The sequence below is a fragment of the Athene noctua genome, chromosome 1 (assembly GCF_965140245.1).
Source record: "Athene noctua chromosome 1, bAthNoc1.hap1.1, whole genome shotgun sequence".
NCBI classification, from domain to species: domain Eukaryota; kingdom Metazoa; phylum Chordata; class Aves; order Strigiformes; family Strigidae; genus Athene; species Athene noctua.
In genome coordinates, this window is record NC_134037.1 from 109,633,408 (window position 1) to 109,875,961 (window position 242,554).

Sequence of the window (242,554 nt, forward strand, 5' to 3'; positions counted from 1 at the left end):
TTATTTTCCTAAAAAAAACCCCTTTTTTTTTTACCTAGGTCCCAGCACACTTTTTCGTTAACAACTTTCTTCACTTAAGCTCTCCAGCACTTAGATTCTTGCCTCCTGAGTAATGGCGAAGCATGCAGCACACGGGTGCTCAGTACGAGATGGTTTGCATGGCTATCATGCACCACTTCAGGAGCACGGAACAATCACAGCAGACTAATGTTGCCACCAATTCACTTGTTTAGAGAAGCTTGGAAATGTCACAACTTGTTACACGATGGTATCTTTAATATACTCTGAGCCAGTCATAACTTTTGCCTTAGGCGCCTGAGAACTTCCATGAACGCTGGCAGCGCAGAATTAATGATGCAGTTCAGTCTAGAAGTGGCTGCATTTTAATAGCGGTTAGAGTAAGCCTTACATATTGCCAACTAATCTTGAAGTAGTAAATTAATTAACTCACATTTGTCAAATGCTTTGCGATCTTCCAAGGAAATGTTTCATAAAAGCACAACCTGTTATTAAGTATTTCTGACAAAATATTGTTTTAATTAATCTTAGTCTTTGATTTTCTATTTGGGCTATTCTCACAATGGCCTTTTGCTTGCTTTAAGTGTAGGTAACGTGGGCTCACCCACACAAGATTTCCAGAACCTTTATCAGTTTGTCATCTTGTTGAGTCTAGAGAATTATATCACTACAAGTTATTGATAGTGTTCCAGCTGTGGATTCTGCTTAGTACAGGCTCTAGTTAGTCAATATTCATGCCATAAAGATTTCTCATCTGACTGTAATTTAATCAACCAGCAGGGAAAGACAGAATTCATATCAGTTACATCAGATATTTCCAAGAGAAAGGTGCAGCCCTCCAATAGCTTTGTGTCTAGGGGATATAATAGGCTGTCATGAACTATTTTGATGGAAATAGATGTCACCATAAAAAAAAAAAAAAAAAAAAAATAGCCAAGCCAGGTTGGGTAATATGCTCCAGAAACATGTCTAAACTGTTTAATCAAAAATAAATCACAAGATTCTTTAGATGAAAGGCACTCGGAAGATAAGCAAAGAAAACCTGTTGTTAAAAATAAGAGATTTTACATGGATGTCTATGTTTTTACGGTTCAGAACCCAGCTATTAGAAAAATTTTAAAAAATATAATCTAGGAACAGGATTCTGCATCCGTGTCATTTAGTTCACCTAACTTTTTCATTGTACTGATTTGTAATGAAATCGATTAAACTGTTGAACCATGCATTTGCCAGGTGACATTCCAGTGGCACACATAAAGTACTTCAAGATTCTGTGTTGGGGTCTAAACCCCTAGCAGGAATTCCTCAGCAAAATTACAGCTCGCTCTCTCTCTCTCTCTCTCGTGCAAAAATCCTCTACGTGTGTCACACATTTTATATCAGGATTAATGCCTTTAATATTTTTCCTGTTTTCTCTGCTGAACCATATCTGCAATGACCAGCCTCGTCGTCATTTTTAACTACGGACACGATCAAGCTCTGGTACCGTTTCATCCATTAAGCTGTGTACTGAACGATAATTCCCAGCCCTACGAAAGGATATTTCATTTAGCGGTGCTGATGTGAATTAAGATACATTTTCACACCGTCCCAAACTGCGATTAGCTTTTCAGGGGTCTATTTTTCTCTTCAGTTCCCTCTAATTCCCGCGGCTCTCCTCCCTCTTCCTCCTCTTCCCCCTTCCACAGGTTTTTTCAAACAATGAGTGAGTGTGGGTTTAATTCACACCTTTTCTTACACCTTCAGAGCGCAGCTATTTTTAAGACCGCACAGGGCGTTATTTTTCACGCTCTCCCGTCTTGAAACGGCTTCTCCCCTTCCCAAAGATTAAACCCGAGAGCCCCGGGGCCCCTCTCCTCCCCCGGCGGGCGGCTCCGCTCACGCCGCCCCGGGCGCGCGGGGGCATTTCCAACCGACGCCGCCCGGTGACCGGCCGCGGGGTGAGCCGAGGCGGGAGGCCGGGCCCGGGGCGACGGGACGGGGCCGGTGCCGCTGCCGGGGGCCGGTGCCGGCGGGGCGGGAACGGCGGCGGGAGCCCGCGAGGGGAGGGGTCCGCGCGGCGGGAGGCACCCGGGCGCGCGCGCAGGCGGGGCCGCGCGCGGCGGCGGGAGCGCGCGCGGCGGCGGCGGCGGGAGCTGGGAGCCCGCCGGGGCACCGCCACCCTCGGCCGCGCCCGCGCCGCGCCGGCCATGGATCCCTTCCCCAAAGAGGGCGAGAGCGCGGCGGCCGGGGAGCCCAGCCGGGGCGCTGCCCCCTCCAGCGGGGTGGTGGTGCAGGTCCGGGAGAAGAAGGGCCCCCTGCGCGCCGCCATCCCCTACATGCCGTTCCCCGTGGCTGTCATCTGCCTCTTCCTCAACACCTTCGTGCCGGGGCTGGGTAAGGAGCGCCGCAGCCCCGGGCGCGGCGGCAGGCGGGGAGGGCTCCGCGGCGAGCGTCTGCCGGCGGCGGGGCGCGCTCCCCCCACCTGCCGCTGCTTCGCCCGGGCCGGCGCCTCGGCCGGCGAGACGGACCCCGCGGCGGCAACTTTCCCCGACGGCGCGGCGGGAAGGGAGGCAGGCAGGCAGGCGGGCAGCGAGCCCCTCCGCCCCGGCGGAAAGTTTCGCGGCGGGAGCGGTGGCCGGGGCGGCGCCGGGGGTTCCCCGGGGGAGCGGGCGGCGGCGAGCCCCAGGGCCGGCGGCGAGCCTCAGGGCAGCGGCCGCGCACCGCGGAGGGGGGGCGGGCGGTGCGGGCTCCGCCGCGGCCGTCGCGGTTCGTGGGGGGGAGCGGCGGGGGGCGCGTTTTCCGCGGGCAGCGAGCGGTGCCCGGGGCGAGGGGCACCCGCCCGTCCCCGCTGCGCGCCCGCCGGGGCTTCGCTGTGGGATTCGGCGAGGCAGAGGCCGGTCCCCGGCCTCGGGGGCAGAGCATCCCCCCGCTTTCCGACCCGCCGGCCTCTTCAGGCGGGGCACGGCCCGGGGCTGGGCAGCCTGTGTGGTTTAAGGGAAGGGCTTCAGCTGTTCGGGTGCTTGCGAATTGTCATTTCGGTCGGAGGACCAAGGCGCAGAGCGACTACATCGCTGAGCAGCAAAGGCGAGCTTTCAGAGCCCGTCTTCCCCAGTTTCCTAAGGAGACCCCTGAAAAACGTTGGTCTTGTAGCACTGCTCTAAGGAACCAACGTCCGGAGAAACTGGGCATTCTCAATACGAAGTCCCTAGTGAGGGACTCGGGTAACGCATCCCTAAACTGTGGCTGTAATCCCTTCTCTATTTCCCTTTCCTTCTTTTTAATTAGGAAACACTTCCATATCGGAGCCTGGAGTTTGAACACTACAAAGGCACCTGTAACACCAGGCTAAATACAAGTATTCCAGCGGCAAGCAAAACAATCATGTTTAAAAAAACCCAAACAAAGCAAAAACCGTTAGTCCATGCCCAGAGTCTCTCACAGTCCATTTCTGGTCACCATTTCAGCTACTGTGGCCACTGCAGAAATCTTCCTGTGGTATAGGAGTACCTTCCAGCTTGCCCTGCGTTTAAAGAGCTACTGCCCTGCCCTTACCTGCTTCATGTGCTTCAGCTCACTTAATTCTTTAATGAATCCGAAATTCTTAAAGTTCTTCCGCTTAAAGAATTACCTAGGTCTGAGCACTATACCATGTGCAATGTGTACAACCGATTGTTATTCCAGTGTGTTTGCTCTGACCCTACGGATGTATTCCAAAAGAAAACTTCCATCTTTTGAAATACCTCCGGATTTTCCTGTGGAAGGAACAGCATTGGTATATGTGCTTCCAGATGTAATGCTGCGTGCTCAGGTGTGTTGTTTTCACAGCCCTTGTGTGCAGCCACCTGAGGGACCTGGAGTGATAAATCGAACAGAAACTCTCTGGTTGAGTGCTCTCATGGGGTTTTAGGTTATTGTTATTTAGCACTTAATTTCCCACCGTCCTCAGAGAGAGGTGTTCAAAGATAGAGCTTTCAAAGTGAACGTAGTTTTCCGTTAGCATTGAAGACGCTACATCTTCGCTGTAGATGTACAAGAAAAAACCTGACTTACCATGCCCTTTTCCTCATTTGAATGATGTTTTACTTCATCCTCTGCTGTTTTCCACAGCACGCTAGAAAACCCTCAGTGTTCTTCATTCATCCTAGGAGTGTAGATCCCCATAAGACATCCTCATATCAGAACTGGCTTGAGGTGTGGTTATCTGCCCGGAGCTCTTCTCTGGTTTCTGCTGCAGGGCTGCTGGAGGTAGCTGGTGGTGTGCCTTCCCTCACACAGAACATGCCAGTAAAGAATGCCAGCGGATAGCGCTTCCTTTCTGAAGGCTGGTGTGTAGAGCTCCCTGTCCATGCTGGCTTGAAAGCTTGAGAGTTGAATCTGGACTTTGCAGCCATGTTGGTTGTGTTATCACCGACTGGCTGGACTAGCCCAAAATGGTTTTAATTCTATTTTTGTTTTGTTTTTTAACAGGTGGAGATTTTTTTAAAAACTTGTTTTTCATTTGATGTGCTGATTTCAGCGGTACTCTCTGGCTGTCTATACCACTGTTCCTCCTGATCTTCTGTTGCAAAAGTAGCAAAACAAAAACTACAGATTAAAAGAAATCCTTCCATGTGGTGTTCACACAGACTGGCAAAAAGCATCGTTTTGGAAATGCATTCCAAACTCAGTATGCAAAGCATAGCACTTAGTCCATACATAAATGAACCATTTGCTTAATGGAGCTGCTAATACCAAATGCATTTTGATAGAAAATTTACTCCGAGATAATATACCCAGCTAGAATATAGCTATTTACAATCTCAGCCATATCCTGTCGTATACCACATAGCCCACACACACAAGGGGAAACAGGAGGAGCACAAATCTACTGGCAGGAATAGTCAGGGTAAAAAGAGATCTTGTGTCATCGTCACACTTCAGCCATCTCGATCAACTGAGCAACACTTGTAAAATAAATAATATTTGTGGTGGTGTGAAGTATTCACATCTAGGGTGTGATCTGTTCCCAGTGAAGTAAATAGCAAAATTCCCAGCAATTTCTGTAGTCCAGATTTATAACATGTTAAAATGATGTTTCACAGGATTGCTGTATATTTTGCCTGCTTAGGTGGAGAGTGTGACTGTGTTTAGGTGGTAATGGAAGTTCTCTCTTTTCCAGTTCCTGAATTTATTCCTCATCTGTTTTGCACATAGGTGTCATTCACGTGTAGACTCTGCAGTGGAATTGCAATAAAGGGTCAGAAGCCACTAGAATAGACGTGAAAATGGGCAACACCAAATAAACCAAGTGTTCCACTGCACACTTGAAGATGTGTGCATTTGACATATTTATTAGTGCCCAGTATCTCAAACCAGTGATATCCACTTAGAAGTGGTGCTCTGATGCAGGCTACCAACTACTTTGCAAGCCATTACTTTTTTTTAGTTAAATTATCTTTCCTGTGTTATGGAAATTATCTATGAGGGTGAAACCTGAGAATTTTAAACATCCAGTGTCTTTTATGCTATTTACATTTTGCGGTACTACTCTATTTGGACAGGAGAAGTAATGATTTCTCTTTATTTATAATGTTTATTTTTTTCATTTGGCTAATTTTCAGGGTTTTATGTAGTCACCCAGAACTGCAGATTTTAAGATGTATCGTAAACTGGGTTTTAATTTCTCTTTGCATGTATGTTACAAAAGACTCGTAGGAAATTTTTCATACCCAGGGGATGTTAACTTTTGCCTTACCAAAACTTGAAATTCAGACAAAATACAATTTAAAAAATCTTGATTAGCCCATCTACTTGCAATATGTTTTGCAGAACAGCCTTGAAATTACACACTGCTTCCATGCACTTGATAGACACAACCGCTTAGAGACATCCTGGATCAGAATTTTCAGTCGTCCGATGTAGTTTTCCTCATCTGCATCTGACAGGGCTGCAGGGCTGATCTGTAACAACGGTGTTCCTAGCTCAGGTTCATAAAAGGAGCCAGTGGCAAGAAAGGGAGAAGAGGTAGCTGGTGTTCTCAGCGAGCGCTATGGCAAAGGCCATCATGTCCTTGGCTACCAGTGTTCCAGCTCTGCCGCAGGCACCCTGTGCCACAGACACTGTAACCTCTAGTTTGGCTTAGGGCTTCTGGAGCAGGCTTTGAGGCCTCAGGGCCAAATCATGCCATGACAAGCTCTGGAGAATGGAAGATGGTGACACCAGCAGAGATAAATGGTGGCGTATCCTCTCTTTTTTCAGTTCCCCAGGATTGAGCAGTGTGCACCTCCAGCCGGTACGTGCTGCAGATGGCAATTGAGAGAAGGGGCTGGCCATGCCCTTTAGCTGGCAGACTGTGTTCTCTTGGAGCTGCCGTGTGCCAGTCAGCGTGGGAGAAGATCTGGCTCCTTGTCATTCCCTGAGCTGATACAAGGGAATCTTGCCCTCCTTCCCACTCATTTTTCCTTCCCTCGACATCACGTGTGTGGGAGGGGGAAAATGAAGGTGGAGAACTTGAGGGAAATGTGAGAAGTGAGTGGAATTATCTGAAAGTATGAGGTATTCTCCAAGATTAATCCCTCTTGTCAGGAAGGGGGTGGACTTTTGGATCACAGCCTGAATTATACATGTATACTATTTTTATGCAGGGAGTAATTGAAATACGTAGCATAAAATCATGTTAGTGCAGGATAGGAGAGCAGCCACCCATGTGCCATGAAGTAGCCAGAGGAGGAGATCATGAGTGACAGCCTCTCACAGTCAGCTAGAGAAAGAAGGAATGATTCTCAGCCCACTTAACTGTTTTTCTCCTGCAGCGTAGAGCTCTCCCATTCCTGGGTGTGTCAGCTCCGTATCACGAGTCTTCTGCCATCTGTTTATTCTGCTTCAGTCTTGATTGAGTTGAAGGGTTAGACCTCCAGCTATGTAAATATGGCTTTAATGCTCGATTTATAGAAGCCAAGCATCTGCAGAAGGCTCTCATTAGAAGCCATGGCTCTCTTCAGCAGAATAAGCTCTCCAAAGAACTGAATAGAAGTACGGAACACAACACTCAGGAAAGTTGCAGGGATGAGATCTGCATAAAATTACCAATACCCATTTTATTTTTGTTGGAATGGTAAACAAGCAAACAATCTGTGCATTAATCTCAAACGTGCTGTGGCATTCATGATCCTTCTTAATATTTTTTTTCCTATGGTCATGAAAATCAATGAATCTGGGTGATTTACAAGTTCATTTGTGGAAAAAAAGGTTTTGCAAGTGCTTGTATGAATTTGTGTTTGTGAACTTTACTGCTGTAATTATTTCGCTAACTTTGCCTTTCAGTCAGTGATGTGTAGACCACTGGTAGTCTGCAGAAACAAGCTATTTGTTCATGAGAGCATAATTAAACAAAGCAAACCTGTTGTCAGTAGACTTCACTCTGGGTTTGGTATTTTACCCTGAAAAGATCAAAAAGTTCTTTATGGTAATTTCTGCCTTTGTGCGGTGGGAAAGGTGATAAAATGTGTCCATCCAGGTTAGCGCTCCATTACTGGTAGCAGTGATATCAGCTGTGCTGTAGGTATTCCTCATGGTCAGGTAAAGAACAACTGAATCTTTAGATTTCTACTCCTGCAGGTTCTGTTCTTGTCTGTATGGAGAAGGCCATTGTTTTCCTCCTTTTTTTTTTTTTTTTTTTTTTTTTCAGAGATGTAAGTGAGAAATCTAAATGTCTTATATAACTTACTTGGCTGATCATATTGAACAGTCATTCAACAATCTTGCCAGCACAGGGTAGTCTGGAATATTTTTGTGCCATGAAGTGTCTGGACCATCTAGAATGACAAACAAGCTTGGAAAACTCAAAAGTGATTCACAGATAATTTGTGACCAGAATAAATGCCAAATTATTTCAAGTTTGTAGCTTCTTGGTTGAGACAACTCCAACCTATGTATCTGATCATCAAAACAACAGTAGGGTTTTATCTTTGCTGATGGATCTGGTGTGGCCCCTCAGTTTTCATCCAGTGTCCGACTGTATTTTAGGTCTTCCTCCTTGCAACTATTTTATTAGCCCCGACTTGCCTGAATACTTAATATATTCTTCTTCCTCCCTTTCCTGTGTTTTACACTAGATCCCTTTCTTGAGTTTATCTGCTTGGCCCTAATAGTCACATACATACATGCCTTCTTACTCATCATTCTCCCTTGACCCTTGCTTTACAAGTGCAGTTATGGGCGCACACAGCAAAAGCACAGCAATGCCTTGTCCCTAACTACAGTCTCTGTCACAGTCCAAATATTTAGTATTGTTTATGTCCTTTGGTCAGTTATTGCTCTTCACTCCTTGTAGTTGGCAAAAATCAGCTGTTGAACTCTACTCGTGTTTATAATGACTTTTTGGTTCATTTTGCTGTCAAGCTGCACAGACGTAGGGCTGTTGCTTTTGAATTGCTGTCAGTGCCAGACCAACTTAAATGCAAACAAGTTTCTCTCCTGTCCCTCGTGCCTTCTGTTTCCATCAAAATAGAAGAGAAAAGAAATAGCCAGTGACATTTTCGTTCACTGCTTTTTGTTCACTGCTGTCATTGAAGCAGTTCTGCAGTGGTATTCATTACTTCACGAACACGTAAGGAGACAGGGTTTGCTCAGCATTTTGCCGTCTTGTTTGTCATTTAATGCAATTTGGACAGATGTACTTGAAGATTAAGAGTGAAGGTGGGAGCATACAGCAGAGAAGAGCTGTTAAATGGCCAAGTAAACCAATTGAATTTCAAGGAGTCTGGAAAGCTGTTCCAGACGAAGGGTGTGACATGGAGAAAATAGAGAATCAAGCCCAGAAGGAGAAAAGGCCAAAGAGCTGGAACTTCTTGCAACAAGAGAGGCAAGGAGTGAAAAGATTTAAAGACAGAAGCAACTTGGATGAGGAGAATGCTTTTGACAGGTGAATTTTGGCTAGTCTGGATTGCAGGATGGAGGCGAATTGTTCTCCTGCTCTGAATCAGTGGGTGTCGGAGAGATTTACAAACTCCGAGAAAGCGCCATTGCCTGCAGCAGCTCACTGCCGTTTTACCTCTGTTCCACCATAAAAAGAGCACTGAGAGTTTGTGGAGCTGTTCGGGATAGTCAAGGAGGAGTGGAAAGCAGAAACCAGCTTCCTCAGGCTTTTTCTTATCCATCAAATCACATGCAGCACCCTGAACACAAACACACCCGTAGGTGGCAGCAGCTGGCATAAAGCAGAAAGGTGAATTTTAGAATCTGTGTACAGTTTTGAATTTTGTGGAGAAACAAGTGATTGGATGATAAAGGAATTCTAAAATAGTCCCTAAGTTTGTAAAAGCACCTGGAATTTGCAATTAATTTGTGAAAACTTTCGTTCAGAGGTAACCTGGAAGGGAGAAAAGTAAAAGTGCTTGCTTCTTTTATTTTCTATGTGATATAAAGTCAGTCTGACATATAACATTCTTTCTTCTGTCTTTGGACTTGTCTTCATTTTAGAACTTTGCAACTTTAAAGTTACACAGTTGCAGCACTACAGTGGATGGGTATGTACTTAGTCGCACTGTGCAAACATGCTGGTCAATAAAGATAGAGTACAATAAAATAGTTCAGTTGGAAGGAATTTGCAATGATCATCTACTCCAGCCACCTGACTACTTCAGAGCTGACCAAGTTAAAGCATATTATTAAGGGTATTGTCCAAATGCCTCTTAAACCCTGACAGGCTTGGGGCACCTCTCTAGGGAGCCTGTTCTAGTGTTTGACCACCCTCTTGGTAAAGAAATGCTTCCTAATGTCCAGTCTAAACCTCCCCTGGCATGGCTTTCAACCATTCCCGCATGTTCTATCGCTGGATACCAGGGAGAAGAGATTGGTACCTCCCTCTCCGCTTCCCCTCCTCAGGAAGCTGTAAAGAGTGATGAGGTCACCCCTCAGCCTCCTCTTCTGCTCCTCATAGGGTGTGCCTTCCAGCCCATATCTGGAAGAAGGTAAACCAGTTTAGAGTGTGTACCTGTGTCCAGTACTTGGAATTTTACTAGTATCAAGATTCTGGCATCTGGAAAATCTTACTGGTAATTAAAAACATTATCTGTGCCTTACACAACTTATACTGGAACTTATGGCTCCAGCAGCAAGGGAAGCAGGAGGGGATGCCTGCCTCTGCTGCAGCTACTCCAGTTCACAGTTCAACATCTTACTTGAAACTGCAATTAGAGCTCATTTGCCTTTCAGATGCTGATCTGTGAACTGGAGCAGCTGTGGTGTGATGTACACGTAAGGAAGCTGGTGTGGAAGCAATATTCCTCAGCAGAGAGCTGGACCCAGCATCGCACAGCAACCTTAGACATTATTGAATACAGGCGAGACCCAGGACTTGACATCAGTACAGGCCCAGCCTCACATGAGAAAGAAAAGTTGGTGTTGACTGAGCTTGCTTTAGAGATCCCAGGAATGTGAAACCTGGATTTCCCTGGTTCTGCTGAAGATGGGAGATTTTTTTAAGTGAAGGAGTTAATCCCTCTTCCTCTTCCCAGGGTTTTTGAGCATTTATGTTAAGTAGGAGCACCAAAATAAAAATATCGTAAGAGTTTGAGAAAACATCAGGTGCCATTCTACCTAATTATATTCCACTTGTTGATTTCTGATGTTACAAACTTACTAGGTTTCATTGTGTGTAGAGTCGAGTTAAAAATAAGTTGACAGAACTTGAATATTTGATTTAAAATACTCATTTCCACAGATTTTCTTTCTGTCCTACCACTTAGAAGCTGCCTCTCACCCTCCTTCCTCCAGCAATGTAGTCCTTTTTGTAAAGGCAGTTCAAAGCTCAGTTTTTCCATTCCAACGGAGTTACAAGCCAAATAATTTCTAACTACTTGACAGCCCCTCAAAATGCCTAGCAATGCAATCCTGACTCTCACAATATTTGGTGTTTCCTCAGAGCCCTGTCCCCTGAGGCTCTTGATTAGATGAGAATCTCTGCTTTCAGGAAAAGAAAAAATGTAACTCTCATAGCTTTGGAATAGGATTTGAAGATATGATTCCATCTCAAAAAAAAAAAAAAAAAAAGGTGGGGGATGGGGGGAGAACGAATGAATTGCATTTTTTTTTAAATCTCAGTTTTAGAGAACTTGATGCATGATTTTTCAGCACTGGAGGATGGCAATATTATACCGAGCCTTTAAATTAAAAAAGTAGATACATTGCTAACTAATTTACAACTCTGCCAGACGAGATAAAATCATGGACACCCATGTTTAAGCATATGATTATGAAATATCCAGACGAGTATATATAAACAAGATGGTTGATGAAAGCTGATTGGTAATACTCTAAGTTAAATTAAAAGTTCCAGTATAAGCATACCCAAAGGATATGCCCAGAGTAGATCACGGCCAAATCCTGCTAGAGGAAAGAGTGACTGTAATCAATAGAGGAACTTTTGGAAACATAATCACGTTCACTTCAGGGGGTTGGCCTGTGCCGCATTTCTAACTTTTGTAATACTTATAATACAAGGAACTGTGCAGGGGACTAAGGCTGCCATCTTTAATGAATTTAAACATATCACAGATAATTATCGAGCATCTCACCAGCTTGTGATTTGTCTAGGCTGAGCTCTCAGTTTGCCACAAGCGTTAATGAATATCCTCACGAAACTTAAAAATGCTCTGAATTTGTGGATAATCATTTTGTTTCAGTTGTAACACAAGCAAGTTTATAAAGAATGGAAAGGCTCAATGGTCAAATTAATCTCGAGATTTTGTTGGAAAAAATTTCAATTGAACCAAGTAAGAATGTTGTTTTAAAGAAGTGTTTGTACATTTTTAGGTAAGTGCTATAAGCCCTTGAAGAACTGAGATTTTAATGAAGATTAATAAACTAGATTATAATGAGCCATTGTTACAAGTTTACTATGTTAAAAAGTTGAGTCATTTTATGAAGTATGAATCATAATATTTATATGATAATATTTTACCTGAAATAAAATAAGGCCAATGATTACATTAGTGTAACACTGTCCATCTGAACAGTTTTGCTGTTTTAAGTTTAAAAGACATATTTATTTGTGTGCATATATGTATTACATATGCCAGTATGGTGAGGTGAGATCTTGAGTTTAAATGATTTCTTCTTTACGTAGGTAGAAAAACATTTGTTGTATCTGTTTAAGTGCATTCATAAAAGAATGGATTTTAGATTTCATAATGGGTTTTGTTAATTTGCTATTTTTAAAATACTTGCAAGACCTCTTCTGTTGCCATGACAATTTGATTTCCATAAACACGATTTTTGTGTGTGTGAATATCCAACATTGTATTTGCTATGCTGTGTTGTGGAAAGGAGATGGCAACTTGACACCATAGAAATCACTGTCTGGAGAGGCCCACATAGTCAGACCTCTTTCACTGACAGTGGTCAGGACTAGGTTCTTTTTAGTAAGATAAAATAAACTCTTGGATCAAGGTTTACATATTTAGATTCCCTGTAACTGAAAAGAATTTATTTTTTTTTTTTCCATGTCTTCTTGCAAACACTGTTTTGGAGTCAGGAAGCTTGAAGTTTCCTTTCCACCAAAAATTGGTTCCAAGAATCTCAAGACTAAATTCTAGCTCTACATACACAAAGAATTTGTAAGGACATACAACTGTCATTGCCCTGCAACCCACTCTGGAATTGTTGTCCTACTGGGAGGGCTTCACAAAGGATTTGGGATTGTAAGAAAGGAGTGGTCACACAAATTGAGACATTTGTGAGGTGTAGTCAGAAGAAATTTCCTTCGTGGGATTGGGATGGTTCCCCATACTTTCCTTCTTTGTGAAATGATTGCGACAGATCAGACCTGTTTCTGAACTAATTTGCACCAGACTGATTATTGAGTGTTGAAAGAGTAGGTACATTGGTTTTGATGTAGTTAGACAGTATAGTTAGTGCAGATTCTCTGGACTGGGCCATTAAATGATCTCTCTTGATCTATTTCATTACAAAGGCATTGCCAAATCTTCCTGTCTGTATTACAAGAATGATAATGTTTTTTACTGCATGTCTCTGTTTAGCTCTGCACTCAACAAACTAATCAATACCAGAGAAGGCTTAGCAGCGGTTTTAGAAAACAAATACTTTTTTTTTTTATAAATACTATTTTAGACTCAGCATCATGAGATTTTTTTTTTCCTCCTACTGAAATTTCATTGTGGCTACAGAGAGCTGGTGGGATGGTTCCTTGTCTCATGTAAAAGAGAGAAAAGAGCACAGCAACTACAATCATTGGCAATTGTGAGTACAAAAATGCTCGCTCTCTCTTGTTTTTTCTTGTAAAAGACAGAAGGTAATTTTATGTATCGACTTGCATCTAAGTACTTATTTCACTCAGTCCTCTGCTCCTCCCATACAACCCACAAAACCAACATTGATACAGATTCTGGTACTCCTTTGAAGCTGGCTCCCTGAGGTGTTCTAACTTTCATCTTGTTTACATTGGTCAACTGTACATGGTGACCGGATTTTTGTGCCTTGAGAGCTCGCCCCTTATGTTGTACACCACCACAGAGGCTAGCCTTCCTTTACACTCACGCTGCAGAGGTGTAGATAGCTGCACAAGTGCAAAGCAGAGCTTGAACCAAGCCGTGAGTGTGGATAGCAGAATGGGGAGGACTCTGTGTTCAGCCATCAACTATTCTGTGTCACCAACCAGTCTTGATCCAAATAACTCCTTACACACAAGAGTACCGATGTGCCAGTTCTCACTTCCATCAGAGTTAAGTCTCAGTATTCCCACTCTGGATGGTAGGTTCAGGGCAACGTAGTTAACAGTAGGATCTGTCTCCTTGTGCTGCATGCAGCTGATACTTAGAAGAATCCTGTGGTGGAGCCTGGAATGGACTTTAGACCAAGCATTAGGTCCCAAGAGCCACTCTTGCTCAGCAATTACACACTGAATCCTTCTTTCAATGAAGCTGTGATGAATAAATGGTAACAGTCCACCCTTAGTATTATCAACACAATAAAGTTTTTTCTTCTGTGTATTAGCTAAAATATGGTATATATGGTACAAACAAAAATCTGGCCCATGTGTGTATATGTTCTGCTCTCACATCAGTGCTTTCTGTCCGCTAGATGTTTTTTCAGTGCTTGTTTACTCTCTGTGTGCCAAGGCAGAACTAGACAGACAGGATGCCCCTTTTCCAGTTGCTCTGTGGACTCCAGGTCACATTGCTTGGAGCAACAGTCAGTCATTTGAACCAGTTCAAACCAGGTACAAAATGTTCCCATTTCAAGCTAAACCCACTTGTCAGAACTGAGAATCCACCATGTGCAGAGCAACGTGTGTTGAGCCTCTAGAACCATTTTGCCTCACTTCTGCTCACCATTTTTGCCTCTTATAACACTGAGCTGGCCCCTGGGGTTGCTCCTGTGAATAAGTTTTACTTACTGTAAAGAAAAATTACATAACTGGGCTCTTATGTTAAACCCAGAGATGACTCTTCCTAAGTTGCAGTCTATTTCCCGAATTAGCCAGCAACCAAAGCTAAAAATCTGAGGCTGTTGCATTACAAAATTTATTCTGCCTTCTCTCTTACAAATGTGGTTTTGTTCTAAATATTTTTGACGCTTAATCATGCACTAGTAAGTGTTCTTTTGTGTATGTAAAGAATGATACCTAAATTACATGAGGCCTTATTCCAATGACTGTGATTTAAGTCCTTCCTGAGAAGTCCACTATTTACTGGAATGAGAAGTGCCAAGTAGGTAGTTGAACAGGGTTTTCCCACATTATTCAGTAGCGCTGTGAAGTGCAGACTATACTTCAGTCCTGTTACGATACAGAAATATGAAGGAAGGGTTGTGTCACATACTTAAAATCTTTGCAGTCTGAATGGAGAAGTCGGAGAAAATAACCTGCTGAAGATTGTCAAGGAATTTGGTGGCAGAACTGTCAAGAGAATCTACACGGACTTCTTGCAATTCAGTGCCTCAGATTAGACAACCATACTTTAGTTTCCGTTAATCTCTTCCAAGGAAACTGTTTTTAATGACCAGTTCCATTGCCCTTGGACTTTGTGTTTGTCAGGAAGCAAGGCGTCGTCTGTGCCACACGTTAATGAAAAAGCAATAAATATGTAGGATGGACAAGGCAGTTTGTAGTTTGTATATGCTGGTTACTTCCTCACATGATCCTGTAATTCACTTTAAGCCTATGAAAACTTCACACTATCTTGTACAGACAAGGGGGACTTCAGCATGTTTTAGTACGTGACAAAAAACCCAAACCCCAAAGTCAAGCAAGCACAGATGCACCCTAGAGTTGCCATTTGAAAGAATACTGATTTGTACCATGCTTTGTAGTTTAATATTAACAGATATTTGCAGTAAGCTTCACTGTACTCCTTCTTGTTTACACCACAATTGCGTGCAAAATGGGGGCTTACTGTGACCTTAAAATGTAGTATTTTAAAATATATTATTTATACAATTTTGTAGGTGACCGTGGCACTGTACAGGCAATGGAAGAAGAATACATTCTTTCTCAGAAGGCTGTGATAGAAATGTAACCCCAAGAGTCAGATCTGCATTAAAAGAAATCTTAATAAAAACACACAATACAGTGTAATGAAAAGAAAAATATTTCCTTGAGTTGTATGTTTAAAGGCAGAGTTTCAAAAGCACAGTTGGGACTTGTTTCTTAGCAACAGGGCTCATCTGAGCCCTGCAAACACTGTCATGTTGGAAAAAGATACCCTCAAGAAGAAGGCAATATGAAAGGAGCTAGAAACATCACACTTAGATGTCTTCCTGCTGTTGCAGGAGCATTTAATCAGCATTGCAAAGCCTTCAGGCAATGACCAAGGTCATTTCGATAAACTATAATGATCAGAACAAAGAACTCGTTTTTACTTCTCTTTCTCAACAGGGAAGAATTGCAAAAATAACGTTTAAAAATTGGTATTCTAGGGATACCATAAACAATTAGGTCCATCTTCCCTCTGTAATAATATGCTATATTCTACACTGAGGGTGTAGGAGTCCTGCAGAACGAAGTCCTTGCTCTGTTGTACCTCATACTGTATCCTGTACTAGATGTTTCAGAGGAAGATCCACAGTGAACAAAGTTGAACTCAATAACCTGCCTGTAGCAAAAGCTCCACCTAAAGGAGCTAATTAGCTAGCTGATACACCAAAGCAGGAGGTAATTTATATTAGTAGTATTTAGTCAAATAGCTTAATACCAGATGTTCTTTTTATTGGACATACTAGATGGGATTCATCTACCTGTGCATTTGTGTTGGTTGCCATTCTTATCTGTGGGGAGGAATTAGGCACTACCAGCATGTGACTCATCTCTTCTTTAAAATAGGTTAAGTGAATCACACCCTCTGGGGGCCTCCATCTCCTTTTATTTTTTTGACTGCAAAGGGTAACTGGCTCAGATCAAGACGCCTCCTTTACAGATAATCTGAAGTTAGGTCAGATGAAAGCTACCCATTAACCTTTTTGCAAAACAAGGCATTTGCTTTAATAGTTTCAAAAACATCCCGCATTGCCCACACATCTTTTTGGATCTCATGTTGTCCTTACAAGAACTCATAAGTAGACCTGACCTCTATGCTGTTTCCTAATGTATATACATCTACCATGTCTCATTGTAATTTGTATATTTTTGAAGTTTAGACCTCCTAATCTTTCTTATGAGTTCTCACATAAAACCCTTTAATTTCTGTAATAACTATTGTTGCCCTTCCGCATAGCTTTTTGCTAGCTCTTTTCCAAAGTGTATGTGTATTGGGTGTTGGTGGCAAGGTTTTGGCAGCAGAAGGTTGCAGGGGAGTGGGTACACATCTGTGAGGAGAGCTGGAAGAGAACCACATAGATAGCCTGTGCTGGAACAGGTACTCCTGACAGAACTGCAACTTGTGGAGAGCCCGTAGTAGAGCAGATTTGTCCCTAAGGGCTGCAGCCCATGGAATGATCAACACCAGACCAGGAGAAAAGCATTACGAAGAAGAAGTGGCAGGGAGAAACTTCTGGGAACTCACCACCACACCCCTCACCCACCCCCATTCCTCCTCCGTCCTGCACTGCTCAGAGTGGGGCAGTGGTAGAGAAATCAGGAATGAAAGAGTGAAGTTGAACTTGGGGGCAAGGGGAAAACAAAGGGGAGGAGGTAGTGCTTTCATTTGTCTGTTTCTTACTATCCAGCACTGAGAGCTGTTATGTTTACTAATGAGGCTGACAGATGAGAGCAGATGAGTCTTGGGAACTGGCTACTGCCTCTCCTCACTTTACCCGAGCCAACCAGGATGATGCCTGGCAGTTGTCTCCAGTTATGATGACTAATGTAGAAAGGTTTCCCTTCTCACTCTTCTTCTGACTTGTGGGGCACTGACAACTCCATCACAAGCTTGATTGTGGCAGGTTAAGCAGTTACATCTGAAGTACCAGTGTCTGTTCTATGCCCTAGCTGGAGATAGCCACCTCACATCAAGAGATGGCAGATGAAAACATTAGTACCTCAGTGCAAAGCCATGATTAAAGTAAGATAAATTTAAGATTCCAAAAGCTTTGGTAAGACTTTGCACTGAATCTGTTGTGGCACAGATACATGTTCCCTTATGTTGACTGATACGGCTTTATAACCTATACTAGAAAAAGATTAATTGCCTGACAGCTGGTCCTCTTCTGCCTTTAGGTCCTCGTATAGTTACACAGCATGAGCACTTGATAGTATGCTGTTGGACCAGTTCTGGTCTCCTCAAGTCATAAAAAACATACCATTACCACTGCTTAAACAGGAAGCAATATGAACTATGACAGCACAGGAAACAGACTTTTCAGACAAACATTCTTTAATATTCTGTAGTATCCTCATTTTCTGGTACATACTCCTAATCTGTATGTTTCACTTTTATTATCACCAAAAACCTGAGAGGGCAGTGAGGCTCAAATAGGAAAGCCAGAATTTGATCAAGTAACCTGACAGCTCATTCACTTTGGCCTCAGGTATGATTTAGCCTGGAATTCCTTGATTTTGGTGGGAATTAGGTGCCTAAGTGTTTTCAAAAGTCTGTGCTTTAGCTTTACTACCTTCCTTCTTTTGTTCTTCAACAGAAGTAGAGATTGCTAGCATACATAATTACACAAACATGCACCGGGGTATCATGAGTACTTATGAAATGCTAAGATACAGAGAACTAGATGAAGTGCTTCTGTTGGTCACTATGGACATCAGGAAAGTAGTAACAGAATAAGTAGAAAAATATATGCAGTTATTTGCCTATGTTAAAAAATACTGAAGGATTATAAATAGTTTAAGGCCACACATTTGAGACGGATAAGAACTATGTTCATGTTCTGTCCCTGCTGAGCAGTTTGGCTCAGCTGTTAATCTTCACTAACTGGAAGATAAAAATCACTTTTCCAATACACTTGTATTGCCTTAATCCCGGATCTAGAAATGTGATGTTTCACATGGATGCCATGCATGGTGCAGACTCTCCCCGTCTTGTACAATTTGTCATTCAGCTAGCAACGATGAGACTGAGCTTTCCCACAGCACCAGACAGGTTCTGCTTTGTACAGCCAGCCAACGTGTCAGCAAGTGTGCCAGCACCTTCTCCTGATACTCCTTTCTTCCTTAAGGTATCCTGCGATCTAGGGACTTGATAACCCACAAGTTGTAATCGCATCCCGGTATTGTAGTAGCCTTTGACTGACCTTTCTTCTATGTATATTTTGATCAGCATTGGTTCAATTAATAGTGAGGGGAGTTGATCACACTGTTTTACTTGGTCCAGTCCTCTTCCCACTCTCATCCCACCCCAAATCTGGCCTTGCTTTCTGTCAGATGGTCAAAAAGAAGAGCTAGTTCTATGTGACCCATAGCTACTAGCACACGCATTGGTTTGAAGCATCCTGCTGCCAGCCATACCATCTCTCAGGTAAGGCATGGTGGGCTTTGTGCAAAGCAGCATTCCACTTTACAAACATTCAGCCAAAAGACCAAACACAATCCTGATGGCAGCTCATGTTTCCTAGTTCCCTCCAAGAGCAGAGACAGAGTTACTGGGGATCTTAGACAGCACAGTGGTTTTGAGAGTTTCTGGAAAGGGCAGGGTGATCTGAATGTTGAGCCCAAAATACTTGGGCCTTCTGCAACAGTTGAGAAGAGTACAAAGCAAGATGCAAAGGTGAATGCAAAGATTTCTGAGTCCTGGGCTGCCTCTAATTTTTTGCAGGGGAATACAGGAACTGCCAGGACAGCTCTGCAGCCTTGAGCTCACTCTGTGCTTAGTGATCTTCCACAAATCGTGCATTTAGGCTAGCTTGCTCCACCTACACCCCAGGCCCACCCATGATTCTGATTTTGCTCAGCCCAGACACAAGTACCCAGTGCTTTTACTTACATTGCAGAAATTCCTTTTCTACATGACGAGTACTTTCTGGATGAGAACTAAGTCTGCACAACCCTTAGGAACTTCTCATTAAATCATTCTATCCATGGATCTTGAGCCTAAACTTCCCTTCTTCCCTGCTGTCCTGTGTGCCAACTTGCTCTTGCCTTTCCCTGCAAGGAGCTGCCATAGGCAGTGGTTCCATTTGTAGAGCACAATGTAATCATTATGGACTTGGCATCCTACATTCGGCTCTTCTGCTTCAGTTATTGCACTGTCCTAATCGCCCTAGTATCTGAGATAAGAGTTGTGGTTTGTTTGGTTTTGTATTGTGTTTTTTTTTTTTTTTCCTGTGGCTGGCTCTTATGTTGGCGGTCCTGTTCCAATCTGTCTCTGAAGAAAGTTTAGTAAGGTGCAGCTGCTTTGTGATGTGATCCGAGTGCATTGACGTACTTGGATTTTACATGGAACAGACATTCTTCTCTAGAAAATACTAATTGTAAAATTTAAGGTAATTTTTCATGACTGCATCTGGTTAAACAAATGTTCCTTTGAATTACAATAACAGGCTTCTGCTATCAGATTGTTCTGTGTAGCATAGCTAAAAATACATGCTTATTTTTTTCATTGCAGCCACAATAAAAGATGACAGAATAGCTCTAATGCGTCAGATCATTGCTTTTGTACAATACTGTACTAGAAATTTTGCAAGATGTGAGGGAAGAAAAACCGCTACATTTTTAATCACTAAAATAGAAGAAAAATGAATTATTTTAGCTGGAAATGTGGGGTTATTTAATGCTTAAGTGTAGGAAGCTCTAATGACTGTAGAAACCCACTTTAGGCACCTGTAGGGATTAGCATAGAAGAGTAAGGAATTCCTAAGTAGGAAGAGAACATTGTGGTATATAGCTCTATCAGAGAGCATGTGGTAGCATAGCTCATGCTTTAAGGTGGGGAGGGGGGGAAGCATGGCCTCGCCACAGTTTGTTAACTGAACAGCTTGGTTTCCACCACTACTCGTTAACTTTGGGCAGGAGAAAGTATAGCTTTCTGTCACTGTGGTGGTGAGAGCTGCAGACACCTACATGTAAGAAAAGGATCTGACCTATTCATTAGTCTTAGAAAAAAAATATTAAAAAATAAAAATAATCACACTAGTTTAACAAATATCCCCATCCATATTAGTAATTTACAGAGACTAAGTCAGTTAATTACAGAAATGAATTGTTGCCACAAGTTACTCTATGTCACACAGGAAGTACAACAGATCCTTAATTCAAGGGTAGAGGTTTTATGTTGCTGTTATTATTTATATATCCTGCAACAGATGTTCATCAGCTCCAAAAGTAAAGTCTTAGCATGGAAAACATTTGATATGGTGCGTGGAAAACTGTGGCTGGAGAGTAGGCTATAGTGATTGAAGTGAGTGTAAGGAAAGAAAAACATTGAACTTGATGATGTGAGAAAGAAAAAGAAATAGTATTTAGGGTGACCTGAATGTGTGGAAAAAGGAGAGGGCGGAATTGGATACATAATTCTCCTCCTTTTCTCTCCACTTGTGAACCTGATTGATGGAAAGCTGGTGGTTGGTGTCATCAGTGAGAAACATTCACTATGCAGGGAAATAGAGTTTGACTTTGCTGTCTGCAAGTTAAAGACCAGAGGATGTTCAAGCAGAGATACCAGAAAGACTGGGCAGGACGTGGGAGAAGCGCCCTAAAGAGATGCAGGAGTTTGAGTCACTGGCATAGAGATGGCACATGAAGGCTTGTGTGCAGATGAAGTTTAAAGAAGGCATGGTATGGAGGGAACAGAAAACGGGGAAGGGAATTGCAAAGGCTCAGTTAGTGCCTCTGTGAAATAGGAAGAGAAAGATGGTAACGAGTGAGAAATGTCAAGGACATGGTAAGAGAGAGGAAAAAGGCAGATGGCAGGATGTCAGAGAGCCTAAGAGGCTCCAGAGCAGCTTAGGAGACAGAAATACTGCAGATGGAGCAGAGGTCTTGAGGCTTGCCCAGACTTTTTGCAGACCTTAGTGAGAACGGTTTCAACAAAGGGCACATAAGTCTCATTTGTAAAAGAGGACAAAACCGGGGTAATGTTGCAGCATTTACAGGGCAAAGGGAGAGAGGGAGGTGGTTAGGGTCAATGTAGGAGACTTACAAGAGGCCTTTTTCTGTAGCGGGGCAAAATGTCATTCTTAACCTTAGTTTCAGCTGTGCAGTCCCATAAATTGAATTCACATGGTAGTGTGAATGCTGATACAGTGAATCCAGGCCAGAAATGAGTTTAAATTCTAAGCAGCTATTAGAAGCTGTGGGGTTACAGGAGCTGGATAACTAGTCTCCCAGCTGTACAGCTTCTGGGCACAAGGTGAGCCTGGAGAGCTTACAGGATCACTGGGCCATGTGGTCCTCCTCAGGTAGGGAGCAAGGAGAGCAACACTGGGTGATGTACAGAGCAGAGCCTGTTCATTGACAGCACCACAGACTTACTAAAAAATTAGGAAAGTGAGTATGCATATAGGATCAATTTTCTACAAATTCTAATTCTGCTCAGATTGCATGGATGCATATTTATGTTAGCCCTGTTCAGGTTCCCATTTGGATTTAATTCATCAGCCTTACACAGAACAGCAGGCATACAATGTTTGCCATGGCCTGTTACTATTATTTAAAAGAACTCTCTCTGCTGTTTGCACTTCTGAATTACTGCCAAGATCAGGTTAGACCTGATGAGCCAAATTAATCCCCAGTGTAACTCTGTGGCAGTCAATGGATTTGTGTCAGAACTGAATCTGGGCCCAATACAGATGTATTTTTTGGCAGTAGGAAAAGAATGCCGACATAGGAATGAATAAAGGTTAGATGAATGGTCCCGCAGCTGAGCCTGCCCTTTCAAGAAGTGTTTTCCTTCTACACCCACCACTTCTTTCCAAGGAGATGTGTTCTTTTGCTTTCCTTGCTGCTTGCTCCAGAGTCCTGAACCAGGGGAACCATGCATGGTACAAATGGCAGTCCTCAGTGGGTTGGAGGTTATGGAGATTTTTTGAGCTGCTCCAGAGACCCGCAGATTCTTGAGAGAGAACAGTACATAACACCAGTTCCTGAGAAGCTATGGCAGGAGTAGCTTTGGGGATACTCAAGAACTGCTGTATAAGCTCTTTGGGACAGGGAGAATCTTCGGGGGTTCATACATTGCTTACCACATGGAGATCTCCTGGCTCTGGCTGGCACAAAAGTAGCAAATGCGAATTCTCTTTCCTCTGCAGGATTGGTACCCCCAAAAAACCAGCCCTGTTTAGAAAATGCCATGGAAAACTGGGTAAGAACTGACCACAGTGAATTCCAGTTTGTCAAACTGGAGGACATACAGAAACAGAGAAACGATGTCTTTGTTTGGGTTTTAAAGCCCTGTGTTGCAATGTCAGTGTCAGTCCCCTGCCCCCAGTCTGATGGCTTCTCAGTAAGGCAGGAGAGGACATTTAAGTCTGAATCTCATCTCAGCTGCACCCTTTAACATTTAGATAAGTGCTTCCAGCAGTCTTGCATAGGTGAGTTGAACCACGTTCCTGTTGTCCCTAACCTTATTGTAACCTATTCAGCCTGAGAATAAAAAAAGAACAGGCAAGATGAAGCTATGATCACTTCCAGTTTCTCTTTGTGTAACACTTTCCCCGGTGCATCTCATTCCATGTAAATTTTCTCTAACCTCTGAAGAATGCTCTGCTTAAGTCATTGTGTAATATGGGTATTACTTTTCATATTTCACTCATAATTATGTGCTACATTGTGATGTTGGGGACTTGGTATTTTGTGATATCTACAAACAAATGCATATGCATTTTTATCTAATGCTGACCAGTAGCTAGATAGCAGATACTGGAAATTATTTGGTAAAGGGAAAATCTGTCTTGTAATAGAAATAACTGTAAACCAGATCCTGTTTTCTGCAAATTGGGAATGCAACATCTCCTAGAGATGGAGGTGTGCCAGGGGCGTTCAGATGAAAAGATCACATGTAGAATCCTGCAAGCCCACTTACATGGCTGTGCAGAGGCCCAGGCCTTGCTGGACATGTCTTGGTTGCCCAAGTGATAGTAACTGTTTGTGGATAAGACAGCTCCTGAACAGGACCCAGTATTTGTCTGTTTCTGACCTGCTCAACTAAGCTGTGGTGTTTCCCTTAGTTTTGTTTCCGGACAAAAAAGGGCTAGACCTTGCAGGAATGATGATTTTATCCAAGTCAATATTTTTTTTATTTCTAAAGAAAGAAGGCACTTCTATATAAAGTGCTGTTTTCCCTCAGTACAAAGGCAGCTCCCCTCAGAGGCTGGCTGAGCTGTTTGATAGCAGCATGCGTGTGCTTAGGGGGGCAACGTCAAAGGTGGGGGCTGTTGACTTGGAGTTCACCTGTTTCGGCATGATCAACAACACACAAGCATGCTTTCTGCTTGGGTGTACTGATTGCGATGAGAGTAATTGAGCCTAATGTTTAAGAACCAGAACAGCTCTTCAAAAATAAATTGAAAAATCATGAGAGCCCTGTGTTCAAGAGCTGTTAATCATGTAGTGGCAAAAGGACATGGCTCTGGGAAAACAGATCCATTAAGCTATGTATAGAGTAGTTAAAGTTACTGAAATATCATAGAATAGCTGAGGCTGGAAGGCTTCAGGAGGTCATCTAGTCCTTCCTCCAAGTGGGTTAAACTAGAGCATGTTGCTCAGGTCCTTGTCCACAGTATCATGGGATATCTGCTGATGCAGATACAGTGCAGTAGCCTCCATATTCTCCACATCTTCTCCACACTAATAAGGAATCTTTTTTTTTTTTTTAGTAAACTGTTCTAGCTGGGCTGAATTAATTTGTTTTGGCTGGTGCTCATATTCACAGAATCTGTGAAGTCATGGGTCACTCCAGCCTGCTCTATATATGGAGCCTCCATTGGGGTAATGTCAGGCATAAGGTACCACAGCTCATTGCTGCCAACAAATACTTGCTTTCAATGGTCTGCCTGGGGTCTTTCCCTGGGAAGCAAAAATTGCTCTGGAAGACCCCAGATCTTCTCCCCATCTTCCCCATAGGAGCAAGACTATAGAGAGCAGGTCATGTGTGGAGGCTTACTCTGATTCTGTACTTCACCTCTACAGTTAACAGCTCCTGCCCTCCTCACCAGAGAGAGTGTGGGTTGGTTGCAGCCCAGCTCTGTGTGGATCCTTGTTTTACTCATCCCACATTGCTCTTCTACAGACTTGGTCTTGTTTGAATCTGCTGTTCAAGAACATTAGTGTGGGAAATTTCAGTTGAATTGGATTCAAGTGAAGCTGCAGAAAATGATCCCTATGGTTTTGCTGAATAGGGTAAGACAGCTTTATATTCTCCATTAGGTAAACTATCACGAAATGAGAGTTTTATTTGTTGTCTGAGTCACCTGAAGGTATTGAAGCCAAACTTAGAGTATAAAGCATCATCTCCTAAATATTTCATATGTTATGTACATGAGTAAAACACCAGTGGCTTTAGTAGATGAAAGGTAAAGCACTTTACTTAAAAAGAATAGCACTTTTGTGAAAACTGTCCTTTAAAAGCATGATCTGGTCACTATTTGACTTATAGTAGCACTGAAGAGAACGATAAAGATATAGCCCTGTCATACTAGGTACATGAAAGATGGTAAATTTCCTGGGACAAAGACTATCCAGATAGAAAAGACACTTGAAAGTAGTGGTGTTAACACCTTAATAATGTTACTTTGAGTGCTACAAGAATAAAGTTACAGCATCAGAATTATTTAGCAAGCGGCTGTAATGCCAGGACTGTATTCCAGACTCCTGGGTGCAGCACTGCACCTCCTGCTTGAGATGCTTTGGCTCATAAAATGCATGCACTCAGTTTTCTGGATTAAAAAAGGTCTTTTTGTTAGTCTCCTGCATGCTTATCACTTCAGATGTCTGCACATTTATGTCACAGTTTTGGTTTACATTCCTATACTACTAGAAAGATAGCTTGTACTTTGGTGTGATTTTGGAGGCTGGCACACTTTATTACACTTCCATTTCAGCTGTCCTGATCTGTAGCAAAACCTCTAATTGCTCTGCATTCCCATATAACTTCCTAATAAGATTAATTCTGTCTTGTGTCTTGGTAGTCCCTAATTAACATGATTCGTCTTCACATTAAGGACCCCAGGGTATTGCAGCAAGCTCAGATTCACTGCTCAGTGAGTCTTAGAAGTAGTTAATCTTTCCTTCCACCAGCAGAGCAAACGTGGTTAGGCAGCTTCAAAGGGCTGAATTCGTTGCAAGGGAGTTATCAGAAAGACAAGGAGTGCAGCTTGCAGACCTCGCCTTGAACTGTGGCTGCTTGGCTGAATGCAGACAGGCAGGATAGGGGAGAGAGACCCTTACACTGCCCTTAGTCCGCTGCTTTCCTTCTGCTCAATTAGAACATCCTGAGATGGGCACTAATGGAACTTAATTAACCTGTGAGAGGGCAGAGGCAGGAAAACAAGTGAGTATTTGAACTGGTTTCACCCAGTAAAACACTGAGTGTAGTAAGAGCCCTTCCACTACTGTGGAAGTTGAGACTGGAGGGTCACACCTGCCCACCTCCGGCTCCGTGTCCGACAGGAAGGAGCTGTCTGTCCCTGGTACAGATAATTTAGAATAAACTTCAGTTCATCGCTGTATAATTGGCGAGAGCCTTTGTGAAAGCTCTCAGGAATCCCTAGCCTTTTCTTCATTATTTTTCCACAGTTATGCAGCTCTTCTTTCCAGGGTCCTTTAGGAGCTGGAGGTATCAGAAAGCCAAAATGCTTTCCTTACAGGTGGTTTCATGGCCACTCAAATGAGGAGGGGCTCTCTCCAGACATTCTGCTCTTGAGGCTTCCAAGTTTGTTAAGTTTGGATGAAGAGCCACATCCAAATTATTTCAATAGCATAAAATGGAATGGCTCAAAGTTTGTTTCTGGATGTATATCAAGAAAACAAAACTGACTTCTGGTGGTGCTTGAGAATGGTAAATTAGGATCATAGTCTTAAAAATAAGAGATATTGTAGTGGAAGGTTGTTTCTGTCCCCTTGGTTCTCCTGTCACTTGGATCCTGAGCTCCTGCAGCAGGTGGATGCAGAGCAGCCTGGGATTTGAAGAGCCATGGCAAAGCATGCAAGCTGGTGTTTCTGGTTAGCTGGTGGGAGGGGAGTGGAGCGTGAGGTGGAATAAGCACCTGACAGTACAAATACAGAGTTTTGCGTGGCAGGAAACAGTAGAGAAAACAGCATGTAGAGCTGTTTCCATGAAACAGAGCTTTTAAGTTGCTGATAAAATTACAGAGCAGCAGGAATGCATCCACTTAGGGCAGATGAGCTTATAGCAAAGTGCCCTATGCTGTAAATGGTGGTCATGCCTTTTGTTTGTTGTTATAGTTAAAAGACAATTACATTATTTCTCTCAATGCTGGCATGCTTAATAAGGATGCAAATTAAAATTCTCCCCTCATTCCATTAGCAAATAAAAGTAAGCATCAAGCAGAAGCAAGGCTGCAGTGTCTTTTCACAGTGGCACCTCTGGCTAGCAGCAGAACAAGAGACATGTCATTGAGCCTCCCTGGCTCTTTGTTCCCTATCCGTGACATCCAGACCGCCTGTGGTCTGCTTCATAGCAGACATCTACCTTACAAACTGCAGAATACTACTGGAGGACTGTATTAGCTTTAACCAAGCCAGTCTAGCTGTGGGCTAGAAGCAAGCCAGATTAATCTATGAGGAGCTCAAGCTGCTAGACTGCTTGTTGTGCCCAAAGGATGACTTCTTTACATCCAGCAAAGCATCTCTCTATACCACCACAGTCAGCAGGACAGGTGTAGTGCATAGCTACAGTGCTACTTGGACAGCCAGGGGTTCTAGAGTGACCCAAGCAGGAGACAGAAGAGGTTGGGAAGGAAGATGTCTGTTAGTGAGATACTAATAGTACATCAGGAAGAAACTGGGAGTAAATAAAAGATTAGTGGCATGTTCAGAGAGTTGACCTGAGTTTCAGCTGAGATACTGTGATAAGTGGCAAAGAATGTCTCCTTGTGGCATGTTATCTTGGTCGTATGGCAAAGGATTACACCTGGTGTAGATGGGCTTATTTTAAACTATTAATTTTCTGTGACAATAGGTGGTAGGTGTTGTTTGGTGAACCCTTCCCCTTTCCTATGTCTAAGTTTCTGCATAGCAATATTTTTCCCCCCTTCTAGGAAATTATAAGTTCTCTCCAGTGGTTCATGCTGTCATAAAGCATAATGCAAAATGTCAGTAGCAGTTCTGGGACCACATCTTTTGTACAAGAAGGGAAAAAAATTAGTTTAGTTCAGGAGTCAGGCAGGTACAACTTTCAAAAATAATTCAGCAACAGCAAGTCCTGGCAGAAATCTGAGGTCTGCTCCACCACTGTGAATTATGCAGCAGGGCCCTGCATCAATGTTCAGCAGAAATTCTCCGATCTCAGATACTTCAAAGCATACCCTTAATTTTCAGCATCAAGTCAACAGAATTAAACCATAGGACTGGATTGGAAAACTTCACCCAAGGATTGTGGAATGTCTGGCAGTGGAACAAGCTGTACTGCAATCTCACTATTTATGGGTCGCTGCTTTTAAGTGTTCAAAACATTGCAGTGCTACAGAGTAAAAATAATGCCGATGGCTCCGTGTATAATTAAAGCTTTAGTAAGTCACTTCACCTTCATGCAGCCCCCCCATGTAATTTAAGATTTCGCTATGTATTTTTAGCCTTGGAAGTCTGTGAAAGTTTGTTGCAGTCAAGTTTTGAAGTTCGTGTTAAAAAACTGCATTTTCAGAAGAGTTAACTTTTTCTAAAGCATTAGAGAAAAAACCCTCATTTTTGATGCAAAGGCAGCGTTATCTTACTTACATGTGGGCCGTCTTCTGTATATGCTACATAAACATTGTCAAGTCTGTTCTGACCACATGACACAAACCTACTAATAACAAACAGATGCAGAGCTCAGTGCTGGAGCTACAGCAGTGTACTGAAGCAGTTGTGATCAGTCATGGCCATATAATGCTTTAGGACATGCTGGACATTTTTCACGTACGTAGGGAAACCAGAAAGCTAATTGTGTATACATCCTGCCTTTTGCAGACTTGAAAGTTGGAACAAATGATGTGGAGACAAGAATTGCAAGCACCAGCTCTCACTTGTCAAGCAACTGTGTATTTTTGTCCATAGTGAGGCCAAGAGGACCGGACAGAGCCAGAATTCACTTTGAACGTCCTTCCGATATGGAAGGGGAAAAATAAAAACAACATTCTGGCAGAAGCTAAACAAAGCATTTTTAATAGCAGGCCACGGAGGAAAATTCATGAGCTACTCTCCATGGCAACATCTAGTTTCTGTCACGTTTTCTGCCTCCACTCCCTCCTCCTTCCCTTTCTCTTCTCACTCTCCGACCCTTTGGTGCCCGCTGTTCTTGCCCAGGTCCTGCCCACACGGCTCTCCAGGAGACCTGCCATTTGCAGACTATTGCTTCGACACCAGCTGTTTGCACATCATTGATGTTCCCCACTTGCAGCAGTGCTTGTTACGCCTGGCCTGCACACATGGGATTCAGATATTTGATTCCAAGAGGTGCTGCCTGGGACCAAGCAAACCTCCTGTTTTCTAAGCTGTCCACTGCTCCTGCTCTTCTTCCCCCTCAGACTGTTAAAGCCACCTATCCACCCTAGCCCCCTTGCACTGTATTTGGCAGGGGTAGGCTTTAGTCTGTATGGGTACTGGGAAAGGGAAAAAGGTTGCCAATTGCTGTTTCATTAAACTTCAGCCTAAACCCCAAGCTTTTAAGATGTTGATCTAAAACACTATTATTTCTAGAAGAAAACCGGGTAATTGCACTGAGTCCTGCCTTCCATGGTTGAAATGAGTTGCAAGGGGAAGGATGTAAGGATGCCACTGCCACCCAGGTTCCATGTTCTCTCGGGTGGGACAGTTATACCTTGCTGATGCTGCAGCACTGAATTTCAGTCCTGCCATGTCTACATTCTTTATATTTCAAGAGAAACAAGTCCAGCACACCCTAAGTGGTGAAGAATTGCTGTGTAAATGACAGCCCCTATCCTGGACTAAGCACTGGCCCCAACCCATAGCAGCAGCACAAATTTTTCAGCGCTCCCAAGCTGCTTGATGTGAGAAGGCCACAGACACTTCAGCTGCTCCAGGAGTGCAGCTGTAGTTGCATGTACCTATTTTCAGAGGGCCCTGAAGGGCAAGTGGGTTGAGGTCTTCTGTTACTTGCTTTGAGTGCCTCTGAGGAAACTGAGTAGGAACATGCCTCCTGGCAGAGGAGCAACCTCTGGCCATGGAGCCAGGCCCAGGCTCTTGAGAACGTTTACCTTCCTCAGGAGGACACCTTCCCGCCTCTGCCTTCCACTTTTGCTGCAAACCAGAGAGATTAGCTGCATGCCTCCTGCCTGCCATCGTGACTGTCTGAGGAGGCCATAGGAGGAAGAGACATGGTGGAGACCCTGACAATAGCACTGCACTTGCAAACTGCAAGAGCCATGGTAGTTCACACACAGCTACATCAAGTGCTCTTCTGGACCAGCCTTTTCTGTTCAGAGCACTGTAGTAAGCCCTACTGAGTTCCAGCAAGGGAGAAACTGGGGAGATTAGTGAGGACTGGTGCTGGCCAGAATGCTTCGAGGGTGTTATACCTTGCACCCATTTTCTCAAGCAAAGATACAAACAATTCTCTGCTTCAGAAAACTTCAGCAGTCACCCTGAGCGTTAATGCTTTGCAATTTTGTTTTATATTAGCCCAGCTCTACCCACATAAGCAGAGGGAAAAAGTTCTCAGCATCAGGAGATACTGCTATAGCCCTTTCTTGAGCAGGTTTTAGTAGTTCTTTGCCTCATCATAATCCAAAGAACTACAGTTTAGCATATGGATTGATACTAAGGATGAAAGGCCTCACAACTGAAATAACTCCTTACAGCTCAAACTAGAGTATAAAAATAAATTCAGGACACTTAGGACCCAAGAACATCTTAACCAAAAGATACCACATTCACTGCAGTAACAAGGACACAAGTAAATCTTTTTATTACCCTTTTTGCACAATTTTTCTGACTCACGCAAACGAGAACCAGCACATCTCATGAATTTTCAGCACATTCATAACATCTGCCTCATATACCTGCCAACACTGTTTAATGACCGCTAATAATAATTTTCCTTAAAAAATTCAAAGGCACATTAGACATGTCCCCACACAGAGCACTCCCCTGACACAATACAACTATACAGGTACTTCTCATCCCCACAAAATACACACTCGTTAACTACATCTCCCATCATCAATCCAACAGCCTTCCTTGCTCCCATGGACACCTAAATTTCACTCCCCTCTCCTTCCCATCTTTGGCTGTGCTTACCTGCAGCTGTGCTCCAGCATCACAACATGGTCCCACTTTTCCCCTCTGGGAGGGAAAAAGAAGTACCATTCCTCTGCCTTGTTTACACTCAGTGCTAGAGAGGAACATCTTAAATGATCTCTAGACTTGTAGGAAGAGGAAGGGGTATTTCCCAGCCCCTCCCTGGCTCTAGGTTTTTGTAAGGTAGGGACCATGACCAGCAACAACTGCTCTACATTCTGCCCCTGGCTGCAGTAATTGGGGTTTCTGCTGTTCCTCCACCTGTAACAGGGCAGCTCATCAGATGTGATTTCCTTGCAGTAGAGATGCTTTCTGTTGCGATGTTTCACATATCTGGTAGTCAGTGGGAAGCCCACTAACAAGTTATCTCTGTGCTCAAGCTACTTACAGTGTGGCCATTAGTGTCTCATCTCGCTCTGGTTTGCACTCTGGCTCCATCCAGGCTCCCACTTCTGATGTTTCTGGGAAGGTGCCATCAGAAGGTTGCCCCCAGCCAGGTCCTCCAGATGAAACGTGCCAAGATCCATGTCTGACTGAAGCTCCTGCAGAAGTGCCCGCGATAGGCTTTATTGCAAAAGTGGGAGAGAAAAACTTCTTTCATGCAGCTTAAGATACTCTATAACACAGTCACTGCTGCACTCAGATAGCACAGAGAAGACTCTGCTGAGGACAGTCCATGGGCTTGACCTCATGTCTTGCTCTGCCCCAGCCCACCCAAAAGGTGGTAAACCAGGAGAGCTCTCTCCAGGGTGTGAGTTTTCCCACTAAGAGGAAAACAGACAAACTGTTCCTCTCTCACACTATTTCTGTGTACTCTGTGAGGCTAGGAACCGGCAGGTGATGCCCCTGGGAAGGCCATGGCTGCCAGGGTACCAGCACACACAGGAGAGGGGACTTGATCCTTCATGACAATGGACCTGAGAGGAGAGAAAAGGCAAAAACGCCTCCTTTTGTCTCTCCCTTTATAGTGTTGTCCTGCAGATAACGCATCCCCTTTGTGTTCAATGGGTTAAACTGTTGAAAACAAAAAGCCTTTGATATTTACTGGTGTAATCTAAAAATACCCCAATTCTGCTGACAGCAAAAGCAAACACAAGCTCCCAGAGACTTTCTTCCCTTGCCGAAAATGGCATGCAGTGCCCCGGCTGGCTGACGCTGCCCCAAGTGAAATGAGATGAGTTGAAAGAGCAAGCTCAGCTTCCAATCCCCTCTCAGCCTTGCTATACATGGCGCCTTCACCCTCTGCCCTCAGCTACTCCAGTAGAGCAAACCTCAGCTCCCACCCATCCCTCTGCCCAGCCCCAGGTACTTGCTGGCTCCGGGTGCCGGGTGGACTGTATGGCTCAGCCTGGTGATTGCAGCGGGCCCGGATGCCCCATGAGGCTGAATGAACAGACTTGTTAGGCACCATAGGACGTCTTCTCTCCATCACCTCCCCTCTGTCCCCAAAGAGGCTGTGTTAATTCACGATTTAGAATAACCCCAGATTTTACTGCAGTTTGGGTATTTTTCACTGGGAAGATATAAGAAATGCTTGATATAATTTACTTATCTCGTGCTATGCTGACACAATGGTGGGGGTTTTAGTTTACATCTGCCTGTGAAGTTAGCAGTTTGTGTTTGCTGGTTACACTCACAGCCTGAGACCTTTTTGGACAGATGATTTATTTGGCCAACATCATCTCAGCTGCAGTTTGCATACTGAGTTTAGATTTCTAGGCTATAGGTATTCAAGTGTCTGAATGCTTGATCAGGAAGGGAAATGGTTTGGTGCCCCAGCTCTGACAGATGCAGCTTGCTTGCCTTCCTCCTCTGCCACCTCCACATCCTCCTCCACCTCCTCCTCCTCCTCCTCCTCCTCTTCCTCCTCCTCCTCCTCCTCCTCCTCCTCCTCTCTGTTTCCAGATGCAAGTGCTTCCGTATTCGACAATGTCTAACTACGATGGCTTCTTAAGGGGAAAACATCTACCTTGGCTAATGTATTGAAGACTCTGTCTTCTGCTTCACATTTTAAAGCGTATGTGGACTAGAGGAAAAATATTTTCATATTGTATCTGCTGGCATGCCTTAGGTCTTGTATTTAAAAATGCCAACAACCTCCCAAAGATTAGCTAATCATAATTAATAAAGAAAATGTACTGGCATTGAAAAATGAATTGGCTCCCTGAAAGTGACCTGAAGAGGGAATCAGAAGCCAAGGTTCATGAGATTTTAATCTTAGTTTCTGTATCAATTCCCTGTCCAGAGAGGTACATTTAACTGCTTTGTTTGCTTTATTCCTGTCTGAATGGGACTAGACATTAGCTTAGTCACTGTGGAGTTTAGGGGATTAATTAGCTAATTCAGCACCTCACTCTAATGATGTAAAAATTTTAAAAGCTTCACTGGAAGGATTTGAAGCTGTATCTTAAGAATTATTGCTCATTTACGACCTTTTTTGTAATACATCTTGGAAGAGTTAAAGGTAAGGCAAGAGGGGAAGATTTTCATTTTAAAGAGAGACATGCATTTCCATTTGGCAAGATTTTGCATCCTGATGGGAATATGTGAACACCCAGTCTCTGATCTTGCCTCAATCCATATTTAATCTCGGAGAGTGCTGTGGTGTAAATTTGCAGGCAAGTTTCAGGAAGCACAGGGGAATATTCCAGGCTTCCTTGTGCTTTGGAGAAACTATAAAGGTAAAAAAAAGTAGGTGAAGCAGGGCAGGAATCTCAGGTCATCCCACATGGAGGACAAAAAAGACAATGAAGACAAAGGAACAGAGGTAAAGACAGCTTCTCTTTTGACAAGCAACGGGGAGATTTATACAGTGTCCTTTGGGATTAAAATGATTTCCCCTTTTCCTCTGGACAGATCTTTTTGGTTCGGTGGATAAGAAGATGAAACCCTGCCCGTGAAAGTCAGCCAGAGGACAAAGCCTGGGGGTTATTTCTTACAAGGGAGAAGACACTGCCCCTCTCCCTGCCAGAGGTGCTCTGCCGTAGGGCTTCTCCTGCCGCCCCAGCAGTGCTCACCCACTCCTCTTCACCACGGTGCCACTCCACAGCGGCTCTGCACTCGGCTTCGGTGTGCCGCAAAGGGAGCGGGTGGGAGTACGAAATCAGATTGAGCCAGCGGTAGGAAAACAAGCAGGGTTTTAGGAGGTGGTGGAGTGTTAGGAAGATGCTGAGGATGGTGAGATTATAAATAGGCTGTAGCCAGCCTTCCCTGGCATTTTGGCATCTTAACTGCCTGTTATCCTTGTGACCCACTGAAGAAGAGGCAGCAGTGGAAGAGATTATCTCTTTCATCACCCTGGCAGTGCAGGACAAATGGTATTTTGTTCCTAACCAAATCCTTCTGCTCTCTCTGTCTGGTGAGGTCTGCTGGAAGGGTTTAAACTGAGTGTTTTCTCACAGTCTTCAGTCAAACCAAGGGACTCCCTCCTTCCCCAAAGTTCAACAAAGCACTTGTGTGCATTGAAGATGAGGTCGTTCCTTCAGATTTCACAGGGTGTTTGCAGGCTCCCATCATCTGATAGGAAAAAGGGCAATTTTTTTAAGAAACCACTGGATGTATGTTGCAGGATTTTCAACTCAAGACATTCGTTAAAGAAAGCACTTGACAGAACTAGGTTATCCGGTACAATCCACATTACATCTTTGTACCTACCTTTGCAATGCTGTGTTTATATTAAAAAAACACAACAGTCCATATTGATAAGAGGTGTTGAAATGCATACTTAGATCAGGTGACTGAACTTCTTGGCCAGCAGTTTGTACATTCTAGGGGTCAGAAACAGTTTCTTCTGCTCTTTGCCCATGCTATGTATTTCTGCGTGTTGGTTGTGTGACAGACAATGCTCCTCTGAGCTGAGGGTTTCAGCTAGCCAGGGGCCCAACTAGTTCCCCAGGGGCCCAGGACATCAGCTGTGAGTCAATGATCAGGCTTTTCCAGTGTGGTAAATTCAGGAAGAATCTTCATAAAGGCTGCTATGGTGTAGTTTTTTCCCCCCAATTTTAACTTTCATACATCAACAAGATCCTTCATCTGAATTATTTTAGGAAGTCTGAAGGGTGTTTGCAAGTTTTGTAAGTTGGTCTCAAGCAGAGTCAAGGGCTGCAACACCAGGTCACCTGGCTGCAGCACTGGTTTAGTTGCTTCTGCTTTGTTAAAACATTCTCTCAGGTTAACAACTTGTGAATGAGGAAAGCGTTGTGCAAAGATGCAGTGCCACATTAGCACCCCTCTTTTTGTGTGTGCTCCTTTTAGAGAAGTATTTGAATAGGAACAGACTGCCAGACCCGTACAGCTTTCTAGAGCCAGTTCTACTCTAACTCTGGGTGCAGTTTTCCCTTTTAGAGATTCTGTGCAGTAAAGGTTCTCCCCAAAAGAGGATCACCGGGCAGAAAAAAGGTAGACTGGTATTTCCACAGACACACAGCACTCCCTTGTAAACTGCCTACAGTGCATAAGTGGTTGCTATTGGGTGGGGGAAAAGGAACCAAAATGCAAAGAGTGTTTTTTTCTATCCTGGTTTTCAAGTATACATATTGGTGTAATTCAATGGGAGACAGTAGCATGTTCCAGTGAGCCTAAGAAGTGGGATGCTATGAGAAGTGTGTCTAAGAGAAGGAATTTGGCATGAAACTGTGGCTTTCACTGGGTGTTTTGTTGTTGCTCTCTCCCTAGGAACGTTTGTATCCGCTTTCACCGTGCTGTGCGGAGCCCGGACCGACCTCCCCGACAGGCACATGTGTTGTGTCTTCTGGCTGAACATTGCTGCTGCTCTGATTCAGATCCTGACGGCCATCGTGATGGTTGGCTGGATTATGAGTATATTTTGGGGGATGGACATGGTCATTCTCGCAAGTAAGTACAGTGCACTCACCTCCCTGACTTCTCCCCTCTGTGGCCGTGTTGCTGGGTCCCAGCTACTGCCCCTGCAAGCCATCGGACTGCACTGTAGGGAGGAAGAGCCACAAGGACGGGCTCTGCAAGTCTGAGAAAAACACAGTAGGCAGAGGAATTGCCGGGAGGCAGTTGGGATGGGCCCTGTGACACATCTGGAAAAGCCTCCCATCCCACCACATGGTTTAGGATCTTCCTTTCCCCTTTATGAAATGAAAAGTGCGGGAAGGGGTGAGGCATCCCAGCACTGTGAACTCTGCTGTCTGGAGCCCCTTCTGCCCTGGTCGCATCTGCGTGCGTGTTTGAACGAGAAAGCCCTTTGTCGCTCGCAACTCCGGCTGTGTTTTTCCAGTTAGTGAGACCTTGCAGCAAGTCCAGTTCCACTCCCACAGGGCACGCAGGGCCAGCTGTCCCCAGAAAAGCCCTGTGGACTCTCCTGGATCTTCCCCTTTCTCCCCAGAATCCAATTTACCCAAAGGGTGTTTTTTCATGTTTCACACCAAATTCTTAGGCTGAGCGGGACTGTTAAGCTACTCCTAGAAGGATTTCCCCTACATCTTTTTAAGAAGCCTCCAAAACATTAGGCTAGGGAAAGACGAGAGGAACCCTTTTTTAAACTTACATAATTTAGGTCACTCAGTATATATTACCAGTCTAGACTTTTACTGGTGCAAAAGTTATATCATATCTGTATCATATTGCAGAGAATTATGTGACAGTCTCACCTCTTCTCCAGAGCCAAAAGCAGCCCAAAATTCAGGGTGCTGATTGTGCCAGAAAGACCCCACTCCCTTTCCAAAGGCTGTCAGAGGCCAGCGGGCATTGACCCAAACCAAACAGGTCTGAGATCCTTCAGGCTGGCGGGGCAAGCAGTTCCCAAAGCAAGCGCTTCTCCCAGAGAATGTCTTACCCACAGCTTTTGCTTTTTGGTTTGAAGGGGCTCCACTTTGTTATTGCTGCTGCTGACATCTGTGGCTGCATGACAGAGGAGAGAGGATCTCAGGCAAATTGCCTAAAGATGAAAGGGATGAAACTGAAAGAAAGCCAGCAGGAAAACAGTGCACATCTTCAGCTACCAAACCCAGGGGTTAAACCCTCTCACCAAACCACTTGGTTTCTGAGTGATTTCTGAGACAGCTTCAATTTACAGGCTGAGTTAAGGGCAATCCCCATGCAGAGCAAACGATGGATATTAAAAACCTGAACATAAGCGAGGCAAAAGGCTTCCCTCAGGACAAAGGCAGCACTGTCCTTTGTTTTTCCCTGCAAACCGCCTGCCAAGTTTCCTCTCAGATGTACCCACAGAGCAGGGGTAGCCCAAGTTATTTCTGAGGATAAATTGTGAATCGGTGTACATCTGTGATGTGTCTTTAAGAACCTGCCCAATTTGTGTGTAATCTCATAATTACGTGTTCATAATCATATGCTCTTCTGATATTCCTCTGCTGGACAGCCTCTGTGCATGGTTTGCTGTCTCGCAGGACCCAGTTCTGCAGTTGTGGGGAGAGGTAGGAAAGTATTTCTCCAAACAAAGAACTACAGCTGAAACTGTGACTTGCTTTTTCTCCATAGTCCTGTTCATGTATGTCCTCTGAGTAGAGGGGCTGCGGCTCAGGAGGGTCTTACTTGTTTTCCCAGCTTGGTTGCCAGGGAAAACTATACAGCTTGGAAGTATTGTCCCAAAGCTGTTTCCCACACCTGTCTGGACCACGCTAGTTTGGGAGTTAGAGGGTGCGTGAGCAGCATGTGGAGGAGATGCTCAGGCCAAGAGGTTCCCCACCACAGCAACAGTATTTCATCCTGGCCCCACTGGTGGCATTAGAGAAGGGTAAGAGGAGTCAGTGTGTCTTACGTTAACCAGCTATGTGTTATCTGACAAGTTACAGCCCTTGGCAGTTTCTTGCTGTCTCATTAAATAGCTGGGTTTTAAGTTTACTTACCATGAAGAGAAAATAATGGCTAAATAAAGCAGCTCTTGGCTGATGGAGAATAAAAGAAAAAACTAATTTTTCAGTCAAAACAAAGAACAGAAGTGATCAACTGCTCCCAGCTGGATCAAACAGCCCTGTCAGACCCAAAATGGTTTGTTTTTTCATGCTTTGTTTTCATGTTAAAAAACCCTAATAACTTAAAAAGGAAACAATGTTTCAAATGCAAGAAATAAGACATTTCATTTAAAAACATTGCCAGGAAACAGTTTGCTTTGGTTGGGTTTTGTTTTTGTGCACAACAAACTATTTGTAGAAATTGTACACTGATGCAACTTGAATCTGGTGGGAAATAGCTAAAAAAATATGAAACTACTGTCCACTTCTGCCCTTCTTCGCCTTGAAATGGACCATCCCATGCATCCCTGTAAGGGTGCCGTACAATTTTGATGGGCTAGAGGCAGAGCACAGTGGGTGGTGTTTAAGCTGATGGGGGCTAGCAGTGAGGAGAAGGGTGGGAAGCAGCAAGGGCTCGGGACTCCTCTCTGGCATTCCCTGAGGAATGAGTGCCTCACTCCCTGGATCAGGGCCTGCCTACCTATTAGCTGGTAGAGAGCTAGGTGGGAGTTAAGGAGGCTCGTTGCAGTTTTTAATCTAGTGCTAATTCTCAGTCATTAAAAGGGGAAGCCTGCTCTGAGAGGAGAGCTTTGGGGATAATGTCAGACTACCTTTAATGAGGGGAAAAGGCAAAGAATTATAGGCCCATCAGGTATACTTCATTTCCTGGAAGAAGTAATCCAACAACTGACTTGCATGCATTTAGAAAATAAAGAAACAAAGTCATCTTGGGTTTGTCCAGGGCAAAATGTGTCAGACTCACCTGATGCCCTGTGACAGAGGAATTCATTTTGTGAGAGGTGGCAGTGGTCAACCATTCCCCCTGACTTTCAGGCACTGGCACTGTCTCACATAGCATTCCTACCAGAAAGCCAGGGAGACATGACCTGGGTGAAAATGCACTTGAGAACTGTTCTCTAAATACATTTTCCTGAACTGGAAAGATACAAGTCTTGAAAGGTCCCTCCTGAATCCAGCTCTGTTCGGTATTTTCATTCCTGGCTTGATGATGGACCGGAGAAGGGACTTACCAGCCCTACACCACTGGCAGCTGCAAGGATGGCAGGCACAGTGAGGGCAGTGTCCAGATTCAAGCAAATTGAAGACATGGTCTGAAAAAACAAATGCTACTCAATAGAGACAGATCCAAGACACTAGGGATGGATTAATCAGCTGCATAAATACACGCTAGGGAACAACTTGTTTTTCAGAGAAGGCTGTGGTGGCTGCAGTGAGTCACAAGGCTGCGCAGGAGTACAATGCTGTGGAGGGAGCAAACACCCCCCACCCCCGACAGGTAGGAGCGGAGCCTGTAGGCCATTAACGGGTCTCCTCACCTTTCTTGTCACACATAAAGCTGCAGCGAGGCTTATGGCCAGCTTTGGAGACTGTACTTCATGTGGGCAACGTGGAGAGAGTCCAGAGGACTGTGAGACAGCAGGCAATGAAGAGATTCAGCAGCTAGTACATGTGAGAGGGCAGCAGTTTAGCCAAAGACAGACTTACTTAAATAACAGCACGAAAGATCTGTTTGGAAATTAGGAGATGTTTTCCCTCAAGTAAGGTCAAGATGCTGAAGAGGTGTCATGGCAGGATCTGCCCTCTCTGTCACTGGAAGACCCCAAGAGCAGGTAGACCCGTGTCTACCAGGAGCAAGGTGGGACACGGGAGAGACAGACTGACCTCAGGGCGTCCCACCTAGCCCTGATCTCCTGTAAGGTGACATTTAGCAGGATATATCCCAGAAGGAAGATTAACTGAATGCAGTTTTGCTGTCACACTTAATTACTTTTGGCAGCACAATGGCATGGGGCATTTTCTCTGCTAATTTGAATGAATTGCCAGCTGGCTCCATTAAACATCACAGATATCTTCTTTAAGCAGCCATATGGCTTCGGGAACCATCCTTCACTTTACCTGCTGTCTGAAGGCAAAGGTAGATTAAAAGGAAGTAATTAATAAAAAAAAAAAAAAAAAAAAAAAAATCAGGACTTTCCCTTTGCCACCGCAAATATCCAGCTGCCCTTGGTGGTGGCTGGGCAGCATTGCTGCACCATGCTCTCCTCGAACCCCTCCTCACGGCTGCGGGGAAAAGGCATGGAGATGAGGCAAAGCAGCTAATTAGCTGGCCAAGGCCAACTGGAAAATGAGCCTCCTAAGGCTTTCTGGGCAAGTTTCCCTCTGCGAAAGGCACACCTTGTCCCCAGCCCACGCAACACACGTCTTCATTAGCTGCATTGTGCAGAACGAAAGCAGAGGAACAGCCTTTCCAGGAACTCCCTAACTGCTCAGAGCTCATTAGAAAAGGTTCTGTGCCATTTTTTGACAGAAATACCACAGAAATCAATATAGTAATATCACACTGAGGTGGCATAGGGGTCCAAAGTCAGGGACTCTTTGTCCAGACGTTGTTTTGCCTCTAATGAAAGCAGCCAAGAAGTCAAGCCTGGTTTCTGAGGGAAGCCCTTGCTCAGCTTCTGGCCTCTGAATTAACGACTTGCATGACTGTGCCTGTGAATGAATAAGGTGCTATTGCTTGTGGTTTCACAGGACAGGGACTCTTGGTGCAGCCCCTGCTTTTGTAGTGGGCAGCTGACTCTCGGGGACTGATTGCCAGCTAGTCGTAAGAGATTACTTGTAATCATGCTGTCCACTTGTCACTCCTTTGCTAATTACAGTGCTCAGACCTTGCCAGAAGCAGCAGCAGATGATTGCATGGTTACTGTATGCTCGGGCTCCAAGGGACTTTGGAAAGCTCCACCAAGCCTCTTGTACTCTGCGAGGTCCCTGATAGGGCAGGTAACGCAGCTGTCCTGGGAAGGAAAGGGAAGAGAAAGTGCGTGAGAGACTTGCAAGAGAACCACATCCTAAAACAGCTGGTAACCCTTCATGACATGAAGGAAATTCTGAGGACAAATTGCCTGCTTAGACCTATTACATTCGGTTTTTTAAAATCTAACAAGAGGCATTCCCCAAACTACGCCTGAGGAATGTAGTTAAAATACCCTATTTTGCAGTTTCCTACCAAATGCTGCGATAGAGTAAGTTCTTAAAATATTGTAGGAATGTTAAATACCAGTAGGGTTTGCAGCACCCAGCTGGGTTGAGGCACGCTGCGGTTTTGTGTTATCTGTGGGCACAAGCAAACTCGGCAACAAAACTGCCAAAAAACCCATGAGGTGTAGTTTTCACAGCTCTGGGGCTGTGAATGACGTGCCATGCACTGTCCAGTACACCATGATGTCTTGTTTGCTGCTTTCCTTCTGTGGTTTCCCTTCAGTCAACCCTGTGAAGTAGCAGTGTCACAGGAGAAAGTGTCGGAGCATTGCTCCAAGGTGTTGGTCCATCCAGCTTGTCTGGCTCTGGGCCAGTGAGCTGGAAATGAGATGAGGACTCCCCCACCCTCTTTAAACAAGAGCGCCAAGTAAAATGATCCGCTTCAAGTACAAGGATTTTAAATAAAGTTTAGCCCTGGTGTGAATGTCTGATGGTAGAGCAGCTGTTCTCTGTTTACTCTGCAGCTCCAATTTATTTGTTCTTTTCTGGTTCTCCATGTGTTTTGGATATATCGTCTACAGTTACATTTCTCCCTCTCTCTTTCTTTCATGTTCCTTTGCCTCCTTTTGTTCACCATCAAAGTTTCACAAGGTAAGTTTGTTTCTGTTCTTCCTCGTTCTCCTCCTCCTCACACCCCATGGCAGCTCCCCCCGGAAAGCAGCGAGCACTCGGCCAGGGCAAGTCGTTTGGGATTCGCTTTGGCCAGCGCTGCCAGCTCCCAACCCAGGTCCAGCCGTGTGCCTGTATGTGTGTGTGTCCGCCTGTCTCTGTGTCTGTCCTGTGGCCGCACAGCCCTGGGAACCTGTTCTCTGCCCAGCTTTGAAATGCCCCTCGAGCTGCCCCAAGGGCACCCTCGGAACAGGGCAGGGACCCATTTCAGCCTTGAGAGCATCCTGAAGCCACCCTCTGCATGAACCCAGTCCCAGTAGGACAGCCTGTGCACAGACACATTTCTTTTTGCCTGAATCTTACAGTTGTTTACAGAAGTGCAATTTCAAGCAAACTTGATTAAATCAGTGATTTTGTGCACATACACTCAGACCAACTTAATCTTGATCCCAGAGCTCATTGCTTTACAGAGCTGAACCTTAACTGTATTGCAGGCGTACTAATGTAATTCTGCTTCATACAGAATAGCTATTCCTATGCAAAAAATGCAGTAACTATTTTCAGATATCATCTAATAAATCTGAAGTATTTTAATAAGTAAGTTTAGCATAGAACAGGTCATCTTTTGGCTTGCTTTGATCCTGTAAAGAGAGATACAAGCTCAGCCACCGTAACTGGCTTCCAGACAGCTTCAAAACTGATAGCAGGACTGAGAGGGTTTCTAATATATCTTAATAAAAGGCATGGCTATGCAAGCAAGTTACTGTAAGCATAACCTATCTTGCTTATCTAGCTAAGGATTTATGGCAGGCCCTAACTCTGGTCCAGATGGTTGGTTGGTTTTGTTTTTTTTTTTTGTACTGTGCTCCCTAAACAAATTAAACCAATGCTGTATACAAGCCCATATTACAGTTTCCAACCAGCTCATCTTGCCTTCAGAGCTGACTCACTTAGAACATAAATGCATAAGAAATCATCTTTTTTTTCCCCCTAGAAAAAGCTGTTTGAAAGAGGAGAGAGTCTTTCTGTTCAGCTGCACACTATGGGCAGCAATGCAGTGCAGGGTAGTACGTGCTGGTAAGTGTTGTTAATCTTGTGCTCATACAGCAGCAGGAGATCCAGGCTGCCAAGGCTGGGGGCATGCACAGACTTTCCAGAGTACAACAGAGTTAATTTGCTGGGTCCAATTCTTAGTTCATCAAGAAGTCCCTTAAAGGTAGGGCTTGTGGCACTTACTGGTATTTTGTGTTCAGCTTTTTAAAGGGACTTACAAAATCCTAACATACGAGTTGGAAAGAAATACTTAAAAGCATCAATGAAAAGATGTACAAAGAGTTAAACATTTTTCTGAGATATGAAATTTCAGACTCATTTGAAATTCAAAATATAAAAATGGCAGGCTACTTATTTAAAGAAAGAAAAGAAAACTCAAGATTTTTAAAAGGTTTCTAGTTGAAAGATCTTCACTATTGCAGGCAGTACAGCTAAGGTCAGTTTGCTTCTTTAAAAAGATCTTTTGCATTGATACTATCATAATAACAATCCCAGTGTCTCTTAAAAAGAAAGTAGGTAAAAGCTTCTGGTGCAGCCACAGCAAGCACCTAGGAAAGTGTTAAAAAAATCACAGTATTTCTCTCATTATCCTGTGTCAGCACAAGAGCAGTGGATGCTCTCCTATTGCCCTTTCCTGCCCTACCCTGCTGGGGGAAGGAGCCCTCCCCTATGGGATTTGCAGCGTCCCCTCAACCACTACATACAGGATAGCAATAGAGTGGGGTCACGGTCCCCTGAGGAGCTGTGATGAGCAGAGGGATAGGCTGCTTTAGCCCTTGCGGCATCCTCATAGCTGCAACACAGCAGGGCCCCTGTCTGCTGGGGCCAAGCATGAGCCAACACAGAGCCCCCTGAGGGCTTTGCTGCCTTAGTCCAGTGGTACATTCGACCCCATGGCCAGGGGAAGAGGAGAAGGGGTAGAGGAGGAGGGATCTGGACAGTTTCCCAATGCAGTTTGTTTTGCTGCTGGAAAGCTCCATTTTCTCCAGTTCTGCAGGACAGCAAAAGCACCTGTAATTCTGCCGGTTGGAGCAAAGCAAATGCGTAACAAAGCAGTGAGAATATCATTAGGGAAAGGGTCCGCAGAGGCATCCTAAAGTCTGTGTTTGTGCTCTGACACATCAGCCTGTGATTAAAGGTGTTCCCCTTCTCCACCAAGAGATGTTTGTTCACGTCTGCAAACCGCAGTGCAAATTGGTTGCTGCTGGAGAGCTCTGTTAGCAAAAGCCAGCACAGGAACTAAACTGGCAGTCCTCTGGAAGGACAGGTTTCAGACACAGATCGCAAGTAGAGATGAGAGTGTGTCGGATGCACAACCTGCAAGCTACCAGGTCAGCACCTGGGAACAGCGGTGTCTCTGGAGCAGTGTGTAATGGCATACACTTCCCCTGCACTGCACAAAAAAATGCTTCATAAAGGTTTTGGGTTATTTAGCTGTACTGGACTTGGTGGCTACTGGTACCTACTATGCCTTTATAAAGCTCTTCAAGCAGAAGCGCCTCTGCCCAAGTTGGGGCCGGTGGCAGGCAGCCACCGCAAGGGCAAGGCTGGCCCCTGGCAGCCACATTGCTGTGCCCAGGAAGGTGGTTGCACCCCGTGGTTGCACAGGGCAGGTGTTGGCTAAAGCAAGGCAGGGCAGCTCGCTGGGCTGAGCCTGCCCCAGGGCAGCCTGGCAGTGAGGGGGCACATGGCAGCCCCCTTATTTTCCGACATGATTTGCCACTCCTGGTGAACCAGGCTCATGGCTCACTTGAGCCTCGCCAAGGGTCCTCATTAGGTATTAACACTAATCATGTTCCCTTCCCCTCCCTCCTCACAGGCTACAAGGAACAGGGGATCCCACAGCAGCTGTAGTGGCTGGGACAAGTATGCTCAGAGAAACACGGCGAGAGATTTCCTTGGGCAGCTGTGGGCCACGGACCTTTTCATTACCCTTTGTCTTTCTTCTTCCTTTTTTTTTGTTTCCTTCTGTTTGAACCCGGTTCATCTGCCCATCCAGCGGAGCGGAGGTGCAGAGCAGCCGACGGAGACTTGCACTGATGCCATTGAGCAGCGGAGATGGGGCAAGCACGGCGTGGGTTAGGACTGGCCCCAGCCAGCACTCGGTGGGCGGCCGATGAGGAGGAGGACGGTGCTGGGAGGAGACAGACCCCTGGCGAAGGTGGCACCTGGGCAAGCAGCTGAGCCGGGGGAGAAGGAGATGCTGCTTTCTCTCTCTTCCCAGGGGGAAGTAGCTGAAGATGTTTTGCCTCCTTTTTATGCTCACCGTTAAAGAAAACTGGCTGTGAACATTAAATGCCAAGGAGCTATTAATAGATATATGTACAGTATGTAAAAGCAAACCAGTGGTACTTTTTCCTCACCCCGTGAGTCCATCCTTGACTGCTTTGTGGTAGCGGAGGGCTCAGCCCAGCCTCCTCTACTGTCTGTATATATATATGATGCTCAATGAAGCTCCGTCCCTGCAGATGTCTTGACAAACGTGCTTGCTGTAAATCGTATTGTATTGCTGAACTGACTGGGGCCATCCCCTGCTTCCAACCGCTGGCACCATGTGAAGACCAGACCTCCCACCGTGTCCTGGGGAGACTTTATCTAGCAAGGGACCGGTGCCCTGCAGCGCCTTGCCTCTAGGGTGGTGGGTGCAGCCACATCCTGCCACAAGCTCCTAGTGTAAAACAATACTGGGGGAGCCTCCAAAAAAGAGACTTTTCATCTCCTCCCCCTGAAAAGGACTTGCTGGCAGCGTCTCCATGCTTTGAAAATGAATCCCCTTACAGCGCAGCGCGTGCTCCTGGCTGAAATAGTGTCCGCGCTCCACTTCCCTGGGGTAAGTGCCCAAAGCTTGAGGATTGCGACCTGGTGCTAACCAGCTGCTCAGTAGTTGTCATGGTTGGAAGCCCGTGGCCAGATGGGGTAGGGCTGTGTTTTCCTGGTTTGAACACACGATGCACAGAGCTGAACTGGGCATCCAGGCTGAGCGACAGGAGCTCAGCCAGAGGGACCTGGTGGCAGCATGTGGCTGCTTTTCCACTCCAAAAAGGTGGCTGGAGAAGCCCCGCTGAAAGAGGGCAACGTCAGGCTGCTTTCTCTCTGAGAGGAGGGTCCTTCCAGCAAGAGGAGCTTCACACAAACTGGCTGCCAAAAGTGGGAGCCACCAAAGCGTGACAGAGCTGAGACCCACTTCCAGCCCATGGCTCCTTCAGAGAGGCAACTGGTGGGCAAGGGGACAGCAGCAAACCCCGCTGCCCTACAAGCTCCTGGCCTATCCGAGAATGTTGGTTTGCTTTTAAAGCAAGTTTTCATTTTCCATGCAGAGCAGATCCTGTCAGTTGAAATACCTCATGTTGAGAGAGCTCAGGTGTCAAATAGCCGCAAGTGCCCCTGAGCACACATCTCCTTGCCTGATCACCTGCAGGCAGAAAGTGCAGACCACCCAGCTGTTCTCCATACACTGTATGTTTAACCCTCAGAGGCATCGCAGGGGTGCACTGAATAGGACAGCCGCCCGCCAAGGGTGGAGGAGAGCCGTGCACTGGGCAGGTGCCTGTTGGAGATCCCCTCAGGGAGCTGGTGGAGTAGGAAGCTCCTTTAGTGTTTGCACCAGCAGAAAACATGGCTTAGCCTCCCTGTAGCCCCAGATGCTCTCCTGAAGGCTTTAATCCAGGACGTTTCGTCCCAGAAAGTTTCCTACCTGCCCAGTGCTCACACTTCACTGTGAGCTCACAGCCTGTGGAAAGCAGGCACCAAGACCTCTCTGCTCTCCCAGCTCAAGGAAGTCCTTCTCCAGAACTAATAATAAAGCACAATCCACAGTCCCAACTAACTTGTGGTGGGACATGACCCATCTAGCATTTATGCAGTGCAGGAATCGGAGCTGATGACAAATTTCTTTCGTCCCATCCTTTGACGACTGGGCTCTATAAAAAGCTTTGGGCTGCCTGAACAGGAGAAAGGGGCAGAGAGTCAGGAGCCTTGGGAGCACCAGCCTTCACCGTGAGCCAGCAAACTGCTGGCTCAAGCACTTCCCCTGGTCTCAGCAGCCTTAATCGGAAGAGCAAATGGAACCCATATAATAAGGACGCAAATTTGTAACACAAAGAACTCACTGTATATTTTTCCAAGCCAGATTTCAGCTAGGGCAGTGTATTTTGCAGACATTTCCCTTTGTGTATGTGCAAGTACTACCTGGTGTTCGAGCACGGAGTGCCTGAGCCAACATGCTCAGCTAAATGCCTGCAAAACTGCACAAGCCCCACTGAGCACATGGCCTACCGTGCCTATAGTCTATAGGAGACCTATGTTTAAACTGGGTCTTTCGCATATGGTTAGCAAGAGGAGAGGAAACAAATCAACATGAAATGGTTTTGTGAAAGACCCTTCAGATTAAGTTTAAAGCAATATTTCACAGGTCCTGGCCAAATATTAACAGTAACCCCCTGCATCTGTAGATGACAGACAGATGGCTATCCCTGTTGCACAGCTGAGAAACGGCAGTATGCCGTAAGGTTAAACTGCCAGACTCCAAAGCAAACCCATGGCAGAAACACAGGAACAACTCGGGCTGCATTTCTCTTGCCTTGCACCCTGAGCAGTGGCTCATACTGCTGTGCTAGCCAGCCAGAAACGGGTATTTAGCAACTACCCTGTATCCAAATGGGGGTGCTAAGCAAAGCTAAATTTCGGCTTCTCCACAGAAAGCAAAGATCCGTGACACGATGCAGACAAGAAAGCTGCTCATTTGTAATTTTAGAGGAAGATAGATGCAAACCCATCAGCTTATAGAGACGCAAGCCACAGGCAGCAGTGAAGTGGGTTTCTCTGGAAGACAAGCACCAGTCAATGATGCTGTTAACCCAGGGCTGGATACACTCAAGAGGAAAAGCAGCACAGTTATCCTGCCATGATGCTGTGCCGCAGTGAGGCATAGTTACCTTGATTTGCTAAGGAGAGGCTTGCAAGGCAGCAGCGCTTTGAAAAAATCAACTCTTAGTAGGTCAGTGGTGGAAAGACGAAACCCAAGCATCATCTGACATCTGCGTTAAAGCCAAGGGATAAGCTCCTAGAGATTATTGTTGCCACAGCAATCACCAAAAGGATTCCTGCTCATGATGTTCAACATTTTCAACTCTCTTTGACCATTTCTAGGTCTGGTTAAGAAGGTGGCTGCTCAGTGACCTGTGCTATAGCATCTGCAGCTCTGTGGCTTGCAGGACTGTACAGATGTTACAGATCTGAGCTTCAGCATTTACTGCGAGACAGGGAACCTGTGCTCTTTCATTTCCCTGGGAAAATAAGGGGTAAATAGGATCTTAACCAGGAGCAAAGAGGGAATCAGTAGCACAGCTGTAAAACACCTTCACATGCTGCTGTGATTGGAGGGAGCTTTTTTTGCGGTTTGTAACTAGTAATTAAGCCACCCAGACAACTTGCCAGCTCAGCTGCAGCAAGCACGATGACCAAGAGCAATGGTTACCTCTCACATTTCCCAAAACAGAATGGCTGGTTCAAGTGCAAACTCCAAATGCTGCCCGAGTATTGAGTTAGTTGTGCTGTGGTTTCAGGATGGATGTTCGGGAGCCTCTGCAGACATAGCTGACAGGTTTCACTAGGCCGGCTGGTAGAGGTATTGAAAAGAAACCAGGCAAAGCCTTTGAGTGTAGAAGCTCTCAAACACAAGCAGCCAAGTGTGGCTTAAGAACAACTTGTTCTGGTGCCTCTGAAGATGGATTCACTTCTAGAAGATGGATTTAAACATTTAGTGGACAGGCAATACAGGAAGTCTCAGTCTGGGGAGAGTTAACTAATCTGACATTTTCACTGTGCATTAAACTGCCAGAAGTCATATGTCCTGTGGCATCAGATGTCAGACCAGCAGCAGATACCCCATCCCAGAGACCCAGCACCTGTACAAAAAGTCCTCTGGGAACAAAAAGTGGCAGAATGAGCTCCTTGTCCGTATTGCCAGGGTTTTGCTGGCCTTTCAGGCTACCTTTGGTGCTGCCTGTCCCTGTGCTCTAGTGAGGACGGAAGAATTAGATCAGCTGGGGAAGGGCTTTTATGGAAATGCTACCCTCCCCAGGACTGCCGCAGGTCTCCAGAGAGCATCACTTCAGTTACGTCTGTGTGCTGGCTGCATTTGGCACAGCAGCACTATGCAGGAGAGGTGTGGAATTTATAATTTAGTTTCAGGTTTTGCTCTATTAAAATTTTTCTTATTCTATCAAATTGGTGAAGCCAAGAAAATAGCCAACACACCACTCTGGAGGCTCTGAAATCTGTCAAATGGACCCAGGACGAAAGGCCTTATTTCTGCCTGTTGTGGAGATTTGCTTAATTGATTTTAATTAGCACCAGACAGACTCCCATTCTCTGCTTTAGGACAGGAGCAACTTTATACATTGGCCTTGCTACCAGGGAGTAAGCACCAAATTGCATTTTCCCCAGAGCTGCCCTGCTGCAGTAATGATGATAAAAACCCCCACTTTTTCCAATAGTCCTGGTTAAAACCAGCACCCCCAAGTTCCCCCCAGACCAGGTGTGAACAGCAGCACACTCTTGGGCAGTGGGGAGCCCCTGAGCCTTGTTTCATGTCTCCATGTGGCAGGTAGTGGGGAGACATGGGCTGCAGTGAGCTCAGAGGCTGAGCTGCAGGGCAGCGCTGGGGAAGCCAGAGGTGACAGATTGGATTTCAAGCCTTGGTGGTCACAAGGGTCTCAGCCCCATCTTTAATATCACACACACGCACACGCCAGCTTTTTTTTTTTTCTTCCTTTTGTAAGAGTCCAGAGCTTTGTGCCAGGGACAGACCAGACAGAGCCAGTCCCCTTGAGGGGCTCATGAGGAGCCTGTGGTGGGGATGTTGGCAGCAAGCCAGAGGTGTGTGCATGGTGCCCGCAAGTCACACACTGGTGAGAAGAGCCACATGGTGAAGACACAGGTACGAGTGCTAATTTGGTGCTTTCCCCTGTCACCAACGTGTGTCTTTCTCTTTAGGGCCAAATTAATCACCGGGTGCTTTTACACCTTTTTCCGGAGCGCTGCAGAGGGAGGCCACCCACTCCGGGATTCCCACCAACATCGGAGCTGGACAACTCGCTTCCCACCGCTGCAAGCCGACCCCTGCCTCCTCGCCGGCGCAGCTGGAGGCCACAGCCAGCGAACGCTTGATCTGGTTGAAGGAGCATGGCACCAGGCTGTCCCAGTATCATCTGCTTTTTAAATATAGATGTTCTAGATGCAAGTTCTACAGCTGAAGAGCAATAGCAGGTAACGAAGAATAAATGCAAATGCTTCACTCCCATCCGCCAGCAACACAGTATTTTCTGCTGCTCTTTCCTGATTGTGAAAACCAGGTTTCTCAAAAAAAAGGGCTTTAATGAAATAGTTCCTTGGTACTTGAACCCAGCCGGGCTGAACAGCTGGTTTACTACTCAGTGGAAAGCAATTCCAGGTAGGAACCAAACCAAATGTCTTTTTGAAATTTGTGGCCAGTCGTAAACCAGTTTCATTCTGGGTCAGCCCAACCATTTCAATGCAGAGCACGTTAATGTTTTTTCTAAATTCATTGGTGTTGCCAAAACCGTAATTACCATGGAAAAGGTGCTATGGCAGATGACCCCTGCCCTCTCGGCCCTTTGCCCGCCTGACCGTGCTTGCTGCAGGGGCTCAGGCTTGCTCCCAGCCGTGGCACGCGTGCCTGGCAGTCACAGCCGGGAAGGTCAGGGGGGCTTTGTGCCGAGAACAGCTCTGGCACGCAGCCGTGCGGTAGGGAGTGTTAGACGTGCGAGGTGCCTCCATCTGTGCCGCATCCTGTGCTTCCCGAGACACAAAGCCGCATGTTCCTCCCTACGTGCATCGACTGTCACACATTTTATTAAAGATCTTTCAGTTCTGCTGGAAATCGCCCCTTGTCGTAGTCTCGCCGTGATGCAGGGGATATTGTGCCGAGCTCCATGGACAGTCACGGTCTCATTATTCTTCAAGGGGCTGTTTTATTCCACCCTTGCCTTGCCTCCTACTTGTTTTGGGATGACCCTGCAGTTCACACACATGCATACACTCCAGCCAGAGTGTATTTTATTACTATTCAACCCAGGCTGCATCCTCCACAAGACACCACCAAGAGTTCATTGACATTTAAAGCCCAGACACAAGAAGAGCTGTAAGCTTGGCTAGATCTGATATTCTTCCCAGTCAAAAGCAATGGCTTCTCCCACACGCTTGCTAACCATGGCATGATAACACTCCCCTGTGTTTTCTAGATGACTTCTCTTCATGCTCACGCACACTATGCACTTTCAGGCAGCGCTGCAATTTATTTTCCAAACTGGCATTCAGCTTTTCCACACCCCTGTGGCACCAGTATGCTGTAAAACCCCAGGTGACAGTGGCACCAGCTGAACCAGGGTTGGTTGCAGTGAATCCTACAAGAGCCCATACCATCCAGAAGCCATCCTTCCTCCTCGTCATCCGTATGCGTAACTAGAGTCAGGCTAAAATTCAGTCCTGCTTCTCTTGCACCCACCCACTGGCCAGAGGGAGGTGACACCCCCCCCATTCCCTCCATCAAAATGGTGCCGTGGGATATGAAGGCTTCACGTAGACTCTAAGACCCACAAGGTGAGAGTAGCTCAATCCATTCTCCAGCTCTAAGGATGTTTCCAGCAGGCTGGTCAAAGGGAATGGCACATTTGAGCTGGGGATCAAAACAGGGGCTCACCTCCACTGGCACTACCCAGACGTGATGGCAGAGCTCCCGCCAACGCCCAGCAAGAGATCACACCCTGACCTGCACCCTGCTTTCCACCCACTGCAGACATACAGACACAGGCACGGCTGCACAGGCTGGGAGGGGGATAAGTTGTCTGTTGCTGGCTCCAGTCCATGTTTTCCTCGGTTTTGGCCATGCTTGGATGTATCAAGTTTTTCCACCCTAGGAAGGAGGGAATGGGTGCATGCCCACCTTTGCCATTTGCACCCCGATGTTGAGCCCACCTTTCATTTTCATGCCAGAGCCCAAACTGAGGGGTTACAGAGGACCATTTGTATGCGTATTTATATCGCCGAGTATTGGATTGTGACTTGCTGTGTTTTGATACTGTGGAATTTTTTTTTTTAAGTTAAATATATTCTATTGCTGGACATCTGGAACAAAATTCAGAGTCTCTTTACGTAGCCTGGAGAAACCTCATGAGCCCTGATCAAAATGGGGCTTTCTCCTTCTACCTAGCTTCGTGGTGGAGAGCATCCAGCAGACACCAGCGCACACCTGTATCATCTTAGGAGAGGAGGCAGGGGCCAGGGCACGGCCTTCTTAAGGAATTAATGACCCAGAGCCTCACAAAGGAGCAAAGAACTAATGAGAAGCCTTACCTGCCCCTCTGAAGCAGCGACAAGGGAGTGGGGGAAAGCCCTGTGCACACACCTACCAGCAATCCTCATCTGGGTTTTCTTTGCAGTTCTAACACTTTGAAATTACTCCAGGCACATTATCTGAGCAGAGCAGACCTCATCGGGTGGCAGAGCTGTCACAGGGGAGCTTTGCCATGAAAGGTAGCTCTGCTGCAAGGGCCAACAGCCTGTCAAAACACACCTGCACATTTTGACCATCCATACTTCATGCTGCCTGCTCCTCCGGCAACATGCAACACCCCAAAGTCACTGCTCTGCTCCCTCCCCAAAGCCACTGCAGGGGGGGAAACACACGGGAGATCCCAGCTGGACTGTCAAGGCTTCCCGTGGTCATTCTTGAGACAAGCAGGGGGTCTAAAGTCTCTAAGCAATTGCTCATTCATCTGAATGTCCACAACCTAGTAGTTTTTACCCCAAACATTGGCACACAGGTAAATTCTAGGCTGCCAAGCTTCACCTGGCCCTGCTTGGATGGCTCACCTCTGCAGGAGGCTCCTTGCAAACACAGATTTACACAAGCAGCTTGTCCAGCACCAACTGCCCTCTGTGCAAGAGACCTCACACTCCCTGTCCTGGCCACTCAGGGCAGCGAGGGCTACAGCCATCACCCCCTTTCTAGCCCAGGTGGCATCAACAGAGAATGGGTTTCAGCCACCCGCGGGGTGCCTGCAGTCCTGCTGTGAAAGGGCCAGCCTCTTACTCCATCGGAACCCCAAATCCTTGGAGGGATGCAAGACTGCCACAGGCGACAGCAGGCTGCAGGGAGTAAACAAACCTTGAGCACATTCCCCTGTGCTATAGCAGGACTGCGCAGTCCCTCACACACCCTGCAGCCCACCGCCGACAGTCAGCTGCCACTGCCAGGGTGGTTTACCCCTCCTGCTGCAGCGCTTTGACTCTCCCCACTCCCTGCTGAGAAGGGGGAAGGTGGCACCATGGCACAGGGCTAGGTGGCATCTGCTGCCCGTGCAGAGCAGGAGGAGGGCAGGGCAGGGATGGAGAGGGAGCCCAGCAGCGCGGAGGGGAGGGGGACAGCGCGGGAGGTGAAAGGTGTCTGTGAGGAAGTGCAGCTGTACCCGTGATATTCACTCTCCACAGCCCCAAATGCGAGGGCAGATGTTTGGAGACAGAGCTTGAGAGATTAAAGTGTGCTTATCCCCGTCCCCGAATTGCCTGCACAGCACAATGCTCCTCCTGTTTGCACAGGCTCATGCAGGAGCGGCAAGAGACCAAAGCCAAGCATGGCCCTGGAGAAGAGGGAGAGGGCACCCACCCAGTGAGGCTGGGGGAGAAAGCCATTGGGAAGGTGACAGCACGGATCCCACTTCATCCGCCCTCACAAGCGGTGCCCAGCACAGACCATCAGTAACCGCCTGACCCAGCCCCAGGGAGGGACACCCCACAGCTGACACCCCGCTGCTGGGCTGCGGGGACAGCCAGCCTCACGCAGCTTGTCTTTAGGGAGAGGAATGGGGAAGGGGGAAAGATGTAGACTGCTGTTGGCAGCTCGACGAGGCCATCAGCTGCAACAAGAGCATCAGCGGCAAGGAGCCCACTGGGGACCAGTCTCCGTAACGGACCAGCACAGAGCAGCCCTGCCCAGCCACAAACCAGGTGGTGGGTCCAAGCCTGGGGGACTTCAGTGGGACTCAGGGGGCCAAACTCAGGTTTGCTGCAAGACCAGCAAAAAGGCTCCTCTGAGAAGGCTTTGAGGGATCCGGTAGGTGAAGCAAAAAGCTCCGTTTCACTTGCTGCCTCTTTCTATTTAGGCTTCGTCCCTCAGCATGTGAAGAAGCACTTTGGGATGAAAACTGATATATAATATTACGATACTATTAATACACCCATGCAGACACACAATCACGTGGCAAATCCGCTAGAGAGAGCTGGGATAATTATCTTGAAGAGTTTTCTTTAAAGCTCTGCTAATGCAACAGTTTCAGAAAGGGAAGGAAAAAACAAAATAAAAAACACAAATGAAAAGTCAGAAACTGGAGCTTAGCAAAAACCAGATAAACAATGGAAAACAACCCCTGTGCCTTATCCTCAACCAAGTATCATCATGAGGACAGGTTTGTCCCTCAGGCAGAGGGACAAGCATCTCCAGCAGTTTTCCAGCCCTGCAGGCTGTTGACACCCATATCCCTGGGAGTGCTCTGGCATCAGCAGGCAGAAACCCAGGAGGTTTTCAGGGGGGTAAAAAGAGGCAGAGAGGGAAGAGGTGATGAGTGCAGCCTGCAGTTTCTGCTGGCTCCTCAAACAGGCAGCAGCAGCTCTGCTGGAACAGACACCAAACCCCCTGTTCTGAGAGCAGCCTTGTAGCCATACAGCACCATCACCCAGAAACCCAGGGAATGAGGTGACCAGCAGGTTCCTGGGGAACTTGCCCCACAATATGCTGGCCCTTGCCAGGAGACAGCAGGCAGCAAACCTCGAGCTCCTGAAGAGCTAGAAATGCCCAACACAGACCTGCTCTGCCATTCTCCAGCATCCCATGGGTGGGCAGAAGCCAGACCAGAGCCGCTCCTATCCCCAAGCCTGGCACGCAACCAAAGCCTGCGGTCGCCCTGCCCCAAGCCTCCCACCACACCCTGGGCAGACCCCCTGCCCGGTCACCCACCTCCTCCACAGCATGCAGCCCCAGGGAGGCACACAGCCACCACACACATCTCACCTTGTCTTCAGGCACAAACTGGCTCACCCTCTGGCCTCCCGCAGCTCTTGCTGTAGCTCCTCTGTGCACCCACTCAGTGAGCACAGCAGTGCTGGGGCCAAGGAAAATCTCTTTCCAGCAACCACCATGCAACAGGGAAAATTACTCTGCTTTTGCACTTGTAACCCCACCAAGTTGGGCTTTTTCCACCTTCATCCCCCAGCAGAAACACTGACCCCTCCCCAAACCAAGCTCACCTTCTCAGGGCTGCTACACGCTGCTGGGACACATCCAGCCCTGCAGCAGCGCTTACTGGGAGCCACCCAGGGCAGCAGCCCATGGCACTGATGACACTCCCACACTGACAGGGAGTGCCTGAGACTTTATACATGGTCCGAAGTAATCAGTGAAACCAGGTATGCCTTGCATGAGGCCATCTGGGAGATTTCAGGCTGTCAGCTGTTGTTACACCCATGAGGCAAAGCATCTTCAGCAGGAGTGCTCTGGTCAGCCCTGGCTTGCAGTCCACCCTGATGGGGAGCCAGGGTCTGCCTGCAGGCAGCTCTCACTGGTGGCAATGCAGAGGCATGGAAATACATCACCTGGATATTGTATCATTTAGAAACATATACTTAGAAAAACACAATTTCAATTCTATTCTGTTCAAACTAGCCTGAGCAACCATTTAAAAAAGTAATACCCATGCAAAGGAGGGTTATTGCGAGGTATACATGTACTATATCAAAATCTTCAAGTCATGCAGTCCAAATATACATTCAGATTTGACTGCAGCTATACGAAGGTAGCACCTGATCCTAGGAGATAATATTACAATTACAGTCTACTTCAGAGCTTGTTTGCAAAGGAAAATCGCAGCTCTGTGGAAGAGGATGTGAGCTGCAAGCCTAGCAGGAGTGCGTGTCCCCAGAGGAAGTGAAGAAGCAGCAGCCAGAGGAACCACGCACTAAGAAATGGCATCACACACCATGTCACTAAGTAACTTTGGACTGAGACTTGGGTTGAGAAACTTGTTCGGTGTGCTGCCATTTCCCGCTTGGTCCTGCCTGACAAGATGGGCAAGGTAGGGGGACAAAACTGCCCCCAGGCTGAGCCCTCTGGGGAAAGCCAAAATGCTAGACACCACACCACACCCCACCCCCCCCAGCAGGAGCCCATGGAAAAGGTCTGTTTTAGGAAAAAAATTTCCAGGAGGTCTAATTTTAGAAAAAGGCTGTTTCTAATGACCCAAAAGATGGTTTTTGAGGGGAAAGCAAGCATTCCTGTGTGTTTGACTACAGTAGGGCTGTCCCTGGTACTGGGGTGGAGGGATAAACGCAGCTGAGCCACAGATACGGGATCACAGCCAAGAGGATGAGCAGGCACAGGTGGGGATTTTGGGTGCACCAGCCCCACATCTAGCTGTGATGGGGTCACAAGGAAAGACCAAATCTGTAACTTGTGCATGCAAAATGGCCTTTTCCCATGAGGGTCATCCAGCTAAAGCAAGATGAGACTCCTTCCTCAGCAGCAAAAACCACTTTATTTTTCAGATTTTAAATTTCAGTCATTAAAACTTGCTGATACTAAATTCAGACAGGAATAAGAAGAGATAGAGAGGGGTTGTTTAATAAAACCTCCCAACCCACCCCACAGCAGCAAATAGCTTCTGCAGTGCTCCTCATGCTTTGCCACTTCAGCTCTTCACCCCATTTACGCTGTGCCAAGCAGGTCACATAGGGGAATGTCACAGGAGCCACCAACAGCTCTGCAGTGGCACGTGCTGCTGAGGCTGGGGAGGTGGGACATGAGATGGGGGGGCACTCCAGGGCCTCCCCCACCTTCACACAGCCCTGACTCAGCTCTCCCCATTGGGACTCAGCTTATCTCTGCACAGTCTTTCCCTCCAGCTCCCAGCAAACCCCACACCCACCAGACCTGCTGCTGCCACCCAAACTCTGTCCCTTATGCTGGCACCCGGGCCTGGCTGGGGGGCTGCTGGGAGGAGCGAGCCCAGCCTTGGCCGCAGCACACGGGCAGCGGGGTGCCCCTCTCCAACCACCTTGCTCTAACCCTCACGGATGTCACCGAGTAAGAGCAGAAGTCCCTGTGTCCCGGTGCTCCTCTGGGCAGCCAAGGGCAGGTGCGGGAGGGATTTTGCCGGTGCGGGTTTCCAGCAGGGCATCTGGGCAGCTGCTGTACCTGAGGCGATGGCAAACCATGGCGGGGGGCTGCCTGCCATCACATAGAGGTACCACCCTGCAGAGCCCATCCCACAGGGACTGCCTTCTCCCCTCGCTTTTTTAGGGCATAGAAGGAAATGAAATGTGAATTTATAAAAAAGATACTGCGCTGCCAGCAGGAAATGTTTTTTAGCCACAGATCCTTTACAAAGGGGGAACCACATCTGCAGCAACTCTATCTTGCTGCTACAGACTCCTGTTGCTTTTTCCTCTCACATTCTCTTATCTGAGCCAAACCCCACTTCTGCAAGAGCAGTAGCTGTCTGTGTGTGTACGTCCCTGCAGGAGAAGGCCCCGGATTCCTGTCATGGAAAGTAGCATATAAAACATCTCAGAGCAAAAGCACCTTCTGACAGGGAGGTCAGTCACTTTTTCATTATTAAATGAAAATATTTGTCCAGGTGGTTTCAAGTGTAAGATTTTTGCCTTATGAAAAATGTATTTGAATGCACTGGCAGTAGGCAATGGGGAGGGGAGGGAGCTGACCCCAGGTCTTGCAGGACTAACGTTATTAATACACACTGAATGAATGGTAGGAGACACAGAGTCCCAGCAGACAGAAAGTATCAGCCCCGAGCAGGCAGTGGATCATTGCTGGCAGCAGGATGAGCTGACGGGGCCCAAGAGGATCATCTTCTGCAGTTTGCTCCAGTGCTGTCCCAGGTGGGATTTCCTCAGGAGACGCCTCTATAGGCTTTCTCTTCAAAGTGGCACCAGCAGCAGGTCTCCTGTGCTTTCTGGCTGCTCCAGGGTGGAAGCACAGTTTCTCCCTGGAGAGGAACAGGAGCTGTGCGACACAGGTCTCCTAAGGGTGGGGAGGGAGGGAGGTAGCAGTGGAAAGAGAAAACCTGCCAGTATAAAAGCAACACCAGCCCCTGGGTCATCTCTCAGAGATGTAAATCCCCACATCAAGCCTTCCTTGCTGCACTCCAGTGCCTTACTGGAGAGCATCACTGGTGGTGGGGCAGGGGCCGGAGGTGCAGGAGATGGCAGACCCATGCCCCAGCCCCACAACGGGGCTGGGTGAAGAGTGGTCCTGGCATGATGGGGCTCATCCCTGGGGCCGCAGGGTGGGCATCTCATGCCACTTGCATGAGCAGAGTGTGATCACTTTCATGGACTTAAAACCGCGTGGGAAAAACAAAAACCGAACTGACAGATGCTACAGCAGGGCCTTGCCCACCTTCCCTCTTTGCAGGGTGTTTTTAAAATTTATTTTATTTTTTACACTTCACAATAACAATTTTTTTAATTTTTTTTTTTTTTTTTAAGGCCAGGGAAGAAAACTAATTGCAGACCCAAGTGAGGCCAGGGACTGTAAGTCAGAAAGCTGTCCCCAGGGTGGCAGGGGGCTGGGGTGGCGGAGGGCCGCAGCCCTGGACAGGCACAGCAAGGGGGGGCGCGTTTCCCCAGTCTCTCACTCCCCGAAACAGCCGTCTGCTCCCGCCGGGGGGTGCGGGCAGCGCCGGCTCCTCAGCCACCCTCCCTGCCCTGGCGGGGGCCTGGGGGGCCGCCTGCTGGGGAGGGGGTTTATTCATTTTAAGGATCCCCCCCCCCAGCTCCCAATGCTAGAGCATCGCCGGAGACAAGTCCCACAACTGGCCGGGGGGTGGGGGGCAAGTCCCGCACCAGCGACGCGCGGGGACCAGGCGGGGACGGGGAGAGCACCCAGACAAGCCTTGGGGCGCTCGCCCCGCCGGCGCAGGCACCCTGTCCCGAGGGGAAGGACCCCCTGTCCCTTCCCTCCCTCCGTCCGTCCCTCCGTCCGTGCGGCTGCAGCCCGCCGCCGGGGCAGCATCGCCGCCTCCCGGCCTCCGGGAGAAGCGCCGGCCCGGCCCCGGTGGCCCGGTTCCACTCCACGCGGGGCCGCGCCAAGGAGAGTGTCGCGTTATTTCCAAACCAGCAGGACCTTGGAGCTGTCAGGCACATCCCCAGGCCAGAGCGGCTGAGGTGAAAGGCATCGCCCGGCTGCTAACCGCCCCCCCCCCGATGCTATTTGGCCATCCTGGCATCCCCCCGCAAAGCCACCCGTGCCACGGTGCTCTCACGTTCCCCCTGCCACGCACCCCCCCGCAGCACCTTGGGATCAGTTGCAAAGGCAGGCGCTTTCTCACCCTGGCAGCCCCCACCTCGCTTCTGCTTCTCCCCCGGCAGCACCCAGCGCCCACGGCAGAGCTGCAGCGGGCAGGGGACGGGGCCCTGCGCGAAACCCAAAGGGGCTGTTGCCAACTTCCAAGCTGCCAGACTCACTGCACCCCCAGGAACGGCAGCGAGGGTGCTCCAGGAGGGAACAGCCCACTGCCGGCAGCACCCACCCCAAAACTGTAGCATTTCATCACTCCGCACCCTAGTTTAAGAAAACTCTCCCTGGTAGAGCCTGGACCCCCTCCAGCCTCCCCAGACCTTCATTTATGGCCAGCAGGATTTGAGTGGCAGTGACTTCACTAATTTATTTAAGCACTTAAGACCCTCCTTTTGAGGTCTCACTGCTCAGGCAGCACAACTCCCTCCAGCCCTTTCTTGGGGCAGGGAAGGCAGGAGCACTGCCCTGCATCATCCATGATGGAGAAAAACACCTCTTGAGGGGCTTCCCAGAGACCCCCAAAACCACACCAGAGGGTGCCACTGACAGCACTGCATGAGCCTCAGACCCTATTAAACAGCACAGCTCTGCATTCTTAGAGGTTCTAACTTCCAGCTGCCCCCCCCCCCCCCCAGCACCTCATTATTTATAGGAGGGTCATTCTTGCAAGTAGTACTTAATTAGATAATTAAGAAGAAAATTAGCTGCCCCCTCTCCACCTACAGCCTAAGCAGGCTGCTTTATACCCCTCATGGCACTGCTGGAGGTGCTGGGAGTTACTGTGGTAATATAAGTGCTGGCCTCTCTTCTCTGTATCGAGTTTATTAATACTTGAGTGTATTAATCCCTGAAGTGTCAGGGAGCCCAGGGCTTTGCTTTGGGGGTGCAGCAAAGCCAAGTGGAGGGCAAGCAGGGTTCTTGCTGTGGTTTATGCTGTGCTGGCAGCCCCAGCTCAGCACTGGGGCCTGCCCCTTTCCAACCAGGTGCATAAAGCTCAGGGTCAGCAGACACCAGCACTCAGTCATGAGGGTTTTCTTTCCCTGACTTTTTCCCTTCCCCTCTCTGCCACAACATCATCTTAATGGAGCTTTGGAGCCTTTTGTTTTTCCCCACAGGTAGGAAGAGGAGCCATGTACTGATTGGACTCAGTGGCCCCTGAGAACTGGGGCTGTAAGTAAAACATCGGCAGTCAGTAACGATGCTGTGGGAGCCTGCAAGCCAGGCAGGCAGGGAGCACGGACGCCTTTCTCACAGCCCACGAGAGATCGCTAGGCGCACGTACAGCAGCCTCACATCTGTAATATTACCAGCTCTTTCTCGTAACAAGAGGTTTCTAGTCTTTAAGCAAAGTCCATGCAGGGTTTCTCCTGCAGTTTGTTTTAGAGGCGCTATGGCAAGCGGGAGAGATGCTGCAGGATCGAGTTCCCAGGTCGGGACTGCTCCTGGGGGTCTGGGCAGTAAATCTGACCCAACCCCATGCCTCGGCCACGTCTGTCGCAGGACAGGCTCCTGCTCCCCTGCACTTGCACCAACAACCAGGAGGGACTGGAGCTGCCTTCAGGCTCTACAACCTGATTTCTCCTTCAGTGCAAAACCAATCTGGGGTATTTTTGGTGGCCTTTGGTCTCAATCGCTCCCTCTGGCACTGCCTGAGGGGCAGCTTTGAGGAAGAGAAGTGCATGGTAGCACCAGGCAGCTCTGATGCCCCTGGGTGCTTTGATATTTTCGAGTGCAGGAATCGCAGGGTGGCACTCAGAAACTGCTCAGCGGGAGCCACAACTTAGCGTTAGCGAAAAAACACAAAGACCGAAAAAATTCCTGCTGTGGAGCTGCCTTTGGTGAGCTTCCCTGCAGAAGGGGGATGGCGAAACTCAGGCCTCTCCTAGGGGTGCCCCCACTCAGTCTGGACCCCTACAGCCCCAACTGTGCTCCCACTCTGCCCTGCTCCCTGCAAAGCCAGTTCCTGTTTGTCAGGATCTGTCCCTGGCCCAGGGTCCTTCCCTACTCTTGCTTTTACACAGTGTTGCTCCTGGCATGTGCTGGGGTAACCAAGGCTGGAGCTTGATTTCCCTCAAAATCATGCACACCAAAGCCAGCTGCTGCTGTTGTTCCCAAGATGCCACAACCTGCATAGGGCAGACGTGGACTGTACACCAGGCGAATGCTTCCCATATGCCTTTATTTGCAAAGTTACAGGATTTTTTTACAGGCACTGTGCGTTGGTGTTTCAGACCGGTTCGGATTTTTTTTCTGTTTATTACCCAATGACCAAGAGGGGTGGTGGGAGCGGGGAAAATCCCTCACAGCAAACAGTTCCAGCCTCTAGGAAGGCATAAGACATCTGAGAGGAACAATCTGCTTCTTCCAAAGCCACAAAGCAAGGAATCTGGTTTATAAACAGGCTTAAAAAATAATATACATATATAAGAGCAGCTTGAAGCTAAAGTACAGCGATAAGTGGTACATATCTATGCATATCTGTTCACGCCCTTTCTCCAAAGCTGGAAAAGGAATGGTTTAAAAACTAAAAACACATTAAAAAAAAAAAAAAAAAAGGGATTCCATGCATTAAGTTTTAGTGTTTTGTGCAATTAAAATGGGATGAAAATAAATATAACTTAAAAAAACCCCCAACGTTTTCCATGACACTAATGGAACAGAGGCAAGTCTATAAGGCACTTCCACATGGGCTATTCTAGAAAGCCTGGCAAGGAGCTAAACCAGTGCAACCATTTACAATGGCATCAGTTGAGCTAAAGACATCTGTCTGGTGAGATATGAACTGAGAAAAACCTTAGGAGACTTCAGTTCTTGGGGAAGAGGCTGGAGCATGACTGCAGATTGTTTGATGGCCAACTCCTCCTTATTGCTGCCAGGAGAAGACCTCCCCGACCGAGGGTGCTGGACTCACTGAAGGATGGCAGAGGGGCTCTGGAGCACCGCTCCTGGGGATCGAGGTGAGATGGCGTGTTTGAGGACGGAGCAGGTGAGGGATTTATGGCTGCCAAGCTCCTGCACCACCTCCTGCGCTTGCATGTTCCTTCTGTCCTCAACGTGAGGGACTCCCCGGCTCTCCCTGCAGCCTCCCCTCCCAGCTGTCCTCTGGATGGCTGACCTTTAGTGAGCCAGCTCTGCCGCAAGCAGGCCGCTTAGTTCAAATGTTCCAGGAAGTTAAAAAATAGCCTCCACCCTAAATAGGGAACTGGGTGTTTTTGCAGGAGCGGGAGCACAGAGGCTGTACGCACAGCCCGAGCGGGCTGGGGAGCCTGTGCCGAAGAGCAGTGGCAGAGTCAGGCCAGCTCTGTGGCACAGAAGGGAAGACGGGGGGCGATGACTGATCCCAACTCTGCTTTGCCAAAGACGACTAAGCGGGCCACCTTGAGAGCTGCTTTGCTGCTGTAACCCTTCATTGGCTGCTGATAAAAATTACGGAGATGCTCCAGGTGAGAGAGTTGCCCTGGGTTAGGTGCGGGCATTGGCAGCACTACCCCTACATACGTGCTTAGCTGCTGCCAGAAAAGGCTGATCAACCTGGATGGTTACTTTAGGTCTCATAGTAGTCCCTTATTAAGTTTTTTTTTTCTCCTCAGCCCTGCCCAAAGCCTTTAATTCCCTGTGGAGGGCTGGAGAACCCAGCCAAGGAGGGCTGGAAACATCTCTTAGCAGGGGAACTGGGTCTCTAGAGAGGAGCTGGAAGCATTACCCACCATACCAGTGCACCCAGTATGGGGGATGTGGGCAGGAAGCACCTGGCCATGGTAAATACCTGTGCCCGGCCACACAACCCTGCAGCAGGACAGAAACCCTCGTCCTCCAGTGCTACCTGAAAATAACTGAGCAACCACTACAGGATATCTTGACACAAAGAAAAACCTAAATCTGCCCTTCTAGCATCTCTTAAGGACTTTGCACATTCAGTTCCCTAGGCTGAAAGGTGCTGGCATAGACAACTAAAGGGCTCCTACTGTAGTAACCTTCACCATCTCCAGGCCTTGCTCCTGCACCCTGGCTGCCAGAGGGTCCTGGGCACAGCCACTTTCAGGATGAAGCTACTGATCCTACCACAGGGAGAGGCTCCTTCCTCTGCCAGTCCTCTTAAAACCAGGCTACACAAGAAACAAAAGCACGATAGGCAAAGCACGTGCTTGCCTAAGCAACCCCTCCAGACTGCTCCCAGCTGGCACGGCCATGTGCTCCCGCTGACTCTGCGAAGCCAAGATTTGAAGTTCAGCTTTTGTTCTGGTAGGTTAGATCTCTATTTACATGGAGAGGAAAAAAAAACCAAAACAACCCAAGACAACCTAAAAAAACCACAACAAAAACACATTAAATAGGGACAGTATAGCCTTCGAATGGGAAGGGTGAGGGCTGGAAAGTGTCTTGTAGTGCAGTTCAGATGAGTCAGTCGGGGGCAGGTTGGGGGATAGTGGCAGAGTCAGACGCGTGGCTTTAATGTAAGTCTTCGCTCTGGGACAACTCTGTCAGGATCTGAATGAGGTTGTCCAGCCCCCAGAGGTAGCCGTCCTCTCTGTTCCCTTCCACCCAGGGCACGTTGTGCTGGAGAACTTGTCCCTCCGGCAGCGGGGTGGTTTTCCCAAAGTCAATCATCCAGACTTTGGCCTGTTCCTTCTTGTCATGAATGAAGAGCAGGGAGCTCCCGATTACCTGCGGAGAAGAGAGTTCAGTTAGTGGTGCTCCTATTGTTCATTCTCAGCCAGATACATGGCTTCAGACACCTTATCTCAGGCTGCCTTTGCAAGAGATGATGCTGAGATTTTTGCATGAACAAAAGCAAGCTCTGTATTGCTGGCTGTGTTTGCACATGCAAATTGAGTATTCAGACAAGCTGATTTACTCATACAAATCCCAGCTCTCGGCAGAAAGAGAGGATCAGAAAAACATGGGCACAAAGGATAGAGATGTCATTTTGGAAACTGAGTCAAGGTCCCCAGGTAAGGAATGAGATGAAATGTCTCAGCCTTCAGATGGGGATCTTTTCCAAGGCTGGTTCTTTGTGACCGGCTCATGCTATTCACACTCAGCAGCCCTGTAGACATCACCACAGGGACAAGCATGCTCCCAGAACAAGTTACTCGCAGTGTGCTGTCTTCCACCTGAAACATTGTCCAACTGCACCCAGATTCCTCCTAGAATATCCTCCTGGCTTTCACAGTGCTCTGGGGATGCAAGTTACAGAGATGCATGTACATGAATTTCCTTCTGCATGAGTTCACTCGGCTGCATCTGCTTTGAAGGGCTCTTTCCTATCCTTATCAACCTTTGGAAAAATCCTGCAGCAAGAAATGGCCTGAGCAAGCCCCCAAGTGCATTTGGGAAGGTGAAGCACATCACCTCTGACAGCAGAAGTCTCAAGGCCTGTTGCTGTGTGGGTGCAATGTTCACCACCACACAGCCAGGAGATGCTCAGCAGGTGGGTAGGTACCTCCAGCTCAGCCCCTGGCCCATCCCGGCTCGCACTCCCAGCCGGGCTGATGCTCAGCAGCAGCTCCACTGCGGCTTCCCAGTGCTTGGGGAACACGTATCGATGTCAGGCCATTCACTGTTGTGCTCATCTGCTGAATCTGCTCCTCCAGTCAGATTTTAGCAGGCTGTGCTACAGAAAAGCACCAACAGGCATGCTTCAGAGCTGTCCCAAACAACAACTGCTTTCCAAATTATGTGCATGAATTGGTGGATTATGAACTTGCTTGCCCTTGTATCACAAATAGGGACCTTGGTGACCAGAGTGCCATGGCTGTTAACAGACAGGACACAGTGTGCTGAGATCCAGAAGTGTGCCATAAGCTGTGCAGATACACAGAGAAGCGCAGCTCAAGGGGTATCCAACTGATGTCAGCCCTGCAAAACAGCAGCACTAAATGTTGCCATGGACTCCTGTGTCCGTGCTATCAGCAGGGTTTAGTTTAAGGTTTGCCTGAAAGGGTTTTGAATGGGAAGCATGCACTGTTTGCAAAAGCTATTACAAATTTACATTTTTGAGGAGACTTCCTCCTCCAGAGCATTGGGAAAATATACAAGGCCCAGAGATACATATTGTTATAAATGCTTATCTTTAGTTCTTCTCCTAAGTTCTTATAGCCATCTCCTTGCCAGGACAGAACATTTTAAGGAAAAGCCTTTTGCTGACATTCTTTGCTTGCCTGCCCTGGGTCTCCGAATTCTCCTGCAGCTCCTCAGAGGAGCCCTGCCCAGCGAGGGCCCTGTGGAGGGACACACAGAGCTTGGCAGACCTTCTGCTGTGCTTCATCTCAAAGTGGAATGGGAAGTCAAAGCTGCTGCTTTTTAATTTTTAAGGAGTGGAAACTCCTTTCAAAACCTCCTTGAAAGGCTGTTTTGTTTCTATGTTTTCAAATGAAACCCTGGCACTTAGTTTCAGGGAGCATTTTGTTTCTCATGTTGAACTGACCTGAAACCCTCAGTTTTGACATTTCCCTTCCCATTGCACTACAGCGCTGCCATCAGGGGCATAGCCTTATCAGGATCCCCTGTGTGCGGCCGGGGCCGAGGGACCATGGGCTCTTGGAGTTGTGGCTCCTGCTCCCCGTGAGTCGAGGGTTCCTATGAGGCTCTTTGGCCATAGACATCACATGCCAAGGACATGCGCTCTCTTGTTTTGTTAAGTAGATGCAATAGCAAGTACTCTTTGCCAGTGCTAAATCAATAAAATTATTTAATTAAATTATGCAGCTTTCTATTCTAAATTATTCATTCATTCATTAGAACAGCCAAAAAATGTAGCACTTCCTCTTTGTTTTCCCACCAGAACTGAATTTTCACTGTAGAAAATGTTGATTTCGTGGCCACTCATTTCTGGAGGAAAGTCCTTCCAAGGCACTTGTCCTTCAGCAAAGGCATTTTTGGGATGTCTGCAGTTTATGGCTGCACTGAAGCTTTGTTTGTTGGAGCAACTGGCAGCCAAATGATACATGACGTGCCTTCAGACAGGCATTTCTCTCCAGAAAACCCCTATACTTTTACACTAAGGATTTTTCCCAGTCATATAAACCCATAAGCAGCCCAAATTCTTCCTAGATCACTTTTAATCTGTATGAACATTGGTTTTCAGTAGATTTGAGCCCATGTCAGATGCATGAACATTTTATCAGTCACCACCTTTATTTCTACATAAGTACTATTATAGATAAACAGGGGTATGAAAATATGGATCTAAGAATAAATTTAAAATTGCAGAAATTGACAGCCTCTGACTTTGACGTCTCTTCTCTCCTTGGACCAGCTGAGATTAAACCATTTGCATTTCCAGGCAGATCTACCTAATCACAAGTATTACCTCATGGCACTTGAAGAATGGGGATGTCTCCAGGGTAGCACGGATACCCTTCAACCGGTTAAGGTAACTGTTCTGGAATTACAAAGAAAACAAACAACCCAAGCCATCAGCACTGCTGGAAGCCTACAGAAAATCTGCCGCATGGGGCAGACAGGAAAGTCACCCCTCCCGGCATCGTCTCCATGATACCACGTTTGCATGGAGAGATGCCGGGGGTGTCCCTCAGCCACCCTGTCCTCCCACAGACCTGTCCCCTGGAAGGGTGTCCCCTCTTTTTTGGGATCCACTTATCCTTTTGGCTTCTACAGCATCCTGTGAGCTCCCATGGCTTCCAAAACTTAGTGAGAGCATTTGATTTTGCTGAACCAGTGTTTTCTGCAGACTTTTCCCACTGCGTCTGCAATGCTCCCAAGGAGGGAACAGCTAATTCAGAAGCTGCTGTTATGCATACACAGCCAGGCTGCTTTTTCTCTCACCTGCAATCTTTTTAATAGGTCAACTCTTCATCTCACTTGTTGCTTTATCATTCAGTCAAGTATCGTGAGACACTTCTGTAACTCCGTATGAGCACTTCTTCAAAGTTGGTACCGTAGGTGGAAGGGCTTTCACACTAGTCAGCATGCAGGTCGAGACCCACACGCCTATTAAAGCATCCCTGCAAACTGCTGGAAGGCACTAGACGTTCTCAGGGGGCCCCTTTGATGATTTGATTCTGAGGTTTAGATAGAAGGTCTAAGCATAGGAACATGCACAGCAGGTATCTGGGCACTATAATACACCTAAATTTTCACTCTTTGACTGTGTGGGGGGATGTGGGGGTCACCGTGTTGCAATAGTTTGTCCAAGGAGCCCCATCCAGAGCCAGAGCATGGTGGCATGAATGTGCTCCAAGCTCTTTGGGGATAAAATGCAGCTAGGCAACTTCATTTTCAGATCCAGGAATAACCCCTGGGTAACTCTTGTCAAAGTGAACATGCCAGTTTGAAGAAGGCAGTGCCAAGGCCCACTTCAGCTGGAGCCTTGCGTTTGTAGGCTTTATATAGTACAGCTGAAAATGGAAGTGCTTTGTCAAATAAGATATTTGACACAGTCGGTGTAAATTGTTTACAGCTACATCTCGTATTCTCCTGGCAACGTAGAGAAACTTGGGAAATGCCAACCACGGCCTGCCTGTGTGGAGGGCGCCTGGCAAGGCAGGGGGATGCCTTGGCCACCTGTCCTACAAGACCGAGCATGGGGCAGCTCACTCTGCCAGCATGGGAGCCCCCATTGCCCATGCCATCACATAGTGAGGTAAAGAGAGGGCTTGGGGGCTGCTGTAAGCCCCAGGGATGAGGGGGCAGAGCACGGCTGTGCCTCTGCACCGAGTTTTGAGGCCAACCCTTGAGCATCCCCAGCAGCCTCAGACCTGGCCTAAGCAGTGCTGCTGCAGCATATGTGTCCACTACCCTCTCCCCTCACCCCTGCGCCAGGATGGCATTTCTCTTTGCTATTTTTCATGCTTTTTTAAGAGCAATTGCTCAGGCTGCAGCCCCTCAGGGCAGGGAACTGATGAGCCAAGGGCAGCCTCTGCAGGAGAAGCCCTCTCCTGGGAAACCCTCCCCAGCACTCCCCACTCACCAGAATGTTGCGGTTTCCTCTGGTGAACTCCCTGAAGGCCTCCATAACTTGTTCCTTTGTCCTGGTCTTCTTGAAGTCCCGGTTCACAGTGCCATCCTCTTTCTTGAAAAGAAGGGAGAGCGGTGACTGGGATGAGGAGAGAGGGACCCGGGGCAAAGGTGGGTGTTTTGGTGGCCACACATATCCCTGAATAGGACGCAACAAGCTTTTTTTGGCAGCTGAAGGACCTGTCTATGGAGGTGAGGAGAGGTAGCAGCTCTCTGCCTTGCACATCCCAAAGCCTCCTGCAGCTCCACTGCTTGCCCCCTATCGCAAACAGCAAGTCTCCACCATCACGTACTCGCTGAGGTCACCAGCAATGTGGACGAGCTGCATCTCACGGACTGGGCACTCAATGTCCATCAGAGGCTGGAGACCACCTGCTTCTGGCCACACTATGCCCAGGTGGCTTCCCAGCATGGCTGTGGATGAGCACAGGTGCTGACCCCAGCCTTGGGCTGCACCCCTGATTGGGGAGGAAAGCAGAGCACAACCATGGCAGGACACAACTGAGTGAGGACAGAGGCAACATCTCAGAAGCAGGTGCAAAACCCCTCCGCACTAAGTCCTCCACAAACCCACTGAAGCAAGGAGATGAAGGTAGGGAACAAGCTCCACAGCTGTCTTGACACACTAGTCCTTTGATTGCCCATGAAATGCAAACCCTCAAAACCAGCAGCCTAGTGCTCTCCTCTGCCTCTTCCCCAGAGGCACATCTGTGCTTGGCCCACCGCAGGGATGGCGTGGCTTGGTCTGCCATGGGGACAGCACACAGCCCTGACCCAGAGGCTCCTGGCTGAACCCCTGGGCAGCTTTGTAGGTCACTCGCCATTTCCCCCGCTACTGCTGGGGCTCTGATTCTAGATCGGCATGTTTCATTGTCCGGAGCGGCTGTGAGTCGTGCAGGCAGAGCCGGCTTCCTGGATACAGGGGCTATTTTAAACCGCACGTGCTTGTGCTCACAGCTCCGCTTGCAGAGCTCCATCCCACCACTCAGGACAGCTCATCTGCACACAATAGAGCAAAGGGACAGAGGCCAGAAAGACATCCTGTGGGCTGGGGAAGACGAAGTAAGGATGAAGAAGCAGAGCAGAGGCTGGGGAAGGAAAAGAGCACTATGAAAAAACCTGCTCCAGAGACTTATGTGCATTGGCAGGACTTTGAGAGAAGTGCCCCAAGATGGGGACATGTGCATCCCCCTGGACAGAGGGGCTGCCCATGGCCATGATGGCCAGTCCAGCCTGGGGGAGGGCCGAGCACCCAGGCTGTGGAGAGCTGGGCCAAGCGAGCCTAGCACCAAACCCACACCTGATGTGCGGGGATGAGTCACACAGGACACTTCCAGCTCGCATTTTGTGCAAGTGTTAACAAAGACAATAATGAAAGCAATGTGTGAGAAGTCTTGCTCTCCAGGAAGAGCTTTGTTTGCACAGGGTACGACCAATGTGCCCAGCTTCAAACCACCCTGGGCCCACCCTGATCACCGTGCTGCCACAGAGTATAAAAGCAAGGCTAACGGCTGGCAGAGCATGCATTGGCAGGGGCCAGGGACAACCTTCTCACTGGAGACCTCCCTGCCATAGCAGTCATCCTGCTGACAGACCAAGCAGAGCCAAGCTCTCTGCTTTAGCTGTGTCCTGCGGGTGCTCCGGTGCCATGTGTGCAGTGTATAGGGGAAGGGTGCTATGCTGCTATACATGTGTCATGTGAGCCCTGACATGCCAGTTCAGAAATCAACCCACCCTCTCCCTGGGGGACAATAGATATCAATTTGGAGAAGTGCCACAGCACTAATTTCACATGTAAAGAGCACAACTTTCCACAAAGCATCCAAGAAAGGAGATGGACTTCTAAGTGCTCCTAAAAATAAATGAAAACCACAGATGGCCTTTCAGATAAGGCAATCTAGGCTTCAGGAAAGCCAAACAGCATATTCGTAGTGCTGCTCCCATCATTACCCACCTCCCGCAGTTTCCTTGCCCAGTCAGAAGCTGCTGCCATGGAGCTGACAACTGCCACGACATTTACAGGTGTCCGAGCCCCGAGGGGGCTGGCTTCCACACAGCAAAATGTGAGAGGGGCTGATAAGGGCTATCGCAGCCTCCGCCCCACCAGCGATTCCAGTTTGCACTGGAAATCACTGGGGCAGGATTCGGGTCAGCCAGCTCTCCCTCCAACACTGTGTCTGGCCTCAGATGGGTCTTGTGAGCTGTCCCCTCTTGGGAAAGTCAGGTGAGGGCTTTCAGGGCTTGTTCTGGGCCCCTGCAAACCTCCCAGCCCCAGGAAATATTATCTCACCATGACCTTGCTGCAGGCAGTTGTGAGTGACTCTCAGATCAGAGCAGGAGCTCAGGAGTGACACTTCTTGCAATGAGCTCCATTAAGCTTCAACCGGGTCACCAGAGATCACTTGTATTACTTTTAGCATGGTAATTTTATTAATAGCTACTGTTTCTAACAGTTCCAAGCTATTCCAGAAAATGAGTGTCATTATCTCCTTTTGCAGAGGAAAATTTCTATTTTAAAGAGGAAGAACTGGATCCTCAAGGCCACCCTGGAAAGCAAGAGCTCAGGCAGGATGGGGACATCCTCATTCCCAACCCCAAGCTGCCTGTTCACCTCACCTGCCCGTGCTGCCCCAAAAGCTATCACCACTCCTGTCCTTCCCCTGTGCCCGCTTCTCGCCCATGTGCCCAATCCTGTCCCTCCCTTGCACAGCAAGGTGCTCTCCTGTATCAGCCTCCGGCCGTGAGCGAGGGGCAGGGCAGATTCACCCCCACTCTTCCCAGGAAAGCATGTGCAGCAGGAAAGAAAACATGGGGAGACTTGTCATTAAATAATAGTTTCACAAAATTTCCTCAGATGGCTCAGTAGCAGCTCAGGGCACCAAAGGAGCTTTTCCCTAATGCGGTGACTTGACCCCAGCAATAGGGCAAATATAGGGATACAGCACAGCATGACCAGCTCTACAGCCCTGCTGGAAAAAAAGCCAGCCAAGAACCAGCGTGAACTGTTAATGCTTTAGCTTAGGGGAAAATAATTGAGAAGCTGAGGGATTTAAGGAGAATTACAGTAATTAGAGCCTTGATCAAATTAGTCAGTCCCTAGCAGCAGCAGGATTACTCCTGGAGGCCAGCACTTCTCAACATTTTTCAATCAAAGGGCTGTTTCACCCCTCTGAAAAAATCCACTGCTCACATCATGCAGTGGCTCGGTTATGGTCAGCTAAAACACAGGTGCAACTCTCACCACTCCTTTATGGCTTTTATTTCCCTCCACAGTGGTTTTTTTTGGCCTGTGTGGGAACATGATTTGGGCTTGGTTTTTCAATTTTTCATTTCAAGCAATTCACATATGACCTGTTTTGCCGTAAAGCTCCTTAAACATCCCCAGATCGCAGGCTGAGAAGCACTACTGGAGGCCAAAGATTTATCATGATGGACTATAAATAGACAGATATTCCTGATTATAGCAAGAAAGCAGGGAGAAGAAACAGTGCATCAGAGCTTTGGTCCCAGCTGGCCCACTCCTTTTTTATTTAGCCTCAGTTTTATAAGCACCAGCAAAACAATAGCAATGGGAACTAGGCAAAGGGTTGTCCTGAGCAGTTCACAGCATGCTCACAGGCACCTGTGGCAGAAAAGTGATTCTGGGAGAGCTGAGGGGATCAGGGAAGAGTTGCGGAATCAAGCAAGTGCCCTGACCCAGTGTAGGCACCACAGAAAGTTGCTGTGGGGGAACATGACTGTCAGCATCCCAGGCAGGGGCATGGGATGAGCAGGGGTTCCTCACATTGCTGCTGATGGAAAACTAAGGGATTCAGCTGAAGGGCTGGCTGTTCCTCAGGTTTCTGAAAGTGGTTGAGTTAGAGGTAAATGCAACATTCTCTGCCGGCCATGTAACAGTTGAACTATGAAGGTGCGCCCCTCCCTGTGCACAACACGCTCTGCTGGGCTTCCCACAGTCTGGGGACTTTGTCCCACACAGCAGGACAGACAGACGGATCTCTCCCACCAGCAGTTTGGTATGTGGGTGATCAGAAGCAGCAGCTCCGAGTGACCCTCTCCTGTCAACTACCTCTTAAACCTGTGGTCTAACATTTGCTTGCATATGCTTGCTGATAAGGTCAAGGGAAATGCTACTAGGAAAATCTGCAAAATCTAGTTTAAAGGCTTTTTCATGAAAGGGTTTCATTTCTTTTAATTCTGTCATTTTGACAGCACCATGTCTGGTCAGGAGAGGTGCAGGAGTTTAAGGTGACAGAGAGCCAAATGGGTATTCGGGGAAAATCCCAGCCAACTGAGGGAGGAGAAAACCAATCCAAGATCAAGAGAAGAAAACTCCTCCAACCAAGATCCATGTAGAAATCAAGCAAGCAGCTGCCCTGAGCTACTGCCTGGGCCCCCACAATGCCCCAGGCTTGAGTTACTCCAGGTACAACTTGACTGAGCTCCCCTCAGCTGCCAAGCCAATGCCATGCCCAGGCATGCACTGAAATCCTTAGCTCAAGTATGATATTAGCTTTAATTTAAGTTGGCTAGCTATCAAAAGGCATATGCCGTTGTTGATGTTCATGCAAGTCTTCTATCACTAATGCAACTGCTCTGCAGTTACAGACCTAACTCTAATCAAGAGCCATCCCGGACACCTCTCTCACCACAAAGTCTGCTTGAGAGGAGAAAACCTCCTGGGCTGGCTCATCTAATGGGGTCACCAAAGCATCCTAGCAGGTATCTCCAGAAACGTGTTAGCTCTGAGAAAGCGCAGTCAGCAGGTTACACACACATGCAGGTGCCAGCAGAAAGTGCCGATGCTTGTGTTCACCTATTTCACAGGGCTCAGTTGCTGAATTTTTCCAGACAGAGATGTAAATACAGCCTCCTTACCAACTGCGGCTAAACTCACAGCTCCAACCACAGATCGGCACACGTTCAAGATGGGATTTGGATTAACGGCTCAGCCTAGCAGCACAGCAGTATCAGAAGCAAACAACTAATTTGAGTCTTCAGGCCGGAGGACAGCACTTTGCATTTCACACTCAGGGAGGTCAACCAAGCAGCTGATTTAATGAGATTATGGCTAAAACTGTCCTCTTGCATTGATGCCCTGAGCTCAGCTGTGCTCTCAGAAGAGCAGCACTGCCCCAGGCAAGGCACCTGATGAGGCTGGTTTGGCTGCAGGGACTGGGGATGACCTGATGTGACATGGTCTCACCACCAGCCTGCTGTGTGTGCACCTCCGTGAGTGAGTTTGGCTACCAAATGCACCCAGCAGCTGTTCCCCCCACACTGCACACCTGGAGCAGCCTCACCTTTATCCCCTCGATCCTGAAGCCCAGCGTGGCAGTGGAGCTGATTGTTTCCCTCCACTGCATGTAGCGGGGCTTGGTTACTGCCCGTAGCACATTCTCCTCCTCAGTGGGGGCATCAGGGTCCACCTCAATCATCTTCTGGTACATGTCCTTCCTCAGGCTCGGCTTCTTCCGGGCCTTTATCAGCTCCTCCTCCAAGTATGTCCTGCAAGGAGTGAGGAGGGCCATTAGCTGGGCCACCACATGAGATGTCACATGCCACCCTTACCCCAAAAATCAGGCCTATCCAGGATCCTTATGCAGTAGGGCAGCATAGAAAATAATGGAGCAAGCTTCACTGCAGGTGAATTGATCAGGATTTAATTAGCACCACATCATCAACACCCGATATCTTTTCAGTTCATCAAGGAACCACAACCCCTTTGGCAATAACAAGGCAGGTTATTTTTCAGATGCCCATGGTGCTGCTGCTGCCACCCCTTGATCCTAGGGGGCCTGTTCAGCAAACATGAGCAGTGACTTAGTGGCTCTCAAAAACTAAACATGGCTTTCAAGATGTGCCCAGGAAACTGTCCGCATGCTCTGGGACCCGGCTAAGTTGAAGGCAAAAGGGAAGCTGCTGTGTCCCAGCCCTTGGTGTTAGCTGCTGCTCCCTCCAAGGTCTGGGCAGTGCGGGCAGCTGCTGCCAAAAATGCTCCTGTGCCTCTCCTGTGCTCTCCCATCCCCTCATCCTGTGCACCGTGAGAGCTGCACTTCTCAGGGCTTTACACAGGACTGTTCTGATGTTGCCCAGGATAGGACTGACTTAAGCAGACTACCTAGCAAAAGCTTCCTGTACAGGACAGAGCAGAGGAAGGGATGCAGCCTTGGCCAGGTGCTTACCATCACCCCTGGGGCCACGGGGTGCAGCCAGGATGGGGGAATGGGTGAAGGAGGATGGAGGATGCAGGGGACTATGCAAAGATCTTAGTGTTATGCATCCTTCAGAGGAGCACCACTCTGTGCCAGAGCACACTGGTGGAGAACTTCTGCACTCTGGCATGCAGAAAAACATCATCCACCAAATAATACTTCCTGCAGCAGTAATAAACCACGATGTAACTCCTCTTGCAGCTCCCAAATCTGACCCAGCTCAGCCCGGCAAGTGTCCAGGCTCTCTCAAAACAACTTGCCAAGCTGGATGTGCCAGCAGAATGACACAGGAATGACCCTATCTGTTGCCTTCTTCCCCCCAAATCCAAACTGCTCTACACCTTCCACCAGCCATGCCCCGCTCTGCAGAGGGGCTGTGCCCTCTCCCCATGTCCCTTGTGCCAAAATCCTCCAGAGCCAAGCAGAGCACACAGGGAGGATGCTAGGCAGACTACGTGGGATGGTGTTCCTGTGTTTACCACAGGCTTAGCAAGGCAAACTGGTGTCTTTGTTCAGGGCAGGCATATGATTACTAAGCAGACATACCCAGGCCATCAGCCCCTTTGAAAAACACCGCAGATAAAAGTGATGAAAGGCTTCAGCTGAGATCACTAAACCCATGATTTTTGAGCAGATGGAATAAAATAGTAGAATAAAGCAGTGGTGTGCTCAGAAGTCCTGCTCATGCCACTCAGAAAGGTAGATTTCCTTTCGATGAGAACAACAGATCATCTATGTTTGTGGTTTGGTGCCCCCACATCGCTCCAGACTTGAACGACCACCAGGGCTTAAGAAAGACTAATTTTTGTTTAGAGGTGACTGGAGGAGGCTGCCACATCCCAAAGCCAGAGTGGCAGGAAAAAACCAAACCTGTATCTGCCTGGCAGCAAGCTGCTGGCTCAGAGAACAAGTTTAATAGCCCTGAGGTTTAGTTTATCTGCCAGACCCTCTCCTGCCTGGCCACAGGGATGCACCACTCCTCAGCATTAGCCCAATGCACCCTCCTGACCAACTTGGCCCACAACACCGTCTTATCTAACAATGATGATGCCCAGCACATTTGCCCCCTTGCCTGCTCTGCCTGTCTCAGCTCCAAAAACCCAGGTGCACAAATCACCCAACCTGTGATTTGTGTGTGGGAGGCTTTCCTCCTTCCAGAGACAGCTGCAGGAGCACCCAGGCAGCGTGACCAGCAGGTCTTCCTCTGATGGCTGCCATCTCTGGGTCCAGAGTGGGTCCCCTTTCCTTCCCGTGGCAGCATGGAGTGTGCCAGCTGGGGGCCACGTGGCTGCCCTGGGGCATCCTGCCCTTCTCTCCACCCCTCCGGTGGAAAGTATTCCTCACCTCTTCCCTGCCGACAGCCCGACACACCAGTTCGAGTTTCACATCAGGAGTTCAGGAGGGGAAAAAAAATATTCCTCCCGCCCTGAGAAACCATCAGCTTTTCCAGCAGCTCAAGCGTCTCCACAGTGTCTGTGCTGCACCTTAGCCGGTGAGGAGGGTCTCAACCTGCCCTGCCGCCAGCCTGCAGCAGACCCAGGGCTGAGCGGTGGCCTGAGGCCGCTCCAGAACTGGCAGCTGCCTGGCGTCACCAGCCCTGCTCACATTTGCTCTGGGACACCCTCATCAGCTGTGTTTCTAGCTCAAAAACTGCTGCTGGCCAAGTGGCTGCAGCCTGGGATCTTGGCGTATCTGTAGATGGTTCTCAAGGAGGACATGGGTAATGTTGCTCATCTGTTAGGAAATGTTTCAGGAACTTTGTATGAAAGGCACTCAACTACTTAGCACACACATTTTATCCCTCAAGTGTGTATGGAAGCAAAGGGTGAGGAAAGTCTGTTGTTCACCAAAGCTGTGCCATTCAAGTGTCTTTATTTCACCTCTCTGGTACACTGGGCAGGATCTCCCACAGCTTCTGCTCCCTGTCCTTTGGCCATGTCCTCCTGCAGCAGAGAGAGGCAGGTGGCCATCCTCCTAAAAGCTATTCTGCCATTCTGGTGTACCCAAACCCAAACAGTGTGCTGTCCCCTCTGCTGCACCAAACAACTTTCCCAGCACACGGGACAGACAACAAGCAGAGAAGGAAAGAGCCTGATGTGTCCCTCCCATACCCAGGCTTCCCCATGGCTCTCTCCTCACACTGTTGGCTTAGCTCTTTCTGAAGATAGGTAAGCCTGGTGTTCTCATTTGTGTCTTTCAGAGGGTTTTACCCAGGAGATGCATTTGCTTTGAGTATCCCATCTTAAAGCTCAAAAAACATCCCCAAAGCCACTCACCTGACCCCCATTTTGCAGTCCATAACACAGGGGGAGTCAAATTCAGCCAGCAGATCTTCCATCTGGTTGTATCGCTCCCCGTCCTTCACAATGTCTCCATGGTAGGCAGGAACATAGGGCTTCAGGACATCGTTCATCAGGCGGTTGAGGCAGCGCTGCTCCGATTCACAGTGCTTCTTCAGTATCCTGCCGTTGGCCGCTGCCTTGAAACTACCTGAGGGTGACAAGGGACAATGTGGCACTTGCTTTGGATGGGGCATGATGCTGTGTCTTCCTAGAACAAGAAGGGCAGCCCAACACCTTGAAAACATCTCCATTTACACCCCTACCCAAAACAGTCCCTGCAGGCTGGGACTTAGAAGCTTGGGCTGCCAGATTCACACGTAGTGTCAGAGGTTTATGACCAGCAATGTCACACCTGAAACGGGGCAGAGACCTGCCCTGCAGCACCCAGCACATCTACTTCACATCCTCTGTGTACTTCATGGTAGGTTCACACTTTTGTCTCTAGGCTCATGTGTGGGGCATCTTTGGGCTGGGCAGCATCACCTGCTTTGCTGTGGATCAGCAAGAGGGCTTGGGTCTCATCCAAAGGACTCAGCTTTCTGCTGCTTGAGAAAAAAGTGGCCGTAATACCTGCTGGCCCCTGGAGACTGAAAGCACAGAGCACTGCACCTTCACATCACCCTCGCTAGCATTTAGGTAAGTCAGCCTCCTGGGCTAGAGACATGGGAGCTGAAATCTGTGACATCCATGCAGCAGTCTGAGGCAATTCTGGCCAGCAAAGCCCATTCACCTGAGATAACAGAATCTTTTCACCACTTTGCCCTCCCCATGCTCCATACCTGCGTGTCCCGCTAGCTGGATCCAAGGGTACTTCTTCTTGAAAGACATCACAAATGGGGACCAGTGCACCATATTCTTGATCTTCCGCCATGATTTGCTCTAAGGGAAAAAAAAATCATGAAGGTGAATGCAATGTTTTAAGCTTTTACTGTCCGTGAAGTCACTTCAGGCAGCACGCAGCTGTTTTGGACAGGGGAGGAGGCACCGGAGCCAGCACAGGATGGAAGCAAACAGAGAATCTGCTCTTTTCCCATTGCCCTGTGCCAAGCCGGGGCTGCTGGGCCTCGACTTCACATTCAAAAATCACAAGTAACATCACTAAAGTAGATGGCATTAAAGCCTTGTTCCAGTTGGCTGCTTCTGCTGCGGAGGGCCCAGCCATCTACATTACCTTGTCTCTGCTCCCTGCATCCCTTTGCAGAAGCAGCAGGGACATTAACCCATCCTTGGGTGCTGCATGAGATCACGGCAGACGCAGTGGGGAAGGCAGCCCAGGATTGCTATCCAGCCACAAAATTCAACTGCAGCATCCGTGGGGAACGGGAGACAGTCGCACAAGTGTGTATAGGCTCATCGCCTGGCTTTTGTTCCCCACTGAAAGGCAGCTGCTTTGTCCATTAAGCTGGCAGCCCGCATGCAGCAGATCCGCCTGCTTTGGCCCATCCGTTACTACATTTGAGAGAACAATTCCCTTCTGACATGTTGTGTTTCTCGCCAGATAGATTGCACAAAATTATTTACACGACTGTAACGAGGGCCGCATCGGACATACGAAAGCCACCTTCAAAGGCTCTTTCCTGTGAGAGTTTTTCCCTAGATTGTTCTGGGGAATATGCCGCCAGTAAAAGGCAGGGGGACAGCCTCTTATCTCGGCCCCTGAAGGCGATGGTGCAAACAAATCAGGCGAACAATATACAACGGCAACAATGGAAAAATGCCTTCTTGCAGGAGCTGGGACAAATATACGGCACAGTTCTGGCTGCTTTGAGCTACTGGGTTCAGCCGGAAGCCCACAGATAAATTATCCTCATTTGCTCCTCTCTGAAGGCGTAGAAGGGAGCCTTCCAGAAAGCTCAAGTAATCTCTTCCTCGTGTTTGGAGAACCGGCCCCTGTTCCAGTAATGCTTTGCAGACAGGCGGGGAAGAGCCAGCAGCCCCGACTTGCAGTTTGGATGCCTTGTCCAGGGTGAACTCATGGCACAGGAATCTGTGCTGGGAACTGCTGACATGTTTAAATGGCGAGGAAGAAGCCAGACAAAGATGTTAGTGTCTAAAGCATGGAAATTATATTGGGTTACCCCTGTGCCGTACACCAGCCCCGCCAGGGAGTGGGGACACATCGCATGGAGATGGAGGGGCTGCCCGCACAGTGAGGATCAGGGGGTGGAAGAGTGGAAGAAGGGTCCTTCCCCACCTCCCAGCCCGGGAAGACCAGGGTGGCCCTTCTCTGGACAACTGCCCGTGGCCGGGAGCGTCCCGGCATGCCCTGGCACCGGTACAGCAGCGCAGGAGTTTGGCAAGCAGCTACCCAAGCATGGGGTGACACCGGGCATCCCCTTCGCCCAGGCTCCTCTGCGCTGTGGGTTTGCTCTGCCGCCCGGCTTGCTTGCTTTGGCAGAGGGGTCAGGCAGTTCCCTACCTGACATGAGGATGAATGTTTTTATTTCCAAACAGAGTGCCAGAACTTGTGCGCTTTAGCTGTTCTTTGTTCTCCTTTTGGCAGAGAGCAAAAGGGAAGGGGGGGTGGTGTCCCCTCCTTTTGTTTTTAAAATAGTAACATCAAGTCCTGGCTGATGTAATGAAAAAAAAGGGGGAAGAAAAAGCGAGTGAGTTTGGACTCTAGATGAGTATGACCCACCTCCTCTAAAACAAGGAGTCCTCCTCCCCCCACTACGGTACAGCATCGTAAGTCACTCAGTCCCAGGAAACATGCCAAGGCAACGCGCCTTCCCAAGCCAAGATTTTGTTTTTTGGTAGAGCTTTGTAGCTGAAACCTTGAGGTACTTCAAAGCGCAGGCAGAATGAAGGCAAGTGGCCCCTAAAGCAGGGCAAGCCCCCCTGGCTTCCCCCTGCCAGGGCTTTCCCAGGAGCGATGTGCTCTGCTCCGGCACCGCCCCAAGTGTAGGGTACTTTCCCTACAGCTTCAAGAGAGATGTTATGTGGCTGTGCACCATTGGCAGGGTCCTTCACAGCCACTGGGGATGGCTGAGAGCTTCCAGCAAGAACTCTGTGCTTATTCAAACACCAACGTGCATTCAGACATCTCAAAGCCAATGGCTTGGGATCCCAGTTGTGCCAACCTCTGTTTCGGGCTCCTGCAACTGGCCATGGAAAATCAGAGCCACAAGGTTCACACCTCTCCAGTTTGACTCCACAGCCGTGTGCAGGAAACAGCCCCTCTGTGCTTGGCAGCTGCTGCCTCCCGCCTGCTCGGCGCTACAAAGGGAGTATTAAAGCTATTTACAGTAAAGAAATCTTCTTTAGCCCAGCCTGTCAGAAGCCATAAGGGCATCACCTCCAGGCTCTTCTGTAACTTTGGTTTATACTTCAAGGAGTTATTTGCACATAGGTCCAGAAGCACAGGCACAGCTATATACGTACATGGAGGGAAAAAATAGCTTTGCAGGTGATGTTCCCAAGTGATGCTGGTGAAGGGCAGATACGTGCTCATTTGCCTACAAAGGAGTAAGCATGCAGGCTGTCACGCTGAAAGCTGAGCGTGCTTCCAACCCTTCTGCATGAACAAAGCCCGCGCCTGCTTGTGGCACCCTACTCTCCCCCAAATCCAGCTCCGTGGTTGCTTTCCCTCCCAGAAAACTCAAGAAGCCCTGTTGACCGGTTGCGCTTTTGTACACACAACAACAGCATGTAGCCTGTATAAGCAGGGAATATGCACGAGGTGTCTGATGCAATTTGACACTTTTTATTTAAAACCTGTTTCAGCATCAGCAAATGCTGACTGATTAGCTGTTAGGTAGCAAATTATTTAGTAACTCTGGAAATATATTTAGTGAGGAGCATCACTGTTTTCACTAATTGTCTGACACATGGAAATGAAGCTGAGCAACTGTCAGAATCAACTCTAAAAATGAACTTTCAAGGGTTTCTGCAGCACTCTGCTTTGCCTCTGCCCCCTTACAGCTTTTGCTCACTGTGGAGCACGGTGCCCCAAGCCAGGGGTGGGATACAGGCCAGAGGAGTTAAGCCCTCCCAGCGAGCACCCACAACTGGTCAGTGAGAGAGGAGTGCTGAAAAAACAATTTTATCGGTTGAATGTTTAACTTTACTTATCTGAAGCTTAAAGCAAACTCTAGGCTTTCCCCATCTGTCAATAGAGCTTCATATGGAAAGAACAACACAGGAGAATTTAGTGCCAACCCAGAAGGTCAGAGGATATATTGTGTTTAATTAGATTAAACAAGAAGTGACTGATGAGCTCAGTGCTCGCTGTACATTTTCCCTATAGCATATGGCATTCCTTTAATGTCTGCTTGAAGGAGACATGCTTTCTGGGACTGCCTGTCGCCTCCCTTTCCCAGCGTGGACGTTGGTGGAATCTGACTAGTGTTACTCCCCGTACACGGAGCCAGAGGGGTGTTCTTCCCTTTCCATGCATTCAGCCAGAGAGATAGGCAGTAACTGATTTAATTTGCTGAAATTACGGTTTCCTATGGTTTTATGGGACCAAACGGTTCTGGAAATAGTGGGAGCTGGACCTCTGTTTCAGTGCTTTTTATTAGCTAGAGCATGCACCATTAGAAGCAAGATTACACAGCTGGGGCAGGGGAAGGGAAAGAGTGGGAGCAGTGTTAAATTGACGATTTTCCCAATTCTAGAAAGAACTTCAGCCCCTTTCTCCTGAAATAGCCAGGAAGATCCTGAATCCTAGGATCAGAAGAGATGGAGGAAAACTATGAGCAGACAGTAGTGTCACCAATGCCCACTATTTGCCCTGGCTTCAGTGGAGTTGCTGCAACCCAGAGGCATGTACGAATGACGTCCCGTTTTTCCCTCCACTTTGGAGAAAGCCCCGCTCCTGTGGCATGCTGACATCCAACCACCCCCGGCACTCCATGCAGCACTGAAACACCCAGGTGGCCAGGCAGCCCCACTGGCACGTCCCCAGCTGCCCACCCCTCGCCAAGCGCAGTGGCTCAGGAGAGGCACCGCACCAGCCTTGCCCTGTGCCCAGCACCCTCCCTTGCTCCTCAGGTGCCAGAGTGACCCCCCAGACACACTCCTGTGGGGCTAGAGTGGGTGGGAAGTGCAGTGGGCCCTCTCTGCTCTTCGCTTTCACTTCCAGCTCTTCCAAAAGGAGAAGTGCAGCCATGGTGCTGTGGTGCCAGGGGCCCCCATGAGAAGGGGCTTTCAGCACAGCTCAGAAGGGCTCCAGGATGCTTCACTCACAAGTAGGAGGGTCAGCGAGTCGCTCCTCGTGTCTGGAGCCTTGCTGGTTTAAAAAACAACGTTGTGAGCAGCTGAGAAGGGCAGACTTTGTGCTGGAGAGCCGTCTTCTTTAATAACTAAATAAGCGGGGGGAGTGTTTGCCCACAGAGTTCACTCTGTGTCAGCCCGCTCCGCGGCCACGCACATGCAGCCAAGGAAAAAGAGGCCATTTAGTTTTCCATGTTTAAAAGAATGAATGTGTTTTCTTTTGGTCTTTAAAAAGTAGTTAAGGTTTCCCTAGTGATGATTGTTTCCCTTGACTGGGAAAAACCTTGTCACTCCGGCTGTGGCGAGGAGGCCAGCTTTGTTCATTGTGCTGGGCGCTGGGCACGGAGGGCAGCGGGGCAGAGCTGGTAGGTACCGCGGGATGCCTCCTCCCAGCGCGTCCTGGCATGCGGGCGACCAAAATGCAGGATCCCATCCAAAAACCCTCCCATGACGTGCTCCAGAGTGCAATCATTAATGTGGTGCAGAGCTGGGGTTATGCTCTGCTCAGCTTTGCTGTCTCTCAGCCCCTTGAACTTCTCCCTCGGTCCAGGCAGCAATAGAAAGGGCCCAGTGACCATTTCAGAGCGCACCAGGCTGTGACCACTGCCCCTGATGCTGTCAGCAAGTGACAGCCTGTATTTTACACCATCTTCCTCCTAGGCAAACTCCCCTTATCCTCACTGATGCATTTGCTTCTGTACTGCACAACGGCTAAGTAGCCTTGTTTTGGCCAGAGGAGCAGCTTGCAGTAGGAAGGCTTTGGATCAGTGGGTATTTTGTGGTTTAGTCACACAAGGCATTTAATAAACTTTTCAGCAGCTCCCCAAAACCTGGCAGAGGCCATGTCAGTCAGGCTTCCGCAGCTCTTGTTGAGCAAAGATAAAATGAAGCCAACAACAGACTTCACTCAAGTTAATATAAGGCAATGTAAGTTTGGTGACTGAAAGGCACTTCTGGGTGCCTAGAAATTTTAGCCCAAACCCCCAAGCCCCATTAGATAAATTATTTTGATGGCTGGGGTGTAGAAGCTTCTGCTGGGGAGCTACAGCTACAGAAGCTACAGAACCTATACTGTAGTAGCTTCTGCTGCTTTCCAAGGTCTCCATCTCATTTGAAGAGAGAAAAAATCTGAATATGTGCATTATTTCTTTTATGTCAGATGCTCTGTTTTCCAGACGAGTCTCATTTTAGGCAGCAAGGATTTTGCGTCTTGCAGGAGAGAAGCCACTCCCCTCTGGCTTTGTGAGGAATGCCCTTTTCTCCAGTGGGACCAGGGAGCGGTCCCACCAAGACCAAAGATCTGGGGTAGAGGGTCATAGAGATAAAGCTACTGCCTTCACTGCTGCCTGCAAGAGATCAGCATGTGCAATAGAGGAGCCTTGGTAAAAACACCCAAAAGCCAGGAACATCTGCTCGGATCATCGAAAAAATATTCCAGTGTATTGGAAAAAAACAGGAGCTTGTTGCAGGCTCCCTCTTCCTGCTTGTGATGGAAGCAAGGAGAATTAGAAGCAGCAAAGGCAGATGAATGAGCAGCAGTCCTTTGGTTTGGCCACCCCTATCACAATGGAAGGAAACGGAGCGGCTGTGGGAGCCAGCTGCACAGAAGTCACCCATCGTGTGTAAGGACATTTGCAACCTCCTCACCCACAACTCACAAGCAGAGTGCAGCAGTGGTGTGGGATCCAGGTCAGCATCACGCTTAGGGTTAGTCACTACAGAGAGGAGAGGCAGTGTTAGACCTCTCTGTCCAATCTGGCAAAGAATTAAAGAAGCTGAAAGTGCCTAAATGAGAGCGAAGGCAAGGCCTGCACTGGAGCTCAGAGTAACAGAGCCTCAAAGCTGTTGTTGTCTCCATGAGGCATTTCTTCCTGATGGAGAGCCTTTCCTTCAGTAAAGCTGAAAACCTCCTCATGCAGATCAGCCATAACTGACTTTCCCGTAAAGCTAGTTGAATTATTAATTGCCAGCATTAGACACGTTCAGCCTACTTTCCTGAGTGGGAACTGATCCAGATCTCTGGACATGTATCCGTTACTCATTAAGTACACACCAATAAGGTTCGTTAAGCAATTTTCAGTTTGGAGAAGGTAAGCGAATAATTCAGAAACAGCTTATCGCTTTTGGTGGACTGCTACTTAAGCTGTACAGTGGTTCTTCCTCAGCAAGCAGCTAGCTTTTAAAAGCCGGCAGATTATAAAAATATTTGCTGGTAGCCAAAAGTGGGCCTCGGTGAACTGATTTGTGAGAAGAGTCCCGGAGCGCTGCAGCCCATCCGTGCAACACGGTGGTGCACAGAGCTGTAGGCAGCCAGATCAGGCGTCCAGCTGAGAAACGCGACGTGCTGTCCAAAGATCTGACCCCATATCAGGGAACTTGTCATCAGCTTTGATGGAAACTGCTCTGTTTCCATCTGGAGACTTGCGTTTGATCCCTTTCCCAGTTCCAGAGTATTCACCACTGTCTTTCTGGTTCAAAACATCATTCCTGCTCATTGGCTCCTCTAGCAGTGCAGCACAAGCTGGGGATATGGGCTCCTGAGCCTGTGCTGCTGGTGGGGAAGGACCCCCCCCAGCCTTCCCAATCCTGCCACTGTAAATCCCAAACCGCTGCTAGCCCCCACATGCCCTCTGAGACCAGAAGGCATGCCCTTCTCGACACCAAACAATGGCATCAGTCTCTGGTCACTTGATCTAAAGTCCAGCTCAGCAGGCTAAAGGCCAGAGCTTCGGTTTAGGGTATGGAAGAGATCCAGCTCTTAAAAGTCACAACAGAGTGCCCTGGTGGGGAGTAGCTTGGCAGGACACAGCCTTCTTGCAAGAAACAACCTTTGCACAAGAGCTTGTGCTCTTACATGCTGGGGAGGTGGGATGGGAGCTGTAGGCTTTGCCAGATCCTCCTGAGGGATGGCCCGGGCCCCTGGGTCCTTTGGGAAGGGGAGTCCCTGGCACAGGGCACGTTGGGAAGCAACACAGGTGCTCAGACCAGCAGGTGATGGTAAAGTCACAGTTATTTCCAATTTGGCTTATTTAGACTGAAAGATAGAGTTGCTACATGATGTGGACTGCTGAACGCCCTCTTCTACAATTTGAGGGCAAGTTTCTAGGGATCTAAACCAGGACGCTACATTTACAGTCTGCTTAGAGGCACTTTGGGTCTGAGACCCCAAATGCAGAAGTAACATCAATGAGTGGAGCAAAGCAGCTTCTAATACTTGTTTTTTGAGTCTGATTTCTTTATGTCTGCTCAGGAGGTGACCCAGAAATCTTGGGACTGGACTAGTCTGCTCTCTGACATGGGCCATGATGTGAGCTGCAACGCCCAGAGCTCTTGCCCCCACAGAAGGGGGATGTAGACGGATCTCCTCCCTCCTCAAGGCCCACAGCAGGCACATGCTACTGTGTGATGCTACATCACCCATCTGTTCAGCCCGACCTATCACCAGGCAGGGTGGACATGGGCCAGACAGCGCAGTCACTGACTTCGAGTGCTGTTGTAGCCCTCTGAAGTACTTCCTATAGCATTAGCACTGAGGGCATTGATAGAGATGCTGTAAATATAACACCCTAAGAGCATAATGGCCATAAGCACTGACAATGCACGAGCAAGGTTATGCAAAAGCAGTGCCGAGTCATGCAACTTCAGTGAAACAATCTGCAGGAGAAACTGGATGATGATAAAGGTCTGGCTTTTAGACTTGAGCCTTCCTGCTGCTGAAACCCCCAGCAGCTCGCGCTGGTCTTCGACACAGAAAACATTTCCATTGCTGTTCCCTCTGCCTGCTCATGGAGTTAGCTCGCTGCTCTTCCACTATTTGACCATAATCAAGCTTCACTTTGTGGAATATGTGAGTGAGGAATGCATCTCTCTTCCATGAGCAAGTGAAATGTTCAGATGCGTTTTAAGTGCCTTCAGCTCAAGTGGGAAGGCAGAGATGGAAGGAAAAAAAAAAAAGGGCCAGGCTACGGCTGCAGTAATTTGTTTAGAATAGAAAATTTTTAAAATTAGTCATAAGCCCTAAGCGTACCCACATTTGCTGGGTATATGAAGTGTAAAAAGCTGATTTAGAAGAACAGTTATAAGTTTCATAAACATGACTAAACTCTAAAGCTGAATGTTCAACAGGCGTGACCTTTTAATTCCCCTTTAAATCAGTCTAGCACTTTCATTTGTGTTTGGAGTTCCTCATGTTTGGATAGCACTTTGATGATTTAAAGTACTATTTAGAGTTTTATTGTCTCTCCCGCTCCAGAGCTGGGATTGCAAATCCTCTGCTAAGTGGCTGGAGGAGTTTCTGTTTGCACAGGAGCTGCTGGGAGCACCAGTCTGCCTTGGCAGTGGCTCCCCAGTACCCCCAACACACTGCTATGGCATGGGCCCCTTTTCCTAGGCAGCTCGTAAATATAGTCAGCAACCAGCAGAAACTCCTCCAGGCGTGGAAGTGCTGTTTGACATCCTTGGTTTCAGATCCTTACAGAAGGAGCATATTAGAAAGACGGTGGCTTTGGGAAACCTCTTTGCCCAGAGAGAGGCATTGCAAGCAGCCAGGATGCCGCAGGCACGTATGTGCAGAGACAGCACACACCTTCTGTGCTGTGTAGCATCCTCCACGCAGCTGCACAGTGCCCAAAGCATCTCCCTGGATGATTCTGCACAGTGGCCAGAGGGCCTCCCTTGAGCAGGAGACCTGGCTCTGCGTCCCAGAGGTTCCAGTCTTAATACAGCATTGATCTCAAGCGCTATTAAAAAAAAGTGGTCTAGACCCAAAAGCAAAGAGAGGCTTGTTACAGGCACCATGCAGCTGCAGACCAGCCTCAGTCTCACCTTGTGCTGCAAGGTGATGCACAAGCAAGGGCAGTGCAGGTCATCTTTTACAGCTCTCAGCATCTGTTACTCCCAGCACCAGGGCTTGTGGGCACACACAGGGCTCCAGTCCACCAGAATGAGACAGACATAAGTTTATTTGCCATGGATTGCTTCTGAGCCCCCCTCGTGGGCACCCTGGAGACTTTCTCCTCCACTAGCTTTCCAGCTGCACGGCCCAAACGGGTATGGGCAGCACAAACCTTGCACTTTAGGAGAAGCTGCTTGCAAAGACTCCTTCCTCGCTGGACATATCAACCAGAGGCTGTGCTGGAGCCAGGGGCTCCCAGGAGCATGGCAAAGCCAAGCTAATTACAGCCCTTCAAACACCAAGCATCTTACGTGCTCACCTGCTCATTCCCAACACCCCACACAGCAGCATCAGGCTGCAAACAGGGAGTGTAGTCCCCATGGTCTCCAGCCAGATTACCCTGTTCCCTGTCTGTGAGGATCCAGACCCTGCTGTGCCCACCCTCCTTTAGGCAGGGGGATTGTCACCACCGCACCCGGCAGTGGGTTCATTCAGCCAGGCAAGGGCAGGGGGTGGCATAAGCTCAGCACAGTGAGAGCACTGGCTGTGCACAGCTGCTGCACCATGAGGGTACAAGCGACCTTGGAGAGCGGGATGGAGGGAGGAATTCATGTTAACAGCACACTTCAGCTGTCCCCCGGCCCACTGCAGCAGAACATCTGACAGCGAGCAGATCTCAGCACAGCACCAGCAATAATTTTATCCTCAGCTTCATTTTCAGAGTGAAAGCCCTACGCACACCCTTTCGCCATTTTAGTTATGAGTCATCGAAAAATGCCAGCTTTAGCAATACGGCTCAACTTCTGCAGGGCTGGCTACATACCTTCGCCACCAAAGCCAACGTCCTGCCACGTCTGCCTGGTGTGAGAGCATCCGACGGGTGTGCTGGTGCTGGCTGGGCAGCCCTGTGCTGGGGAAAGGCCAGTGAGGCAGAGGTGGAAGAAGCCGTCACGGCATCAGGCAAGGAGGTTTCTTGCTAGCGATGAGCCACGGTGGTTTCCTACGCTGCTGCTTTTACACTGCCTTTGAAGCTCGTGTGTGGAGCTGGCAAGCCCTGCTGCACCCTGACACACCCCTGAGCCCTTAGGGAAAGGGCAGGGATCCTCAGAGAGGGTTACCCAACCCAGTGTTGTACGTGGGGTTGGATTTTCTAACCCAACTGTGTGCTGACAGGCAGGGGTAGGGCAGGGGGAGAAAAGAGGTTTTCAGCTGTTAACTCCTAAGAAATTGAGGAAGAAATGTGCTGCTGCTATATAAATGCCCCTGACCTCCTGGTGCATGCGATGCCGCAGAGGTGCCAGCTGGGGGGATCCTGGGTTTTTGGTGGAAAGAGGAACACAGAGGCTGGCAAAGAAATTCAGCGCATGTTTACAGCCTTCCACCCAGTGCTGGGGAGGAAGAGGTTTCTCTAACCCAAAAGGGAAATGCTCATCTGAAACAGGAAAATGGAACTTTCTTTTGAGCATTAATAATGGAAAATTGCCTCTGCAATGGCTGTGTGTTGAACCCTGGGCATGCAGCAGGGAGATGATGCTTGGGGTGAAACACCCTGACCCGCCGTTGGCTCACTTGGGACCCCAGGTAACCCCAGGGGGCTGAAGCTGGCACAGGCACAAGGGGGAAGGTGCTGGGGTTTTGCAGGGGGGGATCTGCTCAGCTGAGGCAATGGCAAAGTCACTGAGTGCCCTAAGGATGTCCCCCGAAATGCCAGCATCCCCTCCCCAAATGCAGGAAGAAGGGGTATGAGTACCGCAGCAATGCTGGCAACATGCCAGACACATATAGCATCATCCAGGCAATTCTGATTCGTCATTTATAAAGAGAGATCTGATTGCCTTTTTATTATTATTATTATTATTATTAAAGTGAAATTGTTTCTAAACAAAATATCTCTCTTGAAAGAGACTATTTTTAAGGCAAGTGCCACAAATGGTGTTTATGGACCCAGCACCAGCTCCCATGTACTGATTTAGCAAGTAGCAGCTTCTCGCTGATGAGCTGCAAAAGACTGCAACATCTTTTAAAGAAGTAGAGATCATGGGTTTTGTACTAAAATCCAGATAGCCTTTCTTGGGACAGTGCTGTTATGGTTGAAGAGGATGCTCAAGCCATTTTCTAGTCTAAAACAGGACAAGAAGATGAAGGGTAGTTATATCTAGCCATATAATCCTGAGGGTACTGGCAGAAGTGATACAATGAACCCATTATAAACATGGGTGTAGCAAAGACAGAGTTTAGCCCATTGTGTCTTAGTGTTTCTAAATATATTTTGTCTTGGTGGAAGAGAAGGGAGAAGAGAAATTTATGTAGGGAAGACGCCTGGTTCTCTGAACGACTGAGGTTTTCAGCAAGGCATGAGCCCACGATCTCTGAGGCTGCGTCTGTGGGCAGCAGCCGGTTGCTGAAGTCCTCCTGCTGCAGGCAACTATGTTTAGCTCCTCTTAGAGTGTGAGGGAAGCAGAAGAGGGGGTAGAAAAACTTAGTCATCTTCTCCCCTCAGACATTTTGCTGTTCATTTGCTTCAGCAGCACATGAAGCACTTAGTCACTTGGTCTCTGACAGGATTTTTCTAATTTTATTTTTCCAAACCAAAATAAAAAAAGGAGGTTCCTTCCCAAATAAGCAGCTAGTGGAGGAGGCTGGGGGGATTGAGCACTGAGTGGCCAGGAGTTCACCCCATGGCTCAGCCGGCTGCTGCAGACACCCAGGAGAGGTTTGCAGAGTGCAGAAGGAGAGAGGGCAGGCGCTGCCGCTTCCTCTTGTTCTCACTCAGTGACAGCTTGATGAGCCACTTCAGCAAGCCAAGGTGCAAAGCATCCTCCGCTGCCTCCAGAGCTGAGATCTGTTTCATGCCCCCCTACAGTCAGTTGGTACCTGCCCTCGCAGTAAAATCAATCTGCAGTGTTATAACACACCGCTCACGCTCCAAGTGTTTTCCTGCAGCAAGGCAAGGGGAACCTTGCCACCTAAACCACATGTCCAGCTCGTATGTCCCCCATTCTCCAACACAGAAATACCAGCATCAGAACAGCAATTCCTTTGAGGCCGATTTTAGTAAGCCAGCAACCAGTCCTTAAGGTGAGAAACTTTTGTCAAAACTGGCTCACTCCAACAGTGCTGTTAGGAAAACTCAGCACAGGTGGTGTCCTTCCAGACTCCTCTCTCCCCCAGGAGCGCAGAGGGCCCTTGGCACTGTCCCCTCCTCCAGCGAGTGCCTGCCCTTCCCTCACCTGAGGAATGCAGGCACCAGCACAGGCACCTGCACCACAATGAACAGTGGTGCTGAGACGCCGCCTCAAAAGGGAGAGCACGAACAACAGCAAGAAACAAAAAGCCTCTGAACGCAAGTGCAGTCGAGAGCCAGGCATTTGGCTTCTCTCCTCCATACAGCATCTCGGAGGGTCTGAGGATGGCAATCCCCAAAACCCATCTTCTTCCCCCATCAGAGTGCAAACGCGCTGGCGCGGCAGTGACCCAGTGTGTTTTACAACTGACTCTGGATGGGGTTTTTGGAGGGCTCAGAAGGCACCCAGATGGCTCATGGCTTCCTGTTGCTTCAGATTTACTACAAAGCAACATAAAAAGATCTTCATTCTTTGTTGACGTTTGGTGCTGTACAGCAAAACATGCATTGTTAACCTAAAAATAGGAAACACTGTTGCAGCTTTGAAGAAATTAAGCGTTTTCCCTGTACTGATACAAACACAGTGGCCGAGTGCCAGATGTCTCTGTCCTGCTTTGAAGACCAATGAAATTCTTTGCAACACTCATAAATTACGGCTTTGTTAGCACCAGGCAAGCTCCAGCGACACCAGCAAACCCTGGTATTTCCTTCTTCTCCCTTGTAAGGGAGGGGGGGGGATGCTTAATGCTACATTTCATCCCTGTACAGAGACGGACAGTCCTGTGCGCCTATCGCTGAGCCGAGCGCAGGCGGAGGTTGCTAAGACACCCGCTGACGCACAGCCGGGCCCCACTTCTATATTTTTCCATTACACGGTGTTGAAGCTTGCAGAGCAGGAGGTAGCTTTCTTGAGCGAGCTATCGAGAGATCAGCAAGAGATGGCAGGATCCTGCAGGGCATGCTGTGAGCTACTGACACTACGTTTAAACGAAGGAGTGTACGACAGAGCCAGAAACCTGCTTTGTTCAGAATAAATGCGCACATGTTTTCAAATCTGGCTTGAAAAAAGGGCACACCAACTACTACACTGCTCGGAGTGCGAGTACAGCAAAGCCAAGGTCCCAAACAGTGTGAGGTGTGGGTGGAAAACCAAAAATTCCTGGTGGCCTTCCCAGGGGAGCACAGCGGTGACTCCTGGGGGAGGATGTGCTGGCACAGTCCTCACTCCAAATGCAGTACCTGGACTTGCTGGGACCAGGACAATGTGGCTGCAGCAGCATGGGCTCTGCTTCCAGTCCCTTTACTGGGGTCCCACCCGCAGGGATGCCCATCCCACTGCTTGTGCCATCACTCCCAGTGCAGTTGAACGGGGCTTAGCCAGCCCTGCACACGCGTGGAGCAGACCTCTGCCTTGCAGCACGGATGGAGAGCAGCAAGCAGAGCCTAACCAGCCACAGCCTGACCAGAAACATGACCCCATCCAAGAGCAGCCATTTGCCATAAGGTCTCTCCCAGCTCCACACTTTGGCGGCTCTAGGGGTCAGGTCTCTCCAGGAGATGTTCATCTTAGTTCGTGGACTGATTTTAACCCACCCCCAGCTCCAAGGCTCCTCTCCCGCTGCCAGGTGCCAGTAACCACAGGGGTGGCCCCTCAAGCAGCAGCTCAGGGCAGCAGCCTGCCCAGCCTCTGCAGAAAGCCAGAGCTTTGTAACAACTCCTGTCATGGCTCATCTATTTCCCACAGCAGCTCGAAGCTGTAGGCCAGACGCATGAGCTACTAAAAGCCACCAGACACAGCAACTTATGCAGTTTTTAACCTCCTCGCAGCCTCAGAGATGAGCAACTGGGGATCATCCAGACAGTTTTGGGGTATACCCATTCCAAGTAGAACTCAAACATTTTGGAGCATGGAGGATGTTCCCTAGATGTCCAACTAACTGTTGGGCTGTTTTACACATGTTCTTGTGGTGTAATTCCATAATGACAATTCAGGATTAACATTTTAGGGTTAGTGTTTCCTCTTTGGTTCAGTTATTGTGCTGTGTTCAGAATCACATTTGTGCCTCCCTGGTGTGGGCAGAAGTAGAAATCTCAGCATTTTGTTCCCATGCAGGAATCTCCTGTCCTGCAGGGTTAATTCCCCCACCACTGTGGGGTACTGTGCAAGTACCCAGAGGCTGCAGCTTCTATTGCAAAGGCACCCCACTGAGCAGTGAGCATGGCAATCCTGTCCTCAGAGTCAGGGACCAGCAGACACATGTAGAACTGAAGTGTTAGTTCAGTGGTACTGAACCATGGCTTAGGAAACCTCCCCTACCTGAAGGAAAAAAAGGAAAAAAACCCTAGGCACTTCTGAGCTCTCAAGTTGCTCCTGTTGTTGGTTTAAGAAAGGCAGTTTCACCTATGGGATGATCCCTAGAAGTTACTGTATCTCCCTTGGAGATTTCCTATCTGAAAAACAAGTCCATCACTCTACAGAAACGTGCTGAGACCTTCACACTCTCAGACTGAATAGTACTGAGATCAAGTAGAAATCACAAGTTACCTTTCAGTACTTCAGCTTGGAGCTAGCTGCTTTTTGGTAACTTTGCTGAGCTCCACTGTCTGGCTGGCTAGTGCTGTTATGAGCCACTTTTTGGCCTGTGGAGGATAAGACCTAATATTTTTACTGCAAAGTCACAACTATGTGCAATAGCATAGGGCTGCCAGGGCCTCTCGGGGATGTCACCTTAGACACTCCTCAGCCTTACAAGGAGAGATTTGCAGAAAATAAGCTGTACTGCTTTGCAAATGTACTGTCCCTGTCCCTGTCGCATGGCAAGCTACTAATAAAAGCAATATTTGCATTTTTTTGCATAAGACCATTTTGGATTTGCTGTTCCTTCACCTGCACAAACATCAAGACAGGAAAAACAAGTCAGGAAGCTGCTGAGGAGAAAGTAGCATTCCTGATGCTACAGCTACAGGAATTAGAGCAGGCAAAGCCACCACAAGACATCAGGGTCCCAGTGACAGCCCCGTGAGTGGAGGGGGCCCACACCTCCTCGCCAATGCCACACTGGCACTATATGGCTGGGATGCATGGCTTACTAGGGACATATCCCCAGGCCACACTAGGGAGGAGGATTCATTTCTCCTGAGCAGTCATCTCTGAGATGGCTGAGCAAAACCGCTGCTGGTGCTCTTCCTGCGCATGGGTCCTGGGCCAGGAGTGCGGCTGCCACCCCAGAGTTAGCTACCAACCATACGCCAGCACTTGCAGAGCTCTGCACAGGAGCTATGCAAATATTATGGCTAAATCCTCTCCGTTCCTAATCACGAATGTAATTGCCTATGCAAAGATGGTGCATCTAGCTAGTGACTGCCTGGCCCCTTGCCACAGCCTGCTCACCCTTGCGTGACGGGAAGGTGGGGACCCTCAGCACCCAGCGTTGCCACCAGCATCAGCTGAAGCTTCAGCTCACGGGGGCAGATGTAAAAACTTCACAAGACCTAAATCTGCGAGTGGTGTTGCCCAGGCAGTGGTACTATGGACACAGTGGAAAAAAACAAAAATCCATAAATAAAGGTACTTCAGCATGGCCAACACATGCCTGTGGAAAAAGCAGCACAGGTCTATACCTCTCATGTAGTCATGGGGGGTACATGGCACAAGTAGATGGAAGGTGTCCTATTTTATTTAGCTTATAAACAACTGTAAGCTTTTTAGGGTGTTACAGTAAGTTGTCTTGGAATGGAAAAGTTTATATGCTGAAAACAGTGTCTCCTAATGAACTAAGTTTTTTTTTAATAGCCCAGGAGTTAGAGGTAATAACAAAAAACGTGTTGATGAGGTGACTATTAGTGACACCCGCTGATGTGCCAGACAACAACAAAGTACTCACAAGTCAGTGACTAGCACATCCTGGAGGGTGGCGAGATTAGAGGAGTGTGGAAGGGGAGATTCTGGTTTTCTGTAGAGAGATGTAGTTACAAAAAAGTCATTGAAAGCATCTGGAAAATGATAGCTATGGCTAGCAGCTAACAGAGTCTCATTCAAAAGATGCAGGCCCCATTAAAGGGTTGGTAATTTAAGTTCAAGCAGCTTCAAAGGAAAGGGGCAGAAGTACTTGCAGAACTGAGGATCTGGACAAAATCAGGAGGGAAGCTGCAACTGTGTTTCAGCCACACAGTGGTCAGTACTGGGATTTGGGATTGGCAGCAGACCCTGCTGTGTGGGATCTTGGTTTCAAGCAGAAAGCTTCAGATGCAGGGGGACAGGTAATGCATGTGGGGCATGCTCCTTCGCTCTACAGCATCATCGCTTCCTTAGATTAAGAACTGGACAATAAAAAAAGTTATCTACTCTGAGGGACTGGTCTTGAGAGCTGGATTTACTGAGTCAGTCCCGGGTCTTGTTGAGTCTCTCGGTCCCATTGGAAAATACGAAGAAAACAACCCTCTTTTCAGACAAGCCTGCCCTTTGTACACTGGGGATCCTGTCCAGGTCTCACGAAGCCCTTCGCCACTCCTGTGCTGAGCTTGGGCCACGACAGGAAGGCTGTGATTTGGGGGAACCACACTGCCGCAACCAGGCACAGGAGAGCTGCTCACACATTGAAAGCACAGGGTAAATTCGCCCCTGGATGAGCTTCCCTTTGCAGAGCCCTGTTTGAACCACTTTCCAGGGCCACATAACATGTCAACAACTTTTAAAGCACGAGGTGCATTGCCTGGCTGTAATTTAACCTTGTAATGGTTTCAGCTCCTGTAAACGAAAGCCATAGGGGCAACTTGTGCCTTTCAGCCCTGCAAGAGAGCAGCCACATCAGCGAAGCATGCTATGCTCAGACACCATTAACACCCGAATAAAGGGAAGGAGGACAGAAAGAAATGGAATAAAAAGTCTGAACTGGAAATATGTCCTAAAGCTCAGGGTTTGAACTTTGCCCATTTGGTGGCTGCGGACAATGGTTGCTACATGCATTTGCTGCTCCCAGCTGCACACAATGATTGTGTGAATTGATACCAGAGCTGTGATTACTTGAATTAAAATGGCATTTCAAAACCAAGCAGGGGCCCACCATGCACTGTGCCACATCCTTTGTGTATATATGGGCAAAGATATTTCCCTTCCTGACCCATTCCTATCCTGTACACATAGTGCTTGCCTCTCCCTCTCTTGATTTTCTGCTGACAGACACCACGGACTTGCTCAGGGACTCGCTCAGCACCTTGCTGTGGCCACCCCTCTCAATGGGGCGAGACAAGAAAGAGCCAGACACTCACTGTGTCCCGAAGCCCCATGTCCCGTGGTGGCCCTGCGTCGCTGGGGCGTGATGCCGACGGCATGCCCGGCAGCCAGCTCCCTCCAGCAGCCAGAATTTGCTGTACTATCACTTTGGCACACTCCTTCCTTCCTTGGCAAGACAGGCCAGAACTAAACTTTTCCATTGAGACGGGTAAACAAAGACTTTGCTTTTTCCCCTGTAACAAAGTTTAGCCCAGGAAGTCACATGAATGCAGCTGCATCCAGCATGTATATCCAAAATGGCTCAAGCTGCTGGCGGTGTAGGGATGTACAAAACCTGATATAGGTCAAAGCTCTGCCCTGTTAGTGCACTTCCACCAGCGCATGGAAGTGCACCAGAAACATCCTGTCCTTCTGCATGAAGGCCAAATCTGACCCTTGGCTGAAGGGAATTCCCCAGCACACACCACGTATCGGGGAGAGCACGCTTTCACTAAGACTGTCAGAGTCAACTGCATGCCCTGGCTCTCCCCACTGCTTCACACAACCCCCAAAAGCCTCCCGCGGAACTGCTGTCATGCGTTCACCCTGTGCCTGAAAGTCACCCTCAGCAGGACACTGAAACACAGGTACAGGAACTCTGCCACTGGAGGAGCCCAGCCCTCACAGCAGCCTGTGGATGGAGGCTGGAAAATTGCCCTGCAAAATATCTGTGCTCTGAAGTACAGAGAAACAACGAGCAGTTTGCCTTAGAGGCAGAAAAAAACATAGGGATTTGCTGATGGTCGTTTTCTGCTTTCAGAGCAAAAAATCCATTCAACAGTCAGCCAAAATGCCAGAGAAAAAGAATGTGAGCTTAGGGAAAACAGGAAAAAAAGATTATTAGACCAAAGTATTTTCCAGAGATGTTCAGAGGCAGTCCTGAGCCCAGCAACTATCAGTCAAACTTGCTACCTCTGAATCCGAGCCAGGCTACCCCTGCAGCTATCGTGCTTCCCCTGGCCTTTCTCACCCTGCACAGAGCTTTGCAAGCTCTGAAACACTGGGAAATCATCTGAAGCCCTTGAAGAAGGTAACAAATGCAGACGGTGCCTTTTCCCCTTTCCAGGGAGGAAGGCAGGGTAGGAGGTTCAAGGGCGGCAAGACAGCACAAGGCGCTGACTTGGCAGTCTGCACGGCGGGCGCTGCCCTGAGTCTGCATTTTGCTCACTGAAAAATAATTCCCACTGATGCCAGTATTACTGCATCCCGACTTGTGCTCCTTCTCTTACCTCTCTTCCCTCTTTGGTGGGCTTTTCTGGATGTTTTCCCATAGAGGACATTGCCCAGTAATCCTGTACCTACATGTGGGGAAAATGCAACATAAACTGGCCAGGTGAGCAGATCTGTGGTGTCTCTGCTTCTCTTAAACCATCACCCCTGCTGCTGGCTGCAAAGGTGCGTCCAGTACAGGCTGCTGACAGCAGACAGGATCCAATGCCTTGTGATCTTCTCGCTGAGCAACGGGACATTTCCAGCCCCTATATTGGGGCTATCTGTGTACACGCAAAAAACTCTGCCCCTATCTTATTCCTGGTAAAAGTGGAGACACGGAGGCGGTTGGCTGGAAAATCATTAATAATCCTATTTCCTGTGAATCTGGGGGGCTGTTGCCTCATCTGGATCCTCTGCTCTGGAGTCCCCTAACATGCCCTCATGTTGCAACACACCGTGGCTGCCTGGCAGGAGCCAGTGACAGCCGACTCTGGTGTTCCCGCTTGATGGCTCGCTCCCTACGGAAACGAGCTGTCAGGGCTGCGCGGCCAGGATGACAGCTTCCAGTTGTGCTGTGCTGCTGGTGTGCAGCACATTCCCAGCAGATGGGCAGAATCCTTGCACCAGGTACTTCCCCCAGGTCCAGCAGGCAAGCTGTTTTGTTCTGATCCCACCAGCTGATTTTGGCAGCATCGAAGAGAGCAGCTAGCTCAGTAGGTCAACGCTTGCTCTCAGTGACTGGGGAAGACAGTCGTCATAGCTCAGGGCTATCAGACTGCTCCTTCATGCCAAGCATTCCCAGCTCGTGCTCAGAGACATGGAGGTCCCAGGTTGAATTCCTGCCAGCCCAGCAGAGCACTCATATGACACGAAATGCAATGGTCCTTCTCCCTGGGGAAAAGAGTGGCTTTCCAGGACCAGCAGCTGGTGCAGAGCTTTCCAAAACTGGGAATATCCTGTCCCCAGCCCAGCAGCCAAATGACTGTGCACTCCCTATATACACCAGCACCATCCTGGCCCTGCACAGGCTGTGTGTACAGCAGTCCTGGTTTCTACTACCACTGCCCACCTTGAAGAACCATGGAGTAGCATGCACAGCAATTCTCGGGCAGCCAGGCCACCTGAAAAACATCCTCCCTAAAACCCCTGAACCAAACCTAGTGCAAGGAGCCCACAGCAGATGCCTGCACCCAGTGTGGGGGAAGATCCCCCTGCTTGGGGCTGAGCAGAAACTCAGTTGCAGAAGTGAGACTGAGAGGCAGGAGGAGGGCAGGAGCCCTGCTGCCCTGGCACAGACACCCAGAGCATGAGCTTGCCGTGGGGCAGGCAGCCTTGCTGAAAGCCACGGCTTACCCCAGAGCTCATCTTGAAGAGGATGACGTAGAGCAAAAGCTTTCGCAGGACACGTCTATGAAGAGTTTCTTGATGCGGGACTAGGTCTGACTACCACAACCCATCACCTCTTTCTGAATTCAAGGCCAGGCTGTGATGTGTACTCACATTTGTACCACGGCAGGCTGGAAACTGAAAGCCATGGTGATGGCCCAGCTGAGGGGAAAGGAGAAATCAGCCCAACGTGTTGCGATTTCCGCTCAGTCCTGTTGACTCCTGCAGTTACTGAAGTGGCACTGTTTGTTGATGTAACAGGGACTGACTCAGTGGGAACAAACCCCAAGGGAAAGGTCCTTCTGAAATATTTGTTCCTATTATTTACTCTGTGGCTTAATCAGACAACTCTGCAGAAAAATTAGCAAGTACCTTCCCTTGCAATTTACTGAAAATGAGGTCACTGGCCCTGATTCATTTACAAAGAGCTTCCTAGGAACCAAAATGCTGCAGCAGAAGAAAGCGAGCCCACATCTTTCACATCCTAAAGCACACATTTTAAATCCCTGAGCCTGAAAAAGCAATTTTTTTTCTTTTCCTGGGACACACTTGCTCCAGCTGCAGATGGCAAACAGGGACACATGAGAACATGCACTTTTTGCTACAGCTGCATGAAATATCAGGTGCTGATGAACTGCATATCCATGCCATGTGCATCATCAGGACTTACTATCAAACACAAAGCTCTGACAAGGAAGTGTCAAGATTTGGCTTCATCCTTTCAGTCTGATGCAAAGCTTCCTTTGAACTTTAAGCTTTTCCTTTCACTGTTGAGCATTAACATCTGCTATTTCTATAGCATCCAGAGGAAACTTCACAAGAGAAATCTAGCTAACAGCCATTTAGCACAGCCACATTTCTAAACTACAGGACAACTGTATTAAATTAAGCTCCTTTCAACACACACACAAAAAGAAGAAGAACAGGAAAAGCAGAGGCCCCAACACCTCAAGAGCTCCAGTTGAAGATTAGTGCTTCATGCAAGTGACATTTTTTCAAAAAATAAGCAGTAAATAAAAAGCCTAGCCCCTAGATTGATTCAGCTCTACCATTACTTTGAAAAAGCAGTGCGAAACTACCCACCCTCAGATTGGTCATGAGTGAGAAGAAACTCACTGGTTTGCATGGAAAGTCCTCGTCTCCCCATTCCCAATGCCTCAGTGCTCCCCAGCCAGTTATTGAGTGCAGGCTTGCAGTGTCCAGGGTCTGGCAACAAAGGCTGTTTTCAAGGAAAATGGTTCAGTTGGTAGCTGAGCTGTCGGCAGATAAATGCTCAGAAAAGAAAGTTACAGCTTCCCAGAGAAGCAGCTCTTGAACGCCATTCCCACCTGATGAGTTTCCCCTATTGCGCAGCCTCCTTGAGGTTTGTCTTAGATTTTTTATAAGGTACTGGGAGTTTAAGTACCTAGGAATTGTTGTCTGCAAGAAGAGTGACTACATGAGTGTTAAAGCCTTTGTATCAGGTTTTTCAGAGGCACACAGGTGCCCCTCTCCACAGTTCAATACACACTGTTAGTAGCTCCAGAAGTTTATGAACCTACACAGCTACGTTTGGCCATCAAGTGTCCACTGATCCTCCCCGGGCTGCAGGACACGAACAAGCAGGTATCTACAGGAACCCAAACCTCCACCCCAGCCCCTGGGTGTACGGGAAAGCACATGGATGTGACTGTGAGCCAGCCGCGTGGGCTGCAGCCCACGTGGAAGGAGGCAATCCTGATTTGCAAGGTGGCTGCTGATCCCTGCCTCCTCCCTCTGCCCCCATTTTGCTCTGGCAGAAAAACCCACAAGCAGGAATCCTTCATGGCTGAAACAGCTGCTACAGCTGCCACAGAGGCCCTGGACCTAAGAAATGGAGAGGTGCAACAGGGCTGAACATCCAACGCAACCCTTGGGTGGATTTTTGATCTGTTTCTGGGTGGTGCCCCATAAAAAACTGGGAATTTGTTGTAAAGTCGTTATAACCTGGCAAGCCTCATCCCTACCTGATCTCATTAATCAGTCCCTCTCAGAGAGAGGCAGTAATTTCCATGGTATGCTGCCAAACTCCTTCCTCCTCTGCTCCACAAGTCATCCAGGGGTGCTTTACATACCACAGCACCTGTGCCCAGATCAACAAGCAGAGCATCTGCCTTCTGCTCTCCACTCTCCTCCACCAGTAAATCCTGTATTTCACACCCTACACACTCAGACCTGTAAGTCAAAACAGCGAACTAACTTATCATTTTTAGCTTCGTTCATCCTTTCTGAACCACTTCTCCCCAAACATGCCCATCAAAGCTGAGGCCCCTTGTGCAACAGGACACAGCGCTGCATCTCCAGAAAGAGCCCTTCTATTTCATAGGCTATGGCAGCTGGGAAACATGCTGTCCCTCCCAGCAGGTTGCTCCTGTTTTCCTAGGAAATGTGGCAAGCATTGATCCCTTTGTTTTCCTATTATCTCTAAAGAAATGACTGCAGTCAGTGTTGGTCAACTCCGTATCTCCCTATCTCCTTGATTCTGCGGGACATCTGCTTCTCCATCCCTGTGGGGACAGTCACGCACCGCCATCAAGGACCACAGGTCCGTGGGCTCTGTCACCGCTGGAGCAGAGGGGCGGGCAGGGCAAACATGGCCCTTTGCTGAAAGCAGAGGCATCAGCTTGTGAAATGCAACGGGGACACTGAGTGCTTGGGAGCTAAGAGTGGTGACTGAGATAAGGTGAATTTCCCTGCCACTGCCAGCAATTCTGGGGGTGGCCATGGCATGCCAAACAGGCACCGCTAAGTACCAGGGAAGCAGGGCAACAAAGGGCCTGTGTGCTCCAACAAGGGGTGGCAGGCACTGGTGGGATGCGAGGAAGAGGAGGAGGAGGAGGAGGGAAGGTAGAGCGGCCCTTGCCCACTGGGCTGCAGAGCTGAGCAGTCCGCCCGGCGGAGAGCATCCCCCCTTAAACGGCCAGTTCTTTTGTACTGAGCTTCTTCCCCACTCACTTAACCCCAAAAAGCCTTGCACTGACAAAACAACATCTTACAACATCGATTCAGTAAATCTGAGATACCATTGAGAACAAAAATCTCTCTGCAGCTCAAGCCAGTAAAACCTAAATTGTGGGGTGGTGGGGCTGTGGGACGCCAGGATAAAAGTGGGTTAGGCAAAAAGAAAACCCAATCTAAAGTCAAACGGCAGCCCACAGAGACATCACAGCTTGTATTCAGAGACTGCAGAAATATTCCCTTTTATGATGGATGGCCTTTGTATTGTGACAATAAGTCAAATCAAGTAAAAGACTTTGTCTCCTTATTCATGAAAGCATTCCTTGCACCTGCCTATAGCCAGTGGCCCATGATTTGCCAACACAAAACATTGCACTGCCACAGGAATGAGCATCCTCAAGTCCCACTCATTTCCAGGGAGCGCAGGCACTTGACACCCCTGAAACCAGATCTCTGTCCTCCCCATCACCCTGCTCTGCAGCGCTCTGGCACTTCATGCACCCAAACCCCTCCCTTCTCCCATCTCTCTGCCACAGAGAATCAGCCATGCCTCAACCTTTCTGAGCAGCTCTCACTCCTCCCCATCTGCTCCGACAACCCTACCTGCAACAGGAATTCCCACAGCAGCTGTGGCAGCCCATCGTCACTGGCTCGCCTCGGGCCCCCCTGCATTGCAATCCTGCCGGGAAAGGCTCTTTCCTCACCCGCCGGCAGCCAACGACACGGCAAGCTCCGGGAGAAGCAGTGCCCCACTGGGTGCCTTATGTTTTGCTCCTCAGGCTCTGACGACAGGTCTCTGCTGTGCCCGGGAGGCTTTATAATTCACAGGTGGCAATTTTTTAAGCTATAGGCAGTTTTCCCAGAGGTTTCCCGGACCTTCTGTACAAGGTTATTGCCATAAATCAATCGGATTGCTTAGTCACCTCTGTTTGTCCAGCCAGTGCCAAGGCAGCCCTGCTATTTCACAGCATGTACTGTACGAAGGAGTCAGTTCCTGTAAATTAGATGCACCACTACAAACTGAATCGCATATTGTTTTCTACATCAACTTGTTTTCTGCTAGACTGGAAGAAACATACTTTACAGTCATAAATAAGACAAAGAACAAAAATGAGCTATGGAGTCATGTTAAAGGCTGCCCAATGGAGGACCATGTGTGCCTGGGAGACTGCAGTGTGAGGAGTGAGGAAAGGGGAGCTCTAATCATGACTCCTAAACCAACTGTAGGCACTGGGTATGCTCAGTGAAGCCAGTGTTCTTCCCTCAGGGTCACTACACTGGAGTGTGGAGGGTTGAGACCCTTCCAAGTGTGTTTATGAGCATGAAGTGGTATCCAAATCAATAGCAGCTCTTCAGCCCTGCCCATCTCAAAATGGGCTACAAAACAGAGCTATCCAAGGTAAATGGGTGCTTAAGGAATTTCTGATCCCTCTGCCAAGCCTTCTTCATTTCTAAAACAGAGCAGACTTCAATTGCCCAACAGGGATGCTGTCAAGGATGCCTGGGATGTGATTATGCCCACAGAGCTCTGAGCCCTGGAAGCGCAACGGTGTTCACTATCCCCAGCTGGGGGGCTGCACCCCACAACTCCTAGCACAGGGCTCTCACGCCTGCCACAGACACTCACCACAGCTGCAAATGTGCTCACAAAAGCAAGTGCTGACAGCCTGGTGGGTCTCATTTAAACAAAAGTACAGAGAGGCTCAAGTCAGCTGGGAGAAGATGCTGGGAAGCTCTACTTTTATGTGCACACACACACATACCCACACCCACCCCTTCTCTGCTCCTCCCCAGGGGCTCCCGAAAAACAGGGCAGCTTCCGCAGTGTTTGCAGTCATGGTGGGGCCATATCCACCTCCTTGCTTATCTGGACAAAAAAATTACATCAATCTCTTTTCTATTGGAAAGGTTTGTATTTCAGTTCTCCTTACCATATTCATTATAAAATCTAATCTTTGACCTGTGTGATGTATAAAAAAGAAACATTTAAAAACCTGGAAGGCCTGTGGCAGAGGAGGAGAAATAATCAGGAAAGCCTGTGTAGCAATGTTGCGATAGCATTTAAAGTAAACAGGAATTGAGCCCTGTTTGTGGTACATCCTGTACAACAGAAAAGATGAAAAGATGATCCATTACCCTGAAGACCTTAGAGTATAAATGTACAACATCTAATAAAATCTTCTGCATTTCAGAGGGAAAGAAACTGTCTGAATCCTGAGAGATGCAAGTCACCTCTGATGGGCGCAGGCAGAAGTGATTGACAAAAGCAGCCAAATTGCTTCCACAGAGCTTGCAGAGCCCCCAGGAACCTGCCCAGGAAATCTGTGCTGACAGTGCTGCCCTGCATTTGGTGCCTGGATTTAATGGCATTGACTTGCTGGGATGAGAGAGAGCAATGAGAATAAGTAAGGAAAATTAGAAAAGGGGAAAGGACAATAAGGGCTAGCACAATGCTCTGGAAAAAATCCAAATCCAGGAAACAATGCTAGATCTCTGGTAGCAGCAACCAGACTCAACAGCCAAGACCTGACACATCTGTCCCTGAGGCAGTTTCCTTCTCCTCAGCCTCACAGATGGGGCAGGGGCGCTGGGAGGGTGGTCTGCCCAGCCCTTCTGTGACAGCACAGCTGGTGAAGCTGGGCTGGACCAGCTTCATGTTGCAGCTCGTCTTGGCAGAGCCCCATCCCCAGTACAGCTGCTGCAGGACCCCTGTGCCTGCCTACTCCTGTCCCCAGCTGGGGGCCAGGGCACAGGGCTGTCCCTGATGCTTCCCCAGGGGTGGGCATGGGGGTCCAAAGGTCGCAGCCAGGATGCTGCGACTCTACTGCTGGAGCTGCCGCAGGAACAGGACAACAGCAAAGGGAGAGGGAACGGAGTTGCAGACCTGCCACAAGCTGCGGGTTTGGCACTGAGCTTCCTCCAAAGGATGAAGCTGTTCCCATCCCAGGCTGCCCTCAGTGCCACAGCACATTTGTAGACCCCTGACTCCTCCTACCAGCACCTCTGTGAAAACAAGACCTCATCAAGTTGTAATCCCAGCTTTAGGAACAAAGCATCCAGAAAGCCTAGATGGAGACTTCTTACTGATAACAGAGAAACCCGAGGGCAAATGCTCATGGTGTGGGATGTTCCCTGTTAATGGAGGTACCGTAGATCCCAGCCTAACAGCCTGAGCTTCCCCTGACAGAGCATCCCTGTGCACCCAGCACACCAACCTCGCCCAGGCTGTGGTGAGACGTTAAGCAGAACTGAGTACCAGTCTGAAATGAAGAGATGATGCAGGACACACTGCCTAGCTGCAGGGTTTGTAATGAATGCCACCCACGCCTCGGCGAGGCTGGTCCATGACTAGCCATCTTAATGAGCAGGCTTTTTGTGTCAGGTTTTGTTGGTGAGAGCCACAAAGGTGCTGCGGGTATAAAGATTCACCAGCTCTTGCTCACTTCCCCCACCCCACAAACAGCTTTTTTCTTCTCTGACCTCAACTATTAGAGCAACAAGGGTTGTTTGTAATTTCTGTGAAACTAAAGCAAAAGCAACCTTCATACTGGACCAAATCCTGAAGTCTTTTTTTTCTTTTCAACAGTCTTTTTTTGGGAAAAACTTCACTTAAATTTCAGTGAGAGCCTTGCTTTCCAGTAAGGATGGAGGGAAAACTGAAAGAAGTTTTGGAATTGGGTGTAAATATGATGCAGGCACTGTCGATGTGTGGGTGGAAGCACACCACAGAGCAGGAGCTGACAGGGAAGGCTGCAGCACGCTAAGCAGCTGCGGGGCGAGAGCAACACCATGCTGAGAAACACTGCTCATCTTCTGTAACAGAAGGTGAGGTTTCTGGGGTTTGTGTGTGTGTGCCTGGGTGTGTGCGCTCCTGCTCCTCCTCAAGTCATTTACAATTGACCTCGCAAGGGCTCTTCCACCTGCACGTTACTGCACCTCAGGCTGGCTGAAAGCGGCTGCAAGAGAAATGCAAATCTGAAGAGGAAACCCGTATGCCCCAGTTTGAGGATGGAGAGAGAGATGTTTTTATTGGTGCTAACCCGCTCACCTTGGCAAGCCGCCACCAGAAGAAGGAAACATACTGTTTCTCTCTTCTTGCATGAGAGGTTAAGGACTCCCCTCAGCATGAGGCAATGTACATCTCTGCGGTCACGCACCCTTGTAACATCTGCTTTTATGTCCGACTTCACCTGTCTGCTCTTTCAGCAGTTACTCTGGGAGTTGATCCTTGAAAGAGAAGACCCACCACTAACCTAATTATAGATTATTGTCATTCATAGAGCTAATCACTGCAAGGAGCTGTATAGACCCTTGACTGAAAGAGATGAAAAACCTGCAGGATTAGAAATGCTGCCTCTCCCCAGAGCAGAGCCGGGGACTGCCTATCCTAGCACCAAACAGCCAGGCATCAGAGACAACGGCTATTGTCCTGCGCTGGCTGTGTGCGGGCAGTGAAGCCTGATGGGATGCTGAAAAGAGCCAGTTCCACCGGTTGGAGGAGAAAATCCCTGTATGGGAGGAGTGGGGAGCTTCTGTGGAAATCCTGGCACAGACAGAAACGCTAGGGCTGTCAGTCAGCAGGGTCAGAGAGCCCACCTTGGGAGGAACACATTTTGCAGGACCAAAGAAGCAAAAGATGACCACTTGTTTGAACTCCGTCAGAGGAGAGGCCGAGGGTGGGGAATGCATCCCTTCCCACAGGGCCCTGCAGCCCAGTGGCACACAACACATAGGAGCATCCAACAGGGCTGCAGGTACTACCCAAATCGAGAGAAAAATGGTAAGGAACAACAGTGACACACAGGGCTCAGAAGGCAGGTGGTGTGGTCCTAGTAAAGCCTTCCCCTGGTAAATAATGACCATGTTACTCCCCAGGACTCCTTGGGGCTGCAAGATGGCTGTGCCACCTGCTATCTCCAGCCCATCATCTCCCTGTTCTGGTGCTGGTCCATCAGTTTCACCTTGCTAAATAAATATCTCCTGCACCAACACGTACCCATCACCCAGCTGTACCTGCAGATCCTGCTTTTTCCAGGCCAGCTGCATGAAGCATGCAGGCCTGCGGATCAGAAGGTGGGGCACAGCTCCAGCACCTCAACCACACAGCTCCTGTACAAGAGCACATGATGGATTAACTACGGCTGGAAGGCCCTGTTGAATTGTCTCAGAGCTATCTCATGCAACGTTCTTATCCCAGTCCTAAGACTTGCCAGGCAGCCAGATTCAACTGAATTTCTTGAAAGACTTCATAGGAATCTCTGGGTCTGTTGATGAAGCTCCAGCACGTTTTTCCTTCTGACAAAGAGCAGGATTAAGTCCCTGTGCTGAGAGGGCAACACGCAGCCATGCACAAACCACCTGAGGGCCCAGGACCAGTGCTTCTCAGTCTCTGAGTGATACCCACATACTATGAAGAAACCTGGGGAACCCTATGGTCCTAAATACACCTTTAAAGGCTTTGCCATAGCAGCGTTTGATGTAACTGGAGCATGTACAGAAGCTCAAGGGGAGAAATAGGTGGATTCAAAAATTCAAACACATCTACAAGGAGTGGGCAGACAGACAGCCAACGTGAACTTCCAAAGGGGACAGTCACCTGAACCATCACATTGCACTGCTTCTGAAAGGAGTTCTGAGATCTCTTGGCCTGAGAAGGCATTGAGTGTGGCGGCTGCATGATTACCCATGTGGGGTCCACACGATCTCTACGGCTCTTCTTGCTTCCTTATAACCTGCCACTCGGCCTCACCATGCCAGCCCAGCTGTGCTGAGCTCACTCTTTAGAAGCTCAATGACAGCCTCTGGATGCTGAAGAGCACACCTGGCCCAGGAGGGCGTGCGTGTGTCAGTCCTGCCAAAACGTCAGGCTACTGGCTAGTCAGCTGCCGTATGTATACAAAACTATTTTGATCTGAATATCCCATCCAGGAGTCAGGCAATATTCAGACAGCACACACATGATCTTTTCCAGTTAAACTACTTCTTAGATATAACCACAATTAAGGCCATGTAAATAATTTCTGGGTTTATTTCACACCTCCTTGCTTAAAAAAATGTGATCTAAAAACATTACTGAAGAAAGTGTACCTTCTCCCCGTCCCCAGACAAAAAGCCCAACTGCATACCTTAAAATAAATATCCTATTACCTTGTTTTTACACATTTCTCTTAATTTTCTGTTACAATAAAGCATCACAAACAGCACAGCCCCTCCAACTAAAACTGCAGGAAAAGGGTGGGGCTTTCTAACACAGCTCAAGCTGCACGTTATTTATGTAACTGTTTGGTTTGAGACAGCAGCCATATCCTCAGCTGGTGTAAATGTGAGAGCTGGGCTGCTAAGGCAGCCCAGGGACTTCACACCAGGGGAAGACTTCATTCCCCAAACCCATCGGTGCAGGATGCTCAGAGACACCCTGCTGATGGCATCCTCCGGACAGCAGCCACCCAGCATTGCCGGAAGCCCTGCAAGGCATGGGCTGGAGTTCACACCAACTTTGGTGAAAAAACACATACTTAGGGTAAAAAACACACCCTATTGGGACCTGCTCCTGCAGTGCCTGATACTGCCATGGGGCTAGTGCTAGTCTGTATGATGCACCTGGGACCCATCATTTGCGATGTTAGGTCTAAAGAGTTACAAACCCTAAGGCTTTCACCTTCTCAGGTGCTGTATTTAGTAGAAAATTGGGCAAAAGCTCTTATTTGGAGTTTCAGCTGTAAGAGCAGTAAGAGCAGTACAGCCTATGTGGCCCAGATTGGAGCAAATGCTATTTGGCATGTTCGTCCTCAGCTGTGTCCCTGTTTCACCAGAAGATGAAGCATCACGAGGAGCTGCCTTCCCATTTGGACTACAGCCTTTCATCACTGCTGAAAGTCGTGGGCCTTTGCTGTGGGCCTCACGGTGCCTCTGCAGCCCCCTCCCCATCATCAGAGCAGGAGAGGAGCCTCAGCGTGAAGACAGCCCCAGCCCGTCGGCCATGGAGTCTGTTGTGCAATGCTGCCCACGCAGCACAGAAATCCCGTCCTGTTCCTTCCACATGACCAGCATATGGCTGCTGCTGAAACCCCACACGTGGCTGCATATCTCAGCCTGCAAAGATGAGAGCAAGTGGCTCGGGTGCTCCCCTGGCTCCTTCTACTCTTGGCAGGGGTGGGCTCAGAGCACCCTGCAGCAGAAAGCTCCCCAGGGCAGCCCTGCACAGAGCCGACAACTAATTTCTTCTCCAAGTCTGTGTGCACATCCTTGCAATTTCATCACGCAAACTGTACCGGACAGGGTAAGTAGAAAGGAAGGAATGGAAGAATTTTCGCAATTATCTTCACTATTTCACTTGAAACCCATTAGTTTGCAGGCTAAATTACTGCATGTATAAACTTTGTGTATCTCCTGGCTTCAGACTTCTTTATCAGGACCTTTTCACTTTCAGCCTGAGGGATGACAGAGAAAGGCACGAAGTAGTGTTTCACACGGGCTTCTAAACAAAATATTCTGGAAACTATGACAATAATCAGAAACTGGCTTATTAGGTTTCTACTATTTCCCTCTGAACAGCTTTAAAGAATTTAGTGGGATGATGCCCTATGGCTTGAGACAACATGTTTCAACAGCTAACACAAATGTGGAAATCCAGGGCCTCTGTGCTGCTCTTGCGAGCGCTGTCAGCGAGTGGTCTCAGGACAGCCATTGGCCCTCAGAAACCTTTGTCTTCTGAGACCCCAGGGCACAGAAGCAAATGAAAGCACAGAGAAGGAGAGAGAGAGCTCTTACAAAATTAATTGCACAAAAATAAGGCTTTCTAAACCACCTCTGCCTGAGAATGAACTCTGCGCCTCGCTAGTATTAGTTCTGACAAATATATGCCTTTTCTTGTCTTTTACGATTAAGAGCTCCCCTGGAAAATCATCCGGGGGGCATAAATACTGAGAATATGTGACTTGGGGATCTAAGCAAAAGCAAGCAGAGGAAATGCCCAGCACAAGAGTGAGCAGCCTGCAGTAACAGACTAAATGAAAGAGCTCAATTACGACTAATCAGACCCAAGCACTAAAAGTGCTTGCCTGACATCAAATCTCACCAGATTAAAACTGTTCTCATCCACAGTGGAAACTGTTAAAAAAACTCAGGTAACAACAGAGACTCACAACATCCGTGAGCAAGCGGCAAAGATTCACAGCTTTTCCTACAAATAACTGGAAGCCCTAGCTACAGGCAAACTGAGTGCAGCCTCCCGTTACCCATCATTTGAGGTCAGTTTTGGCCAAGGACATGCCTGTGCAAGTTAATTGCAGAGAGAGTTTTAAAGATGAGGCAAGGGACCTGCAGACCTAATTTTGGAGATCGGGATGAGCTCAGGGACTGGGACTGGGGAAGGAGAGCAGGGCTGCAGGGAGCTGGTAGACACGCTCCAGATCCATACCCCGCTCAGACCATCCACGCCAGCCTAGTCCATGTGTGAGGGATCCTGTGAAATAATGGCATGTTCCTGGGTTTCTCTTGGCATGTCCCATGGGTGTTCCTGCAGAGCTGTGGTGTTACTCTTTCTTAATCGGTTCTCTGACCAGGGAGAGAAATTGTCTCTCCTTCAGGACATCTGGCAACGTGGTGTGGGTCAATTAGGGACCGGGTCCCTTTTTCCCTGTCAAGCTGGTGCCTCCCACTGTGAGTTAAAGCAAAGTAGCCTCCACACATCTCGCAGAGGCAGCCAGGAGCCCAGCGCTGGTGAAGGCAGCCTTCAGAGCTAAACTAGAACCAGGCGAGGGTCTGGATTAACCCTGAGGCCCTTCCATAATGAAGCTGAGAGTGACAGAGTCAGCAGCAGTGTCCCCTGAAACTGCAGCACATCTCCCTGCTCTTTCTTGAGACTCTTAGGGACGATTTACAATACAAACTGCAGACACCTGAAGAATTACAGCCTGCTCCAGCATCATGACCTAATTTTTTAGGGTCTGAGGTGCAGAGGACTTTCGCACAGAAGATGAGAGACACGAACATCCCAGCCACGTGTGTGCTGGTGTTCACATGTGCACCTAATAATGTGCACCAGCCCAGCACCTGGGTGCACACCTCCAGCATGCACCTGAATGCACCCGGCTAGATAACATGAGATTGTTTATATCCATTTACTGTAACATTTTGTTCTCGGGACTGCAATTCATCTCACCTATTTTTAGACATGTTCAGTGTAGATGACTGCATCTATGCTAGTTAACTCCTTTTACAGTCATGGCACTGCACAGTCTTGTGCTGTGCAGGCAGGTCACATACACTGTGCTCTGCAGGGGCCTGTTTCTCCCCACAAAGGGAGGCTGGCTCAGATCTAGCTATTTGCCACAAAACCCACCCCAGACATCACTAAGTGCTTTTAAAATCTTCTTATCCAAGCTCTCCTCACTTTCGCCTGCCTTTCCATGTCAACCCTCCATGATGCTTTTTTCCACTACCTGCAACTTTTCACATGATTTTTCCCTCCAGTTTCCCCCTTTTCCATCCCCTGATCGGCTTTCACACTCGGTTTCTCCCCAGCTTCCCATTCTGCCTCCATCCCACAGCACCCATCTCCCCTCCCACTCTGCCCCCACCGTCACCCACAAGCCGACGCAGCGGCAGCTCCATCAACCTCCGCCCCATCCCCACGGGCCCCAGCTCTGCCACAGCTCTGTCAGCTCCTGTGCCCCACCTCAGGGCACCCACTCACTTCCCCTCGCCCCCACCGCCACCGTGCCCCCACACCTGCGCGGGGCTGTCCCCACACCTGTGCCGGGGGCTGGTCCCCGCATCCCCCCGTGCGCCGCCCTGTCCCTGCACCCACGCAGGCTCACCCCACGCAGCTGCACGCCGCCATCCCGGCTCTGCCTGGCCTCCTCCGGGTGCTGCTTTGCTCTGCGCAGAGGGGGAAGCCGCAAGGACGTGTGCAATTTACACGTGGCTAAAGCAGATTCCCAGATGGCTTCGCAGCTTCCCTTGTATTCTCTTTAGTCTTCCTGGCCTCCGCGGTCATTTCCCTTTTCCACCTGCCTTTCCCCTTTGCTCCCTTCCTGTCCGTCTTATCTCTCTCTCCTGGCCCTGCTCTCCCACGCCGTGTCGCTCCCTCCCCGCAGCCGCCCTGTCCCGCTCGCCACAGGCACCCGTGAAGCCCCTTGCTCTCTCCGCACTCACGGCATCGCCTCCACTTTGCAGTTTGAACTGGCCTTTGCCCGGCTGCAATGTGAGTGTCGCAAGCAGACGACAGCTGAAAAGACAATCAGCGAAAAGCTGGGAAGCGTCTGCAGCTAAACTTGACAAAATCCTGGAGAAAATACAGTCAGAAAAGAGTCGTGCTCTAGTTCCAGCTGGAGCATGTGACGGGATCGAAAACTCTTTGTATGCCTCTGTGAGAACAACTAATGGGAAAAAAGGAAATGGTGACATGATGAGACAGCAAAGAGGCAAAATGTGGGACTAGGGGGAGGAAAGAGAAAAAGGAAAAAAAGAAAACAGGAAAAAACAGGTAGATTCTTAGAGGCAATTCACATGCTTTTTTAAAAGTTGCACTTCCTTTGAATTATCTGTGCTGGAGATATTTTCAACCCAGCTCCGCTTCCCTTGAAAGATTAATTTGGCATGCATTCAATTCTCGGATGAGCTTGCAAAACATGAAAGAAGCTGCAAGTGTCACTAAAATGTAGGGCCAGTCTCAATTCTGAGATTGAGAACTGTGCATCTTCCTCCTTGACAGCAAAATGGTGTCTGTTATCCTCTCCTTCCCTCCTCACCTACCCTGACCTCCGCACACCCAACTCCCAATAAAAGCAAGTTTATTTTTCTTCCAAATGGCATGGTAGGCATTTCAAAATTACATAGGATCCTGATCATGTTGAGAGATTAACTCATCTGGAATCCAATCCAAAGACATCAAGGGATAGATTTCTGCTTCACCCCTGGGTGCATATCATGTACATCATCAAAAAGAAACATTCTGTTTGCTTACAGACACAGCAGTCGTAGGCATAAGTCCCCTTGGCGTGAAAACAGCACTGATCTAGGAAGAGAAACTGCAGTAATTTCAAAATTGTTGACTGCACTTGCACAAAGTGTACTTAAACCATTTTTTCCATTGATCTGACGACTCTGGTTACTCAAACAGCTCCTCAGCCTACTTCCTGTTCTGCTGGAGAGCTCAAATAGCCCTGCTAAGAAAACAGAGAAAAAAGTCTCAAATTCTAGCTTTATTCTGAGGTCATCAGAAATAGCTCTGGTGGATGGTTCCTATTTTTGTTCCAAAAATGTATTTATAATTTCCAGCGGAGGGCACGGCAATCTGACCTGTCCTGCTCCCTGAGATGCCGGTTCAGCACAGCTGGTGAGCTGAGCCCATGCACCACTGCCAACATGGTCCTCAACTCTGGGCACAAAGAGACCTGCTGTAGAAAGAGAGGGGAAATTCAGTCTTTGTGCCACATTTTGTTGCTGGTCTGCCCGTGCTCTCCTTTCCAAAGGATCCCTGACGAGCCAGCTGGGAGGGGGATTTTGCAATGCGGGCAGCTCTCCATGGTCTGGCCATTTATATAAACAATGCACTAACCCAGCCCATCTGCGTTCCCTGTTATTCTTACTCTGGACTAGATCTATCCCTCGTGCAAGCCCACCAGACTCAGTGGAGCTCCAACAGAGTTGATTTTGCCCAATCTCACACCAGTCTTGCAACTGAAATGCAGCGACATTCTAGAGCGTCAATTCTTCATAAAAATAAGAGGGAAGCATAGTTCAAGGAGTCAGTGAGCACTGTTCACTGGCCCTGCATCCTGCAGTAGCAAAAGAAGACAGCAAGGGACCAGCAGACAGCAGCAAATAAAGACCTTCCAGTGAGATCAGCTGGAAACTGCTACTGCAAAATCAGCCACTGAACCTACACCTGGAGCCTCCCTTGCTATTCCCAAAACCACAGGATATTTTCTAGATTAGTAGTGAAGTCTGTGGCTTTTCATTACCCAATATGAAAATTAATATGTCTTAGGGATTTAAAGGGATTAGCAGGTATTTTCTAAAGTATTTTATCTTTGGAGAATTTCTTCCCAAAATTTCTAACGCTAGCTGTGCTGCTTTAGAGACATTAAGCGCCATCACATTGTTAGCATTTCTTGGGCCAAAGCTTGTTTCTCAAATCCCCACTCTGTTCAATAAACACTGACACCAAGTAATAACATTCAGTATGTGTGTTGTAATGTGTGTTATGTTACAGCTGGCCACACTGTCTAAACCGACTTGCAATTTAATTCCCAAGCAAGTAACTTAATTGCATAGTATATGGAAAATGTTGCTGTTATGCAAGCCTCTGTTTTCTGACAAAGCTGCTTTTCTCCCTTAATTTTATATCTTGGAAATACTCTTAATTCTGTTTGTTACACCAATGGTAGTTTTAGCTGGTTTTCCAAAGGTAGCTGCTCTCCAGAAGACTGCATGGTGTATATAATCTTCGAAAGTGCCCTCCTGGTGCAATTTCACTGAAGTTAACCCTGCAGGTGGAGCACCTGAGAAAAAAGTTTGCAGCCCACGGATACACCCAATGTCCATGCCTTTGCTCTGGGGTTTACTCCCTTTAAACGTGTATTAGCTCTAAGGACACATGAAAAGGAAAAATATCCTTTCCATTTTCCCTTGGGTGAGCAAAGAGACATACCTATCAGCTGCAAAGGAGAAGTGAACAGTGCAGCATCTTAATTCAAGAGGCAAACTGGAGAAGGTGTCAGCATATCCGATGATGAGGAAACTGAAAACCAGACACCGTTAGAATGCTAGAGAACACTTACTGTCACTTCACACAGCACCTCTGCACCATTCCATGACAAGGTGGTTTAGGATGGTTCAACAACCCTGCTCAGTATTTTCTGAGCACTGTCAGAGCCTAAGATTCCTTGTCAAAAGATGTGTACGATCTCGCATAGAACGTTGTCCCAGTGCAATTATTTAGTTGGAAAGTAGATATTTTTGTTAAAATCTTACCATCTGCACTGAATTGCTGGCCAGCAGGTTCTGCACTTTAAGATTAACATAGTCAGAGCTGTTTTCCTATCTCCTGACAGCTGCTTGTGTCAAAGATCTCTGAATCACCTTTGTCTGCAGAAAAAGTGATTCGTTTTCAAATTGTATTTTAGACAAAAGATTGACAGGGAAGTGGTGTAACCCTCTGTGTGCAGTTTGTATGGTCCTTGTTCTTTTGTCGACCACTGGTATCTCTATCTGCGCCACTCCTTCCCGATTTCGCCTGAGACATGAGTTTGAATTTCGTTGGAGATGCGAGAGTCGAATGCCACCTGCCATCCCAGGCCTCACAACACACGTACAAACAGGAAGGCAGATTTCACTTTAGTGCTGTATGGGCTTTTTGTTTGGGCTGGGGTGGGGAGAGAGCGCTGGTGTTCTCTGTTTGTTACAGGAAAGCCGAATCGCCTTACATGCTCTGCCCTTCTGGCTTTCCTTTCCATTCAGCCCATTTCTCAACCGAGAGAAGAGCTATTTCAATAGTCTGTTTGCCCACTCCTGCAGTTTTAGTGTGAGCTCTACCTTGTTCTCACAGCCCCCAGCTCTTGCAGTCAGGTGGCTGAGGCTCGGAGCTTTCCTTTTTAAAAAGACAGTACATTTCTAGCCTTCTGGCTTGCAGATAAAAGACTGAAAAATTGTCCCAAGTGTGAGTTAAAGGCATAGAAACTAGGAAAACAATCAAACAAAGCCAGAACTTCAATAAAAAAACCCTGAAATATCTGGTGGTTTTTAAGGCAATCCTCATTGTTTTGGGGATAGCTTGAGCTGGCAGTGTTTTAACAGTAAATGCATGGTCAAGGGAGCTGCAGAGCTGGTACACGCATGCTGGACCTGATTCCGCATCCTGCTGCAGGCATTAATTGTGGGGGATCCCTGAGCCACCACAGAGAGCAGCAGAGCCGTCCCATCTCCCACTGCTGTCAGGGCCTGCAGGGAGCACAGCCCGCTCTGCCGCTCTGCCACTGCCAGCCCCTCGCCTCTACACACCACGATGATAAAAACGGCCATATCCCGTCCACGCCGTAAGATCCACCCTTCAGTAACACTAAAATTACAGCGGGCCAGAAAATGCTTACAAACCTTCCTATTGCAGGCAAAAACCCAGGATCTTCCCACAAACGGAAAAGGTCTTTCCTACAGCCCCTACCCAAGAGGGGCTGCTGCTAGAAAGTTTGCCGTCCCATACCACAGCATCTTTTTTCTCCCTCTTTTGTGCCCGAACCCTCTCAAGGCACAGAGGAAAGGGGTTCAGAAGATAGTCAAGACAAACCTCAGCAAAGGAGGTCCCGCTCCAGATGCCAAGGGATAGACTTCAGCTGAGGAAACAACAACGTGTCCCAACCTGGCGCAAAACACAGAGGGCAACAGTAAACTCGATGACGGCTCATCATACAGCAAACGTGCATGTTCCTTCCCCTCTGTCTGGCCAAACTCTGCAGCACATTTTGGCTACAGCAAAGTAATTACTAGCTGTTTGCTCGTTTCCCTTTAATGAATCAGTTGAATGAGACCAGTGTGAGTGTCGGGGGAGTGAAAGTCTGCCATTCAGCTGTCTGCAAACTCCAGCTTCTCTGAAGATTTCTAGATCAGATTTCAGGGCCCCAGGAGTTTGGGTTATTTTTCTAAATGAGGTTCGACACTGCATCTTCCGGAGAAGCTGCCAGTTATCTACAAAACCTACAGCTCTTATTCATTCGATACCACAGGTTTCAGTTTGAATCACAGCAATGTGTGGTTGACCTCAGATTAAACTAAAGTACTTGCTCCATGGCATTACGCTTAAAGATTGGCCAGCACGGGAGCTGGACAGAGAACAAATTTCTTTACATCAGAGCTCAGACAAAAAACTAGCGGAGAGGAAATGTTCAGGTAGGGCTGAACACAGCTAAAATTGTTGGGCTGTGAAAGGAAAACTCTGAAATGTCTCATCTGGAGCCAAAGCAAAAGGAGGTGTTTCATTTTGGGTTATGTAAGTTCTAAAAAACCTCTTCTCTTTTCTTCTTTCAATGTGTTTTAGCAGCGAGGTCAACTTTTAAGTGAAAAATGCCATTTTGAATAAAATCTACATTTCAAATGCTTGCAAAACATAAACAAACCATTCCCAAAATGAAACAGTTCATTCTGAAAGTGTCAGAATGACACGCATTGCTATTTTTAACAACCCTCCCTCTTCCCCCACCTCTGTATTTTTTTCTAGGCCAGAACTATTCAGAAAATGTGTTTGAATTTGTGAATCATTTTGACTCCCCCTCCCCCTTGACATTTGCTGGAAAATCTACTCTCTGCCAAAAAACCTGTTCTTCCAGCTCCAGCCAGCAACTACAATCTTCTATCACTCCAAGGTTTGTCTGGACAGGGCTGGGGGTCTGACTGCCTTGGGGACACAGCACAGATGGTCCAGAGGAAGAGTGATCCAGGAGGGCACACCTCAGCATCTCTCTGAGCAGTAACAGGCTCTGCGGCACAGAGCAGCCCAACCCTCCACCGTGGCTGCCCCAAAAAAGCCCTGAGCCACCTTCTCCTGTGACGTAACAGGGAGTTGGGCTCCAACAGAATCCTCCACACAGAGGAAGTTCCTCATTAGCCTGTGGCTTCCGGCTATTAGGGGAGTGCTTCGAGTTTTGGTTCTCTTGGAAAAATCTTGCATTCAACGCCAGGCCCCTGAAGGTCAAGGGGGTGTACCATAGGGGCTCGGACCTGCCTCCTATCAAGTTTATGAAAAATTTGGCTTTGGCTTTGATGGAAATATGATGGCTCTGAGTCTTGCAATGCAATATAGAGACTTCATTCTTTGCAGCCTGGCAATTCATAGAACAATTTATGCCTTCGCAATGTGAGTGTAAATGTTACCGGTCTCATTTTGAGAGTGTTTTGCTCCTACCCTGAAACTTTTAGCAAGTGGAAAACTTGGATGTCTTTCTCTCAGTCCTCACATCCAACCTATCTGTAAATCTTGAAGATTTTTTCAGGATAACATCCCTAACAGAGTCTTTCCAACCTACCCACCCAACTAAAATTCACCTCCAGGACTTACGACCTCACATCTTAATTTAACATCTCAGTAGCCTTTCCTCTGCAGGCTTGCTCTGCAAAGATCCACCAAACCTATTGCTGAAAGAGCACTTTACAAATCTGTCACTGGCCCCTCTGCAGCTCTCTCAGCCTCCCCACCTTGACTCCTCCTGAGGTGCAAATCTAAGCTACTTGGCTTTTCTTTCAAGGCTGTGATTTATTCTATTCCCATCATTTCTTATTTCAGTACTGAAAGGTCAACTCCTGCGTATGCTCAAGCATGAGATCAGCCTACATTAAGCAGGCTCCTCTGAGCTTTCTCCCTTCTGGGAAGGGTTCCCATCCACAAGAACAAACCTGGGATCTGTAACTGCCTTTAAGTGGCCCAAAAGCTCAAAGACCCAATATCAGAGCTGCTCAGGCTGTACAATACAGAGACAGACAAGGGGGCAGTTTGCTACCTCTGCATTTTTCTCTCATTACCGGCCCAGCACCTGTTCAATGTTATGGTCACTTCTGGCCACCTGGACTCCCATGCTGCCTGCCTTGGCTAGAAAAAAACATTTCAGCAATGAAGGGTAACATGAGAAAACAGAGACATGAGGAAAGAGGCCAAGCCTTTTTTCCTTGAGGTGAGCCATAGAAGGTGGGCTGCTAACAGTGGAGGAGCTGAGCTGTATCTCTGGCTTCAGACCATTTGTTTCAACCTTCTGTGCAAGGGGCCTTCCATGAGAGACAGGCAACATTAGTTGCTCCCTCCTCTAAAAGAGGGTCTGGTTCAGTTCAGAGATGCTTTTCCAAAAATTCATCTTGAACATATGAGCTTTATGCAGACTTTTTTTCAGTGGTGGTACATCTTGCTCAAAAACTGTGACACGCACTGTTTGTGTGTGAAGGTGGCAACGTGACACCCGACAAGGCAATTCTGTTGGCTTTGCAAAAAGATCAAGGTTAGTTCCCACTCTGCTCTAAGTACGGAAGGGAAACACAGGATTTGTCAAGCAGAGAGAGATAAACTGGATTGGGAACATTCTATATACAAATTCCTAGGAGAACATTAAAACAATGGAGCTGGGAGAGCACACTTGTCAGGGTTTTTTCAAACAATGGGTTTCACATATTCTTTTAAAATACAACAGTTATTCAGGTGGATAGAGATAAGGCACAGTTCTAAAATCTCTTTCCTTTGTTTCCTTTCTGGACGCCCTGGTCTCCACCCCAGTAAGACATTCCCACCAGGAAACCCCAGGGTGAAGGGCTGTCAGCTCTAAATAAATACAGCTCTGAGGACATAATAATTAACATGCTCTTTCTGAAACTCCTTGGCAATTGCATTTCCAAGTGCCTCCTACTTCTGTGACCACACGCCTTGCTTTCAAGACATCTCTATTAATGGCAGCCCGAGACTGCCCTAAGCAGCAGGAATGGGGTTTGCTGCGTGGGGGTGCAGCTGTGTGCCAGTCCCCGGCAAGAGCAGCGTGAGATGATGGGACTTGGGGGCCAGTGCGGTGCCAGCAAGCGGTGCTCAGCTCTCCCCCTCCTCCTTGTGCTGCCATGACAGGCACCTACCTGGGCAGCACACACTCGCTGCTAACCCATGCTCCCATCTGCAACAGCACCCAGAGATGGAAATACCACCCTGGGGCCTTTCATGGTCACTCTGTGTGGGTACCGAGGGCAGCATGAGGTACGAGGTGATGCCAAACTGGCTTCAATGGAGCTAAGATGCCACTATGCATGCGTGGATTAAAAAAAAAAAAAAAAAAAAGAAATGGAATTGGGTTCCATTTCAGAGTTTAAAGAAATGTTTGAATCTGTGGGCACTGATTCAGGTTTATCTCTAATTATATCCCAAGCTCGGCCTTTTAAACTAGGTCTGTAGTCCTTGGTAAGGGCCACTTTGCAGTTGTTATTTGAGTTCCTTGCCAATCTGTTGTTGGATTTTCCACTTGACATTATTAAGGGATTAAGTTGTTTGTCTCATCATCTTTTATCTGTCCTGTTGAGTTTCCTACAAACAGACTTTAGCCAGACCAGAGAAGATAGGAGGAAAAAAAAAAACCCCAACACTTTCAAGATACAATCACAGTTCGGGATTTGTCGTTACTATTGTTTAAATTTATTACTTTGGATATGTGAACTTTGCTGACTCCTTTAATCTGGAATGTATTAAAGAAAGCATTAGGTATTACAACATGTCATTGGATTATACTGTCCTGATTCAGCTACAGCTGTGGAAGAAATATATAACAGGAGATCCTGCGGAGTTATACATTTTAGACTTAGATCATCAATTGCCATAGAGAAGATAAAAACAAATGTAGCTGAGCCTGGAAAGAATGTTGCTAAAATTGGAGAAGCATTTAATGTGAGCAGCCTAGGGGTGCAATAACTTTGCCTGTAACTTAACAAAACCCACCCACATAAAACATACCAAGAGAGATTGCAGATTGGACTCTCTGATCTGCAGTCTGCCAAAAAAGCAAACCTGACTTTTTTCCCCTTCCTACAGATGCAGGCTTGAATGGTCCCTGCAGAGTGTAAATATATATTACCCGTAATAGCAACCATATTACATTTGGACATGTTGCGAATTCTCCCCGGGCTGCTCTGTACCTTGCTTGCAGTGGGAGGATGCCCCTTGATATCTAATGGGGCTGGAGGCTGCCAGCAGAGCAATTCCCATGCTCCACATGGCAAGAAGGAGCCTGCTCACCTCCCCCTCACCTCGGCTCCTCCTCGGCGCCCTGGTCTTCTCTCTTTTGAGGGGTGCACACAGGCTCCCTCGACCATTTTATTTAAGTACCCATTTATTGAAAATGCTTTGAATGCGTTTAGCTCAATGGGATAAAAGCTATTCCTACGCCTCTCCAAACACCTTGTCAAAGTACGGCTGCAATGAACAAGGCTCAGCAGTGAGCTGAAGGCCAGGCTCCACTCCTGCCCTTTTCCCAAGCAGCAGAGATTGGAGATGGTTTAGTGAGAAACGAGAACAAAACACCCAGCCCTAAAATGCTCTTTCCAAAAAGTCACACTGCAGATCTTTCCATTTATAAAACCCCTGTCCCCAAAGGCTATGAAGCACTGTATCTATCAACAGGCAAAACCCCCATGGGGACCATGTCTCCGCTTCATTCACTCAGTTTAACATTGAATTTACCACAAGATGTAACTGGATACATGCAGGGGAGAGCAAGGCGAACACCGATCAAGGACCAAAACTGCAGCACACTCCTGCTGGCTTCAGGGGAGCTACAACAGCTTTTATCAGCACTTTATCTGACCCTAACAAAAGGAGCAAATTGTTTAGCAGAGGAAGAGGGTTCTTTGATTCTATCTTGCTGCAGACAAATTGCCCAAGCAAGGGCAAAGGGACAGGAAGTGAAGGGGGAGGAGGAGGAGGAGGAGGTGATGCTGAAGGCAGGTGCTGCCACTGTTTAGCCCTCTGCTAACTTCCACTCGGTGCCACGTTTCTGATGGCTCCTTCTGCAAACACCGATGGCAGGGAGAGGGTTGGGCCTGCTCCCCAGCATAGCCAACCTACCAAGACATTACGCTGGTTATTATTCCTGGCGTTGATGTATCGGTGTTCATTCAGGCAAAGCCCAAAGCACTCAGGCTGAAGGGAGTTTCAAGACAGTGAAGACTACAGGCTGAGACCTCCCTCTGCTTCACACAGTTCAAGAGCTCTGTCTTCCAAAGCCTCAAGTACAAGACTTAAAGTCAAGGATGAAAGCCCCGAAGCCAAGGGTGAAACCCTAGGCAAAGCTCACATCAATTCAGTGAAGTCGACACCATAGCAACTGCAGGTGCCAACCTCTCTGCAAATCAAATGTGTGAAGCAAACAGTGAAGGGACAATCTGATTCTGTCCTTTGAACCAAACTTGTTAAAATGTCTGTTGGTATGTCACTCCAGAGCCTATATATGTCTTTCAGGGAGACGAGGGATGCTTTACTATTACTTAAAACCGCAACAGTGCTGAATGCTAATGCAGTTCCTGTTGTGTAGTGCAGATCAGATAATACACTGTACTGCTTACAAGCAGAAGTTGTAAGTGCTAAGCACTTGCTGTTTACCCCCTAGTTCTCATTCCAAAAGGAATCCTTGTGTTTCGGCTAGCAATAAATCTTAGATCTGAAAGGAGTAATTGAATTCCTTCTACTAGGCTGTCTCTTTTTCCACGTCATTAACGAAAAGAATGTTCTTTACTATAAAAAACTCACTTCTTTCTTCTCATGGATGAAATGTATGATAACATTGAAATAAATATCATGAGAGGGAAAAGGCTAATACGGGTCTTAGCAGCTTGCAGCAGCTTCAGACTCAAATTTTGCCAATTTCTAAGAAACTTCGGTCAGAAAATGCCGGCACTCAGACAACACAACCCATGGCTGACTACAGCAGTGAGTGTCTTTACAGTCACGCAGCCGTGACAGCAGCTCTCTGGTGGTGAACTCCCACCATGGCTGGGAAAGAAGCTGCAGTCTATGTTTTCCAAAAGCTTCCACCAATTCTGAACACATTCGTGGCACATACACCCAGACTGAAACTTGCAGCTGGAGACCTTGAGCTTCGGAACATACCCACACCAACTCACACTGAAAGGCACTGGTGGGTGATCATCCCTGCCACAGAGCAAATCACACATTTTGCTGCCTAAACACTGATTTAAAAGCCAAAACAGAGGTACTTGCTTTTGAAGCTTGTAGACCTCAGACTGGAGCAGCTTCCTGAACTACTTGAAGCCATGTGCAGGCTATGCATCACCTGGCTTTTTGTGTGTATGAATAAGAACAAAATTCAGATAAAATTTTATAAAGACATTAATGAGTACTTTAGAAACAGATTATTCTGTCTTAAGCACAGTCCTGGGCTAGTCCTCAAGATCCCACCAGAGTCAACAGAGAAGAAATGTGCCTTAGGAGAAGACTGAGCCGAGGAGACATCCAACAAGGCTGAGCAAGGTGAATTCCCTAAAAGGGCCATTTCAAGTCGCCCAACAAGTGTAGAAGCCCACATTCCCCAAAATGTCACATTTGAGAATAGGGATTAGACTGTGAAGTTACTCAGTGATTTGAAAACGTTAACGTTTAGTTCTCAGTGTCTGTTAAATATTAACATATCTTTTTTAGAAAGCTTGGCTGGGCTTCATTGGAAGAAAGCAGGTCAAATTTACTTCATAAATTTACCTACTAGTATAAACAAAATAATCTCTAACAATTACAGAAGACTAAGCTTAGCTGAGGCAACATTTAACATCGTACATAGATGCCATTATTTCTCTAGTGAGTTAGGACAGATTCACATGTAAAGAAAACATTAGCTCAGCACTGGCTTTCAGTCATCGCATGGCATGCGAGAGCTCAGTGCTGCGCTAACATTTTCTTTACATGCAAATCTGTCATAACACATTATAGAAATAATATGGAAAATATGAGACAGGTGCTAACTATGGTTTGATTAGTTTTTGTCATTGCAAGGCTCTAAAAAGGTTAAAGACAAAACTGTAAAGTTTCCACTGGTCTGGGAACTTCACTCTGTGGATATTCAGCTTAACATCTGAAGGGTCCAACCAGCCAAGCTCCTGACATCCTGTGATTCCCTTCAGAAGGGGAGGAAACCTGGCTGTTTCCATAGCTGGAAACCCTAAGGATGATGGACCTAATGTTTGCTGTTTGCTCTTCCTGCACCTTGGAAATGCTTTGGGCTTTTTTCCACTTTTTATGAATGCTTTCAGCGTGAAATTGTTTGAGAAACAAAATATGCAAGAGACAGCAGCTGTGCTAGCAAATAAGTCCCTCTATGAAAAGGATCTGCTATGTGCCATATAATTCTTATGCTGTCAATCATGGAGAATGTGCACAGACGAGAAACCCTTCCCAATGAGTTTAAAAGTGCTGATGAAAACGGACTGGAAATAGCACTGCTTGTCTCCCACTGGGTTGTGGCAACATCTCGACTTAGCCTCCATGGGTGGGAGCCCATAAAAATGCTGCTTATTCCCTGAGAAGGCCACACGAGTAGATAGAAGACAAGCTACCAAACAGAGAGTGGTGCTTTTTGAACTCCTTGGAGTGCAGAGCCTCCATCTACGAAGAGTGTGAAGCTCTGCTTATCCGGCCTGGCACCGGCGGATACTGATCTCATCCCAGCAGACAAGACACGCAGTGCTGTCAGGCCTGCTGAGCAGGGTGCTCAGAGTGGAAACACAGAGATGTCCACCCCATTCTCCTCTTCCTCCTTCTTCCCATGGCAGGGCTGAAGAAGGCTCCATCCTTTGACAGCTTAGCCAGTGGGCTAAGAATCTTCCCTGGGCAACGACGGGCATTACTAGAGTAACAGTCGCTCTTCAACAACAAGCAAACAGGGCCCTAATATGCTAGACATTATATTGATACTGAATTGGCCATACTACTCACAAGCTCATAAGCTTAGGAGCTTTTAAGATAAACACGATGGGAGGAAGGACTAAAATACATAAACACAGTCAGCATAAAGATATACATTCACAGGGCTTGCATGCACCACCATAGCCATGTGGTCATGGTTTCTGTTACACAGAGACTTCCTGATCGCACTGACAGCTAGGAAAGGGAATAAAAGCATATTTAATTTGATTGATTTTTATAGGAACAAATCAGGAGTGCTGTTGTCAGCTTATGCCTTGGAACATCTCAAAGAGAAATAAGCAAGGGTCTCACAGGCCCTTGGCTGACACCAACCCTATCTAAACTTGGCTCCTTTCGGAAAAGTGCTACAGCCATTGTGAGTCAAACAAATAAATCAATTAAAAAATCACCTGTCAGCAGCAACGCCATTAGCTTTCTCTAAAAGCTCTTGCCATTTTGCACAAGTTAATGGAAGTCTCTTATTCTGACCAAGCTGCTCTGCCTTTTGAAAGAAGAGGTTTCACAATGTACTGAGAGTGATTTGATTACTATTCTGCCGTATGTCCTTGCGTTTCCACAGCAGCTGTGGGAAAGCCAAGAAGAGGAACACTGAAGTGTCTTGCACTGTTTTTCCAGGAGGGTGTTTTTTTTCCCCTTGACATGTCATTTTTCTATAGTATGTACTTGCACAATTTCTGCCTTTCCCCCAACTTGTCTGTTGCTTTGTCTCTAGTTGCTGAGGAATTGACAAACCAGGGTATTCACGTCAATTCACAGTCGTGACCAGCACTGGAACATCTCTGGCTTAAGGAGTGCAGCCAGCTTCCAAGACTGGGGCCAAGCCTCCTGCTGCCGAGTATACCTTGGTCTATCAGCTCTCCCTTGGGAAGAGCAAACAGAGTCCCCCAGGAACAGCAAAATTCATAGACTCGTATTTTCCTATTGAAGTCAATGGGAATGACCGTGAGAACAGGGCTTATTTTGGGTGTGAAATCCCCCTTAGGAGCCAGGCTGCTGTCTCGGGCTACCTGTGCCACTCAGAGCCTGGGACAGGGAGCCCCTTCTCACTCCCCTACACACCCAACCTGTGTGATCAGCCAGGAGGAAGAAATCCTCCCTCAGGACGAGACGTGCTGTGATGGAGACGGGTGCCTTCTAACAGCCGCTGCATCCCCCTGGCTCGGGCAATGGGTGAGCAGAGGGACCCTCTCCTTCCCCAAACTGCCCGTGTTGCCATCGCGGGGGCTGTGCGGTGTCAAACCACAATGTCTCCATCCCAATGTGCTGCCTGGACAGACTGTCCCTCCCACACAGCCCAAGAAGTGTAATTCCTCAAGTGTCTTTGAAACCTTGCAAGCATCAATAAACAAGCATGGGGTTTCTCCAGCAGCAGCCCACAGCCTGGGGAAAGCCACAGCTGTAAAAGCTCTTACATGGTGGTTTACGCAGACCTTAAGTGGACTTGCAATTAGACAACAGCAAAACATCGAATTGCTCTTACGGTCACTGCACTTCAGAAATCTGCTATAATCATGGCAGGGTCACCGTATCCCAGTGCTGCGCAGCCCACCGGACACCAGAGCACTCCAGGCAGGGACAGGCAATGTACTGAGTAAACCGTTTCAATAAACAAAGGCAGAGCCTGTATCAGCCACCGAGCTGCTCCAGGTCACAGTGTCCAAAAAAGTGGCCACACTCCCTCCCTCCCTCCCTCCCTTTCGCTAGGCAACGTCATTTTCTTACTGGCCAATTTGCAGGCCTGACCGCAGATGAATTTTCCTACCTGAAGTACAAATGGAGAATGAGTCCCTGCCAGCCCGTTTCCCGGGGATGCCAGAAGGAACTACAATAGACAGCCGGACATCCCTAACAGATTTACTAAGCCAGACGGCCTCCAGAAAGGAAGGGCAGAAGCAAGCCTGCTGTTTATCAAATCTGTAAACATGCTATGGGAGATGTGTGACACAGACCATATCTGCAGCAAGAACTGCTTTCCTGCTGCTCGTCATTACCTCTCCCCCAGGTCCAATAGCCCTCCCCCCACGCCAGCAGCACCCGGTGCAGAGAGGCAGGGCTCTATCCCTGCCCAGTGTTCATCTGCTCAACCCAGAGGCATGATGTGGGTTTCTGTTGGCCGAGGTCTCCCAGGGTTTATTTTGACGGAAAAGCACGAGTTGCAGAGAGAGCTTCTCACACATTCCCCCTCATTACACAACGCATTTCCAGACCATGTGCGTTGTTAAAAGGAAATAGTGAGTTCATGAAAACAAATGAGTGTGCAACCTGAGACTGCTTCAGTAGCTGCCTTCTGCTGTCATTATGGATTTAAAAGATGTTGCCAACCGGTACACAAAGTTGGGTGTTATTTATATGAATCAGCTTTGAATTACTGGGCATTTGCGCATGATCCTGCTGAGAAGTTGACTACAACCTGCCAAAGACAGTGATCCGCCCTGCACGGGACCTGTGGAGCCCAACGGAAAGTATCACTGTAAATGAGTCCAGCCGCTCCTGCTGAGACGACTCCAGCACTGAAACACAAAATCAAGTGTACCTCCTCAGGCTGCCTGACACATTTTGGACCAGATCTTCATCTCGTTTAGCCTAGAGTAGTCCCACTGAGCCCGGCAGTTACTCTGATCTCAGACCTGATCTGATCTTGCTCTGATCCAGGCCTTTTGGCAATACAAATGAGCCTTGCCTGTTCACTGTCGAGCCACCAGCCTGGACGAGCTCGCTGGAGGCCACGGGAGGCTGTGCAGAGTCAGCTTGAGGCTCCAGGAAGCTTTCCACAAGAGCATCAGGCATGATTCTGCCCATCAGCGGAGTGTTTTCAGCAGCAAATCAGTGGGATCTGGCACCAGGAACAGTCATCAGTAAGGAGAATAGAGCAGAGATTACTACAGCTCATGCACACAAAACTAGCAGAATTTAATCAGCAGGGGGATTGTAGCAGCTCCCAAAGGGAGCAAGCTGATTCATCAGTTGAGAGCCCCAAAATACAAAACTGTCTGCAAACACGATGAGCCACAGACTCGTAACTTCATTAACTATGCTTTTACTCAACTGCTTCTTCATCCTGAGCAGAAGTGAGCCTGAGTTCTTGGAATAGGACAAAACAAGTAGAAAAGCAAAGATATTCATTTCAGCCTGCTGTTTTACAGAGCAGAGTCTTGTCAGTTCTTCATGAGTTTGATACCTTCACTTTACTTACTTAGATGTTTCCCTGCACCGGTGTTCCTCATGTCATTGAGCTCAGCAGAGTTTCACCATCACATATTTAAAATAAACGAGCCACTGGGTTGCCCTGAATTCTTCAGGGTTTGTCAGTGTGAGGCTGCAGTGCTGAGCTTGAATCAATGAAATGCCTCACAGCCTGAGGACAGGAGAGCCCACGTGCTGGTCAGAGAACCTCGTGACGGACACCCTGCACTGGGGTAAAGTGGCTCAAAGCCCTCCAGATAAATTTTGTGACAGCTCAAAGCAAAGCATAGTCTGTACGGATCATTCAGACATGGAATGAACCCCCCAAGTGACGCAAGGAACCCCATGAGTGTCTGCCTTTCAGAGCGCCTCAAAGGCCTCCTCTCTGAGGAGACCTTTCTGCTCTAATACAACACGATGCTTTCTCTTGCCTGAAGCCTCCCAACGAGCCCCACAACAAGATCTGAAACAAATGAACTTAATATAAATATCTAATAAAAACATGCTTACCTAAAATATAAGATACCCCATAGGCAAAAAGTTTTATTCGAAAGGGGAATTACCAGAAATTCTAGGGATTTTTGCTTCCATGTGAAAAGGCACACAGACACTAAGGTGGTGGGCATCAGCATAAATTTTAACAGACAGTTAGCCCACACAGTTTCAACTCCAAGGAGGAAATAAATTCTCCCTTAGGCTCTCGTAAACTATGGGAAACCTCCAGCAGCCAGGGAAGCTGTGCTGAGGGAAAACTGAGGTTTGTAACCACATGTCAGCAGAAGGCTGCAGCCCGTGGGTGCACGCTAAGCATGCCGGAGGGCAGCTTGCAGTGCTGGAGAAGCTCTGCAAGGACCGTGCACAGTGGGATGGGTACTGAAGCTCTCTCCTGCGAGCAGGGGATTTTCAGACTAGGAACAGGGATAAGCTGTCAGGGAAAGCAAACAACGCTAAACAAACGGAAAGTTTCTCTGCAGACCTCTGCTGTGACAGACCTCTGCCCTCCCACTGCAGCTGTGCCTCAAAGCAGGGATGCTGCCAGCCCCTCACCCCACCTCCCCGGAGCTGGTGCAACACTCACCACTCGGGGCTTCTGCTGGTCCAGGGTTTGCAGGAAGGCCGGTGTCTGGTCCAGGGTGCGCTCAGGGTCGCTGGAGATGTCCTCCTCGGATTCCTCCCAGGATGAGGAGAAGCCTGTGGAAGAGGCTGAGGATGACGACAGCTTCCGGACGGGCAGGCTGCCGGGGGGCACGGCGCCCGCCTCCTCCTCCGGGCCCCCCAGGTCCGTGACGATGACGGCAGGGATGCTCCCGCCGAGGGCTGTGCGCTGGCCCTCAAGTCCCGTGGGGACCACCACCACCTCTCCTTGCCGTGGTGTCGGTCCTGACGGCTCCATGGGGCTGCTGTCCTCCACCAGCCCCACAGCTGGGACCATCATCACCACCGGCCTCCCCGAGGGCTCTGCAGTGCTCGGCCAGACCTGCACCCCACCGACATTGGGGGCCTCACTCTCTCCATAGGCTCGTGGCCGGGGTCCAGTTCCGAGTCCCACCATTGGCACTACGGGGCTGGTAGGCCGGGGTCGGGATGGCCGGGGGCTCCGCGGCAGCTGGGCAGCAGAGCTGTGTGCCTGGATATGTGCCTCGAAGAGCCCCACTTTCTGGTTCACCTGGACATTGTGCAGCTCGCGCTGAAGCTGCCGTGCCGTGGGGGGTCCTGGCTGCACATCTTCACCCCGGCTACCCCGCCGCCCCCCAGGGCTGCCTGGCTGCCGTGGGGGCTCCTCGAGCGGCGGGAAGAGGAAAGCGGGGCCACGGCGTGGGGAGCGGGGTGGCACCGGGGCCGGGCTGAAGACGGGGAGCGGGTGGCAGCTGCCAGGTGTCTCTGTGCCCCTGGGCAGCACTTGTCTGGGAGGAGGCGGCGTCTTGCTCCCGCCGCTTGTCACCTCGCTGTTGCTATTCATCATCACCAAGCTATTGAGCGCATAGCAGTACACAGCCATAGTAGTCAGCCGGGGCGCACAGGGGGGCCGCCGCCGCTGCCGCCTCGGCGCTCAGGCTCTGTGGGGCTGCCAAGGGTCTCTCCACGCCGGGACCAGCAGCATTGCCGGGAGGCAGCAGGGGAGCTGGGCTGGCACCGGCCCGCAGCTCCATAAAACGGGACGGCTGCAGGGAGAGAGAGAGAGAGACAAGCGGTGAGAGTAGCTCTGCACCCTCCCCGCAGCTCACCCTCCAGCTGTGCACACAGCTAGCCAGATTCTTCCCTTCCTGCATGCCCCCCTCCCAGACCCTGCATGCATCCCCAGTGTGCCACCCCTGGCCTGGTCACAAGGGTCTGAGCCAAAGGGAAATCAGGTTTGGGGCTGTTTCCCCTCTTTCCTGCCTTCCCTGCCCCCTCTCCAGGTGGCCGGTTGATGCAGCCGCAGCAGCGGTGTCCGAGAGGACACACAGTCAGCAGCTGTTCCCGCAACAGAATTAGGGAGTTATGGCCGACTGGTGTGAGCCGAAAGTTGACCGCTTTCAAGTTTTGGCCCCAAAAGCTGACATTTTCTGATGGAAGGGAAAAACTCCAAGCAGCTCAGGTTTTTCACCTTCCAGTTTGTCACCTATGGCCAAGATCAAGCCTGAGGCATGGATTTCTGTTCAATGACACGTGTGAAGGCTCCACGCTTGCAAAGTTTTGTATGGTATGGGACCACATCCCCACTACTTCCCTAACTCACCACGTGCAACAGTGGGGCTTTGCACCCCTTCGCGCGTGCCCTGCCTAACCGTGCCTCTCTGGCGCACGCCAGCCTGCCGGGGCACCGACCGCCCCAATTGCCTCCAAGTCACGGCCCGGGTCCCACACACAGAGATGTGTGGTGGCATTCACCCTGCTGTGTGTGTGAGCGTGTATGCATGCGAGAGAGGCTCTGCTTTTGTGGGTGGCTCTCTGTGCCCCTGCGGACTTTGGCGTGCCTGCCTTCATGGCCGTTTGCTCCCTGGGCCGTGGGGGTTGCACCCCCCATCATGGGGGCTTGGGAACCCATGAGATCTACACAAACGGGTTGCCTACACGAGTGTGCAGGTTTACTGACACACACGTGTGCGCACTCTGGCTATGGGCGTTTGGGAGTGCCTGTGTGCGATGTGGTCCACAGTAGCCCTGCGCATCCCCCTGTGAGGCTCCTGGCAGGTAACTTAGACCCCCGGGTGTAAGCGCAGTCCCCAGCGACGGGATGACCAAGAGGCTCCCCATCCCTCCAGGCACTGCTCGGAGGCAGCGTTTGGCTCAGCACAGCCCGGGCACCCCCTCTCTGTAGGGATCCCCGGCGCCGCAACGCTCCCAGCGCTCCGGCTCGGCTCTGAAAGCCCGCACCGGCACAAGGTGCTCGGCCAGATTTTGGGGTACGGGACAGGCCTGCTTGGGGCCAGGCCAGGATGCGGGACAGCCCGCTCGGCCCCGGGGCAGCGGCCAGCCTCTCTGCCCGCCCCCACCTCGCCCCTTCCTCCCCGCGGGGCCCGGCCGGCACCGCGCACCGCCCGCGGCGGTCCCCGCGGAGGGGCGGCAGCTCGGGGGGTGCTCCCGCGGCCGCTCAGGGGGTGCCCCGGCGGAGGGGGTGGCCGCGTCCCCCCACCCGCCGCCGCTTACCTGGGAGCGGGATCCGCGCCCGCCCTCAGTGCGCGGTGCCCGGCAGCTCCCGCCGGCGCCGACGGCCGCAGGGCGCTGCAGAAACCATCTCCGCGGGCGCGGTGCACGGCCGGGAGCCCCCCTCGCTCCGCCGGTTCAAGCGGTTTTCCTCGCCCCGCGGGGGGGCCGGGGGGCGCCGGGCTCGGCCCCTCCGCGCTTGGACGGCGGAGGCTGCGCGGGCGCCTCCGCGCTCCGGCCAGGTCCGCGCCGCGGCCCCGGCGCCCGCTCCCGGTGCGGCTGGAAAGGCGGAGAGGGGAGGAGGAGGAGGAGGAGGAGGAGGAGGAGAGGGAAAGGAGCGGCGAGGAGGAGGAGGAGAGCGGAGGGAGGGGGTAGGAGAGCAGGAAGGAAGTTGTGAGCCTGTCTGGGGTTGAACTCAGCGGAACAAGTTTCTTTTTTTTTTTTTTTTTTTTTCCTCGCTCGGCGCTGCTCGGCTGGAGGGAAATACTGAAGAAAAAAAAAAAGTTTCCATTGTTAACTAAAAAAAAAAAAACAAACAACGAAAACCACCACCGCCGCGTTTTGGCCGCTGTGGGTTAAAGATACACGAGCCATTTTCCACCCGCGGCCGGAGCGAGCGGCGGGGGTCGCGCCGGGTGCCGGCGCCGCCGGTGGGCGCAGCCCGCGGTTCCCGGCGCAGCCCCGCCGGCGCAGCCGCCTCTCCTCCGCGGCGCGGCCGCCCCACGCCCGCCGGCTCTCCGTTCCCGGCCCGGGCGCGGCGGACAGGGGCAGGGGGTGATGCCGGCACCCCGGGATGCCGCGCGGAGCCCCCCGCCGCCCCGCACCCTCTCCCCGCGGCTCCGTCCCGCTGCTTTTCCGCACGTTCGGGCCAGAGCAAGGCTGGGGCAGAGGCCCCCCCCCCCCCCCGCGGGGCTGTGCGGCTTCGAGCGAGCGCGTCCCGCGGAGGGGAGACACCCCCCTCACCCCCAGGCGGGGCTCTCGGCACATCCACTCGCTGTGGCATCGCCCCGGGTTCAGGCAGGGCTGTAGCTACCCGGTCCGGGACGCTGTCCGGCCGTTTTGTCTCAGGGCAGGCCACAGACAAGCTCTTTCTCGGCTCCTGCGGCCCCCAGGCGTGGGTCCCGCTTGGCAGAGGGAGAGGCTCTTGGCTGTGATACAGCGTGATTTCTGTATCAAGATAACTTATTGGAAATAGTTGTCTGTACGTCAGCACTTCGGGAGAGCAGGCTCTGCGATTTGCTCTCAAAGTAGTAGTCAAGGTCAAACCCAGATGGCAGTTTTGGGGTTGGTCTGGACTGGCCAAGGGAAAAAAAAATAACGTAAAAAAGAACAGTAATTTGTCTCTGCTAGGATTTCACAGCCTGGAATTTCCCCTAGAGAGGGAAATTGATGTCACAGCAGATCAGCTTTTTGTAATTAAGACATAACCTCTAAAAGCATAAACAGGGGCAGAGAGGTCTCTGAATCTGCAGAAGGTGTGCACTGCCAATCCCACAGGCAGACAGGCAGAGACACCCAAAATGAGCTTATGTTTGTTTTTCCAGTAAGAGAAATGCTATTTTGAATTCAGTGCAGGAAAAGAGATTTTTAGACACTTTCCACTCCAATCCCTTTCCTCCGTGTCTGTGCTTGGTCAGGAACTGGTCTTTCATGAAATAAAGTATGTGATCAATCTTTCTCAGAAAAGTGACCCCGCTGAGTACAATGGCACTATTCATGGGCATAAGCTTCTCCCTGTCTGCAAATATCTGCAGATTCTGGTCATCTCTTGCTCCCGTTCCCTCACATCTGCTTACACACATCAAAAAGTAGGAATATTTGAAAGAAATAATAAATCCAGGAATACATGCAGATAAACAGGTATCTTCTTTTTTAAAACAGCTGCACTATGACATGCTAATAACATCTGCATGTACTTGCAAGCACTACCGCACATCTATGTGTGGATGTTTTGACTGTTCTTTGGGGTTGTTGAAGAGTATTTACAGCAGCCTAACCACAACAGGTACTTCAAGCCCTTTCTTAAAGTCCCACAAATTCAAACGCCATCAGATATTAATCCTATCAGAACAGGACAAAGGAGCAGTGTGGCACATGTACTGACACAAAACTCCCCAAGGGAGAGCTGACCTTAAAACATGGCAGTATTTTTGTCATATAACAGAAATATGTGACGTCCAGAGCTAGAGCTAGAGCTGTTCTGTGGGCATTATATGCAACAACAAGCTTTTCTTTATGGAGGAATCGGCTAATAAAAGTGGAAAGAAGAAAAAAAAGTCTAGGGATAAGTCTCTGGCTTTTCAGAATGAGTAGGTACAAGAGGGAAATAATTGTTTCCAGACTGGAGCCAGGCAGCAGTCCACATTGTATAGTGAAGGAAGAGCAGACAGCTTTCAGCACACTTGTTTCCAATCAAGTGGAAACCAAGTGTCTGAGGTTAGCCTAAATGGAAAGCACGAACTGAAACAGGTTGCTAGTCCAATCCAGGCACAAGGATGGAGGCGAGAAAGAAGACAAGTTCTTTCATAGACACAGACGGATGTCTCCAGGCACCAGCACTGCTGTAGCTGCTTGATGCTGCTGAGGAGCATTCCCCATGGCTTCGGCACCATTGCGTTAGCTGCTGTACAAAGGGAACAAAAAGACTATCCCACTCCACTCACTTGCAATCTCAACGTATGTTCTTCAAGGAAAAGTCCAATGCTGGGTCTTAAAAGATCTTGCTTCTGCTTAAGCCATGTTCTTAATTTGAATTTATACTTCCTGATTCCAAAAAAAATCCTTGCGGTGCTCGAGGACATTGAAGCAGGCTGGGTTACGGCAAACAGTTGATCCGGCCAACTTTTGAGTGGGCAACTTGTCCTTATACAAGAAAAGTGAGGCCATTAAAGTGAACAGGATCTTCCACTTAGGAGGGGCATATATCCACTGCAGGATGTATTTAGTCCTGAAATAAAGTGAGGACAGAGACTTACAGAAGGGCATGGAGCTGTCCTAACTGTGTAACATCTTCATCTGACACACTGGCTACAAGCATTTGGGGAAAGAAATATCACAGCTGTCAAGGTTAATGGTCTCCCAGCACTTCTTCCGTGCACTGGAACATAGACACGTTAATTACCATGTCCTATTTAAAAATAGTTGTTCCAAATGTGCTCGCTGTGCCCAGTGAGCAGTGTGTGTGGCTCAGCTGGGCTACGTCCACTGCGCCCCTGGGCTCAGGGCTGCTGAGCTCTGCGGGGTGGTGGCTGCTTGTAGGGGCAGCAGGACAGGCCCTGCCATGTGTGAATGCGTGGGGGCAAGAAGAGGTTGGGCTGCTGGTGGGAGCGGGAGCTCTTGCAGCAGGATCGCCTGTGCCCCACTGGAGCTGGATGAGAGGGCTGTTCGGGCAGGAGGGGAGATCAGCTGAGCCCAAAGTAAATGATGGATAGGAAAAGCAGACAGTACAGCCAAGGCTGTTTTACTCCTTTCAGCCTCTGCTGTGACCCTAGCTAAAGTTTTGCTTTGACTGTTGCTAAAGCCTGTTCCTGGGCACTGCCCACCAGGGCTAGGGGATCCCTGGCAGACCAGGGTGGTGCTGGTGACCCTCTCAAGCACAGGCAGAACCGTCCTTCGACACTTACACCCTCTTCGTGTGGAATTAAGGTCCTGGTCCACCTGGCAAGGCTTGCCATGCTGAGCCCTGGGATATTATCTAGAAGGTTGCCAGAGCATAAAAATGAAGACGGTGGCCCTGGCCTTTGGCACAACGATGCTCACAGCGCTGTGAGGGCCTGAGGCTTGGCAATAGGCTCCCCAAGACTGAGATGTGTTGCAAGTCTCGGCACCTTTCTCTCTAAGTTCATGGTGTATTCCTGCCCCTGGCCTGCCTTCCTTAGGGAAACCCCAGAGACACGTGTACTGATTTGAAGAAGAACCCCTTCCCCAATCCAAACCACAGTAACAAGCAAAAAAAACCCCAAAATGCCTTACCAAAACAAGGTCCTGTTCTGCAGAAATACCTCCTTCCATGGAATGGGAAGAATAGTTGTGTGATAGATACTGGTCATCCTATTCACTTAAATCCTTGGAGGGGCTCAATTTGTATGGTGTGGGCTGCATTATAAAGCTAGAACAGGACAGAATGGACCACAGTCTACTTAGTATCAATCCAATTTTAAAAACAAAACAGAAAAAATTGTAACAATTTAGTCATAAACAAATCACGATCCTAGAGTACCTTCCCCCTTCCATCTTCTTTTATTATAAGACTTTTTTTCTAAATTATTATTCTGTCATGTTTTGGACTGGTTGGACAAGACAGCCTTCACTGGGGTTCAAAGATGAGCTGTCCAAACTGTCACTGCTCATTCAGTTCAGCATCCGAAGGACCATCAGCATCTTTGCAGTGGAAGTCAGTATTTTATGGCATTTCCTCAACAGTGAATTGAGTCTTAACAATCATATAAAATACAGGAATAAATGGACAAACACAGAGTAGTTCTATAGTCAGCAGACTGACTTTATGCTAGAGTGACGGAGAATAAATCTGGCTAATATCTTACAAGAAAAAGAACAACAGAAGACTCAAGAGGAAACACAACACGGACTTATGTGCTGAGAATTGTCCGTGTTCAGGCAGGTGACTGCCACACTTGCCAGGCATGGCACACTTCTGGTTCGGCTGGGCTGGCAGGTGAAGCAGAGGCCTGAGGAAAGGCCCTGAATGTTTATTTTGCACAAGCCCTTTTGCATTGCTTCAGTGGCAAAACAGGCCAGAAAGACTGTTTTTCCCAGTACTCAGCAACTTCCAAGCTGGGTTATCTGGTCATGTGCTCCCCTCCTGTTATCCCACAGGAACACATATGACAGCAAAAGTAAGCAGTGACTGGCTAATATTTTTTGTGTCGGCTCCTGTTCAGAGAGCAAGAACACAGGGCTCTGCAGAGACACCTGTAGCAACTCAGTGTAATTTAGGGCAGCCCATGTACTGTACCCAAGTCTGCCTGAGCTCGTATGTCCACCCAGAGCACAAAGGAAACAGTTTCATTCTCTGGAAGCCTCCTCCACACATTCCTGCCTGCACCTCGCCCTGTGCTGCAGAGAGTCATACAGCTCAGCACAGCCACGAAAGCCAGCCACAGATCTTGGCTGTCTGTTCCTGCCTCTGCCCCTGCCACGTTGTGGGGTGTCAGAAATGTGGCTTATTGCCTCTCCACCTTGGTTTGCCCGCCCATGAACAGGCCGTATGTACTAAGACGTCCTGTGTCTCCCAGGGTATTTGTGGCTGTGACCTGCCTGAAATTTCATATACGCTTGGGATCCTTGGAGGAAGGGATGCATACATAGAATCACAGAATGGTTTGGGTTGGAAGGGCCCTTGAGTATCAGCTAGTTCCAACCCCCTGCCATGGGCAGAGACACCTTCCACTAGGCCAGGTTGCTTAAAGCCCCATCCAACCTGGCCTTGAACACTGCCAGGAAGGGGGCAGCCACCACTGCTCTGGGCAACTTGTTCCAGTGTCTCACGGCCCTCACTGTGAATTTCTTCCTTATATCTAATCTAAATCTACCCTCTTTCAGTTTAATGCCATTATCCCTTGTCCTATCCCTATGCACTCCCTGATAAAGAGTCCCATCCTCCCCCATCTTTCCTGTAGCCCCCTTTAAGTACTGGAAGGCTGCTACAAGGTCTCCCTGGAGCCTTCTCTTCTCCAGGCTGAACAAATCCAACTCTCTCACCCTTTCTTAGGAGAGGTCTTCCATCTCTTCAATCATCTTTGTGGCCTCCTCTGGACCCACTCCAACAGGTCCATGTCCTTCTTATGTGGGGGCCCCAGAGCTGGACACAGCACTGCAGGTGGGGTCTCATGAGAGCAGGGTAGAAGGGGAGAATCCCTTCCCTTGACTTGCTGATCACACTTCTCTTGATGCAGCCCAGGACAGAGTTCATTTCCTGGGCTGCAAATGCACATTGCCAGGTCATGTTGAGCTTTTCGTCAAACAACACCCCCAAGTCCTTCCCCTCAGGGCTGCTCTCAATCCACTCATCTCCCAGCCTGTATTTGTGCTTGGGATTGCCCCGACCCATGTGCAGGACCTTGCACTTGGCCTTGCTGAACTCCATGAGGTTTGCAGGGTCCCACCTCTCCAGCCGGTCCAGGTCCCTCTGGATGGCACATCCCTTCCCTCCAGCGTGTCGGCCGCACCACACAGCTTGGTGTCATCAGCAAACGTGCTGAGGGTGCACTCAATCCCACTGTCTGTGTCACCAACAAAGATGTTAAACAGCACCAGTCCCAACACCGACCCCCGAGGAACACCACTTGTCACTGCTCTCCACTTGGACATTGAGCTGTTGACCACAACTCTTTGAGTGTGACCATCCAGACAATTCCTTATCCACTGAGTGGTCCATCCATCAAATCCATTTTGCTCCAATATAGAGAAGGAAGTTGTGAGGGACAGTGTCAAATGCTTTGCACAAGTCCAGATAGATGATGCCAGTTGCTCTTCCCTTATCCACCAATGCTGTAACCCCGTCATAGAAGGCCACCAAATTTGTCAGGCAAGATTTGCCCTTACTGAAGCCATGCTGGCTGTCACCAATCACCTCCTTATTTTCCATTTGCCCTAGCACAGTCTCCAGGAGGATCCACTCCATGATCTTGCTGGGCACACTGCTGAGACTGGCTGGCCTGTAGTTCCTCAGGTCCTTTTTATTTCCCTTTTTAAAGATGGGGGTTATACTTCCTCTTTTCCAGTCAGCAGGAACTTCAGCAGACTGCCATGAGTTCTCAAATATGATGGATAGTGGCTTGGTCATTTCATCTGACAGTTCCCTCAGGACCTGTGGATGCATCTCATCAGGTCCCATGGACTTGTGCAGTTTCAGGTCCCTTAGGGGGTCTTGAACCCGATCTCCTACACTGAGTGATTCTTCATCCTCCCAGTCCCTGCCTTTGCCTTCTGGGACCTGGGCAGTGTGGCTGGAGCACTTGCCAATGAAGACTGAGGCAAAAATGTACCTCAGCCTTCTCCATATCTTGGGTAACCAGGTCTCCTGCTTCCTTCTGAAGAGGGCCCACACTTTCCCTAGTCTTTCTTTTTTTCACCAATGTACCCATATAAGCTTTTCTTCTTGCCCTTGATGTCCCTGGCCAGATTTAAATCTGTCAGGGCTTTAGCTTTCCTAACCTGATCCCTGGCTGCTTGGACAATTTCTCTGTACTCTTCCCAGGCTACCTGTCATTGTTTCCACCCTCTGTAGGTTCCTTTTTATGTATGAGCTTCTCCGGGAGCTCCTTGTTCACCCATGCAGGCCTTCTGGCGTTTTTGCCCGATTTCCTCTTTGCTGAGATGTATCGCTCCTGAGCTTGGAGGAGGCGATGCCTGAATATCAACCAGCTGCAGTCTGAGGTCTGCACTGCAGCCTCTCCCTTCAGCGGCTCCGCCTGGGTGGATACGTCCATGCACAGCACACATAGGCAGAGTGCTAGCACTGGACTAAGAACATCAGGTTGGCTCAGACACTGCAGGCTTTGCAGCAGGACTCTGAAGAACTGCTACAGAGCTCAAGAGATTTAAAATGTATGTATGGAAAATATTATGCATAGCAAAGTACTCCAACAAGGAATTATATACACATGATAGGCAAGAAAGTTTAGGAACCCTAGCACAAGCACAAGATGTTACATTGCCTCTTGATGCAATGCATATATGCCAGCAGTCCTTTTACTTTTCCCTCAGCTCATAAACTCCCCAGGATGAAGATGTGAAGGTCTGATGTGAATGACCACCGGTTTTGTATCTAAATTTGCCCAGCAGTGTCGGTCCCACCATTTCTGCTGCCAGAGAAGAACCCAGCTCTGCAATTGGTATGTACCACAGCTGTGGTCCTCTGAACTGCAACAGGGTTCGACACTGGCAACTTGGCCCATGGTTGCTGCTTGCTGATAATAAGAATATAAATACATGCACGTTGGGGGAGTAACCCATGATTCAGCATTAATGTTTCCTTTTTTTGCACAGACTGAATTACAGGCAGTAAGAGCACATGAAATATGTATTGTTGAGTTTTACTGAGGGTCAGTAAAAATAAAATTATAAAGGGAAATCCTTCCCTGTTGGACCCCAAGGCTACTAAAAGTTGTACCTAAGTCTGCGGTTGAGGGGATAAACAATTAGATTTCAACTACTGCTTCATTGTCTGAAGAGGTTTTTCCTGTTCTTGGGTCACAGTTATTCCACTAGCCTGTGACCACATAACCATAATTGGTCTGAGATAGCTACGGTCATGGCAGGAAAGACAAGCTATTTTAAAGTGTGCAGTGCGTCACATAGACTGTTTTGGGTTTGGTAGTACACAATGGGGAGATTCAGTCTCCAGGGCTGTGAGATTCCACTGCACCTTTCAGGGGTGAGATGAATGTGGAATCACAAGAAATGCTGTCCAAGTTTCCACTCTGCAATGTGTGATCTCTGTGTTTTGAAAAACTGGGAGAGGGCACTGACAAGATCATGATTAATAATTTTAAAGCCCATACTGGTCTGTGGGCACTTAATTTAAAATAAAGCATGTTGGCTCTCTCCAAGACTCTATTTTTGCCTGTGATATAATATTTTAAGGATTTACCATAATATTTCTATGATGGACCGATGTTTACCTTTGTTCCTGTGACTGTGAAAGGAAAAGAGCTGAGCTTTGAATAAGTGCAGCACAGTTCAATAAACTGGCAGATCTAGGTTGATTCTTCATGATTTTGATAGCTAAAGGAATAGAGCTATGAAAATATTCCTAAATGATGTTGCCAGACAACAGTGTATTATCTGTGCTGTTTTCTGTATGTAGCACTGTTCATTGCCATGCAACAAATTACAAAGGTCAGCAGACCCTGACCCTGAAAAGCAGCTGTATTATAGCAGTCACTGGAAAACACCAGTCCTTACACATAAAATTGTCTCAAGAAAGAACATTTTTCCCAGACAGATTGAGACCAGCACACTGGATCATGCTTTTCCTCTGAACAACTAGAGGTTAAGTACAGCCTTTATGGAAAGAACAGCATACATGTTCACCTAGGAAAATTTTCAGCCCTATCACAAGATTGTATACATACATATGTGCATGCCCAGGCATAATAAAGGTACATTTTAATAGTACAAGAGCAGCTTCTCCATCCACAGGCAGTACTAGCCAGAGCCTTGTCTCCCTGCTGCCCCCTGCCCCTGCTCAGGAGACATCCACTCTTGGAGATGTGAACTGCTCTCTGAGCTGCCTCCCGGGTTCTGGATTTGAGCAGCAGATTCAGCAACACAGCATGGTTTTCTTTGCTGTGCTCCCACCTTCACTGGCTGGTATGCCCAGGACAAGGCTCCCTCTTGTGCTGCCCTTCCTCCTCCCCCAGGCGTTTCCAGGTTGCTCCTGGATGGGTAGTTTTTAAGATTTTTAAGCCACCGCTGCAGACTACAGAATTTCAGGTCATTGTCATTTCTCACTCTACTACTCTGTGCGCTCTAACCCTGGGCAAGTTCCTAAAGCTGGAGTTTTCACCTCTGTGTAACTAAATTGAAGCATTTAAACCCACATTTAGGTGCCTGAGTAAGAACAGATTTCAAGAGCCACAACAGTCCCTCACTTCAGCATGAAGTTTTCCACTCTTGACAACTCTCTGTGCTGCAGGAAAAGGTGAAAGATATTTCATGGTCTGGCAGGTACTAAAAGCTACTTGCAATTAGTTATCTAAAAAGCCATTACAGCTGGGGAAGGGTGAAGATCTGGCCCAGAGAGGAGACATTAACCATCCACTTCCAAGCTTGTGGAAGCTCATGAGCTAGACTGCAGCTCTAATGTGTTCCTAAATATTACATATTTGCTCTCTGATTCCTGCCAGATGGGGACGGATACCACAGAGTTCCAGCTGGCTCCTCTCTCCTTCCCAGGGGAATTCACCTCATTACATAAGAACTTAATGAGACGCAGAAGTAAGGGTAGAAAAGGAGAGGTGTGGGGCCTGTAGGTCCTCAGCAGAACCCCCGTGTTTACTTCCCACTTGTTCTTCAATCCTTTTCCATCCTTTGCTCTCTTCCTTTCTGGACATACCTTTAGACACCCGTAGCCCTCGTTGTCTGAATCAGATTCTCCCATGACAGCAGCATTCAGGAGCGGGTTGTGTAGGACTTCAGGCTGGCCTGAGACAGGCGGAGCTGGCAGAAGATGGTGCCGCACAGGAGCACGGCAAAGAGGCTTCACTGCTGCCTAGTGGGGAGCTCCCAGGCCTCCCTCCAGCTGGGCTTCTGTGCACCCATACTCCTGCCATTTTTCCCACGGGCTTCTGCTGTTTGAGAAGAGCAGGACTTGTCTGGGGTAAAGAACAAGGAGGAGGGAGAACCAGGGGAGCTGGCATATCTCTGCTGGCCTCAATGCCGGGTGGGCTGCTTTGCCCTCAGGGACTGGCTTCTTGAGGCTGGTGGAGATGTTGCCTCTTCACACATCGGGGGTGCAGCCCAACCTGTGGGGAGAGGGCTCACCTTGTGAACACAGCCTGCACCCCCAGCTGAAGGCACTGGAAAGCTGGCAGCTGTTGCATTCTCTTCACCGAGAACAGACTGAAACTGTTTTTCTTCAGGGCTGTTTTATGAGGAGCAGGAAGAGGACACTCAGACAGAGTGCTAACGATTACCTTTAAAAGTGTATCTCCCTGTGACTACATGTTTGAGGTCTGCCAGTTCCTTTACATTCTTTCCCACTGGCTGAAGACAGCCTTGTCCTGAATAGGAGAATGGGAACGGTGCAAGAGCTCAGCCGTCTGACATCTTCCTGTCAGAGGGAGATTAATAAAAGCTGCCAGAATGCCTTGGAATGACCCTTTCTGATAGGAGACAGTATCCTGGAAACACCCATCATTTGTTGGCAGAGATACTCACTTCATTCCTTAGCTACACAACCAAATTTGTTTAACTCTCCTCAGGGTCATTTTTAGACTAGATTGCAAGTGTTTTATGTTAAAAAAACTCAACAACAAAAATCCAAACATTTTGTTTCCTTCTGTTTTACATTTCTGACATTTCCTAAAAGGAACAAAATGTTAGAACAATGAAATATTTTTTAAAGCCCTATCTGTCATTAAGAGACAGTTTTCTTAACATCTCTTCTTCCTTGTGAAGGTGATGGATGGGGCCAAACAAGACTTACAGGATCCAGTAAGTGAGGTGCCATTTGCGTCACTAGCAACAGTGGTCATCAGGGAATCATCTACCATTTTTATTGTTTCAAGAAGAGATGTGGAAGAAGAATGGAGCAGGCTGAAATTTATTACAGTTGGTGGAACAGACTTTAAAGTTAGACAAATGGAAATTTGGAAATTTGGATTCTTTACAGGAACAGACCCTAGGTGAGGCTGTTGAGTTAGGCAGGGCCCTGTTTTTGTAGGGAACGGCACATGACCGTACTCAGACTTGAAACCTCCAAGAAACCTTTCTTTTCCAAGACAGCCTGTTGAGGGCTGCCTTAGCAATCAAGAAAGTGGTGCATCAGTGATGAACCAAAGAAAGGAGTTCAGCAGAGCTTTCCTGCTCAGCAAGCTGGGCCCAGTTCTCCCCTGGATGGCATCCCATTATAGTTCCTGGAGACACAGCAGAAGGGACTTCAGAATAACAGGTGAAGCTCTAGTCTTCTACAAATCAGCATCCATTTTGCTGCAGCAGGGTTTCCTTTGCGCACTTGAGACCACTGGAGACTAGGAGATGAACTCTAACAACTATCAAAATGCCAGCCATCAGATTTACTGTCTAAACAGTAATCTCACCTGCAGAGTTTTTTAAGTGGTATCTCACACTTCCAAATCTCTGACTCAAAAGCCCTGAAGTACCTGCACTGTCACATTGCCATCCTTTTTCCTTTCCCAGAGAAATCGACCCGTATGGGAAGTGATGAGTATACACAGGTTTTGTGAACCCTTAGGAATATTTCTGAATGTTGAGATAAGGCAAATGAGAGCGCCAGAACACCCATGTTACTAGGAGTAGTAAGTGTCCTAGGAAGCCTTCCCAAAGCTCTAGAGATCTGTGCCAGAGACTCACTGCTGAACCTCACTGAAACTCCTAAATCATTAGTGGTTTCATATCTTCTTCCATGCCATTTTCCCATCTCCTCTTCCTCAAGCTGATGGCCAGTTGTGCTCATGGGGAACCCTGTAGTAACTCCATGGAAGCCAAAAGACTGAATCGCATAGGAGTGCAATTGGGCTGTGAGGATTCATTAATGAATCTGACATGGATAGAGAGAATTGGGGATTGGGGCTGTTCTAAAATAAATCATTTAATTTGGCCAAACACTTGATAAATTCTTCCCTCCTACTTCCTTTCTGAAGGCAGTTATTTGTCCTAGTAGTTAGATTCACACTCTTCCATGTGCAAATCCATTTCTTTCACATGATTAATCAGCAGTTGGAAGAACGTGCTGTCATGGATTCTGATATTTGATTGTCATCACATACTACATTTATCATGTTTTATTTTTTTTAACTAACTGCAGCAATGGCTTTGCTGGGTGGTGGCGAGATGAGTCTCTGCACAGAAATGTAACAGTTCTTGCCTCTGTTTTTCCATATTCCCCAGCTTGCTTGCTCTCTGATGGGAAAATTAACTTCCACGGCAGGACTCTGTGTAGCACCTACAGTTGCAGTGTATCCAAGAAATGGGTTAAACCATGACAATGTTTTTCTTGGGGTAGTATGGGGGAGAGAATCGGAAGAGTAAAAGTGAGAAAACTTGTGGGTTGAGACAAAGACAGTTTACTAGGCAAAGCAAAATCCGTGTGCACAAGCAAAGCAAAACAAGGAATTCACTCACCACCTCCCATGGGCAGGCAGGTGCTCAGCCATCCCCAGGAAAGCAGGGCTCCATCGTGCGTAACCGTTACTTGGGAAGACAGACTCCATCACTCCAAATGTCCCCCCCTTCCTTCTTCTTTCCCCAGCTTTACGTGCTGAGCGTGAGGCCATATGGTGTGGGACATCCCTGGGGTCAGTTGGGGTCGGCTCTCCCGGCTGTGTCCCCTCCCAGCTCCTTGTGCACCCCCAGGCTGCTCGCTGGTGGGGTGGGGTGGGAAGCAGAAAAGGCCTTGACTCTGTGTAAGCACTGCTCAGCAATAGCGACAACATCCCTGAATTATCAACACTGGTTTCAGCACAAATCCAAAACACAACCCCATACTAGATACTGTGAAGAAAATTAACTCTATCCCAGCCAAAACCAGCACAAGCTTACTGCAAGGACCAGGGGAGTCCTTATGGCCCTGGCAAACCAGGGGTTCATCCCTTTTCCCTCAGAGGAGAAGTAATGCAGTGTCCCAAGGTGATTGGACAGATTTTCATTTCAGACAAAAGGTGGATGGAAGGAGGTTAGAGTCCCTTAAATGCAAGCTGTCAATATGAACAAGCATTACAACTGCATTTATATGTAAACAAAATGTGTCTCAGCTTTTGGCCACTTAAGAAAAAGAAGGATGACAATCTTTGCAGGAAGGGTGCAGGACACTTTACTGTTGATAAAATTTGCCTGGCAGTTGTTAATAGATGTTGTCTCCCAGGTTTATCAGAAATAGATAATGCCTGAAGTCAATATTGCACTTAATTTTCTGTTAAAAACCTGATTTATGACTCCCATCTTTTTCTCTGTCAAAACTACGCTCTCCCATTCTTAATGCTTAGATGATTCTCAGAGATTTTTTTTCTCAAGTTTGGGGTGGAGATATTTTCCTGGTATAGTAAGTTGGAAAAAGGGGAAAGTGGATTCTTACATTCTCTAAAACCTATGGGGTTTTGTCAAGTTCTGTTTCCAACAACGTATCAGTTTAAAAACCCACATCTGGCCTAACCTATTCTCAGTGATAAATGCAGTCTTTGAGAATGCAGTCTTGATGGGTTAGTTTTGGAATAGCTCTGATGGCTTATTTTGCCTTTTAATTTTCAAACATTTTAAAGTGTATATAACACACTGTGAGCATAAATGTCAATGAGTTTTAGTTGATTTTGTTTAATTGAGGCATTAGCTGTATTGCAGGCAAACGGATTTACAATAGCTATTACAGCACTCAATTTTCCAAATCATTAAGGATGAGATTACAGTCAAATATTTTCTGTTAATAAGCTTAAGCATTTACAATTATGGAAGCTTTTTCATAAGTAAATGCAAAAATACTGCAGTGATTCTGACTATCAGCAGGGTTTGAAAGCCTTTAATTAATTTTGGTTACATTTGAAATAATCGTAATAATTTGAGAGTAACAAACCAGATCAGTCTCTGGGAAGACTCCCATAAAGTGGATTACATCACACCTGAAATAAATTTTTGTTCTTTCTCTGGCATTTAGATAATCCATGAAAAATCCCCAAAAGAATAATAACTGGAAACATGAATTATAGTCTGCATGTGTTACCCAGCTACATCCAAAATAAAATACCTACCAATTCAAATGGGCTACGGACTAGATCTTATACTGTACACCTTAATTAGAAATTCAGCTGTCTCTGGGACAGGAACCGATCAAGTTCTCTCTTTCAAAATTCAGTTCAAAATCCCTTCAAACACTGTCTCCAAGGAAGTACTTTTTTCCACATTTCCTATTTGCACTTGTACTATTAAAAAATGGAAAGCAAGGATTTACATACAAGGTACTAAATAATGTACTGAATTCAAATCAGTTTCCACTGGCTAGATATATTTTTTCCATCCACGTTTAAGGTAAGCATACCAAACAGCCTTTTTTAAAACAAACTGATGTGATGTAAACAGGATGAATGAATAGGTAGCTCTCTGCAGCTACAAGTGGAAGAGCTCTGAGCATTTGGCCGTGGTGAGGTCAGTCCTCCCCACAGCACAAGTCAGGAAACGGAGGGCAACAGCAGCAACCGCACCATGCCCAAGGTGATGCAGGGAAGCAGTAGCAGAGAGAGCAATAAGGGCTCTTTTGCCTGCCAGCCCACAGCAGAACCACCCCTGGGTCCTGGGACTGCACTGACAGACTCAGATCTGTATTTAGGGAGAGGGATGGTGATAATTAGCTAGTAATAGTTAAATCCTTTTTCCTCATTTCTGTTTTCATATGGTCACATCTGCATGATGAACTTCAGAAAAGCCAACACACCAGGTACGTTACTTGTACGTTCCTGCAAGTAGCTGTTCTTCAGACACAGTTATTGTATTAGCTCTTAACAAGCTGTCTGCACCTGTTTTCAGTTGGCTTGGCCCAGCTGCAGTTTCTTAGCCTGCATGGCCAGCCCTTGTTTTCCATCATACCATCTCCCTGCAGGTGAATAGCAAAGTCCACCTTAGTGGTGTTCAGGCAGCTCCAGGAGACCTTTCCTGTTCTGCTCAAACTCCCAGCTTTTATTAACTGTTCCTGTACTACTACAGCACTTCTCAGGCTGACACTTACTGTTCTCATGGTTATTGCCCTCACACTTCTGCCAGTGTTTCATAAAACTCACAGGGTGGATCCCAGTGCTGAAGGGAAGAGAATCACTGACTCCTACAGGTGCTCAATCAGATTTTTCCTTTTCTGAAAAACATGCAGTCTTGCAGAGAGGGTTGAATTTAAAAGCTTGATAGAGCACAATTGATTTCGCTGGTTTGGTTTCTGAAGGGTAAGTATCAAACAAAAGCATAGGAAAACAAACTAAGAAAAGGCTGAGAATGCACAGCTCTTTATTTCATTTGCAAAATGTACTTAGGTAGCCTTTTACTTACGGTTTATCCTATGGAGCAGCCCCTGAGACACTGCTGAAAGCCAAGAGTATCATCTTAGTCCATGGACAGCCCACTACAGAAGTAGCACTACTGAAATCACAGAATGTGGATTATTCTACAGAAGAAATGGGGAGGCACTGGGAACAGAGTTCTGGGGTTTTTTTAGCAGCACTCCTCACCTGGAGAACCCACAGGTAAATAAAGGAGTCCAGAAGGGAGCCAGTCAGAGTGCCACATGGAGAAAGGGAAGCCATGCCTTGAGGAGGAGCAGCTCCACAAGCACAGCAGTCGAGCAATGGCTGCAGCCCCAGCTCTGCTGATCAAAACTCATTGCTCAGGTGGTGAAACAGGAATTTCACCATAAGAACAAAGAGGGTACAGACATTTCTGCATGGATGAAAGGTGGCCAATGAAAGGTTTGGGGCATTGCTACTTCTAATACTGCAGTGTTCTTTCTTCCTCCTGGGGGACCAACTCCCAAAGGCGAGCGGACACAGTGCTGGCCTTTCCTGACTTATGAAATGCAAACACAGTTTTATTTACTTACTGACCCTTGGCTCAAAACATCTGCAGCTCTATAATGCAAAGCAACCACTGCTATTTAGCAACTTCTTCTGCTCCTGCTTCATTCTGCCAGGAGATGGAGACCATGCTGTGATGTGACCATATGCACCACAGGTGTTGTGGTGACATTTGAGAACTTTCGGTTGGGCTCCCCAGGCAGCTGGCACCATTGCTATTCATCTTGCACCTTGTCCAGCAGGACAAAGACTGGCTGTTGGGGGAAATGGCTACAGATTGGAAATTTTAGTCAAACTGAGAAAAAAAATTGAAAATGGAGCCTTCTTAATCAGAAACATCTTGGGTTTCTGTGGTGGACAAGACAGTTGAGTCAGCATTCTCAACTTCTGTCCCTCCAGTATGTGATAAAAGAGCTGCTGGTGATGGTCCCTTTGCACCTCTATTAGAAGAAAAAGCTGATCAAGTTTTGCCTGATGAACCCTGGGCCGTGAGCGCAGGTGCTAATTTTTTGGAGGAGAGCTCTGGCAACATTTTTCATCCCCCTTCTTCCTGAAGAAACTCTGGAAAATTGTTGGAAGCAATTGGTGTCAGTCAAGTTGGTGGGGCGGTGATGGAAACTATGTAGTGGTTGCTGAAAGATTCTTCCAAAAGGAAGTGCCGGGAAGGAGAGGACCTTTGCAGATTTTTGAAACTGAGTCCATGAAAATGTTCATTTGTCAGCTTAATCTTCATGGATTCAGCAAAATGGAAGGGGAGTCTCCAGTATCTGCCTCACCTGATGAACCTCAAGCACCAGCAGCAGGTTCTGCTTTTGGCAAGGTATGTCAGTCCCTTTGCATGTGAAATAACTGTCAGGATATTCTGGTGGGATAGATTTACATTTATATACAGTAAGCCTTTACAACATAGAAGATGAGGATGGTAGTGAATGTCCTGATTTTTTTCTCTCCAGTCGTTCTCAGCAATTCTTGACACAGTACTTCTGAGGAGCAGAAATGCTGAAAAAAATAGGTTTTGGTTATTTCTGGTTACTTTGAGCCCAGGAAATGGAAAGATAGTCTCACCATATTGTGCTTTTTTTGTACTTGCTCCGTATCTTGCCGTACCAAAAATTTAAGTTTAAATTTTCTTGTGGCATCTGCTGAATGCTGACAAGATACATGTCAGCATCATATTATTACCTACACATTCATTCCATATTGAAGTGGCTGAAAACCAGTGATATTTGGGTTTCTACATCCATTTTTATGCTTTGGAAAATTCTACACTTCTCTGCTCCCAAATGACAAAAACACAAGGTAGTTTATGACTTAACAGAACTGTATTGTAACTTTTTATTCAGCCTCAACTTTAGGTTTAAAATGCCCCTAAAAGGCCTTTGGAAATGATAGCTACTAACTCCTCTCCTTTGCATTTTTTAGTTGCTCTTCTATTATAACCCCTATTCAAAGAGAGATGATTCCCACCTTCTATAACCTGTAAACGGAGTGCTGTGTGAAAACCACACCACCAGCTGCATTCTCCCTGGACCTGGATTTGAAGGAAGGCCGCCTGAGAAGAAACCCAGACATTCATCCTGTGGTAGGAGCTGCTGAGCTGCTTCTGTGGAGGAGAACGATCCTTTCACATCATGATGCTCCACAGGAGGACACCCAGACATCTGCACCCAGCACTGCCACACCCAGCGAGCCAACACAGATGGGAAGGGTCCCTATGACCACAGCTCTGCAGTCACACCCTGGTTGGTGCCCAGGATGCAGCTTCTGCTCCATCTAATACTTTACCACACCCTCTTCTACCTCCTGTACCAAAACAGTCCTTTTTCACTGGGGCTGGGGCTTCTTGCCTTTCCCTTTGGGCATCCATACTGAGCAGCTGTGCAGGGTCCCTGGGCTAGCCTCCTTCCCTTCTGGGACCCATGGCTTTCAGTGTCCATGCCGGCAGCAGCCGCTGCTGCTGCTGTGCCAAGGCCACCTTCCAGCCAAGCTGCAGCATATCTTCATTCCCAACTTGCTCCTGCCATCCAAATCGTGCAGCTGGCAGGCAACGGGGTTGGACCCCAACATCAGAGACAGCACAGATGCTAGGTACCAAGCAAACAGTGTCACAGACCTGTAAATAGATTACTATAGAAATAAATAATAATGAAGTGTTTGTGTTGTCTGTCCTGTCTCACAGTTACTGTCCCAGGGGGTTGCCTGCAGGGAGATGAACTGGTTTGCTCTGGCCCGGGGAAGCCAAAGGCCCCAGGCACTAGCGGTGTGCTCAGCAAAACCCAGAGAAAGGGCAACATGTGGCAAATCCAGCAGCAGCACCAGCACCAGGGGCCACTCACACAAAACCAATCATTCATAGGTCTTGGTGAGTCAATGCCCCTTCCTCCCCTCAGGTCAGACTAGGGGAGAGGGGCTGCAGGGAACAGACTTGGGCTTCTCCTGCCCATCCCACATTACATCTGGGCATAACAACAGCATTGCAGCTGGCAAAGTTGCACAGCTGTCCTACAGGAGTCCCACACTGTCCTTTCTGTCTCCACCATGAGTGGATATGCTTTTACTGCACACTGGAAATGACACAGTAGAGCTCAGTGACCACTGGATGCTCAGCACTGGCATTGATCGGTGACACTGGGATTCACAGGAACAAGTACTTTCAGGAGGAAATTCCTTTTCCCTTCCTTCTCTCCCTCTGCCCCCTTTCCCCGCTCTTCCTTTTTCCTTTTTTCCTTTTTCCCTTTTTTCCTTCTTTCCCTCCTCTTTCTCTTCTTTTGAAGAACAGCTCACATTATAGTTTGTGGCCCTAAAATATTGCTGACGATCAGGAAACCCTTGGAAACTAAAGAAAACAGAGACCTTGTGACAAAACTCAAGTGAACAAGCCTGATGCAAGAAGCATTAGGCCTCCAATAGCTTCAAAGTCACTCAGCACTTGGCAGCATGAGGACCACAGGGAGCTCCGCATCTGGCAGGACAGACCCTGAGTTAGGATGACAAGGAGAGGCAGAAGCACAGAAGAACATTAGAAAAAGACAAAGAAAGATGCATCACTTTCTGTGATGAGATGGGCAATGCACCCATGCAGGTATTTGTTTAGAGCTCCATCTTGGAATATGATCCCTACTCAGAAGTCTGATGTGTCTTCTCAGGACTTCTGGCACAAACTGGACTGCAGACCCCCAAAAAAGTCTTGGGTTTGAAGGAGGCAAAGTTAAAGGTTTTTGGATTATCCCTTTTTTGTCCCATCTGCCATTCTTTCTTTCTCTTTTTAGCTCTTCTTTCTCCTTTGGTGTGGATTGGTCAGCTCATGTGGTGTTTAGTGTCAATTTTACAATTTGCAGACACTAATGGAGATGTTTGGGTTCATTGCTGTGTATGTTCAAGTAGCTATTCTTTATGATTCAGTTTTTCTTCCATGAGTCAACTTCTCCTTGTTTCGGACTTCACAAGAAATATTTTACAGCAAAAAGCCTCCCAACACTATAAGCTAAAATTTAGATCAAAGTATTTGGTACCTCCCTTGAGCATAAGTTCTATTTCATATTTCTTTATAATAAAGGAGAAGTCCTTCTAGAAAAATCCCCAGGGGGCTGATATAATTTGTATCCTTTTTCCACTCTCTTACAGATTTCAATAGAAGATTGTATCCTATTTATACAAGTCCATTGGATAGTTCAGATAAACCAACAAATAGCAATAAGAGATGCTGACAACAAGCCTCTTTCAGCACATGCTTAGAATGATTAACCATCCATCAACTTTGCAAATAGTTTGGCTGAACCAAAAATCACATTAATGTTGTTAACATTGAAAGGAACTATTTCAGCATGTCAGAAATTACTGGCTTTACAACAAGATCAAAGCACAAGACAAAACAGATCACAACATTAGGCAAGGTTCTTCCCTTCCTTTGACTATATCTGCTGGATGTAGAACAATTTTGAGAAGATGCTTCTGTGAGAAATGGGAGATGTGGGTCAGATCTTCTCAGATGGAGAAGATATTCAGATGTGGGTTTTACACAGCCTACAGGAGTGCATGTGTTTGCAGAAGAGGTGGCCACTACCATCAGCAATTTTCTAATGTTAGTCTGCTATTTAACTCTTCTCACTGTAAGTATTTTAAGAAGGAAAGATTTAATTTTGGGTTGAATAAAGCATGTTCCACAGCTCAGAGCAATATTATACAGTTTTTCTTGTGAATGCAAATAAAACCCAGATATCTCTAGTATGGATTAGTTCAAACAGATTTCAGTCAATCTCTGATGTACTTGGCTCAGCCACCAAACTGAAAAATTATTCAAATGACCTTAAGAGTCAGAACTTCATTAAAATAAGTGAAAAACACAGGTATATAATAAGCAGGAGTTACTCTGCCCAAGAGTTTACTCCCTAAGGAACAAGTCAGGCCTTGGAAAGGTCCCTCTCTCTGTGTTGTGTGAACATTTAGGAAGTTTGTGCAGGAACGGGGAAGCCAGCCTGGACCACAAGTATCCTAAGTCAGTGCCCAGGCCCCAAGCTCTTCTCTCCTTGCTGCTCAAATATTCCACTTCCTTTCCACAGTAAAACTGGTTCTAGTGGTTAAAGACAGAGCTAGCTCCCTTATTCCTTTAGTGTGCACAAGGTAGCTATTCAGAGACCATTAGACCCATTAGCTCAGCACTGAGATTAGAATCAACATAGGTTCTGTGTTCAGATACAACCTCTACAATGGGAATAAGTTCATCTTTTCAAGGTCTAGGAAAACTCATCTACCACCACCTGTCGAGTGCATCTGCTGTGGCATTGACTGTTTTAACTACAGATGGGGTAGAAGGCTAGACTTGATTCACCATTCACAAGGAATCTTCCCTGAATAAGCAGAGTAGGCTTTGAGCTTATAAAGTGGCTTTCTGAGACCAGAAATTGCTTTAAGAGGTGAGATGATTTAAGATAGCTGCACTGGGTGGAAGAATGAAATGAATCTGAAGTTGTTCTGGAACCTCCTGTATAAATGTTGAAATAAACAGGAGTGTGAAAAGCTCTGAGAAAGACAGAGGAGACAGAAATGCAGTTTAGGGAGGAAAGCAGAGGTGGGTGAGAAATGATCTAAGCGCTGGCATTGTGTGTGGTACAGCGGGCATTGCTCATTATTAACGACATAGCACTTTGCTAGGCCTCCCTGGAAGGGGTACCTCAAGGCACTTCTCGCTCAGGGTAATTATCATCTTTCCCATGCAGCTGGGAAAACCAAGGCAGGGACAGGTAAAGACCAACATTTTCAAAACTGGCCAGTGGATTTTGGTGTCTATATTTATGCATGTTTTTGGAAACCAGTCTGGACTGACCCATGACTTTCATGAATCTCATGACTTTCATGAAGTGTGGAGTATTACCTGCTCAGCATGTATAAAATGAAGCCCAAAGTGTCTCAGAATCAGCATTTGAAATGAGTACATGGGAAATGTTGGTCTCTTATATGCTACTCTTGCTCATACAGAAAGTCACCACCATTATTGTTTCCTTTTCTAAATTACAGCGAAGGCATTTTTTTTCTTTTAAAATAATATATCTGATTTTGATATTAGTTACCACAGCTTTTGTATTCATACAGAATACAAGCTTGTAAGTCGTCCACGAATAACATGGAGGTATCTTGTGGAGTTGCATATGCTTTTCCCTGATATTTGCATGAGTAAACTCATCTGACTTGATAGGGAAGATGAGGAAACTGCATCTTCCCTATTTGTCATGAAGAACTGTAAATTTTTCTTTTGGATATGGGTATTGCAGCTCTTCTGACAGCACTACACCCACCCTCTGTCTTGTTGAGTTTCATGCTGCCGTCAGTGACAGCACAGATGCTGGAATTGAACTGCTTGGTGACTGTCAGGCAATGCGTCCACAGAGAGGTGGTATTCTTTTCCCAAGGATTTCAAGCACGGAAAAGCTCCTGACTGAACCAAGCACAAACCAAGCAGACTGCCTACCCCGTGTCTAGATTTTCACAGGACTGCTCTCCAGACAGCTGATGTCAGGGAATTCAGACTGCATCACTGAGCACTGATCCAAATTCTGGTGCAATACCTCCCTTTGCTCAGGTGCTCACATCGGCTCTATCACAGTGCATTGTCTTTTCTGATACTTTTCCCTCCTCCTTATATTAGGACCACACGGTTTCTATTTGTGCAAATATCCAGTTCCTCATGTGAATTTAGGAAATAGCAAATACACCTCCACAGACACCACAAACATTCTGGAAAACCTGTAGCTTGCATTCATATGAATGCCTCTGCTTTTTATTTATTTGCAATGTCCTCTCCTTTGTAATTCTCTACCGGGTAATGACTTTCTGCCAGGCTAACTTCACCTCGACAGTGTCAGATCTATGTGCTGTTCTCTTCCATTTCCTCCTCCTTGACTATCGTATATTGTTATGTGAGCTGTTAAATAGCAGCTGTACTTCAATCCAGCCCTGGCTGAAATGATCTCCAGGCTCCACCTGGGCTTTGGGAGACAAATACAGACAGGCCTAAATGGATAGAGCTTATCCACCACCATCAGTCAAATCTGCCCCGTCTGTGAGAGTTGCAGTATGACTGTGTTTCATGAAGACTGTTTTTGACTAAGGATGAGCGTCACCCATAATGCCTGCAAAGTTTTGCTGCTCTGGAAACACATATTACTGTTATATGAAAACATCTCTTGAGATGTATGGGAACAACAAGGTGATTTGGGTGAAATACAGCAATGGAATGGAAAAAGACAAGCTTAACTGTGCTTATGAAAAATTACAGATGAGGAGTATGATTCATTAGCAAAGTGCAAGACCTTGCAAAATTTAAAAATAATTAACTTCTGAATTTCTTCTTGAAGCAATTGATGCTTGTCAGATGGGGAAGAGAGAAGTTATATAGAAGAAGATGAGGAGTACTAGTTACTGTTATTTCCTTAATCTGAGACCTGTGCTTGAACCTCCCTGCTACATAAAAGAAATCTTTTGGTTTTTTCTTCAACTTACAGTTTCATTGTACAAGAGGAAAAATAAAGCCTCAAGGTTTTGAAAAGCCACAGTGGTTTAACTGTAGATTTGCCTTAAAACTGTGTGTTTGATCAGTAGAAAATCCCTGTGTGAACTCTCTTACTTCAATTATCTTAAAATGTAATGAACTCTTCAATTACTGCATAGCTGAAAATCAAACTGGCTTGAACCAGTTTAACAAAGTTCGTTCAAAATCTAATCTAAGGCTTGATTAAATGCTGTTAATGCAAAGTTAAATAAATTAAATGCCAGTAAAGACTATTTTAGGAATGCCCACTCCTGCTGAAGCAGAAGGGGTTTAAAACAAACATTTAATTTACTTTAAAAGTTAGTAAGATAAACTATTCTAAGTGCTTCTGTGGAGAGAAGTTTGCAGAAATATGACAGTGGATTCTTTGGAAAACTGCTGTTTAACATGAGTACATTAGTGAAGTTCAGAAACAGAAAGTGATTAAGCCTTGGGTTTTTTTAGAAACAAAAATCTAAATAGGACGCTTTTCCCCTTACCCATTAGCGGAGTGAAAAATCTTTGCTTACATTCTTTCAGATTTCTTGCCATTGCTGCTACAATTGTAGCTCCAGCAATGGGGACACTGGTTACGATACAGCTGTGCCAGCTGGGGCAAGCTGGGCTGAATCTGAGCACCTGAACAATGTGGTGGAATCCAGCAAACGTGGCTTCAAAACAATTGCTCTGGTAGTGTCAGGAGTTTTGCAACACAGATAAATTCTCCACAGAGGGCTACAGGAACACCTAATGTATTTCGCAGGAATCTGGTTGCAATAAAAACTCCCTCAAAGGATTATCACACGGTGTAACCGAGTTGAGGCTGCAGATGTCCCTATGTCAAAGAGCTATCGCTGCTACCCAGGAGATGTCCGTGCATAGAAGGCCTCTGCCACCTAGTGTATACAGCAAGACTTTCTTTTGTAAGTTGTGGAGGCGGGAACCTCCTTGAAATACAGCCGGGGAAGGAATTATTTGAATATTAATGTATAACTGACATTTCTTACCAAAGGAATCCATCCATCCCCACGATGACTACCAGCAGAGGGCCCAAGTACATTATACAGGTTCATCTACGTATTTATGGAGAACATCTTGTTTTGTCTGACATATGCATTTTTAAAAGATGTTAGGCATGTATTTTCCTTTTTCCCAGGATTGACTTCATTTCAGTTAATTACTGATTTATCATTGAGTTCAGGCAGAGAAGAGCAGTGTTAACTCACAGTGTTCCAAGTCACATGAACACGTCTGCTGACTTATTGGAGCCTGGGATTGTCTGAAGGGTTTGTCCCAGGATCTGGAAAGCCAAAGAGATACCAACAAGGGCATAATACTGCTTTTCAGGTTGGTGCACTTGTCTCCTAAAGAGGTATTTGATTCTTTAGCAAAACTGTAAAAAACATGTACCTAAGGAGGCAGGAGAAACTGTCTGAATGAGATAATGGTCCAAAGGGCACCATGGCAGCAGGAGCTCTGCTCCTTCTCCCAGGCAGGCACACAGCACTTACTCCCTTTGGAGCAGTCCTGCTCCTGCTTGATGGGTCCGCAAAGGACCCGTGCTTAAAAGAAAGACTTTGGTGGCATTGCATTGATTTGAATGCATCACTGATTGCTTTCTGGCTGCACACTTAACCAGATTTAATTCCTGTTCCCTTCCCACCACCTTGGCCTTGCCTGCTTGATCTGGGTCTCATGTTTAGCTCATTTCTACATCCATCAGAAAGCAGTCATCTACACAGTTTCTGTGGTGCTATAGACCCTGGAATGAATGGACCATGAGATGATCTCAGCTCTGTGCAACACCATGGCAGACATGTACTGAATGAACATTCATGGCACACCTGGTTACTATCCTCTTAGGATGGAGATGTGCTTCCAAGAGTCAGATCAACAGTGTACAGTCTGGGGGTCTTTGGATCCATATGTTGTCTCTTTTAGACAGAAAGATATGCCTTGCCCTTCAGTACTGGAGCATAAATCTGAACTGTCTGGTTGAATCTGAGGCTTCATGGATACACCAATGTGGTATTACACCTTAAAAATCAACACAAAGGTATGACACCAATATATACCTGTCCACAGGTGGCATTCTGTCATGAGTCCTGGCTGTATGCTAATTACTCTTATCAATGAGCATGTCTCATTAAGTTATAAGAAAAATGTTCACTTTGGTATTCAGTAATGACCTTTCCTTGATGGACTGCAGATTTACAGTGGAATAAACTGAGCAAGACTCTTGGAAAATACCCTCTATTCTAGCATAAAGCCTCAGATCATGCAATCACAGACTGGTTTGGGTTGGAAGGGACCTTAAAGGTCATCTAGTCAAACCCCTCTGCCATGGGCAGGGACACCTTCCACTAGACGAGGTTGCTCAAAGCCCTGTCCAATGTGGGCTTCAATACTGCCAGGGAGGGGGTAGCTAACACTGCTCTGGGCAACCTGTTCCAGTGTCTCACCACCCTCACAGGAAAGAATTTCTTGTTATATCTAATCTAAATCTACCCTCTTTCAGTTTAATGCCATTACCCCTTGTCCTATCCCTATGCACTCCCTGATAAAGAGTCCCATCCTCCCCCATCTTTTCTGTAGCCCCCTTTAAGTACTGGAAGGCTGCTATAAGGTCTCCCTGGAGACTTTTCTTCCCCAGGCTGAACAACCCCAACTCTCTCAGCCTGTCCCCATAAGGGAGGTGCTCCAGCCCCCTGATCATCTTTGTGGCCTCCTCTGGACCCGCTCCAACAGGTCCATGCCCTTCTGATGTTGCAGCCCCAGAGCTGGACACAGCACTGCAGGGAGTAGAGAGGGAGAATCCCCTCCCTCGACCTGCTGGCCACACTTCCTTGATGCAGCCCAGGATACAGTTGGCCTTCTGGTTGGGCCTGACCCTATTCCTATCTTCAGTGTAAGGAGAAGAGGTTTTAATGTTATTTTGACAGATGGTGTTGTGTCTGTTTCCATTTGAAAGCGCAGGGAGCATCTCAGTGTTTGAATCTGTGTCAGTAGTCCTATTTCCGGGTTTTATTTATACCTCCTAAAATAAAACAGTCATAATTTCTTGGATATATTTGGAGGACTGTTAACAGTTTATGACCAAAATCTCCCTGAGATCTCCTACTGTTAAAATCTAAGTACTAAATTGGAGCACATTAGGGCAATCCCACAGAATGTTCCTATGTACTTCAACCACCAGCCTGGCAACAATTGCTTCTGGTTAGAGACACTGATCTCCTAAGCCAAAAAGCTGTGATACGTCGTCACACAATTTTCCTATGAATGGCCATACTTTATCTTGAGAGATCCTTAAGGAAATTACTTCACAGATCTGTTCAGAGAAGATAAAAAAAGCAGAAATATTTTTGATGGCCATATGAGTACAGCGTGAGGCTTTGTTCCGAAAGTCTTTTAACTTGCTCTCAGGTCAGATGCTTCTCATGTGATGCAGCTAGGAAAAAAAATATGTGAAGGGACATTCTAACTGAAAGCTGTACGGTAGCAGCTCTCAAGGAAGGAAAGACAAAAACGAGTTTGTCTTCCTATTACCCACTTCAGGGTACAGAAGAGGAATACTGAGGTAAACTAGATTTTTGCCTCTGAAAACTACAGAGCAGGCAGGCAGAATACACATTCTCAGAAAGACAGCTGGGTTTCACATACCCCCAGCCCCCAGCCATCAGTTATTGTGCTTTCATGAAGGTTGCAGTAAATGTAATTTTTCCAGAAATCCTTTGCTAGGTTGCACAAGACCTACACCTCTTTGCACTTGTCCAACAGGGTGGAAGAAAAAGGGAGGATCCAGTGAGAACATGGAAAGAAGCAAGGAATTTGTTTGTCTCTAAACTTCAGGACAGAGACCTAAATAGATACCTGTGGAGTTCATGTTAATGTAATCTTCTCCCAGAGCCCTTCATACTCAAGAACAGCATTTTTAAGAAAGCAAGCTGCAAGTTTAGTTTCTAAAGCTGCTGAGAAAGGCCAGCTGGGCTTGTAAAACCAGTTGCCATCCCTTCAGCCCCTAAAAGAAGGAGCCTAAGAACAACTTACCTATTGCCTGCACAGATTTGTTTCACTGGAACGCGCTTGTTGCTGGCTCAGTGATAACTCTGGACAGGCTCAGATGGACTGGCTGGCTGCCAGCGAGGTGGAGAGCAGCGCAGATCAGGCTGTCAATGCTTTGGCTTTAAAGATGTAAAATGTTTTAAAACAGATAAATATTTTTACTATTATCCCAAATTTGTGTCAGCTATGTAAGTTCCACATAAAAATAAAGGGTTACAGCTACTGTCAGTTGTGGAAAATCCGAGTGCAACCAAAATTGCTCCTTCTGATATTAAACAAACTTGACAAGCAGCTGAGCATACAAAGTGTAAAGGATTCAATTTATCAGAGAAATCCCCATTTAAAAAAAACTCTAGCTGGGTCAAGTGTCCAGCGAGAAGGAACTCAACAGCTCAGCGCAAAGACCAAAGACAGATGCAGCCTTTGAGAGAAACCCATTAATCTGAGCTCTGATACTCTGCTAGTGAAGAATGCAGCCAAGCACACAGTTTATCAGTTTTCCTAGACTGGCTTTACCTTGGCAAAGGACACCTGGACATGCTTTTATAGGCAGCTCTCTGAGGCTCTGAAGAATTTTACATGTAACTTATTTCTGTGTGCAAAGTAGTTCAAAATAAAGACTACAGGTGTAAGGAAGGCATATCACTTGTCACTGGCATTGTGCAGGAAATTTGAGGAAAAGAATCTGATTGCCAGCTTAGGTCTGGAATCTGCAAAAAAATCCATTTTGTCCAATGACATATAGCAGGACACTTATACCTCACATCTCCTTCATTGCTCTCTAACCCTCCATTTGCATGGCACAAAGCAAAGAGGAACATGAAGCTCTTCTGTCAAAACTCCTCATTTCTGCCTGACGTTCCACCTAAGTGACAACAGCAGCAGAAGGAATTTACCATGACTCCTGTTCGTGTCTCTGCCCCCACAGATGTTACGCAAGTTACAGAGCTGCCAGAATTTTAATTTCACTTAACTGTTGCTTGATAAAGCAGTGGGAACAACAGAGGCACAGGAGTAGTTTGTGTGCTGGTTGAAAAACCGTTTCATCTGCCTAGAGGATGATCTTGCTATCATGCTAGAAATTAAAAAAAAACCAAAACCAAAAAGGCTTACACTCTGAAAATACAAACTTCTCACAGCCATAGCAAATAATGTGAAAATGTTTGTAATTTTCCTTTATTCGCCCCTCTGATCTATACTGAGACGAGGTTAGACACAACTCCAAAAGAACAATTCTTTAGCCATTTCCTCTGGTTTCTACTTATTGCTCCAGGCTCCCCCCTTACCTTTTTATTTCAGTCAGGATCTGCACACTCACATAGCTTTCCCCTTTACTGAAGGCGGTTGAAAATGCCTTAAAAGCGCGAGTGGCTCAGTTAGTTACAGGGTTTGTAAAAGCGCGAGTTACGGGTGTAAGGGCAGGCATTTTCAAGCAATTAGTTTAGCACTGCCTTCCGCCGGCATTATAGGTTTCAGGCACCCAGCTGTAAGGACGCGGTGGCGAGGCTCTACCGGGGAGCTCCGCCCCGTTATCTGCACACTTCGCGCGTCCACAGAGCCGCTTCTCGCAGCGCCTGCCCACGGAACAGCAGCACACAGGAGGGGCCCCGGCCCAGCTGAGCCGCTGAGGACGAAGCCCGGACGCCGCCGCCCAGACCCGGCCCCAGCCCCGGCCCCGGCCCACTATGGCGCTGTGGCCACAGCCTCATGGGTCGCCCCACCGCCAGAGGAAGGGGCGGGGAGAGCCGCCTTCCTATTGGCCGTCCCTCTTCCCACCTTTCTCTCCCATTGGAGAAGAATGGCTAGTAGGCGGGGGAACCCGCCGAGCGACAGCCATCTCGGCGAATCGGCGGGCGTGCTCGCCCCCCTCGCCGGCGTTGTGGCCAGAGTGCGCCGGAGCCAATGGGAGCGGAGTGGAGCTCGCGCGGGGCTGGGAGCAGGTAAACAGCGGCGGCGGCTCAGGCTGCGCCTCAGGGGCCGGGCGTGGACTCTCTCCCCGCCGGGTTGCCGGGGCTCTGCGGGCGCGGCGAGACGGGTACGGCCTTGGGCGGCCTTAGCGCAGGCGTTCGGGGTCGCCGTGCTGGTGGAGCCGTGCGAGGCCCCTCCGCTGCACGCCGGGGCCCGGCCCGGAGGCGGGGGGGAGGAGGTCCGGCAGCCTCGGTGGCTCGTTCTGGTGAAAGTTGTGTATGAGTGTGTACGTACACAGACGTGTGTCTGTATGTGTGTGCATGTTATATATATGTGTATGTATAAATATGTATTTTTATAGGTGTGTTTGTATATATACATGTAAAATTTAAATATATATATGTATTTCTGCTGGCCGTTGGCATTCATGCCCACAGCCCAGGATTCCATTGGGAAATGCTGCTGGAAATCCCACGGAAACCAGACTTCTAACCATGAGAAAGGATAACGGGCGAAAAGCGCCTTCATGGGTGTAAGGTCTCCTTCTGGCCTCCTGCAAAATCTCTGTCTGGCAGGATTGTTGATTTTTTTTGTAATTTTTTTTTTTTTTTTTTAAAATGCTTCTTGTCTCTCTCTCTGCCAGCCGCTGTGTGGGTGGCCGGGCTGGCCCTGTGCTGGGGCGGACAGGGGAGCCAGCCCAGCCCGCAGCCCCGGTGTGTACCCCTGTGCCCGGCCTGCAGCAGGGGCACCCGGGGCTCTGCGCCCCCGTGGCTGGCGGCCCCTGCTGCCCTGGGGACTTGGGGAGGACGGGGAACCCCGCCCTGACACGGGTGTCCTTGGGTGTCCCTGGTGTGTCACCTCCAGCACTGGTTGGCTCAGGTGCCCCTGGCAGTATTGGGACCAGCATGAGTAGCTGCTCCTGTGTGTGAAGTCTGACCTGTGAGGTTTTACTGGTGGATGTAAGTCTGCAGGGCTGTGGCGCCTTTTTGCTGTGATGAGAAGTTGACTGCTAGTGTATTTGGGCTTAATGCTGGCAAATCCTTCTGACGCTTTTGGGGAGGGTCTGATTTTGGCTCTGCTAGCAAAATAACTGTTTGGGGCAGCATGTTATGCTTTTCTTGTGGGGCAAAAGAAGGCAGGGCTAATTCTGCTATGCTGGTGTGCCTTAAAATGGAGAAAGAGCGCTACAAATCTCTACAACTTCCCATATTATCTCATGTTTTGTTACTTTTGCGTTCTGGGGCTGAAAGTGAACAGCATTTGAGATGCTGTGTTGCAGGTCCCCTGTCATTTCAGCAGCATGCATGTTCTGGCTTTATTTATTGGCTAGAAATCTCCCCTCCTAATTTTGGCCCTACCACTTAAAAGTTTTTTCCTCCTCTTTGTGATTATTACAGCTGAAACTTAGGAGAACATCAGGCTTCTGGTGTCAGCCTAAAGCTTTACCTTGATCTAAACAAAGCAAAGAAAAACTAACTTTCTTCATCTAATTGCTGGCAAAGAGAACAATATGTATAAGTGGGAATTTTAACTCTCAAATGGATTATTAAATATTCTGACAGACTGTAGCAGCTGTTCTGTGCTGTGTATTGTACTGGTATTATTTTTGATGGATGAAATGCAAAGCAAAGGATTTAGGTTTGTTTGCAGCATGAAATTAAAAGGCAGACAGAGGCTAGATCCTAATGTTAGTGCAAATTGGCCCAGTTTCATCAAAATTCATAAAACTGATTTATTGTAGTTAAGGAAAGAGGTTCCTTCATGAAGGACATCGAAAAGAGAGAAATGGTGACTCCTGCTCTCCTGCAGGCTTCACAAGACTGCTATGAAGTAAGAGTCGTATTCCCACCTCAGCTGCTCTCTTACAAGAAGCACTTACTACTGACCTAGTTTTTGTCCCCTTTCATTTTTGCCATACGTTGAGAGTTTGGTCTTTTGGCTCTTAAACATCTTATGATTTTTGAATGGAACCTAAAGTGCTCTCCCAGGGCAGAGGCTTTGTTCTTTTGCTCTGCTCATCCCAAAGGGCACTATTGTGCTGGGTACATGTGTGTAGGAGTGACCAGGCTGGTCCTTCCTCCCCTGGATGACCGAATGCTTAAACCAGAGCTCTCTCTAGCAGCCAGCACAGCCTTGGTGCCAGATCAAAGTGCAGCTTTGTGTTAGACAGACTCCCTCCTGGGTCTGTGGTGGGGCACAGGGGGAAGGCCAGTGTTCCTGCCTCCATAAACTGTATGTCAAAGACCCCTGCCTGGCTAAGAGCCATGCTGCCTTGGGTGTTGCAGACCTGAGGTGAGGGTGGGCTGCTTGTCTGGAAGTGAGCAGAGGGTTTGCCACTGTAAGGCTCAACTCTACTGGAAGGTGGCTGGCCCAGCACTCCCTTTTCCTCATGTGGGCACTGTCCCTGCTCACATAACCGGCCTGGCAGCTGGTCCTGCTGGAGCCTTGCTTTGTGAAAGCTAAAGAAAACAAGTGCCTGTTGTCTCTTCAAAAGAGCTAGACAGCTGATGAGCACCTGGTGTTGGCACCAGAGAGACTGAAGGTAGTAGGACAACCTCTTTGCCAGGACCATATATTTTAGTCAGTTTAAGGCAGCTGTGAGTGCAGCGTTTCAGGATCTGTTGAGAGCTGGTTGCCACAAGAGCTCCTGCAAAATCCTGGATATGTTGGGGTCTGTTTGTGTCAGCCCTTGCTGAAACCAAAGCCTTGTAAACAGGGAACAGTAAAGCTGTGTTCAGGTCTGAGTCTGCTTGCTGACCAGAAGTGTTGTTGCATCTTTGCTTTTGCCCATATCCTTGTTGAGGGGGAACAGCAGAAAATGTCCAGTTTAAAAATGTCTGTATTACATGATATTCTTTTTCCATGTAATCGTGGAGGTTAGTAATTAGCACTGTGGCTTTGTTCTTGGTTTAACCCCTCCAGTGGGCATAAGTAGGGTGTTGAATGTAGGCTAATTGGCTGTCCCCTCTAAATCCTCTGCAGATTTGCTCTGTTCAGATAGCAAAAATTGTGTGGCAGTTTCTTAAATACTGGGAGAAAAAGTTCTTTAATATTTTCATTGGGTTGTTAAAACTTAAATATTTGTCCCAAATTATCAGAGAGTAAATCTCTGTTCCTTCCCTGGTCTCTGACATGGGCAGAAGGCTTTAAGAGTTATTTAAATTCCATGGGTCACAGATCCTGTGGCATGCATAACTCAGCCTGTTCACAGATCCAGAAGTATGTAATGATTGAATGGCTTTATATGCCTGACTTCTTTAAAGGACTATATCCTATAACTGAACCAGAATCTAGGTTCTCAGCTGTAAATTGTGAGTCCTCACATGATCAGTTGGAAGAGTGTGTTAAGCACCTGGAGTGGAGACTTTGGGCTCTGTAAAAAATAAGGACACAAATGCAGGTGTTAGGCAGTTCACTCAGTAAGAACACAGTATTTCTGTGAAGCTGACAGGTCTGTCTTGGGGGCTACCCATGCATTTGTTATGTGAAACATAACAAGTAACTGTAACACTTTTATTGCTAGAAGAGAAACAAAATGGTATGAAAAAGCTTGGAGAAGGCAGGGGAGGAACAGATGTCTGAAAAATGTTTCACTTGGGCAGACTGAGTTGACATTCTAAAATTTCTTGAGGGTGCCAGATGTGTTGAGGGGGTTGTGAAAGAAAGGGGAATCTCCCACTCCTCCCTCCAAAGTGAATTTCAGTTTCTTTAGTGAGAAGCAAGAATATCTCACAGATCTTCACAGTATCCACTCTGACCTCTCAAGCTGGCTGGTAGACAATGTAGTGTACTGGTTGGACTGTGAAGACATGATTCAGATTTAAGTGACTGTGTCCAAGTCACATGGCTTCTTCAGCTTCCCCTTCTGAGCTGGATATATTTCTTGAGATACATGAGCTTGGGTACAATAATGCAAAGGATAGAGATGTTCTTGTAGCTATTACAATTTACAAGCTTTACAATGCATTAGAGGTTTGGTTTTGCTTATGGACAGGTAGTTGAGAAGCAGGTGACTAAATTACTCTGATTTACTCCAGTTGCTTTGTTAAGCTGACTTAATAAATACTAAAAGGAATTTTCTTATCACCTGCCTTTAGAGCTTCCTGAAATCCTGGCTTTAGGGCTGTTCTGCAGTATCTGGGGCAGTGTACCTTCTTTATCTGTTGTCTAGAAAGAAGAGCTGTTCCTTTCTGCACTGTGCCATTGCTTTGCTTATTTTTTTTTTGTACAGTGGTAGGTGGAAAGAGGCCATACATTCCTAGCCCCCACTTTTATCCTCCAAGTTATTGCCCTTCCAAGTAGTTTTGCTTTTAATCACAAGGAAACATATGGGGGGGAAAAAGTGGCTCTCCTAAGGAAACAGGTCCTTCCCCTTCTACACAAACCTCCCCTTGTCCATGGGCAGAGAGAACTGCTTATAAAATTCATCTGGTTAATAAATATTCATAACAGAGAAGACAGAATGTAACTCCTGGTTAGTGGCTTATGTGAAGTTAAGGCTCCAGGTTACTAAGAATGTTATGCTACCTGCCGATGATTGCGGGAGTGTTGTGTAAGATCTGAGCTCTTCTTACCTTTCTAGCAGGCAGCCAACATTAGAGGTGAAGCATAGAGGCAGCAACTGCGAAAGCTGTGGCAAAGAAAACTCACTGAATTGCTTCAGTGCTGCATTTTGCTGTTCTCCCTGACTGCAAAAGTCACGTGGACTTTAACTGAACAGGCTATCATGCCTGGGGTAACAGCAGGCTAAATCAGTTGTTTAGAAGGAGATGGAATTACTTAGCATGCTGTATCCTCCCTACTGAAACTGTGCCTCCTCTTCAGACTTCCAGTTGTTTGCACTGTCATGTTCACTGTTTGTGTTCCTTCTGCTCTGCTTGTCCCCTCAGCTTTGATTAGTGCTTGGCTGTGGCCTTCCTGAGTGCTCCCTAGGAAAGTGACGATGATCACCTTCATGAACAACTCAGACAGTGAGGAGGAGGCCTGCAATGAGAGAACATCCCTGATGTCTGCAGAGAGCCCTCCAGTACCCTCCTACCAGGATGGCCTGCAAGCTTCGGAAGCAGGGGAAGCGCAGGCACGTAGGGTAGGTGTGCATCCTTCCTGGGGAGTGAAGAAATGGCGTGTGATGATAGATACAGTCCTGCTAGCCCTCAGTCCCTCCCAGCAGACTGGCTTCTAGGACTGGTTTCTAGGACTGGCTTTGGCCAGTGGTGTTTCTCTGGTGTCACTCTCAGCCAGCAGCAGCAGTACCTGTTCCCATTTCCTCCACTGTGACTTTTTTCCCCCTTTTTATTTCCATGTATACTCCTCCCTTTTCCTTTTGGTAAAGATACAGGCCTGATGGCCTTTGTTAAAGAATCAGGACCCGATGGACACATGATTCTTGCAGGATATCCTTTTCAGCCTTCTTGTTTTGCCAGGAACCCTTTGTCTGCTCTGGTCAAATGCAGCAAATATTAGAACAGAACCTAGTCCTCCTGCCAGCAAAGCAGCAGGGTAAAGCAAGCACAGCATTGCTGTGGAGGGAGGAACCGGTCAAGCTTATGCCACCTCAGATGACATTATTGCTATCTCAGTTCTGGGCATCTTGCCCTTCATGTGCATGTGTCCATCTATATATTTGCACTTGAAGAGGCCCTTAGATATTCATGGTTTTGGTTTAAAAATTGCACTGCAGCCTGTTTGCAATGGAATTTCTAATTGTATTGTTGGTACCTTTCTGTTAGGAACAAGTTGATATGCTGTGGTGGCCTACAGCAGCCTCATGAAATATGATGGAATAAAGCTCTGAACACAAAGAAAAGAAGCGTCTTATATATTTGCTAATATTTCTTTTCAGAAGAGGCGAACAGGTAGCAACCGTAACCCTAACAATATTGCTGATGGGGAAATGTCTGACTCGGGTGTTCCAGTGCGAGAAAGCGCCTTGGAAAATGAAGAGGAGGAACTGACTCTGAAATATGGAGCAAAGCATGTAATCATGCTCTTTGTGCCTGTCACGCTTTGTATGATTGTTGTCGTCGCCACCATAAAGTCAGTGCGCTTCTATACGGAGAAAAACGGGCAGCTGTAAGTGGGGTCTTCAAAACAGCCTCTGAGTACCTGGGATCCCTAGCTTTACACATACGTTCCAAGCACGCGGGTCTGTGTACACAGAGTGCTTCCTTGGCAGGTTAGGAGGATCTTTACACGGCTAAAGGTGGCTGTGTCAACAAAGATCTTAAAGTACGCTACGTTCATCTGTGTAAGTTTTTTCCGTACCTGCATTATACTGATTCATTAGCACTGTCATTAGGGCACCCTAAGCGAAGCCTGTGAGCAGCATAATAATGAAGTTGCTTCATACTGCAGCATAAAAGGCCCAGGCTGAGCTCCTAGTCTGTTCTCTCGCTAGCTGGCAGCAATCAGGGAATAGCATGTTCATTTGGATGAGTGTCTCATTTCCTGATGACATTTCTGTTCCTGAAGACTCATGGTGTGGATACATAATTCCATCCAGCTCTTGCTGACTGTGCCTGAAGAGCACCCCTGGGGCTCTAAATGCACTTCATGCGTCAGGTAGAGAAACGGGGACTGTGGTCACTTGAACTGAACCAAAGGTAACAACACGGGGGTGCAGGGTGATGAGAGAGGATAAAAGTCCAAGATTCTCCTATCAAGTGTGGAAAGAAAGGGTGCCCCCGTTAAAGGACAGCACCTGGGATGTATCCTTATAATTATCATGGAGAGGATCCAGAGCATGCAGTAAAAATTCGTGGCCTGGAGAGAAGTTACTGAAGTTAAATGAAGTCATTTACACTCCAGGTCTTTTTGTTTAGAGCTCTGCTAGCCACAGTTTCTCTGCAGGAATGTGCTTTTGATAGCGCTAATCTTTAGTTGATAATTAACTGGAGCCCAGCCCCTTCAGAGGCTACATCTCATGTGCTGTCCTTGGCAGTCATACCTCCCTTTCTTTCCCACACACAGAGGGGTCTGGTTTTATCTTGGGGCAGTTAGAAGAGAATATATATAATTATATGGCTTTTGCTTTATACTGCAGGATCTACACCCCTTTTAGTGAGGATACCACGTCTGTGGGCCAGCGCCTCTTGAACTCGGTGTTGAACACCATCATAATGATCAGTGTCATTGTTGTAATGACTGTGTTCCTAGTTCTGCTCTATAAATATCGCTGCTACAAGGTAAAGTGTTCAGGCCAGAGCCTTTTTCACCTGTATGCTGTGAACTTGAGTTCAAGTGGGGCTTGCGTGTCAGTGACAACTACAGGCACTGCGCTGGCTAGTCCACATCTTGGTCACAGCAAGAATCATACTGTACAGAAGCCATTGTCAGTGGTGGTAGAGCTGTGCCCCTGAATGTGCTTTGCTTTTATTTTGTCACTAATGGCAGGCTCTTAAAAACGACGCCTGTTCCTTTGGTTAGTCAGGTCAGAGTCTTCTCTATCCGATCAAAAAGTCCTGTTTGTACTTATGAACTAAGTTTTGTACTATTTACTGCAAATGCATTCTCTTAAGAAGTCTTAGGCAAGCTTTGTGGGAACTGGTATTCTTCCTGCTTGTGGAGGCTTGGAGGAAGAGGTACATGCAGGTTTTGTGGTGCTCAGGGAGTTGTTATATGTGGTACTGGCCCATCATTTGAGTGCTGGCCATTGCTGCTTTTTAAACTTGTTTCTGAGATGGATTTATTGTACAGCCTTGGTCAAACTCCTTCTCTTCCCTCCCCACCCCCCCAAGCAGAGTGAACATGCTTACCTGTCTAAGCTAGCAGCCAGTGTAGATACTCATGGAAATGGATAGAAAAGAGATGCAAAAAAACCCAACAGAACCAAACACCAAGAGATAAAATATAAAATGAAAGAGTTTGGGAGAACGGGGAGCAACTGGCTGTCCCTCTTCCCTCACTGGCAGTGGGGAAGGCAGAGTCTTTGGACACTGGAGGAGTGCCAAAGGAGACTGTTGGACAATAGGAAGCTGTGTCAGTAGTGCATGCAGCGCTGCAACCTGCAGCAGGGGTAACAGCCCCTTCAATCACTGTCTCTTCTTGCCCTTGATAGTTCATCCATGGCTGGCTGATCCTGTCCTCTTTGATGCTGCTCTTCCTCTTTACCTACATATATCTCGGGTAAGTGGGAATGGTGCAGGTAACCTGGCAGTTTGGGGCTCCTTCACCTCCTTGCAGAAAATCCCCAACTTAAACAAGAAAAGGAATGTCTCCCCTTTTCCAAATGGAGGTTTAAGAACTGTTAGAAGGGGATAGCTTTCTTTTTTAAAAAATGGAAAATGAGGTCTTTAATAGGCAATGCCTGATTTTTTACAGTGTCTACCCTACAAAAATCACTGGGAAGCAATACCGTGAGCATGAAACGAACAGGCTGAACCTTGTGATAGAGAGGTCCTGAATTATACATTGAGAAGCAAGTGGAAAGGAACTTTATGTGCTGAATTGGTTCTCTGATTTGTCTTGCCTTTTTCTGAGACTATATTGTTTCAAGCTCATTCCCTTAGCTCCCAGCTCAGGTAGAACCTGCCAGTGACACTTGTTAAGACTTTTCATTTTTAACTGTAAGCATCATGTGTCTGGTGGGATGACTCTTGCATGACAACTTTGCTGCAGACAGTCATGTAGCTGTAGGCCTATGTTCAGTTAAGACTTAAAATCCTGCCTGCTCAAACCCTTGGAATCACTGTTTGACCTCAGGACTAAGGCAGTGTGGTGATTTTCTGCACACACAACACGTCCATCTCCTGCAGGAGGAGCAGAGAGATAACAGCAGCAGTTGTCCACAAGGCAGGTTCCTCTTTCATGAGGAGAGCTGCTTCTATCCTGCTTTTTCCTGGTGTAGTAGGGGGCCTGTTTGTTTAACCACAGCTAATAGGATGCTTTGTGTGTCAGTTGCTTTTATTGCTTAGCTAAATTTTCTTGTTGTATTCCAGTGAAGTACTGAAGACATACAATGTGGCCATGGATTACCCCACTCTGTTCTTAGTCATCTGGAATTTTGGAGCTGTTGGAATGATTTGCATCCACTGGAAAGGTCCCTTGCAGCTCCAGCAAGCGTATCTCATTATGATCAGTGCTCTAATGGCACTGGTTTTCATTAAGTATCTACCTGAGTGGTCAGCATGGGTGATTCTAGGTGCAATCTCCATCTATGGTAAGTCTGGGTTGTGACTCTCAAGGTGTGCTTCATGAAGAAGTTACACAGTCCTGAGATTGCCTCTGAGTATGTCATTCAGAAAACAACTTTATGGTGCTAACAGCTTTAGAAAGAGCCAGATGGGCAGTGAAGTTGACTCCCTGGCTTGTCTCTTGCTAACTTGTTTATGTCAGTACTGTGCTCCTACCATGTCTTTTAAAGTGGAACACCGAGTCAGGGAAGTACTGAACTGCATCTACTGCATGGGTAGAGGTGGTTGGATTTTTATCAGTAGCAACCTGACAGTCTTGCAGGTTTTGTTTACAGTTATCAAGAGATCATGGATTTTTGGTATGAGTTACAAGTTTCAAGAGAACCTGCAGAACAAGAGGCAGCTGGGAGGTAATATTCAGATTGATGAGGAGCTCTGATGAGGAGAGAGGGTAGACAAAGAGAAACTGGACCCAAAGGCCTTCATTCATGTGAAAAATAGTCAGAATATGTAGCGATGGATTGTGGAATGTGAACAAAGTACCCCCAGTTGTCCTGTAATTAAATTTAACACCTTGATGTAATACTGTCATCTATTTTCAAAGAAATAATGTGGTATTCTCAAGAGGCTTTTTACAGAGTTAGCACAGTGAAAACTCTTATTACTACATTAAGTCTTGGGGATGGTATTTTAAGTGAAAACATCTTCAGGGAATAGAACAGTAGAGTTATGCCGAGTGGCAGAAACTGCCATTCAGGAAATCATTGTTAATATTGATAGGTGCAGTTTTGAGGGGAGAAGAGCTTTTTTTAAGATAAAGAATGTAAAATACGCATGATAATTTGACGTGAGATTGTCTGGCCCTTTTCTTCTTGCAGATCTGATGGCTGTTCTCTGTCCCAAGGGGCCACTGAGAATGCTGGTAGAAACTGCACAGGAGAGAAATGAGCCCATTTTTCCTGCATTAATATATTCCTGTGAGTATGATTAGAACGTTAATGTTTTTAGTCAGATTAAACTCATAACCTATTTCTGTGTTAAACCAAAGAGCACTATTTTAGTTACTTCCTTGCCCTAAGAATGGTGTGCATTTCTGTTCTGGAACAGATCATTTGTAGAAGGCCTTGTTTATCAGTTACAGTTGTGTCAACTCTAATTAGCCAAAGGCAGCCCACACTTGCCTTGTGAAGATGAAATGTTCAAAAGTAGATTTATCCTTTCGTGAATACTGTGCAGAACATGGTTTATGTTCTGCATACAAAAACCTGTGTTAGGTTGACGGTAGTTTGCAAAGTTCTGTGATTAAATGATGCTCACTCAATACACTTATTACTTATGCATACACTTTATAGACGCACTTCAAATGTGTGATGAGCTTCCATTCTTCCCATAGCCCCCTCTTGTTCTGTGTACTATATGGATGTCAGTGCTTAGAATATGTGTTATTACTCATTGTGTGGCTGCTCACTTTGTAAAGGGCTCTATTCAAGTATTGCTCTGCCAACAGAGTCAGTTGTCTTTTCCCTGGCTTTCTCTAGCTGTTTAACTATGATGGTGTCTGGTACGCCTATCTACAAATGCATATATGTGCTTAAGATTAAGATAGTTGGAAGGCAGGTGACTCAACACTCGCGGGACCTGGGCTCAAGTGCTTCATGGAACTCAGTGGCTTTTTCATTACATTGTTTAAGACCAATGGGTGTTTCCAAATGTTGGGTGCTAAGTTGAAGATGCCTACAACCTGATGGACTTTTTATTTCCAAGCATTTAATGTTATATAAATGCTTTTATATGTTCCAAGCAGAGCTTCTGTTGGCTTCAGCTGACCTCCCTTTTACTGGAGATGCTGTTATACTGACCTGAGACAAACTAGATTAAGTCTCTCACATGTTTGAGTTAATAAAGAGTTTATCTAAAGGAGAATGCAATTCAACAAATACTAAATACTGAACAAAAAGTTCCTGTGCAGAACATCAGTGTCTCCATTGCAAGACCACATTCTGTGGCTCCCTCTAGATGGAAAAATATCACCTTAGCTGAGCTTGTAGTGGAAGAGCAGGCACTGTGTTTGCCTTGGCTTATTTTGTTTAGTTTAGCTTCTATAAAAACAGGAAGACTGATGCATGCTTAAATAAACAGCTGATTTGAGTTCTCTTCCACTGATTTCAGAATGGTTTGTATTCCTTTTTAATTTAGGGATCCATCTCAAGAATAAACCCTCAAACATCCTTCAGTTGTTCTTGGAACCAAAACAGAAATAGCCATTATTTTGACAGGAAAGAACCAAAACAAATACCCAGAGAGAAAACTAGCACTCTAACTCCTGCATGCCCCTCACTTGTGTGCTTTACCTTTAGCAGAACATGAGGAGTAAGCTGTGTAAATTAGCCTCTGGTTAACTTTTGTACTACCATCATTTCCTGAGCAATATTTTATTTGAAGAGAAGAGCCAGAAACCAGGAAGAAAAGGAAGAATATGAGGACCCTAGTTCTGTATCTTTGTTTTCTTTACCCTACAGAGAAGACTATACTGACTCTTAGCTATTTGTGCTCTAGGACTTTCTTAAAAACTGAATGGATGCACTGCCTTAATTTTCTCGCACTTTGCCTTCTAAGCACCTAGGGAAACCAACTAAGAGTGAGTGTGTTAAAAGCATTTTCAGGGACAGCTAAATACTCAGCTCCTCTGAGCTATAGTGACTGATGTTTTACACAGATGATTACTTTCTTTCTCTCTTCTAGCTGCTATGATGTGGACAGTTGGAATGGCAAAGCCAGACACGGCAGCAAGAGGACCAAGTCAGCAGACATGGGATGCAGGTTTGCTTGCATGTCACTCTTCTATACAGAGCACTGTCCCATGGAAATAATGTGTATGTTTGAGACTGCAAGTAAATGTAAGCCCCTGAGTCCTGATGGATGCATTTTTTTTTTTTAGTGTTGTTACATTAGTTGCAGAACTTGGTGATGTTTTGAAACCTGCTGTTAGGACTGGCAGCAAACATGGCCAGACAAGTAGGAAGCTCCAGTATTCAGCTTTTACTTAAACAACCAAACAAAAAAACAAATGGAAGTGTTGTTCAACACACATCTTCAGAAGTACTGAAGTCAAAGCTGGAAGTGGCTAGTGGGGTTTTATATTTTTACTGCCTGGGGATGGTAAATTACAACATAGACTCAGAAATATCATAGAGTGGTTTGGGTTGGAAGGGGCCTTGAATATCAGCTAGTTCCAAACCCCCTGCCATGGGCAGGGACACCTTCCACTAGACCAGGTTGCTCAAAGCCCCGTCCAGCCTGGCCTTGAACACTGCCAGGGAGGGGGCAGCCACCACTGCTCTGGGCAACCTGTTCCAGTGCCTCACTGCCATCACAGGAAAAGAATTTCTTGTTATATCTAATTGGACTCTACCCTCTTTCAGTTTAATGCCATTACCTCTTGTCCTATCCTTATGCACTCTTGTAAAGAGTCCCTCCCCAGCTTTCCTGTAGCCCCCTTTAAGTACTGGAAGGCCACTATAAGGTCTCCCTGGAGCCTTCTCTTCTCCAGGCTGAACAACGCCAACTCTCTCAGCCTGTCCTCATCAGGAAGGACTCCAGCCCCTGATCATCTTTGTGGCCTCCTCTGGACCTGCTTGAGCAGGTCCGTGTCCTTCTTATGTGGGGGCCCCAGAGCTGGACACAGCACTGCAGGTGGGGGTCTCATGAGAGCTGAGTAGAGGTGGAGAATCCCCTCCCTCAACCTGCTGGCCACACTTCTCTTGATGCAGCCCAGGATACACTTGGCCTTCTGGTTGGGCCTGACTCTATTCGTATCTTCAGTGTAAGGATACTCTTGGCTTTCTGGGCTGTGAGCACACATTGCTGGGTCATAGTCAAATATAATGCTGATGAGCTGGTGAACTTGAGTGTGTGGCAGCATGTTGCATTGAGGCCACTGCCATGGAGCAGACATGCTTTTACCTAGCAGTAAGTGCAATATGGCTTACCCTGCCCAGGAGAACGAATGTCTTTTCATTTACCCTTGGGTAAAGGCTTATAGTTGGGCAGTTACCTAACACTAGCTGATGTGTTCCAAGTTTACATTCTGGTTGGTCCTGTGGTAATTTGTGTGCCTTTGACTTTATCTTCTTGAAATGCAAGTTAAACTGCAGTTCTAAGGTGATTGAGTAAAACCTGACTTGTGATGTTGGGAGGATTTCCCATTTTGTCCTGTTGCACTTCAGAGATGACAGTACCTTTTTATGTTATATCAATAAATGTATGCTAAGGTTTGCTAACTGAACATGCTGCTTATTTCAGGATAAAGCAGCTGACATACTAACAAACCACAGGGACACAATCCTGCTTTGAAACTGGGCACAGAGCAGGCACAAACTACATGCTGAGGTGTACAGAATGCCTCTGTGGAAGCTCTGTGTGTCCCAGAGCAGTGTCTGCTTGCTTCTGCAGCAGCATCCTGTCAGACTGATGTGGACTGGAAAGTTTGTATGAGTGCTTCTGAAAAATAGGCACTGTCAGAGTAATATATCACAGACTGGCTGCTTCCAAAAGCAAGGGCTATGTTAGATGTGTTTAATAGTGGGGGGGGGGGGGGGGGGGGGGGGGGCAGGAATCTGTGGCCAATTAAATGTGTCCACTTTCTACATGTGAACACCCAGCTCCAATGTCAGTGTGATTCAGGGCAGAACTTTTTTTATAAATGGCAGTCCTCTTAGTCATCCATTTTTGTCATATGACCAGTTAGGGAGCACCTCCACCCCAAAGATATAACAATGTGGGAATGCATATTAACTTTACTTGGTTTTACTTGTCATTCTAGCCTGTGCAGAGCAATGCTTAGTTCTGTGTATGTACTCACTTGTTAAAGCCATTGAACTCCTGGGTAGCTGCCAAAGCTGCTGTGAACATGTACTCTTCTGACTGTTTCAAATAATAACATGTGTTTTCCTCAAAGCCACTAAATGTCTCTGCTTGAACTGGTCCTGATGATCACACCTCCAAGAAACAAAGGGCTTACCCATTCCAGAGAAGCTTCACAGAAGTGTGGCTTTCATGTATTAAAACAAGTTATAAATGTAGCTACCTTTTGTGTTTTTTTGTTTTTGGTTTTTTTTTTTTTGTCTGTTGCTCTTGGCCTATTTCTGTGGAACCAAGCTGAAGATGGGAGAGAGAACCACAGGAGCCCTTCACATGCAGACTCTCAGATGTCGGAGACGAGGAGTCCTGTTCCAACCCGCCCTATCACTTCTTTAGAAGAGCTCGAGGAGGAGGAAAGTAAGGGAAGCTTTATACCTTGTTTTTAGTGTAGTCAGAGGCAGAGCCTGACGTTTTTACTCCTTGTGGTTAACACTCTGGTACCCAGTTTGGTCTAATCACAGTTAATCTGAAGAGTTGTAACTTGAGTAACAAAGATCTTGAGTCTGATGGTGTTACTACTTGCTGCTGCAGAATCTGTTCTGGGAATGTGGTTCCTGTAACATCTCTTGGCTACAATTTAAACAGTTCCTTCTTCCCTTTGCCTCCCATCCCACTCCGTCCTCACACTTCTTCAGCTGGTGGTATATCTGTAAACCAGCCCAGGGAAGCACCTCAAAGAGTGATGCTGAGCAAAAATAACTGCAAGAGGGGCCTGGAAGTCTCAGCCTTCTTAGTAATGTGTGGGATACTGAGGTTCCAGGTTGGTAGCCTGGACTAGGAAGGAACCTTCACCTTCTCCCTAGGGGACGAGAATTTGTTCAGGAGGAAGCAAAATGGGAGGAGCAGAATTAACACTTGTTTTCCTTTTCCCCTTCTCTCAGGGGGTGTGAAGCTGGGCCTTGGAGACTTCATATTTTACAGTGTGCTTGTTGGGAAGGCAGCTGCTACAGCTAGTGGAGACTGGAATACTACGCTGGCATGCTTTGTAGCCATTCTCATAGTAAGTGAGCAAGTTTTTAAAAACCTCTGTTACACCCTGTTTAGCATGGCAGTGTTGCCAGAAGTACTAGCAGCTGAGCACTGCTAAATCACTGCAGGTAACATGCTGGGTATTTAGGAGAAACCACCCAGTACTTTGTCTATAAAGACAGGCTTTAAACAGCCACTGAAGCTGAATGATACGGACTCGTCAAAGCAGAGCCAAGCGTGGAGATGGTGGGGGTGAAACAGCCCCAGGAAGAAGTTACAGCTGAACTGTTAGTGTGTTTGCTTCAGCATTAAAAGATTGGGGATTTCTGTGGGCTGTGAGAGTCAATATTATGAAGTCCACATTGATTAGCAAGTATAGTAGAAAAGGTTATCTCCCTTAGGCTAAGGAGAACTGCTAGATAAGAGGATGAAGACGTATCCTGTTCTGGGGTTCGAGCTGGAAAAAACAGGAAGGAAGGAGACTTAAAAGTCCGTGGGAATTATCAGTAAAAGCAGATGATGATCATACTGTAACTGCTAAAGGACTCGGTCCTGCCAGTTTTAATGATCACACACTGTTGAGCTTTCACCTAGGTAGAAAATAACTAGGAACTTGCTGTTTACATTAGCATCCTCATGGAAACTAACCAGAAGAGCAATGGCAGGATTTTTAGAGGGTAAAAGAAAGTGAATTATTGTGTCCTTGGGCCTCCATTTCCCCATTTAGATCCCAAGGATAGTGAAAGACAGTGACTTGTGAAGATCATGAATCAAAAAGCATGAAAACTAGAGATGAGCTAACTTAAAGTGTGTTGAGTGTAGCTTTCCTACCTCCCAGACCAGAGAAACCTATAGGATTACTTGGCTCCATATCCTGGGGTCCTGCACAGGGTCCCTTTGCTGGAGGAAATGTTCTCTCTTGTCTGTCTGTGAGGCCAAGTTCCCCATTCTGTTTCTTTTACAGTGCTGTTAAAATTTGTTCTGTCTCCTTTTGCAGTTTCATAATCCTGTTGCTATGTAGCTTTCTGGTTCCCAAAAATATCCTGCAGTGTCCCAGCAGTGAGCGTATCTTTAAATGTAGATGTGAACTAAGGAGCAGGTGTAGGCCAGACATGGTCCCTGAGCTACTGGCTCAGTTGGATTGTAATCAAACCTGCAGTTTAGAAACACTGATGTAAAAGAAATAATTAAAATATATATATTCCTGTCTGATCTTCAGCTAGTGGGTATTTTTTGGACCCTATTTTTTGTCTCTGAAGTTTTGTCATCATGGAGGAATTAAAAAGGGCTCAGATGAGAGAAGGAATCCACACCTAAATGCCATATGGTCTACCCAAAATGTACAAAAGCTTTCACATGTGCTACAATAAACAGATCTTGGCCTGCTATGCAGATAAAACCAGAATTGCCTATCATAGTAAGTAATCCAGTACAAAGAACAGCAGTGGATATTTTGTTTCTTTTTTTTTCTTTTTTTAATCCCAAGAGACCTTGAAAACTAGGAAGGTGTTAGAAGTACATGCTGCTGTGTATTAGAGTCCTGCAGTGAAACTCCTTATCTGTACAGTTCACAAGGATTTAAATGCTTTTCTCTGCTGGATCAGTACTTCGTAAGTAATGGCGTAGAACAAGATGTAAAATAATCTGTGAATAAATTAACCTCTCAGGGTCAGCTGTATGTCAGCATTAGATGTTGATACCACTTTCTCAGCAGAGAACTGTGCTAAAGATGAAAATACCTGGCCAACTTGTATGAAAGGTGAAGCTGTGAGCACATGTACCTCATGCCACTGGTAGCTTCAATGGCTGTACAGTGTATACAGCTTATTGTTTGTATATTAGGTTGTTGATGACAGATACATTTCTGGGCTTCTTACTATATCTCCTTGTGTTTTTTATTCTCTTCCCTCTGGCAGGGTTTATGTTTAACTCTTTTATTACTGGCTGTTTTTAAGAAAGCACTGCCTGCTCTTCCCATCTCCATCACCTTTGGCTTGGTCTTTTACTTCTCAACAGACAACCTTGTTCGACCATTCATGGACACCCTGGCCTCCCATCAGCTGTATATTTAGAAGAAGTGGGAGTCAGAGGATTCTTTTTAAAGTTTTGCTGTGAACTATGGTACACTGTTTGGAGTAAGTCATAAAGTTTTACACTTAGTGCCATATATTTCTAAGGAAAACACTAACTCTGTGACATGATGGATACTGAAAAATCTAATAGTTACATGTTGAACTGAGATTTTTCACAGGACTCTTGGACTCCAGTGAAAACCATGGCTCATTGCTGATGTCAGAGCATTACTTCTATGTTATTTGATGTGCAAACTGGCTGTTGCAAACACAGAAATGTTTATGTAGCATGTGACACTGGAGAGGTGAAGGGTCTGATTTGTGCTTCCAGAAGCCGAGGTATTTTAGCCCTGGAATTGCAGTCAAGTTTAACTGTACTCCAGAGTTTCTCACACTTTTGAAGTGGTGTGGAGGCATGTGGTGCAAGTAAATCATACCTGTAATTAGAAAAGCATAGCAGCCAGCGTGCACAGAACAGGACAGTGCGTTACACCTGGTCATGAGCATTAGAGAAGTGAGGCTGAACTTCGTAAGCTGCCTCTGGGCACACGACTTCTGTTGGAATTGCCCCAAATGCCTTTTTCTTCTGACCTTAGACGTAGTGAGCCATGACAGATCTAGACAGGATGTCAGTGGTGGGATGTTTAAACATCAGGCTTCTGGTTCTGAGCGTATCCACCACTGCAGGTAACAGCTGATGAAGGCAAAGCTGCCTGCTCTAGCGCATCATATCCTCGATGTGGGAAACCAGATACTTTTTCCTGTCTCCTCCCAGCATTTTATCTTTTTGGAAATCTTTTTCTGGGTCCATGATACAATCCTCATATCGCCATAAAGTGGAAATTACTGCACAACTCCAGTAAATCAGACATGTGACTTCTTGTGTGTATTTCTGGTCTCATTTCTGTGCATTATTTTAACTATTCCAAAGGAGGATTTACCTTCCCTTTATGAAGAGGTCCTCTTACACTGATTGAGACTTGGTTTACCTAGCTTTTGGTACTGTTTAAAGATTATTTTTTAATTACAAATTTTAAAATAGGTATTTGCTGTCAAAGGGACTGTTGGAAATACCCTGTCATAGTTTGTATCAACACGGGGGGGTGTGTGTGTGCAAACTTTAATCAGCTGTTACATTACTCTGCATAAGGCATCATTAATGCTAGGAATATTTACACACTCTCGAGTGAATTAATTTAAAAAAAATCACAGTGCTTGTTGACAATAAAAAATACAGATTTGACTGAACCTTACTGTTTTCTCCACCGTTTAAAATAATTTTACTTCTACTCCAAGAGTCAGTTTTTCAGAAATAGCCAAATTACATGATTTTTTTTTTTCTTGAGTGGCTGTCTGTTACACAAACATGCTCTGTTTTATCTGACAGCTGATCAATATCTGTGTTTCAAAATGTAACATTATGCAAGGTTTTGTGAATAATGCAATGTCATCGAGAGATCCAGAATTTAATCTCTACAAATACTTTTTTAGATAATGCTTTGAACTACGCATTTTTAAGGTGGTGCTTTTTTCAATAGACTTGTTCAAGCTAATCTACTTTGATATTTAACAAGGACCTCACACAGGTGATTCAAACAAATTTTTAAAAAGCACATAAGGGTTTTTTACGAGTTGCGTGTGCCTCAGTTGGGATAAATAATTAATTCTTGCTCTTTGTTTTCTGTCCTCATTTCTTACATTTGCAATGTTTGGACTTAACAGCTGCAGACTAAAAGGTATTTCCTTTGGAAACGTAAATCACTGGAGCTCTGTCTGCTGTTTTTTAAGTTTTATGTGAGAATTCATTTTTCTGTTTGTTTTGTTTGGGATTTTTTTTTTTTTTAAACTAAACCAGTTAAGGGGCCAAGTCAGCATACAGTCACTTGCAAACATGATTTTACTGTGTGAATTGCATGGTGTAGAGAGGATGTGAAATATATATACATACTGGAAGAAAAATCCTGCTTGGCTTAACAGGGTTGTAGCATATTGTTAGAAAAAAATTGTTTCTATGAAAGCAGAGTTGAAAACTGAAGGAAATTGGGGGGTACCTTCAAATATTGAAGGATCACTACTGGAGCTGGTGGTTTTCTTTAGATTTGTGCTTGCCAAAGATTGGCCTTCCACCATGCAGTTCTGTGTAACTTAAAAATTGTTATTTAAAAGGCAACTGCGCAACAGATTCTGTCAGTGCAACAAAATGTATTGTCCTGGTGAGCGATAGGAATATATCATGTATATACTGGAGTGGTTTTAATTGTGTAAAAGTTCGTATGTATTTGCTACAAATATATATATTCATTATGTGTATATGCACACATACATATAAGCTTTAAAATTATATTGAGTGATATCTCATTGGACATTTTCACCTGTGCATAAATTGAAGTTTTGTTTGTGATGTTAACATTGTGCAGCGTGGCCTAAGATGTGAAAATGGAGAGGGCAGGATTTACTCTACTCCTTAGCTGGCTACTACATGAGATACTGACTCAGTCAGTGACTTGGCAATTTGAATGAGCAAAGCATTGTCTATTGTGTTCACTCACTGATTCCAGCTTGCTGCATGCTCTGCTGAACTACAGTCTCTTTCACCCTGAAGAAACCCTAATACTCCCACTGATGCACATCCCTGAAAAAGTACAGCTGTCAGGTAGGCAGGGGTGACACCCATCTTGATGCAGATGTCACTCAATGGCCTGAAGTCCTATAGGAGATGCCATGTGTTGGCATTTTCCTACATGATCCCTGTCACACCCACCCCTCCTCTCCAGTCTAAAATGAGTGTCTCACTGCATCTAGTCTCAAATGTGGTTTGAGCATACAACAATCCCTAACATGTAAGACTGAAGCTAGGTCCACAAACAAAAATGTAGTGGTAAACCACCCTAATGCAAACCCAAATTTTTCATTGGTGGGAGATATGTAGCCTGCTTGCAGCATTTAGTGCCTTTGTTAGAAGCATGTGAACTTCAACAGTTTGGCATTGTTGCCTTCTGACTGTGCAGCTGCTGCTTGTGCTTATTGCTGTGTTTCCTTTTGCCACTTCATCGTTGCTTTTGGTTTTGATTTGTTTTGGGGTTGTTTTGTTTAAAGTGTCTACTGTGCACCAAAAGACTGCAGATGCGTTCTGCCTGCAGAGAGTGCACAAGAAGCAGCACAGTCATAAAGAAAGTACAAGAGACAGGACACTCTTTACAGAATCATGCGGTGCTTCCACAGCAGCTCTCATCGGATATTCAAGGTCTCATTCATAAAAAACCTAACTTCAGGTTCTTAAGGAAGTCACTCAGGAAGGAGTCGGTCTGTACTAGAAATGTCGTCTCCTGGTTCACAGAGAGAAAAGGACACATTTGCAATATGAAGGGTCTCCGCAAGAGCTTTATAAACACTGCTGAAGCTGGGCCAGTGAGGATTAGTACATACAGCAAAGTCACAGCACACATCTACCAGTCAGGAAAAGGAGCAGTGGTTTGCTCTCCCATACCTTCTTTGCACCAGTCACTAGCAAAGCTTCCCCCACGGGGCAGTTGGATGAAGTCAGATGAACTGTCTCTTTTTGAGCAAATGGCACTTGCTGATGCAGCTCTGGTGAAGAATAGATCAGAGCCCACTATCCTTGCAAAGCAAAGTATTTGGAGGCCTCCCTGTTACTCCCAAACCATTGAATTTCTCCACTTCATTCTTGCCTTCCAAGGTACTTCCAGTTAATCACACTGTGTGTTTGTCTTCCTCTTCCTTGTAACTCAAATTGCATTTTGGTTTAAATTGAATATATAGTTATTGTTGCCCTCAGTTCTCGGTCTCCCTGTTGCTGCATAAGAGATGCTCCTTGGCAGCCACGGGAGGGCAGTAAATCTATAGGGAGAAGTACCGGCCATTTTAAAGTACTCTGCCGTGTGCCCCTTGTTTTTCAGGGAGACTGAAGGCCCTGCGGAGTCTCCCTCATGGCAGGGAGAGAGCATGCACCCCGCACCCCAGCATGGCTGGAGTTTTTGCAAAGCACAGTAGAAGCTTGAGTGCGAGTGAGCTCACTGTACCAGAATCCATTTAAAAATAGCTGGTTTCACTGTCATGCTGTGTTCAGCACTGCAGCTCTGGGTAACGTGCTGCTGTTACACTGCACGCTGTTTTGTTTGGGTTCCTCATTTTTTTTAGAAAGTATTCAGTCCTAGTGTCAACCCTACAAACCCCAAGCATAAGTCAGGAGCTCCCCCACACATTGCTAAATTAGATTTTCTTCTGAGCATCTTCAAGAAGCAAAAGAATAATTATACTTACTGCTTTGTCATTCTTCCTCTCACTTGCAGTCTCCTGTTATCCCAGCTGGTCTTGCTACTCTGGGGGAGAAAAAAGAGCATGTTGTTGTCACTGCAGCTCTTGGCACTGGGAAATATAGGGTCTAGGTAGATCATGTTGTCTGTGCTCTCGGGAGGACCGGGGGCTATCTAGTTTTCTTGAATTCAGTTGTTTTATAGGAAAGCAGCCTGGACAAATATGGTATCTTTGCCAGAACTTCTCCTACCACACTATTCATATGCCCCCTAACACACTGTTGCATCCCTCGTTGAATTTATCCTTGCTTCTCCTACCCCCAGTAAGGTAAAGTGATGTAAGCTGTTTACATTCTACAAATGGGAAACAGTAAGAGGGTAAATGCAGGGTTTAAGCTTAGTTACATAAGAAAGATTGCCCACATCAGATCAAGGCATCAAACATGATCACTCAAGTCACCATAATTTCTTTTTACATCTTCCCTCTGCTGCATGTTTGCTGTCACCCATCTTTTTCCACTCTGAATTCAAGACATTTGCCCATCGCACTCAAGGAGTTAAGTGAATATGAACTGTTCTCTTCTCCTTCGTGTGACACATTTGTTTGACCCAGGAGCACAATTTGGGAGGTGTCATTGCTCAGCACTATTTATGGCTTGGTATTAAAAAGATATAAATAAACAGAGACTTTGAAGTGGAACTAACTCAACTTCTTGATATAGAAACCTGAGACAGGTACAGGGCCAAGTAGTTGGAATGGAAGTTTTCCAAAACTGGGAACTGTTTGAGTCCTATCAAATGCAGCCTTAACTAAGTGACAGCTCCCAAGGCCAATTCAGGATGGGGTCTGTGCAGAAATAAATGGTGTGAAGCCTGGCACTCCCCAGCTGCCTTGCAGGGCCTGATGAATCAGAAGGGGGCAGAGCAAGAAAAGCATTAGGCCTATTTTCTCCTGTATCATTGGTTTCTATGATTTCAGGGAGACCTTGCCCTCCCTGGTATAAAATGGAAGTAACTCCACAGCTAACTTGCATTTAAGCAGACTAGGAATAATGTAAAACTGTGAGAACAAGTGTGGAAAACTGAGCCAACCTTTTAACTTTACACCGTGCCATCTTCAATCTTTACAAAGCTAAATACAAGCAATTACAATTCTCCCTTACTTGGTAGAGCTTCATCTATTTATGAAAGAATCTGAGCCTTCCTTCAAAACTGGTATAAGACAAGCAAGATTGCTGGAGCTGAAGGTAGGTATTCAGATTTATTTTTAAAGTTACCTATCCACAACTTTTATGTACCAACTGATAGTAGCAATAAAATGCCGGTAGCATTAACAGAATTATTCCAACAGGAACATCCTACCCCTTCATCATGACAGAAAAGACACGCCCTCTCTGTAAGCCCGTACCAAATATGGCCTTTGTGATATTCTGGGAAGTTTAAATTTGAGCGGTTTTTGTTTTCCAAATAGTGTGCTTATAGTCTTCCAGAGCATTATGTGTAGGTGTCGAGGCATGAAAACAGTTTGACTTCTTTAATAAGGAAAAAAAAAAATCTGATTCCTGTCCTTATGTGATTTGGGTGGGCAAGCTAAGAACTGAAATGGCACACACTGAGTGATTTCAGACAATTCATCATGCTGCCAATTCAAACTCTAGGTTGTGCATAAAACTAATGGGGGACAGAAATCCAGCAAACACATTTGGCTATAGAGACTCTGAATGGTGGCTACTCAGCCTAGGAAAGAATACAAGGCTAAGAAAAACAAAACATACCTGAAGCATGAGTTAGGCCTACGAAAGGGGAATGGAGTGCTGGCTTCTCTAAGCAGGCTTGTTATGGCAGTGCAGCTATGGCTTTGAAGACTTAAACAGGTGGGAAAACGAGGGCTATCAGGGAACATAAAGCAATACCAAAGGCACTTGGCATGTAAAGGGCTAGGTCACCTTCTTTGCTACCATTGCGTGTGCATGCATTTTTTAGTGCTGTCATGAAATAGGAGTGGTGCTGTAGAGAACAGCAAGAACATCCATCTTCCAGGAGAGGAACCATGTTTCCTATGCTTTGAAAGCAGGCCACAAGTTAAAATGAAGCAACAGTTGCTGAAGTCTGTGGAGTGGATGGGACAAGATGTGGTCACTGTCCAGGCTTCATCATTAGCTACTGTATCTAGTGGGCCTGCTGAAGGAAAGGGACATCTTTGTGCTCCCATCTTGGGCTCCTCCAGGCTAGAAATCTTGGAAGCAGCTGGGAGTTGATGGGAGAGTGAACCTGCACTGCTGGTTCTTGGCACCGCTGTGCCTGAAGGCAAGCTCTTTTCCCTGTGCACAGCTACACAGCATGTTGAAGTTACTCTGCTGTGCTTCCGCTGAGGATTCCCAAGTACTTCTTTAGGCATCGGGCTTCAAGAGCATGACAGAGCAGAAGAATGCCATTAGCCCTATTTTACAGATAGGAATAATTTGCTCAGGGTCAAATGAAGGGCTTAACCTGGATGTCTGGAACATCTCTTGTTCAGTCATTCCTTCCAGAGGCTGCTGGCGTCTCCCTCATGGCTGCACTCGGATACGTGTCAGTCAGGATGTTCTGCCACCAGTCCCTCTCTCTCCAGGTATGTAGATACCAGAGGTCAGATTATGCCGTCCTTCTCAACTGACCTCAGGAATTGGATTGATAGCCACAGAAAAGCAGAAAAAAGGCCAGTCAGCATCCAAAGGTAGCAATGACACTGCTTTCCCCCAAGACTGACTGCTAGAAGTAAATTTTGGGGACTACATGAGAATCACCTTCAGGCAAGTGGATAGAGCTTATGAGTTTGTCCATTTGCCACACAGGCACTCAGAAAACCCCCGCGGCTTTCCCTGTTTTCCTCCCACACCTTGCTGCATTTTGAAACAGCGAGGCAAGATGCCAGAAAGCCAGAACAAGGACTGGCTCTCAGGGCAGTGAAAGAAAACACGGTGTCTTGGGAACGATTCCAGGCTGGGGTAAGGTGGCTCAGTTCTCCAGCTACGTGACACATGACAATGCCATGCCAAAAGTTGGGGCCAATGGCTGAGTCTGGCAGCACACTTTACCATTATCCATCAGAGCAGCTTACGATGACTAGTGTTAATTCTTCGTTCCAGTAAAGTGTTCAGAAATAGCCCTGTTTCTCCCATATTCTCTGGCTCCAGCCTGCCTTTTTCTTTAGAAAAACTGCACAAACTGTTCAGATAACCCTTCTGTCCTTCGTAGAAGGCTCTTTAGAGTGGCTAAATGCAGGCAAAGGAATTCCTTCTGTTTGCCTAGCTTCAAAATTAATTTGCTATGTTTACCCTGGGGGTGAATGGCTTTGCTAGTTACCATCTGTAAAGTGAATTCTGGCTGAAAGCTGCAAAGAACTGAGCCTTTCTGCCATGCCTGCACAGGATCGATTGACCTATGTGTAATCAATCAGGTGGCAAGAGGATAGGGCAAAGCACTCCCCAAACTATGCAAGCAAACGCAGTTTACAATGAGAAGAAACAAACTGATCTGTCTAGCCCAGAGATAAAGAAGAATGACAGACTGAATAATGTTTAACTGAGTCTCGCAGATCTGGGGAGGAACAGAAATACCGTATTCTTGAGGAACACAGCTGCTAATCAGACTGCTGCACTCTTCAACTTCATCTCATCAAAAAGGGCTTTGCTTGATACCCATAAAAAGCATTGTTGTGCAACAGAATTTGGACAGGCAAGCACGATATTGTGACTGTTTTACTACACTAATTGCTAAGGTGGCAGGGGCAAGGTGCCTGTCCTTGCCCTGTGCCGTCCCACATGCTATGCAGAGACAAGGACTGGTATCGCTTTCTTCCATTTAGTGCTTCTATCTGCAGCCTCTCCACCTGGCACTGTCCTTCTCTCAACGTACTCCACCCCCATGGGCTTGTCTCCAATTTTCCAGAGCACTTGGTGCCCACTTGGAACCCGTGTGACGAAGTCTGGAGGGAGCAGCGGGTGCATGGCCCACAGCTGAGCATGGCATGGTGGCATATGCATGGTGTGCTGCACAACTTTTTCTGGCAATCTTCTGTCAGTGATGAGCATGTTTGTAGCTTGGGCTTGTTGTGGCTTGTTCCACCCCATCTAGAGAATAACACCTAGTTTTGTTTTCTTTCATAACCTAAAGAGAAAAAAATCCATGTACCTATATGTAAATTTCCAGTTTGTGAGAACATATTTGCAACTCTTTCCCCCAGTTGGACAGCAAATGATGTTATCCAGCCCACTGAGCCTCTATGTGTGGAGGGCAGGGGCAAACCCTGGTGAAAGATAATGAGGCTGTGATCTGCCTCACATCTGTGAGAAGAGAAATCCAGGCGAGTACTGTCTAAAATGCCTGAAGAGTAGAATTGCTACCTTTTCTCCAGATAATTATTAGAGATAACCGCAGCACTGGTGGGCCTGCATCCCCTCCTGTTAGAGTTCAGTTCTGTATAGTCAATGCCCTGGAGCTGTATAGCATGAGGCACAAATACCCTGTTCAGAGCCACTGCTGCCTGTTCTGGATAGTTAATAGCAGGAGACAAGAAATGCTTGAGTCTTAAGCTTTACTACCAATGCTGGCCTCCCAGGCCTCTGTTGGTCTCTTCCCTGCAGACCCACAAAGATAATAAATCATGTCTGTGGTTCGACACCCTTCATCCTTCCTTCCCCAAAGCAGCCCCTCTCTGGGTGACACAGAACAGGTGAGCAGTGTGAGCAGCGGCACCGAGAGGGTCCTGGGAAGGCAGCTTTCTCAGCAAGGCAAAACCTAGGGGGCAAAAGGAAGGGGTTTCTATCTTCTTCCCCTTCCTTTTTTTTCAATTTTCCTTTTTTTTCAAAGGACAAGGCAGTCCTTCAGCAGTCGTCCCCCCTCCACAGAAACTGATGGCCATCTCTACCCCACTCCTCCCAGCCAGGGACCTTGGGGCCCTCCCCCCAGCAGCCCCAGAGCATTCCCTGCCCTCTCCAGCTGTGTGTGGACCAAGGCTGCTTGCCGAGAGCCCCAGAAGGAAAATGGGGGTGGAAATCATGAAATACCTGTCCTGCTCCTTGCACCGTGTCTTCCTCTTGGACAGAAAACATTTGTCTCCAGAAATGCCACACTGTCTCCTTCTGACAGCACTAAATCATCTCAAAAATAAAGTGCTCACTGGCTAATTGAAATGGAGCCTTGTCTCCATCCTTTTGCAGTGAGGGGAGAGAGAAAAGAAGGACAAGCGCAAAGAATGCCTGAGTGCTTTGGGATGAAAATACACAGTTCAGGAATCAGAGCAGTCCTAAGCATTACAAAAATAGCTCATCATTTGGATCCTATGATGATACCGGACATGCATCTACCACTGACTGAGTCAGAGAGATCTCATTTCTTTACAAAGCTGTTGCTCTCATTCTTGGCCATAAAGCCATGTAAATAACATATGGTACAAACAGCGTCACTGAAACCTGACAAAGTTTTGAAATACCTACAAGTTAACTATTAAAACCAAGCCACCTGTCCAGTGACTTCTACTTGAGCTGTTCCAGTTCATCATCCCTGTATTATTATAATACGTTGATGGAACATCATAAATCTACGTAGTCAGATAAGACATTCTTCCTGCCCTGAAGAAACTACCCTCTAAAGAAGATGAGCGAACACAAGGCAAAAGCCCTCAGGAGGTAGCATATCTGAGCCTCAGTGGTTGCTTGGAGAAGGAGGACTGAGGGAAACATTTCCAGAGCAGCTTTTGCTTTGTGGTTAGCTGTGTGAACACAGGAGAAAGATGGTGACGTATATTTTATTGTGGTCAGAGAAACAGCTTGGGCCTGTCCCATGCAAGAGGATTTCTGAGTGTTCTCTGAATAGCCTGGATACCTGTCAACCTAATAACATGACCAATAGCTGCTTAATTGAGACTCTTTTTTCTTCTGCAGGTTAGTTGTCTGCCTATTAACTTCTTGTTGCAATGGAGCCCTTCATACTGCAGGGCCCAAAGATCCTTCCAGGCTCTGGTTCTCCAACTTTTTTTGTTCGTAGAAGTTTAGACACTCTGGCCTGCTCCTCTCCATGCTTCTCTCTGGGAACTGGGCCCGCTTTGTACGAGGCTTTAAAGAAGCCAGCTTTCACTGGGTTCTTCAAAGCAGTCAGCATCAGACCTGGCAGAGCTTTGCTTGGGTGTTCCCTGGCACCCAGTAAGCAGCAAGCTGCTAGGTGGTGAGCAAACTGACTCCTCTCAGAAAACAGCAAACAGGAGGAGGAAAGCAACCCCACCCAAAGGCTGACAGCGACCCTGCTGGAAGTCACAGTCAGAGCCTCACTCTTCCCAGTGCCCTTCTTGCTGCTTCTACTGCAGACTCGCAGCAGGGCTGTTTATGCACCTCATGAAATCGCGTCATTAAGCCCTTCCCTTCGTTATGTAAGTATCAACAGGCAATGTGAGGTGAAGATATGATGGCACGGCTAAAGCGTTTGCTATGGAGTCAGGATTTCCAGCTGCTACATCAAGCTTTCCCACTGACCTTGGGCAAGGTACTCACCTCCCTCTGACCTGCAAAATCAGGATATTTGGAGAATTAAATAATCTTCAAAAACCATTTTAACATCAGTAGAGAATTGGCTCTGAGGAAGTGTGACCAATTATTAGTTAGAATTAAGATTTATTATATTTTCCATTATATTTTTATATTATGAGGCCAGATATATCATTATAGTATTTATATTTGTATTTTATATTATAATCACATTTATCATACTTTTATTATAATTTAATAAACGATTGATTTATATAATCCTTATAGGTGTAAGATTCTTAGAAATGCTCATGTTTCTGCATAAGGCAGCACGTATTTTTTAATTTGACTGAATATAACACGACTGAACAAGATGTGAGAAACAAATGACAGTTGCAGTGCCAAAGATGTGTTGTGGCTGATTTCTTAATAATGTTCACTTCTTGTTCTTATAGGTCATCAAGAAACTCCTCAAAATCTGGGAACTTGCTTCTTCACCCGACTGGTCTGGCTTGCTCTGTAAATTCAGATCTGCATTGCACAGATCTGCAAAAGAATGCAGGCACCTAGCACAAAAATTACATGAGATTTAGACACTGAAGTAAAAACTTTTAACCTGCAACCACCTCATTCTGCTGTTACATCATACTGGAGGCACTAAAGCATCAATGGATGCTAACGTTTAGGTTTTTACATAGAAGTTTCTTAGGTTTCTTCTCTGTACCGCACTTTGAAGGGCTTTATCTGGCAAGTGTTTGCATAGCACATTTAGCAGATCAGCTCCCACACAACCTCTGACAGTTGATTCAAAGCATGGGTGAAGCAGGTGTCACTGCTGTTTTACCTGCAATCCTTTGGTGGAGGGCACAGAACCAGAATGGGGCAGCCTGGGCTGATCCCCACAGGATTCATGTCAACATCTCCTGCCTCTGAACAAGGCACAGTTTACACAAAACCAGACTGTAAACTTCTCTGGGATTTGGAAAGGATGGAGGAATGCTCCATTCTCATTTCCTCGTGCTGAGCTTTCCCACTGTGTAGAGCATAATAATAAATAATAATAAGAAGAATATGAATAAGGCTGGAGAGGGTAGAAGGTGAGAGCATGCATAACAATTAGGGTCCTGATGTGAGGGTGGAGTGTTCTAAGTCTTCACAAGCAGAGAGGGAACCTGAATTTGGGCCTCCCACAGCCCATGGGCACTGCTAACCATGAGGCTGCTACATAAACCACAGATACCCTTTCCAAAGGATAGGATGATTCCCTGGTCTATTTTCAAAGTACGGCACTCTGCCCCTTCTTTTTCCCAGCGTTCAGGGCTGTAAATCTCATAATCAGTAGCACTAAACCAATCCCAAATATTGGCAGTATTTTTTTCTCTTTTACCATTTTTCACCAGTTTACAGGGAAATCTCGCATGGCTTCTACCATGGAACAATTCCCCCAATGCTTTACATACACCATGTTCAACTTTTTATTTAGGACTGTGGACACAGTTAGGCAACCATCCCCACAAAAGTTAGCCTCTGCATTCTGGACTGTGGGTCCTGGGTGTCCTGCCCCCATTCCCCTCAAGGACTAAAAAGTAACAAAAAAGGACATAAAATACCTGCTCCCCACAGCTTCAGTCCAGCTTTCAAGCCTACCTCTTTGCATTCCAAATTGGGTGGGATAACAGACATGTCTTTAGTCTAAGAACAGAAAGAGCTAGCCTTGCACTCAAGTTCAAGGGGTCTTTTAAGGCTGCAGAAAGTCTGACAAAAGAAGGTGAGATGCAAACTGAACAGCAGCGGCATAAATACCCAATGGCTTACCATGGGGAAGAAAGGGAACCAGACAGGCCTGTCTTTGAGAGATGGGGAGAGCTTTATCCTGTGCTTGTTCTGCCTACATCTCAAGCTATAACAGCGTGCTCATGCAGAAACCCAGGCAGTTCTCTGTGCTCAGCACAGTGAGCAAGACGTATTTCACAATTAATGCCAAGCTGACGCAAGCAAAGTGACGTACACAGAAACTTAGAACCGACATCCAAATTCAGTACAGGAGTAGATAAAAGAGCGTCCTTAGAAAAGACATCTGAGGCATATCTTTTTCCAGATGAGGGTAAAGGTGATTCTTCCTTTAGAGAAAATAGTATGGAATTAAGCACAAATAGAACAGTTAAATTGTATGCATTTCTGGAGGTGTCAGTATTGAAATTAAGAAAACTAGGCATTTTTTTGGCAAAACTTTTCAAGGCTGGTATCTTACTGCAGCCATGTTTTTGCGTCATCTAACACCTCCAGTCTCCATCCCATTCTCAAACATGTGTCATGTTTGGTCTTTCCATTTCAGATATATTGTGTCTACTCACAGCCTGTGTGTAAAGCAATTAAGTCAATAATGTGTCTTCCCCAGGGACTTGTTTTTTTAAACTTTCAAGTTCAAATCTAACCTTTCTAGTACTGACTGAGGCTTGCTTCCAATCGGATAATGTCTGGGTGATGAGTTTTACTGAATTTATTTGGAGCTGTCTGTTCAGTGCCTAGCAGAGACTCCTCATGGCTTACCTGGGAAGCTGAGTGGGGCTTGGGTGGGAAGCACTTTTTAATGAAGGCATATATGTAATATCTGAACAATATTTTGTGTGTGTTCATAAATACCAGTCAAACAACCTTTGGTATGAGCAGCTGGACATAAGGGATATAATCATCCCTCTCTACAGAGCGGGGGAAGTTTGGCACTAGCTGATTGGCAGAAATACCAACAGGCTGCGTAGAGTCAAACCCCTGTACACACTTACAGCAGACCATTTATCCAGTTTCCTTCTTCACAAACTCACAGCAACCTCAGCTCCTACTAACTCTGATATAGGTTCTTCATTATGGATTTCAGTGCTCAAGTCAAGCTACTAGTTAGCTGAAAAGGTTGGCCAAAGCAAGCAGTTGAGAATGCAGAAATCAAAGCTCGGGGCTGTTTGTTGGTCACTCCTGTAAGCTTTGCTGCAACTAGAGGAAAATTATGAATCCCGTTTAAGAAATGAACTATTTAATGTCCACACCTCATCCAAATATACTTCTGCACTAATGCAGCCATGTGGCAAATGCACCATAAAGAATGTATTGTTATTATTCAGACAGGAAAATTGCTGACGGAGACGGGTGCTTACCAGAACATCCAGAAAAGCACAGAGCTAGCTGTTACTATCAGCCCCTTGCAGCATCTGTGAGACACCGCATCGCTGGAATCAACCTGTGGGAAACAAGGCGCTACTTCTATTTCCAACACGTATACGAACATGCAATTTCCAACGCGTGCGTGAGCAGGATCGACCGCGATTTTACGCCAACGATTTGAGAAATCACACTGGCATCCACGTACAAAGGTTTCTCGGGCACGGAGCACCACGAAATGGAGTTGCTCCCTTCGCTTAGCATTTGCCTGGGGCCTGCTGAGCACCGGGCGGGCTCCTCCGCCTCTCTCGTATACACACGAACGGCCCCGGTGGGCTGGCGGGACTGCCTGAGCAGCGACGCCCCCCCTCCTCCCCGGGCCCTCTTCAGACGCGGGGTACGAGCGCTGCCCACCCCCGTCCTCTCCCGCCCGACCAGCCGGGACCGCGGCGAGACGCCGCCGCCTCTGGCTGACACCCCCGCCGGGGCCGGTCCCCACTCGGTACAGGGGCCCCCCCCAGGCCCGCCACTGACAGGAAGACGGTGTCGGGGGGGTGCCGGGCGCCCCCGCCCCGCCCGGCCCCGCCCCGCCGGCGGTTCCCGCGCGCCGCCCGCCGCCGCCGCGGCACACGCACCTCACGCCTCGCCTCGCCTCACCGCCCCCCGCCCCACAGCCGCCGCCGCACGGACCTCACGGGCCTCACGTCGCCCTGCAGCCGCCGCGCGCGCCGTCCCCGCCCCTCATTGGCCGGGGCCCCGCCCGAGCCCTCCTGCCATTGGCGGGGGCGCGGGGCGCACGGGCTCGGCACGCTCCCCGGCGGCCGCTGCGCTGCCGCGCGGGGCGGGGCCCGCGGGGCCGCCAATGGGAGCGCCGCGGGGGCGGGGCGTGAGGCCGGGCCTCGGCCGGGGGCGGCCGGGGCGGTAAACAAGCGCGCGGGCCCGTGCGGCGGGCGCGGAGCGAGGGGACAGCGGCGCCGGGGCGGCCGGGTGAGCAAGCCAGGCTGAGCTAAGATAGGCCAGGCCAGGTCAGGTCAGGCGAGGCGGTGGTCGTTAGGCTGTGCTGGCTGGGGTACGGCCATAGCGGCGGAGGGGAAGGGGCTGCGCGGTGCCCGGTAGTGCGGCGCGGTGCGGTGGAGCGGAGCGGTTCGGTGCGGGAAGGGAGGTGGGGGGTGGCGGCGCTGGGGGTGGCGGCGGCGGCGCTGCTGCTGCGGGGAGGTCGCCCGTGCTCGGTGCGGGGAGAGAGCGCGGCTGCCGCGGCGCGGCCCCTGGGCCCGGGGGTCGCTCCGCCGGGGCGCCGTTCCCTGGCGCGGGGACGTGTGCGGGGTCCGGCGGGCAATGGCGGCGGCGGCGTGCCAGCGGCTGCCCGAGCCCCGTGGGGCTGGACTCGGCTCGAGGCCGGCAGGTGCTGCGGCCTTCCCCGTGCCCTTGCTGGGGCAGCGGCCGGGGGAGGCCGCGCCGCCTGGAGCTATCGCCTCGGGCGGTGAGCGGCGGGGCCGGGCCGCCGGAGCCGGCCTTGCGGGGCATCCAGCCGCCCCGTCGGCTGAGCGAGCGGGACCGGGCGCGCTTGTCGCGGTGCCCGGGTGCCCCACGCGGGTCGCGTCCCGTCCCGTCCCAGCCTTGTGCAGCGGCTGGGTCCGGCCGCGCCGCCTCCTCCCCCCGCGGGGTGGCAGCGGGGGCCGCCCGTGTCCGTGTCCCTGCGCCGCAGCGGCGGCCCTCGCCTAGTGCTGGCCGGCGCCAGGTTATTCCAGAAAGATGTTTCTGGTGGGGTGTGCGTTCAGCCTCAAGTTGCCGAGGGCGAAGGGTGGCATCTCCTTTCCCGCCGGCTCTGCAGGCGGCTCTGGTGTCCCTCGGTCCCCAGGACCCCCCCGCGCGTTTGGCTAAAGGTTCAGTAAATCTCTTGCCTGTTTTGAGCTTGCTTGTGGCCGAGATGGGGGGGGAGAGAAACCGTGAGACCCCCGGCTTTGGCAAGGTGCCCGAGGAAAGAATCTTATTTGTCACAAGCCGACGGGCTTGTAGAGTCTTTGCAACAAAGTGAACAGGAATTAACGGGGAGACGCTTAGCTTTAAACAGGCACTGAACAAACTACTTGTAACTAACTACAGATATAAAAGTTTGGCTTGTATACTGTTGCTTTCGTGGTTACTGATCACCCTAATTTCTGCCAAACTGTTTCTTAGGTAATAACGCTATTTCTGGTACCCCAACAGACTCATGTTCGACCCTCTGCATTCCCCCTGTGCATGAAAATCCGACTCCGTGGTCAGCATTATCGAAAATAGAGATGTTAGAAAGTGACTTTTAGTAAAAATGAAGTGGACTTTTTTTTTTTACTTAGTGTTTAGGCAAAAAAAAAAAGTGAGAGGAAATAAAAGATTCTTCTTTCAATAACCTAAAGTATTGTTTTTCCAAAAAGATATAACCTAATAGCTTCTGAACTTTATTTCCTGAGCTGTTCATCTTTAAATTAAATTGCCTCACTGAACTGGCGTATATTCTTTGAGCATGTGCAAAATAATTCTTAGCACTGGGTGCGGAAGCATACTGGTTGAAGTCAATGGTAGCTCAGTAGAAGACTTATGAAGGGATTCAGAAATTGTTCCAATTTAAAGGCTGAGAGCAGATTGGCATTTAAACAGAATATTGGTGTCTTGCATTTCTCTGCAGTGTAATAAGAACTTGTCTTTCATATGTCATCAGAAAGAGAAGTTTAGCTGTAGTTCATGTGCTTACCAGTCTGCTTGTTCTTAGGTCAGGAGACTTATTTCTGTGTTTTGTAAATGCTTTTTCTTTGATGTTAGTTAGCAATGACCTTGGTAACTTTGAAAAAGATATGCTTAGAACAAACAGTTGTATGTTGTCCACTTTTACTCAAGAGGGGAGGGGGTGGGGGGAATAGGTGACGTGCTGTTTTTTGACAGTGTGTGTCTCAAAAATAAAGTGGTATGGTAAGTAGAACAACAGGTCTGAAGACGCAGAGGGTTCCCTTACATGTTTACCATCTGAGTGTTGATCACCTTGTTTCATTGCTGTCAAGGGTAATTCTGTGCTATGCAGTGCAGCTCTGGTTATTTCATTTGTGATATTTGGCGCAGGTTAATAATAGCTCATATTGCATCCGTGCAGCAAGAACAGAACTTTTTTTGGCTTCTAGTCCTCAAGTAGTCCTTTTACAGGAAAGCGGTGGTCTGTTGTTTCTAGAAACTGAGAGGGATAAGGGACAACATGAATTCATGCTTTTTAATTTCCCTCATGTTAAACCAGTTGATTGGGTACAGAGCTTTTTTTTTTTTTAGGGTAAAGATTGGTTTGTTTTTCCTGTGTGTGGTTTTTTTTTACTGTTTTAACAAGGATGCTAGGGGTGGCTTGTGTCTCGGTCTTTTATCTTGTGTGTCATTGTGCATGGTATAACTTCAGTGGTCCAGCTGGCTTGCTAAATGCATCTCAGGACTTGGCTTGATGCATGAATAAGCATTTCTCTTGTTCCTTATATCTATCTGTATTGATAGGTGAACAGTCCAGCTTAGGATGGATGTAGTGAGTCTAAAGCAGTATTGAGGTATCATATCTCCAGTGTGTACGTAGGTCTCCTGGTTTTCTTCCTCTAAAACTGTTTAAGATGCAGTCTGGAAGAGGAGGCTTTTTGGCTTATTGAGCTGTGTATTCTGGGGCGGAGCATCTCTAGAAGAGCAGTTTCTCTCAGCTTGTTTTATGAAAGTGCTTAAAGTGCTGCCTGTTCTCTGAGTGCGTGCTTTCCTTCAGTACCTGAAGAAGAAAAGTTATTTGCATGTGGAGCCCAAATGCAAACTAACAGTAAAGCACGGTAGTTTGAGGCAGGGCATTCAGTTGGTGTCTGCTTTCACACCCAGCAGTGAAAGCTCATTTTACTGACACGGGCCTATCTTTAGATTCAGAGATGCTCTCAATTTCTTAGACGCCACTTGTTTTGTCCCTTGCCCTTTCTTCTTTCCCCCTTTTACAGTAGATGGCAAAATTAAACCAATCTAAGCTGGTGACAAAGACCAATAAATAATGGGATGCACAAGTTTTGCCCTTTTTTTTGCACAGTTGTGTGTTTGCACTTTTAATGGCTTTTGTGTTTTGTCACAAGGAGACAGAGTTAGGTGTAGAGCTAAATGAAGCATGTTAAATTCCCAGTTATTCAGTATCTGAAGTGTTCTATGTGCTTCTTGCAGCATAGGAAATAACACTAGTTGTTCTGAAAAAGCTGTCAATCCCTGGAGTTGGCTTCTAGAAACTTTACAAATTAATATGTGTACTTAAACAAGTATGCATGTGTATATAGAGTTAAAACATAGGTGTGTGTTTTTTTTTTTTTTCTGGAAACAGCATAATGCTACGTCTTTTTCTTAAAGGCTATATAGATTCTATATGTAAAGAAGCCACAAAAGATGAAGTACTCATGGTCTGGGTGGTTCTAGTGCTGTTTTGTGTCATGCAGGTGACGGCTTCCACTTATAAAGTTCTTACTGTGTTTGGTTTTTGTCTGCAGTTTGTCTTGGTTTTCTGTGTAGATTAGATCTTAATGTAGCCTTTTTCATTGCTATTCATGTCTCCTTTTTAACCAGTTGCACAGCCTTTTCTGGATGTGCTGAACAAATGTACTATAGAAGGACTTCATGTAGTATTCTGAAACATCTCTGCTCTTCTGCTGACTTAATACTCCCAAATGGCAAAATTCAAACTTATCTTTGATACAGTCAAAGTGGTAATTAAGAAAATAATCAGGACTAGGAAAGAGATGGAAGGGAGAGTGACTGGGCAGTAAGCTGCAAGTGGATCAAGTGTTTCCTTTAGAGAACTCTTCTAAAATCAGTAAGCTTAGAATTTTATATTGCATAGCAAAGCTTTGTGGAGCATGGTCATTCAGAAGTTGATTTGGGAGGTTTGGGATTTAAGTTACTTAAAACTTTGGCTTTTCTAATTTGGAAAAAGCAATATGTTTGAAATATAGAACATAATTTCATAAAATTTATATAGAGAGCATAAATAATTGTGGCTTATAGGTTCTGTATCAGGTATGAGAGTTTGCAGATTAGGTTTAGTAGTAAGTTATAAGAAATACAGAGCTTATTACTCTTATTTATCCTAGTGTCAAAAATACCTGTGTGGTGAGCAGGAACTGACACAAATAACTTGCCTGAGGGCTGTGGCAGAGCTGTAATGTAGGAGCTGTAGGTTCTGATTGACCATGTTCCCCTTCAGCACAGAGATCAATTTATGTTGTCTTGAAGTAGTCTTTTTTTTTTTTTTGCCTATGGTCCTCTTCTTGCAGCCTATTTTTTTTCTCTTCTTACAGAGAGGTCTTGGCACCACCAGAAAAAAGAAAGATCCCATAGTTGGGACGCTGGTATGTAAGGGGGCTATGAATAGTCTAGGATGTGTTGTAAGTTACTAAATTTGAACTTAACCCTAGCTTCCAGGGCAAGGTTGAAAGTCATGGAATCTGTATAGACATTTATGCCTGCAGGATCAATAGTGGGAGGCTGTGGTGTTTGACCTGCTGTTCACGATGATAACAGACAGGTTATGCCCACCATGTGAGCAAGAGGTGCATGGAGTACCTCTTACTGACTGTGTAATGTAGTTGCTCAAGGCATAGCGTGCATGGCTCTGTCCTAGTGTACAAAAAGGATAATGGGCAAAATACCTTCTTACACCTGAGGAAGACAGAGGTACAGTACAGTTATAGGGTGTGTTTAGTTTTCCAGAAGCTTGTAAGTAGAGATTCTGACTAGAAACCATTGCTAGTGTGGCATTTAATCATTTAGATATGACTGTTAACAATATGCTGTTAAGATACTCAGCAAACTGGCTATAAGTCCTTGTTTCTTTATGTTCTATAGCGGTGGACATTTAAAGGACACTTAGGTATAGGCTGTGTGCTGTAAGGATCAGTGTACTCCGGAGAGAGCTGTGATTCCATTCCCAATCCCATCATGGACATGTGGTGTAACTTTGGGTAGATTACTTACTCTCTTCCCTCTAGAGAACTTTGATATCAGTTCCCTTTCTTTAGCTCTGAGATCTGAGTGAAGAGTGATGTGTGTTTAAAGAAAAGAGGAAGAGCTGCTCTTTTTCTTAAGATTTTTGTCTTAGGTAATGGTGCATCTGAGTCTGAAGGAATCTGCACTGGTTTGAAGCATAGCTTTTTATCAGTTTCCAATTCCTAAATTAGATTTGGTGTGCTTTCAGACAGTTAAAACTTCCAGTAAAAACAATTACAGCGTAACAGTGTACACCAAAAAACACCCCCACAAAACTGCAAACTGATAGCCTCCCTCATTTATACTTTGTATTCTAGTTTAGAGCATGAGACCAGTGGGGAACTCTGTTGGTTCCCTGTGCAGAGCTTAATGCTGCAGAGCTGTGCATCAGGCAGGGACTGTGTGTCAGAGACAGAGCTGAGCTTTGGTGGTCTCTTCTGCTGTAACTGGAACTGACTCTGAGGGTGTAGAGCTGCTCTGCAAACCTGAGGGGAGATGTTTGTAATGTCTGGTCTTTGTTTAAAGTGCAGCATTTGGATTTGATCAGCATGGAGCTTTAGTGTAACCTCTTCATAAATACTGCTGGTTAGAGTTGCTCCATATAGATGTGAGGAATTTTTCTCGTGATGCTGTATGTTGACACTGACAGAAGGATGACTTGGTACTAGTTAACTGCTTTCACATAAACTTGCCATAAACCCAATTAAAGGTGTAAATTCAGCTTGTAGTAGTTCTGTTTCTTAAGTATGTGCTTCAGATACTGCATCTGCCCAAATCGCATGTGAAACTGTGCTTTGTAATCATGCTCCCTTTTGATTTTAATATACTTTTATCCTTGTTGCTGGATGAAAGATCCACATGCATGGGAAGTAATTTTCTTCACAGGATTTATCAGAATTACTCATGTGATTAAAGTTGCACTTGCGCCTGCAGCTTCTGAGCCATGTAGAGGATGCAGTGCAATAGCTTGTTCTAAGCACTGGCCAATGCATAAATAGAAGAAACCTTGTTTTGTCCTCTTATTCTTTCTCCCTTTCTTGGCAACATAAATGATACAAAGATAGGATGTTAGGTATAAATACAACTCTGGATTGAAGTATCGGCCCAATGCCCCCAATCTTTTTGCCCTTCAAATGAGGCAAATGGAGCTTTTTTTGGTTCCCCAAATTAAGTAAGCAAATACTTAATTCCCAGGAGCAGGCGCAGAACTCATTCTTGGGGAAAAGCAAGTGAGTGGTAGCCTTAAAATCACGGTAGTTGAGTCGAATCTACCTCAGTGTAATGGGAAACAATATGTGTCTGGGACAGAATTTATTAGTGTATTGTGTCAAGATGTATCAGCAGAAGTAGTGGCCTGTAATGAGGGAGCGTGCTTTCCCACTAGGATCTTAACTGTCAGCGGATCATCTCTAGATCCATGGCCAGGGTAGAAAGAGGCTCTGTTAATTCCAGGCATGTGGGCTGTGACTCTGCTTTTGCATGTCCCCAGACATTGTCCAGAAAGAGGTAAATAGAGCCATCAGCCCAGAGCATTCACTTTGCATTGATGTATCTGTGCCTAAAATAAAGCAGACTATGCTTACTTTTAAAGTGTTCAAGCATTCTTTTCACTCTTATGTTCTCTGTCAAACCATTTATGGGGAAAATTGTTCATACTGGGTTTTGAACTAGCTGTCATTTGCCAAAAATGACTGCTAAGCCTTCTGAATTTTGGTGGAATGATGCATTTGTCTGCCAAGCATCCCACTTTTATCAGTGCATCTACTGCTATTATAATGATTAAACAAGTTCCGCCTGCCCCTCAAAGGTGTTTGTTTTAAATGGCATTGGCAAACCGCTTTGTATGAGGGTAGTTTTAAAGCAGCTTTCAGAGACTTGATGAATTTGGCTTAAGGGGGCTTGAGTCAAAGCCATGGGCAGGACTCAAATATAAGTCCTTAGTTTTGTTTTAGGTCAGATCTTTAAGGACATTTCTTTTAGAGCTGGAGTGTGGGGGAGATGTGGGGAGGGGTAAGAGTGAAGGATAAGCCAGGTAGATCTTCAGTTCAATTTAAAGGATGATGGCGTCTTTCTCCTTCTAAAATGCAGTTTGTTCTGTGCCCTGCATGGTGGTGATTGGGTCAGCTGCAACCCAAGGAATCCAGCTAATGAAAATATGTCTAGGCAGGAGCCTGGAATATGGTATAAAAGGGAATTGGTGGGGAGGTGTGTGATAGAACTGAAAAAGGTCATGAGTGAAATGATCCCATGAAAGGGTTGGCATGGCAACACACGTAAAAAGAAATGAAAAAATGAAAAAGATCTGTTACAGAACAACTTAATAAGTAATACTTACTTTGAAGTTAGTCTACTGCTGGTTTATGGCCATGGAACAAATGTGCTGAATACCTGGGTATCTCTATCTTGTTTGTGGTGTTTATTTTTATTTCATACTGTTGCCACATTCACTCTGATGGTGTGGGTGGTGGTAACTCTCTGATTCTGGGGTTATAGTCCTTGTTTAGATCCACCTATGATAAGTGATTGTGATAATGGATAATAGGAAGGGGAGGAAGGCATAGAAACTGTTTCTTTCCTTTGGAAGCACACTACTTAATTATCTGCCTTTTTACCTGTCCAGCCTAATAGTTTTCTTCTTTGTCTCATTTATTTAAAAGACAAATCGGAGATAAAAAAGGGTAGCTAAAAATTCTACAGACCTGAGAGGGGGAATATGGACTACTGTAAAACTGCTAGGGTTTTGTTTTTGTTCAACAGTAGATGAGCTTCTTTCTTGTGTGGATAGCAAACTGTTGATGGTGGAAGTAATTCCCTTGCATTGAAAAGAGGCTGTGTTGTCATGCACAGAAAACTTTCAGAAATATTTCTGGTATATTTCTGCATGATTAGAAGTCTCTTTGTGTTTAAACTTGGTCCATCCTATCTATGTATGTGTATACACACATGCATGTTTATATATGAGTAAGGTTTTTGATTCTACAAGCATCTGAAAGCACCTGGAGTCAGAAGCCGGTCTGTGTGTCTGTAGGAGCACATGTTAGGATGTGGAAAAGGGGAATGAATGGAGGTATGTGTTTTGAAAACAGTACAAATATAAGAATTTATCAACTGCCTGTTATGAGACTTTGTGTTTTTGTTATTGGCCTCTGATATGCTAAGCGTCTCACTGTACTTGCTTAAACCTTTAGTCCAGTGGTCTGGTGTGTTGAAGAAGGGAGGGAATGTGCTGCAATTTGTCACCAGAGGACAGTGGCTTGTGAGGCAGGTGGTTGTTGCACATAAGAGCATCCCAGGCATTGAGTTAGTTTTGTATTTACAAGAGCATTCAAAATCTACTGCAATGGCAGGAGATGGTTTATATACCAGTGTCATACCTAACCTATACAAGCCCCTCTGTCAGCCATGCGGACCTTGTCTGATGTCTGAGGATGACTTGGCTCTAGCCTCCTCATGCTAGAAGGTGTGGGTTTTTTCCAGAGATTCATTCAACTGTGGGAAGTTTACTAAGCAAAAACTGTGACCTTGCCTATTCTTGAAAAATAGTTTGATTGACACTTGTCAACTCTCTTCAGTTCAGGTTAGCAGGCACTCTGACAGCTTGTGTAGACATGACTGACTTGTCCATACTCCATGCTGGCGGTGCCCTGCTTTCCTAGCGCTATATAACAAGTCCTCAGAAGACAAGTGTCATACAGACTCTGCACACTCAGACCAACTCTGTTTGAAACCGCTCCTTAAATCTGTTTTTGATAAAGCTTGCTTACACTTTTTGTTTATTGATTTAATAGTGGTATGAATAGAACTTGCTGGAGGGGGAGTGGAAAAAAAATCCTGCCTGCTGTCTGTGATGGGTATTAAGTATATTTTTGGGGATATGTACCAGTCTTCTTGGAAGTACATGCTTCCTCTGTCTTTCAGTTTTCATGTTTGTTGTCTTTGCTTGTGCTTACTGTTTTTTAATTTTTCTAGTTGTTGGTTATTTTTTGTGTGTAGTCTTTTTCTTTCTTGATTATCTAGCATGTATTTTCTTTCATGTTTTCCCCTTCTGGTTGTGATAACCTTGTTAATCTCTGCTTTCTGTGCCTTCCAAATGTAGGGTCTACAGAAGTAGATAACCTAGGATTTTTCCACTTGAGGAAAATGCCTCCAGTATCAGTTCAGTTCTCATTGCACTTATTAGCTCCAGCCTTCATATTGCTTGATGATGGGTATAGACATTACCTGAACATTCTCTTGCTCCTGATGCCTATTACCAAAGGATTAATCATTGCAGTATAGTTAGTTTTGTTTGCTCTGCTTTTTCCTGACCATGCTTTGTTAAAGGTGAGAACCTGGTGTACAAAAGATGAGGAACTGGAAGGAGATGGCATACAGACAGGTTTTGTTTAAAAAGGGGAGTATGGTTTAGCTTTAAAAATCTGTTTTTTCCTTCTCAGCCTTTATTTGTTGGTGACTCCTTGGGTTTGACCTCTGAAGTCCTTGTTGAGCCATGCTTTGCCTTTGTGATTGTGGTTTCTATTTGGGTCTGTGATCACTGAAAACAGCAAGTTCCCTGTAGGCTTGTATTTCTGTCATGGTAGCCAAACACCTACATGGAGGCCTGTGTTTCAGCATGGTGCTAGGATATATGGCCTGTTATAACAGCCTGTCCTTTGGCAGCGCTGCATAGGAGCTTGTTGCTGAGGCTTCTGAGCTAACAAACCACTTGCATAGTACCTAGGTGGTTGTAACTGCTGTGCAGAGGAAAGTGGGGGTGATGGCACCGAAGGATATTGATAGCAATGTGGCCCAGTGCCATCTTTTATAGCCAAATCTGTAAAGGGCAATTGGTCCTCTTGTTGATATGTGTAGCAATGGAGGGTTAAGTGCCCATTGTGCAATGTATGTTTTCCATTTGTGGTTGCATTAGCTTCCCTGAAACTGTTGGAAGATATTTTTTTTTAAATGCATATTTAGCATATCATAACTGTCACTTCAAAATAAGCCCTTCAGCTGTTTCTGGGTGAAAGGAGGATACAGTTTTAGTATTGTTGGTTAGAAAACAATCTGTTAAGTAGATGGTTTTGTGTGTTGTCTGAGTGTACGCTGATTTACCTTTTGTTGCCCTTCTTGGGAGGGAGGGAATGAACTTTTCACATTCAAGCTTTCTTGGGCTTCTAATAGCTGAGACTACAAAAGCATTTATTTCTTAGTAGTGGCAACCTTTGAATGGTCTCATTTCAGTTAGGACAGTACTGTGTTCTTGGCTGGTTTCTTTGCCTGGCTCTGAATTGCAGGGACTGCCTGCAAATGCTTTGAGGGAGATCCATGTGGAAATTTCCAGTGTGAAGATGGGGGGGGAACCACCTCATGTTGACAGAGTACATTTCCTTACCTGACAGGCTGGTTTTAAAACCAACCCTAGTTATTAAACTCTGGAGATATTCAGGAGTAACACTTCTTGTGGGTCTGAAGCATATGGATAGGTCTTTTAAAGATAACCACAGAATAATGAGCTGGGTGGGCTTGATTTTTTTTTTTTTTTTTTAAATTTTTAATTTTTACAGCTAACCTGTTAAGCCCAGATTTGTTGTTATCACTTGACTGTGCTTCTAACGACTGTACTTAAAGCATATAACATATAATACTTCCTGGCGGTTGTTCCTGATTTCGATCACTGATTAACAGTTGTTGAACAAATATATTCTAGTAACTGGGGTTTACCCTGCATTTGCATAACAGTGTGCTCTGAAATTCAGCTCTAGTAGTCCTTGCATCTTGGTGTGCATTTTGGTGTGATTGCAGCAAAATTGTGTACTTATCCAGAAATTTAGTTATAGCAGTCTGTACTTCTCCTGCATGACTGATACAGCAGATACGTTTGTAAGACAGGCTTTGTGTTTTCTGAGAAGGTAACTGGATTCAGTTGTTTGTGATCTGCAGCAGGGCATAATGCCATGTGTACTGTTGACTCAGGATCACTGGTACCACTTCAGTGTATTAATGTTTATAGTTGTAGCGCATATGTGGGTGTTGACAGGTTATCTTCTAAAAATGAATTGGTACCTGTGTACCTACCTAGGATGTAATTTAAAATATGTGGCTTTAGACTAGTGCTCACAATCAGAACATTATTTTCTCCAAATCATTACAAAGAATGCTGTATAGGTAAGGTTGAACCTTATTCAGCACCTTGTGCCAACTGCATGCTTGAATCTTCTGTGTCAGTAAAGGTGGGAAGATGTGCACCTGAGTCAGCCCTGGAACTGTGATCCTGACTGCTTAAAGATGTGGGAGACGATTGAAATAAGCAGGTGAAAAACTAACTTGCAAAATGGTTTTGGCACCCTGGCCACTCCCGATTTTCTTTTACATGAACCACAGTGATGTAGGAGAGCTGATATCCTGAGCCTGAGCTTGGTTCTAGGCTGAGATGAAGGAGCTGGTGGAACTTGTTCATCTTGGACACACTCTGTCCTGCATCCTACAGTGCCCAGTTTGTATTTGAAGACACTGAAATTGCACAGACTGTTATGAATCTGTGGTGGAGTGCCTCTTGCAGATGACACCAAGTTGGGTGGGAGCGTTGATCTGCTCGAGGGTAGGGAGGCTCTGCAGAGAGACCTGGACAGGCTGGAGCCATGGGCTGAGCCCAACTGGAGGAGTTTCAATAAGGCCAAATGCCGGGGGCTGCCCCTGGGCCACAACAACCCCCAGCAGCGCTACAGGCTTGGGGAGGAGTGGCTGGAGAGCTGCCAGTCAGAGAGGGACATGGGGAGGTTGATGGACAGCCGGCTGAACAGGAGCCAGCAGTGTGCCCAGGGGGCCAAGAAGGCCAATGGCATCCTGGCTTGTGTCAGCAATAGCGTGGCCAGCAGGGACAGGGAAGGGATCTTACCCCTGTACTCGGCACTGGTGAGGCCGCACCTCGATTCCTGTGTTCAGTTTTGGGCCCCTCACTCCAAAAAGGACATTGAATGACTCGAGCGTGTCCAGAGAAGGGCAATGAAGCTGGTGCAGGGTCTGGAGCACAGGTCGTACGGGGAGCGGCTGAGGGAACTGGGGGTGTTTAGTCTGGAGAAGAGGAGGCTGAGGGGAGACCTCATCGCCCTCTACAGCTACCTGAAAGGAGGTTGCAGAGAGCTGGGGATGAGTCTCTTTAACCAAGTAATAAGTGACAGGACAAGAGGGAATGGCCTCAAGTTGCACCAGGGAAGGTTTGTACTAGATATTAGGAAGCATTTCTTTCCAGAAGGGGTTGTTGGGTGTTGGAATGGGCTTCCCAGGGAGGTGGTGGAGTCCCCATCCCTGGAGGTGTTTAAGAGTTGGGTCGACATAGCACTGAGGGATATGGTGTAGTTGGGAACTGTCAGTGTTAGGTCAATGGTTGGACTGGATGATCATCAAGGTCTTTTCCAACCTAGACGATTCTGTGATTGGTTCAGTGATTCTCTTTGAACAGGACAGGGAACTGAGTCAAAAATTTAGCACTGTAGTGCAGAATTAGCAAATGCTGTGATAGGTAGGTGTTCTGAGCATACTTACGTTTTCAGTTAAAAGTAGCAGAGTGATCTACAAGTTGAAGATTGAGCAGACTACCCATGGAGGACAGACAAAACTTACTAATTGGAGTGGGGGTGAAGAAATTCGGCTATGTAAAATGAGCAGGCATAGCTCCAAGGCAGGAGTAGGGTGTGATAGCTGTCAGTGCACTTCATACATGCTGTCAGGCACTGAGAATATGTTCCAGGGTCTGATGATAATTACAGGTTAGATGCTAATGCTTTTAATCCTTTTTAAACATCTGGAAGGAATAAAGACCATCTTTGTAGTGTGACTGACTGACATTCACCTGTCTTTGTTTTGTCTGGTCAACGGTGACTTGAATATTTCTGTGGAGTGCTGGATCATTGTCCTAACTTGCTAACAGTCATAAGGAGAGTTCTTGCTTTTCCTGGTAAGGTCAGCTAACAGGCTGTCACTCAAGCTGGCCTGTGTGCTCTCTGAGCTACAAACAAATTCTCATGGTGGCTGGTTACCAAAGCAGAAAGATTGTGTGTGGTATGCCACTGGCTCTTAGGTGACTTGAATCTGGTTGCAAATTTGTTCCTTGGCTCCTTACTTTTTTTTTTCCACTTCTTTCTTTTTCATCTTTCAGCACAGAAAGATATCAACCATGGCGGGAGATGCCATCATGGTCATGAGAGGCTTGACAAAGCTTAGTAAAGCCATCCTAGAAACCCAAGCAGGACAGCTTCGACAGGTGCTCCTTGGGGGTGATGCAGTTACCATTGCAAGAACTCTCCAGGTCACTGCTGAGGAACAGTTCAGTTCTGCCTTGGGGAAGATGCAGGTAAGCAAAGCTCTTTGTGCAGTGTGGTCTGATGTCTTGCTTTTCCTCCAGGTACTTTTTGGTTTTGTTGTGAGAGTGGCTAGGAACTCGCATCATGCGCTAGAACTCTGAAGCACTGGATTGTTAATATAGATGTTGCAATGCTTTGGGAATTCTCCACGATTTCTGTGGTGTGCAGTAGGTGGCTTGGACGGGAATGGGAGGGGAATGTTACTGCAGAGTGTTTCTATTTCCATTACTGAGTGCATAAGACATGCTGAAAATAAAAAATGCTCTGTTCACCACCTCATCTTGTCAAAGATCAAGCTCTTGCTAAGATTGACAGGCAGCTCTGTGTTTTAGTCTCCTTCAGTCATTGATTAACTCTCCTTTAAGTGAATGAGCTCTTTTAGAGTGAATTGGATTTGTCTATGTACTTCTTCCTTTTTTGACAGAGATGGTGCATGTTGTATTTTTCAGAATGTCTCGGGGTCAGGTGTTTGCATGTTTCAGAACTGATTTTTCAAATGAGAAACGTAAGGAAAGCCAGACTCCCTTTTATTAAGCAGCAGCTTCTGTCACCAGACATGAAGATTGATTTGTAAGAGCTTCCCATTTGCTGTGTTGCCATCTCTTGAAAACATGGGTCTTGTCTGAAGAATAGAACTCTTAATCAAAAATGATCATTAACATCCTTTAGAAAGACAGTGTAGCTCAGATAATATTTTTTGAAGCAGAAACTGAGTGAACTTTTGATATTTTTAAATGCAATGAGCTTAGACTATCATGGCAGCCTGTAACTTCAGTCCTAGAATCTGAGCCTGTGTTTCTCTGGTTCTATGTAAGCTTGCAATAGAAATACCCTGTCTGTTTAGGGGGACTGTGTCTTTGTCTTGCCTTTTTCCTCCTTTTGCATCCAAGGAGAGAGAAAGATGTTCTCCTGTTTCTGTGCATGTTTTTTGGCATAAGAGAGGCCCCCATGAGCACACCTGCAGAATGCTTTCCCTGTGTTTTGTAAATGAGTTGCATGAGAGGCTGCTGCCAAAGCAGGGCTCAATAAGAAATCTGTAATCTGAAGCTACAGCATTTTCTGTTTGAAGAGAGGAAAGCTTTTATGTTAAGTGACTATATTTCACTTCTCTTGATCTGTGGCAGAGTTTTGGCTGTCTGTGTTTAAAATTTTAATTACGGAAGTAGAGGGGCCTTTTTGCTTGAAATCATCAGTTAATATTGTGGCCACGGTCCCCATCTATAGACAGATTTCTCCCCCCCTCCACCCTGTGATGTTGAGGTTCAGAATAGCATGAGACCTGCTGAATAACAGGAAAGACCATGTTCTGTTTTTTTCTGTGAGGAAGGGAAATGTAATTAGTGTTTAGGAAAGAGCCTGAAATATGCTGCCTGCTTGCCTGACAACAGCAGGATTTAAAATCCTGTTGACTGGCTCTAATAGTCATCAGTTCTTCCATGGTATTGCTGCTGATGTGATAGGTAACTAGAATATGTCAAGTAACAAGTAATAGAAGATAATGCTGTGCTGAAGCCTTATTTATTTTTCTTCATTGAAAAGTGGTGGGAAATACCTGGACTTAGAGGGGCAGCTCCTGCAGGCCAGGACAGAACAGAAAAGACTGTCAAGAGAAGCTTGCTTTGGGTGTTTCTGTGTCTGATGCTGCTGTCCTTGCTTCAAGCACTGAATTGTATGTATTTATTTTGGGATGACAACAAATCCTGCCATAGTTTAGTGGTTGAATAATGAAATGTGTTTTGCAGTTGGTAATGTCATGGCCATGGAAGGTTGAGCTTACTTTGCGTATAAGTAGGTGTCTGGTATTGCTTTGGGTAGCTTTGGGCTTGAAGGTACTGGCATGGCATGATTAGGAACAGGATGGGAAGGGGGAACATGACAAGGGTAAGAAGTGAATTTGATGAAGCTTAGCTTTTTGTTATCCCTCTTAAGTATGTCTCATGCAATATTGCAGCTCCTGTCACTTGCTGTTTCTGAGCAATGTATTGCTTCTAGTGAATTCCCAGATTGGTGACCCTTTCTGGCAGTGTATGTAGAACAAGGCATCTCCAGTTACGGGTATTTGAGAAGCTGTAAAATGAGTCTGTCCCCTCAGTGGGGTTGAAAGACTGCCAGTGATCCCAGGTGTCTTCAGTGTCCCTTCCTTTTTCCTGTCTCTTACTGTGAATGTCTGCAGTGCCAGAGTCTCTGCAAATCGCTTATTGTGGAGACATGACAGCCTAGCTGCATGCCCATCTCTCAGAACCACAGATGGGTAGGAAGCAGGTTTTAAATTACTTTCTTAAAGTATTTCTGTTATTGTTTGCAGGAACTAGGCAAACGGCAGGAGAACTTAACTGATCTTAGTGAGGATTTTGGGAAAGACTATGACTTCTCAGCCCGAGAGCCATCAGATGCTCCCATGGACTTCTCCACTGATGCTGGCAAGCCTCACGAACACAGCAGTGAAGGCCCTGCTTACTCTTACACTACGAATGGACCTTTTAGAAGTCTTGGTGAGACTGGAGATTCTGGCATGGGTCAGAAGAAGCCTTTCCCTCCCAAAATGGATGCAAGGTTATTTGGAGGCTTTAGGGACCCAGGAAATCCTTTTGCTGCTGCCTTTGGACAAAATAGGGCTTTTCACCAAGACCATTCCTCTGTTAGTGGATTAACGGCTGAAGATATTGATAAAGCCAGACAGGCCAAAACAGGTTCAGAGCAGAAACCCTACAAACAGATGGTACGTTCTTTTTAAATTAAGGATTCTCAGTACTGTGGTTCCTATACTGGATTGCCCTGACTCACCTTCTCCTGTTTTTCTCTCATTTCTTCCTCTTCCACTATTCCCTTTTGTGGAGGCAAAAGAGGGAAGTGTCAGTGCTCATTAACTCTGATCTCTGTGATATTATTCTGTCAGTAGCTTTTAAGGCTCTTCTTTAACACCTGCCCCCTCTCTATCAGATATTCTGATGTGAGAAGATGTTTAAAAAGCATACATATAGGGTTAGACTTGAGTTTTATATTAACAGGAGCTCTCTTTTCATTCACTGGACTATGAGGACTTGATGTATTTATTGGAGTATTTATTGATGTATGTTAGAGTAACAAAGGGTCTGTATTTCATCCCAGATTTTGGGGTGAAATGTTGAGCAGGTAGGGACAGCTGTAGGCTACAAAGTTTTGAAGACTGACAGGCCCTGTTCCCTTTAGCTAGTTGTTTTGCTATGGCTGTGAAGAATAAATTTGGACCTAAGCTCCTCTTAGTACAGGAAGTCACAGCATTTAATGTGTCTTGCAGTCCTTCTAGAGGTGGAGGGAATGTTGCACTCAGACTGAGGAGTAGCATAGCTCACGGTTGTTGCTTTAGTGCTTCAGGCCTGCATATGAAACAGCACAGAAGGCCCACAGCAGAATTCACAGTGGAGATACTTGCCATCTGCTATGACCTTCTGCCTCCTTCCCCAAACCCAGTATCAGATGTTATTATGGGTTTGTTAACTCAGGATATTGCTTTGATGAAACTGTATGCTTCTGCTGCTCCAGCTGTTGTGTGCGGGGGAATTATCTACAGTACTGTGAACCTGATAAACTTTCCATGAATTTTAATTCTATGTGTGGAAGGGAGTTTGGGTTGGCATTGTGCTGCTTTTCCCAAGTTCAAAATATAAGGCCTGCTAATGTGAAAGTGAAAATAGGGTTTCTAAAGCTGGTTATCAGGTCTTCTGTCTCTCCTACCCTCTTGTCCATTCCTCTGCTTACTATATGTTTCAATTCATGGGGTGTCTGTTCTGCAGTGTGTTCACTTGAAAAATCTCTCAACATACAAGGTTCAATTGTTCAAGAAAAGCTTTCTGTAGCACAGAGTTGTTCAAGTGCTTTCAGAGTTGTAGGTGTCTCACCATATGCCCAGTTCATTTGTGGATTTCTTCTTGTTTTGTTTTCCTTTCCTCCTCTTTCTGCTGCAGCTCAGTGAGCGAGCCCGGGAGAGGAAGGTTCCTGTCACAAGGATCGGACGGCTTGCCAACTTTGGAGGTCAGTTTGCACACCCACATTTGTGAAGTCACTATGCTTGTACGTACTGATTAATGGCTGGCTATGACAGTGCTCCCACTGAAGCATTAGTTGGTTCTGTTTTCTAGTTAAGCTTGCTAATAGGAAAGCGCTTTCCCACAAACAGCTGGTTAGCTCAGAGCTTGATTTTGTCTTTTTCATTACAATTATGGATCTTGGCCTTCAGTCAAAATGAAGTTATTCTTTGAATCCTGTCTTCTGACACTCTTTTATCATATCTAACTGCTACTGTGATAGTATGTTGTGGGTTTTTCGTGTGTCTGTAGTGTTTTGAGATGATAGTAGCCAAACTAGACTGTGAACAGTTTCTCCCAAGTATCATGTTAGGCCCTTGTGGCTCTTGTGATTCTCTTCTACAGAATTTGATAAGAAGTACATGTGAACAGTAGACATTCTTGTGTTGCGGATCCCAGAAGAAAGAAAAATTGCCTGTCAAATGTAATTCATATCAAGTATTATATAAAAAAAACAATTATTCTTTCTCTGTGTGTCTGTCAGTAATATGCACACTAGGAGGAGCTGGGGGCAGGGACTGATTCTATGCAGTGCAGGAATAAACAGCAAGTAAGTTTTCTGACAACATAACGTTTTAATTCTGGTCAGATCTCTTTAATGCTGTGGTTCACTGTAGGTTCTCTGACTCCTCAGTATGTTTAGTATTCCTTAAAGGGAAGCAGGATTCATGATCTGCTTTTTGGAGTAACAAGGCATCACTTTAAAACTCACTTGACTTCTTTGTTTTTAAGCTCCAGTAGCATACAGGTCTTCATTCTAATCTAGCCTTGATTTTTATGGAAAATATCACAGCACTTTTAGCTGTCATCTTCCAAACTTATCTGTGGCTGCTTGCTGACAGCTGGTGGATGTGAAGTGGCAGATGACCAAATTTTCTGTGAACTTTGCGTTCCAGTGCTGTCACTGTATGCTTCCAGCTTCTGGCACCCAAGGCTGTTGTATGAGGAAAGGCTGACTCATGCTTCGAGGGGAAATAAAACTAACTACCTGTCTTCTCCTAACCTCAGGTTAAAAAACAAAACAAAAACCCCACCAAACCAAAACCACAAAGGGAGAGTAAGAAAGAAACAATTGTTTATAAGCAGCATCCCCAGTCATATCTGTCATCTATTTTTGGTCTTGCCCTTCTCCTGTTAATCTGTTTTATATGATTTACATTGCTGGCAAGACAGAGCTCTTGCTTTCAGAATACTTTGGGGGGGACCCTGTGTTTCAAAAATGGTCTTCTGGTTCTCTGGTCTCTGCAGTCTCTCCCTCTGAATTTTTCCTTGCAACAGCAAGAAATAGTACTGTCAGTACACTGGCTAAAAAACAACAAATGTGGCCTACAGGTAGGGTTTTTTCAGTTTAAGAAATACTTTGGTAATATTTTGGTAGGCTGGGTAATGCTTGAAGAAAGTTTTTGACTGTGTGGTGAGTCTGAAGTAGTGTGGGCAGTCCCACATGAGGAGGGCTAACTTAACACTTGATGGTCAGATCTTGATCGAGACTGATACAAGCTTTAAATGAGCCTCTAGAACTGCATGGAAGGAGGGTCTCCGTTTATAGTGAGGAGCAGCCTCTGCTTCCTATTTGCTCCAAGTTCAGAGTGTTTTTTCTGACCTGCACGTGGCCTTGAGAGAGCCAGTGCAATTGTGAAACTCTATCAGCTAATTCTAGTGTGGCTTTTCCTGGCTGGCTCTTATCTGATGAGAAATGTTCTTTTCAAATTGCATCTTTATGAAGCATTTTAAATGCTTAAATCGGGAAACATTAGCTGATGGCAGAAGCTATGGTGTACCATTCACTTTTACACATTTTTGATTCCTCTGAAGTTGTTAGTGAGCTTTGACTTATGGTTGACTCTTTTCCTCTTAGATTGTGAGCAGGGAAAGATAGTACTTGTGTGCCTCTCCTGGCTACTTACTGTCCTCACTGTCAGTCCTTTTTGGGTATTAGTCTTAAGAGTGATGCAAGAGGCAGTGTGTACAATTTTTAAAAATATCTGCAAGCTGAAGACTGAGGCTGATTAAGGGAGTCTCATGAGGGCATAGAAAACAGTTTCCAACTGAGATGAGAACCGATTTTTTGCTTTCCTAAGATCCAACCCAAATTAATTTGTGGGGTTTTTTTTTTAAAGGCAAGATAAGCTTAAAGTAAACTGTTTTAAAGCTCAGTGTTGGAAGTTCCCTGTGCCTGCACAATGTGTGTTCTGTCGTGCATTTTCTCATGTCTTGCCTTTCCAGTGGAACTCAGAAACAAGGTGTAGGATGATTTAATGAGTCTCCAATTACATTATTTGTTTTTTGGAAGCACCTGCTGCTGCTATGGCATGATGGTTAACAGCTGGAAGGAGCCCTTTTACAGTGGATGTCACTGTTAACCTGTGGAATAGCAGTGACCCAGCTCTGTCCTTGCTTCCCAGCAAGGTTGGAGGGGTGATTATTTCCTTCTCTACTAGCTGCCTCTTTGCATTGTCTTGAAAATAATGAAAGGCAGGAGGCTGTTCCATATCAGTGAGGGAGGGTAGCTTAGAGCAAGCAAGCTTTTTGTGTATCGTTTGTTTGTGTGCTTTGGGGTGCCATCTTCATTTGAAGACCTCAGGAAATCATTGTGAGGAAATATAATAGTTGAAGTGGATTCTTCTTTTACCATCTCCACACCAGTCAAACTAGCATTTGACTCTGGCTCTTCCTGGTGGAATAAAACCCCAGCATTTTCTTTATTTCCATGTTAGAACATCATTTTAGACTTGGAGAAGATGGAAAGATGTTGACTACGTCAAAAGTAGAGTTCATGTAACTATTCCTGGGGTTCAGATAGCTGAATTTCCATGCTATTGGCATGATCTCATTCACACTTGAATAATTGCTCCTCTTGTCTTTGCATGTTTTTTGTTGTCCCCCTGATGTTGTAGGGAACGTTGATCTCTGAACTGTGGTGTCAGAGCACTCTGGTGGGCGATGGATGAATTAGTAAAAGGAGGCAGAAATACTTGCACTGCAGAGTTCGCCTGGCTGTTTAACTCTTCTGGAAGCAAAAACGTTTTACTGGGAAGATTGAATATCATTTTCTCCAATGCTTGCACATAATACTGAGCTAATGTTTCTCTGTAATGATCACAAGATCCTCTACTGAACTTCTTTGTCCTTTTATATGTATTTTTGTATGCTTCTTGCAGCAACTGGAGTGACTGCTCGTAGGTGTATTTATAGTACTAAATATCATCTTTGATTTTTACTTGTTTATTTTTTCTTCTCAGGATTGGAATTGGTAAAACAGATTTTTCTGCAGGTTTTTTGTTCCATGCTTGTTTTGTAGCCTCATGGGTCATCAGTTCCACCCACACAGTTCTTGATCTTTTCTTTATTTCCATTTTCCCTTCCTCACATCATTTGACTTTTCCAAGCAGTTTCTGTCTCCCTTAATCATATTCCTGATCTGTAAGTTTGTTTAATGGTATAATCCTTTTGCAATAAAGAAAATTCAGGAACCTTGGAGGGAAGTCTAGATCTGAGTGTAGCAATTTTGAATTAAAAAAAACAACTCTGGAGGTATGTTGTTCAAGGGTGTAAAGGACTGACAACTACAGGATTCAGATTGTCATGAGAGTAACAAGTGAGGGTGGCTTCTGGTGAGCATTTAATGCTCCAAAAGCTAGTGGAAACTGATGCACAACTGTCTGCAGCTTGCAACGTGTTCTGTGTGGTGCTTGTGGGAGTTGATGTGACTGAAACCGGGGCACGAGCTGCTCCAGGGAAGGGTCTCACCCCCTCCTGTGCTTGGCAGGCTGAGCAGAGTGATAACAGCCCATTCGGTCTCCTGTTTGTTTTGTTGTGTCAGTTGCTGAGCAAGAGGATTCTTCCTGAACAAAACTGATTACAGATCATCTCTTGATGGGCTTGGTTTGACGCATAAAGGGGGCTGGAGATGCCTGGAAAATGTCTGAAGAGGCACTCTGCTTGTATAAAACCAAGTGGCATTTTCCAGGCCTGAAATAATCTGTCTGCATAAAGTGCAAAATGCAGGAGTGTGACTTTCTCAAGGTGCTTGGGGATGTTATTTTCTGAGGTGCTGAACCATGGCCGTTCAGTGATGCTGAAAATTGTCCCAAAATGATTGATCTTGAAGGAAATACTTATGTTGCAGACGAGGAAAATGAAGGACGACAGGAGTGACTTGTGCAAGGTCAGTAGACTAGCGGCCCAGAGGAGGGGAGTGCTTTTCTACAGCTGTGCATGTTCTGTGAAGGGATGACCTGTTCCTGGTAACAGGTGAATGGCTGGCAGCCTGTGGCAAGTTAGCATTGGCTGGCAGCTAAGACCCATGCAGCTGCTCACTTGTTTCCTCCCACAGCAGGATGAAATAGGAAGAGCAAAAGTGAGAAAACTTGGGGGTTGAGATAAAGACAGTTTAGCAAGTGAAGTAAGGCTTCCTGTGCAGGCAAAGCAGCAAGAAGAACTCATTCACTACTCCCTATTGACAGGCGGACGTCCAGCCTTTGCCTGGGAAGCAGGGCCTTGGCATCTGTAGCAGTTTCTTGGGAAGCCAAACACTGTAACCCCAGACATCCCCCCCTTCATCCTCCTTTCTCCAAGCTGTTACTGCTGAACACAATGTTATATGGTATGGTTATCCCTTTGGTTGATCTGGATCAGCTGTTCTGGCTGTGTCCTGTCCCAGGCTCTTGTCCACACCCAGCCTACTCATTGCTGGGGCAGTGTGGATAAAAAAAAAAAAGCCTTGACACTATGCAAACACTGTCCAGCAACAGCTAAAACATCAGTATGTTATCAACACTTTCAGTCACAAATCCAACATACAGCATGATACAGGCTGCTGTGAAGAAAATTAGCTCCTAGCTCAGCCAGACCCAGTACACAGCATTATTTGTGTTCAAATAATATGTGCCTACATGACAGCCTTTCAGGTAGGTGGGTGTATAAAAGAGGCCTGGAAAACAAATCTGGTGGCATTTAATGAAATGAGTGTTGTGGCATTGAACCCTCCTCAAGTCAAGTACTTGCTTTTTGACCACTAGAGTGTTCATCTGGTTTGTAAGGTGAAGGGTGAAGTTTTCCACACTGTTTTTTGTTATGAGCTGTGTGGGCTCTGAATGCCACAGTGAATGAAATTCAAGTTGGTAAAGGAGAAGGTAATACATTCCTGAAGTTCAGGGTCAGACCAGTCCCTGGTATTGATGTTAGTGCATGTAGTTATAGCCATGAGGAATTTAGGCTATTATGTAATTCCTTAATTTCATAGTTCTTCTGATAATAACTTGGTAAGAACAAAGGAATGAAGTGAGCAACTGAGAGTTTGGAAAAGTGGCAGCTTTTTCTAAGCCCTGGATATTTATGGAAAAGAACAAGTTTTGGCATTGCTTTGAGAAATACAACTTCGAATTGTTATCTGTTTCTTAGTGATAGAAGGTTCCATATACAACTGACTTCAATTTTTGCAGGCTTGACTGCTAAGAAGCAGCAAACACCCAAGATGCACATGACCCTGTACAGTCTCAAGAGTATTACCTACCCTCCTGCTACCACATTTAGAGCAGGGCTGCATAAGTTTTCAGGTAGTTACTGAAGACTTGAAGTTAGAATGCTGCATTGCATTTTTGTGTAATGCCCTGACCTAAATATCCTGCTGCACAGTGATTATAGTTTGAAGATGCTTCAAGTTTTCATTTAAACTTCAGATCTTTAAACCAAGAATCAGCTGTTTAACTGTAAACTCATTTATGCCTGTCTTTAGTTTGAAACAGTTGTTGACTGATGATTGGAGTTAATTTTCTAGCAAATTGGACAGACTGGAACAGTGAGGAAATTCTTAAGAGCACCTATTGTAAGAGAAGCTCTATTTCTAGTGCAGTCTACAGCATAGTTTGGTTCCAATGCTCCACTGTGCATATCCATAAGAGGGGAGGTATGATACATGTTAATTTAGAATCTGATCTTGCCTACACTGATGCAAACCACAAGCTGCTCAGAGCATGCTAGAACTTCTCCAGCTTTTGGAAGACAAAGTAGAATCTGGTTCCTAGTCTTCTGTTTGCCTTTGAAGTGGTTTGCGTCTTAATGATGAAGCGATTAGAAATTTCAGATAAGTTTTACTTTAAGTGCAGGCAGTAAATCTCAGTAGTGAACATAGAGCCTTTAGAAGGAAATGCAATGTATTTAATTTGGAACCAATTATTGCCAGCCCAGTTCAGTCTAGCTCTGACAATGAACAAGCTGATTTCTGATGGGGAACATTGTTTTGGAGGTGGTGAAAGTGGGATCAAGGCCAACAGAAGTGCTCTGAGTGGTGTTCAGTGTAGGAAATCAGATTTTGTTGATGAGTTATCTATCCTGGCTTTTTGTCTGACTCTTGATGCTTTCTGCTCCAAATTGCTGTCTTGCATGTGAGATCTCATTGGAGATGATTGTATATCAGCATTTTAATAGATACTGTTTATGCTGTATTTGCTTCTTTCCTGTGGAGTCTAAGAATGTTGTTCTCACTTTGTTCAGCTAATAAAATCTCTGGATTGCTGGTGCAAGACTTGCTCAGTGGTCATGCATGGCTTGGCCCTATTGAAGGGTCTGCACAAGTTAGTAACAGCAGACTTCCTTAAGCTTATATTTGGCATTTCAGTGCTGTGCCTCCAGAGGAAAACTTCTAGAAAATACTGAAAATAAAAAAAAAAAAAAGGCAAAGCAAATAAACCACAAAACCCCCCAACAAAACAAAACTGCCCAAAATTATCTCACAGCTTTTAAATCTAAGTATTATAATATTAAAATCATAGCAGCCTGTGAAAGTGATATATTTTCTGAATGTAGATTTCTGTATTGTCATATGCTTTTAAACCATCATGGGCAATGGAGAATGAAGGGTGGTCTGATAGTAAAATGGCACCAGAGGACCCCTGGAAACAGTCTTTGAGAAGGCCTTGTAATGTCACTGATGTGTCCTGTGCTTCACCTTATGCTGGATTCTTTGGCCCAGTGCACGTAGTCTGCAAGATTGCAGATGGAGCTGTTTCTGAAGTAGACATGCTGTGCAAGTTTGAAATTTTATTGGTACAGGTGGGGTTGTAATTACCTGGTGGGAGAGAGGAAAAACTCAATGCAAGATGAGGTTTAACTTGTTTGTGCCCTTACTTCCTCGCTTGAGACTACAAAACGTGTGCATGCATTTCTTCCCACACACATGTGCAAAATGTAATGTGCTGGTCAGCTATACTTACTTCACTGTACTGACTGTGTCCCCCGGTTATCCTACCTGGGAAGCTGTCCAGTAGTGCCTCAAGGAGGGCTTCAGGTGCTTGGAAAACATGCACACCCAGTACTGCTAGTGGTGTGGAAGTCAGGCATGGCAGGGTGAACCATTGCTGAGGAGCCGTGAGGGAGCACCAGCTGTTCTGGCTGCCCACTTCATTTGTTATCCAGAAAAACAAATATTTTGAAATTGGGAAGTCAGACCTTTGGTAGTATGGATTACTGCATGATTAGATCTGTGTTTCAATTTAACCTTCTGTGGCTTCGGTCAGTTTAGTGGAGGCAGATAATGCTTCTTTTGTAGTTGCAGCTTAATCTGTGGCTGTGAGACAACGCCCTAGAATTCACTGCTTGCAAGGGTAATAGTGCATATGGAGTGCTGGTGTTTGGTCTCACGGTTTTATTGTTGTTGTGCGAGGTTACTCCTCAGCACAGCTCCTTGGAATTGCAGGTTACAACACTGATTGGATAAGGTGGGCCTCTGGAAAAACATGTTTCTGTTCCTTACAGTCAATGAGCACGTGGAAATCCAAGACAGTTAATGAGCACAAATACACCTGAATGCTTAAGCAATAGGGTCACAGAGCCTTAAACTCTACTGGCAGTGACTTCATCTAAATACAGTTTTGCTTCCCCCTGCTGTGGCGGCACAGTGAGGGACGAGGAGGATTCCTTTCTTTCCTGAGAATTGTACTGTATGAGCTTCCTTCCTCCCTTCTTCTAAATGCCAGAGTTTGAGTCTGCAGCAGGACCTCAGCCAGAGCACAGAGCTCTGAGTAGCACTTGTTGATGTGATTTCTAAGATCCGGACATCCCAGACTGGCCTAGCCTATGATACCTGGCTGGCATGCTGAGCTCAAGTACAGGGGAAAACAGTCAAACTTGAAGATGACTCCATTGCAAAAGTCAGGATGTTCTAATAAAGCTGTTTTGCTGCTGTGCATTTGACTGTGTGGCTTAAGGTTAATTACAAAAATGCCCCTGTTATGTGGCTCAGAAGGTTTTTTTTAAATTTGATGGGTCTTTTTCTTATTTAAAGGACTGGCTGTTGGTCTTGGCATTGGGGCATTGGCAGAAGTTGCAAAAAAGAGCCTTAGACCTGAGGAACGCAATGGTAAGCCCTTTCTACATTCTCATTCTTTTTATTTTAAATCTTCTTTCCCTGACAGTTTACCTGCATTTACAAGATTTTATTATTTTGAAAGCTGGGACAGTGAGGCAGGCAGAACAACAGGGGGATGTGGGTAGTTTTCTATTTTTAACATAATCCTTCTCCACCTCCGGACTCTTTCCACTTAAGTACACCACAACCTCACTATTTTGACAGAAGTCAGAAGTATATGCAAGAGAACAAGTTTATGGCAACAAAATTCCTACAGCTTACTTTGCCATAGCTACCCATGAATTTGAATACTATACCTGTGCCTGCTCTTGGATTGTCTTGGTCTAACAAGTTTTTTTTTAAACTGTTCAGTGCAGCCAGGTAGTTCTATCGGTACAGAAACTGTAGGTGAACCCTTATGTCTGAAAACTTAGTTGTTAACGATTGCAGTCTTTGAAATTTAAGGATGTTCTGCCTAGTAGGAACTCGAAGGATAGCTTCTCTCTTCAGGGAGAGACAGAGCACTTTATTACATATTAAATGTCAATTTTTTATTTCCAGTATTTTTTTTTTTGGTCTTCTGAAGGATTCTCATAGTGGGTCAAAAGACTACACTGTGCAAATTGACCCAATGTTGTTTTCTTCCCAGCTTGTTTGAAGTTGGAGGTAAAATGTCCCTAAGTTGTACCTGGCCATGTCATAGTGGCTTTCTTCTAAGTTGGTCAGATAGGTGATATTGAATGGTTGTGTGCAGGTAAATGTTTTAGGGTATAGAAAGGACATGACATTCTTTCCTATAAAACGTGAGATTACTCTAAAGCTCACAGCTCCATTCACTTGTTTCTAGTTCATTAAAAGCTTTGGTGGGATACTATAAAATGTAAAGTTTTCTGTTACAGGCTCTTTGGTCTTCATCTGTTCTCTCTGGTTTGGCTAGTATGTTTGTGTGTTTAGATTATTTCCAGTAATTGGAGAGATCTGACAAAAGGGCTAAGGATTTGCAGCTAGAGTTAAAAATTGTTTCTATTTCAGAAGTGTTGCTTTGAGATAATGACAACTGCTGGGTCCTTGTAATTTTACTCTGTGGCCAGTAGTACTCTACTATTGAGGCCAGCTTGTGTCTTCCCCTGGTCGTCTTTGGGGGTAGGAGGGGGATGGAAACTGAGAAAGTGTGAACCTCTATTCCAGGAGGTACTGGAGTGGATAAAAGTGAAGAGATTTGGTGATGGTGGTGGTAGATTTAAAACAAACAAACTAACCAACCACAAAAAACCCCATCCAAACAAAAAGCACCACAATTTAATCAGCCCCCAAGCCAAAATCCAGCATCCCAGCAGATGAAACACATTCCCTGGGTGTGGGGGACAGGGTCAAGGGAAGGGTTGTGTGCCACCCTGGACACTGCTTGTTAATCCTTGTATCTTTGTATTCCCTGTACAGCTAGGCAATGCAGAGCAGCCCAGCAGTGAAAAAGAATCCCTGGCAAAGAGCTGTTGTTTCTCTTCATGAGCCAAGGTGTTTGAGGCTGGGTGGGTTTCTATGCTGTGATTTAAAAGCATGCATTCAGGCAAACGTGGCCCATCCTGTAGAGAATCCTTGAACTCTTTTGCTTTCAGCGCTTGTGATGTTTGACAGGTTTTTCATACCTGTTGGAAGTTGATTATTTGCTTTGCTTTTAATAGAGGAGGAATTGCACAACTGTTGGTATTTCTTTGCTTGCCAGATTATTTTCTAATTGGGCACACCCCAAAGTAAAAACATAAGCTTGCAGAGCTATGAAATTTGAAGGAATAACGTGAGCTTTGTTTCTCTTCCTCACAGCATGAGAAAGGATTCTTTAGAGGGCAACAGATGCTTTTTCCTTGCAATAGAGCAATTGCACCTTCAGACTCTTTTTTTTTTTCTTTTTTTTCTTGCTAAGGAATGATTATTCCCCTGTAACTATAACTTGGTGCCAGAAGTCTGCTCTGCAGCCTGAGTCATGCTTTGGCAAGAGTAATTTTCTTGAACAAACCTTGATTAAAGAATAAGGCACTGAGGGCTGCTGACTTCAATGTTAGACAAGAGAGTTGGAAAATCACCTGACTTTTAACTGTCTTGCTTTCATTCTTGTTTCCTCTCTTGCTGTCAAGTCTGCTTAGATAAAAGCTTGGAGCAGTGGTGATGCTGTAAAGGAGAAGGGTAGTGGGATTGAGAATGGGCCAAGAGCTGCAAGTATTGAGGTGACGCACAAGTAGCGTCTCTGTGTTTCAGCCCTCATACTCTCTTGGAGCATCTCAGGCCAAGGACATAGGAAAGTCTCCAGGTGACTCAGCTATAGCCTCTAGCTAATGTCCTTGGATGTGTTTTCCACAGGATTTTTTACAGTGGTGGGTAAGGCTGCATGGATGAGAACTCTCTCCATGGGCTCTGCCCCTGCAGAAATGCATTGCAGAGGATATGTACGCAGTTTTGAGTCCAAGATTCCATCATCTTACTGTTCTTCTGGCAGTACCAGCCTTAGCTGTTCCTGGGGGAAGTCTCTTGATGTAGGTACCTCTACATTTCTTTAAAAACACCTGTGCACCCTTTTCATGATTTCAGCTTGAGGCATTTGTGTCCAAGTTTTCTGGCTGCCAGCACCATAAGCTCAGGCTAAGACCTGTTGAGAATGACATATTGTCCTGTTCTCTGGAAGCTGTTAGAGGATGTCTCTTCTCTCCCCACTGCTGCAATATTAATAGTAGCTTGGCACTTCAAACTTAAACAAGTAGGATGTGTATATGCCTAAAGGCATGACTAAGAATTTCATACTCTAACATCCAGAAGTAATGAGAAAGAGCCTTCTCTTAGTTATCCTCCTCTTCTCTAGTCAGTACGAATGAAAGTGTCTTCACGCTTTTAAAATGGGGCTAGAAACTCCTGAGCTACAAGTGATCCTAGTAGCATGGCTTGTACTTCTTTCCATTAGTATTATTAAATGGAAGGACCACAAATACTCTACTGCATGTTCTCTGGCAACTGCGCTAGTGCTGATCTGTCTTTTCCTGTTCAATTTTCCCATCCTTGTTTAGTAGCCACAGGGCTCTTCTCTCACTGCCTCGGATTGTCTCTATTTCCATAAACAATTCACTAAAGAGATTTATCCTAGAACAAAGAAGTCTGGTGCAAGTGTTTGTGAATTTTTCCCTTCTCCATCCAAGTCCAATGTCCTGGACACAAATTCTTTCCACTGCCAAATTTCTGTGAGTAGGTGCCGGGTTTGGTGGTTGTGGGTTTTTTTGTTTGGTTGGGGTTTTTTAAGGGCTTGAGAGTCTAATGCTGCCCTCTACGTTCTTTAAGTGGTTTGCTCATCTTATTTTTTAAAAAAAGAGGATGGCTGTACTTGATTTCCAGTGGGAATTTTCTCATTAGGCTGATGTAGCTAATTAAAAGTAATCTCCTCAGTCACTAGTGACTTTGATGGCAGGCTCAGTATTTTAAGTGTGTATCTAAAGTGCAAGGCTGACACGGGGTGGGTATGGGAGGGCAGAATAAATTTCCAGGAATAAATATGAAAGAGTGCCCAGATAAATAGCTGTTATTACTAGTAAAGAGATTCTTGGTTCAAGGTCAACTTTGTAACTTATTAATGACCTGTACCAGGCCGTTCTACTAGGCACTGTGCAAAAGCCAGGCTGGGGTTGGCAGCCCGCCTAGGTTTGAATGTAAAGTTGTTTTCTCTTGAAAAGGAATAATGCAGTCTCCTTGAGTTGCCAGTCTGAAGTGCTCAGTCTATGTTCTTGACTGTTCCTTTGCCCCAAAGTTTGTGTGTGAGGTGGTCCTAAAACCAAATATACACAAAGTCCAGTGGCTAGTTCTCCATTTGACAGTAGCAAAGGAAGTGGAAAAGCAGTGATATAGTTGTGAGATGCACACAGATTTGGAAGGGTTCATGCTGGTTCTGGGTTTGGAATGGAAAACATGGGTGAAGCACTCCTGAGGAGCTCTGCTGTGGAAGCGCTGACAGGCTCCAGGCACCATGGGTGCAGGAACCTTCATTTCTGAGGTCTGCTTGTTGCCACAGCTTGTTTAGATGTGACTTGTATTTCCCTGTTTTTCTTTCCCTGATGTAGGTAAAAAAACCCACACACAAAAAGCTCTGTGATCTTAAGGTGGGGAGGAAATAGTTTGTAGAATCAAAAGGTACCTGCTGTTTTTGGGAAAAATAACTTACTGCAAATTGGCATATTTCGACATAAACTTGTGCTGGGTTTTATCTCCCTTTCCACCTAGCCTTGGAAGCCTATGTCTGTTTTCTCTCCTCTTGCCCACTTACATAATTCTGCTTTTGACTCTTGCTTTCTTTCTTGTTCATGCCCACTTTTAATAGTGTAAACAGGCAACAGCAGCTGCTCACGTGTTGTTGGGCTGCCTAGTGATCAGGTAGTGCCCCTGTGGGGTTGACTTCAGTGAGAAGCATGCCAGGAGAAGAGGATGAGGAGTGCCCGTGTTTGGCTCTTGCTCTGATAAGACTCTTTAAAAATTGTCAGGGTTCATTGGCTTCTGGAGGTGACTTTAATCATTAACTAACTCCTTTGTCCTGCTGCAGAATGTTTTTGTGTGCAGGTGGTATGAAGGAAGGTAAGGCTTTGACTTGTACTTTCCCTAGCTCCTGTGTGTTTGATGGAGCTTATTTGAGGGATTATTTGTCTCATCATTGCTAAGGACACAGTTTTCCTGATGGGACGGTTGATACAGGATTGTTGAGAGCAAGAGCTCTGTTAGATGGCTCCCAGCACTCTGCTCTCCAGAGCCAGCTTTTCAAGTGGGAAATCCTTCTACCCTGGAGAGCTCTACCTATTCAGTTTCTCAGACTCCTTACATTTAAGATCCAGAGCAAAATGTACTCTGAGGATTGCTGTGTGATGCAGATGGTGACTTCTGGGCCCCTACTGCTTCTCTGCACCTTGCTCTTGAGAGCAGGATAGTTGTCCTGTGTACTCCCTCCTGGTGTGTTTATGCCTCTTTTTTTCATGTGCATTCTTTACTTAGGACAGGGATTTGTACAGATAGATGTCTCACATGCAGTGCTATCTTGTAATCCCACACAACAGGTAAAGGAAAGATAGAGGGGTCTGGAGGACAGGGCCTGATACCTCTGTGCACTGCCAGTGGAGAGTTTGGCAGTGTCACTTCTCTAGGGAAAGCTTTGTAAGCCAGCTAGCTGTTTGCAGGGTCTGAAGGGTGCCTGTCAGATCAGTAACATGCTTAGCACCTAAAGAAAGTGGTACCAAGTTGTGTGAGCTACCAGAGTTTAGGCAGCAGCTACTTCAGTCTGACTTTTCTTTTTCCTGTCCTCTGGCCAGTCTAAGCTTCCTCTGTATACCTTCTTGAGAGTGAGATGATCTCTTGCAGCGGTGTATATGACACACCAGTAATTTCCATCTGCCTGAGATCTTCAGGGCTGTTACAGCTCCTGTGCCTTTTCGGGCCCTGCTTGTTGTATATAGGGGCTTCAGCTGTTCTGTGCTTAGTATCCTTTTGTCTGAAGTGTTGGAAAAAAAAGTAGCTTCAAGATGAGCATACTAGCTGTGGATCCTGCAGCCTGGCTGTAAGACTTGACCTTCCTCCTGCTTGGCTCTGCATCACTAGAAGCAGATCTGCAGCCCCAAGAGAAGTGGTTGGCGGGTGCCTGCCTGCCCTTTCTGTCCCTGCTCTACTGGGCATTGCACTGGAGAAAGTTTTGGGTTGCATCTCCCAAAGGGACCACAAAATGGAATCACGGTCTCCTTCCCTCTCCCTTAAAAAAACAAAATAACAAACAATCAAAACAATCAAGCAAAAAACAATGAAAAACCTGGAGGGGAAGTGCTTCTTATGCCCCATAAAACCCCCATTGCATACTCAGAACTGTGGCACTGGCATGTAGATGGCTGCAATGACCACTTAGTGAGCCTGTCCGACATCAGGCTTTATCTGTTCTTGGGGACAAAAATACGTGAGTGTGTATTTTGGGCCTTGTTCTGTGCAAGCTGTTTGCATGACTGCTGATGGTAGTAAGGACAGAAGGATTTGGCCTCCTCCCTGCACAGTCTCCCGTGTGAAGTCAGAACAAGCGACTAGTTAAATCGAGAGGTTCTAAGGGCAGCATCTTTCTCAGTAGCAAGCCACTCGTAAGAACATGGCAAGGAACACCATGCATGCATGAGGATACAAAGGGGAAAAAGTTTGGCAATCTTGACAACAGGAATTAATTTTTCCTCCGGCACAACTGTCCAAGAAGGGCATGGTATCACAGATGAGTGTGCCTTCTGGGCTGCTTCTGTGAGGACTATCTGCAGCTGCCCTGGATTTAATTAACCCTCATCATGGATTTGCAATCTGCTGCTTTTTTTGAAATGCTGTATGCAGCCATGGTGTCTTGGGGTTATGCTATTTGGTTTGATTAGAAAAGAAAGTTGCTGTGGACTTGAAGATGTGAAAGCTGTGCCTGCTTTCTACAGATTTCTAATGCACACACTGATGTGCAATTGCACAGCAGCATGTGTGTACATGAACATATGTGTTTTGGGCAACAATTATTTGGTATGAGAAAAGAGGTTTGGTGTGAATCCCTGCTTCCACATTAAGAAGTGCTAGCATGTTCTCAGTCTGTGCCAGTGTGCTGTCAAGGCCTTTGACGATTCCCCCTCACTGTGGCTCAGCCCTGCTGCTCTTCTGGGGCTAGTGCTGTGCTGCAGCCTACAGTGTGGGACTTGAGAGACCTTTATGTAGTGTTCTAGGCTGAGCTAGCTGGTACAGTGAGTTCAAGCATCAACATCTGCCCAGGATCCTGGACAGTTTGCATAGCGGCACAGACATTCATAGAAGCTGTTACTTGCTGCTGTTGGCCCTCAAGCCAGCAATGTCAAAGTTGTCATAAGACATGTACAACTTCAGTGAAGGCACTGTGTAGTCCTAGTTTGATTTCTCTGGGGAAGAAAAGTCTCCTGTTGAATGTGGGCTAATATGATGAAGTGAGCTTGCTGCGATGAGGGTGTTCTTTATCCATATGCTTTCTCTCCTTGCCCTCAGGAAAGAAAGCGGTGATGGATTCTAGCCCATTCCTGTCAGAGGCCAATGCAGAAAGAATCGTGAGAACCTTGTGCAAGGTCCGGGGAGCAGCACTGAAGCTGGGACAGATGTTAAGCATTCAAGGTAAGTGGTAATATAGGTCCTCAGCTATCCTCCTTAGTGCTGCTAGGTGAGGCATTTGATTTCTTTTGATACATGTTCAGCTCTCTAGAATCAGTGTCAAGTGAATGTGGAGAGACTAGACTAGTGACTTTCTCATGTGAGAGCACTTATGTTTGATTCATTCAGTCTAATCACAGTATGAAATAACTAGATTTGTGCACTATATACCACCATTTCCCCAATCTCCCTGTTGTCAGGCACACAGCTGGAATTGGTTGAAAATAAGGTGACACTGTCAATTTTAATGCATGTGTTAAAAGCAGTTGTTGTGAAGCAGAGCTGTATTTCACTCTGCACGCAGTTGTCCTGCTAGGAATGAGGACAACAAGAACATGATCCTGTTCTTTGCTCACCAAAAGTGGTTGAGGTTGTATCTGCAGCCCTCTCCCATTATAGCACCCTGTTCGTGGCTTACATGCTTTGTTGACACGGAAGCTTTGCTGGAAAGGCCAGTACAGCTGATAGTATTATCAGGTATAAAACACCGTTTTTTATCTTGAAGATACTTCAGACTGGTAGTTAATCCATCAGGCTCTAAAGTCAGTGATCACAGGTGAAGGCATGAGTGACATCAGTGTCTGCACTGAACTGTTAGGTTACTCCTGGAAGACAGCAGGTGTCCTGAATTCAAACCTTATCTGGACCTGTCCACTTTGCCTTCCTGCCCAACTTGATAGGGAAGGAAAGAACCAGCCAAAAATAGCTGTTACACTTGTCTGGAAACAGCTTTCAAGATGTCACTGAAACAGAGTCAGTGTCTGAGTGTTTGAAGTACTCGGCTTTCTTGGCTTGTGCTTCTACTTAAATTTTTGTAGGTGTTGACCGATGATCTAGTGTTGTATTAAATAACTTGGGCTAGCCAATAAAGCAAGACCAGCTCCCTGTTCCAGAGAGCCCCAACTGTGGCATTTCATCGTTCTTCACTTGCTAATCACTTGTTTTAGGTGCATGCCAGGCTGATGGCAACATGAACAAAGCTAGGTAGGAGGCAGCAGCTGCTCTGTAAAGGCTGCAACCCATATGCTGCTTTCTCACCCCCTTGAAACTGCCAGATGCCAAAGACTAATGGTTCACAGCGCAGATCCAGGAGGAGCTCTTGTGCTCCTTGCTTTGTGGCCAGTGTGTGGGGTGAGTGAGCCATGTCGGGGAATCAGCTCAGAAGTTAACTTGTTTGCCATAGGTGGGAATTAATTTAAAATTCTCAGACACTATTGAGTTGCACCTGATATGTGCCCGGTGCCCAGAGCCTGGTCCCAGCTGCTCCAGGCTTGGATGTGAGTGAAGAGGGAATAGCTGTGAAAGGCCAGCTCTGAGGAGCAGAAGTGTTCTGTGTCTTTGTCACTTGCCTAATGTCTCCTAATGTTACTGAGCTCTGGCCAGCATGTTAAACACTTGCCAATTGACTTCACTTGGGTATCAAGAACATACAGGACTTTAGCAACCTCAGTGGTGCTGCCCAGCCCTCATTTGACTCCTGTGTTGAGTGCATGGACTGCTGCAATGCCTGGCGAGAACACAGGCCCTGGTAACCTTGCTGAGGGACAGTCGTGGTGGAATAATAGACACTTTCAACAGTGTGGAGTATCGGGTTCTTGGGTTGGACAGGTGGGTTTCATGCAGTTTCTGCCACTTCATGGGCTTCTCTGTGGTGTGGTGAGTTTTTGCATTGGCTGCTTCTATTAACAGGGATGTGTACTAATTGAGCACAGGGGCTCTGTGTTGACTTGTCCAGGTCCAGCTGACCACCTGTGAGCTAAACCATCCAGAAGTTACAAAGCAGTGTCCTTAAAAACCCTGGTGTCTGCTTCTGGGAGTCAGTGGATTTGTTAGGGACCCACATCCCTGAAGGTCATGCACAGAAAGGATGTCAAGGGCCCAAAATCATCCTATGTTCTGGTGTGTGTGCTCTGGAAGATGTTGGAAAGGCAGCTGCGTTTGTCAGTTGAGTGCCCTGCCTTGACTCTTGCTTTGTGTTTTCTTCCGGTAAGGTCTCATCAGTTTGCCACAAAGATGTATAAACCTTGTTCATCAGCATGTTGTAAGCCTTGTTTTATCAGAGTTGCCTCTGCAGCATGACTGATTTTTAACGTTGCTGCTGAGTTTCTGTACAGTTAACCTGGACTTGCAGGTTTCTTGGCTATTTGACATTGCTCTCAAGAACAAAATAGTAGTGGTCAAGCAGCCTCAGTTAAAAATCCCTTCTCAGACTAAAGGTTGAAATACCTTGTGAGTGTTTTGGATGTCAGCAATAAGCAAAATAACAGAAGTTGATCTTAAATGACTGTGGCAGACCCTGGTAACTTGAAACAAATGGCTTCTTGGGGAGCAGGAGTCAATTTTAGTGAGGTGCCTTCTCTTTCTGCACAGTCATCCTAGGAGGTGCAGGTTATCATGCTTACAGCATGGTGGCCAATACTTTCACATACTCCTGAGAACAGTTTTTGTAATGTTCAGAGGCTTGGCAATGATATACCACTGACAACAGAGCAGAAGTTTCTGTCAGGATTTGGAATGGACATGCAAATGCAATGTCTAGTTGTCTTGCAGGGTTATAGCATCAGAATAGGAGTATTACTTGCCTGTTAAACTCTGACTTGCAGTGACAGAATGGGAGCTCCTCTTAATTCCACAGTGGGGTTTTGTTAGTACTTTTAAATACTGCTCATGGCTTTGGCGGGAATTTCTAAACAATGCTGTGAGTGTTAATGTCATGTCTCTGCATTATGTATCTTTTTCTTGCCATTCCTTTTCATCCTGTTTCCCAGGACAGTACTCATAAGGTAGCTGTGTGTTTCTTGTTTCCTGGGATAGATTTATGGCTGTAAATGCTTCTGTACATGCAGATAAATGATAGATTTTTATTTGAATGTCACAAGTGCATGTGCAGGTTGAGTTCTCAAGATTAAGGCTGGTAGCCTGGACTTTTTCAGTGTCTGGAGAGCAGCAGATAAATCTAATTCCTCCATAATCCTTTATGGAATGAAAAGTTTGCTAGAACTGGTGGCTTTTCTCTGAGCTGTTGTCAAAGCCTTTGCTCAAAGGAGAGGACTAATCTTTCAAGATGCCTCTACCCCCTCCTCTTATGAGTGTAAATATTTGCTTGCTAAATCCTTCTGACTCTTAAAATAACTTTTGGCTCAGCTCTGTTTTCTTCTGCCCACTTGTAGTTGATTTGCATTTGGGTAGTTGTTTACCTCAAGATGCTGAATCTTGATTTCTGAGTTCAATACTCTACTCCCTGACACAGTGTCCTCTCCTAGACCTGAATGCTGTACTGCTGTCAGCAAGAAGATAGGCTAGTGGATGACAGAGCTAGTGTGTGTGGAGTGCTCTGCTCTTGGGTTTGTGCAACCTGCCATCACACCAAAAGCCTCCATGCTGTGCAGAGCTGCCTGCTGCTCTTGGCAGTGCGGCAGGACAAAGCCGGGGAGCACTATGCTTTCTAGTGTAGTCAATCTTTGTCTTTCCCTTGGTAATTGGGAGTGGGTGCACAGAAACTTTCTTCTGATGCAGGAAGTTTAGGTGATGTTTGGGTAATATGCAGGCTTTTTGCAAGAGTGAAAAGGAAGGACTAGCTTTTTCTCTTTATTTTGCTACTTGTGCACAGGACTTCTGTTTGCCTCATTTTTAAAGGTGTGATGCATTAGGAGGTGTGCCTCAGGTGCTACTTCTGGGTGTGGAGAGTTTCTGAACTAGAATTATTTCCAAAACCTTCATTGGGGTATGCTTGGGGGCAGGACATCCTGGCTTGTCTGAATGCAGGTGCATGTTTCTTTGTGTGCTGAAGATCTGGAGAATGCAGTGCCTGCACTGACTGCTGTGTGCTTTTCCATTGGCAGATGATGCCTTCATCAACCCTCATCTCCAGAGGATTTTTGAGCGTGTCCGTCAGAGTGCTGACTTCATGCCAATAAAGCAGATGATGGTGAGGAATACTCCTTCCTGCTTATCAGGGGAAGAGGGACAATAAGAGAATAAATTTCACCTGCGACATACCCCAGTAAGGGAGGTGGATGGGGATTTTAAAGAGTATTCTTTCAATAAATGTTGCACATTTTCAATTGTGGGTAACATCCGGTTCCTTATCTCAATTATGTGCTGCCTTTTCTCTCCAAAATGCTGAAGGCCAGCAACAGAGGGGGAAAAAATGTGGGGTTTTTGTGTCCCGATAGTGTGCTGATGGAACAGGATGTTGCATACAAATATGACTATAGGGTCTTGTTGAATGTTGCCTCTTCTTCTGTTTCCTGTTTCTCGCCTTTCTTATGGATGTTAATTTAGTGTCTAAAAGTGCTTACATCCCACTTTAGAAACAGACTTACAAGCCTTAATCTGATGGAAAATAAACAGCAAGTTTGTCCTTACGTTTTTGGTTAAATCTAACCCAATATCAAGAAAAGCCAGAACGAAGCAAACAAAGTTTGCTTTCCCCAGTGTACGTGTTCTTTCTTTCTCTCTACTTCCCTCTGTAAATTAAGATGTGAAGGGTGCTGCAGAAGAAATTGCCAGCACTACTTGTCTTCTGAAAGACATTGAGCAGAGCCAGAACTTAAATATGGCAGTCTGGCAATGTAGCAAAAAAGCTGTTAAAGCAGGCTGTGATGTTTAATTGTCAATATTGCCTTAAAGAGAGTCACTCTTGCATGTGTGGATTGCTTCTGTTCAGCTTGGCAGCGTAATGAAAGAGGAGAGTTATCTAACTCCTTGCTCATTTTCTGGAAGATAACAAGTGGCACCAAAAAGGGGACTTTTGTATTGCGAAGGCAGTGGTGTTTGTGCTCAAGATCTCTGTCCTTTAGGCCAGAGCAACAAAGCCTCACACAGCTCTGATCAGCATCTGTTTCGCACTGGGGGAGCACTGCTGGCTGGACCATTCCTTGCAATGGTGTGCAGTGATGAGGGAGGGAGGACAAATCTAGAAAGCAGGATATAGGTACTCAGAACTACTGTAGGGTGTGTGAGTCACCTTAGAGGATCATAATTTCCAATAGCGAAAATCTTAAATCTTTGCTTCCCATACCCTGATGCTTTCTTTTTATTTGTAGAAAACTCTGAACAACGATCTTGGCCCCAACTGGAGGGATAAACTGGAGTCCTTTGAAGAACGCCCCTTTGCTGCTGCTTCAATTGGTCAGGTTCACCTGGCACGCTTGAAAAACGGGAAAGAAGTTGCCATGAAAATCCAGGTGGGCTTTAGAGACCAGCCTTGTCTCTTGTCTGTGCCCCATAGAAGGGCAGGGGAGCTGCATAAATATTTCTTACTTCTCTAGCAGTAAATATATTTTTAATGCAAGTGAAAATTTGAGTCCAGCAGTATCTTGCCTGGTGCAAGCAGAAGGGAGGGACAGAAAAGGTTCTGCAGCTTGAGCCAGTCTCTTGACTCCAGATGAGCAGGAGATGTCTCATAAGTAATCACTGCAGCATGGGGATAATGGTGGCAAGAGCTTGTAGTTTTAGGGCTGTGTGTGAGTGTCCTATCTGCTTCATAGATCAGTCCCCTCTCTGGAATGTACACATGCCCCTTTCTGGCCACAGCCCAAAGTTTAAAGAAGTTTTAAGTGACAAGCAGTCACTGACTGTCGAGCGGTGGCAGTCTGACAATGCAGGAGGGTATTCACCAACTCAAACTAAAGCTGTCAGCAAGTTCAAGCAGGTATTTCTAACAGAATTGAGTTCTGGAGCTAAAACCCCTTGTATAACATTTTTTTTTAATCCAAAGGAGTGAGATCCCTTGCTGACTGAGCAAACTTGGTCATCTGGTTGGTGGTTTTTGTAAAGCGGGGAGACCTAAGAAACAGTACTGATGGGTACTGGGTGTCATCTTCTCAAGCCATTTGTGTCCAAAGTACTCCCTGAAGTTAGGCCAAGGTAAAAGCAATGGAAAGTTAACCCTGTGGCATCATAACACATCTTATTCCACAGCAATATAGGCTGGTTCCCTTCTCAACAGACAAGGTGAGAAGCCCCTGTTTGCCAGAACTGGGCTGGGGCCTCACCGCTGGCCCTACTGCTGTGGATGAAACACTCTGGGGCTGTCAGTGGCATGTGCTTTCAGCAGTGGTAGGGAAATGATTGCCATCTCTGTTGTGAGATTTGTGTGTCTGAGAACCTTTTACGCGTGGAGGAGTCCCTGTCGGAGGATGTGAACAGGCCATTCTGGTTGCAAGGAGCTGCATCTTAGCCTGTGTCTCTTTTCCCCATTTTAGATGCTGGCTTTAAGCTTTTAGAGGAGGGGTGTGTGGCTCAGGTATGCCCTGGTTCATTGCCAGGCTGTGTTTTGGGGGTCAGTGGATGTTCAGCTGGAAGGTATTTTTATCTTAATCTGTGCAACCAGGTCATCTAGTCTCAACACTGCCCTCTCTCATTCTGCCCCACAGTACCCCGGAGTTGCCCAGAGCATCAACAGTGATGTTAACAACCTGATGACTGTCCTGAGCATGAGCAATATTCTTCCTGAAGGTAAAAATATGGAGAGCCTTGGCAGGCCCTGTGTTCCTGCTGGCACACGTTGAGTTCTGCCAACCCTTTCAAGCAGCGCAGTGCATACTTCTCTCCATAAACTGGAGGGAGGAAACGGCCTAAAGGAAACAGTGAAAAGGACTTTAGAATTGCCAAGTCTGCCCAGGAGCAGATCTTCTGCAGGAAGCAGAAGAGGTAGTAGATGTGGACAGTAGGTGCAGGGCCAACTTGGGGAGCCATGCTCTGCTCCCCACTCTTGCTGCGGACCTGCCACTGCCTTCGGGTATATGCCAGTGAAGCACTGGTACTACCCGCTCAGTGAAGCACTGGTACTACCCGCTCAGTGAAGCACTGGTACTACCCGCTCAGTGAAGCACTGGTACTACCCGCTCAGTGAAGCACTGGTACTACCCGCTCAGTGAAGCACTGGTACTACCCGCTCAGTGAAGCACTGGTACTACCCGCTCAGTGAAGCACTGGTACTACCCGCTCAGTGAAGCACTGGTACTACCCGCTCAGTGAAGCACTGGTACTACCCGCTCAGTGAAGCACTGGTACTACCCGCTCAGTGAAGCACTGGTACTACCCGCTCAGTGAAGCACTGGTACTACCCGCTCAGTGAAGCACTGGTACTACCCGCTCAGTGAAGCACTGGTACTACCCGCTCAGTGAAGCACTGGTACTACCCGCTCAGTGAAGCACTGGTACTACCCGCTCAGTGAAGCACTGGTACTACCCGCTCAGTGAAGCACTGGTACTACCCGCTCAGTGAAGCACTGGTACTACCCGCTCAGTGAAGCACTGGTACTACCCGCTCAGTGAAGCACTGGTACTACCCGCTCAGTGAAGCACTGGTACTACCCGCTCAGTGAAGCACTGGTACTACCCGCTCAGTGAAGCACTGGTACTACCCGCTCAGTGAAGCACTGGTACTACCCGCTCAGTGAAGCACTGGTACTACCCGCTCAGTGAAGCACTGGTACTACCCGCTCAGTGAAGCACTGGTACTACCCGCTCAGTGAAGCACTGGTACTACCCGCTCAGTGAAGCACTGGTACTACCCGCTCAGTGAAGCACTGGTACTACCCGCTCAGTGAAGCACTGGTACTACCCGCTCAGTGAAGCACTGGTACTACCCGCTCAGTGAAGCACTGGTACTACCCGCTCAGTGAAGCACTGGTACTACCCGCTCAGTGAAGCACTGGTACTACCCGCTCAGTGAAGCACTGGTACTACCCGCTCAGTGAAGCACTGGTACTACCCGCTCAGTGAAGCACTGGTACTACCCGCTCAGTGAAGCACTGGTACTACCCGCTCAGTGAAGCACTGGTACTACCCGCTCAGTGAAGCACTGGTACTACCCGCTCAGTGAAGCACTGGTACTACCCGCTCAGTGAAGCACTGGTACTACCCGCTCAGTGAAGCACTGGTACTACCCGCTCAGTGAAGCACTGGTACTACCCGCTCAGTGAAGCACTGGTACTACCCGCTCAGTGAAGCACTGGTACTACCCGCTCAGTGAAGCACTGGTACTACCCGCTCAGTGAAGCACTGGTACTACCCGCTCAGTGAAGCACTGGTACTACCCGCTCAGTGAAGCACTGGTACTACCCGCTCAGTGAAGCACTGGTACTACCCGCTCAGTGAAGCACTGGTACTACCCGCTCAGTGAAGCACTGGTACTACCCGCTCAGTGAAGCACTGGTACTACCCGCTCAGTGAAGCACTGGTACTACCCGCTCAGTGAAGCACTGGTACTACCCGCTCAGTGAAGCACTGGTACTACCCGCTCAGTGAAGCACTGGTACTACCCGCTCAGTGAAGCACTGGTACTACCCGCTCAGTGAAGCACTGGTACTACCCGCTCAGTGAAGCACTGGTACTACCCGCTCAGTGAAGCACTGGTACTACCCGCTCAGTGAAGCACTGGTACTACCCGCTCAGTGAAGCACTGGTACTACCCGCTCAGTGAAGCACTGGTACTACCCGCTCAGTGAGGTGGGAAGTGCACTCGTGCTGGTTCTTCCTGGCCATGAGTAATATCCCCTTGTCCTGTAGCTCTTTATAGTGAAGGACCTATGGGACTATTGGCAGAGTATAAAGTGTTTGGGTATACTCACTTTTGATGGCTTTCTAGGCATGAAGTGTGGGCAGGTTAGGTAGTCTTGCTTTGTCCTTGTTATTTTCTGGTGCATTTAGCAGAACTCATTCTCCGTGTATCCTGTAGTCCTCCATGTCTGCCATTCTCTGCTCTTCTCAGTCATTCTCTGTTCTTCCCAGTCAGAGTTGTGGAGAACTGTTAAGACGTGGAGCTTGCCTAATATCCCAGCACACAGATAAGTCCCTTTTCCCACAGGGAATGCAGGACTTACTACTTTTTTTTCCCCGATATCTGCCTGCAGCAGCTGTAAATCTTAGTGGGACTGTACAAATACGGCTTTAAAATCAGGCTGGGTGCTGACCAAACCCGGGACCATTCTCTGTGGTGGCTGGGCAGGGCCCTGCAGAGGCTGCTGCAGTCCTGGCCGTGTCTGACCCAAGGAGTAGATAGGTTTTACAGCTCCAAGACTGAGAAGACCAGACTTGGCAACTCAGGCCCTGGCTGCATGCTGCTGCAGTTCACTGTCTTAGTCATGCTGGCTGTTTCTGCCTGGCAGTGCCTGCTCCCAATTGTAGGCAGATACGGTTTGGAGCCTTTTTTGCTGCTTTTGCCCAGGCTGGTGTTTGGTGCTTCCACTGCTTGGTGTGTGTCTCTGCACAGCCATGCCAATACCAGGAGCTGACAGCTTGGGCTTTGGGGTGGGAGCCGGGGGAGGATGGAACCCTACTGTACAAGAGCAGTGTGGATCTACCTTGCTTTAGGAATAGCTGCATAGCCTTGGCCTAGAATTACCCACAGAACCTGTATCTAGTTGGAAATATACTTTGGGTCTCTGAGCTGAAGAGTACAAGAGGCCTCAGCTGGCTGGATAGCAAGTTGCTCCTCAGCTGCAGCTCTGGGAAGCTTAGCCTGAGAGGCTCCTTTTTTCTAAGCCTACTTTCTTTTCTGCTGTTTGACTTTCAGGTTTATTCCCTGAGCATTTGATTGAAGTCCTGAGCAGAGAGCTGGCCCTGGAGTGTGACTACCAGAGAGAAGCTGCCTGTGCAAGGAAATTCCAGTATGTTCACACCATTGCTTCAATTCCACCCATTTGTGTGTGTGTGTGTGAAACACAGGAGAGGTTGCTTAACTTGTGGGACAGTAGGGAGATGAATGCCATGCCCTGGGATGCAGAATAGGTGAAGGGTGTGTGTTAGTGGCCTGAGCTGTTGACTAGCAGTATCACATTGTCTCAGCTAGGTGTGCTTTCAGTCAGCTGAACTGTGATGCTAATAATGAAGCATGGGGATGAGGCAGGTGGCTGCTATCCTCTCTCCTTTAGTGTGAATCTGTTTTACCCCATGGGAAGGCACTGCACTAACTCTTGAGGCCAGGTTGCAGTGCTGTTCTGTGTACTCCTATGGCAGCCTGTTGTAAGCTGCTCCTATCCTTTGGTCTAGGAGGTTTTTCAGTTCAGCCCTCTTACAGCATTTAGCACCACCAGCACTGCCTGCTCCCTTGTTTTGCCTTGGCAGTGGGGACTGTTTTTACACAAAAGCAGGATGAGGGATAGCTGCTGGAGGCTGGATGCCCCTCCTGTCCCTCTGCAGAACTGCCCCTGTGGCATTTCTCCCCTTGGAAAAGGCCTATTGCTTCCATGTGTGTAGTCTGGCCCTGAAGTGGGGTGAGCAAAGGAGCCCAGTGCCCTTTGATGTACCAACCTGGAGCCCTCCTAATGTCTCTGCTCTGGCAGGAGATGTGACCACAGGAGCCGGCAGCAGCTGTAAGTCACTGGCATGGTTTCTGGTGACCTGATCCCTACTGTAACTGCTGAGGAAAACGGCTCCTGGCAGCCACAGCCAGCGTGTGGGGAGAGGGGGTGTGAAGGGTCTGCGTGCTGTGCAAAGTGCTGCGGAGGGTTCCTAACCTTTTCCTCTCCTTTCTCTATCCCCTAGGGAGCTGCTGAAAGACCACCCCTTCTTTTACGTACCAAGAGTAGTGGATGAGCTGTGCAGCAAGCATGTTCTGACCACAGAGCTGGTGTCTGGCTTTCCCTTGGATCAAGCTGTAGGGCTGAGCCAGGAGATTCGAAATGAGGTACTGTGGGGTGGTGGTCTCACCTCACTCAGTGCAGTGCGCTTGGCCTGCCTGGTGACTGGCAGACCAGGGGATGCTTTGTGCAAGGGCAAACCCTGAGCAGTGCAAAGCAGGGCTGGAGTTGGGGACAGCCTGGATCCTCTTGGAAGAATTCTGTGTCATGAATTTGGCAGTGATGTTGCAGTCTCTCCAGGCTGGTGTAGGCCTTGCAGGTGCCAGCATTCAGCAGGGAGGGGGTGAATGGCAAGGGTGGCTGAAGGGGAGGTAGCCCAGCTGTGTAACTCCTAGATGCCCTGTTTCTGATGATCTTATGTCTGGGAGGGATTGTCAGCTAGGAGAGAGGGATCTTGTTTTGTAGCTGCTCTTTTGGGCAGGAGTCCAGAATCATCTCAGTGCAAGTGGTTCGGTGTCATCTCCTCCTGTGGGACTGATCTGTGCTGCACAGGGCTGCTGGAAAAGTACGCCTCAATAAACAGGAGGGGGGATGTGGAGATGGGTAGGCGTTTCTGCTGAATATAGCAAGGGATTGGAGTGTTGTGGTGGGACAAGCAGCTGCTCTAGTAGCAGAAATAACTGTCCTGGTATTTGGATTCTTTTTTTTTTTTGTCTTGGTGCGAGCTGTCAGCTGTTAGCAGGTCACTGGGGAAGAGGGCAGAGTATGTTCCTCTAAATAAACAGATCTGTCACACTGGGCCTGAAGCTATGCCAGAGCTGGCTGCCTGTGACCCCTGCACTGTCTGTTCTTAGGGCTTGTCCCCTCTGATGAGCTGTTGTATCATCAGGGCTGCTTTTAAAAGGCTGTGAGGTGAGGTGTTGCTACAGGAGCCCTTCTTTCCTATAAGCAACTGGCCTGGCTGATCCACAGCCTTCTGACCCAAATGGCAGTGTTGTGTAGCAGGATCTGGCTTGCATTTGGTGCTCTCCTCCCTCCCTCTTGGATATGATGTTTCACTTGGCTTTGCAGAAGCTGAAGAGGGGCAGGATGAGGTTGGTAGTTCTGCTGAACAGGCTTCAGCTTAAACATCCTCATAGGAAAGCTCTGCTGTAGTATGTAATTCTGTAGGGAAGCTCTTCAGGGCCTTCTTCCCCCATGCCTGTCAGTCCCAAGGTGTGGGTCTGCTGCTCCTCCCTCAAGCTGGGTCAGTGCTGAGCCCAGCAGAAGACTTGGCTGAGCAGTACATGGTGGGAGTGTGTATCTAGTGAAGACCTCTTTCAATAATGGTTTGTTCCTAGCTCTGTACATTGTTCGGCAACTTTACAGGAATAGATTCTCCTCTTCATTTTCTTTGGGCCTTTAACTTAAAATGCCCTGAAACTGCATCTCATTTCCCCTGAACCGCACTGGCTTCATTTTGGCCAGGGTCCTGCAGGACTTCCCACCATAGGTAGGCTATAGTGCTCTGCTGTCTTCTGCCACTTCTGCTTCTGGATCCCTCTTTGCACTGTGAAGATGTTCCTTTTGCTCTTGGAGCAACAACGTAGTGCATAGTTAAAATTGGGAAGGTAAAAAGCAGGACCAGGACAAAAGTGACACATGCAGTTGGACGATCCCTGGAACCTGTTCTCAGCTGCCAGATACAGGGTAGCTGCCTCTCTGGAGGCACATCCAGGGGCTGATATGAACTACAGCTCAGGCTGATGTAAAACTTGCATGGCACTTGTGCTGTCTGCTAAGGATGTCCCATGGCTGGTGTGGGCTGGGAGTTGCTGAGAGGTGCTCCCTCACCTCTTCAGAAGTTTTGCTGCATAGAGCAGGTCATTCCTACCAGTGTGGTGATGTGTTCTGTGTTTGCTAATGCCCACTGTAAATTACATGTGTGAATAGGGCTTACTGCCCTCCTGACTTGTTTCTTTCTCCTTTTGCTTTTCAAGATCTGTCACAACATCCTGGTCCTGTGTCTGAGGGAGCTGTTTGAGTTCAGGTACATGCAGACTGATCCAAACTGGTCAAACTTCTTCTATGACCCACAGTTGCACAAGGTAAGCCCATGCAGCTGCTTTTCTGCCTGTACAAGAGCTGGTTCCCCACTCCCAGAGTTTAATGAGCCCTTACTGAGATTCCTTCAGATTCCTGTCTTTGAGCCTTGGGCAGGCAGGACAGTGAAACCTGTCCCTTTGCCACTTGTCCTCTCTTGGTCTGGGTATGAGAGCAGGGCTCCTGTAACCCTGGCTGGCTGCTTGTCTTTGGCCTTAGTTCCAGTCACAGCTACTTCCTGAGCCTTGGGGGCTGTCTTGAAGCTGGTCACTGGGAAGTTGCAGCTGGCAGTGCTCTACGAGGGCACACCTGAGCCAAGGACTCTTTAGCTGAATGCTCTGGTCTTATGCTGTGCAGAAGATAAGGGGAGCAATTGCAGATGTCTTGCTTGTTGGTTTGGCTGCTTGCTTGTGCCCTGCAGGTCAGATGGAATTGCTTGTTCATCCCTGAGGTCTTTGGTGGAAAGTGCTGGGAAAAGGTTCTGTGCTGCTCTTTCTGCACCCAGAAAGCCTGAGCGAAGCATCATCAGCTAAGTGGGTGTGACTGAGCATGGCCATACCTCCTCTGCCATGGACTAGTGCAAATGTTTGTGCTGCTGTCGGGGAATAAAGGAGTTAGGGGAAGCTGAGCTGCAGTAGAAAGGCTTTCCAGTCAGCTGAGCTTCCTGAAGACGTCAGGGGTTGTCTTAAGGTCAGGCTTTACTTGAGTGGTTGACAGTGCAATACAGATGGGTTTGTCCACTTCCAGGTGGCCCTGCTGGACTTTGGAGCAACACGAGGGTTCGATGAGAAGTTCACAGATGTCTACATAGAGGTGAGGACTCGTGCTGTGTCCTGGAGTGCAGTGCTGGGGGGCTTAAGAGTATTTGCAAAATTGTGCTTCTCTTAGCTGTATCACTTTGTACTCGAATCCACTTTGGGTGCAGAGGGAAGCAGGGCTGGAGGCAAGAGAGATCTCTGTTCCTGTTTCATTCCCTTACCATAGCCTTCCCCATGTCTGCTGCAAGCCTCTGGTGATCTGAGTTTGGATGTTTAAATTGTGTGACAAACGCAGAGAACTAATGTTGCTTACTGGGAGACTTGATCTGCAGAGCCTATCGGAGCACTTGGAGTTCAGTGATTCTGATGTGAGGGTATGCGGGAATTGGCTTGTCCTGGTCACTGTCTCTAGCTTCCTTACAGACTGATAAATGTCTGTGAAGTCATATGTGCCTCCTGCGTGATCACCGTGTTCTGCACTCGATAAATCGAGCTGCAGGGGCCAGCAAATGTCACCTAAAGCTGCTCACGGTTGGCTCTACCGTTCTGTTGGGGGAGGGCTGATTGATTTGTGAAGCTTTTTTGATGTCCCTTATGTTCTCTGGGCTATGTGTAGCCCTACTGGGAAGAGCTTTGGAGAGCCGCAGCTGTATCTTTTTGTCAGTAGCTCTTAAACTGGCCAACGTGAAGACGAGGGCAGAGGCAAGGAAGCAAGCGGGCAGCATGTGTACCTGTAGCCTACATAGTAGTCCTGTACTCAAAACGCTTTTCAGTCATCCCCAAGCTCTCCTCAAAGTGTTCCTCCTATTCAGGTAATCAAGGCAGCTGCTGACATGGACAGAGAGAGAGTACTGAAGAAGTCCATTGAAATGAAATTCCTCACTGGCTATGAAGTCAAGGTATGGAGCAGAAGGGTCTGCTTTTAGTGCTGGTCACTGATAAGTTTGTTGTGGGTCTGTGGATTTCCCAGATTTCTTGATGTGGTAAAAGCCAGTGTCAGTCTGAAAGCCCTGATGATGAGGGAGGAGGGAAAAAAGAGGTTGTGGCTTTTGTTCTCTTGCTTCCTTTTGGGAGTGGTAATGATGATACAGCTAGCCCCCCACCACTGTCCTTCCTGCTCTCCCCCAGCAAGACCCTGCAGGTGGTGATGAGTGCTGAAATTTCATGACTGGGCAGATGATCTTCTGGAAGGTTTAGTTGCCAAAACTGTATTAACCAAATATTCATCAGTCTGGGGGCTGGAAGTTACTTTATTGTGGGTATGGCTAGGTATTTCTTCTGAGCTGCTGCTGCTGGCACATTTCTCCTTTTCCTCCCTGGTGATTAAAATGGCCAGTGATGTTATTTATGCCTCTTTCCTTTTGGGCAGGAAATGGAAGATGCCCACTTAAATGCTGTCCTCATCCTGGGAGAGGCTTTTGCATCTGAGGAACCTTTTGATTTCGGCAACCAAAGCACCACTGAAAAGATCCATGGTTTAATCCCAGTCATGCTGAAGCATCGGCTTATCCCTCCGCCAGAGGAGACCTACTCTCTTCATCGGAAGATGGGGGGTTCTTTCCTTATCTGCACCAAACTGAAGGCCAAAATTCCCTGCAAAAACATGTTCCAAGAGGCATATAGCAAATATTGGAGCAGTAGAGGCAAGAAGCCAGAGGAGTAGTAAGAATGAACTAACATGTCTTGTTCTGAGGGCACAGTTCGTCTGAGCCTTGCAGAGAGCGTTATAGTCTCCCATGTGTTGCACCCCAGCTCTCCATCCTCTTGAGATGCAGCAGCCTGTGCTCTGGAAGCCACGTGTGCGTTTCACAAGGACAAAGCTGTTCTTTTGTGCCGTGTCTGTCCTACACTGACTGCCAGTACAGTCTGCAGCTTGCAGGAAACTATCTTCTGTACTGTTTCAAGGCACCAGCTGACTACCTTGAATGCATTTTTAACACTGTGATGATGGCTGCATATTGATTGGGTTTTATAATGAGTAGGGGAAGGAGGACAAGAGCAGAATTTAATACTGAAACCTGTTTGTAACTCTCAAAATTGTTTTTTAAAAACCTTCCCTCGTTCATGCCAAGGTGGAATTTGAGTAGTTTTCATACTGTGAATTAGAATAAAATACCAAGGTGTATGTACCCTACCACAGACACATTCACCACCTCCCCCCATTTTTGTAAGTCACATGGTGGCAGTCTAAGAACCCTCCTGGATTTTCCTAACATTGATTTAATGGAAGCGGGGGGGGGTGTGTGTACATAGGACGAAGTTTTATGCTTTCTGCCTCTCTTTGGCTTGCAAGCTGAACATAGGAACTATTTTAAAAATCTGAGAATTGAGTGCCAATCTCTTAAATACACATGTACACTCACACAACCCATCTTAGTTCTGGGAGTCAAATATGTAATCAACAGCTATTTCTGAGCACAAATAGTGGGACTCTTCACTGTCTGGTAGGTATCAGCTTTCCTGAGGGTGAGTTAGGTAAGCCTCAGCTCTGACAGCAATTGCTTGCTGGACTCCTAACCAAGAACCTAGTGTGTCTGTCTGTTTTCCTGTAACGCAGAACTTAGGGCAAGGCAGACAGATACATAATGTCTCTCATGAGCATTTCAAGCTTTTGCTGAAATGTCACACATGTAAAACCAGATGCACAGTTTTAAACTATTGGAGTCAAGCTAGGAAATTTACTTTCTTAGACTTTTTGTACAAAGCCTGTACCTGTACAACTTCATGATTTAAATAAAAAAGAGCTTGTGCAGTGGGCCTTCTGCCTGCGGTTTTTTCATCTTCTGGTGTGTAATGAAGAGCCAAGTGAATCATGTCCTGTTCTGCGGGATAAACAGGAGTTGAGCAAGAGGAGAAGCTTCAAAGTGTCCTCTTGTTGCAGTTGTTTGCTCAAAGAATTGCTACTACCCTTGTAAAGCCATCTGTCTATGGCCTGTTTATTCTGTCATCATCTTTCCATTGCAGCTGTGTCACTAGTGCTAAAAGTGATGGTGACAAGCTTACCAGGAGCCAGAAGGACATCAGCCTGAACATCTGTCTGGCCATGAAAATCCCTGGTAATTGACTTCTTTTCTTGTTTTACTTTGTTTTAATCACTGTTATGAGTCTCCTGGACCCAAGTCTTTTTGCCTTTCTTCCACTTGTGAATAAAGGGTGGCTGTTGGAACTGGTGCTTACCTGGTGCTAGAAAGCAGATGTCCTTACCTGGCAAGTGCCAGATATTTAACAGCAGGCTCAGCTGGTCCTACTCAGTTAAGACAGCCCAGGAATGCAGTGGTTGTATGATATTAAACTTCAGTATGTAAGAAATCCTGACTGCTGACATTTCCAGAGGTAAAGATGCAGGTAAGTGAATAAATGGTCTCTCTCAGGAGGGACCCCTGAGAAACAGGAAATCAGGTTATTGTATTACCTTCATTCCAAGATCATAAACATATAAACTACTTCATTTAAGACTTAGCTGACAAAGATGCAGTGCTGCTTAGTTCAACAAAAAGCACTGGTCAGGTTACTCCTAACCCTTTGAGAAGGGTGAACTCTGCTGTTCAGTGAAGAAATAGTTTTGCATTAAGCTGTTTAACTTTACACTGATAGAATAACTTTCCTTGTTGTTTTGGGTTTCGATAGACATTGTTTAGTTTTTTTTCCTTTGGACCTGGACCTTGCAGCTGTAAAAACAGTGGAATTGTTTGAGATGTTGAATGTTTATGTTAAAGGTTAAAAAGCAAAGTATAAAAAGCTGACAAGGGAATTGGATTATGTAAACTTCAAAGCAGAATTTCTGAAACCGAACATTCAGAGTCAGTATGTTCAAAGAACTTGCAAAGAAGGCAAAATAACTCAAGAGCATTACAGTTCACTTTTCTAGTGAGCACAACTAGGTGAGATTGGTATGCGCTTGTTATTGGGACCATAGATCTCTTGTATACCGTGCTGGGGCATCAGTGTTTTAACTCTCAGCAAATACTGCCTTTGAGAGAAAGTGTGTTTAAGAATAGCATCAAGCTGAACAATGGAGCTTGCCTTTCCCTAAAGAGTAGCAACTAGCAGAAGGTACCATGTTTCTTTGGTAGGAAATTTAATTAAAGCTCTCAGTCCCTAATTCTCCTGGCCACCTGTGCATGTTTTAAAAGCATTAATTTCTGTAATTTTGTCCAGACTTGTGACATGAATTGTACAGACGTGACAAAAAGATGAACTAGAAACACTGTTCTGGCTTCAAGTCAAAGAAGTCATGACACTTTACAGTGAGGAAGAACACTTGGTCACTGCTCCTTGCTCTGTACCAGCCTAGTGCATTTGCTTGAACTATGTATGTACGTTGAGGAGGTAAACGCTTCTGTGCTGCAGCAAGCTTTACATTCTAGAAAAATCCTCTTACAGAAAACAGTGCTTTGTTCTACAGGGCAAGCTGGAAGTTAAATTGACTTCTCTGAAGACAGGGATTTTCCATGCTAAAGAATCAAGACACAGGCTACATGCCATAGCATTGCTTTTCCCACCTTCTTTCTTTAGTCAACCTGGCCACTACCTCAAAACAGAAAATGAATGCTGAGGAGCTGAACAGGATGTTCGCTTTCTGCTTTTCTAGTGTCCAAATCCCTTGACAATAGAAGGCCCCTTTCCCAAGACCTTCACTGCTGTGATGGTGCAACTGGAACCCTGGGAAATAGAAATACAGCAGAGGAAATGGTATTTCACAGAGCTACAGCAGCTAGGAAAGCCCTGCAGTGGCCTAAATGGAATGAGCCTGTGGGCTTAAATTCACATAAACTAGAGTGGGGGGCTGAGAAAGTAATAATTTTAACTGAAGGAGAGGGACAGGATCAGAAGTTTTGTGGAGTAAGGGGGCCTGTGGCCATGTATGAAGCAGGAAGCATGATGACTGTTCCTGGAGGGGATTGCAGGTGGTCTCTGGTAAGAGGACAATGCCCAGGCTGGCACTGCTGGCAGCACAGGATCAGTAACAGCATGGTCTGGTATTCCTGCTGCAGGTGGCTGAAGCATGTGCTCAAAGCTAGGACTTTCACTAGCAGGGTGATGACTGAAGAGGAAGATGTGCCAGCAGACAGACTCTGGTATGGAAGAAGTCTCAGGCTGACTTGTGAGGAATTGGTACATGATGTGAAGGGGTCAGGGCACATGCAAAACTTCACCAGTATTTTGAGATATACTTAAAGATGTGTGAAAGTAATTTTGATGCTGGTAGCTCAGAAATAAGTCAGAATCCAGCCTCTTAACACTAGCACAGCTGAAACATT

General features: G+C 46.9%; 4 protein-coding genes and 1 long non-coding RNA gene across 19 annotated transcripts; 3 read left to right on the plus strand and 2 right to left on the minus strand.

Moving 5' to 3' along the window:
* The first annotated feature begins 2,168 nt into the window (after nt 1-2,168).
* STUM (stum, mechanosensory transduction mediator homolog) lies at nt 2,169-51,593 on the plus strand. 4 transcript variants are annotated; one of them, XM_074926473.1, is made up of 5 exons: nt 2,169-2,394; nt 35,465-35,644; nt 41,368-41,376; nt 44,267-45,277; nt 49,444-51,593. In XM_074926473.1, exons 1-4 carry the CDS (start codon nt 2,208-2,210, stop codon nt 44,299-44,301), a joined length of 411 nt encoding a protein of 136 aa, XP_074782574.1. In that variant the 5' UTR covers nt 2,169-2,207; the 3' UTR covers nt 44,302-45,277; nt 49,444-51,593. The 4 variants fall into 4 exon arrangements, with proteins under 4 accessions (XP_074782574.1, XP_074782566.1, XP_074782557.1 ...); XM_074926465.1 differs by lacking the exon at nt 41,368-41,376; XM_074926456.1 differs by lacking the exon at nt 41,368-41,376 and having other exon boundaries at nt 44,447-45,277.
* Nucleotides 51,594-60,999: 9,406 nt separating this feature from the next.
* ITPKB (inositol-trisphosphate 3-kinase B) lies at nt 61,000-130,850 on the minus strand. Of its 2 annotated transcripts, none has more exons than XM_074897321.1 (9): nt 130,739-130,850; nt 129,709-130,191; nt 127,157-128,240; nt 77,153-77,252; nt 76,308-76,521; nt 73,120-73,324; nt 67,770-67,871; nt 66,150-66,221; nt 61,000-63,502 (listed from the first exon to the last, which is right to left on the minus strand). In XM_074897321.1, the coding sequence occupies exons 3-9, from the start codon at nt 128,075-128,077 to the stop codon at nt 63,287-63,289; spliced, it is 1,830 nt and encodes a 609-aa protein (XP_074753422.1). In that variant the 5' UTR covers nt 128,078-128,240; nt 129,709-130,191; nt 130,739-130,850; the 3' UTR covers nt 61,000-63,286. The 2 variants fall into 2 exon arrangements, with proteins under 2 accessions (XP_074753422.1, XP_074753421.1); XM_074897320.1 differs by having other exon boundaries at nt 130,669-130,824.
* Nucleotides 130,851-143,009: 12,159 nt separating this feature from the next.
* Nucleotides 143,010-190,760, minus strand: LOC141956531 (uncharacterized). Of its 9 annotated transcripts, none has more exons than XR_012632926.1 (5): nt 190,659-190,760; nt 189,965-190,047; nt 180,323-180,381; nt 157,027-157,160; nt 143,010-146,954 (listed from the first exon to the last, which is right to left on the minus strand). It is a non-coding gene; the product is annotated as an uncharacterized LOC141956531 (long non-coding RNA). The 9 variants fall into 9 exon arrangements; XR_012632930.1 differs by having other exon boundaries at nt 190,604-190,668; XR_012632929.1 differs by lacking the exons at nt 143,010-146,954; nt 157,027-157,160 and adding exons at nt 177,436-179,367; nt 182,806-182,967.
* PSEN2 (presenilin 2) lies at nt 158,963-176,930 on the plus strand. 2 transcript variants are annotated; one of them, XM_074897324.1, is made up of 11 exons: nt 158,963-158,981; nt 163,839-164,035; nt 164,792-165,021; nt 165,992-166,133; nt 167,006-167,073; nt 167,886-168,106; nt 168,959-169,057; nt 170,823-170,900; nt 173,238-173,357; nt 173,882-174,000; nt 175,886-176,930. In XM_074897324.1, the coding sequence occupies exons 2-11, from the start codon at nt 163,892-163,894 to the stop codon at nt 176,039-176,041; spliced, it is 1,377 nt and encodes a 458-aa protein (XP_074753425.1). In that variant the 5' UTR covers nt 158,963-158,981; nt 163,839-163,891; the 3' UTR covers nt 176,042-176,930. The 2 variants fall into 2 exon arrangements, with proteins under 2 accessions (XP_074753425.1, XP_074753424.1); XM_074897323.1 differs by lacking the exon at nt 158,963-158,981 and adding an exon at nt 158,993-159,076.
* An 86-nt stretch (nt 190,761-190,846) lies between the features above and the next one.
* On the plus strand, nt 190,847-240,050 carry COQ8A (coenzyme Q8A). 2 transcript variants are annotated; one of them, XM_074897325.1, is made up of 15 exons: nt 190,847-190,955; nt 204,112-204,306; nt 206,622-207,035; nt 208,261-208,327; nt 216,665-216,739; nt 223,763-223,885; nt 227,764-227,849; nt 228,970-229,110; nt 230,302-230,383; nt 233,448-233,541; nt 234,419-234,560; nt 236,433-236,540; nt 237,283-237,348; nt 238,106-238,192; nt 238,663-240,050. In XM_074897325.1, the coding sequence occupies exons 2-15, from the start codon at nt 204,130-204,132 to the stop codon at nt 238,954-238,956; spliced, it is 1,956 nt and encodes a 651-aa protein (XP_074753426.1). In that variant the 5' UTR covers nt 190,847-190,955; nt 204,112-204,129; the 3' UTR covers nt 238,957-240,050. The 2 variants fall into 2 exon arrangements, with proteins under 2 accessions (XP_074753426.1, XP_074753427.1); XM_074897326.1 differs by lacking the exon at nt 190,847-190,955 and adding an exon at nt 190,975-190,993.
* Nucleotides 240,051-242,554: the final 2,504 nt, after the last annotated feature.

Coding starts and splice junctions, on each gene's coding strand:
- COQ8A (XM_074897325.1), top strand. CDS start 204,130: ATGGCGGGAGATGCCATCATGGTCATGAGAGGCTTGACAAAGCTTAGT. Junction 207,036..208,260: donor AGAAACCCTACAAACAGATG/GTACGTTCTTTT, acceptor TTTCTGCTGCAG/CTCAGTGAGCGAGCCCGGGA. Junction 229,111..230,301: donor AAGTTGCCATGAAAATCCAG/GTGGGCTTTAGA, acceptor TCTGCCCCACAG/TACCCCGGAGTTGCCCAGAG.
- ITPKB (XM_074897321.1), bottom strand. CDS start 128,077: ATGGCTGTGTACTGCTATGCGCTCAATAGCTTGGTGATGATGAATAGC. Junction 77,253..127,156: donor ACCAGCAGAAGCCCCGAGTG/GTGAGTGTTGCA, acceptor TTTTTCCCTTAG/AGCAAATCATGGCGGAAGAT. Junction 63,503..66,149: donor CATTCTTCAAGTGCCATGAG/GTAATACTTGTG, acceptor TCTTCTCCGCAG/GTAATCGGGAGCTCCCTGCT.
- PSEN2 (XM_074897324.1), top strand. CDS start 163,892: ATGATCACCTTCATGAACAACTCAGACAGTGAGGAGGAGGCCTGCAAT. Junction 166,134..167,005: donor ATAAATATCGCTGCTACAAG/GTAAAGTGTTCA, acceptor TGCCCTTGATAG/TTCATCCATGGCTGGCTGAT. Junction 170,901..173,237: donor TCAGCAGACATGGGATGCAG/GTTTGCTTGCAT, acceptor TGTGGAACCAAG/CTGAAGATGGGAGAGAGAAC.
- STUM (XM_074926450.1), top strand. CDS start 2,208: ATGGATCCCTTCCCCAAAGAGGGCGAGAGCGCGGCGGCCGGGGAGCCC. Junction 2,395..35,464: donor CACCTTCGTGCCGGGGCTGG/GTAAGGAGCGCC, acceptor CTCTCTCCCTAG/GAACGTTTGTATCCGCTTTC.